At 45.6% G+C, this 288358-nt stretch overlaps 2 protein-coding genes across 2 annotated transcripts; both read left to right on the top strand.

Annotated features, from left to right (window-relative positions):
- The first annotated feature begins 53719 nt into the window (after window positions 1-53719).
- On the top strand, window positions 53720-282225 carry LOC149457859 (E-selectin-like). Its single transcript, XM_089683079.1, has 11 exons — window positions 53720-53799; window positions 91471-91836; window positions 131142-131249; window positions 166135-166320; window positions 181568-181753; window positions 191672-191857; window positions 222473-222658; window positions 229731-229853; window positions 266932-266965; window positions 275013-275050; window positions 282024-282225. The coding sequence occupies exons 2-11, from the start codon at window positions 91509-91511 to the stop codon at window positions 282038-282040; spliced, it is 1392 nt and encodes a 463-aa protein (XP_089539205.1). The 5' UTR covers window positions 53720-53799; window positions 91471-91508; the 3' UTR covers window positions 282041-282225.
- LOC149457860 (uncharacterized) lies at window positions 159936-161171 on the top strand. Its single transcript, XM_089683083.1, has one exon. It carries the CDS (start codon window positions 159936-159938, stop codon window positions 161169-161171), a length of 1236 nt encoding a protein of 411 aa, XP_089539209.1.
- Window positions 282226-288358: the final 6133 nt, after the last annotated feature.

Here is a 288358-nt window from a genome sequence, read left to right as displayed (position 1 = left end):
AAAAAGAAAAAAAAAAAAAAAAGAAAGATAGAGAAGGAGAAGAAGGGGGGAAAGAATAAGGAAGGAAAAAATAAAAGAGAAGCGAAAAGGAGAGAGTAGAGCACACCCCTAGCCCCCACACAGGCAAGCGTCCCAGGCCTCTGGGGAATGCGAAGAGGCACAAGTCCTAGGAGGCAGAGCTAGACTGAGAAGCCAAAACTGTTTGATCTTTATAGAAGAAATATGGGGTCCATGTTTTCCAATATTTTTCCCCCTGTTCTTTGAGCAGCATAGTCATGATTTCCATCTCCTGAATCTCATGAATGCGGGCTAGCCAATGTGTCTTTGTAGGGGGCAACGGGTTCTTCCACAATGCTGGAATACATGCTTTTGCTGCATTAAGGAGCTGTTTCAAGAGAGAATGCTTATTATATATTTTGTTTGACATGGGTGTGTCATGAAGAACAAAGGCTGCTGGACTTCCTCCAAGAGACACTCCCATCCGCGTGTGCACCGTTTGTTCCACTCCCAAAAAATATGGAGCAGTGAGCCGTCAGGAGCCTGGCAACGCCAGCAGAGGTTCGGGATCTGTGGAAACATGTGATGAAGTACCTCCGGCGTCCTGTACCACCTGGTAAGGAGCTTATAACCCCCCTCCTGGTACCTGCTAGCTAGGGAGGCCCTGTGGGCAAAATATATAATCCTGTCCTTCTGTTTCTGAGAAAAGATAGCGTTCAGATCTCTCTCCCATTGTCGTAAGAACAGTAAGTAAGGCGGGGCTTCAGATACTATCAAAGAAGAGTAGAAATGAGAAAGAGAATGCCTTAAGCATTCACATGACATACAAAGATTCTCAAAGAGAGACAGCACCCTTATAGTAGTTTGTTCCCTGGTGAGAATGTAAGAATGTAATTGTGCTCGTCTCCGAAAATCAACTCCTGAGAAGACATGAGGCGACTGTTTCTGGAGAAGTGAATCAACAGCCGTCATGATAACGTGCCTGAAAGTGGGGGTCCAAGAGACCAGGCAGGAAGCTTGCCATACCTATAATAGGCATCAAGGGACTCAGACCCGGGAAGAAGGTGGTAACTTTAAATACCTACCTGAATACTCTGAATGTTTCTCCTACCAGAGGATGTTTTCTGGCAGATAAAGGCAGAGAAGACCAAGGGTGCCAGGGAAAGCCAGACAGAGGCAGGTCAACCGAAGTCTGTTCCAGGTCTACTCATAACTTCGCTCCGTGTGTACACCACCCTAGCGAGATGCGCTGCTTCATGATACTTCACCGGGTCTGGAAAATCCACTCCACCTCTCACTTTGGGCAAGAAGAGGATCCCCCCCTGAAGTCATGCCGGTTTACCCCTCCAGACGAAGCTGAGAAAAGCAGAATGCAACATCAGAAAACCAGGCGGAAGTTGTATCGGAAGGGCCTGAAGTAGATAATTAAGTCTTGGCATAATATTTATTTTTAAAATATTGATGCGTCCATTCCACGTGAAAATCTCTCTATCCCAACGTGAAAGGTCAGCTCTAATCGTCCTGTCCAAAGGAGCAAAGTTAAGTTCGATTGACCTTCGCAAATCCTGAGGGATATTCATACCCAGGTATCTAATGTGAGAGGAAGTCCATTTAAAATGGAACTGGGAGGCAATTTGTTGTTGGGTGGAGTGGTCTATAGAAATCCCCATGGCTTCCGATTTGGAGTACTTTATTTTAAAATTAGAGAGAGATTCGTAGCGGCTAAGTTCCCATAGCAAGGATGGTAGAGAGGTGGTTGGTGTAGACATAAAAAAGATCAGGTCGTCTGCATAGGCTGCCAGTTTGTGTTCATTGCCCTTGCTTGTAATGCCCTTAATGCAAAGTGAAACAAAATTCTACAATTTAAAAATGTTATCAAAAAATGTTTTCTTTTGCATATACAAATCTTTTATGTATTTTACATATTGTATATAGACACATGCAAGTGGGGGCCATTTTGGAGTATGTCATCATATTGCCCTCTTAAGTATATCCATTTACTATCCAGATATATTCCATTTCCATTTTATTCTAGATTTTCTAATGCTTTTAATGTCATCACCATTACCACTATCACTACTATTATTACTATCACTATAATATTATTATTACCATTACCATAGAAATACATTTCTCATCAGTATAATGGATAGTGAGGTATCCCTGTCCCTTATTTAAATTCTAGAACAGGTTGTGTATCCATTGAAGTTGTGTCTTTTATTACGATTATTACTATTATCAGTAGTTTATATTATATATTTTATGTGTTGAATTTTTTAAATGTGTATATATTTGTGCATATGTATATATATATATATATATATATATATATATATATGTATGTATATATATATATATATATATATATATATATATGTTACATGTATTTTTTATATATCTTTTATGGTTATTATTTTTTATTGTTGATATTGGTTTCATTGCCGTTTTATTGTTTGTTGTATCTTCTCTGAGACTTATTACCATGTCACTTGTAATCAAGTATTGCACCACCCACTGTTTAGCCTTATACAAATACTGATGTTCCCATTGCCGCTCTATGTACATATACATATATATGTCACTTTTTATACCAATTTGGCAATTACATATTCCCCACTGGAGTTTTTCTGTACCATAGTGGTTATTATCATATGTTCAACCCCCCCCTTCCTTTTTCACCCCCACTTGTTAGCTGGACAGGGCTGTAGAAGGTCCTTAATCCATCAGCAGGACTGGTATCTGCTCTTTTGTGCAAGGAGAAACAGGATGAGCACTGCCAGATCCCTACAAAATGACCTCCAGCAGGCCACTGGTGTGAATGTCTCTGACCAAACAATTAGAAACAGACTTCATGAGGGTGGCTTGAGGGCCCGATGTCCTCTAGTGGGCCTTGTGCTCACTGTCCGGCACCATATAGCTTGATTGGCATTTGCCATTGAACACCATAATTGGTAGGTCCACCACTGGTGCCCTGTGCTTTTCACAGATAAAAGCAGGTTCATTCTGAGCATGTGACAGATGTGAAAGACTCTGGAGAAGCTGTGGAGAACATTAAGCAAAAGTAGTTACTTGGAAATGTGCTGAGACTGCTTTATCCTTATAAGGGAGATTAACTGTATGCTGCAGATAAGAAGCAATGGAACAGATGAGGCGATACTTTGGATACGCAGCCAAAGAAGCCAAAGTATTAAACGTGCATCTGGGGGTGGCCACGCCCTTCCTCATGACTCTTTGTCCTGCACTGGTAAAATGATATATGAACCATCTGTGCTACCTAGAATACACTGATATCCTAAGATAAGGAAGTTGCTATCACATGGCTATACACCTGGATAGAATGGCTAATGAAAAGAAAGGAAATGGTGCTGCGCTCCCACACAATTACCTATATATTATACATACTCAAAAATTAATTATTAAGGTCATTTATCCTGACCGTCTTATTGTTTACGTATCAAGGCAACATTTGTGCCATTTGCCAGTCCTTCTTTCAGTGCACAGTTTTGGGCATAATTCATGCCAAGCGTCTATCACTTGTGATTTCCTGATTCATGTCACTTTTACCCTGTTTAGGGACACGTGTGTTTTTTTACACTATTTCTTCTTCTTTTTTATATGCATTCTGTCAGGAATGGATTCACCACTGGTGGTGGGACTCACCTGCCGTGTGGGCTGCAGTACCAGGGCTGGCCAGCGGGTGCTCTCATCAACCAGAAGCTCACTCCTGCAGTCAGCCATCAGCTGAAGCTGATTGCAGGAGGTGTATTTAGGCAGGACCAGGCCTGTGATCAGGGCCTTGGTGTATGTTTCCCATGAGCCCCCTGTACCGTGTATCCTGTGTTCCTGTTCTGCTGACTATCTGCCTAGTTGCTGACCCTGCTTTGATCCTGACCTCTGCTGACCGTCTCCTGTTGAACCCCTGGCTTGCCTGACCATCCTTCTGCCTGATCCTCTGTACCGCGCTGCCCGTGAGTTACTGAACCCGGCTTGGGACCCTGACTATTCTCTGCCTGCTCCTCCGGTACCTCACTGCCCGCACGTTGCTGACCTGGCCTGCCTGACTACGCCTGACGCTAGCCAGATGATCCATCCATCCCGCACGGATCCAGTCACTACTGTCCAAACCTGCCAGCCCCTTCACATCAGGCTTTCCCCCGGTACATACCCTTGGCGGACCCCTCTACCACAATTGGGTGCACTCAGGGGCCGCGACCTGGTCTCAGTCCTGCGCCAAGTCCATCCCCACCATCAGGGGCTCTGGTGAAAAGGCAGACTGGGGCTTAGACTCCGCGCCCTGGGGAATCCTGTTCTGTGGGTCACTAGAGATCCCGCCGGGCGGTGCCTGACAGTACCTTGCGGCCCGCCTGACCATTCCACCTCTCCAGCCCTGACTACGCCTGTGTTCCTGAAGCCTGCTACTTCCCTGTTTCAGTCCACACATTTCTGGTCACACCCGGATCCCTAACACATTCACATATTTGTTTGTTTAGTTTTTATATGGGTGTAGATTTTGTATATGACTGCACGTTATTGTGAATAATAGATGTATACACATCTCACATAGTGGATTATATAAGAGCATTATTTATATATTATTAATTATGTATAATATATAGGTAATTGTGTGGGAGTGCAGCACCATTTCCTTTCTTTTCCTGCGCTGGTGTTAACCCCCTGCAAAAGCATGGATGTTTCTGTTATGTTTTTTTTATATGCTATGGCAAATTTGTATGCTCGATTGGCTAATAGGATACAGCATTTTGGTACCAAAAAAAAAATCTTTAATGTTCTAAGCTAGAACTTAAGTAATCCCTGTCTTTTTGAAGAGTACTACTATTATGTAAATCTCTGAAATATTCCTGTTTGTAGTGACAGTGTATACTACAGACCTTTATTAACAGCACAGTGACTAAATGGTTAGCACTTCTGCCTGGCAGTACTAGGGTCGAATTCCAATCATGGAACCTGCCTGGAGGTTGCATGTTCTCCCTGTGCCTGCTTGGGTTTCCTCTGGGTAGTCCAGTTTCCTCCCACACTCCAAAGACATGCACAATGTGTACATGTACATGTCACAGATACTCCTCGCTTAACAACCTACCTGTTTAGTGACTGCTCGGACTTACGATTGGGTCTCAGACTTACAACTGGCACTGTGATAGTACTGGCTGTCTGATGGTACCTGTAGGCATGGCAGCGGCATCTCAGCATCATGCATGGCTTCTTCTTGTTCCGTTCTCCACTCCGCTATTGTATTCTCGGTCAGTATACAATACTACTGTATTTACAGTACTGTTCAGTACATCTCCAACACTTCAGTACTGTACTGTACAGTAAAATATTTGCTAGGTTGTGTGCTGGCCACACATTCCAGCCACCCTAGGCCTTGATAGCTCTCCTGATATCCAGCTCAGGATCTCAGCCCAGGCAGTACATACTGTAGTGTGACAATGTACAGTATAGAACACAGCTACATCTGCTTTTTCTGAAGCAGTAGAGTGTGAGATCTGGGTACCTTATTCTGTACTTTACTTTGTACACCTCATAGTACATGATGTCATCAAAAAGGAGATGCATGACTTTACCAGAAGAAAATGCCAAGAAACCAAGGCCTATTGATCTTTAGATGAAAATGAAGATCATAAATGACTGTGAAGCTGGTAAAAAGGTTAAAGCAATAGCACATGACTTGGAGCTGTTGCATTTCAACAATCTTGAAGGATAAAGATAGAGTGAAAGAGGCAGTATAAGCATCAACAGGCTTTAATGCGATAATAACTAGGCAGCGGAAAGGCCACATTCATGACATGGAGAAATTATTGGCGATCTGGTTTGATGACCAGATACGAAAAATAATGCTAAATAGTCTTTCAATACTTAAAGCCAAGGCACTAAATATCTTTGAGACATTGAAGGCACACGAAGGTGAAGAATCAATGGAAACCTTTGCAGAAAGTAATAGATGGTTTCAACGGTTTTGACGAAGATTCAACCTGTATAATTGGCGTGTCAATGGTGAAGCGGCAAATGCAGGGGTAGAAGCAGCAGAAAAATGTGTTGAACAATTTGATAAAATCATAGAGAAAGGTGACTACTGTCTAGAACAAATTTTCAATCTGGATGAAACCAGGGTTTTTTGGAAGAAATTGTCTGAAAGGTCCTACATACACAAAGAAGCTAAAACAATGTCTGGTTTCAAGGCTTTTAAGCACATGGTTGTTGGGAGGAAATCTTACTGGGTTCAAGTTGAAGCCTTTCCTTATCTATTGCTTTGAGAACCCACGTGCATTGAAGCAGGTTAGCAAGCACACATTACTATTGAGCAAATAGCAAGGCATTGATGAACATGTAGATGTCATAAATAAAACAACTGTGGAATTTGCTAACATGCTTAAAGCGGAGTTTCACCCTTTAATTTCCCTCTATTAACACTGTTCCTGTGGTGTCCAGCATGATTAGGATAATTGTGTATATATATATTTTTTTTAATATTGTAAATACCTTTAAATCATATGCAAAGACAGCATGTCCGGTCCAGGCCACCTAGGCGATGATGTATGAAGGCGACTCGCAAAGTCTCCTGGGATGTCGGGTCCTGTATCCCAGGAGTCCTTTGGGTTCCTAGTTGCTGACTATCACATTAATGCAAAACCGGACATTGCACCGAGCAGTGTCATTACTGCACAGGTGCAAGGTCGAGTGGTGCATGCTGGGATAGCGAGCAGCACCAACTCCAGGGAATATAGACTTGCAGGCTTTAGATGCCCACACCCATCATGGCACCTGCCTGCTTCTGAGATCAAGGGAAATTTGTACTTATTTAAAACTAATTAGAAGGCTATACCAAACAACTTTATCCATTTATTAATGTTAAAGAATAAACAATACTGGGTAAGCTTTTAAAATAAATTTGTTATGGGGACTGGAGCTCCGCTTTAATTAAGGGCCCTTTCATATGAGCGGACTCCGCCAAGTGCATCTACCTGCGCAGCGGGGAATCTGTCTGCTGATCCCTGCTGAGCAGGTGAATGACAGCTCCCCGTTCACTCCACTTGTGCAGAGTGCACACAGACAAAGCACGCTTTTCTCTATGGAGTGGTCGGATTTAAATGGACAGCATGTCCATTTACACCTGACTGTTGTTCAATCTTATCTGCTAGAAGGATGGGGAACAGATGCCCTCCTGTCTGTTTTTAGCTGAACAGATCAGATACAAGAAGGTGTAAATGGGCACATGTCTGTTTACATCTGCCTCCCCATAAAGAACAATCGGTGGTCCATTCGGGTCCGTCTGAAAAACAGACATGCAGACCCGATTGGTCCCCCTGTGTGAAAGGGCCTTTAGAGGCTGAAGTGAAAAATATTGAAGACTTGGTGGAATATATCAAGGAAGAGCTAACAACTGAATATTAAATAGAGTTGGAAACACAGCAGAGGAAGAAGAGGAAAGTATGGAAGAAATACAACCAAAAAAGTTTACTGTAAGGGGATTAGCAACCCTTTCATTCCCTAAAGTCCAGAGGGAATGGCCCCAATCAGGAGTCAGGGGAGCCCTTCATGGCTTTTTGCACTGGGGCTCTGAAGGTTCTAGTTATGCCTCTGATGGTAACCATTCCATCACATATTGAAATGAGCAAATATTATTTGTTTTGTAATGTACCTACATACAGTACATATATGAACACATTATTTCACACATGGAAGAATTACTGTATATAAATTCCCAATATACACAAGTTACACAGTTACAATTCTCAAAAACCCACTCATTCATTACTAATGAAACAATTACAATCAATATCAAAATTATATCTAAAGTATTTTTTTTTTAATTTTTGGATAGGGTAGAGTAAATCTAAAATCACTGTCAGTTTTTTTCTGCTATGTTTGTTTCGTTCAGAAGATTTCCTTTCACTTCGTGTCCTGTAGGCATAACAGGAAATTACAGGATAAAGTTCTAGTGTGAATTCCCTTTTTAGAGAGTTGTAGCTGGGTTACAGGGTTTTAGAGAGTTGTTGGAAGATTTCCCTCTATTCATGTTCTGGTGACAACTTAAAATTTTGGATTTAACCCCAACTATAAAATTTCTGGCATTTTCTCAAACCAGTGGTGCTACAGGTGAGGCATACCCCTAACCATGGAAGTGAATGGCTATAAACTAGTGTAATGCTACCTCCGCAGGGACCTCTTGATTATACTTGTCCCCAGTGGTTGCCCTGAGCTTGCAAGCCACCCGACACCCCTGACACTCTGGGTTCAGACATATTTCAAAAGTGTAGAATAATAATGGAAGAGACACAATTCTTTAGTAACATCTCTATATTAGACTTGTTCAAAAGAGTAGGCTGCAGGAATAATAGGCTTAGGATATAAAACTTCAGTTACTGCAAAAAAGCAGAACACTCGTAAAATAGGAATAATCAATTTACAATGTTTACCAGGTTATGCAGTCAGTAGTAGTGAGCTTCAACCATTTAATTGCATCAGCAGCAGCAAGAGGGGGAAGAAAAGGCTTGTTGACTTATCAGATCCCTACATGCCACGGATGCCGCAACAAGGCATGCAGAGAATTATGTAAATGTATACTCCGGCAAAAATAGATATAAGTACCCTAAGTTGAATAACAATGGCCTTAGAAGAAGAAAGGTCCCTTTAAGTCAGTGGTTCTCAACCTTTCTAATGCCGCGACCCCTTACGGGTCCTCATGTTGTTCCTCATGTTGTGGTGACCCCCAACCACAAAATTATTTTCGTTGCTACTTCATAACTGTAATTTTGCAGTGGGAGGACTAGTGCCCCATCACTGATGTCAGTGGGATGAATAGTGTCCCATCGTTGGTATCAGTGGGATGAATAGTGCCCCATCGTTGGTATCAGTGGGAGGAATAGTGCCCCATCATTGGTATCAGTGGGAGGAATAGTGCCCCATCATTGGTATCAGTGGGAGGAATAGTGCCCCATCATTGGTATCAGTGGGAGGAATAGTGCCCCATCATTGGTATCAGTGGCAGGAATAGTGCCCCATCATTGGTATCAGTGGCAGGAATAGTGCCCCATCATTGGTGTCAGTGGGAGGAATAGTGCCCCATCATTGGTGTCAGTGGGAGGAATAGTGCCCCATCATTGGTGTCAGTGGGAGGAATAGTGCCCCATCATTGGTGTCAGTGGGAGGAATAGTGCCCCATCATTGGTGTCAGTGGGAGGAATAGTGCCCCATCATTGGTGTCAGTGGGAGGAATAGTGCTCCATCATTGGTGTCAGTGGGAGGAATAGTGCCCCATCATTGGTGTCAGTGGGGGGAATAGTGCCCCATCATTGGTGTCAGTGGGAGGAATAGTGCCCCATCATTGGTGTCAGTGGGAGGAATAGTGCCCCATCATTGGTGTCAGTGGGAGGAATAGTGCCCCATCATTGGTGTCAGTGGGAGGAATAGTGCCCCATCATTGGTGTCAGTGGGGGGAATAGTGTACAATCATTGGTATCAGTGGGAGGAATAGTGCCCCATTGTGGGTGTCAGTGGGAGGAATAGTGCCCCATTGTGGGTGTCAGTGGGAGGAATAGTGCCCCATTGTGGGTGTCATTGGGAGGAATAATGCCTCATCATTGGTGTCAGTGGGAGGAATAGTGCCCCATCATTGGTGTCAGTGGGAGGAATAGTGCCCCATCATTGGTGTCAGTGGGAGGAATAGTGCCCCATCATTGGTGTCAGTGGGAGGAATAGTGCCCCATCATTGGTGTCAGTGGGAGGAATAGTGCCCCATCATTGGTGTCAGTGGGAGGAATAGTGCTCCATCATTGGTGTCAGTGGGAGGAATAGTGCCCCATCATTGGTGTCAGTGGGGGGAATAGTGCCCCATCATTGGTGTCAGTGGGAGGAATAGTGCCCCATCATTGGTGTCAGTGGGAGGAATAGTGCCCCATCATTGGTGTCAGTGGGAGGAATAGTGCCCCATCATTGGTGTCAGTGGGAGGAATAGTGCCCCATCATTGGTGTCAGTGGGAGGAATAGTGCCCCATCATTGGTGTCAGTGGGAGGAATAGTGCCCCATCATTGGTGTCAGTGGGGGGAATAGTGCTCCATCATTGGTGTCAGTGGGAGGAATAGTGCCCCATCATTGGTGTCAGTGGGGGGAATAGTGCCCCATCATTGGTGTCAGTGGGAGGAATAGTGCCCCATCATTGGTGTCAGTGGGAGGAATAGTGCCCCATCATTGGTGTCAGTGGGAGGAATAGTGCCCCATCATTGGTGTCAGTGGGAGGAATAGTGCCCCATCATTGGTGTCAGTGGGAGGAATAGTGCCCCATCATTGGTGTCAGTGGGAGGAATAGTGCCCCATCATTGGTGTCAGTGGGAGGAATAGTGCCCCATCATTGGTGTCAGTGGGGGGAATAGTGTACAATCATTGGTATCAGTGGGAGGAATAGTGCCCCATTGTGGGTGTCAGTGGGAGGAATAGTGCCCCATTGTGGGTGTCAGTGGGAGGAATAGTGCCCCATTGTGGGTGTCATTGGGAGGAATAGTGCCTCATCATTGGTGTCAGTGGGAGGAATAGTGCCCCATCATTGGTGTCAGTGGGAGGAATAGTGCCCCATCATTGGTGTCAGTGGGAGGAATAGTGCCCCATCATTGGTGTCAGTGGGAGGAATAGTGCCCCATCATTGGTGTCAGTGGGAGGAATAGTGCTCCATCATTGGTGTCAGTGGGAGGAATAGTGCCCCATCATTGGTGTCAGTGGGGGGAATAGTGCCCCATCATTGGTGTCAGTGGGAGGAATAGTGCCCCATCATTGGTGTCAGTGGGAGGAATAGTGCCCCATCATTGGTGTCAGTGGGAGGAATAGTGCCCCATCATTGGTGTCAGTGGGGGAATAGTGTACAATCATTGGTATCAGTGGGAGGAATAGTGCCCCATTGTGGGTGTCAGTGGGAGGAATAGTGCCCCATTGTGGGTGTCAGTGGGAGGAATAGTGCCCCATTGTGGGTGTCAGTGGGAGGAATAGTGCCCCATTGTGGGTGTCATTGGGAGGAATAGTGCCTCATCATTGGTGTCAGTGGGAGGAATAGTGCCCCATCATTGGTGTCAGTGGGAGGAATAGTGCCCCATCATTGGTATCAGTGGGAGGAATAGTGCCCCATCATTGGTGTCAGTGGGAGGAATAGTGCCCCATCATTGGTGTCAGTGGGAGGAATCGTGCCCCATCATTGGTGTCAGTGGGAGGAATAGTGCCCCATCATTGGTATCAGTGGGAGGAATAGTGCCCCATCATTGGTGTTAGGGGGGGGAATAGTGACCCATCATTGGTGTCAGTGGGGGGGGGGGAAAATAGTGTCCCATCGTTGCTGTCGGTGGGGGGAGGAATAGTGCCCCATTCTTGGTGTCAGTGGGGGGAGGAATAGTGCCCCATCGTTGGAGTCAGTGGGGGGAGGAATAGTGCCCCATCGTTGGTATTAGTGACACAAATGATGGGGCACTATCCCTTCCACTGACACCAATGATACTTACCTTGCTGACTCCTGCTCCAGCCTGGGCTCGCTCTCTCCCTCTCCCATCTACAGCCTGCAGCAGCAAAATTTGCACTTACCTGTCAGCTGTCTTCCTTCTCTGGCCTCTCTCTTCACTCGCTCCTGCAGCTCCCTCGATCTTCTTTGATCTCCACGCGCTGCCGCTCGGCTCCTCCTCTCCAAGCTCCACCTCCTCGCCGGTGATTGGCCGCCTGTGTGCCTCTCCTGAGCTACAGTTCCGGTGGCCAATCAACGGCGAGGAGGCGGAGCTGTTGAGTGATCCCGGAGGTGTGGCCAGGTTACAGGGGCAGCATATCATCCCGCCCACAGATCGCCTGAGACAGGAGCGGTGTCTCGGTTCCTAAGACCATCGGAAATATGTGTTTTCCGATGGTCTTAGGCGACCCCTGTGAAATGGTCGTTCGACCCCCAAAGGGGTCGCGACCCCCAGGTTGAGAACCGCTGCAATAAGTAGAGATTGCTACTTGAGTCCTGCAATGTTTAAAGTTTCTCATATGGTAGTATCCACTCTCTTCTGCTAGCAATGCCCATAAGCATTAGTGAATACCGGTAATTCAATACAGTTAAACAAATAAGCCATGATACTGCTCAAAGCAAAAATCTCCTGGTAATTGAGGTGTGAAGGTGTTTGCATGCAGTGTCTCTAGCGTAATGACAGAAAGAGGTTGGGCATGCGCCCACTTACCAGTCCCATGGATAGTGTGGCCTTCTAGGAACAAGAGTTCTTGCCCAGGATCTTAGCTGTTTGCAGAGATGTACCGAGTTACCGCACCAAGAGAGAGACAATCTGCTGTAGAATACATCTGCTTTTCCAGCATCCTTCTTGTTCTCCAGCTCTCGGGTGGTTGTAGTTCAATCAGCACTAAGGAATTGTAAGGGAATTCCCGTGAGACGGCTGGTGAGTAGACGTTCCGCATGTGCACAGAAATGCATGATCACGCACACGCACTTGCACACACACTGTGAAGATTGGCGCCAGACTATTTAAGAAGTGCCTCTGCATGTGCTGAGTGCTGACTGGTCTTCAGCTCCCCCGTGTCCTGCTTGTTCCTGTGTGATTCCTTTGTTGCTTGTTCCTCGCCTGACTCTGATTGCTCTCCTGATTGATACTGTTTCCTGACTTCGGCTCTGCTGCTGACCTTGGCTTTCCTTCTGATTCTGTACCGTGCTGCCCGACTGTTGATGACCCTGGCTATTCCTATGACACTGCTCCTGTCTCTTACTCTCACTACCTGCCTTGCTCTGGTGCACGCCTGGCAATCTACAAGACCTGCTCTGCTTGTTACTACTGTGCCTGGATCAGAAGATCATCGTCTTCCAAGGTCATCATCTACAAGAGCTGCAAACAACAACTACTGGCGCTCTTGTTCCCCTGGGTCCTAGACTCCCTCTGTTCCAACTGCAGTGCGGGTCAGGGCTAGTGACACAAGTGAGGCCAACCTCGTCATTTCAGTCTCCCATCAGGTACATGGCAGGACTACAGGATGTATTAGCTATAGGACTGCAGGTCCCAAGATCCTCTGCTGTAAGAAGAACTGGGCTTTTCCTGACAATCCTCTCCAGGCTGCGGTCATCCCTGCTGCTTGTGCACCTTTTTCTTCCACACTTTTCCCTTCCACATAAATTTCTATTAATGTGCTTTGATACAGCACTTTGGGAACATCCAACTTCTTTTGCAATTACCTTTTGAGGCTTTCCCTTCTTATGGAGGGTGTCAACGATGGTTTTCTGCACAACTGTCAGGTCAGCAGTCTTTCCCATGATTGTGATTCCTACTGAACCAGACTGAGAGACCATTTAAAGGCTCAGGAACCCTTTGCAGGTGTTATGGCTTAATTAGCTGATTAGAGTGGGACACTTTGAGCCGAGAATATTGCACCTTTTCACAATATTCTAATTTTCTGAGATTGTGGATTTGGGGTTTTCATGAGCTGCAAGCCATAATCATCACAATTATGACAAATCACGGCTTGAACGATCTTGCTTTGCATGTAATGAGTCTATCTCATATATTAGTTTCACCTTTTAAGTTGCATTATCACCTGTACTTTGTTGACAGGCCAGTGTGATAGCAGTGGCCCAACCAGTAGTGTCAGAAGGCGAGTCAAGGGAACCTTCAACCCAATGAATGGTAATAGGCTCTAGCATTTTATTCAAACACTGAGTAGTGGGTATAACTTCATCAAAGTTTTCTCCCACTGTATCGTATGTCAGTCTCTTGGGTGGGTTAATGTTCTGTCATAGCCTGGAATTCATAGAGTCTGCAGTCATGGACTCACGAGTTGAATCAGAGGCACTTATGTTGAGCTGATGAGGGGAATCAGGAGCACAAAGGCCAGGTTCCGACTCCAAAGTTGCAGGCTCGCAGACTCCTTCGCAGATGCCTTGACAAGACTCAGCCTCACGTGTCTCCAGCCCATTATCGGGACCAGCAACAACTGAATGGGGCTCAAACTCGAAATCATTATCAGCTTCAGGCCTTGTCATCGGGCCTTCATAACTAGGGTCAGCCTGAATATGGACGCCCCTTCTGATGGGTGGACTAGCTGTTTTGGCTTTAACTTTGGTAGTGTCCATGGGTGTGGGGGAGATGGCCACTCCTGGCTCTGAGGCTTCTCCTCGTGTTACCCCAGCTGAGGGAGAAATGTCTCTGTTTGAATGTTAATCTTTCAAATGTCTGACCGTGACCTGATCCTCACCGGATCCAGAAGTGAACAAAGTGGATAATACACCACCACATTGATGGTAATAACAGAAATATGTGAACCAATACTTGCAACAAGTATGGTACAAAAGTGAATAAATCCTAAGCAGGATTTTAAGGTGATGGTGGATACTAGTACAAATTGGGACTAATAAGTGATATGTCCAAAAATTTTGGACTCAAATCAAGGAAAACGTATAAACATGCAAGTGAATATTTCTGCAAGACCAAATGTGCATAAACAATAGATAAAGATAAATTTAATGAACCCTATACACTGAATAGTGTTTCCATACAAAAGTATATAAAAATCAGATATATATCAAATGAACAAAAAATATATGCAATAGTGGGAAATGTCCATGTGACTTTATCTGACAATGAACATGCAACAAAAATGCATGACACAAAACAACAAGTATATGTGCAAAAAAGTCTAAAATGGTGCTAACAACACCACGCAATCCAGAAAAAGAAAGACACTCGTGCCCATGAATGGTGAATGTGGGTAACCACAGAAGGGTATCTGTAAGTAGCTGAATTAGCCGCTCACTTCATTGCTTCGACCCGCAGGGGTCAAAACACTTTTGGGATCACAAAACTGGATCCTCCATGTGTATGATTTCTCTGTCACTGAATACCTCTCCCTGTAACGATCTCACTCTCAGGGATGTGCCTGTGTCATGCGTTTTTGTTGCATCTTCAATGTCAGATAAAGTCACACGGACATTTCCACTATTGCATATATTTTTTGTTCATTTGATATATATCTGATTTTTATATACTTTTGTATGGAAACACTATTCAGTGTTTAGGGTTCATTAAATTTATCTTTATGTATTGTTTAGACTAGTATCCACCATCACCTTAAAATTCTGTTTAGGATTTATTCACTTTTGTATCATACTTGTTGCAAGTATTGGTTCACATATTTCTGTGATGGTATATTATCCACTTTGTTCACTTCTGGATCCGGTGAGTATCAGGTCACGGTCAGACATTTGAAAGATCCCATGTGGATCAAGTCACATTTAGGTTCTTTGCACGTTGTGTCACTCTATATATTATTTTCACATTTTTTATATTATGCATATATTAGTTTATAACATGTGATTTATTGCTATTGAGTAGCGCTGCATCATTTCTTTCTTATCTCATTTATTTGATAATTTGGTATATGATTGGATGTTAGCAGCTTCTCTTTGTTATTTGTATTTATTGTAGGTAGAAGCCCAGGAGGTTCACACCATTATTTTTCTGTTTGAATGTTAGTTTGACATTGCTGGCGTGATCTAGGCCTAAGGTTGCGTGGTTCAGAGTCAGGAGGCTAAAGTATTTGGATGGCATCTAAAATGGGCAACAAGTTATTTTGGTGCCACATTTTCAGTGAGCCTGTTTTTCCCTTCAGGGTGGATTTAATAAACTGGTAGCCCGACGAGTTGCTTGCAGACGATATATCGTTGGGATAGCCAGCGATCTGCCAGCTTGTGTTTGCGGTCCTCTCACATTTCTCAACAGCATATGATCCCCCGGCTGAAGGTCTTGTACTTTCACTTTGAGGTCAAAGTTCTTTTTATTTCTTTACTCTCATGTGAGAGATAAAAAGTTAATACGAGCGCTATCTGAGAAATGAGGGATAGCTGCTAGGACACCAAAAAGGCAACCAAATCAAACCTTCCAAATAACATACAAATATAAGGTGCAGCGCTAGGTGAAAGACATATAAATATTATACAGTAGAAACCATAAATTATACAATAAAAAACATAAATTAAATAATGGTAGATAAATCCGTATAAAGTGCAATGTCACATGTCATCAATGGTGACTAGTAATGGATAAAATGTCCCAAGATGTATAGAGGATCTAATGTGATCCTTGAATAGGTGCGTGGAGGACTTGATCCGAGGTGGCAGATGATAAGAGGTGAAATAAATAGATTGCGCACTCACCGGAAGTGCGTAAATAATACGCCTTTGAGATATGCCTGTCTCACCAGGTATAAATCAGGTCATCTGCATCCTCGTAACCGTCAGGATCCTGTACACCTTCTGGTCATGTCTAGGATAGGGTGCTCAGATACGTATCACCTTCAGGGGTTCCCTATGGTGCAGGCTCTGCGGATGAAGGCTCTGGCACCATGAAGGTGCTGGGCACCCTATGATTATGTGCATAGCACGAAACGCATCAGGGGGGCTACAGTTACTGGACGTTTAACCACCGCTGGTGGCCATCCTGAATCTTATATGGTCAGTGATATCTTTTCTATTGCTTGTGCCTGTTTACACCTGTTTGGCAATAAACTAGCCTACAGTATCACACTATGTGGTGTCCCTTATTGGGCTCTCTTTATTGAGAGCCTTCATCCGCAGAGCCTGCACCATAGGGAACCCCTGAAGGTGATACGTACCTGAGCACCCTATCCTAGACGTGACTAGAAGGTGTACAGGATCCTGACCGTTACGAGGATGCAGATGACCTGATTTATACCTGGTGAGACAGGCATATCTCAAAGGCGTATTATTTATGCACTTGGGACATTTTATCCATTACTAGTCACCATTGATGACATGTGACATTGCACTTTATACGGATTTATCTACCATTATTTAATTTATGGTTTTTATTGTATAATTTATGGTTTCTACTGTATAATATTTATATGTCTTTCACTTAGCGCTGCACCTTATATTTGTAGTTTACTCTCATGTGGTTGCAGTCTCTCGCCTTCTCATAGGCTTGCTTTAAATTTTTCAGTAGTCGGTCAACATATAAATCTAATATATAGATGATGTAGTGCTGTAATGACTCATGTGTATGGTTGTAAACATATCACACTACTAACATCCAAAAGATTGCAATTGTGACATATATAAGTGATGCGTGCAATATGGAATGAAATATCCAAGTGATCATAACCAAGTGATCATATCATCATTATCACACAGTGATTCCCTATACAGGGTTATGCATCATCAAATAGGTGACTTATATAAACAATGGTGATAAAAAGTCCACTATATTCGGTGTCAAGTTGTGTCTCAAAAATCCACACAATACAATGATCACACAATGTGCTCCTGTGCCAGTGCAGGTACTGAGAAGTGCTTATATGGCAGGCGTGCCCGCTCACCTTCCCCCTGCGACCCACAGTGGGCAGATAAGCCTCTTGGATCACCCTGGATCCTACACAATTACTCCGGGCCAGAGGTGACTCCACCACCTTCTATACACTCCCTTCCTCCTTCCTGTCAGGGACTGCGGGTCTCGCAGCGGCGCACAGGTCTGCACATGCACAGATTACACCGTTACCGACCTGGCTAGTCTGACTACGCTCATTCCTGACTGTCATCCATCCATCCCGCTCGGGACCTGGACTTGTCAGCCTCTTCACAGCAGGCTCACCCCCCCGGCACGTACCCTCGGCGGGACCCCTCTACCACAGTTGGGTGCACTCAGGGGTCGCGACCTGGTTTCAGTCTCGCACCAAGTCCATCCCCACTATCAGGGGCTCTGGTGAAAAGGCAGACTGGGGCTTAGACTCCGCGCCCTGGGGAATCCTGTTCTGTGGGTCACTAGAGATCCCGCCGACGGTGCCTGACAGTAGGATTGCAAGTCATATGTTAAGACTTGCACCGTTTGCCAAAGGAATAAGCCTACTAGGAGCAAGGCCTGGGGCCTATTACGCCCATTACCAATTCCTGACAGACCATGGAGTATGATCTCCATTGATTTTATTGTGGAACTTCCACCCTCTCAGGACCATACGGCGATCTTTGTGATCGTGGACAGTTTGTCCAAAATGGCCCATTTTGTACTCTTAAAAGACACACCTACAGCCTCTGAAACAGCACAGGTTTTTAATCAGGGAGGTAGTGAGACTCCATGGGATTCCTAAGGATATTGTGTCAGACAGGGGGGTTCAGTTCACATCTAGATTTTGGAAGGCTCTATGTGAAACGCTCGGGATTAAGCTGTCGTTCTCCTCGGCATACCACCCACAAACCAATGGCCAGACGGAGCGAACAAATCAGACCTTGGAGCAGTACCTCAGGTGCTATACCACCTTCCTCCAAGACGACTGGTTGACCCTCCTGCCACTAGCGGAATTTGCGTATAACAACGCGAGTCATTCGGCTACAAAGCAATCCCCATTTTTCGCGAATTATGGATTCCACCCCGTATTCTTACCGGATCTGATTCCGGAAGTCACGGTCCCGGCCACGCAGGACATGTTAAGTTTTTTATCCTCTAATAGCAAGGTGCTGCAAGAGGCGATGGCCAAAGCCTAGGAGGACAATAAAAGGGCCTTTGATAGGAGGAGAAGGGGAGAATTAAGCTTTCACCCGGGGGACCAGGTCTGGTTAGCCACAACGAATCTTAAAGTGTCCTGTCCATCAAAGAAACTGGCACCTAAATTCCTGGGTCCGTTTCGGGTAAAACGTAAAGTCAATGAGGTGGCGTACGAACTCACGCTCCCCGAATTCTTTAGAATTCATCCGGCCTTCCATGTGTCACTATTGAAGCCGGCGACACCAGACCCCTTTCCGGATCGGAGGTCTAAACCGCCAGAGGCGATAGACATCGACGGAGAAGAGGAGTTTGAGGTAGAGGCAATCCTAGGTTGTAGGAAGAGGAGAGGCCAAACTCAGTTCTTGGTCAAATGGAAGGGGTAGGGGCTGAGGAGAATTTGTGGGAGCCAGCCCAAAATGTTCACGCCCCAAGACTCGTTCGGGAATTCTTTCAGAAGCAGCCGTCTAGGAGGGGTCGGTTGGGCATCCGGAGGCTGCCCGTAGGGGGGGGCCATGTCAGGGACTGCGGGTCTCGCAGCGGCGCACAGGTCTGCACATACACAGATTGCCTAGGTGCACTAATGTGCAGGCACTAGGACCTGGGCGTCGGTGTCGGCAATTGCACCAATGACTGTGCAGGCCGCACTATTTAAACTGGCCAGACGGTGACTAGGTTGCCGCAAGGTCTAGTTCCTGTACCCGTGTTCTGAAGTGTGTTCCTGTTGCCGATCCTGCTTGTCCTGATTTGTGTTGACCTTCTCCTGCTCTGAACCCCGGCTCGTCCCTGACTACTCTCCTGCCTGTTGTATATTACTATTGGACCTCCCGTTGCTGAACCTTGGCTCGTGACCCGGCTGCTCTCTGTCTACTGTTTGGTACCTACCTGCTGCCACCGTTACCGACCTGGCTAGTCTGACTACGCTCATTCCTGACTGTCATCCATCCATCCCGCTCGGGACCTGGACTTGTCAGCCTCTTCACAGCAGGCTCACCCCCCCCGGAACGTACCCTCGGCGGGACCCCTCTACCACAGTTGGGTGCACTCAGGGGTCGCGACCTGGTTTCAGTCTCGCACCAAGTCCATCCCCACCATCAGGGGCTCTGGTGAAAAGGCAGACTGGGGCTTAGACTCCGCGCCCTGGGGAATCCTGTTCTGTGGGTCACTAGAGATCCCACCCGGCGGTGCCTGACACTTCCTCTATTCCTCTTTAGTCAGGCAATGGTATGGATGCTCATAAGTATGATGTTTGGGAATCATATAATACAAAAACAGAGAGCCTCCATAGTGTACCACTGTATCAAACACTTTTAATGATAACCCCCAAGTACAAACTCACATTTTAGCTGCAGTACAAGCGCTTGTGTCACCTCACATAGGTGTACTGAACTGTCTGGTTAAGCCACGCCCCTCGTAGCTTCATCAGTCGGTCAACATACCCCTTTTATGAAAGAAATCAGGGATGTGTGATCCGTTGAGGCTCCAAAAGCTAGGTCGACCAGCAGTTGAGCTTCTCTCCCAAACATTAATCAACCCTTCAGGTTGACGATTTCCCTGCAGATAATATAGGAAAGTTCAGGATTTTTGGATGCTCAGTAGCTCACATAGCTTATGATCAAGTTTGTGCTCAAAGTCTCTGCCTTGGTTGGAATATATTCATTGCGGCAGACCATGATGTGCAAAAAACTTTTCCAACAGTACTTTTGCCACATTGACTGCTTGCTGATAGTTGGTGGGGAAGGCTTGAGCATATCGAGTAAAGTGGTCGGCCACCACCAGAACATTGCTTTTCCCGCTGGCATTGGGTTCCAGGCACAGAAAGTCAATGCACACCAACTCCATAAGCCCTCAACTTTGTAAGTTACCCATGAGGGCAGCTTTGGTCAGTAGAGTTTTCCTTCGCATGCACTGTAAGCATAAGTGACAATAGCTCTCTACTTCTCTCATAACAGCCAATCAAAAGGTCTTATCTTGTCCTATGTGCCTGTGTCCATCATGAACAACCATTAGTATGGCTTGTCTGTGTTTCTCTGGGGGGAACAACTGCCACCTTTCTTCTGAATCTTCTGAAGGACCCCTCCGATAGATGATGCCATCCAGTACCTGCAATCTGTACCATACTTTGTTGACTGACTTGGAGTTCACGACAGAACCATTTTAGTAGCGGGCTTGGATCTTGCTTGGTCCTCACTCTGATCTGCCTTCAAGTCTCTCTTTGACAACTGTGGGAGCCCCTGGCTTCTTACTTGAGACAGGTTATAGTAGCACTTGGGCATTTCTGATGGGGTGACTCCAATGGCCTCAGCTTCAACAGCTTCTTTGTGCTGATGATCAATGCCTTGGTACAAGCCTGGACTCCATCAGATGTCATATAAATCCAACTTTCTGAACCTTTATCCAGATGACATGGTCTTCGGGATAAAATGTCATCATCTCGCTCCCTACTCCCAGCCAATATTTCAAATTGAATTGAAATCCCAACAAGGAGGCTAGCCAATTATGTCTAGCAGCATCTAGCTTGGCTGTTGTCAGAAGAAAAGTTAGGGGATTATTGTCTGTCTTGACTTCAAAGGAGGCCCCATACTGATAATCTGTCACGTACCTGGATAGCGAGCCTGATGTGAAGAGGCAGGCTTCCCGTACAACTCCGGCTCAAGGACTGCTGATGGTGAGACAGCGGTCGCAGGGGCACGGTGGGGTATGAGTGCCTGTGATCAGTACAGTAATAGCAGGAGAGCTGATGAGTTGTATGCAAGGATCAGGGTTCTGATGTAGCCATGCAGGATGGATGGATACTCGAGCGCAGCATGCTGAGGATGCAGGGTCAGACGAGCCGGGTTCAGTATCGGTCAGGCAGATCAGGCTTACAGAGGCAGGAGGAAGAGTAGTTAGGTCACAGGCCAGGTCAGCAATGGAAGATCAATCAGACAGGAGTGGAGACAGAAGAATCGTCCAAGACAAGCCAGAGGTCAGGGCAGGAAGCAATCAAGTGGAGATCAGGAACAGGCTGGTTCGGTATCAGGAGACAATCACTGGAATCAGGAAACACGAGCAGGGAAAAGACCATACGGCAATGGAACAACTACTGCGGCAAGTTTAAATAACCCTTTTGGCGCCAGCATTAGTGACAGGCGCGCGCGCATGTTCGCACAGGCCGATGTCCAGGTACCTGCACATCTGTTTAGCTCGTAAGGACTCTGGGCGTGTGCATATTTCTGCGCCGCGGAACTTCACCTGCACTATGGGCAGGTCTTCCCTGACATAATCTTTCAATTTGTTGATGATGGCCCCCTTTTGAACTAAGAACTCCAACCTATGAACCTGGTAGTTTTTCTCAGATGGAGTAAGACTTTGGCTTACATAAGCTATGAGACGTAACCTCCCATCTTGCTCTTGGTATAGAACCCCACCCAGCCCTTCCTGACTGGCATCAACATGGAGCTCACATGGTTTTGTAGGATCTGTGTAAGCCAGCACTAGGGTTTCCGTTAGGCTTTTCTTGAGCTGATGGAAGGCTCTCTCACATTGGGAAGTCCACTTCTCCTGAATGGATTGCTGAGACTTTCGAGTTCCATGTCTCACTTGACCTGCCTTGCAATTCTGACCATTACCTTTCCCTTCGTCACTCTGTAGTAACTCACTGAATGGGTGGGCAATCTTTGTGAAATTCTTTAACAATAGAAGCAGAACTCTAGGAAAGACCTCAATTCAGTGTTTGTTCTTCAACCACCTTCAACTTCTTGGGTTCAGTGGCAATCCCTTCTGCTGAAATGACACGCCCTAGGTAGGTGACAGACGTTTGATAAAATGACATTTTTCCAATGGGAACTTCAGACTTCCTTCATGGAGCCTTTGAAGAACCTTCCCAAGTCTCGCTTAGTGTTCTTCCAAAGCCTTCTTGAAAACAACGATGTCATCCAAGTACACCAAGACCTCAATTAGGTTCATATCTCCCACTCTCCCTGTGCGCTCCTTCAGCCATTTGAATGTGGCAGGAGCCCCTGATCGTCCTTGAGGCATCCGATTGAACTCAAAGAACCCTAATGGGCAGATAAATGCCATTTCTCGATTGCCCGGATGCATGGAGATCTGAAAATACCCACTTTTCAGATCTAGGACATTGAACCATTTCACCCCTGACTGTCAGGGATGCAGGTGTGACCAGAAGTGTGTGGACTGACACAGGGAAACGCAAGCTTCAGATATGGTATAAATAAGACAATTTATTAAAGACTAACAATACAAACATAAACGCAGTGCACCAAACCCCAAGCTAACACAAATACATACAACAAGGTGAAACAAACCCAAACCTAAACTGATACAGATACACAGGTACATACACATATAGAGCACAACGTAGTCAGGCAAGCTGGGTCGATAACTATCGGGCAGGTAGGTACAGGAGGAGCAGGCGGAGAGAATGGTCAGGGTCACAAGCCAGGGATCAAAACAGGAGAAGTCAGCAGAGGTCAGGATCAGGCAGGGTCGGCAACAAGTCAGGCAGAGGCAGAAACAGAAACAGGAACGCAGGTTACAAGATACAGGGGCCCATGGAAAAACACACACCAAGGCACAGACTGCAGGTCTGGCCATCCCTTAAATACACCTGCAATCAGCCCCAGGTGATGGCTAATTGCCGAAGTGAACCTCTGGTTGTTGAGAGCACCCGCTGGCCAGCCCTGGTACTGCAGCCCACAAGGCAGGTGAGTTCCACCACTATTGGCAAGTCCATTCCTGACACTGACAGACACCGAAGGGCATCTTTCATTTGAGAAGTAATGTACTGATTGGGAATGGTTCTGTTCAGAGTAGTCAATAGACATCCACAGGGTCCCATTTTTCTTCCTTATTACTATTATAGAAGAAGCGTAAGGGCTCCTGGACTTTTGAATGACTCTTGACTTCTTCAGCTCAGATAGTTGTTCTCTGAGGTCTTCTAGGTCACTCAAAGGTATTCTCCTTTCTCTCTTCCTAAATGGCCTGTCTTTCTGCAGCTGAAAGCTATGCTGAGCACTTTTAGCACATCCCACATCAAAGTCATTCTTGGAAAACATAACATAACTGATCCTTGACTCTTTTCTCCCACTCAGGAGATAGTGGGGTGTGTGAGGAAAATACTTTACTTCAGAAATTTCTCTGGACTCCCCCTTCAACAAATCAGTAGGTGTTACTGGAGTATCCAAACTCACTTGTCCAATCAACATTTAGGGCTTTAACCTGATAAGGCAGTTGATAACATTCTGGAGACTAACTGGCATCTTCCTTCTATTCAGGGCAGGATAGGGCTCTTGTGGGCACTATTTCAGGAACCAGCTCCACTACCATCTCTCTTTGCTGTGAATTAGTCTCCAAGACGACCAAGGATCTCAAGTCAATTTGACTGTGGCCTTTATACAGATTATTTTGCCAGCCTGCAGCACTCTTTTCCTGGCTCCTAGCCTCCACAATCTTCCCACTCCTTCTTTTGGGTCTCTCTGCTTCCAAACTACCCATCAAAAGGCTTGGTGTGATTGGTGGTGTATTCCCTTGAGTGTGAGGTCTTCGTGCTCAGCTAGTGGAATAAGCAAACTTCTCACTAGGTTGGAGTTGGTTCCAATTATTAGACAGTTTTTGTCTCATCCCTGGTGATCTAGAACATAAAACTGTTAATGCATCAAATGTCTGTGTCTTCCCCACGGTTGAGTGGCCAAAGGTTATTTTAACTGGAATGTAGCCATTATAGGGGAATTTTATAGTGGAATTTTTCAGAACCAATACCCCAGATCTAAAATATATATTGACCTTGTGAATTGCTATGGTTAAAATAATGCTTATTGTGAATCGCTCACACCTCACACATTCCCATATAACTGTGCTATAATGATAATAATAACCAATTAGTGCCACACTGCACAATATTATAACCTTCTATAGTGCAATTCAGTTAACCAGATAATCATCAGTCCCAATCATTCTTTAATATACTCATAGTCCACAGTGTATTTTTATCACAGTCCACGGTGTTATTATTTCTTCCCCAATCCCTTCTTACATCATTCCACCTCTTCCTGCCAATTCTATTTTAATGTGACATGAACACCCTTCACCTGATGTGCTCTCACCTGGGATGTGTGACCATACACTTAAATATGGTCACTAAGCGCTTGCATCCTCCATAGTGGACTTTTTAGAACATTCCCAAGCAGATAGATAGCTGGTGCATTAACTCTCTGAGCGTTTCTCCTTGGCTCTAGTGGCTTTCAGTTGAGTTTTGTTGAGTATTCCAATGAGCTTATAGGTGACTTCTTTATATATCTTTGCTTGGATTTCAGTCTCTTCTGTATTTTGGAGCACTAACTTTTCTAGGGGCCCTCAGTTAGCACCTTCAGCCAAGCACTGCAAGTGCTGACATGTGTACAGAAAGCTGTACACACGGGCTGAAAGTTGTCCTGCTGAACCGACCAATTTCAGATAAGGCTCACTCTGTGTGAGAACAGCAGTATGACTCTCCAGCAGTGTGACTCTCCAGTGTGTTGCCAACGCAGGCAACTTACAGTACAAAGCACACACCCAGCTTCGCCTTGTCTTTAAATAAGTAATAAATGCTTACTTTTGAACTTGTCATGGGTGTAATGACATATATAGATAATTTGCTGTACTTGTGCACAATATTTTAGCGAACACATTGGTAGTTCTTCTTTGAGCCCTTCTCCGTTAAAAATATGAATAATAGTACAGAGAAAACATTTGACTTTTTTTTCCAAACGCCTTTAAGTTACTGGAAACACACATTATTTTCTCAACACACCCTCTAATATCAATCAAAGAAACCACAGCGTAAATGGGATGTACTCACGGACATAGCCTCAAGTGGCATTAGAGGAAGTGTGAGTAATGACAGGAAAGTTGTTCATTGTTTGCACTAAGGTAATAGTAAATTTTGAAGCCCGATGTAAGATGGTAAGTTGAAATTTACTCCCTTATTAATATACTGTAGTGGAAAGTACATACATATGTTAAATGCATGTTGTCTTCCATATATTGTGAGAATTGGGTTAAGATTGTATGTTTCGTGCATGTCATTTTATAATTTTCTTTTGAGTGCTTCTTTATCATTAGTTTAGTCTTGCTTTAGAATTATAATTCACCCTTGTATATGTATGCATTTTCATTTCAAAGAGTTTATAGCTAATATCCATCATAAGTATGTGACTTCATAGTAGGGATTAATGTTTATTTTTAATTTTGGAGTAAATGACAAATCAGATCTTTCTGTATGCTTAAGTAAATCCTGTTGTATAGCATTTTCATTTAAATGCAAACACTCAGCTTTAACATCAGAAAAATACACAGTTACACCAGAGTTTGGTAGTTTGGAGTCTGGTGTCAGTCACAACAGAATTTGATAGTCCTTATTTCACAAAGGATGTATACTATTGTCAACAATAATGAATAATATAGCAATGTTTTTAAAAGTTAATTTGCTGATTTTTTTAAATGAAATATTATATAGTGACTGCAATAATAAAATATATACACCATAGGTAGCTCTAGTTGCAAGTGTTTTAAAGAAAGAGATGCCATTGATAAGGGGATGATGTTTCTATTTTTGGTTCTCTTTTTCCTTAACGTTATGTAATAAGTTATTTACAGAACAAAGTAAAATATGAATAACTCATATTTTCTAAAAACATATCCATGTATTTTGCTGTTATGTAAAGTGACAAATAGAAAAATGTACAACATTTATATTCAAACTATGGTTAGAATCTTAAGAGATAAATTCATACATCAACAATATATTTATGCATATATATTTAAAGACATGCTGGTGTGTTAATTGAATCCTGTATAAATTGGCCCTAGTATGTGTATCTACGAATGTAAGTTAGGGACCTCAGATTGTAAGCCCCTTGAGGGTTAGGGACTGATGTGAATGTACAATGTATATGTAAAGTGCTGCGTAAATTGACGGCACTATATAAGTACCTGTAATAATTAAAATAAATAATAAACAAATATTTATACAATAAATTAGATTAGACAAGGTGGTGCATCTGAAAGGCTTGGATTTTCTTATAGGAAATCTGTTCTAAGAAAACTATGTTGGTTGTCATTGCTGAACACTTTTTATTTTTAATTCTAGTTGCCTGGTTGTCGTGTTGATTCCCTGGAGTCAGTACTTTATGAGTCACTGACCCAGAACAGGTACAGATATCAGAAATTCTGGCTTTTTCTGCTTTCCGTTTGCTCTTGTAGTGGGACTCAGTAGTAATGAAGCTGAACACTTCCAGACAGCTTGTATTTTCAGTAGAAGACCAGCCATAGCAAACCCATATTTTTCCCACAGCAGGTGTCCTTTGTCTACTTCTTAAAAATTAATCCCTATCCCCCTATGACATCAGTGTAAGGCCTTATGCACATGTACATGAGAGGCTGGAAATATGCCTGGAAAAAGTCATTTTTCGTACCTGGGGAGCCATAGGTGCCCCTAACATTCTAACATACAAGTGAATGGCTGTACACGGCTGTATACAGGTAAACACCAATGTTTCTATGCATCAGCATTTACCCATGCATACTGTACCTGTATGGCATATTTTCTGAATACAAAACTTCCCTAGTAGCAGCTGTGGACTTGTATCTGTTTTGTTCAGTGGGCTTCTGGCTTAAGGGCTAGTTCACACTAGATGCAGTCCAGTGTGTTTTTTTTTTCTGCATCAAAAAAGCATGCACAGTGTTTTCCATGTATTCCAATGGCCCTAGTTCACACCAGTGTAGTCAGTTCCAGTCATTTTCCGGTGCAGAAAAAAAGTGGAACATGCAGCATTTTTTCTGCACAGAACTATACTGGAACATAACAAACTGCATCAAAACTGCACCGGAATGAAGTGTGGTGTGAAGTGTAAGCAAAAATGTGTCCAGAATGCATCCAGAGTGCGTTTTTGTGGTGTGAACAGGCCTGTAAAGTGAAAGTTATCCAGGTAGCTGTATAGCCACCCAATCACTTTTACGGTACTTGCAGCATGCCTCCCCCCTATCCCCCCTGCTGGACCCTCCCCCCTTCACTGTGGTTCTGAGGCTCTCCTACTGATTCAGTCTTGACCCAGGGGCTCAGGACTGAATCATGAATTGCAGAGGTCTTGAAAAAGAAGGGTCAGCTCTGCAAATATTGACTGCATAAACTTAATGTAATTGTCAATAAACACCTTTGACACTTATGAAATGCTTGTAATTATACTTCAGTTTACCTTAGTAACATCTGACAAAACGATCTAAAAACACTATGTTTACTTGTCGGGCAATACTGACAATTCTTTTGACATTCAGCTGTCAGCGGGGAACCCAGCTGACAGCTGAAACATTAAAGAATGTTTCACTACTAAAATATCACATGACTTATTAATATAACTCATGTGGTATTTTTGTAGCTGCATGGTATCTTACCACATACTCAGATGTGGTAAGTTACCGCTCAGTAAACTGTCCCTGTTCAAAGTTTGCGGTCGGACTTTCAGTAGGTTTGAATGTTTGACCACAAACTGAACGGGGGGTATTCAGCCCATCACTAGTCTGCATCAGTTTTCTTTTTATAGTCTTTTTTCCCTCTGTTTTCACATGGTGATCTGGCCAGTAACACACCTCAGTGGACCTTTACATCAGGAGGCTGCTTGCATTACAGAAAAATAAGCCCACCACCCCTCCTCCCTGCTGTCCTCTGTCCTCCTGCTGGATGCAGGCACAGCTCTCACCTCGCACATTTGGGTCTGCCAAGGAGCAGGAGTGAGCCCTTGAAGCCTAAATTAATAGTGGTCAGTTTGGCTTCCTGCCTCAAGATGAACATCTATTCAGTTAAAGTCAGTTTCCACGCTCACTCCAGAGAGGGTAGCTTCTGCATTTCTGGCTGGGAGTCAAAGAAAAAGCCAGCACATAATCCAAGAAGTCAGTGAAGATCTTCATGTCTGTATGCTTTCTGGTATTTTGGGGATTGTGCCATCCAAACATATCTCATGGACACTTGGTGGCTCCTCTTTGGACATAGGTACAGCTTTGGCAATGGACACATGGCCACTCAAGGCAAGCATTTCAGGACATATTTGGGAGATATTTCATCCTTCACGTCCCAGATTGGGCCGCATAAATCACCTTGCTACAGCAGGTCAGGTAGGCTCAGTTGAACTCACCCCCTTTCATGTTGGGTTTCTGGACTGGTAGCAGTCAGAGGGCCTAGGTCAGAAGATATGGATTGCACCCTGTATGATAGCGAGCCTAAACTTGTGGTTGGCGAAGCAGAATGTTCTGCGATGTCATTCCCATCTGATGACCTAGTGGCTGGTGGTGCAGTAAGACACCAGCAAAGTAGTTGGAGATCCCTAATTCAGGAGCAATATGTTCAGGACCAATAGCCTTTTTCAAGGGTTCAAGATCGTGTCCAACATCCTGGAGTTAAGGATGGAATTACAGGCTCTCCTAGCCTTCAGTCACCTAATCCAGGGTGGACCTGTCCTAGTGAAGTTAGACAGCACAACGACTGTGACCTACATCCAGAAACAAGGGGGCACTCAGTGTCTCCCTCCTGCAGGAGGTTTTTCCAATTCTAGAGTTGGCCCAAGTCAATATCCTGCAGCTATCTGCTACCTATATGCCCAGTCGGAAGAATCTTTAGGCAAACAATTTGTCCAGGACAATACTGGATGACAATGAATGGTCCAGACTGCTGCAAGTCTTTCGAGAACTAACAGGCTTAGTAATCTCTTCCAGAGGTAGATCTGTTTACATCCTCAGTCAACACCAAGTTGCTGAAGTTATATTCCAAGGTCCAGCATCCACAAGCAGTTGAGGTGGAGGTGCTGATTGCAGAGTGGATCTCCAGGACAGCCTATGCCTTTCTGCCTCTCCCTGCGATTCTCAGCTTCCTGCTGAGGCCTTGGCAGGGGAAGGGGATAGTTCTGGTGGTGATCTCAGACTGGTCAAAAGGGCTTTGGTACTCTCTGCCCCTCCTAATGAGTGTCAAGGATCCACTCTCTGTTGGTAAGATCGGATCTTCTCCAAAGTTCCTTTGTCCAACACCTGACTGGCTCAAGCTCATGGCTTGGGTCTTGAGAGGCAGAGGCTAATAAATCCTGGGTGCTCTGTAAAGGTTGTGAATACTCTTATAAAAGCAAAGAAGAACATCACTAACAGTGGCTATAGTAGAAAATGACATAAATTCACCGGATTTCTGCTGATCAAGGTTTTACACTGGGCTCTTCACAAGTCTGTTACATTCTGAAGTTTATGCAGGCGGGGCTTGATTTAGGTTTATGTGTAAGTATGCTATGGGCCCACATTTCAGCTATCGCTGCCTTCATCGGCATACATTGGGCATCCAACACTCAATTATACCGTTCTTCAAGTTGCAACTTGGTTGAAACTTACCTAAGAGTATGTTGTTTGTGAAGTGGAATCTCCCATTGGTGTTGGACTTGTTTGCACCAGATGCCTTCAATCAAAGTGGCCCCCTGTGCTATCACTCACTGAAAACTGCTTTCCTGGTGGCAATTACATCAATCAGAAGAGTGTCCATATTAGCGGCCCCGGGGTTTAAAGAACCTTTTCTTACATTCATCCCGGATAGGGTGGTACTCATGCTGATACGCAAGATCGTGCCTAAGTGGTCTTAAGTCCTAAGTCCATATCACACAAATAGCTGTCCTTCCTACGTCCCTCTTGGGGAGTACCCATGAAGTTAGCCCATCAGATGTGGGCCAAATGTTAAAATGTTACATCAAGGTGACATCTGGCATCAGGAAGTTGGAGCACTTATTTGTCATTCCAGGTGGAGCATGTAATGATTTCACAGATTCCAACAAGATTATTTCCTCTTGGTTGGTAAAGCTCAACTCCTTGGTCTACAGGTTGAAAGGGTTGGCTGTGCCAGGGGGATCACATCACTGTCCAGCTGAAGGGTCTCGACCTTGTGGGCGGCAGCAGGCTGAGTGTTCCTAGACCAGGGGTGGACTGACCATAAGGAAACTCGGGCACTGCCCGAGGGCCCGGGGTCAGTAGGGGGCCCCATGAGATGCCCCTGGTACCTTTTTCATAGGCTTTTTTGAGTTTGGGCAAGGACACAGGGGCCCCATGATCCCCTATTGCCCGGGGGTCCCATGAGTTGTCAGTCCGCCCCTGTCCCAGACACTATCTGCAAGGCAGATACGTGGGGGTCTATATATACGTTCATGGCTCATTACTGTATAGAAGCAATTATTGCCCTTATTTAAGGAAGGAAGGCAGCAAATGTTGTACATGCTGGTTGCAGTGCATTTCTCTCTGAAATTCTGAGGAAAATGGGTCGTTCCAGACATTGTTCAGAAGAACAGCGTACCTTGATTAAAAAGTTGATTGGAGAGGGGAAAACATATAAAGAAGTGCAAAAAATGATAGGCTGCTCAGCTAAAATGATCGCAAATGCTTTAAAATGGCAACCAAAACCTGAAAAACGTGGAAGAAAGTGAAAAACTACCATTCGAATGGATAGAAGAATAGCCAAAATGGCAAGAACTCAGCCAACAATCAGCTCCAGGAAGATCAAAGAAGGTCTAAAGTTACCTGTGAATACTGTTACAATTAGAAGACGCCTAGGTGAAGCCAAGCTATCTGCAAGAAGCCCCCGCAAAGTCCCACTGTTGAAAAAAAGACGTGCTGAAGAGGTTACAATTTGTCAAAGAGCACATTGACTGGCCTAAAGAGAAATGGCGCAACATTTTGTGGACTGATGAAAGTAAGATTGTTCTTTTTGGGTCTAGTGGCCGAAGACAGTTTGTCAGACGACCCCCAAACACTGAATTCAAGCCACAGTACACTGTGAAGACAGTGAAGCATGGTTGCACAAGCATCATGATATGGGGATGTTTCTCATACTACGGTGTTGGGCCTATTTATCACATACCAGGGATCATGGATCAGTTTGAATACATCAGAATACTTGAAGAGGTCATGCTGCCTTATTCTGAAGAGGAAATGCCCTTGAAATGGGTGTTCCAACAAGACATCAACCCCAAACACACCAGCAAACGTGCAACATCTTGGTTCCAGACCAACAAGATTGACGTTATGGAGTGGCCAGCCCAATCCCCGGATCTTAATCCAATAGAAAACGTGTGGGGTGACATCAAAAATGCAGTTTCTGAGGCAAAACCAAGAAATAGAGAAGAACTGTGGAATGTAGTCCAATCATCCTGGGTTGGAATACCTGTTCACAGGTGCCAGAAGTTGGTTGACTCCATGCAACACAGATGTACAGCAGTTCTCAGAAACAGTGGTTATACAACTAAATATTAATTAAGTGTTTCAAAAGAAATCAAAATCTTCAAACATTTTTCAGTTTATATAGTGAATGTTTGAGTTTGCAAAGAAGAATACAAATACTGCTATTGTTTTGAACAGTCTAATATTCACTTTTCTTTAATTTTTTTAAAAGGAACAACACAAATTTGATATATTTTTCTTCATGGTTTGATTTGGAATAGAATGTGTAGTGTTCCCAATGCATTTGTGTGTATGGAAATAAAAGCTATTAGAAGGATTTTGAGCTTTATTCACCTTTTTCAACACACTGCTATTATTTTGAACACAACTGTATATACTGTATATATATATATATATATATATATATACTGTATATATATACACTGCTCAAAAAAATTAAACAGAGTATAGCATCAAGTCAATTAAATTCCTGGGATACTGATCTGGTCAGTTAAGTAGCAGAGGGGGTTGTTATCAGTTTCAGCTGCTTTGGTGTAAATGAAATTAACAACAGGTGTACCAGATAGGCAACAATGAGATGACTCCCAAAACAAGAATAATTTTACAGGTGGAGGCCACTGACATTTTCCCCTACTCATCTTTTCTGCCTGTTTTTCACTAGTTTTGGCTAGGGTCAGTGTCACTATTGGTAGCATGAGATGATACCTGGAGCCTGCAGAGGTTGCACAGGCAGTCCAACTCCTCCAGGATGGCATATCAATATGTGACATTGCCAGAAAGTTTCCTGTGTCTCCCAGCACAATCTCAAGAGCATGGAGAAGATTCCAGGAGACAGGCAGTTACTCTAAGAGAGCTGGGCAGGGCTGTAGAAGGTGGAGAACATTATGCTGCCTGTAACATCGTTCAGCATGACCATTTTGGTGGTGGGTCAGTGATGGTCTAGGGAGGCATATCCATGGAGGGACGCACAGACCTTTACAGGCTAGACAATGGCACCCTTACTGCCACTAGCTATTGAAATGAAATTCTTGGACCCATTGTCAGACCCTATGCTGGTACAGTGGGTCCTGGGTTCCTCCTGGTGCACGACAATGCCTAGCCTCATGTGGCGAGAGAATGCAGGCAGTTTCTGGAGGATTAAGGAATTGATACTATTGAATGAAATATGGGTAAAACCTCACCTGCGCTTCTGCCTAATACCTATACAACTATACTAAGTGCAGCTGCCAACATCTAATCATATACCCATAGATCTGTACAGCAAACAAAATAAAAATGATTTAGCGATTACACAAGATGATCTAATAAATGATACATAAACCATAAATGTTGTGTATAAGTGCCACCACACAAACACATACAGTGACTATAATGGTAATGATAAATAACGTCACGTGACAACGTGACGCAACGCGTCGGCAGCGTGGTGACGCACTTCCGTTTTGAGACGCCATCTTGCTACACCCATGTAGTACACCCAGATACATGAGGTTTGCCATATCTATGCTCTGTACAAGGACAAAACAATGCGAGTTCATATATTGAAGTTTTGGGGTAATATTTTCTCATCAATAAAATAGTATTATGCTATGGGAGTTTTTTATTGTGTTTTGATGAGATAATTGGCCATATCCTACCTGGAGAGTGTTGTATTGCCACATTACCTGTTCGTGAGGGGAGACTACTGTGGAGAGAGGGGACGTCATCCCAGAGGAGTCTCTTGCATGGAGGATCCTAGTGAGTGATCCAAAAGCGTTTTAACCCTTAGTAGGTCAAAACATTGAGGTGAGCGGGTAATTCAGCCACTTATGGATACGTGTTATTATCCACTTGAACATGGCTGTTTGTTGGAAGATTACGTGTTTTGAAAAACACCACTTTTTTTTGGACTATTATTATCTGGAATTGGGGAACATGCGTGGTTCCTGAAGTTCTTATATATTCACGTTGGAACATTATTTGTCACCGTCGTGCATGCGTTTGTGTATGTGGTTTTTTTTGCACTTTGTTTTGCATTTTTTTTGGTACCTGCGTTTATGTGTACACATGCGTTTATTGTAAATTATTTTTTCATTTGGATTGTTTTATTGTAATATATCACTTGGACCAATTAGAGTCCTTTTCTTTGAGCACTTATATAGTCATTGGACTATTTTGTTTTCTGCTGAATAAAAACAAACAAGGGCGCACTCTCATCGTGCATTACCTCAGAGGAAGGGGGTTCAGCTCCCAAAACGCGTCAACTTATCCGCATCATTAGACACAGTTGTTTTGTGACTGTCCTTGTGGGTCACCTATACTGCCTATAATCACGTTGGTTTGTGAGTATACATCCTTTTTATTCAATAAATTACATGGTGTACCACGGTAATGCACGATGAGAGTGTGCCCTTGTTTGTTTTTATTCACCAGTGGTCAGATTTCCCGATCTCAGAAGGGCAGCACCTCTTCGATTGGCATTTTGGCAATTCCTTGGTTTGCATGAAGATTGGAGCGCTGGTTTCATTTGTCTATATATTGTTTTCTGCACCTGAGATAGTTTTGTGATCTCATTTAGATCAATATTTTTTAGGGGGATTAGTGTGTCACTGGAGATTTATTTCATCATCTGCATATAGTTTTTTTTTTTGGTCTCTTTGTTTCACTCCATTTTTTGATCCCTGTGTGATCAATATTTTTATGTAGGAATACAGCCCACAGGCTGCACATAAATTATTATTTTTCACTAACATTATAGTCACTGTGTGTGTTTGTGTGGTGGCACTTATACACAACATTTATGGTTTATGTATTATTTATTAGATCATCTTGTGTAAGAGCTACATCATTTTTATTTTGTATACTATTGAATGGCCCGCACGCTCGCCTAACCTAAATCCAGTAGATATCATGTTTCGATCCATCCGACTCCATAAGGTTGCACCTCAGACTGTTCAGGAGCTTAGTGATGCCCTGGTCCAGATCCGAGAGGAAATACCATGCATCGTCTCATTAGGAGCATACCCCCCGCATTGTCAGGCATACATACAAGCACACAGGGGCCATACAAACTACTGAGTACCATTTTGAGTTGCTGCTATAGAAACAATTGAGTACTGTCCGTGATACTTTTTTTATTTGCACTAACATACAATTTTGAGGACAAGCTTTCGGGGTATGTCCCCTTCTTCAAGGTCTAAGCAGTACTATTACAAATCACAAAGTTTAAGCAGAATGTTAGAAGAGATTGAGAGAGAGAGAAAAAAAAAAAAAGGGCTACAGATAAGATACATCAAACGCGAGGGGGGGAGGGGGGGGATACAACACTCACACAGAGGAGGTCAAGTTTTAGCTAATAGATAGTCATAAAGCTGTCGGATAGTGGTTGAGGAATCCCATGTCCAAATTAAGACCGTTATCTTTTGTCTCAAATAGAATTATCATTCTTAGTTCAAATGTTTTTCTTTCCTGGATGGATTTAAATTTTCCTTTCAGAACTAAAATATTGAGGTCTTCCATATTGTGGCCTGGTTGTGAGAAATGGTGTCCTACAGGTGTGCAGAGGTCATCTTCTTTATGTTCCTTGATGGTATGTCTGTGCAAATTCATCCGTGTTTGCAACCTCTGTCCTGTTTCACCAACATAAGATCCTTTGCTGCATTTTCTGCACTGGATAAGGTATACAACATTACTGGAGGTGCAGCTGTATGATCCGGAAATATTGAAGATTCCTTTTGAGTGTCTGACACTTTTTGATGGATTGATTTGGTTGCACAGCTTGCAGCGTTTCTTATTGCAGAATTTGCTTCCATTATTTGTGGCATCATAATCAGAAGGAAGTTTCCTACTGATTAGTTTATTTCTGAGGTTGGGGGGTTGTCTGAAAGCCAGTATTGGGGGTTGCTGGAATATTTCTTTCAGAGTTCCATCCTCTGTTATGATGGGTTGTAAATCTTTGATTATTTTTCTTATTCCCTCTAGTGCCGGGTTGTATGTGGTTACTAGAGGTACACGGTTGTTTGTTTTTTTCTCTTTGTACTGAAGTAGATTTTCCCTTCGGGTTCTCAAGGCTGTGTTTATGCTGGTGTTGATAGTTTTGTCCTTGTAACCCTTCTTATGGAAGGAGTCTGCTAGTGTCCCGAGATGTTTATCTCTGTCTCTAGGGTCAGAACATACTCGGTGGTATCTAATACTTCAGGCTGTAATTGACTGCAAAGGATTTGCAACCAAGTACTAAGAAGTGAAAGTTTGATTTATGATTATTATTCTGTCCCATTACTTTTGGTCCCTTAACAAGTGGGAGGCACATATGCAAACTGTTGTAATTCCTACATCGTTCACCTGATTTGGATGTAAATACCCTCAAATTAAAGCTGACAGTCTGCAGTTAAAGCACATCTTGTTCATTTCATTTCAAATCCATTGTGGTGGTGTATAGAGCCAAAAATGTTAGAATTGTGTCGATGTCCCAATATTTATGGACCTGACTGTATATACTCACAAATTTAGCACTTGCTGTGTATTTTATGGAAGTGTTGGCACTTTTTACACAAGTTTGGTTATTGTGTAGTGGATTCACCTCACGAGTGGGTTGTGTAGGTGTATTCACCCTAATTTTATTTATATAATTTTACACATAAAATGCACTAAAAATAGTAATTTGAAATAATATATTTTTTTTTTCTTTTTTCTCTCTTTCACGAGTAATTTTTGCATGGTATCACAGATCACATTATTTGATTGTTGATAAAGTTAATGCACTATATTTAGTTTATTTTATTTGAGGTTTCCTGGATTTGAAGTGAGGAATGGGATAATGCTTAACACCTGAAGATTTTATATAACTGTGGACTCGTGGTGGACTTTTGTTATCTGCATTGTGGAGATTTTGAATATACTGGGGAATTGTGGGGTAGAATTTGAGGATTGTAGAAAAGGTTTATGTTATGATATATAACATATATGGCAAGACCGCATGCTTGTTGGAGAGACATTTGTTCTGTTCAGAACCAGCGGATGAAAAGCAGACCCGGGTCGATAAGATCGTGCACGCACCTCATTTCAGTGTTGGCGCCTTGAGACTGAGTCCAGGCCTATAGTTAGTTACAGTAGTTAGGGTCTCTGTTTGTGTCAGGCCACAAGTGTTGTTACTGATTATTGGAAGGACTCCATAACTTAAAGTGACATTTCACATTGGAGAGCTGATAAAATCCTACAAACTCAAGCCAGACTGGCATTTTGCTCAGAAGGAATACTCAGGCACGTGCTACAGAACCAGTTATGGGAGGGGGAATACTGTAGATTTGTGTAAGATTGTAAGCTGTTGTGTTGCACTGCAGGCTAGCCCATACCATACACCCATACACTGATTCCTGCTCTTTTAGGGTAATAACAGGTAAGGTGTGGCAGCTTATTTGTGCCCGCCAGTAGGTAAATTACTTCACTTTCTACCTTCATCCATCAGAAGGCGCCGTGCCGTGCAGCACAAGGGTCTCAGCCTTTGGGCTGGGTCTATGTAAATTTATTGTATGTTTCCAGCATTTGCGGTTGTGCTTATTTGCCACATCTAAGTAAAATTCCTGAGAATTTTACTCAAAAGGCATCAAATTACAGATTAAAAAAAATTAGAAAGAGAGGATGGCTTCTACAAATGGATAATGATCCTAAACACACCTCGAAATCCACGGGGGATTACATCAAGAGGCGTAAACTGAAGGTTTTGCCATGGCCTTCACAATCTCCTGACCTCAACATAATTGAAAATCTATGGATAGACCTTAAAAGAGCAGTGCGTGACAGACAGCCCAGAAATCTCAAAGAACTGGAAGACTTTTGTAAGGAAGAATGAGCAAAGATACCTCAAACAAGAATTGAAAGACTCTTGGCTGGCTACAAAAAGCGTTTACAAGCTGTGATACTTGCCAAAGGGGGCAGTACAAGATATTAACTCTGCAGGGTGCCCAAACTTTTGCAGACGCCATTTTTTTGTTTTCTGTTATTTTGAAAGTGTAAATGATGGAAATAAAATCTAACTTTTGTTGACATATTATAAGAATGTCTAATCTGTAATTTGATGCCTTTTGGAGATTTTTCCATCTTTCCTTGGCTTCTTTATGCACATTAATACACATTTTTAGCTGGGGTGCCCAAACTTTCGATCCCCACTGTACACTACTGTATATTGTACATTACACCCTCATGCACCATGTACACTGTATTATAATTGTACACTGTAAGTACTGCCTTCTGAATGCGACAGTGGGGATCAAAAAGCATAATGGTCATAGCATATGTACTCTCCCCTTCACTGCCTTTGATGTGTATAGCCCTGTCCTAGTCAGGCTAAATTTAGTTTTTGGCTCTGCTGTACTCAGTGGAGCAGCAATTTATTCTCTATATCTGGCCAGATTTACCTAAGCTTGGTGGTTGATTGCGCTTGTCTGCTGGAAGGAAGTTTGCCTAAAGGATATTTGCTGAAAGGTATCACTTGTAGCGACTGGCTTGGAGAAGGATCCTTTTCTCCCTCAATGGAGAGTACTGTATATAGGCTTAGTGGCAGACAGGTGTCCTTGGACATTGTGAGTATGACCTGATCTAGGATCCCAGGTGTGTTTGTTCTTTTGGGGAGCAAATATCAGAGGTTCCCACATGGACTGGGACTTCCCAGAGTCTAAGATTACCTGGTTATCCCCTCTACCTCCAACAAAGGCTGCTGTTAAAGAATTTTTGCTCAGGAATCCATCTTCTTGTATCATTTTTGCATTTTGGACTGTCCTACACCCTCACTGCTCTTTCCTGTTTGAAGTAAATACACCCCCTGGACAGAGCCTGTGTTTGTCGGCTTGCTAGGAAATGCTGACCTGGCAGACTCAGCAGGATGAAACTTGGGTCATTCTTAGCGGCTAACAAGTGTTTGCACTTGTTGTGTGTTGTATGTACTGTATCTCTTGCTCAGAAATAAGTGTTTTGCAGCCTGGATGAATTCCTGTGTGTTGTACCTGTTCTCGAACCCACTTCACTCATGGCTGCTGCTGATCCCCCACATATACAGCCTTTGGCTATGGTTGTTACCTAATCCTGTTAAAGCCAAACACATATTAATTACACAGGTTCTGAGGGTAATTTAATGCACATAAGGCACTGAGAGATTAATTACCACCTTAATCAGCCACAGAACCTGTGTAATTAATATGTGTTCGGTTTTAAAGGATTGTGGTGGCAACTTTACCTCTTCCTCAGTACTTAATGAAGGAGGCAATGGTGGCACCGACTTTTGTTATTCCGCCTGTGTGCTGAAATAAAAAAAGATTCTCTCCCTGCTACAGCCCCTTGGCCCCTCTGATGAACTGATTGAGCCCAGGAAAATGTAAAATATCTGTGTTGGACCACCTAAGGGCTATGAGGAAGCATATATAAACTGTCTGTATACCTAATAAAATTTAAAGCTGCTGGCCCCCTCCCATTAAATTGATGGGGCACACTTAGTTCTGCACTCCTGTAACCTGTATTCAGCCAATAGTGGCCTAAAGCTGGCTCAGCCTCTCAGCACTCCTGCCCCCTCCACAGGTTGGCGCTCCAGTGAATGCTGGAGGGGCAGAGTAGAGAGCCGGTGACTGACGATCACTGGCTCTCTGGTCACTGAATACAGAGAACAGAGTGATCAGTGATCCTTAGAGGTGGTGGGGGACAGATGCAGTATCAGAACGATGCTGCACCCACCTAGGTGTGTATATAAGATCATTTTTTTTAATTCCTGAACATTTCTTTTAACATGGACCAGTTTGTTAGCTGATCCACCTAACTAATCTCTCCCTGAGCTGCCATTCAGCTTCCTCTGTCCTCTCTCTAAAGCAGCTTCAACCAATTAACAGAATGTTTAAACGATTAATTGAGTCAGCTATATCTGTCAATTAACAGTGTCTCCAATATAAAAATAAATTATTAAAAATAATTAGGCTGATCAATTAATTATTCCTAAGATTATTTGCCCTATGTAGATATTCTTTAAGCACAATAAAATTGGGTGAAAGTTTCAACTGCAAAACTAGAAAAATAAATGAAGATTTATTTTTCTATAAGTGACTTAACAAACACAGCCACTGAGATTATGTTCACAATGAAATCCTAAATGTATCTGCCACAACACAGCTATACTAGATTATATCAAGTGATTAGTTCCCTCTTGTGGATACCCTAACTAATTGTACTACATTTGGCAGACAATAGTCTGCGTTTGATTGACCGTTAAACCACTGCAGCTGAATTGAGGGACAGAGTCTGTAAATTATGCCAATACGGCTAAAATATACCAACCTCACCCTCAGGTTTTAGGGTATTGTGAGGGGAATATCCAATAACCCTGAAACAATGATTGCAACCGAAGTATCAATTATACAAACAAATTATCTAGACAATAATACACACATAGATACCTTCCAAGCAGATGGAAGGGATTGCTTGGGCTGAAAGGATAGGTATTCTGACTCCAACTGTTTTATTAGTGACTTAGCCCTTGCTGAGACCTCTATGCCTGGCCTGTATAAGCAGATAAAATCACTGTGGACAGTCTTTATCAGAAAGCTGAACTCACCAAACATCTTTTCTCATCCACAAAGATCTGTATTAAAAGCAGCAGGTTACAGCAGACAACAGGATGTGGCAGATGATTGAAAAGACAGTATTTGCAGGTCAAAACATGGGAATGTGTTCCCCAGATTAACATGTGGCCATGAGACAAGCAGCCATTTTTCATGCCATGAAGGGAATGTGAGAAGGAAGGTGAAATACATCATATGGGAGGGAACATAGAAAAAGATGATGCATTAACCAAATGACCACAAGATGGTAGTATTTTAACCAACTGTACTGAGGCCAATAAACAATGGCTTAAGGAAAATTAACTATATCAATTCTCAATTCACAGTAATATGAACATTAACCATTACTATGCATTGTATTATATTTACAAGTCTAACAGCACAATACAGCTTTAAGATGGCTGCCAACCCTCAAGATGGCGTCCATTAGGCCGAGCCTAAGGTGAAATCTGTCTTTCAAAATGGCTTCTTTAAGATGGAAGCTGGGTGGATGATGATCTGTGTGAAGACGGATGATGAGTGCGTGGTCAAGGATCTGATGAGTCCCTGATTGATTATGTGTGTCCAATGAGTGTCCTGTGTCTCCCTCAGAATGCTTATTTATCTAAAAGAAAAACAAAATCCCAGAGGGTGTAGTTGGTATTATTTACCCAGCTCTGATTGGAGGGCCAATTGCCGATGAACTATTTGTTTGCATAAGCACTACCCCAACTTGGTCACCAGGTGGCACTGAGAGACTAGAAAGTTCTATAGTCATGTTTTCTGGGAAAGAACTAATGTATTATATCCACTTTTTATTAGATAAACCGACAAAAATGTAAATATGTCATGTTATTCAGGGGATATATGGTCATGATTTTTTTGTATAACAGCATCTAAGCATGAAACCCTAGTGAAGGGATGGCATTACATACATCCACATTAAGATAATTAATTATACTTATCTAAATTATAAAACGCGTTTCTAATGACAATTACAAACAAACAAAACTATGATGATATGACTGAATCATTTTTATGATATCTTGTGTAAATATATGCGTTAACAGTGTCTTGATACTTTAACCTTTTCCAGTCTTTTTCTAAAATGTCCCAAATTTATCAAGTTTTATTTTATAAAATATTGAAATATATAGTTTTTTCCCCTGGCTTTTAAGACTCTTTCAGAAAGCTTCTAGAATGTTGACTTTTTGGTTAATAGTTTCTCACCCAAAAAGACAATGACCAGCTGAGTATGCATAAACTTAGCTAGATAGAACCATAGACATCTTCTCTTCAGCTTGATGGCTTAGTTCTCTGCGGCTTTCGACACGGTTGAGCACCCCCTCCTCCTCAAACAACTACACTCTCTGGGCCTCAGAGACTCCACTCTCTCCTGGCTCTCTTCCTATCTATCACAGCGCTCCTTCGGTGTTACCTATAATGCTGCCACCTCCTCTTCACTCCCCCTCTTTGTTGGGGTCCCTCAAGGTTCTGTCCTCGGGACCCTTCTCTTCTCCATCTACACCTCCTCCCTTGGCCAATTGATATACTCTCAGGGCTTCAACTACCTTCTCTATGCCGACAACACGCAAATCTCTCTACCCCTCACCTCACCCCTTCAGTCTCCGCTCGTATTATAAGCCTACTGAGCGACATATCGGACTGGATGTCATTCCACTTCCTCAAACTAAGTCTGTCCAAAACTGAGCTCCTAATCTTCCCCGCAGCCCGCGCCCCCCACTAACTTCTCCATCAAGACCAACAACACCACCATCAGTCCCTCCCCTCAAGCCAGAGTACAAGGTGTCATCCTAGACTCCAATCTGTCCTTCCAGCCCTAAGTCCATTCGCTGACAAACTCATGCAGACTTCACCTCCGCAATATCTCCAAAATACGTCCGTTCCTAACCCGGAAACCACTAAGCAACTCATTCACTCCCTCATTATATCACGCCTTGAATACTGTAACTCCCTCCTCATCGGCTTACCCCACCGCAGGCTATCCCCGCTCCAGTCTATCTTGAATGCTGCGGCCAGACTCATCCACCTTACTAACCGCTCCGTATCCACCACCCCCCTCTGCCAATCCCTCCACTGGCTTCCGATTGCCCAACGGATAAAATTCAAAATGCTAACATTGATTTATAAAGCTGTTCATAATACTGCCCCAAACTACATCACCGATCTGGTATGCAAATACCACCCAAAACATACTCTCCGCTCCTCACAAGACCTCCTACTCTCTAGTTCCCTGGTCTCCTCCTCCCATGCCCATCTCCAGGACTTCTCCAGGGCTTCCCCCTTTCTCTTGAACTCCCTACCCCAATCCATCAGACTGTCACCTACTTTCCTCACCTTTAGGCGCACTCTGAAAACCTATCTCTTCAGGAAAGCCTACCCCGCCCTCAGCTAATTACTGAACGCCTCCACTCTTCCTATCACTCCTTCCCCACAGCTATTTCCTCCTGTACCACTATCCCCTCCCTCCTAGAGTGTAAGCTCCAAGGAGCAGGGCCCTCGAACCCCTCATGTATTGAATCGTATTGTTACTGTACTGTCTCGTGTACTGTCTCCCTTTATAATGTACAGCGCTGAGCAAACTGTTGGCACTATATAAATCCTGTATAATAATAATATACAAATTGTAAAGAATAATAGCTTTATTGGACATCATTAAAACTGCAATTGAAGCAGAACATTTGAGCATAGACATAGCTGAATGTATAAAAACATGTAGCCATTATATATTGTGAATATACAGTTCATCAGGCTTGTTACAAAATACTCCAAAGGGTTCCCATACACAATACAGTGAGTGAAAGTACAGTTCACATGTAATGTCTTTGAAATTTTCTTCAATGCATTTCGCAGGACAAAAGCCTGCTTCCTCAGGGAGATTTAGCACACAGTTCTCAAATCATAAACAAAGCAACGATAAACAAAGTGAAGAATATATACAAAAACCAAAGACATCCATCACCATGATATTTAAATTTTACCAGACGATGGCATCTGATATTTCATGAAGCAAGCAAGGAGCCATGACCATATGAATCCTACATGTTTTTATATATTGAGCTATGTATATGCTCAAATTTTCTACTTCAATTGCGCTTTTTTACTGATGTCCAATAAAGCTATAATTTTTTACAATTTGTGTATGACATTTTTTTCATTGCCTAATAAAGCTCCAGCAGTTTCTTTTTGGTTAGAGTACCATTTGTCAGTGTCTTTTCATTAAGGGATGTGTACATGTGTCTCTTTCTCCCTTTTTCTCTGTAATAGCATCTTGTAGAATGTATTACTTGTATATATTGATAAATATTTTACTCATTTTTTAATATATTTATTCTCATTAATTCCATTTATTAACCAGAATGTATTATTTTAATAATACAGTAATTGCCATTATTATTACTATTATTATTGCTTTTTTTATCTAGTTGATGAACTAAAATGGTTTAGTATTCATGTTCTCATATTTAAAAAAAAAAGAAGATTGGCTAAGTGCACTATGTATATCTTTTAAAATCCAATCATCTTTTTTTCCTGAGTCGTAATGCTATATGATTTTCCTCGAGTTAACTGTTGTAAAGGGGAGAGTTCAAATCCACTATTGTAGCTTATCCCGGCTAATTAAAGGGACCCTGTCTGCTTGATCTTTTATAATTTTAAGGTCCAACTAGGGAGGTGGGAGAACTTTTTAGCATTTTTTTAGACAGAGCTTTCATTTGGAGATATTTAATCACTACTGTGTTATTTATTTTTTGGTATGTGAGCGAAAAAAAATAATGAAAATTTTGGGAAAAAAAATTTTTTTTTGTTGTTACAAATATTTTGCAAATAAATGATCTTTATTCATAAATTTAAGTCAAGATGTATTATGCTACATTTCATTGGTATAAATAACCCAAACAAGCCCGGTAATGATTAAGTGTCAAGGAGAGGCATCCTCTTTATATTGGAGGGGATGTGGAGAATTAGGTACCCTGGAACATGTATGGTGGTATTGCCCAAAAATAAAAGTATTTTGTGAAGGGATTATTAATTAATTCTAGAGGGATCCAGGGGAAGTTGGAACGATCATGGTGGGTGTTTTTTTTTCCTTTTTTTTCTTCTGGGGAGGAGGGGGGGGAGGAAAAGGAAGAGGGCTATATAATGGGAATAGTTAATTGTAAGTATTGACAATCTTTTGTTTATTGACATTAAAGTAAAGAGAGAATAAATAATAAAAAAAAAACAAATCAGTGTATATTATTTATTATGTTTTAAAGTTATAGAGTATGGTAACCAGGGGCGGACTGACCATTTGGGAACTGGGGCACTGCCCGAGGGCCGGGGGTCAGTAGGGGGCCCCATGAGATGCCCCTGGTACCTTTCATAGGCTTTTTTGGGTGTAGTTTGAATGTGGGTGAGGACACAGGGGCCCCATGGTCCCCTATTGCCCGGGGGCCCCATGAGTTGTCAGTCTGCCCCTGATGGTAACTATAGCATTTATATTTTAAAATTGATCAGTTCTGATGTCCTGCCTCTCATCTCATTTCTTGAGGCCCTACAATGCCATAACAGTCAAGATACCTCCCAAATGACCTTTTTTTTTGGAAAGTGGACAATCCAAGGTATTTAGTAAGAGGCATGGTGAATTTTTTTAATATACTTTTTTTCACAAAGTTGTCATTGTAACTAGTTTTTTTCTCACACACAGCATAGGCATACTTATAATTAGACCCCAAAACACATTTTACTATGCTTCCTGAGTATGGGGATACAATATGTGTGAGACTTTTTCACAGTCTTGATGCATAGATGAGTCCAAAATCCAAGGAGCACCTTTGGGCTTTCAAGGAGCATAAATTACACTTCTAATTTCATGAATACCTGTCACATTTGTGGAGGTCCTGGAGCACCAGGACAGTAGAAATTCCCACAAAAATACCCTATTTTGGAAATCAAACACTCCAAGGTATTTTATAAAAGCATGAGTCTTTTGCCATTTTTGTCACAAGTCTTTGGAAAATCCAGGAAAGAAAATGAAAATGGATTTTTTTTCACACAAAGTTGTCAATTAATAGGAAATTTCTAACACACATCATAGACACACTGAGAATTACACCTCAAAATACATTCTGTTAGTCCTGCTGAGTATGGTGAAATCACCTGCATGAGACCTTTTCACACTCTAACCACATAGAGAGGCACAAAATCCAAAGAGCTCCTTAATGTGTTCTAGAGGCATAAATGATGCATCTAATTTCCTGTCTAACAATTACATTTATGGAACACTGAAGCACTAGGACAGTGGAAATGCCCCCAAAATGACCACATTTTGGAAAGCAAACACCACAAAACTCCTTTCTAAGAGACATTGTGAGTCTTCTGAAAACTTTATTTTTTTGCCACAAGTTTTTAGAAAATGGAGGAAGAAAATATACTGTAAATTATTTTTCATTTACAAAGTACACAAAGTTGTCCATTTAATAAGATATTTCTCACACATTATGGGCATACTTAAAATTACAACCCAAAATGCATTGTCCTACTCCTTCTGAATATGGCGATACCACTTACTGTATGTGAGACTTTTTGTACTGCAATGGTCATCTCTAGATGAGTGGTCAATAAATATGTTAGTGTAACATCATCTATAGCCGTCCCTGTTCCTATAAGTCAAGTAAGCCTAGTAGTAAGAGGTTTTTAAGAAAAGGTCTGGAGAGAGAAATCAAGATAGAAATAGAACAGATATACTTAAAGCATAACTAAGGGCAAAACCTTTTTTTTTAAGCTTTGCGCAAAGTGGAGGTGTATTAGGACACCTCATTAATTAGTCAAGGCATTTAGTTCTTGTATGTCTTAAAGTATAATATTTACATTATTTCTTGTTTGCAAACATAAGATATTTGTTACTCCTTGTTTTTCACACATACAGTAGTAATTATCAAGTCACACTATATCAACATGACTATTTGCTCATGAGTTTATTTTTGAAACACATTTTTATGTATTTACATTATTTGATTCAAATACTACAGTTAGTCCCCGGTCACACCGGTGCGAATTGTCATGCGATTTGAAAGTTTCAAACCACATGACAAGTCGTACCCTATTGTCCGCAATGGAAGCTGTCAAATTGGTGCAACTCCAACTCCATCAGAGTCACACTGATTTTGAAAGTAGTTCATGCACTACTTTTTGCAAGTTCAGCTGCGACTTGCATAGACATCTGTGCATGAAGTCACACTGACATCCAACTTTGAAATCGTGCGAAATCATGTGAAGTTGTATAATTTCAAAGTCGGATTCGGTGTGACCAAAGATTTAGATTTCACATTTTCACAGACAAACATTATCATGTTCCAATTTTACCTGGCTATTCTGATATTTTTATTACATTCAGATCTCCGACTTTTTTTTTACACACATACATAGTAGTAATTTGATTTTTTAAATTTTTCCTGGCTATCCCGATCGTTTAATTTTCTATTTTTTTTTGTGAATGGGACATCAAAGCATGATCTGACAATTTGCATAATACAACAATACAGGCACAGTACCCAATGGTCTTTTAGTATACTTTTACTTTATATTGGAGCATTTGTTAAATGTGTATAGCTAGAGAAATTGGAGAATCTGCCCACCCACCGAGTTGTGAACATAATCCTGTAAGAGTCACTTATATTGTCACTGAGGAAGTGTTTTTTTCTGATTTTAAATGTGAGTGAGTTTTTAAATAAATGATTGGATTATAAGATATACAGAAAGCACTATGTCTTCTTTTTTTCTTGAGTTGATTTTCCTGGAGTTGGCTGTTGTGAAGTGTTTGGTGTGTGTGTGTTTGGTGTGTGTGTGTTTGTGGTCGAATCCTCCATTATAGCTCATCCCAGCTAATTAAAGGGACCCTGCCTGCTTGACCTTTTATCATTTTAAAGTCCAACTAAGGAGATGAGTATTTGTCCACTTGAGTTCAAGATGGGGGAATGAACATGTTCTTTTTTGCACTTATTGTTCTTCCTGGGTTTTTGATGGATGAATCCAGCAGTTATCACTATTGAAGATTTTTTTAATTGGCTTGATTTTTAGTTACTCTCATGACCATTCTTTTTTTATTTTTGTGATTATATGCATTGGTTTTATGAGTTGTATTGGGCTATTAATTTGATGTAATCAAATGTGTACTTGCATATTACTTGACACATCTGTTTTGTACATTTCATCAGTATTTAGAGAGCGGTACTGTTTTTCATGTAAACGTTTTCATATTTGCATTAAATTTGTATATTAATTTTGATATTTCTAGTAATATTGGATATTTGGTTTTAAATATGACCCTGAGGAGGGAATGTTGTTTTGATATTGAATTTCTAAGGAGATGTCCTTATATTTTTTTCTACCCTGTTGAAGGGGGCACTCTTGGACCCCTGAAACATGTTGTTTATTTTTGAATTCTTCCCCTGACTTTTATTGGAATATGGTTATATCTGGACCTCTTAACAGTGTGGCACTTCAATTTCAATTATTGTTACATTACATTACAAGCCAAAGAGACTGTGGGGATCTTGTGGAGTGTAGCAGCTGCCTGTCCAGGAACCAGAACATTTACACCAACATCAATACTTTAAGATAGTAATACCAGTGAGATAACTCTACAGGTCCAGAGTTGTTTTTCCACTTTGCTCAAGTTATAGATTGCATTTATTCACTCTGAAGAAGTGCTTATGGCTAGGTCCACATTATTGTGGGAAGGCGTGTAAATTGCACACATTACTGCAACCACAACAAAACCACACTGCTGTTTAGCAGACATGCGGGGTACCATTGATTCATAATGTCACCTCCTCGCATTGTCAAATGCAGTGTGGTTTCTCATGTGCATAAACACATGTTGCAAAAACACCATGTGGTTTTCCTTTGGCCGTGTTTTTAAAAAAGGACAATCATAATTTAGACACCTGCCCCACAGTAGATATTATATACTGAAAGGACATGTACTACAGCAGCTACAAAGAACATGCAGTGCTCTGCAAACAGCTATAAAGTGCACAAAAATTGTGGTGAAATATTTACATGCAAATAAAGTGTAGCGCTACCGTAGGGCCCTGAGTATTGGTGGGTTCCCTGTCTGTCCTGAGCCTGCTTTGAAAGCTCAACCCCTGCTGACACCACCATAAACCTTTGACCACGAGGACCCCCCTGCCTTGAAACCATAAAATAAACACACACAGTTTAGGGTGAACAAGTATTCTGGTTATATTGAGATCCGAATAATAAGAGTGCAAGCACAACCAGAAGATACTAATAGATGAGCATGAAATAAAAGTTAAATGCTCTAGAAGGTTCAACAAGGTGTTGTAGCACAGTGTCACTTTAAGCAACTCCCAAAGGTCCTGCAGGATTAGAATTTACATCAGTCCCAGCCTCTAAGATATCTCTACCCAACTGAGATGGGAGAAAGTATCAAACTGTCAGATTAACTCACTTTTGGGCTCTCAGTTATTGGTGACTGGGTTTATCTTTGGAGGTGAGTTCTTTGGTGAAAAGCAACAATGTCCCTTTTTGGTATTTCTTTTAGCAATAGTGTCCACTCCTCTGCGTGATTTATGGGGCCCTAGTTGGTGCACATTTAACTTCAGATCTTTCCTTGTGCGAAAGCAAGTTTCCCTCAAAATAGTGTAATCTCAGGAAAAAGGAAACTCCTCCTTGGAGTGATGTTGAATGTAATTGAAATCTCTTTAATACAAAGGATGCAGGCAATAATTTACTAAGACTGTAAAAAGGGGTGGAAGCAGACTTTAGCAAAGGTGGACTTATCCCCAAAGGTAGTGAGCTGGTCTGAAGAAACAAGTTCCTTGGGAGTTAAAAGAGGCTTTAAAGGAGACACTAATGTGATTCTGTCTGCAGGGTGCTTATACTGTAGCAAAGTTCTGCAACGTAGGATGTTAATAAAGCACTAATTGGTTGGCCGCAGTAAGCTGCACAGTCTGGAGCTCAGTGTGATAAGCTGTGATGTAATGTGTTCTGAACTGAAAGAAACAATGGAACTTAACACAGTCACTTGCAACTTGTGATGATCTGGGTATGGAACACTCTCACCTGATCTGTAGCCTCGGTAGTGTAGCAGGTAGTCTCTCAGTAGATGGGGGGGCTCCTGTGTTCTCTTGGTCCCTCTGTTAAGGAGCAATGGCGATGGCAACACCCCAATCCATCTGTCTGCAAGATTGTCTGTCCTGCTTGTCAGTGATACCAGCAGTATCCAGAGGAGTCTTCAATCCCTCTTCACTTCTCCATTCAGCAGCCTGACCCAGCCTAGACCTCCGGCACAGCCTTCTCCACATGCCTGTCCTTCACCATCTACTTCCTTCCTGTAAGATTCCCTGGCTTCTGAATATATATGCTCCCGCCCTTTGCCAGCTCCCTGGGAAATGTAGTAGTAGTTTACTCCTTGTCTGAGCATAAAAATCCTGCTACCAGCATACAAGTTCAACAAGGCTTTTTTTTCTTCAACAGAATAGCAGAACCACAGAACACTGCCATCTTACAGTATATATAGAAAGTGTCTCTATTATGTGTGCAAAAAAAATTTGCAAAAAATCTTGTGTGCCAAAAAAGGTAATGTGAACCATCAATTAAGTACTTTTTGAACAAATAAAGTATCTGCTCCAATTCTTTCTTATTTCAAAAACAGTCTCTTGCAAAGTCCTTAGTGTAGACCAACTAATAAAGGTGCTCCAAATAAAATTACTTCACACAAAAGTGCCTTTAGTGCTCACCGCTCTGCTCAATTTTCCCTGGAGTCAGTGTGTATTCCATCCAAAAACCTGAAACTGGAAGTTCAGAACTGGATGTAATGTCACAAGCAGCAAAACCATGCCCGATGTGTTTCAACCCGTAGGACTCCACTCCCATATATATTGAGGCTAAACTTCAGACTTCGATCAATAACTAGCCTACTCATGGCACTGAGAGGGTAACGATGCTGCCGTGGAGCTTATCAGGAAAGGAACATTACTGTAAGTATGTTCCATTTTCTTGACTGACTACATGGCAGCATACGTTTGGGAAAAACTAGCCAAAAAAAAAAAAGGGCGGGATGCAGAAAGAGTAAGATTTTAATCATATCTCTAGCCAACAGAAATCTAAAGGCCAAATATTGACAGAATAAGGACGCAAGCTTCCCACCACAGTGAACCAGAGCAGTTTAGTGGAGAACACGTTGTCTCCTTAGAAATAGTCCTGGTGCCCTGTTACAGGGAGCCAACAAATTCCTAGTTGAGTGCATTGTCGCTGCTTCCGTAGGAACCAAGCTTTTAGCCCTATAAAGTGGTTGGCTAGCAGATGGCCAAAAAAGGTTCCTTTGCAGCCTAAGGCCATGATCCAAGAAAACTTCCTGTCTGAAGAAAACAACCTTAGAGGCTCCCTTCATGACTGAGACTTTACCCAAAACTGGACTAAAAGTGATCCCAACTGGAACTGTAGGCCACCAAAGGGTTCCTCATAGCCCAAGACCCTGATCCTGGCAAACTTCCTGGCAGAGGAAAAAGCCCTTAGAGAGGTTGCCTTCATGATTGAGCCTTTACTCAATACTGAACTGAACAAGATAATACCCTCTAGATGCGGGGACTATAATGCAGTAAAATATCCAATAAACATTATGGCATATAGTAAAAGATACGTTTATTACAGGTGATTTAAAATATTGTACAAGACTAAAAGAGCACATATATAACATAAATAATGAAAGATACATAACAATATTATACAGATCAACAGAACCTATAATGTATAGAGCATATAGCAACACCCAACACTTTTCGAGACTGAATATCTCTTCTTCAGGGATGTAAGCTTTCAGGTTCAAGATGTTTCTGCACTATGAAAACAGAATATCAAATAACCATGGTTAGATATAATCAAATTGATGATAAATCATTATTAAAGTCTATACACACTGACCTAGCCCATACTTCCAAAAAAAACAGAGGGTCACTTTATGTAGGCATTAATTCAACGCATTTCATATTAAGCTTCTTCAGGGGTTCAGGAGACAGAGAATGACTGTGGCTGCTGAAGATAGACAGACAGTATAATAGTATATACACACATCAATTAATATATATAAACAATCCGTATATGAAAGATATACATTATGGTCCTCAAAGGCCTAGTTTCTATTTGATGGATGCCCAAACAAACAACTGGTAAGATTGAAGATCAGATGTTAAAACATGTGAGACAGATATAGTGTATAAAAAGTGCCCGACTGGGACACTGCAGTTAAACAGCCTGTATTCACTTTCCAAATCCGGCGTTCTTAGGTAACTCACAAGATGGCGGCTTGCAAACTTCCAGTTGTGTGGCTTGATGTAATCGTCCCACCCTACGCATTACGTCACAACAACTGACTTCATCAGGGGATAGCCATTGGACATTCTGCCCCTCATTTATAGTCATCTCCATAATTATTGTCACGGTAACCAACCACAATAGTCTGACCAGCGCCATTTGATAGATCTGATCAAGACAATAGCCATCTACAATTGTATCTGCTTATTCTTTTTTTAGGTTAATGTATTAAGGTGCATATTTGCATTATTGTTACAAAATTGTTGGAGGGCACTTATGTTCCACTTAATTTAATTCAATTCCAAATAATGTGCAAAACTGAATATTGAGTGATATTCATACTGAATCTTGTTTCTGGCCCGGACATATGATGCTTGGATGGTTATACGGATGTTTCTTTAGTTACGTTCACTTTGCCCATTATACTGTATGTAACCCAAACATCTATGTATTGAATAGTGTTGCAATTTGTTTCTAAATTCTCTAGATGGCGCTACTATCATTGTAACATTTTCAAGTTAGGTAAGGCAGCATTGAATACACTGTTGATACTTTTGATGCGCTCCTGTATGTATATTTCTGATGTGCGGTGGAATTGGTTGTTTTGTTCCTCATTTGTACTTTGTTGCTGTAGTGCCGCCATGTTTTGGCTGGCCCAGTATAGGTGATTGGCGGAAGGGATGTCTGATGTCATGTCCGCGCCGCATCATGACATCATTGACGTTGGGCATGGCAGGAGGGGCTCACATAAAAAATAGCTGATGTGGTTTATTGTTTTGTTGGCTGATGGGGAGGTGGTGTTTGTGGTGCTGGTGCAACATTGGTGAGACTTTGCAGATATCAGTAATCTAAGCTGGTGGCTGCCATTTTGTTATTTGTTCTCTCCCATAGATATTAACTTATTGTTATCTCTGTTTAATAGCATGTGTTTCCTTCTGTGAAGTTTTTCCTACTCCTGTGAGGGTTGGTCATTCTACTGAATGAGTATTTGGTTGTTGCCACCTTCCCAATAGTGATCTAAATGGTTTTGGTAAGCTCCTTCTTTCATACAATATGTATATTTAGTGCACCATGTTAACTGTAGCAGTGGAGGTATTTATCATTTCATTTTGTACTTATATTTCAGTACCCAATCTGGGACTTATATTTCTCAGTTTCTCTGATGACATACAATTAAGCTAAATGGGATGTTAACAACTAAGTATGCTACTTATACAATTATTGGTGCTAATTTCATCTCTTAACTGTGCTTTCTTTCTTATTCAGTCCTCAGGGTATTTTTCTTTTGTTCTTAGATACTTTGTCAAATTTCAGGGTATGCTGATGAAGTTTCATAGTTTTTCTACTTTATTGTCCTATCCAGCTTGTGTGTCCCTCCAACAGCCATGAGAAGCACCATTTTGTCTGGGCTACATTGAGGACTTATGGTCTAATCAAACTATACCACATTTTAATCGTTATAATCTTGCATATCATTCGCCACTTATGAGATATGTACAAACTGTTTGGCAAGTTGCCTTCAATCAACTTTTGAAATAGGTTTACATATGTGTATGATGGATATTACACATGTTCTGTAGTGATTTGAACTTGCTTTATGGTGATACAGTATATGCATACAGGATATGTAATTTGTTGGTATTTTTTGTAATGAACATTAATCTGTTGTTGTAGATGTTATATAAATGTTTCCTGAAGAAGCCTGAAATAGGCATGGTCTTGAATGAATTTGTTAGGAAAAATACTTTTTTGTGTGTGCAAATTAACAAATCTTGTTTGCAATCAATGGCCAGCATTGTGGGAGTATTTTTAAGTATAGTGTCCCATAGAAAATGTTAATTCTGAAAGGAAAGTAAACGTTTTCTGACAAATTTGTTGGGGTGTACTTATTTATGCTGAGCGATGTATATTTGTTCTTATTTGTACAGATATATTTGTTCTGTGAAATAATTGAAATGTATTGGGCGAAAGTTAGCATGTTAGTTCAGTTTTGTACTATGACACTGTCATCACTTCTAGTTTGTTTTATATGTGCATGCATGAATAATATATTAAGTATTATTTTGTTTTAATATACAGGGGCCAGCTGAAGCTGATATTAGAAGTACAGCTTCTGAGAAGTGGAAAATTTTTAAGCTATTAATCTCTGCTGTTCTAATATATGGTAAGATTGATTAACAAACTGTGATAGATAGACTTTTAGCTTTTCCATTTCATAAATGAATGAGTCAAACTTTATTGTTTACTTTTACATAGTAATGTGGAATTCCCAATTTTCAATTCCCACACTGTCATAAATACTTTAATAATTCAATTGAGAACAATGTCATAGACCTGTTAAGTTATTTTTTCTTAATCAGTAAGTGAATGAACTGATAACAACATGAGAAATGGAGCATGGGAAACACCCAGAAACCCATGGTAGGGAGCCCCTTAATGAAGACATCTCGGATGCTTTTATATCCCATCTTTAACACAAGATTGACCTATCTTGGAACAATAAATAGAGAAGGATATTTTAACCACATTGTGAATACGTTGAAAGATTTGTACTTCTTTACTAGTTTGTAAAGGAAAAAGTAGAAACTTGCCACCGCATCAGTATGGTGCTTACTTGACTCCTTTAGCACTTTTTGAGCATGGTTGGTATAGAAAAGCCCAGCAACAGCTATCTATTTTGTTTATTGAAATGAAATACTGTACAGTTCATGTCCAAGGCATTTCTCCTCTTCTGAACTGTTGGCAGCTCTGTTGACATAAAGTACAGCAGAGAACCTGCAGATGTTTTACAACAAAGCTAAATTAACCTGTGGCTGCTTTGTGGTAACATCACACAATTAATTAATTAATTAATTGCCCCAAACAACTGGCTTTTGTTGACACTATTCTTTGCCTTTTGACTCACAATGTATACCTGGAGAATGGCTTAAAGAATATGTTACCAAACATTTCATATTAATAATATGTGCCTATTGTACCATGTTCTTGTGTTAAAAGGTATCCTATTTTCTCTGCATTACTTCCTTTGTGTGAAATATCTTGTGTTCTAGCTAGCCTTCTGCTTTCCATTTCAAACTGACCACGCTAGGCATGTGAGCACATCCGTCTTAGTGTGGTCAGTTTTCTAGCTGTGCTGGGAGAAGAAACTGCCTGTCCTCCAAGGATCAGACTTGTGACATCTGACATCTTCTGCACAGCCATTCACTGGGAAGATCAGTGTATTGCTGTTTCTCCAACCACAGCTCTCCAAGCCCCTTATGCAACTGAGAACAGAGAAAATGTGCTCACTTTTTTTAAAAAAAGTATTATATATATATATACATACATACACACGCACATTTTGCTGCATTTCTATTTTAAATCTAATGGGTTGTTTTACAAGGTAAGGTTTCGCATATACTTTAATTCAGATTTCCATTACTCAAATTGTGAGCCCATTCAGCGCATCACTTTCTATTAATAAAAGTGCTTATGTCAGCCTTTAGAGTTTTCTGGTGATGCAAATCAATGTTACAGGTGTATGATCTCAAAGTTATATAAAGTGTTGTTTGAATCACTCTCAGGGGCGGACTGACCATTCTGGCACTCGGCATTGCCCGAGGACACGGGGTCAGTAGGGGACCCCATGAGATGCCCCTGGTACTTTTCATAGGCTGTTTTGGGTGTGGTTTTAGTTTAGGCGAGGACACAGGGGCCCCATGATCCTCTATTGCCCGGGGGCCCTATGAGTTGCCAGTCCACCCCTGATCACTCTGTTTTACGTCATTCTGAGCCCAGGCGTAAGATAACTTTAGGCTTGTTCTATGTGGACTCTGGCTAGATTTGAGCATGGTGTAGATCAGGGGTAGGCAACCTTTGAGAGGTGGAGATCTACCTGAACAATAGGAAAGAGGTCACAGATTACCAGGGTTCAGCGCCATTTACAAAGAAAAAAATAACTAGCAAGGCCTAACTAAATAGCAAGGAAAATGTAGAAAAATATAATAAAACAAATGTCACTGTGAAAACACAAATTTAGCCTACCTTAAAAATGGACAGTGTCAGTCAGTAGGGCAGTGGACGGTGTCAGTAGGTCAATGTTGTCAGTCAGTAGAGCAGTGGATGGTGTCAGTAGAGCAGTGGACAGCATCAGTAGGGCAGATGTTGGTGTCAATAGGGCAGTGGATGGCGTCAGTAGTTTTTATTTTTACATTTTAATTTTTTTATATTTTTCACAATTTCTTTAAGAGTCCTGTTGAAAGGGGAGCACTTGGAGGAGGGGCCAGGAAGCAGAAAAAAGGAGGAACAAGGATGGGGCAGTGGGGGAATCGTATACTAGAACTGATTCCCTTGTTTTTCCTGCAGTAGCTGTTTGCTGGTGGTAGGGCGAGGAGGAGATGCTAGCTTTCAGCTGCTCCAGGAGGACAATAAAGGGGATCATCGGAAGACAGGTATTTTAAAAATCTAAACTCCCAGCAAGTTGCTGTGGATTAGGATTTTTTTTGCTGCATATAAAGCCTTAGATTGCATGTGCCCTTTACATCCAGAAGAACCTCCGACTTCTTTCTATTTGGACATTACAGTCTATTTATCCACCTGAATATTTGCTAGTGAATAATTTTGAGCAGTTTTTCCATCTTCCCGTCATATCATGCCCAAATTCACCCTATTTATGATGAGGTGACTGTTCCCCTGGATGAATGTAGAAAGCTGGCAAATGTTACGTTTATAATTAGAGATGAGCGAATTATTCAAAAATTCGATTCGGCTGATTCGCCGAATTCGCGGAATAAATTCGATTCGAGGCGAATATATTCGCTGCGAATTTAACTTATAAAAAGGGTGTTTCTAGGCTTCAGAGAGCCTTTATATTAGTGCAGAACACTGTACCTTTAATTTAAATGCCCTTGGAGTCTGCTGGGGAAGAGAACTAATACTGTCAGTCAGTATGACATGCAGATGAGTGCCGTCGATCTTAGAATCACCGCACACTTCACTCATTTGGGCAGTCACGGGGCCAAAACCAGAGTGTGGAGCCACAGTGTGGCGGTGGAGGCAGCAGCAATGGGAGGCCATACAGCACCCTATGACAAAATGGAACCCACCAGCAGTGTGAGGAGACCTGAAAGTGGCACATGGCAGAGTGTGGCGATGGAGACAGCAGCAATGGGAGGCCGTACAGGGACCCATGACACACTCTGGACCTGGCAGCAGCATGAGGAGGCGGTACAGGGGCCCATGACAGATTACGGGCCTGGCAGCAGCAGTGGGCGGGCGGTGGATGCAGCAGTATTTGGAAGCCAAACACAGGCCTCGGTTAAAAAGCGGAAGCCGTCAGCAGCGTGAGCAGACGACAGAGGCACATGGCGCAGGGTGGCGGTGGAGGCAGCAGTATTCGGAAGCCATACACAGGCCTAGGTTAAAAGGCGGAAGCCGTCAGCAGCGTGAGCAGACGACAGAGACACATGGCGCAGGGTGGCGGTGGATGCAGCAGTATTCAGAAGCCAAAAACAGGCCTCGGTTAAAAAGCGGAAGCAATGGGAGGCCATACAGCACCCTATGACAAAATGGAACCCACCAGCAGTGTGAGGAGACCTGAAAGTGGCACATGGCAGAGTGTGGCGATGGAGACAGCAGCAATGGGAGGCCGTACAGGGACCCATGACACACTCTGGACCTGGCAGCAGCATGAGGAGGCGGTACAGGGGACCATGACAGATTACGGGCCTGGCAGCAGCATGAGGAGTCGGTACGGGGGCCCATGGCAGATTACGGGCCTGGCAGCAGCATGAGGAGGCGGTACAGGGGCCCATGGCAGAGTGGCGGAGCGTAAGCAGCTAAAATTGAAGGCCATACAGAGGCCTATGTTAAAAAGTCCCCCCAGCAGCAGCGTGGGGAGACGACTATCAAGAGTCCAATGGCAGAGTGGCGGAGCAGAAGCAGCTTCAATTGAAGGCCATACACAGGACTAGGTTTAAAAGTCCCTCACAGTTAATTCCAATAACGAACTCTACTCCTCCGTGCAATCTACTTACGAGACCCTGGGCAGGTCTGGGTCCAATTTGTGGTAGAGACTGGTTTTGTTCAGCCATGCTTGAGCGAGTAATAACAGGTCTGTGCTGCCCTTTGGTGTCTGGCTTAATGCGCACAACACTGAACGTCCCAGCGTTTGTCAACGATTTGCCGTTAAGTGATGCAAACCCGCTGAACCACGTTCATGAGGAGCCGGTACAGGGGGCCATGAATCAGTATGGACCTGGCAGCAGCGTGAGCAGACAACAGAGGCACATGGCGCAGGGTGGCGGTGTAGGCAGCATTATTCTGGAGCCATACACACGCCTAGGTTAAAAAGCGGAAGCCGTCAGCAGCGTGAGCAGACGACAGAGACACATGGCGCAGGGTGGCGGTGGATGCAGCAGTATTCGGAAGCCAAACACAGGCCTCGGTTAAAAAGCGGAAGCCGTCAGCAGCGTGAGCAGACGACAGAGGCACATGGCGCAGGGTGGCGGTGGAGGCAGCAGCAATGGAAGGCCATACAGCACCCTATCACAAAATGGAACCCACCAACAGTGTAAGGAGACCTGAAAGTGGCACATGGCAGAGTCTGGCGATGAAGTCAGCAGCAATGGGAGGCCGTACAGGGACCATGACACACTCTGGACCTGGCAGCAGCAAGAGGAGGCGGTACAGGGGCCCATGGCAGAGTGGCGAAGCGTAAGCAGCTTAAATTGAAGGCCATACAGAGGCCTATGTTAAAAATAATAACATGTTTGGGGCATGATTCATGGCGGATTTAGTCAGTTGTGTCAGGAACTGGTGGTTTGAAATCCAGACTAATCCACGCCTGATTCATTTTCACAAACGTGAGTCTCTCCACACTTTGGGTGGACAGTCGTGTCCTCCGCGGAGTTACAATACCTCCTGCCGCACTAAACACGCGCTCCGATGCCACGCTACTGGCCGGGCATGACAGCCTTTCAAGGGCAAATTCAGCTAGTTGGGGCCAAAGGTCAAGTTTCGTTGCCCAGTAGTCAAGGGGATTGTCTACCTCGGTTGGCAGGGTGCTGTCCAAGTAGGCCCGAGCCTGTTGTTTGAGGTCCTGCTCCAGGTCCACCTGATGCTGCTGCTGCTGCGGCTGCTTAGTAGTTTCCTCACTGCGCTGGTGAAGAAAGCTACTCATCATCGACTGCAGACTGAGGCAGCCGCTGCTGGTGGAGCTGCCACTGCTCCTACCACCCCACCCCTCCCCTGCTGCCATGGCAGCGGAACGCGAGCGCACAGGGCCCACAGTGTCTGAGGATGGACGTTGGCGCAGAAAGGCAGAGACCAACTGACTACATAGGTGGTTTTTATAGTACTTTATTTTGGCCTCCCTCTCAGCAGGTGTGAAAAAGGCCACCATTTTTGAACGGTAGCGAGGGTCCAACAAGGTGGACAGCCAAAAGTCATCCCTCTGTCTGATGGTTATTATTCGGCTGTCGCTACGCAAGCAACCGAGCATGCTATGGGCCATTTGTGCCAAGGAATGCGAGGGACTCCCTGCCTCCATCTCCACAGCATACTGCCACGGTGCGTCTGGGTCCTCTGTCTCCTCCTCCTCCTCTACCAGATGCTCCTGCTCCTCCACTCCTGTCCGCTGAGTGGAAAAACCACCCATTTCACTCAATAATTCCTGAGCACCAATGTCCTCCTCTACCTCCTCCTCTTCTTCCTGTCCTGCCCCCACAGGGGTCATGTGGCGTTGAGATCTGTGCGCCATGTCTACCGCACCCTGACCAGCCATTGTTAACAGCATTTGTTCCAGGACGTGCAACAGAGGAATGACGTCGTTCATCCCATAGTCCTGCCGACTCACGAATAGCGTGGCCTCCTCAAAGGGCCTGAGCAAGCGGCAGGTGTCACGCATGAGCTGCCAATGGCTGACATCTAAGTTACACAGGGGAGTACCTTTATCCGCTTGTAACATCAGGAAATCGGTGATGGCCTTTCGCTGTTCGTAAAGGCGGTCTAACATATGTAGGGTTGAATTCCACCTTGTTGCAACGTCGCAGATCAGGCGATGCTGTGGAATTCCGTTCTGCCGCTGCAGCTCAAGGAGGGTGTGCTTTGCGGTGTAGGAATGGCTGAAATGCATGCAAAGTTTACGTGACATTTTAAGGATGTCCTGCAGTGGGATGGTGGATTTTAGGAACCGCTTGACAACCAGATTGAACACGTGAGACATGCATGGCGCATGGCACAACCTTCCTTGACGCAGAGCAGACACCATGTTCTTTCCATTGTCGGTCAACATGGTTCCGATTTTCAGTTTGCGCGGAGACAGCCATCTGTCGATTTCTCTGTTCATTACACTCAGAAGTTCCTCCCCTGTGTGACTACGTTCGCCAAGGCATACCAGGTGCAGCACAGTGTGACACCGTTGCGCCCTGCACATGTGATATGCCGGTCGGGTAATGGGACTTGGCACGGGGGTGGCGGCTGAGGACACGGCGGAAGAAGAGGTGGTAGAGGCGGACATCTTTGCTGGACCAAGGACGTGCAAACGTGGAGGCAAAAGCGGCGTGACCTGTCCAAGTTGCTGGTGCGGCTGTGCCGGCACCACGTTCACCCAGTGGGCCGTAAATGACATGTACTGTCCCTGACCGTAGTTACAGCTCCACACGTCGGCGCTGCCGTGTACTTTGGCAGAGACCGACATGCTCAAAGACTGGCCCACCATCTCTTCTACATGTGAATGCAGGGCTGGCACTGCCTTTTTGGCGAAGAAATGCCGGCTTGGCACTCTCCACCGTGGCTCGGCACAAGCCATCATTTCTCGGAAAGGTGCTGAGTCCACCACTTGGAAAGGGAGGGACTGCAGCACCAGCAACTTGGACAGGAGGACGTTCAGCTTCTGCACCGTCGGGTGCGTGCTCGCAAACTGTTGTCTCTTGGAAACGGATTCCAAGAAAGACTGCTGACGGAATCCGTGAAGAGGAGTAGCAGGAGAAGGAGCATCTGAACGAGCGGAAGATGCCAACGAGCGACAACTCCCCTCAGCAGAGGTGTTGGAGCCTTGACTGGCTGATAGAGGGCGATTGACGTTGGGTGACGGAGCAAGTAACGGAGCGGGTGATGGAGCGGGGGCTGGGGCAGGCAGAAACGCCGTATCTTTATCACGGTTTTCCCAGGCCACCGAATGGCGACGCTGCATATGCTGACGCAACGCTGTAGTCCCAACATTGGCCCCCTGGCCACGCTTGACTTTCTGGCCACATAGTCGACATACGGCTACGTTTACTTCCTCGGGCGGCTTGACGAAAAATTGCCACACCGCCGAGTAGGAAACTTTGCCCCCGCTACTCCTCACTGGCTGACTGCTACTTCCTCCGTGCACACCGGCACCACTACTGGCCGTGGTGGTAGGCTGCAGTGGAGCTGGTGCTCTACTCCGTGGCCGTTTGCCTCCACTGACACTGCTGCGACCCTGCTGCCTCCTGGGCAACCCACCGACTGTTTTGCTCGCTGGCAAGCTGGCACCCTCTTCTCCTGATGATGCGGAAGCAATAGCCTGATGACGACGAGGCTGCCAAGTGCGATCAGCCTCATCATCATCAATTAGGGTCTCCGCGTCACTACTAGTCCCCTCGGCTGCGTGTGGGTCAGGAGACAGACCTGTTTCTAGACCGGCTACCGAGCCACTCTCCTCGCCAGTACTTCTTCGCCTGGCTGCTGAAGAGGCGGATGTCTCCCCCCATTCCTGACCGCCCTCTGTTAGCTCTTCCTCACTGTACAGTGGGGCTGAGCCCACAGCATGCGATACTTCGCTTGGTGAGGGAACACCAAAGGACAGGGGCAGGTAGAGGACACGTGATTTCAGTGGGCTTGCTCCCGGGCCATGCCAACTAACGGTTGTGTCTGACGTACCCACCGACCATTGGCTGTAGGTGTCAGAGGTGACCTGGGAAGAGGAAGACGACCGAGTCAACCAATCGATGACGGCAGGGTTGTCGGTGGAGACACGACCACTGGATGACACTGGGAGCACTGGCCTCTGGCTGCGACTAGTGCTGCCTCGACCCCTTCCTCTGCTGCCACGTCTGCTCGCTCCTGAAACATTGCCTCCTCTGCCACTCCTCTGCGTGTTGTCTGACATACTCTTTAATTCAATAAGCACCCCAAACATAAAACAGGATTTAACTCTTTGAACGTACAATAGTGGTTGTGAAGCAGAAAGTAACGATTCTGTGTCCCTGAGTAACGATTCTGTGTCCCTGAGTAACGATTCTGTGTCCCTGAGTAACAATTCTGTGTCCCTGAGTAACGATTCTGTGTCCCTGAGTAACGATTCTGTGTCCCTGAGTAATGATCTGTGTCCCTCAGTAACAATTCTGTGTCCCTCAGTAACAATTCTGTGTCCCTGAGTAACGATTCTGTGTCCCTGAGTAACGATTCTGTGTCCCTCAGTAACAATTCTGTTTCCCTGAGTAACGATTCTGTGTCCCTGAGTAACAATTCTGTGTCCCTGAGTAACGATTCTGTGTCCCTGAGTAACAATTCTGTGTCCCTGAGTAACGATTCTGTGTCCCTGAGTAACAATTCTGTGTCTGTCCCTGAGTAATGATTCTGTGTCCCTGAGTAACAATTCTGTGTCCCTGAGTAACAATTCTGTGTCCCTGAGTAACGATTCTGTGTCCCTGAGTAACAATTCTGTGTCCCTGAGTAACGATTCTGTGTCCCTGAGTAACAGTTCTGTGTCCCTGAGTAATGATTCTGTGTCCCTGAGTAACAATTCTGTGTCCCTGAGTAACGATTCTGTGTCCCTGAGTAACGATTCTGTGTCTGTCCCTGAGTAACGATTCTGTGTCCCTGAGTAACAATTCTGTGTCCCTGAGTAACGATTCTGTGTCCCTGAGTAACGATTCTGTGGCCCTGAGTAACAATTCTGTGTCCCTGAGTAACAATTCTGTGTCCCTCAGTAACGATTCTGTGTCCCTCAGTAACAATTCTGTGTCCCTGAGTAACAATTCTGTGTCCCTGAGTAACGATTCTGTGTCCCTGAGTAACGATTCTGTGTCCCTCAGTAACAATTCTGTGTCCCTGAGTAACAATTCTGTTTCCCTGAGTAACAATTCTGTGTCCCTGAGTAACGATTCTGTGTCCCTGAGTAACAATTCTGTGTCCCTGAGTAACGATTCTGTGTCCCTGAGTAACGATTCTGTGTCCCTGAGTAACGATTCTGTGTCTGTCCCTGAGTAACGATTCTGTGTCCCTGAGTAACAATTCTGTGTCCCTGAGTAACAATTCTGTGTCCCTGAGTAACGATTCTGTGTCCCTGAGTAACGATTCTGTGTCCCTCAGTAACAATTCTGTGTCCCTGAGTAACAATTCTGTGTCCCTGAGTAACAATTCTGTGTCCCTGAGTAACATTTCTGTGTCCCTGAGTAACGATTCTGTGTCCCTGAGTAACAATTCTGTGTCCCTGAGTAACGATTCTGTGTCCCCGAGTAACAATTCTGTGTCCCTGAGTAACAATTCTGTGTCTGTCCCTGAGTAACGATTCTGTGTCCCTGAGTAACAATTCTGTGTCCCTGAGTAACGATTCTGTGTCCCTGAGTAACGATTCTGTGTCCCTGAGTAACGATTCTGTGGCCCTAAAGTCTCTGTGGCCCTAACTCTGTCCCTAATACAGACAGGTCTGTCTCTCTTGAATGACCGGAGGCTAATGGAGAATTCTAAGATGGCCGCGATTTATAGCTCCACCATTACACAGTGCTGGCTGGCTGGCTGCTGATTGGCTAATGCGATCACATGTCATGAATGAATGCATTATGGGTCAGCGCGCCTTGTCTGCGCACCTTCCCAGAGATCCCCGCTCCGTCGCCACACATGTCGCCGCCATTTTTGGGAAAATTCGATTCGTGCATCCGAAGTTTGCTAATTTTCGGATTCGGCGCGAATCGAATTTTTCCTAATCTTCGAAACGAATTCCACTTCGTCATGTTCGATTCGCTCATCTCTATTTATAATAACGAGTACATTTCAGTAAATCAGCTTTTAACCTAATGAGTAAATTTGCCCATCTGAGCTGTTCATGCTAAAACTGTTTTTACACCATTTCAGCACTGGGATAAATAGATGCATTTTATTATTATAATTTGTTTGAAATAAAAATGTAATATAAAGAAAAACTTGCCCTTCTTGGTAAACTGGTTTTAGCACCCATTGTACATGTTGGTATTAACCTGAAGGCATATAAACATATGGACACAATTAAATAACCTTTAATGCTAAAAATGTTGCAAATACTAATTCTTCAAAGTTCCAACCATGTCAAAACATTACCCAGCCATCCAGAGTAGTATGCTTACACACCCCTAGTAAAACACTTCCTGCACACAGTTAACTCTTTGATCACCCCCATGTTAACCCCTTCCTGCCCAGTGCCATTAGTACAGTGTCGGTTCTTTTTTTTAGCACTGATCACTGTATTGGTGTCACTGGGGATGTCAGTGACACCAAGTCAGTTCCTCCCAGTATCAGAATGTCCGCCACAGTCCCACTATAAGTCGCTGATCGCCGCTATTATTAGTTTAAAAAAAAAATTCCAGTATCTATACTTCCATTTGTAAACGCTATAGCTTTCACGTAAACCAATCAATTTACGCATATTGGGATTATTTTTAGCAAAAACATGTCGCAGAATACATTTTGGACTAAATTTATGATGAAATTCGATTTTTAAAATTTCTTTTACTGGACATGTTTAACCGCTTCCGCGCCGCCATTTAGTAGAAATACTGTTACAGGGCGGCACGGATGCGCAAAATCATGTGTATCTATACGTGATTTGCACTCCCGCAGTTTTCACACCCCTCCCAGATAGCATCAGATTGCCCGTCAGTACACCAGTAATCACATTTAACTCCTTGATTGGCAGGAACACGCTCACATACACAATAAACTTCCATTGCTAGTATAGTGTCTGAACGGATCAATCAGTACTATACCAGCATTCACATTAGTATAGTGTCCCCAAAAATGCAGGATTAACGGGATCAGCACCTGCCAGCACCTGCGTTTAGCCCCTACGCTTACTCCCTCCTTCTCCCCCAGCAAGTGCAGTGTCAGTAGGTCGCTGTCACTTGATAAATTGCACACAAAACTGCAGTGTTCGCAGAATCAGGTCTGATCTCTGTTAGCACTTGCCGGTAAATTGATTTGCAGCAGTTCAAGCAGTCCCTGACAGCCAGGTGCTCTTTTTCTCATGAGTCACACTAGGTACCTATAAATTTAGTGGCCAAAATGTCAATGGAAAGATACTCTAGTGAAGAGGCCTGCAGGATTCTGAGCATGTCAGATGAGAGAGAAGGGGAAGACTCACTGACACAATCAGCCTCAGAATACGAACCTGTAGACAGCAGCAGTGCCCTAACAGACAGCTCAGATGATGAAGAAGAGGTCCCTGCAAAGGTCAGGCGTACCAGACCCCGTTTCCAGGTTGCTGAGATGTTACAATCGCATGATGACTCTCATATGCTGCAGAGTGCCAGTACTAGTGTTGCTCTACCTTTTGGTGAACTGCTGAGCACCAGCGACCTAGTACATCCTGGTCTTTCACATACCAGCACTGCAGTATTACTTGGTGATGTGGTGAGTTCCATAAGTGCAGTACAAGCTGGTGCAATGGAGAGCATAAGTAGTGTCCTGCGGCCACCAAGAATTCGGACACAGGCCCGTAGAGCCCCTAGTATTCTTCCGGAAGTGCTTGCAAATCCCGATTGGTAGCCCACAAATTCTGCAGCACCCGTACTTTCCCCATTCATTGCCCAACTTGGAATTCAGGTGGAAACAGCAAATTTAAATACTCCCCTTGATTTTTTGGAGCTGTTTTTCAAGGAAGATCTGTATGCATTGATTGTGGATCAAAGCAAATTATATACACAAAAGTTTATCGCCGCCAACCCAAATTCAAACCTTGCCAGACCATTTGCATGGAAACCCATTACAGTTTCCGAACTTAAAGCTTTTTTGGGCCTAACCCTCAACATGGGCATTACTAAAAAAAATTAATTGTGGTTGTATTGGCTCACAGACCCGATTAATCACATGCCCGTGTTCTCTGCTGCCATGGCCAGGCATAGATATGAGAGTATAATGTGTTTTATGCATTTCAATGACAACACACTCTGTCATCCTCGGGGTGACCCTGAATTTGACCAGCTCCACAAAATTCGGCCCTCGTAAATCACCTTAACCAAAAATTTGCAGATGTCTATACTCCCCAGCAAAATATCTGCGTTGATGAGTCCCTCATTCATTTTTCTGGCCGCCTTGCATTCAAACAATTTCTCCCCAGCAAGTGTGCCAGATATGGGGTCAAGATTAGAGATGAGCGAATCGAAGTAGCCGAAGTGGAATTCGAGTCGAATATCGGAAAAATTTCGATTCGCGCCGAATCCGAAAAATAGCCTACTTCGGACGCGCGAATCGAAATTTTTCCGAAAATGGCGGCGGACATGTGCGGCGACGGAGCGGGGATGTCTGGGAAGGCGCGCAGACAAGGCGCGCTGACCCATAATGCATTCCTCAATGACATGTGATCGCATCAGCCAATCAGCAGCCAGCCAGCCAGCACTGTGTAATGGTCGAGCTATAAATAGCGGCCATTTTGGAATTCTTCATTTGCCTGCAGTCATTGAACAGAGGCAGACCGCTCTGTATTAGGGACAGAGTTAGGGCCACAGAAACGATACTTGGGGACAGAGAAACGTTACTTAGGGACAGAGAACCATTACTCAGGGACACAGAATTGTTAGTGAGGGCCACAGAATCGTTACTTAGGGACAAAGAAACGCTAGTTAGGGCCACAGAATTCTTACTCAGGGACAGACAGAATTGTTACTGAGTGCCAGAGAATTGTTACTTAGGGCCACAGAAACATTATTAGGGCCACAGAATTGTTACTCAGGGACAGACAGAATTGTTACTGAGTGCCAGAGAATTGTTACTTAGGGCCACAGAAACTTTAGTTAGGGCCACAGAATTGTTACTCAGGGACAGACACAGAATTGTTACTGAGGGCCACAGAACTGTTACTTAGGGCCACAGAAACTTTAGTTAGGGCCACAGAATTGTTACTCAGGGACAGACACAGAATTGTTACTGAGGGCCACAGAACTGTTACTTAGGGCCACAGAATTGTTACTCGCACAGACACAGAATTGTTACTCAGGGACACAGAATTGTTACTGAGGGCCACAGAACCGTTACTTAGGGCCACAGAATTGTTACTCGCACAGACACAGAATTGTTACACAGGGACACAGAATTGTTACTGAGGGCCACAGAACCGTTACTTAGGGCCACAGAAATGTTACTCAGGGACACAGAATTGTTACTGAGGGCCACAGAACTGTTACTTAGGGCCACAGAATTGTTACTCGCAAAGACACAGAATTGGTACTCAGGGACACAGAACTGTTACTGAGGGCCACAGAACTGTTACTTAGGGCCACAGAATTGTTACTCGCACAGACACAGAATTGTTACTGAGGGACACAGAATTGTTACTGAGGGCCACAGAACCGTTACTTAGGGCCACAGAATTGTTACTGAGGGCCACAGAACTGTTACTTAGGGCCACAGAATTGTTACTCGCACAGACACAGAATTGTTACTCAGGGACACAGAACTGTTACTGAGGGCCACAGAACTGTTACTTAGGGCCACAGAATTGTTACTCGCACAGACACAGAATTGTTACACAGGGACACAGAATTGTTACTGAGGGCCACAGAACCGTTACTTAGGGCCACAGAATTGTTACTCAGGGACACAGAATTGTTACTGAGGGCCACAGAACTGTTACTTAGGGCCACAGAATTGTTACTTGCACAGACACAGAATTGTTACTCAGGGACACAGAACTGTTACTTAGGGCCACAGAATTGTTACTCGCACAGACACAGAATTGTTACACAGGGACACAGAATTGTTACTGAGGGCCACAGAACCGTTACTTAGGGCCACAGAATTGTTACTGAGGGCCACAGAACTGTTACTTAGGGCCACAGAATTGTTACTCGCACAGACACAGAATTGTTACACAGGGACACAGAATTGTTACTGAGGGCCACAGAACCGTTACTTAGGGCCACAGAATTGTTACTCAGGGACACAGAATTGTTACTGAGGGCCACAGAACTGTTACTTAGGGCCACAGAATTGTTACTTGCACAGACACAGAATTGTTACTCAGGGACACAGAACTGTTACTTAGGGCCACAGAATTGTTACTCGCACAGACACAGAATTGTTACACAGGGACACAGAATTGTTACTGAGGGCCACAGAACCGTTACTTAGGGCCACAGAATTGTTACTGAGGGCCACAGAACTGTTACTTAGGGCCACAGAATTGTTACTCAGGGACACAGAATCGTTTAATTAAAGAGTATGTCAGACAACATGCAGAGGAGTGGCAGAGGAGGCAATGTTTTAGGAGCGAGCAGACGTGGCAGCAGAGGAAGGGGTCGAGGCAGCACTATTCGCAGCCAGAGGATAGTGCTCCCGGTGTCATCCAGTACAGTGAGGAAGAGCTAACAGAGGGCGGTCAGGAACGGGGGGAGACATCCGCCTCTTCAGCAGCCAGGCGAAGAAGTAGTGGCGAGGAGAGTGGCTCGGTAGCAGGTGTAGAGACAGGTCTGTCTCCTGACCCACACGCAGCCGAGGGGGCTAGTAGTGAGGCGGAGACCCTAATTGATGATGATGAGGCTGATCGCACTTGGCAGCCTCGTCGTCATCAGGCTATTGCTTCCGCATCATCAGGAGAAGAGGGTGGCAGCTTGGCAGCGAGCAAAACAGTCGGTGGGTTGTCTCCATCGCCACACTCTGCCATGTGCCACTTTCAGGTCTCCTCACACACTGCTGGTGTGTAGAATTTTTTGACATAGGGTGCTGGCAGATTACGGGCCTCCTATAGCTGCTGCCAGGCCCCTAATCTGCCATGGGCCCCTATATACCGCCTCCTCATGCTGCTGCCAGGTCCAGAGTCTCTCATGGGTCCCTGTACGGCCTCCCATTGCTGCTGTCTCCATCGCCACACTCTGCCATGTGCCACTTTCAGGTCTCCTCACACACTGCTGGTGTGTAGAATTTTTTGACATAGGGTGCTGGCAGATTACGGGCCTCCTATAGCTGCTGCCAGGCCCCTAATCTGCCATGGGCCCCTATATACCGCCTCCTCATGCTGCTGCCAGGTCCAGAGTCTCTCATGGGTCCCTGTACGGCCTCCCATTGCTGCTGTCTCCATCGCCACACTCTGCCATGTGCCACATTCAGGTCTCTTCACACTGCTTGTGTTTTCAATTTTTTGACATAGGGTGCTGGCAGATTACGGGCCTCCCATAGCTGCTGCCAGGCCCCTAATCTGCCATGGGCCCCTATATACCGCCTCCTCATGCTGCTGCCAAGTCCAGAGTCTCTCATGGGTCCCTATACGGCCTCCCATTGCTGCTGTCTCCATCGCCACACTCTGCCATGTGCCACTTTCAGGTCTCCTCACACACTGCTGGTGTGTAGAATTTTTTGACATAGGGTGCTGGCAGATTACGGGCCTCCTATAGCTGCTGCCAGGCCCCTAATCTGCCATGGGCCCCTATATACCGCCTCCTCATGCTGCTGCCAGGTCCAGAGTCTCTCATGGGTCCCTGTACGGCCTCCCATTGCTGCTGTCTCCATCGCCACACTCTGCCATGTGCCACATTCAGGTCTCCTCACACACTGCTGGTGTGTAGAATTTTTTGACATAGGGTGCTGGCAGATTACGGGCCTCCTATAGCTGCTGCCAGGCCCCTAATCTGCCATGGGCCCCTATATACCGCCTCCTCATGCTGCTGCCAGGTCCAGAGTCTCTCATGGGTCCCTGTACGTCCTCCCATTGCTGCTGTCTCCATCGCCACACTCTGCCATGTGCTACTTTCAGGTCTCCTCACACACTGCTGGTGTGTTGAATTTTTTGACATAGGGTGCTGGCAGATTACGGGCCTCCCATAGCTGCTGCCAGGCCCCTAATCTGCCATGGGCCCCTATATACCGCCTCCTCATGCTGCTGCCAGGTCCACAGTCTCTCATGCCATGTGCCACTTTCAGGTCTCCTCACACTGCTGGTGTGTTGAATTTTTTGACATAGGGTGCTGGCAGATTACGGGCCTCCCATAGCTGCTGCCAGGCCCCTAATCTGCCATGGGCCCCTATACCGCCTCCTCATGCTGCTGCCAGGTCCACAGTGTCTCATGCCATGTGCCACTTTCAGGTCTCCTCACACTGCTGGTGTGTAGAATTTTTTGACATAGGGTGCTGGCAGATTACGGGCCTCCTATAGCTGCTGCCAGGCCCCTAATCTGCCATGGGCCCCTATACCGCCTCCTCATGCTGCTGCCAGGTCCAGGCGAACGTAGTCACACAGGGGAGGAACTTCTCAGTGTAATGAACAGAGAAATCGACAGATGGCTGTCTCCGCGCAAACTGAAAATCGGAACCATGTTGACCGACAACGGAAAGAACATGGTGTCTGCTCTGCGTCAAGGAAGGTTGTGCCATGCGCCATGCATGGCTCACGTGTTCAATCTGGTTGTCAAGCGGTTCCTAAAATCCACCATCCCACTGCAAGACATCCTTAAAATGTCACGTAAACTTTGCATGCATTTCAGCCATTCCTACACCGCAAAGCACACCCTCCTTGAGCTGCAGCGGCAGAACGGAATTCCACATCATCGCCTGATCTGCGACGTTGCAACAAGGTGGAATTCAACCCTACACATGTTAGACCGCCTTTACGAGCAGCGAAAGGCCATCACCGATTTCCTGATGTTACAAGCGGATAAAGGTACTCCCCTGTGTAACTTCGATGTCAGCCATTGGCAGCTCATGCGTGACACCTGCCGCTTGCTCTGGCCCTTTGAGGAGGCCACGCTATTCGTGAGTCGGCAGGACTATGGGATGAACGACGTCATTCCTCTGTTGCACGTCCTTGAACAAATGCTGTTAACAATGGCTGGTCAGGGTGCGGTAGACGTGGCGCACAGATCTCAACGCCACATGACCCCTGTGGGGGCAGGACAGGAAGAAGAGGAGGAGGTAGAGGAGGACATTTGTGCTCAGGAATTATTGAGTGAAATGGGTGGTTTTTCCACTCAGCGGACAGGAGTGGAGGAGCAGGAGCATCTGGTAGAGGAGGAGGAGGAGGAGACAGAGGACCCAGACGCACCGTGGCAGTATGCTGTGGAGATGGAGGCAGGGAGTCCCTCGCATTCCTTGGCACAAATGGCCCATAGCATGCTCGCTTGCTTGCGTAGCGACAGCCGAATAATAACCATCAGACAGAGGGATGACTTTTGGCTGTCCACCTTGTTGGACCCTCGCTACCGTTCAAAAATGGTGGCCTTTTTCACACCTGCTGAGAGGGAGGCCAAAATAACGTACTATAAAAACCACCTATGTAGTCAGTTGGTCTCTGCCTTTGTGCGCCAACGTCCATCCTCAGACACTGTGGGCCCTGTGCGCTCGCATTCCGCTGCCATGGCAGCAGGGGAGGGGTGGGGTGGTAGGAGCAGTGGCAGCTCCACCAGCAGCGGCTGCCTCAGTCTGCAGTCGATGATGAGTAGCTTTCTTCACCAGCGCAGTGAGGAAACTACTAACCAGCCGCAGCAGCAGCAGCAGCAGCATCAGGTGGACCTGGAGCAGGACCTCAAACAACAGGCTTGGGCCTACTTGGACAGCACCCTGCCAACCGAGGTAGACAATCCCCTTGACTACTGGGCAACGAAACTTGACCTTTGGCCCCAACTAGCTGAATTTGCCCTTGAAAGGCTGTCATGCCCGGCCAGTAGCGTGGCATCGGAGCGCGTGTTTAGTGCGGCAGGAGGTATTGTAACTCCGCGGAGGACACGACTGTCCACCCAAAGTGTGGAGAGACTCACGTTTGTGAAAATGAATCAGGCGTGGATTAGTCTGGATTTCAAACCACCAGTTCCTGACACAACTAACTAAATCCGCCATGAATCATGTCTCAAACATGTGCCACTTTCAGGTCTCCTCACACACTGCTGGTGTGTAGAATTTTTTGACATAGGGTGCTGGCAGATTACGGGCCTCCTATAGCTGCTGCCAGGCCCCTAATCTGCCATAGGCCCCTATATACCGCCTCCTCATGCTGCTGCCAAGTCCAGAGTCTCTCATGGGTCCCTATACGGCCTCCCATTGCTGCTGTCTCCATCGCCACACTCTGCCATGTGCCACATTCAGGTCTCTTCACACTGCTTGTGTTTTCAATTTTTTGACATAGGGTGCTGGCAGATTACGGGCCTCCCATAGCTGCTGCCAGGCCCCTAATCTGCCATAGGCCCCTATATACCGCCTCCTCATGCTGCTGCCAAGTCCAGAGTCTCTCATGGGTCCCTATACGGCCTCCCATTGCTGCTGTCTCCATCGCCACACTCTGCCATGTGCCACATTCAGGTCTCTTCACACTGCTTGTGTTTTCAATTTTTTGACATAGGGTGCTGGCAGATTACGGGCCTCCCATAGCTGCTGCCAGGCCCCTAATCTGCCATGGGCCCCTATATACCGCCTCCTCATGCTGCTGCCAAGTCCAGAGTCTCTCATGGGTCCCTGTACGGCCTCCCATTGCTGCTGTCTCCATCGCCACACTCTGCCATGTGCCACTTTCAGGTCTCCTCACACTGCTGGTGTGTAAAATTTTTTGACATAGGGTGCTGGCAGATTACGGGCCTCCTATAGCTGCTGCCAGGCCCCTAATCTGCCATGGGCCCCTATATACCGCCTCCTCATGCTGCTGCCAGGTCCAGAGTCTCTCATGGGTCCCTGTACGGCCTCCCATTGCTGCTGTCTCCATCGCCACACTCTGCCATGTGCCACATTCAGGTCTCTTCACACTGCTTGTGTTTTCAATTTTTTGACATAGGGTGCTGGCAGATTACGGGCCTCCCATAGCTGCTGCCAGGCCCCTAATCTGCCATGGGCCCCTATATACCGCCTCCTCATGCTGCTGCCAAGTCCAGAGTCTCTCATGGGTCCCTGTACGGCCTCCCATTGCTGCTGTCTCCATCGCCACACTCTGCCATGTGCCACTTTCAGGTCTCCTCACACTGATGTTGTGTAAAATTTTTTGACATAGGGTGCCGGCAGATTACGGGCCTCCTATAGCTGCTGCCAGGCCCCTAATCTGCCATGGGCCCCTATATACCGCCTCCTCATGCTGCTGCCAAGTCCAGAGTCTCTCATGGGTCCCTGTACGGCCTCCCATTGCTGCTGTCTCCATCGCCACACTCTGCCATGTGCCACTTTCAGGTCTCCTCACACTGCTGGTGTGTAAAATTTTTTGACATAGGGTGCTGGCAGATTACGGGCCTCCTATAGCTGCTGCCAGGCCCCTAATCTGCCATGGGCCCCTATATACCGCCTCCTCATGCTGCTGCCAGGTCCAGAGTCTCTCATGGGTCCCTGTACGGCCTCCCATTGCTGCTGTCTCCATCGCCACACTCTGCCATGTGCCACATTCAGGTCTCTTCACACTGCTTGTGTTTTCAATTTTTTGACATAGGGTGCTGGCAGATTACGGGCCTCCCATAGCTGCTGCCAGGCCCCTAATCTGCCATGGGCCCCTATATACCGCCTCCTCATGCTGCTGCCAAGTCCAGAGTCTCTCATGGGTCCCTGTACGGCCTCCCATTGCTGCTGTCTCCATCGCCACACTCTGCCATGTGCCACTTTCAGGTCTCCTCACACTGATGTTGTGTAAAATTTTTTGACATAGGGTGCCGGCAGATTACGGGCCTCCTATAGCTGCTGCCAGGCCCCTAATCTGCCATAGGCCCCTATATACCGCCTCCTCATGCTGCTGCCAAGTCCAGAGTCTCTAATGGGTCCCTGTACGGCCTCCCATTGCTGCTGTCTCCATCGCCACACTCTGCCATGTGCCACATTCAGGTCTCTTCACACTGCTTGTGTTTTCAATTTTTTGACATAGGGTGCTGGCAGATTACGGGCCTCCCATAGCTGCTGCCAGGCCCCTAATCTGCCATGGGCCCCTATATACCGCCTCCTCATGCTGCTGCCAAGTCCAGAGTCTCTCATGGGTCCCTGTACGGCCTCCCATTGTTGCTGTCTCCATCGCCACACTCTGCCATGTGCCACTTTTAGGTCTCCTCACACTGCTGGTGTGTAAAATTTTTTGACATAGGGTGCTGGCAGATTACGGGCCTCCTATAGCTGCTGCCAGGCCCCTAATCTGCCATAGGCCCCTATATACCGCCTCCTCATGCTGCTGCCAGGTCCAGAGTCTCTCATGGGTCCCTGTACGGCCTCCCATTGCTGCTGTCTCCATCGCCACACTCTGCCATGTGCCACATTCAGGTCTCTTCACACTGCTTGTGTTTTCAATTTTTTGACATAGGGTGCTGGCAGATTACGGGCCTCCCATAGCTGCTGCCAGGCCCCTAATCTGCCATGGGCCCCTATATACCGCCTCCTCATGCTGCTGCCAAGTCCAGAGTCTCTCATGGGTCCCTATACGGCCTCCCATTGCTGCTGTCTCCATCGCCACACTCTGCCATGTGCCACATTCAGGTCTCTTCACACTGCTTGTGTTTTCAATTTTTTGACATAGGGTGCTGGCAGATTACGGGCCTCCCATAGCTGCTGCCAGGCCCCTAATCTGCCATGGGCCCCTATATACCGCCTCCTCATGCTGCTGCCAAGTCCAGAGTCTCTCATGGGTCCCTATACGGCCTCCCATTGCTGCTGTCTCCATCGCCACACTCTGCCATGTGCCACATTCAGGTCTCTTCACACTGCTTGTGTTTTCAATTTTTTGACATAGGGTGCTGGCAGATTACGGGCCTCCCATAGCTGCTGCCAGGCCCCTAATCTGCCATAGGCCCCTATATACCGCCTCCTCATGCTGCTGCCAGGTCTAGAGTCTCTCATGGGTCCCTGTACGGCCTCCCATTGCTGCTGTCTCCATCGCCACACTCTGCCATGTGCCACATTCAGGTCTCTTCACACTGCTTGTGTTTTCAATTTTTTGACATAGGGTGCTGGCAGATTACGGGCCTCCCATAGCTGCTGCCAGGCCCCTAATCTGCCATGGGCCCCTATATACCGCCTCCTCATGCTGCTGCCAAGTCCAGAGTCTCTCATGGGTCCCTATACGGCCTCCCATTGCTGCTGTCTCCATCGCCACACTCTGCCATGTGCCACATTCAGGTCTCTTCACACTGCTTGTGTTTTCAATTTTTTGACATAGGGTGCTGGCAGATTACGGGCCTCCCATAGCTGCTGCCAGGCCCCTAATCTGCCATGGGCCCCTATATACCGCCTCCTCATGCTGCTGCCAAGTCCAGAGTCTCTCATGGGTCCCTATACGGCCTCCCATTGCTGCTGTCTCCATCGCCACACTCTGCCATGTGCCACATTCAGGTCTCTTCACACTGCTTGTGTTTTCAATTTTTTGACATAGGGTGCTGGCAGATTACGGGCCTCCCATAGCTGCTGCCAGGCCCCTAATCTGCCATGGGCCCCTATATACTGCCTCCTCATGCTGCTGCCAAGTCCAGAGTCTCTCATGGGTCCCTGTACGGCCTCCCATTGCTGCTGTCTCCATCGCCACACTCTGCCATGTGCCACTTTCAGGTCTCCTCACACTGCTGGTGTGTAAAATTTTTTGACATAGGGTGCTGGCAGATTATGGGCCTCCTATAGCTGCTGCCAGGCCCCTAATCTGCCATAGGCCCCTATATACCGCCTCCTCATGCTGCTGCCAGGTCCAGAGTCTCTCATGGGTCCCTGTACGGCCTCCCATTGCTGCTGTCTCCATCGCCACACTCTGCCATGTGCCACATTCAGGTCTCTTCACACTGCTTGTGTTTTCAATTTTTTGACATAGGGTGCTGGCAGATTATGGGCCTCCCATAGCTGCTGCCAGGCCCCTAATCTGCCATGGGCCCCTATATACCGCCTCCTCATGCTGCTGCCAAGTCCAGAGTCTCTCATGGGTCCCTGTACGGCCTCCCATTGCTGCTGTCTCCATCGCCACACTCTGCCATGTGCCACTTTCAGGTCTCCTCACACTGCTGGTGTGTAAAATTTTTTGACATAGGGTGCTGGCAGATTACGGGCCTCCTATAGCTGCTGCCAGGCCCCTAATCTGCCATAGGCCCCTATATACCGCCTCCTCATGCTGCTGCCAGGTCCAGAGTCTCTCATGGGTCCCTGTACGGCCTCCCATTGCTGCTGTCTCCATCGCCACACTCTGCCATGTGCCACATTCAGGTCTCTTCACACTGCTTGTGTTTTCAATTTTTTGACATAGGGTGCTGGCAGATTACGGGCCTCCCATAGCTGCTGCCAGGCCCCTAATCTGCCATGGGCCCCTATATACCGCCTCCTCATGCTGCTGCCAAGTCCAGAGTCTCTCATGGGTTCCTATACGGCCTCCCATTGCTGCTGTCTCCATCGCCACACTCTGCCATGTGCCACTTTCAGGTCTCCTCACACACTGCTGGTGTGTAGAATCTTTTGACATAGGGTGCTGGCAGATTACGGGCCTCCTATAGCTGCTGCCAGGCCCCTAATCTGCCATGGGCCCCTATATACCGCCTCCTCATGCTGCTGCCAGGTCCAGAGTCTCTCATGGGTCCCTGTACGGCCTCCCATTGCTGCTGTCTCCATCGCCACACTCTGCCATGTGCCACTTTCAGGTCTCCTCACACACTGCTGGTGTGTAGAATTTTTTGACATAGGGTGCTGGCAGATTACGGGCCTCCTATAGCTGCTGCCAGGCCCCTAATCTGCCATGGGCCCCTATATACCGCCTCCTCATGCTGCTGCCAGGTCCAGAGTCTCTCATGGGTCCCTGTACGGCCTCCCATTGCTGCTGTCTCCATCGCCACACTCTGCCATGTGCCACTTTCAGGTCTCCTCACACACTGCTGGTGTGTAGAATTTTTTGACATAGGGTGCTGGCAGATTACGGGCCTCCTATAGCTGCTGCCAGGCCCCTAATCTGCCATGGGCCCCTATATACCGCCTCCTCATGCTGCTGCCAGGTCCAGAGTCTCTCATGGGTCCCTGTACGGCCTCCCATTGCTGCTGTCTCCATCGCCACACTCTGCCATGTGCCACATTCAGGTCTCTTCACACTGCTTGTGTTTTCAATTTTTTGACATAGGGTGCTGGCAGATTACGGGCCTCCCATAGCTGCTGCCAGGCCCCTAATCTGCCATGGGCCCCTATATACTGCCTCCTCATGCTGCTGCCAAGTCCAGAGTCTCTCATGGGTCCCTATACGGCCTCCCATTGCTGCTGTCTCCATCGCCACACTCTGCCATGTGCCACTTTCAGGTCTCCTCACACACTGCTGGTGTGTAGAATTTTTTGACATAGGGTGCTGGCAGATTACGGGCCTCCTATAGCTGCTGCCAGGCCCCTAATCTGCCATAGGCCTCTATATACTGCCTCCTCATGCTGCTGCCAAGTCCAGAGTCTGTCATGGGCCCCTATACCGCCTCCTCATGCTGCTGCCAGGTCCACAGTCTTTCATGCCATGTGCCACTTTCAGGTCTCCTCACACACTGCTGGTGTGTAGAATTTTTTGACATAGGGTGCTGGCAGATTACGGGCCTCCTATAGCTGCTGCCAGGCCCCTAATCTGCCATGGGCCCCTATATACCGCCTCCTCATGCTGCTGCCAGGTCCAGAGTCTCTCATGGGTCCCTGTACGGCCTCCCATTGCTGCTGTCTCCATCGCCACACTCTGCCATGTGCCACATTCAGGTCTCTTCACACTGCTTGTGTTTTCAATTTTTTGACATAGGGTGCTGGCAGATTACGGGCCTCCCATAGCTGCTGCCAGGCCCCTAATCTGCCATGGGCCCCTATATACTGCCTCCTCATGCTGCTGCCAAGTCCAGAGTCTCTCATGGGTCCCTATACGGCCTCCCATTGCTGCTGTCTCCATCGCCACACTCTGCCATGTGCCACTTTCAGGTCTCCTCACACACTGCTGGTGTGTAGAATTTTTTGACATAGGGTGCTGGCAGATTACGGGCCTCCTATAGCTGCTGCCAGGCCCCTAATCTGCCATAGGCCTCTATATACTGCCTCCTCATGCTGCTGCCAAGTCCAGAGTCTGTCATGGGCCCCTATACCGCCTCCTCATGCTGCTGCCAGGTCCACAGTCTTTCATGCCATGTGCCACTTTCAGGTCTCCTCACACTGCTGGTGTGTTGAATTTTTTGACATAGGGTGCTGGCAGATTACGGGCCTCCCATAGCTGCTGCCAGGCCCCTAATCTGCCATGGGCCCCTATACCGACTCCTCATGCTGTGACGTTGCAACAAGGTGGAATTCAACCCTACATATGTTAGACCGCCTTTACGAACAGCAAAAGGCCATCACAGATTTCCTGATGTTAAAAGCGGATAAAGGTACTCCCTGTGTAACTTAGATGTCAGCCATTGGCAGCTCATGCGTGACACCTGCGCTTGCTCAGGCCCTTTGAGGAGGCCACGCTATTCGTGAGTCGGCAGGACTATGGGATGAACGACGTCATTCCTCTGTTGCACGTCCTGGAACAAATGCTGTTAACAATGGCTGGTCAGGGTGCGGTAGACGTGGCGCACAGATCTCAACGCCACATGACCCCTGTGGGGGCAGGACAGGAAGAAGAGGAGGAGGTAGAGGAGGACATTGGTGCTCAGGAATTATTGAGTGAAATGGGTGGTTTTTCCACTCAGCGGACAGGAGTGGAGGAGCAGGAGCATCTGGTAGAGGAGGAGGAAGAGGAGACAGAGGACCCAGACGCACCGTGGCAGTATGCTGTGGAGATGGAGGCAGGGAGTCCCTCGCATTCCTTGGCACAAATGGCCCATAGCATGCTCGCTTGCTTGCGTAGCGACAGCCGAATAATAACCATCAGACAGAGGGATGACTTTTGGCTGTCCACCTTGTTGGACCCTCGCTACCGTTCAAAAATGGTGGCCTTTTTCACACCTGCTGAGAGGGAGGCCAAAATAACGTACTATAAAAACCACCTATGTAGTCAGCTGGTCTCTGCCTGTCTGCGCCAACGTCCATCCTCAGACACTGTGGGCCCTGTGCGCTCGCGTTCCGCTGCCATGGCAGCAGGGGAGGGGTGGGGTGGTAGGAGCAGTGGCAGCTCCACCAGCAGCGGCTGCCTCAGTCTGCAGTCGATGATGAGTAGCTTTCTTCACCAGCGCAGTGAGGAAACTACTAACCAGCCGCAGCAGCAGCAGCAGCAGCATCAGGTGGACCTGGAGCAGGACCTCAAACAACAGGCTTAGGCCTACTTGGACAGCACACTGCCAACCGAGGTAGACAATCCCCTTGACTACTGGGCAACGAAACTTGACCTTTCGCCCCAACTAGCTGAATTTGCCCTTGAAAGGCTGTCATGCCCGGCCAGTAGCGTGGCATCGGAGCGCGTGTTTAGTGCGGCAGGAGGTATTGCAACTCCGCGGAGGACACGACTGTCCACCCAAAGTGTGGAGAGACTCACGTTTGTGAAAATGAATCAGGCGTGGATTAGTCTGGATTTCAAACCACCAGTTCCTGACACAACTGACTAAATCCGCCATGAATCATGCCCCAAACATGTGCCACTTTCAGGTCTCCTCACACTGCTGGTGTGTTCCATTTTTTGTCATAGGGTGCTGGCAGATTACGGGCCTCCTATAGCTGCTGCCAGGCCCCTAATCTGCCATGGGCCCCTATACCGCCTCCTCATGCTGCTGCCAAGTCCAGAGTCTCTCATGGGTCCCTATACGGCCTCCCATTGCTGCTGTCTCCATCACCACACTCTGCCATGTGCCACTTTCAGGTCTCCTCACACTGCTGGTGTGTTCCATTTTTTGTCATAGGGTGCTGGCAGATTACGGGCCTCCCATAGCTGCTGCCAGGCCCCTAATCTGCCATGGGCCCCTATATACCGCCTCCTCATGCTGCTGCCAAGTCCAGAGTCTCTCATGGGTCCCTATACGGCCTCCCATTGCTGCTGTCTCCATCGCCACACTCTGCCATGTGCCACTTTCAGGTCTCCTCACACTGCTGGTGGGTTCCATTTTTTGTCATAGGGTGCTGGCAGATTACGGGCCTACCATAGCTGCTGCCAGGCCCCTAATCTGCCATGGGCCCCCGTACCGACTCCTCATGCTGCTGCCAGGCCCGTAATCTGACATGGGCCCCTGTTGTCGCTTGTTGGCATATTCCGCTCGTTCAGATGCTCCTTCTCCTGCTACTCCTCTTCACGGATTCCGTCAGCAGTCTTTCTTGGAATCCGTTTCCAAGAGACAACAGTTTGCGAGCACGCACCCGACGGTGCAGAAGCTGAACGTCCTCCTGTCCAAGTTGCTGCTGCCAGGCTCGTAATCTGTCATGCGCCCCTGTACCGCCTCCTCATGCTGCTGCCAGGTCCAGAGTGTGTCATGGGCCCCCGTACTGACTCCTCATGCTGCTGCCAGGCCCGTAATCTGTCATGGGCCCCTGTACCGCCTCCCCATGCTGCTGCCAGGTCCAGAGTGTGTCATGGGTCCCTGTACGGCCTCCCATTGCTGCTGCCAGGCCCGTAATCTGCCATGGGCCCCCGTACCGACTCCTCATGCTGCTGCCAGGCCCGTAATCTGTCATGGGCCCCTGTACCGCCTCCTCATGCTGCTGCCAGGTCCAGAGTGTGTCATGGGTCCCTGTACGGCCTCCCATTGCTGCTGTCTCTATCGCCACACTCTGCCATGTGCCACTTTCAGGTCTCCTCACACTGCTGGTGGTTTCCATTTTTGTCATAGGGTGCTGTATGGCCTCCCATTGCTGCTGCCTCCACCGCCACACTGTGGCTCCACACTCTGGTTTTGGCCCCGTGACTGCCCAAATGAGTGAAGTTTGCGGTGATTCTAAGATCGACGGCACTCATCTGCATGTCATACTGACTGACAGTATTATTTCTCTTCCCCAGCAGACTCCAAGGGCATTTAAATTAAAGGTACAGTGTTCTGCACTAATATTAAGTCTCTCTGAAGCCTAGAAACACCCTTTTTTAAGTTAAATTCACAGCGAATTTATTCGACTCGAATCGAATATTGTCCACGAATTCGCCGAATCAGTCGAATCGAATTTTTCATTTCTTGGCTCATCTCTAGTCAAGATGTATAAGACCTGTGAAAGGGCAACAGGCTATACATATAAGTTTCGGACTTATGATGGAAAAGATAGTCACGTGGAGCCCCCCACATGCCCAGACTACATGGGGAGCAGTGGCAAGATAGTTTGGGACTTGGTGTCATCTATTTTCCATATGGGGTACCACTTATACATGGAAAGTTTTTATTCAAGCGTGCCACTATTTAGACATTTGTACAATCTTGGAATTGGTGCATGTGACATCGTGCAACCTAACCACCGGTGCTTCCCCCAACAGCTTGTAAATACCTGTCTTAGAAAGGAGGAAAAATCCTGCTTGAGAAATGAGGATGTCATTCAGCTGGAGCACCGACTTGTTTATTCTGACAGCAACAGGGTCTTGCTCTCAGAATATACATAAGTAGGTGTGTGCAGTGCTGTTGGATGAGATTTTTCATCCACAGTTAAAAAAAAGCATATATGCTGAAGCAGGGGGGCCTGGGGTAGCCAGTGGGTGGATGGCCCATATGCTTTGGCATATATATTTTATAACATTTCCTGTGTGCCCACCATAAGAAGTGGGTGGATGCAAGGTGGTATATTCTAATGGTGGTTATACCACACACTTTTGTGGCAGAGATTTCTTTCTTTCTCTTTTTTTCATTCAGCCCACAGGCTGCTTAAAAAAAATATACACCCAACAAGGACCAGCGACGTACTGGTACATCACTGGACTTTGAGTGGTTATACCAGGATGATGCCTGCAGCTGCATGCATCATCCTGGTATAGTTTTTTTCAGCCAGCGATCGGCTTTCATGTAAAAACAATCCTAGTGGCTAATTAGCTTCAGGATTGCTTTTACAAGCAGCGGGAGAAGATGCCCCCACTGCCTTCCACGGCCTTCTCAGGCAGTCCCGTGCCATCAGGGGAACCTGAGAATGCAGCCAGTGTTTCTGCCAGCTGACCATAGAGCTGATTGGAGACTGGAATGGTGTCAATCATCTCTATAGTCTAAGAAATCAGAAGCTATAAGCATTTCATCACTTCAATTTTGCAGGATATAAACAGCGCAATTTGTAAATTGGGAAAGCATCTGATCACACCAATGTTGGTGAGATTAGATAAGGTAAGGGCAGAAGAGATATCTAGAGTCTGATAGACCCCAGATTTCTTAAAAAAGAATATATGACAAAGCCCATTGAAGTTATAGGGGATATTTGCATTCCCTATGATAGCATTAAAAGTGATAAAAAAAATGAAAGGGACAGTGTAAAAATAATTAAAAACATCAAAATAACTTAAAAAAAAGAACTCTCGCTCGCCAGTGCACCTGTGTGTACGAGCGTTGACCCTGTGCCAGTATGTAAACAGCGGTTGCACCATGCATGTGAGGTATCGCCGCAAACATCAGATCAAGGGCAGTAATTGTAGCACTAGACCTTCTCTGTAAATCTAAAATGGTGGCTTGTAAAGGCTTTTAAAGTTTTGCCTATGGATATTAAAAATGTATGCAGTTTGTCGCCATTGCACGGGGCATGCGCAGTTTTAAAGCATGTCATGTTTGGTATCTATTTACTCGGCATATCATCAGCTTTTATATTTTTTATGCATTAAAAGTTTTTGTGCATTGAAAGTAAAAAAAGTTTATTTTTTGCAAAAAAATTTTGTTTGAAAAATCGCTGTGTGTGTACTATGTGACTTAAAAAATTGCAGCACCCACCATGAGGGTGTCTGCTTTAAAAAATATATAATGTTTTGGGGATCAAAGTAATTTCCTAGCAAAAATACAGATTTTTTTCATGTAAACAAAAAGTGTCAGCAAATGCTTGATCTTCAGGTGGTTAGAAGAGTGAGCGATGTGTGGCATAAACTTCTAATGCTGGGCATAAAATGTCCCCACCCCCCAAAACGACCACTTTTTGGAAAGTAGACACCCCAAACTATTTGCTGAGAAGCATTTTGAGTCAATAGAATAATTTATTTTTTTACCAAAAGTTTTTGGAAAGTGACAAAAAAGATTTATTTTTTTTACACAAAATTGTTACTTAAATGATTTCTTGCTCGCACATGCCATGGGTATATGTGGAATTACTCCCCAAAATACATTCTGCTACTTCTCCTGAGTATGGGGATACCACATGTGAGAGACTTTTTGGTAGTCTAACCAAGTACAGGACCCCAAAATCCAATAAGCACCTTCAGGCTTTTAAAGGGCTTTATTTCCTCATTACACTTCTTGACTACCTATCACAGTTTCGGAGGTCCTGAAATGCCAGGATAGCACCAAACCCCCCCAAATGACCCATTTTTAGAAAGTAGACACCCCAAGGAATTTGATAAGAAGCATGGTGAGTATTTTGCAGATCTCCTTTGTTGCCACAAGTTTTTGGAATATGAAGAAAGAAAACAAAATCATATTTTTTCTTTTCTTTTTTATATTTCAAAACCTTGAGAGAAAAAAAGAGATCTGCAAAATACTCACCATGGCTCTTTTTAAATTCCTTGGGGTGTCTACTTTCCAAAAAACTGACATTTGGGGGGTTTGGTGCTATCCTGGCATTTCAGGGCCTCCGATAGGTAGTGAGGAAGTGAAATGAGGAAGTTACACACTTTCAGACTTTCAAAGAGGTCATTGGATTTCAGGCTCCTGTATGTGGCTAGGCTCCCAGGAAGTCTCACACCTGTGGTATCCCCATACCAGGTAGAAGTAGCAGAATGTATTTTGGGGTGCAATTCCACATATACCCATGGCTTGTGTGAGCAATATATTATGTAATTGACAACTTTGTGTAAAAAAAAAAAATGTTTTTGTCATTTTCCAAAAACTTGTGGAAAAAAAAATCTTCCATGGACTCAATATGCCTCTCAGCAGATAGCTTAGGGTGTCTACTTTCCAAAAAAAGGTAATTTGGAGCTGTTTGTACTGTCCTGGTATGTTAGCACCTCAAGAAATGTGATAGGCAGTCAGAAAGTAAAAGCTGTATAAATTCCATTATCTATACCATAGTTTGTAGATGCTATAACTTTCACACAAAGTAATCAATATACACTTATTGGGATTTTTTTTACCAAATACATGTAGCAGAATACATTTTGGCCGAAATTTATGACTAACTTTGAGTTTACTAATTATTTTTTATAGTCGAAAGTAAAAAATATACTTTTTCTTGAAAATGTGTGGGGTTTTTTTTTATTGTGTGAAAAATAAAAAATGCACAGGTGATAAAATACCACCAAAGGAAAGCTCTATTTGTGTGAATAAAAGAATGTAAATTTCGTTTATATGCAGCATTGCATGACTGCGCAGGTAACAATTGATATAATGCAGCGCTGAATAGAATAAAAAGGCCTGGTCAGGAAGGGGGGAAAATCCTCAGGAGGGCAAGTCGTTAAAGTAGAAATTAAAAGCAAAACATTTGTGTATAAATATAAAAGAAATATCATAAACACTTTCTCATATACCCTCTATTCTCAGCTGCATGGAGAGCTGGGTGAGGGGGAACAGCAACACGCTGATCTTCCCAGTGAATGTCTGTGCAGGGAGAGGGGGCATGTCAGCACAAGTCTGATCAATGGAGGAGAGCAAGCTGAGTTCTCAGCACAGCTAGAGAAATGACCACCTATGTGCTCTCATGCCTAATGTGGTCAGTTTTTGATAGGAAAGAGGAGGGACTGGCAGAACACCAGGTATATCACATACTTTCTACTAATCTAGCAATACACTTTGGCATTGTAATGGGATTCTCTCTTGGGCATTGTAAAGGGTAAAGAATCTGCTACTCATCATCACCGAGCACCAGTGTTTTGGGGATTGTGATAATGAACAACCTTGTTTCAGTGGCATCCAAAATAATAGAGATTATTTATTAACCCCTTCATGATGGAGAGTAAAGCAAACCCTAATGCCTGAACACAGCTTGGCAACTTTGACATGCATAAGTATAACTATACATAACATCAAAACTACTTAGTGTATCCAGGTGAATTATACCTTGTTTCTTCAGGGCAAGTTCGGCTCTCATTTGTTGGTAAATGGTAATGGATATCTCCTGGCTTTATTATGAAAGGAAAACTGGCACAAAATAGTAAAAACATTTCATTTTTGAAAACGTAGCTGTATATTTTTTGCTATTGTCATAACCTACTGCCAAAAACAACAATAAATTCTCTTGCTCCTGATGACTGCAATACTACATAGGTGTATAATGTTTGTTCCCTTAGTATTATTTATAGGTACTTATAGAGCACCATCAATTTATACAGCGCTTTACATACAGTATATTTTATACATTCACATCAGTCCCTATTCCTCAAGGGGCATACAATCTAAAGTCCCTAACTCACATTCATATACTAGGGCCAATTTAGACAGGATCCAATTAGCCTACCAGCATGTCTTTGGAGTGTTGGAGGAAACTGGAGTACCTGGAGGAAACTCACACAAGCACAGGGAGAACATGCAAACTCCAGGCAGGTGGTGCTGTGGTTGGGATTCAAACTAACAACCCTAGTACTGCCAGGCAGAAGTGCTAACCATTTAGCCACTGTGCTTCCCAGTAGTGCCCAGAAACTGGGTTGATTTCCTAACTTTGACAGTAAACCAACTCCATTGACTCTGACACTAACCGATACTAATGCTAATTTAAAAACTTTTTTTTAATCCTACCTAAAGTACACTGACCCTGACCTTTAATCTCTAACTATGCCCCTGACCTTTGACTCTGACCATGACCTTTGGCCCTAACCTTGAAGCTGATGCTAACCCTGACCCTTGCCCTAGATCCAGTATTGCCATCCACCAGTAAATTAATTAACAGTTTGTAAAAATCTGTGATTTTTACACCTATCTGTGAATGTATGTTATGGACATAAAATGCCAGTAAAAACATTGTTGCCATGAGATAGATGGGTCAAACGGTCCCATGGTCCAGTTCTAATGCTCACATGCCCATTGGAAGCACTGTTGGCTGTGAACATGGGTCAGTATGGGCACCCTGACTGGTGTGCAGGTACTCAGCCCCGTACCCAACATGTTTACTTGATGCCTAATATATTCCACCCACTTTCAAAAGTCATTGTAATGAGATAATCATTACTATTCACTTAACCTGACAGTGGTCACAAAGTTATGACTGACTGGCGTATATAAATATTTTTTGATTAAATACATTCTGATAAAAGTGCATTCAGGTAAATATGGGTGTCTTGATACGTAAAGGAAAGTAAAGAGTAAGTAGCTCGAAAGAGAGAGGAGAGGAGAGGAAAGGAGAGGCGAGGAGAGGAGAGGAGAGGGGGAGAAAGTACACAAGGTAAGGTAGACATGCTTGTCATTAAGATAGAAAAATGGTCCTCAATTCCACAGTGTAGAGAGGAGTTCAGGGTCTATACTAATTCAGCTCAAGTAGTGTCAGCATATGTTATCCACAGAAGCCATGGGGTTTATTTACTAAAGCTGGAGAGTCCAAAATCAGACTCCCTTCTGCATAGAAACCAATCAGCTTCCAGGTTTCATTGCCAAAGCTTCATTGACCTCAGCTTGTTCAATGAAGCTTTGGCAATGAAACCTGGAAGCTGATTGGTTTCTCTGCAGAAGGGAGTCTGATTTTGGACTCTCCAGCTTTAGTAAATAAACCCCCATGTGTCTACAAATTGGGGATATCTATAATATAATTGTGCTGTCAACTCTTCCATCCACATCAGTACGTTCATTTCTTCAAACCATTCTGAAAATGTTGAAAGAGTCATAGAGGTATAACAAAGACGTGTGCAGAATGAGGAAAATTGGGGGGTTTTTTTGATCGATTCGTTAAGTTACTCATTTTGATTTGTTTGCATTCATAACAAAATTGTTTTAATTTTGTTTATCAATTTTTAACTGGATTCAAAGTTTTCCAAGCGATCCGAAGTAATTGAATGGAATTTGAATCAAATTCGAAACAAAAATATTATATCGCTCTGAATGCATTGTGAACAATAGCTGGCTCTATTCTATTCAAAATACAAATTTTGGAAGACTGTTTAATTCTTTCTATTCTATATTTTTCTATGCTATTCTATTCTTTTCTATTCCTTTATTTTCTATACTATTGTATTCTATTATTTTATTTTCTCTTCTATTCTGTTCTACTCTATTCTCTTTTATTCTATTCTATTCTTTTCAAAATGTTAATTTGTGAAACCAGCTATATTCTATTTTTTTTTTTTTGTTCTTTACCATTCTATCATTTTATTTTCGATTCTATTATTTTCTGTTCTATTCTATTTTATTCTATTCTTTTCTAGTCTATTTTTTTATTTTCTGTTCTATTCTGTTCTGTATTACTCAAATTTCGGAAGACAGCTGTATTCATTCTATTCTATTCAACTTTATTCTTCTTTTTCTATTTTATTCTTTTCTATTCTTTTATTTTCTATTCTATTCTCTCTTCTATTCTTTTCTGTTCTATTCAATTTCATTCTATTCTATTCTTTTCAAAATTCGAATTTCAAAAAATGGTTATAAAGACACAAATAGTCTTTGAAAGAAATAAGCAATAGTCAGCAATGTTTTTATTTCAAATTTGTTTTCAAATTCGATTTTGGTTTCGAATTCGATTTGAGTTAGATTTGAATTTCAGAGGAAATGTTGTTTTGTTATTTTAGATTTGTTTAAATTTGTTACTATTGTAATTCGGAAATTCGGACACCATCCAAATAATAAATAATTTTGTCCGAATTTCATTTCAGAATGAAACAAACTGCACATGTCTAGTATAACAGTTCTAGCAGTCATCAGAAAAAAATGTAATATATCATTTTTCAGCACTGTTAGAAATCTTGTTATCATAAAGAGGAGAGTATCTTGAGGGGTCACAGGTACAGCTGTCAAGGTCACTTTAGTATAGATAGTGAAAATCTCCAAAAAAGTAATATGGGGCAGTCCCACCAAATGTGGTACATCATACCTGAATGGGTCAGACATCACCAACACTTATCAATAGGAATAATAGGAAAAATGTGTGCAATAGGTAAGGGCACTGAGAGTTTAGGCGTTAGAATACAGTACATGATTTGGATTTATTCCTCTCTGTACAAATCACCCTCAGCTCCTTTTCCCATTTAGTGTAATCTGTAGGAAAGGACAAAGAAGTGGTGGATAAGAGAAGGCACTCGTAATTATTGTAGCCTCCCTGGCGGTATTCCCGAGTGTAGCTCGGAGTAAAGTTTCAGTACCACAAGTGGTAACCCCGAGCTACACTCGGGCTTCCCATGCGGCACTGCTCCGGGATCTGTTCTTCTCTTACCTTGTCCTGAGCTCCCACAATGTCCCCCCTGCAGTGTCCCCTGTAATGTCCTCTGGCCGATGCCGGCATCTGTATTCTGGGTTCCGTCCCCTGCAACATCAGGATGTACGGGGATGGAACGGTGGGAAATTTGAAAATGACAAAAAGTGACATTCACTAAATACACTAAAATAACATAGTAAAACATTACTGTATCAAACCATTTCGCATACATTTTGTCCCGAGTGCTTTGTCCTGTGCCCTGCCTGCATTTTTACCGTTCTTTCTGCCTGGAAACTTAGAAAAGTCCATGGCATCCAAAAAGCATCCCTTTAAGTCAAAAGCAGTTTTAGACCAGCTAGAAAACAGCAATAGTAAATCAGAACCACTTGCAGAATTGAGTGATAATGATTCGTGGGGAAATTCGTCATCAGACACTGAAAACGATTTTGCGACTTTGCTCAGTGATGTGCGAACTTGGCGCTATATTTCAAATTTCAGTGTTTTTGGTTTCATTATATTATTGAATTTATTATTATATTATTTTTTTATGATTATTAAATTATAATTTATGATTTTGTGTTTCAAGTTTTATTATACCCGGGATGTTTACTAGACTCTTGTTCGGACAGATTTCAGTGAGTTATTCCTAAAAATTACAGGCCTACAATAAAAAAATACATATTTCCATGCAAAAAAATGTACCGCTTTGAGCACAGAAATATGGACATAATCAGACCGCTAGGGAGGTTAAAGGTACATATCACTACTACAGTACGTACCTGGCCAATGCTCCTGGAAGCTGGAAATCACTGAAGCAGACACCACTACTACAATGATCTCCCCTTGCTTCTGGGTTTCATGCTGAGCAGCAGCTCTCCTGCGTACTAAACTCAGAAGGTCAGGCGTTTTTCATGAGTACCATTCAGAGAATGCTTTGCATTTTCTAAATGAAGGCAAAGTATTCTCTGATTGGACAAGGCAGAGAAGTGGGGCGATGACATCATGCTCTCCACTTAGTCCAATCAGAGAATGCTTTGCCTTCATTCAGAAAAAAGCAAAGCATTCTCTAATGGCACCTTTGCTGAGTGGCTGACCTCCAGTGTTCACAATGCCTCAGGCTGGCCGCTCAGGATGGAAACAGAAGCAAGTGGAGATCACTGAAGTAGCATTATCTACTTCATTGATTTCCAGCTTCCAGGGGCATCAACCAGATATGGTATATACATAGTTGCATTGGCCCATATGTAACTATGTATAATAAAGCCATACCTGGAATTCTTCTTTAATTGCAGTTAATTGTTCGCTGCATTATAAGGCACTATAAGGCATTATAAATTGTTTACATTTACAGTTATTCAGGGGAATTCAGAATAACACTAACAACAGATTTTTTGGCATTATACTTAAATGTGAAAAATGCTGCGCTGTGCCTTTAAATATTATAAATAGTGATCTGAACAATAAATAAATTCACCAAGATAAATAATACCAAATGAATTATGTTATATCAAACTATCTATAAAACTGATAAATATACCATGTAACCATAACATATAATAATAGAACCATAATGTGCAGAAATGCAAACAAAAGTCCTTAAAATGCAAAATGAGTGTCCATTCCGTGACATAGATTCTTTCATAAAGTGCTTTCACCAAAGTGCAATATATGTTATGGTCACATGGTATATTTATCAGTTTTATAGATAGTTTCATATAACATAATTAATTTGGTATTTCTTATCTTGGTGAATTTATGTATGGTTTAGGATCACTGTTTATAGTATTTAAAGGGACAGCACACCATTTTTAAGTTTTAAGTATTTTCCTATAATAGTGTGTGAGTACACTGTAGTAGTGGTAGCAGTGGTCCTATACAAAAAAAGATCACATTTTATTTATTTTCATCTATATATTAGGAGGATATTTGCTACACACATTTAATTATTTTATTTAACAGTGTAATACACTGATATAGCAGTGCATGGGCTTACACATTTGCATTTTGATTTTTTGGCATTAGTTCCCTTAGGAAATTCCTGCTCCTAATTCAGGCAAGCATTTGTGCTAGTCTCCATAAAATACTTACACAAGAGGCAAATTTAGATTTTACTGCCCCAACTAGAAGGACCTGTCAGAATGGACGCAACAAATTCTTAAAGAATTAGCACCATTGCTCAGATTAGGAAACGGCAGTAATTACAATTCTGAGCTGATGACAGGAAGATGTAATCACTGTAAGGACTGTGTTACCCCATTACAGGACCCTTCAAAGGGACTAAGGACTTGGACTATTCTGGAACAGACCTGTAGGTGGTGTCTCGCCCTAGGAAATGTACATGCACTGCAATAGTCCTGAATGAAGGTTGAAAAAGTTGTATGCTTCGCATTCTTTGGAGCGGTTGTGGGGAGGTGTAGCAAACAGGTTGGGATAGGAGAGGTGGTGGCTGGGAGACAGAGTGTCCTGATGGTCGAGTGGTCTAGGAGTTAGAATGACCCCTCTCGTGTGGCTGTGCTACCATTATGTGATCCTCAGCCACGGTAAGGGGCTGGTCCTAGTGGCCTGGCCTGCAACCATGTAGAAGCTAGGCCTGGCAAGAACGTTTGAGTGGCTCCTGTACTAACCTTTGGTTGAATTCTGTAAGGAATCCTGGTGAGAGAGCTAGTTTTCAGTATGGTCTCTTCTATATTGTCTCAGAGTTGGTGTTTGGACAAAGATATCACTGACAGGAAAAGTAGGTGGATGTTTTCCCTAGGTGCGGGGCTGCAGAACATTAATATACCTCTGGTCAGAAGGGTGGATTAACCGTCATGCTAACATACCCCTAGTACAAAACTCTTTGGCCATGCACCTGTCAGTCTGATGGGGAAGTGGCGGGGAAGGGAGGGTGGGAGTGAATGCACTGAGGAAGCAATGTCCAGTGTGGATACCCCGATTGATCTCAGTTCAGACATTCACAGATTCATGTACCCGTTTATGACAGGTACATTAATCAAGCACCAACACTTTCGGTGCTGTGTACCAAAAGGATTGTAGAGGGTGTCTATGACACCCTTTATGAATTCCCTTGATTGTGTTGTGTAATTTGGGTTTGTGTATATAAATGTGTCCATTTGTTTGGAATTGTGCCCCTATGCATAGATAACACTGATTTATTTTCATTCATTTAATTATAGGACTGTAAGGCCTTACTTTTCCCAGTAGGAAAGTGTGTTAAATGATATTGATGGTCTTCTGCTGTATAGCGTATACATTCAATTTTCCTTTACCTTCTGTTACAATGCCAATCATATTTTATAGTGCAATGTATGCAAACATTATAGTTACACATGAACAGTTGACCTATTTAACATATAATATTATTTTGTCTTTTTTTTTAATATGACATTTTACATAGAAGTATCTGCATGGACTTACTATAGTAACGACTCGTTAATGACGTGGGATCAAGCTAAAGAATGGTGTAAAAATGATACTAAAAAGATGGTTTTCATTCGAAACAAAAATGAAAATAAATATCTAAATGAAACCATGCCTGGAGGAAGTCCTTATTATTGGATTGGAATAAGAAAAATTATGGACACTTGGATTTGGGTAGAAAACGAGAAACCTGTACCAGATGATTTAAAAAACTGGGCAGCAGGGGAGCCAACCAACAGCAAAAGGGAATTATGTGTAGAATTGTATATAAATAGACCTGATGATAGTGGAATGTGGAACAACGATCGATGTGAAAGACTAAAAAGACCACTATGTTACCAAGGTAATCTCTGTTTTATTGTTGTTCTCCAAATCATATGGATAATGATGTTTTTTATTGTGTCATTGTCTTTTTGTCTAATGCTGCAAATATAAAAAAAATAGATAAAGTAAAAAAATAAAAAAAAATAAAAAAATAATAATAAATATATATATATATATATATATATATATATATATATATATATATATATATATATATATACCAGTGCAACTATATAGTGCAACTTTAATACAACTTTGATGAGACTTCAGTTTAGGAGCAATTCCTAAGAACTTTGATGGATGAATGTTTTTTTTTAGCCCTCACCTCTCCTCCCAGGTCATCCTTGCTGCCTTAAAACTCTCCTCCCAAGCACATTTCATTCACACCTGAGCAGAGCGGAAACGCTTGCATTTTTTGTGTGTTTTTCATACATTAACATGTATTGTGCATGGGGCAAAATAATAGAAAAAGAAAAGGAGGGCATATAAAAAATCCATTCAGTTTTCACTTTGGCCCACTCACTGATTCAGTGCTTTCATTGTAACCAACAGCATATGAACAAAAAAGAAAACCCTGCATTGAAAAAAACGATTCCGAAGTCCAAATGTGCCAAAAAGCATAACACTCCATGACTGAAAAGATTCTGGAGCTACTTTGGGGCGTTTGTCATGAGTAGGCCAGCCAATTTAACTGAATGTGCTGCCCTACATATGATGCGTGGGAAAAATGAGCAAATAACACGTGTTTTTGCTTTGCTCAGGTGTGAATGGAATGTGCTTGGGAGGAGAGTTTTTAGGTAATAAGGTTGACCTGGGAGGAGAAGCGAGGGTTAAAAAAAGTCTCATAGGAATCACTTCTAACACTAATGTGACTTCTGTAAGTCAAAATAGACGTCTATGGGGCTGAAATCGCACTGAAGTCACACCAAAGTAGTGCAGGAACCTTTTCCAAAATTGCACCATGCTGAGTTGTGTTAATTAGGACGGGCACCATTGATAACAATATGATTTCCCCTGTCATGCAATTCTGTGCCATTCAAGTTGCATCAGAAGTCGCACTAATGTGATCCGAGGCTTAATGTGTAAAAGAAAAAACAGTGTCATCCTATATAATATCTATAGGCCTCTTGCACATGGACATTATATTTACTGATGTTTATACTTGGGACCTTGTTGACAGAAAGATATTGATTACAAATTTCCATAAATAGTTTGTAGTAATGCATGTAAAGGCACATAAACATGTGAATGCGTATACAGTACACGTGACTGGCCTCACATCTGTGCATTGTGGCAGCAAGAAATAAAATGCAAATTTAACCAAAGGTTATTGTGGCATATAATAACGCATAGGCAATGCAGTGCCCTTCCTTTTGAATGGCACCCCAACACACCTTGAAAATGCAGCCTAATGCATGCACTGCAGTGTGCCAGCTCACTTAGATAGGAACCAGCTGTGCATTGTGGTGCAGCATGTTGGAAAAAAAAGTACTTATACAGCTTTTTGTGCGTTGTGGTACTCTGGCACCCCAACCAAAATGAATGTGTTGCCTTTAAGTGGTTGTAAACCTCAGACATGAAATATGAACAAAGCATATCCCTATGTACTTGTCTCAATCCATAGCACTAAGTGTCATTTCTGTCTGCTGCTTTGTTCCTCTGCTATCAGCATGATTCACTTCTGACAAGTTTTCCTGACACCAAGAGAAAAATTGCAACAGGGAAGGATCTCCAGCAGATGGACAGCCTCAGTTCTGTTCCTGTATGCTGTGTGAAGGGGGTGTGTCCCTTCCATCCAATCAGCTATCAGAGCTCTCCTCACTGAACCTTGTGGAGTGTAACTTCAGTTCTTCGCCCTCTTTTTTCAGACAGCTCAGACAAGGTTAATAAATGTGGCACTTCAAATGGCTGTAGAGGAGAGAGGGCAGCAGATAAATAGGTACAACTTATGTAGGAGGATTTGTTTCATTTCTGTATATCACCTGAGGACAATCACTTTACTGGGTATATGTAAGGATTTACAAACACTTTATAACTCAGGTTAATGTGCTTGCGGTAAAACACCACAATGTTCTGCAGAGGTGTGAATGAGGGTCTTAGACATGTTTTAGACTGCCAACTCACCACTTCACAATAGTGAATGTGCAAAGTAAAAGCTTTCTTTGAATGTGCAGAAAATCAGTAATCAATAGGGGGAATTATACAATAAGCACCTTTTCCCATTAAATAACAGATTTTGGTAAATGTTGGTTAAAGCTGCTTTTTCCAGTAAAAATGCAGGTGAATCTTCCTAGTAAATGTGTTTCATAAATACATAAAATGAACTTTTCTGACAGTTCAGTGTAATGCATTTACAGTATTACGTTAACAAATTTATTTTTGAAGGGCTAAAAAGTAAAAATATATAAATGAATAAAAGTCTTCTTTGTCCTTACCCCTGTGTTTTTGTGGTATTTTTGGTGTATTTTGAGGATATGAGTTTTTAGACATTGAAGGAGAAACAAAGTCCAAATAACAACTTTATTAAAAATTTACAGAAACAAAAAATTGATACTTTGACTAAAGTTTTTGAAATCCTCAATTGTTTCTTGTTTATTATAATTTGTTTATTGTGCTATTTGTTCCACACATAATGCTTATTCAATATTGCTGAACTTAAATATGTAAAAAACTATATGTGGGATATTTGCTGTCTTTTTCCCACTTTTTTGTCTGTGTTCTGTTTTTTTAGTTTTTTTTTCGACAATACATTACCTATTTAGGAAAATTAGTCCCGTTCACACCAATGCTATTTGTCATGCGATTTGACAGTTCATGCCAAGTCACACTCTATTTGTGCCTATGGAACCATTCAAACTGGTGGGACTCTGATTTGCACCTGTATTGCAAAAGATCCCTGCACTATTTTTGGCAATTTTATGTGTGCATTGCATTGGCATCTGTGCATGAAGTTGCACAGATGCTGGCAACCCGAACATGAAATCACACTGACCAGTGGCTTTGAAATTGTACTACTTCAGCTGAAGTAGCGTGATTTCAAAGCCCCATTCAGTGTGAATCAGGGCTTAAACATTTAAAAATGTAAGGAGACAGGTGCATGTTTTTATTTCACTTGCAAAATGTTTCTCTTGCCTTGAAATCTTCAAGTACTGTAGTAAAAATCCAGAAGAAAAGGCAATTTTATTCAGATTTGTAGTCCCCTTTGTGCTTTTTATTTGCTGTTTGGTGTATTTTGTTGTTTGAGTTTTAATTCCAAATAGCAACTTGAAGTTCTTAAAGATACAGTACACAATGGGCTTTATTTACTAAAACTGGAGAGTGCAAAAATTGGAACGTGCAAAATGTATGTATGTATAGAAATCAACCAGTTTCCATTTTTTTTTGTCAAAGCTTAATTGAACAAGCTGAAGTTAGAAGCTGATTGGCTACCATGAACAGCTGCACCAGATTTTGCACTCTCCAGTTGTAATAAATCAACCCCTTTATGTTTAGCTTTTTTGGTGTATTTTACTATTCTATAGTGGATTGTGTCTTCTTTTTGAATTCTTTATTTAGTAGACAAGGTATTCAACAATGCAATACAAAGGCATATGAAAATGAACAGGAAACAGTTCCATATGAACAGCATAACTCAGCAAAACAGCAATGGGGGAGTATACCCAGAGGTATTGTACACTTGGCAGCATGGAGCAGTATACAACTAACAACAAACGTTGAATTCTGAGCCCTGTTTTATAAGGGTTAGGGAGGAGATCAGAAGGAGAGGAAGAGAAAAAAAAGAGGGTGTGGGGGGGGGGGGGGTTTCTCCCCTCTCTCTCAGACAAGGAAGAGACTGAATATGTGTTCATATGAAAGTCATGGCTGAGAGGAAAGTAGGGTCTGATCCTTATAAAAGGAGTAGGGAGTTCAAATCTATTTTTCCTCCTGTTCCTGCAATATCATGGTAAGATTTTGCATTTCTTGAATCTCCTCGATTCTCACTTTCCAATGAGCTATGGTGGGAGGACTCGTACTTTCCCAAAATGCCAGAATACAGTTTCTCGTGGCTATGAGCAGGTGTTTAAGGAATGTTTGAATTGCTTATTGGATAGAGAGGTGACATTCAGAAGATTAGCAGCTGGGTTTTTTGTTAAGAGTCACTCCTGTTAGAGTCTGAATTGTGGTCTCAATCGCATGCCAGAAAGCATCTAATTTTGGACATTCCCAGAAAATATGAGTTCCCACAGCCTCCCCACAGTGCCAACAGGTATTAGGGGTTCAATTTAACTGGAGTTCTGTACCACCGTGTGAGGATCTTATAGCCTTCTTCCTGGTATCTACTCGTCAGAGAAGCTTTATGGGAGAAGCAAAGGATGGTATCTTTCTGGGTCTGCGTAAAGGAGGTGTTGAGGTCTCATTCCCATTGGTGTAAGAAAGGGAGGTCGGATGGTCTTTTTGATTCGATTAGGAGAGGATAAAAGTGAGATGATGAGTGTGACAGCGGTTGTATGTCTAAACAGAGTTGCTCAAAATGGGGGGGCTGGCAAAATGTGTGATGGTTGGCTGGAAGAGACCGAAGATGTGCAGTCAGTTGCGCACGGCAGAGGAAATCAAGCGAAGAGCAAAACTGTAACGTGATATCGTGGCTCATCATAAGTCTGTGATTAAATGAGAAATGGAGAAGTCTATAAAAATTCCGTGTCCGAAGACCCTCAAATTGAGGGTCTCCCATACCTGGTTGGAAGGTTGGAGTGCTAAGTACAGGGATCAGAGGACTTGGGTATGGTGAGAGAATGGAAATTTGAAAAAGAGATGCAGTAACTCTCAGAGTTGCTCCTATCATAGGGTGCTGCATAAGCTCTGCCGGACAAGAGTGAGAGGAAACCCATGGGAGTCCCACTAAAAGTGGGCTTACCGTGCTCTGTTCCAGGTCAACCCACTGTTCGCAAGGCTGCGTGACATACCATTCCATAACCCTAGTCAGATGTGAGACTTCATAGTATTTAACGGTCTGAGAAAGCAATCCCCCATTATCTTTGGGAAGTACACATATGCTTCTGCAAACTCTTGCCGGCCTGTCATCCCAAATAAAATGAAAAAATCGCGTCCTCAAGTCTTTCAGGAAACTCTGTGGGAGTTTCTCTGACAGTGTTTGAAATAAGTACAGAAGACGTGGCATCACATTCATTTTTAAGACATTAGTCCGGCTGAACCAGGTAAACATCTCCTTGTTCTAACATTGGAGATCAGATTTGAGTTGGCGAAAAATTAAGCTCAAAAATTCTGCGGAGGACACATGGAATATTCGGCCCCAGATAGTGTATAAGGGAGGATGTCCATTTGAAATTGAAGTGCGAGCTTAGTTGGAGTCACAACATAGGGGGAAGTTCTATTCCGATTGCCTTGGATTTTATTAAAATTTATTTTAAAATTAGAAAGTTGGCCATATCTATTTAATTCCATGAAGAGGGATGGCAGTGAAATAATCGGGGAAGTAATAAAAAAGATTAAGTCATCTGCCTAGGTAGTCAACTTGTGTTCCTGAGATTTGGTAGCAATTCCCCTAATGTCAGGGAGAGCTCTAATAGATCTCAAAAAAGGTTTGAGAGTGAGCAGAAAAATAAGTGGTAAAAGGTGCATCCCTGGCGAGTGTCGTTACGAATTGAAAACACATCTGAGAGAATGCCATTAGCCCTCACTTTAGCCCAAGGAGTGGAGTACAACGAGGTGAGCCAGCGCTGCATTCCAACTCCTAGGCCTATGTGCAGTAGCTTGCAGGAAAGTCCAATCAACCATATCAAATGCCTTTCCCGCATCTGAGGAAAAAAGCACCATAGGTAAGTGACAGTCTGGCAATAATTAATCACATTTAGTATGCGTTGCGTGTTGTCCCTTCCTTCTCTGCCCGGAGTAAAACCCGACTGATCAGTGTGGATCAGGGAGGAGATGTGGGGATCAGTCATGAAGCCAAGATTTTTGTAAAAATGTTCAAATCGACATTGCGAAGGGAGATTGGTCGATAGCTGGTACACTGAGCTGGATCTTTCCCTTCCTTGGGCCTCACCGTCACGTGGGCTTGGAGGGTAAAATCAGGGATACTCTGACCATCCTTCAGGGAATTATAGGCAGCTACAAATTGCCAGACTAAAGTAGCAGAAAATGTCTTATAGTAAGATAGAGTGCAGCCATCCGGACCTGGCGTCTTCCCTGGTTTTATGGATTTAAGAGCTCCCAAGAATTCATCAGTAGTCAGTGGCAAATCTAATTGCAATGGTATGTCGGGGGCAAGCGTTGGCATTTCTGAAGCATCAATGTTTTGACTAGCTGTTGTTTATTTACAATCCCTCACAGAAGAAGATTGTGTGTCCAGGTTGTATAAAGCCTTATAATTGTCCTGAAAATCTTACGCTATACTGTGGGGCAAAAAAGTATTTAGTCAGCCACCAATTGTGCAAATTCTCCCACTTAAAAAGATGAGAGAGGCCTGTAATTGGCATCATAGGTAGACCTCAACTATGAGAGACAAAATGAGAAAACAAATCCACACAATCACATTGGCTGATTTGGAAAGAATTTATTTGCAAATTATGGTGGTAAATAAGTATTTGGTCACCTACAAACAAGCAATATTTCTGAATATCACAGACCTGTAACTTCTTCTTTAAGAGGCTCCTCTGTCCTGCACTCGTTACCTGTATCAATGGCACCTGTTTGAACTTGTTATCAGTATAAAAGACACCTGTCAACAACCTCAAACAGTCACACTCCAAACTCCACTATGGTGAAGACCACAGAGCTGTCGAAGGACACCAGAAACAAAATTGTAGACCTGCACCAGGCTGGGAAGACTGAATCTGCAATAGGTAACCAGCTTGGTGTGAACAAATCAACTGTGGGAGCAATAATTAGAAAATGGAAGACATACAAGACCACTGATAATCTCCCTCGATCTGGGGCTCCACGCAAGATCTCACCCCGTGCGGTCAAAATGATCACAAGAACGGTGAGCAAAAATCCCAGGACCACATGGGGAGACCTAGTGAATGACCTGCAGAGAGCTGGGACCAACATAACAAAGGTTACCATCAGTAACACACTACGCCACCAGGGACTCAGATCCTGCAGTGCCAGACGTGTCCCCCTGCTTAAGCCAGTACATGTCCGGGCCCGTCTGAAGTTTGCTAGAGAGCATTTGGATGATCCAGAAGAGGACTGGGAGAATGTCATATGGTCAGATGAAACCAAAATAGAACTGTTTGGTAGAAACACAACTCGTCGTGTTTGGAGGAGAGAGAATGCTGAGTTGCATCCAAAGAACACCATACCTACTGTGAAGCATGGGGGTGGCAACATCATGCTTTGGGGCTGTTTCTCAGCAAAGGGACCAGGACGACTGATCCATGTACAGGACAGAATGAATGGGACCATGTATCGTGAGATTTTGAGTGCAAACCTCCTTCCATCAGCAAGGGCATTGAAGATGAAACGTGGTTGGGTCTTCCAACATGACAGTGATCCCAAACATACCGCCCGGGCAACGAAGGAGTGGCTTTGTAAGAAGCATTTCAAGGTCCTGGAGTGGCCTAGCCAGTCTCCAGATCTCAACCCCATAGAAAACCTTTGGAGGGAGTTGAAAGTCCGTGTTGCCCAGCGACAGCCCCAAAACATCACTGCTCTAGAGGAGATCTGCATGGAGGAATGGGCCAACATACCAGCAACAGTGTGTGCCAACCTTGTGAAGACTTACAGGAAACGTTTGACCTCTTTCATTGCCAACAAAGGATATATAACAAAGTATTGAGATGAACTTTTGATATTGACCAAATACTTATTTTCCACCATAATTTGCAAATAAATTCTTTCCAAATCAGCCAATGTGATTGTCTGGATTTTTTTTTCTCATTTTGTCTCTCATAGTTGAGGTCTACCTATGATGTCAATTACAGGCCTCTCTCATCTTTTTAAGTGGGAGAACTTGCACAATTGGTGGCTGACTAAATACTTTTTGCCCCACTGTATCAGTATATCAGGGGAAATTTTGACCAGTTTGTCATCTTTGAGCTTTATTTGTGAGACATGATTTTTGCCTCTGATTGCACGTAAGGCATTAGCCAGGATCTTGCTAGGCTTGCTGCCAAATTCATAGAATGCTTGTCTGAAGCTCGTTAGCTTGGATTTGGCCTTTTTCAGTCAATAGGGATTGCAATCTACTTCGTAAGTCTAAAAGCTGATCAGAAACTTGTTGGACCTGTGTTTGTTTATGAACCTGCTCCTAGCGTATTTCAGTTTCACAGAGACTCAATTTGGGTGGTAAGTAGCTTATTCCATTGGGTCCCTAGCTACCCATAAGGGTATCCCACAAATTTAAAAGTATAGTGTCCCCTATATCATTAAGAGTGAAAAAAGGATTGCAGATCCTGAGCTATTTGGTTTTTATATATAGGGTCATGTAGCAAAGATTCATTGAGCTTCCAGTGCCATGCTCAAGGAGCCTGTTCTCCTGAGATGAGGGAGAAATGTGTAGGAGCATGATCTGAGAAAAAGAGCCAATATTGTCTGAAGCTAGGAGAGTTAGAAAACCCTGCGAGATAAATAAGTAATCAAGCCTGGTATATGTTTTGTGGAGAAATGAGAAGAACATATAGTCCTTAGTCCCCAGGTTCAGAGCCCGCCAGGTATCAACCAAATGGTGGTCATGTAGGAGGGTGTTGACCTTCCTCAACTTGGAGTAAGACAGATGTGATGACCCTCTAGACGCATCCAACATCAGGTCAAGAACCAGGTTCAGATAGCCCCCCACTACTAATGTCCCCTCCTGGTATTGGTCTATCAGGGAGACGCATGAAGCTAAAGCAGAAACAAGATCCTCGTTCGGTAGATACAGAAAAGCCAATGTGACCCTATGTTCGAAAATGAGCCCTTTAACTATCAGTAGACTACCATGATCGTCCCTGATTACCTGAGTTTCCTTTCAGGGCACTTGTTTGGAATATTCCTTTTGATTTTAAGTCTGGAGAAGCGCTGTGGTAAACTGTGAGGTATCTGAAATTACCTAATCGGGAAATGTTATTCCTCCTGAAATGAGTCTCCTGCGAAAAAATTACATGATAGTGGAATCTCCATAGTTCTGCTAATAATTTAGTTTGTTTTTCTGGACTATTGAGTCCATTCACATTTTAAGAATTCAGTATAAGGCGAGGCATAATGGGGTCTAGAGTGGTTGCAGGCCCCTTACAATCCGAGAGGGAGAGAGAGGGGGAGGAAAGGAAGAAGGAAAAAAAAGGGTGGGGGGTGGGGAGGAAGGGAGAGAAAAAAGGAGGGGGGAAGAAAACTTAGCAGAGAAGAAAGAAGAATAGGAGAGAAATTAAAGTTGGAGAAAGAGAGCCAAGAAGTCTGATGGGACACTGGTGTTGAGACTCGCCAGGTATAGGTGTGTAACAACACGCTCCTTTTTATCCTCCAAGTAGGGGAGAAGCTTGTACGGTGGGGAAAATAGACAACTAGGGCAAAGTAGTGAGATGCAATTTGACCCATTTGTAGATAAGAACATTTTAATCAATCTTCTCAATATGCCGATGCTTCTCCCAAACAAGGCAAATTGAAGTGGCATGCTCGCCGGGATCGCCCTCATAAGGTAGGAGGTTTCTGGAAAAACTAAAGTCATGCTACATGGAAGACTCCCCAGCCCTCTGCATGCCAGTGGTGAATATAGAGGTAGTGATCGCACCCTGTAGGGGGCTAGCCCTCATCACAGCAATCCCGACAGGCATGCCACAACATATCATATCAATCATTAAGCACAGCCTCATTACTCTAAATGAACAAGTTATAGATAGGGATAGGAAGGATACTCTAATGGGTCCCTTCAGGAGAATAATGATAATCTATAACAGTCTTGCAGACAAGAATCCCGTGCATTCCAACATTCTGCACATGTAACGAGTCTTGACTGTAACCTCCTGTAGAAGAGATGTTGCCCATACAGGAGATCTTGTATGTATTATTGTAGAGTTCAAACTGGGGGGGTAATAGCGGTGTTATAGGGGAGGCATGGGACCTGAACTGTACCGTTGGGTTGCAACCTGCAAGCTGTGGAGATAGTTATTAAAGGGTCCTGGAAGATATAAGTAGTTATGAGAAAATCTGTTCGATTGTGGGTATCAGGACCGTCTTTAAGGAGAGACAAAAGGTCTAGTCATTGTTGTGGGGCCCAAAGAAGTTGCCCCATACTTGCCAACTATACTTGTTTACATTCCCTTGTCCCTGGAAGTCTTTGTCCTGGGCTATGTCCAATATCTCAATGTGTCCTGCTATCACTTATGCTGTCCAGCTCTGTCCTATTGCCATGTCCAGATGACTCATGTGTGCAGACCTTGTCAGTATTGACATGTAAATAATGGCTGCATTCATATGTAAATAGTGGCGACAATGTGACATTCACATGTAAATAGTAACTGCAATGTTGCATTTATATGTATATTGTGCCCCCCCCCCCCCCAAGGTTCTAGCCACCAATACCTCTTTTGACCAGTTGCCTGTGTGGTAGCCCTCAGCTCTTTTATGTCCTCCTACAGAGCTCCAGTCCATTGGCCCAGCATCTGCTGAATGTCAGCCCTGGTAGGGAGAGCTTGTATGAGCTGCGTAAGATCCTCATCGCACTGTGCCTCAGAACATACTGGGCTGTGGGTGGCTTGGGAGGGATCAGGAGGGCTCTCGCTGGGAATGACTGGGGTCATGATAAGAGAGACAGGGCACTTACCCTCCACTGCGGTTGTGGCTCAATCCAGCTGCGGTCCAGGGCTGGGAGTGGGAGGCCACGAGAGCATGCTACCGAGGATGAGTCAGAATCATATTGAAATCAGCTGGTGGCGCGGAAGAGCTCCTTACAGCCAGGAACTGGGTGATATAGGGGCGGCTGGTGGTGTGTTGAGATTGTGGGGTCCTCTCTCTCTTTGACATGTATCGTGGAAGTCCACAGGTGATGTTTGTTATGAAGGAATTAGCTCCCACCAAGCAGAGCTCAGATAGAGGATGTCATAGTTGAGCCAAACCCCTCCATGTCTTGTGTCTTTAGGTGTCTTTCAATGTGCTATTTTCCCACCTTTTTCCTAACCTATTGTCTAAAAGCCCACAAATAACAACAAACAACAAACAGCAATCAAAAACAAAAACATTCTTAGTGAAAAGCTGTATAGGACATTCTATGCTGTTTATGTCACATTACCTTGCTTAGTAGCCTTCTGAAAAAAGTACCATTAAAATCTATTCCCAATTCAAGTTAAATGCACTTTAACTGCAAATTCTGAAATTTTTATAAATACATTCACCAAATTCATGTTCAATTGAATTTTGTTAGATTTATCAATTTCTAACTATCAACCCTTAAGTGTAGTAGTTCTCAAAGTGTGGAGTGTGCCTTCTTCTTCCACGGGGTGCCATAACACTGCAGGTGTCCTGCCACAGCCACTAGGCTTGGCACTGCTGTTCAGGCCATTTGATTCTGCACCTTAAAGTGGTTTAAAGGCTCAAGGTTTTTTACCTTCATGTATTCTATGCATGAAGTAAGAAACCCCCCGTAATACTTACTTAAGCCCCATCTCGATCCAGCTATGTGCATGAGAGCCTTGGCTGTCCCAGGTCTCTCCCTCCTCATTGGCTGATACAACAGTAGGAGCTATTGGCTCCCGCACACAGTCAGTGAGCCAATGAGAAGAGAGTGGGGGTGTAAGGGATTTCCGGCAAGAAGAATCGCGATAGGGAACACGCATGCGCATAGGAATTCCCACAGAAGAATTGCCGGTTGTGCGCATGCACACAGGAATGCGCGGTCGCGCACACGCATGGCGAAGATTGGCGCCAGACGGCCCATTTAAGGAGTGCCCCTGCTCAGGTTCAGTGCTGACTGGTCTTCAGCTCCTCCCGTGTCCTGCTTGTTCCTGTATGATTCCTTTGTTGCTGACCCGGCTTGTTTCTGACGCGACTCCAAATACTCTCCTGCTCCTCGTTCCTGACTTCGGCTCTGCTCCTGACTTTGGCTTTTCCTTCTGATCCTGTACTGTGCTGCCTGACCGTTTATGACCCCGGCTATCCTTGACTCTGCTCCAGTCCTGTGTCCTGGCTACCTACCTTGCTCTGCTGCACATCTGGCAATCCACAGACCCTGCCTGGTCTATTTCTATGGTGCCCAAATCAGAGGATACTCTGTCTAACAAGGTCATCATCTGCAAGAGCTGCAAGCAACAACCACTGGCGCTTTTGTCCCCCTGGTCCCTAGTCTCCCTCTGTTCCAACCTCAGCGGGGTCAGGGCTAGTGACACAAGTGAGGCTGACCTTGTCAATTCAGTCTCCCATCAGGTACGTGACAGGGGGCAAGGCCAAGTCATGGCTGTGTGTGAATGAATGCACAGAGCAGCAGCTTAGGAGCTAGCCTTCTCGTGTGATCCCATAGCAAGCTGCTTGCTGTGGAAGCGCTTGGAAGGAGGGAGGGACCAGGAGCCCCGACGGGAGAACCAAGAAGTGGTGGATCTGGGCTTCTCTGTGCAAAACCATTGCACAGAGCAAGTAAATATAATATGTTTGTTATTTTTTTAAATCTGCTTTTACAATCATTTTAAGTCTAGTGTCAGAATGTGTGCTGTATCAACCAGAGATTGGGACTAAACAACACACTTCCAGGCAGTAGTGAAGTGTGTGCATTGCTATGTCTTAGAGAAGAGAACATGCAGGAGCAGGTGCAGGGGCGGACTGACAACTCATGGGGCCTCCAGGCAATAGGGGATCATGGGGCAACTGTGTCCTTGCCCACACTCAAAGCACACCCAAAAAAGCCTATAAAAAGGTGCCAGGGGCATTTCATTGGGCCCCCTACTGACCCAGGACCCGAGTGCTCAAATGGTCAGTCCGCCCCTGAGCAGGTGAGTATATGGGGGGAGAAAGTGTATATAATGCATTTGAAGGGTGTGTGTAAATACTGTGCTGGGTGTGTAGGGGTGTATATATTGTGGCCACATTATGACCATAACACACTTTATGCATGTTGTGATGCCATTCAAAGTTAACTGCACACCAATGTGCACCTTTTTTAGCAGAATTCTTAGTCTGTTCTTTGTAAATGGGTATTCCAGACAAACAGCTAAATACATATGAATACTGTACACTATATTGCCAAAAGTATTGGGACACCCCTCCAAATCATTGGATTCAGGTGTTCCAATCACCTCCATGGCCACAGGTGTATAAAATCAAGCACATAGGCATGCAGACTGCTTCTACAAACATTTGTGAAAGAATGGGTCACTCTCAGGAGGTCAGTGAATTCAAGCGTGGGACCGTGATAGGTTGCCACCTGTGCAATAATTTCATCTGTGAAATTTCCTTGCTGCTAAATATTCCACGGTCAACTGTTAGTGGTATTATAACAAAGTGGAAGCAACTGGGAACAACAGCAACACAGCCGCATAAAATGACAGAGCTGGGTCTGCACATGCTAAAGTGCACAGTGCGTAGAAGTTGCCAACTGTCTGCAGAGTCAATAGCTAAAGACCTCCAAACTTCATGTGGCCTTCAGATTAGCACAACGACAGTGCGTAGAGAGCTTCATGGAATGGGTTTCCATGGCTGACAGCTGCATCCAAGCCTTACATCACCAAGTGCAATGCAAAGCGACAGATGCAGTAGTGTAAAGCACGCCACCACTGGACTCTAGAGCAGTGAAGACTTGTTCTCTGGAGTGATGAAACACGCTTCTCTATCTGGCAATCTGATGGACATGTCTGGGTTTGGCAGTTGCCAGGAGAATGGTACTGGCCTGACTGCATTGTGCCAAGTGTAAAGTTTGGTGGAGGGGGATTATGGTGTGGGGTTGTTTTTTGGGGGTTGGGCTTGGCCCCTTAGTTCCAGTGAAGGGAACTCTTAAGCCGTCAGTATACCAAGACATTTTGGACATTTTCATGCTCCCAACTTTGTGGGACCAGCTTGGGGATGGTCCCTTCCTGTTCCAACATGACTGAGCACCAGTGCACAAAGCAAGATCCATAAAGACATGGATTAATATTATTGTTATACAGTATTTATATAGCACTAAAAGGTTTGCTCAGCGCTGTACATTATAGTGGGGGACAGTACATGAGACAATACAGTAACAAAACAAAACACAAGGGATTCAAGGGCCCTGCTCTTTGGAGCTTACAATCTAGGAGGGAGGGGATAGTGGTACAGGAGGAAGTGGCTGTGGGGGATGGAGTGGTGGGAGGAGTGGTGGGAGGAGTGTAGGAGATCGGCTGTTAGGTGAGGGCGGGGTAGGCTTCCCTGAAGAGATGGGTTTTCAGGGTGCGCCTAAAGGTGACGAGGGTAGGTGACAGTCTGATGGATTGGGGTAGTGAGTTCCAGAGGATGGGGAAAGTCCTGGAGAAGTCCTGCAGTCGGGCGTGGGAGGTGGAGACCAGGGAGCTAGAAAGTAGGAGGTCTTGTGAGGAGTAAAGACTACGGGTAGGGTGGTATTTGGGTATCAGGTCGGTGAGGGAGTTTGGGGCAGCATTAAGAATGGCTTTGTATGTCTGTGTTAGTAGTTTGAATTTAATGCGTTGGGCAATGGGGAGCTAGTGGAGGGAATGACAGAGGGGGGTGGCAGAAGCGGAGTGGTTGGTAAGGTGGATGAGTCTGGCCTCTGAGTTCAGGATAGACTGAAGCGGGGATAGTCTGCGATGAGGTAGGCCGGTGAGAAGGGAGTTGCAGTAGTCCAGACGTGAGATAATAAGGGAGTGAACGAGTAGTTTAGTAGTGTCTGGGGTTAAGAACGAACGTATTTTGGAGATGTTGCGGAGGTGGAGCCTGTATGAGTTTGCCAATGATTGGACATGGGGTTAGAAGGACAGGTTTGAGTCTAGAGTGACACCTAGGACTTTGGCTTGTGGGGTGGGACTGATGGTGGCGTTGTTGGTCGTGATGGAGAGGGTGGGGGGGGCACAGGCTGGGGGGAAAATCAGGAGCTCGGTTTTGGAAAGGTTCAATTTGAGGAAATGGAGCGACATCCAGTCTGATATGTCATTCAGTATGTGGGTGATACGGGCAGAGACTGAAGGGGTGAGTTGAGGGTTGGAGAGGTAAATTTGCATGTCATCGGTGTAGAGGTGATAGTTGAAGCCGTGGGAGTGTATCAGTTTGCCGAGGGAGGAGGTGTAGATGGAGAAGAGAAGGGGCCTGAGGACAGAGCCTTGGGGGACCCTAACAGAGAGGGGGAGAGAGGGGGAGGTGGTAGCATTATAGGTAACGCTGAAGGAGCGTTGGGATAGATAGGAGGAGAGCCAGGAGAGAGCGGAGTCTCTGATGCCAAGGGAGTGTAGTTTATTAAGGAGGAGGGGGTGGTCAACTGTATCGAAGGCCGCGGAGAGGTCGAGGAATAAGAGGACTGAGTAGTGGCCATTAGTTTGGCGGTTAGCAGGTCATTAGTGATTTTGAGTAGGGCGGTTTCGGTGGAGTGTAGGGGACGGAAGCCAGACTGTATGGATCGAGGAGGTTGTTGTCAGTGAGGTGGGCGCTTAGGCGATTGTAGACTAAGCACTCAAGGAGCTTGGAAGTAAATGGCAGCAGGGAGATGGGTCTAAGGTTGTTCAGGTCGGTGGGGTCCAGGGAGGGTTTTTTGAGTATGGGGGTGATGTGCACGTGCTTTAGGGGGGAGGGGAATGCGCCAGTAGAGAGGGAGAGATTGAAGATGTGGGTGAGGGAGCCTAGGATGAAGGAGGAGGGTGACCGGAGGAGTTGTGTGGGGACAGGGTCAAGGGAGCAAGTGGTGAGGTGGGCTTCTGATAAGACTTTAGTGACCTCCTCAGTGGTAGCAAGGCTGAAGGAGCGGAGTGTTGGGGAGGTTATAGTGTGCGGGACGTTAGGTGTGGTGGGGGGTAGGGCGGTTGCGAGGTCAGAGGAGGGGAGAGTTGATGGGGTTATAGTGGGAGAGAGGCTAGGTGGGGAGGTAGGTTGAGCATTGGCGATGTCCTTACGGATTGCGTCGATCTTATTTTGGAAGTGATTGGCAATCTCGTGGGCGGTGAGTGAGGTACTGGGTGGGGGTGGGGGGTAGGGAGTTGAAAGTGGAGAAGAGCCGGTGAGGACAGGTGGAGAGGGTGTTGATGAGGGTTACGAAGTAGGCTTGTTTGGATGAGCGAGTTTGGGGTGGAGGAAATGCACTTCTAGAAGAATGGTCAAACATTCCCATAGACACACTCCTAAACCTCGTGGACAGCCTTCCCAGAAGAGTTGAAGCTGTTATAGCTGCAAAGGGAGGCCCAACTCAATATTGAACCCTAACTAAGATTGGGATGCCATTAAAGTTCATGTGCGTGTAAAGGCAGGCAACCCAATAATTTTGGCAATATAGTGTATGGAGACACGAGAGATGGCCTGATCTTTCTCTGCTGCAGGTTCACTTTCACCTATAAGTCTCTTCCCCAACCCATGAATGGACAGTGAAGAGAGAAGCAGAACACTGATTAGCTCATCTCTGTGTCACTCTACTCTCATCTGTCAGCATACTCCTTGTATTGCAAGACTACCTAATTGGCTCCTTGTGCTGCTTCTGCTTCCTCATATCAGATGCCTGGTAGAAATCAAGCTGAAAACAGGGCTTCTATTTCACCTCTTGTCCAACAACCCTGGTAAAGGTGAGAGGGAGAGTGTTATGAGGGCTAATGTTGCAAGCAGCACCTGATAAGAAGGCAAGAGGATAGCTAGGACACAAGCTGGAGGTCATCAGCTGGGCAGAGAGGTGCCATACTGGAAGGCAAGGACAGTGTCAGCATACAGGCCGAGGTCAGCAACAAAAAGGCAGCAAGGTAAAGTAACATAAGGTAGAGGCAGCGTCAGAATACAAGCCAAGGGCAGTTAACAGACAGGCAGCATATATCAAAGTCAGAAGACAGCAAAGTCCAAAACACAGGCCAAGGTCAAACAGGCAGATAAGGATCCAGAGATAGGTCAAAGGCAAGGCATGTCATAACTGGAATGTCAATAGTAAGATGTCAGGTCACGGGAACAAGCTAAAGACCACTCCGTAATCTGTACCTATCACACCAACTAATATAGGCTGTCTTGTGCCAGCACAAGTGCCAAGTGTAGCAGCACTGGTCATCTCGTACTGGAACACACTGGACCTCCCTCCTTACACCCCAGCTCTGAGTTTTGCTGTACTGGACTGCAAGAGGTTGAACTAAATTAAATTCAGGTACTTACACTCTTTGCATTTAAAATCTATTAAAGCAGTAATAAACTCAAAAGCAAACTTTTATTATATTGCAGTTTATCAATTCTTATATTTGATAGCTGTATCTGGTGATCCAGCCAGAAAATCTGTTATTTTTCATTGCACAAACTCTCGGCAGATGCATCAGTTTACATGGATGAGACATTCCATATTACGCTGGCAGGGATGATTAAAATGATCAGCTTTTGTTTATTCATGTAAAACCTTTATCCCAAAAAAAGAAAAAGAAAACTGTTTGCTGTAAATGATTATAAATTGTTAGCTGGAGTTTGGCTTCAGTTTGTTAGTGGTTCTAAATCTGCTTATACATTTAACATTATCCTCCAGCCCCTCCCCTGATAATGGTGCTGTCTGCTGTGCCTCCTATGCTCAGTCATCCAAAGATGTGTCTCACATTAGTGAAAACAGAAAGAAAAAAACCAAACAAAGGAAAACTAATGCAGCCACCACATCTAATGATTGGTAAGCTACAATACATTACATTTTTGGTTTTGTGTTTAATACCACTTTAATAATTACAGAGCTGCATTACTTAGTATTAAACACAAAAACAAAAATGTCATATATTGCAGCTCGATAATCTATAAATATGGAGGCTGCATTCATAATGTTTTTATTTTTCACCTGGCTATCTTGTTAATACCACATATCCTATCTTGGAGTGTCTCCACTCTGGAAGGGGCAGCAAAGGAGACACCTTTGAACAGCAGCATTGTCAATCTGGGGAGAGGGCAGTGGTATATGCACTAGCAGATTTAGATGGACTTTACTAACAAACTAAAGCCAGAGCTCCGAACTCCAGCTAGCACTTTTTCAGCAATCACAGCAACAGGATTTTTTTCCTTTGAGGATAAATGTTTTACATAAATTATTAGAATATGACCATTGTAAGAACCCCTGTCAGTAGTAAATTGTTTGTCTCAACCCTCTACCACCTTTGCTGGACAGCTTGGTCTGTTAAAGGAAATTGAAACATAACGAACATAAGCTGGGCACACATGATCCATGTTTTTTTTTTTCGTTCAGCCACAGGGTACAAGCAAGGTGGATGGACGAATCCCTGTCACTGGGACATTGTATTCTGACAGTTCTCCATGCTGTCAGAATACACTGAATTGCTGCAGCCACTGATTTAAAAATGTTTTCCAGCATTCATGTTTGAAACAAGTCGATCAAATGATTGACTTCTGTCAAACAAGAACTGATACGTACATATGGATTGAAATTCAGCCAGTCACTGCTGAATTGGATGAATTTCATCTATGACTAGCTTTACTGGATGGATCAGATTCCATCCTCTGCATACATTTGGGTAGCACTGCCCTTGTTCCTACCCCATAGGACCTCACTCCCATAAATTTTGAGGCTGAGCCAGATGCTGCCTTCCTTTTTTGTCCTCCTCACTCATAGGAACCTTGGTGTTTGAAGTTTTCCTTACCTTTTGAAAGCGTCAGTGGCTAGATCTCAAGCGGGAATAGCTGTGCAGATACATGGAGTGTCCTGCAGCATCCAGGAGACTTCTAGCTTCAATAGGACGACTTGACTTATCACCTTGTCCCCAGCTATTAGCAGGGTGGTGTTTGGCACATGTATGAAGAGGATTGATGCCTGAAGAGTGGGCCCGGCCATCGGCAGGCATTTGCATTGATCTGAAGCCCTGCTATCAGTGTGTGACATACATTGCAGAGGTCTGATGTCTGGAGGGTGCGATGCCTGGTGAGTGGGCACTGCCATCGGGGAGCATTTGCAATGACCGAAATCCCTGCTATCAATGGGTGCCCATTAAGTGTGCCCAGCTGCATTCCTGCCTCTGGGATTCAAGTTGCATGAGTGCCTTATTTTTACTGTTGTTGGCATGGTAGTTGTGTTTTTAAGAGGTGCATTCCCAACCATCAGCAGGGCTACATTTGCCCAAATGTCCAGCTATCAGTGGGTGGTCTAGAGTGTGCGCAGCATGTGCATTGATCGCCATGTGGAAGAGGTCTAGTATACATGAGTATGTTTGGCTTCAAGTCAGCACAGGCACTTGACCAGAAGCTATGTGGGCTGCTAAGGGGAAACTCCACTTGTCCTCAGTTCAACTATGTTCTGGAATTCAACTGTTCTTAAGATTTCTAAGAAGGAAAATCTCTGCACTCCCTGTCATACCAACATCTTATGGGTGAACTATCTCATACTCGTCCAATGCCTTGATGGGGTGATGGGGGGGATATAATCTGAGACTCAAGGAAGAGCTTAGACTGTCTACGTGGGATTTACTATTTGCTCTAGACTTCCTTGCCAGCTCCAGATGAGATCTCTTGTCGGTCCAGCTTGGATAAAGACTGGGCCATGAAGACAGCCTCTCTAACAGTGTTTTCCCTCAGTCAGGCTCACTGTGGTGTGAATGTAGCTTCTTTAGCTTGTTTGTTTTCAGCCATGAGGTTTTCTGTTGGCTAAGCGCTATGATTGAAACCTTACCTTTTTTCGACATCCCGACCCTTGTTCTTCTAGCTAGTTTGTTCCCAAACATATGCTGCCATGGAGTCTGTCAGGAAACTGAAAATTTCCTATCAAATACTTACCATAATTTTCCTTTCCTGATGGACTCCATGGCAGCATGCGTACCCTCCCAGTGTCATGAGTAGGCTAGTTACGGAAGATGTCCTCTGGCTTAGCCTCATAATTTATGGAAGTGAGATACTATGGGTTAGGAGTGAGGGTGGAGCTACCCAAATGTATGCTGCCATGAAGTCTATGAGGAAAGTAAAATTATGGTAAGTATTTGATGGAAATTTTCCGTTATTGTTTTTGGGTTTAGTGCTGTTTTAAAATTTAAAACCACAAAGGGGATCATTTACTACATTTACTAGAATTTGGAGCAGTTGTGCATGGTTGTTCAGTTAAACCAGAACTAAAGCCAGAAAAAGAATTAGGTGCTGGCCAGCTCTTTATTGAAAAAGAAACCTTTTCTGCAATAAAATAAACTTACTTGCCTGTTGACAATCTTCTCCAGAATGTATAGCAACTCAGTTTATATTTCTGGAATGGTGCCAGTATGCCAGAATGAATGACTTCCGCACATGAGCAGGAGTGTTGTCATCCCACATTGGCCAATTAAAATGGCCAAAGACTGGGACCCAGAAGAAATAGGGGAGAAGATGCTGGCACCAGTGAGGGACCTCACGGGTGTCAGACTGCTGGAGTGAAGGTGGGTAATCCTTAGTTTAGTTCCACTTTAAGGCTTGAAAAAGAAAGCTATGCTGTCTACCATTTGTAAAACAGATTTGTGTAAATACCTTTTTTTTTAAATCAGCTTTTGTGCTGTCACATTATCCAGAAGCTGCAACTCCTCTGTGTCAGGGATGCTCAACATCGGGGCTCAATTTACAGCTGTGAAGCTGTGATGCCGCCTGCCGGCTTTGGTTCCCAGTCCATTGTCCGTGCTCCCTCCCATCTCCTGCAGCAGTCGCTCCCTGACACAGGAAAGTCACTGCTTCTGGATCACATGACAGCTCAGTTTACAGTTCCAGCACAGTGCCAGTGTGCTGGGATGAATGACTCCTGTGCATGTGCAGGAGAAATATCATACTGCACCAGCCAATCAAGATGACCAAAGACCAGGACCTGGAAGAAGCCAGATGAAGATACCAGCGCTAGTGTGAGGGACCGCCGAGCGGCACCACTAGCACTCCACTGGTCAGGCGTGCCCAGAGCGCGGAGTCTAAGCCCCAGGGTACTTGTTCACCAGGGCCCCTGATGGTGGGGATGGACTTGTAGTACCCCGAGACCAGGTCGCCACTACTGAGCACACCTGTCAGTGGTAGGGGTGTTCGCCAGGGGCTCCAACCAGGGAGAGCCAGATGTGAGGAGGTCGGGTGACCCCGATGGGATGGATGGATGGATGGCTGAGCAGGTGCGAAGTCAGACAGGCCGAGTTGGTAACGTAGAGGATGGTAAGGTACAAGGGAGCAGGCAGAGAATCGTCGGGTCACACGCCAGGTCAGCAACAGGAGGTCAGATCTAATGAGGGGCATCCAGGGAGAGAGGTAAGGCAAGCAAGGGTCTGGGCAGGAGAAATCAGCAGGTCAAGAACAATCCGGGTCAATAAACTTACAAGGCACAGGTACAGAATCACAGGAAGCAGGTAAGACCAGAAGGCAACGAAATGACAGCTCAGGGACCTTTAAATATCCCGCCCTGCGCTGCCATTGGTGCCCAGCGGGCGGCCGCGGCTTCTACTGCGCATGCGCGAACTCGAACGCCGCGGCCGGCCCGGACCTAGTGCCCGTGTACAGGGCGGAGCAGTGCGCCTGCGCCGGGACCATCGCGGCAGGGATCGAGGGGATCCCTGACATTGCCCCCCCCCTACGGGCAACCGATCTCTCCACCACGGGTGATCACAAAGAAACCTCCGGACAAGTCTAGGTGCATGGACATTATGGGCTGGTTCCCACGAATTGTCCTCAGGGCCGTAGCCCTTCCACTTGATGAGAAATTGGGTCTGGCCCCCCCTTCGTCGGCACTTCAGGATTGCCTCCACCTCGAATTCTTCTTCCTCTTCAACCGTTACGGCCTCCGGGGGCCTGGATTCCCATTCCGGGAAGGCATCAGGGACTACCGGCTTCAACAGGGACACATGGAAGACAGGGTGGATCTTGAGTGTCTCAGGGAGAGCAAGTTCATAGGCCACTTCATTGACCATCCGTTTGATGCAAAAAGGGCCTATAAATTTAGGTCCCAACTTTTTTGACGGGCAGAGCATCTTCAAGTTCGACGTAGCCAGCCAAACCTTCTCTCCGGGCTGCAACACCAGATCCCCTCTTCGCTTCCTATTAAAAGCCCTCTTGTAGTCTTCTTGGGCTTGACGGATGGCTTCCTGTAGTTTTTTATTGTTTGAAGTGAAGAAGGCTAGTGCATCCTGTGTCGCTGGAATTGGGCATTCCGGGACTAAATCCGGGAGGAAGACGGGATGAAACCCATAGTTGGAGAAGAACGGGGACTGCCCAGTTGCTGAATGGCAAGAGTTGTTGTACGCGAATTCCGCCAAAGGGAGAAGTGGCACCCAGTCGTCCTGAGAGAATGATGTGTAGCATCGCAGGTTTGCTCTAGGGTCTGATTGGTCCTTTCGGTCTGACCATTAGTCTGAGGGTGAAATGCCGAGGAAAGGGATAGCTTGATATCCAGGGCTTTGCACAATGCCCTCCAAAATCTCGAGGTAAACTGCACCCCTCGGTCCGAGACGATGTCTTCGGGAACCCCATGCAGTCTAACGATCTCTCGAATAAAAACTTGCGCCGTCTCGGCTGCTGATGGAGTCTTCCGTAAAGGAATGAAATGGACCATCTTGGATAAGCGGTCCACGACCACGAGAATTGCTGTGTGGTCCAGTGAAGGTGGAAGCTCGACTATAAAGTCCATAGAGATTTTCTGCCAGGGCCATTCAGGGATGGGTAATGGACGTAGCAGGCCCCACGCCTTGAAGCCTTGTTCCGCTGGCAGATGGCACAGGAGCCCACGTAACTTTTACAATCCTTGGCCATGTCCGGCCACCAGAAGGAACGCCGGAGAAGTTCCAGGGTCTTGACCGGGCCAAAATGTCCTGCCATTGGGTGGTCATGGCAATGTCCCAAGACTAAGGTTCGGGCATCCTCCGGCACCACAATCCGGTCCTCCCTCCATAGGAGTCCCTCCTTGTTCCGGAGGGGCGCCCCATCGGAGGTAGACATCGCTGTGGACGCTCTCAGGATCTCGGAGCGAAGGTTCGTCTGAAGAGCCAAGAAGTTTCCTGCAGGAAGAATAGTGTCGGGTACTGGGATCTCCTTGGAGTCCTCGTACATGCGCGACAACGCGTCTGGCTTCGTGTTTTTTGAACCGGGCCTGTATGTAATGTGGAACTGGAACCTCGAGAAAAACAATGCCCATCTTGCTTGTCGTGGGCGCAGACGTTTGGCCGTCCTCAGATATTCCAGGTTCTTGTGGTCCGTGAATATCAGGATGGGATGGGAGGCACCTTCCAGCAGGTACCTCCATTCTTCTAATGCGGTCTTGAAAGCCAGTAGTTCTCGATCCCCAATGTCGTAGTTCCTCTCCGCAGGGGTAAGTTTCCATGAGAAAAATGCTACTGGGTGAAGTAATTCCTTGGCGCCCCTTCGCTGGGAAAGGATGGAGCCAACCGCGTTTTCTGACGCATCTACTTCTAAGATGTAGGGCAGGGAGGCGTCGGGATGACCCAGAATAGGCGCCGAGGTAAATAACTTCTTTAGTGCTTCAAAAGCTTCCTGTGCCTCTGGCGTCCATCTGAATCGTGTCCCAAGCTTGGTTAACTGAGTGATGGGGGAGACCAGACCCAAGAAGTTCTTGATGAACTTCCGGTAGAAGTTTGCGAACCCAATAAAACGTTGGACACTTTTCCTGTCCGTGGGTTCAGGCCAATCAAGGATCTCAGAGACCTTCTGAGGGTTCATTGCGACCCCCGTGGTGGAGATAATCAGACCCAGAAATGTAACACTAGCCTGTTCAAAGCAACATTTCTCTGCTTTAGCGTACAACCCGTGCTGCCGCAACCGCCCCAACACCTTTGTTACATGTACCCTGTGCTCCCCCAGGGAGGATGAGAAAATCAAAATGTCGTCTAAGTAGACGATGACAAAGATGTCCAGGAAGTCCCTAAAGATGTCGTTTACAAAGTGCTGGAAGGTGGCCGGGGCATTGCACAACCCGAAAGGCATGACCAGGTATTTGAAATGGCCGAAACGGGTGCGGAAGGCCGTCTTCCACTCATCCCCCTCCCTTATGCGAACCAAGTTGTAGGCTCCCCTTAAGTCCAGCTTGGTAAATACTACTGCAGCTTTTAAGCTCTGGAATAATTCAGGTACCAGTGGTAATGGGTAACGATTTTTAATTGTGACCCTATTCAGCTCCCGATAGTCAATACATGGCCTCAAAGTCTTGTCCTTCTTTTCTACAAAGAAGATCCCTGCACCTGCTGGGGAAGTGGAGGGATGGATGAATCCCTTCCGGAGGCTGTCTTCAATATAATCCTTCAGGGCCCCTAATTCTAGCTCAGAAAGGGGAAAAATTCACCCGAAAGGAATTTCAGAACCGGGTAACAGATCAATAGGACAGTCATATGGGCGGTGGGGGGGTAGAGCATCTGCTCCCCGTTCACTGAACACATCAAGAAACTCATGATAGGCTGCAGGAATCACTTGTTTTAGGCTGGCATCCCCTTCAGAGCACAGGAGGACCTGGGAGACCTCCGGGCCCGAAGTTCGACACAGTTCCCGACAGTATGGGGAAGGGAACGAGACAACCCCAGTTTCCCAGTCAATTTGGGGGTTATGGGCCCGCAACCATGGGAGCCCCAGAATGACTGGGAAAAGGGGTGATGCAATAGCATCCAGGCGGAGGAGTTCCCGGTGCTGACCGGCAATAGAAGTTACAATGGAAGGGGTCTCCTGGTTAACCACCCCTGACTTTATCCGGGAGCCATCAGCCAAAAAGATGTGAAACCCCTTCTCCTTTGGGCGGAGGGGGATACCCTGCTGGTGAGCAAAATTGATATCCACAAAACAGCTGCATGCCCCCGAATCAACTATGGCTGTCACCTCCACGGTCCTTTCTGAAAGCTGAAAGGAGAGGGGAACAACTAAGTATTGGGACGGATTCATATTGCCAATAGATAAAAAAGATGAGGTGAACTTACTCAGTTTCTGCGGGCAGGAACGTACCATGTGACCCGCTTCACCGCAGTAGAGACACAGATTCTGGGAGCGTCTGCGCTGGCGTTCCTCTGGCGATAGTTTAGGCCGTGCCAGGCCTAGCTGCATGGGTTCGGGAGCATCTTCAGGCGGCAGGTTCTGGATGTTTGGCCTAGTATGTTGACTGGATCCTTGGAATGACCCCCAGGTATTTCCGCGACCCTGACCAGACCTCTCCAATCTGCGCTCCCGTAGCCTACGGTCAATTTTAATGGTGAGTGCAATCAAGTCCTCTAATGTCTCGGGCATCTCCACCCGGGCGAGCTCGTCTTTCAGAGCCTCAGAAAGGCCCATACGGAACTGGTGCAAAAGTGTGAAATCGTTCCAACGAGTGTCACCCATCCAGCGCCTAAAGTCAGAGGCGTATTCCTCAGCCGCCCGCCGACCTTGTCGGAGTGCGTATAATGTGGCCTCGGCCGAGGCCGCCCGTTGTGGGTCATCGTATAAGATGGCCATAGCGTTAAGAAGTTGTCAACCGTAACCAGGTGAGGATCATTATTTCCTCTTAGTCGGTGGGCCCAGTCTTGGGGTTCACCTGCAACAGGGAGATAACAAACCCCACTTTCACCGATTCTGTCACAAAGGTCCGTGGTTGCAGTTCAAAGTAGAGGAGACAGGAGTCACGGAATGACCGAAAGCGTGTGCGATCCCCGTGGAAGCGCTCGGGTAGGGGTACTCGGGGTTCCGCCATAGGGAGTGATGTGGAAGGCCCAGGAGCCGGCTCGTGGGCTGCTGCGACCGGCGGTGCAGGAGCCGGGGCCTGTGAAACAGGAGCAGATATGGTGCAGGCCTGAAACCGATTCTCGATCTGCAAACATCTGTCCTGTAATGTGTTTACTGCTTGCGTCAGGGTAGCCAGGTGCCTGCAAACCTCGTCCAAAGGGGAGGGTCCTCCTCGAGGCTCAGTCATGGCCTTCTGGTACTGTGAGGGACCGCCGAGCGGCACCACTAGCACTCCACTGGTCAGACGTGCCCAGAGCGCGGAGTCTAAGCCCCAGGGTACTTGTTCACCAGGGCCCCTGATGGTGGGGATGGACTTGTAGTACCCCGAGACCAGGTCGCCACTACTGAGCACACCTGTCAGTGGTAGGGGTGTTCGCCAGGGGCTCCAACCAGGGAGAGCCAGATGTGAGGTCGGGTGACCCCGATGGGATGGATGGATGGATGGCTGAGCAGGTGCGAAGTCAGACAGGCCGAGTTGGTAACGTAGAGGACGGTAAGGTACAAGGGAGCAGGCAGAGAATCGTCGGGTCACACGCCAGGTCAGCAACAGGAGGTCAGATCTAATGAGGGGCATCCAGGGAGAGAGGTAAGGCAAGCAAGGGTATGGGCAGGAGAAATCAGCAGGTCAAGAACAATCCGGGTCAATAAACTTACAAGGCACAGGTACAGAATCACAGGAAGCAGGTAAGACCAGAAGGCAACGAAATGACAGCTCAGGGACCTTTAAATATCCCGCCCTGCGCTGCCATTGGTGCCCAGCGGGCGGCCGCGGCTTCTACTGCACATGCGCGAACTCGAACACCGCGGGCGGCCCGGACCTAGTGCCCGTGTACAGGGCGGAGCAGTGCGCCTGCGCCGGGACCATCGCGGCAGGGATCGAGGGGATCCCTGACAGCTAGTGAGGGACCTCACAGGCATCAGACCATTGGAGTAGAGGTGAGTGATTTTGACTTTGGTTCTGCTTTGAAGTGATTGTAAGCCCTTAGATATACCCAGGAAAGTGACTAGTCTCAGGTGATACACAGAGATGAAACAAATCCTCTTACATAAGTCGTAACTGTTTATCTGCAGTCTTTACTTCTAAACATCTGTTCAAAGTGCTGAATTTATACTGCTTGTCTGAGAGTTCAGAAAACTGGAGCTGAAATTACACACTGCAGAGCTCAGCGAGGAGAGAACTGAGAGTTGATTGGAGGGGAGAGCCACACAGCTCTCATGAACAGAGCGGAGGCTGTCAATCTGATAGAGGTCCTTCCCCTGTCACCATTTTTCTCACGGTGTCAGGAAAAATTGTTAGAAATGATTCAAGCTGATAGCAGAGGAAACGGGGCATCAGACAAAAATAACACTTAGTGCTCTTATTTGAGACAAGTAGAGATGAGCGAATCGAACTCGGCGAAGTGGAATTCGTTTCGAATATTAGGAAAATTTCGATTCCAAAAATGGCGGCGACATGTGCGGCGACGGAGCGGGGATCTCTGGGAAGGCGTGCAGACAAGGCACGCTGACCCATAATGCATTCATTCATGACGTGATCGCATTAGCCAATCAGCAGCCAGCCAGCCAGCACTGTGTAATGGTGGGCCATCTTACAATTCTCCATTTGCCTCTGGTCATTCAAGAGAGACAGATCTCTCTGTATTAGGGACACAGAATCGTTACTTAGGGACACAGAACCTTTACTTAGGGACACAGAACTGTTACTTAGGGACACAGAACCGTTACTTAGGGACACACAATCGTTACTTAGGGACACAGAACCATTACTTAGGGACACAGAACCGTTACTTAGGGACACAGAACAGTTACTTAGGGACACACAATCGTTACTTAGGGACACAGAACCGTTACTTAGGGACACAGAATTGTTACTCAGGGACAGACACAGAATTGTTACTCAGGGACAGACACAGAATTGTTACTGAGGGACAGACACAGAATTGTTACTGAGGGACAGACACAGAATTGTTACTGAGGGACACAGAATTGTTACTGAGGGACACAGAATTGTTACTCAGGGACAGACACAGAATTGTTACTCAGGGACAGATACAGAATTGTTACTCAGGGAAAGACACAGAATTGTTACTGAGGGACACAGAATTGTTACTGAGGGACACAGAATTGTTACTCAGGCACACAGAATTGTTACTCAGGGACACAGAATTGTTACTCAGGGACAGACACAGAATTGTTACTGAGGGACACAGAATTGTTACTGAGGGACACAGAATTGTTACTCAGGGACAGACACAGAATTGTTACTCAGGGACAGACACAGAATTGTTACTCAGGGAAAGACACAGAATTGTTACTGAGGGACACAGAATTGTTACTGAGGGACACAGAATTGTTACTCAGGCACACAGAATTGTTACTCAGGGACACAGAATTGTTACTCAGGGACAGACACAGAATTGTTACTGAGGGACACAGAATTGTTACTGAGGGACACAGAATTGTTACTGAGGGACACAGAATTGTTACTCAGGGACAGACACAGAATTGTTACTGAGGGACACAGAATTGTTACTGAGGGACACAGAATCGTTACTCAGGGACACAGAATTGCTACTCAGGGACACGGAATTGTTACTCAGGGACACAGAATTGTTACTGAGGGACACAGAATTGTTACTGAGGGACACAGAATATTTACTCAGGGACACAGAATTGTTACTCAGGGACACAGAATTGTTACTCAGGGACAGACACAGAATTGTTACTGAGGGACACAGAATTGTTACTGAGGGACACAGAATTGTTACTCAGGGACAGACACAGAATTGTTACTGAGGGACACAGAATTGTTACCGAGGGACACAGAATTGTTACTGAGGGACACAGAATTGTTACTGAGGGACACAGAATTGTTACTGAGGGACACAGAATTGTTATTCAGGGACACAGAATTGTTACTCAGGGACAGACACAGAATTGTTACTGAGGGACACAGAATTGTTACTGAGGGACACAGAATTGTTACTCAGGGACAGACACAGAATTGTTACTGAGGGACACAGAATTGTTACTCAGGGACACAGAATTGTTACTCGGGGACACATAATTGTTACTCAGGGACAGACAGAATTGTTACTGAGGGACACAGAATTGTTACTGAGGGACACAGAATTGTTACTGAGGGACACAGAATTGTTACTCAGGGACAGACACAGAATTGTTACTGAGGGACACAGAATTGTTACTGAGGGACACAGAATCGTTACTCAGGGACACAGAATTGTTACTCAGGGACACAGAATTGTTACTCAGGGACACAGAATTGTTACTGAGGGACACAGAATTGTTACTGAGGGACACAGAATATTTACTCAGGGACACAGAATTGTTACTCAGGGACACAGAATTGTTACTCAGGGACACAGAATTGTTACTCAGGGACAGACACAGAATTGTTACTGAGGGACACAGAATTGTTACTGAGGGACACAGAATTGTTACTCAGGGACAGACACAGAATTGTTACTGAGGGACACAGAATTGTTACTCAGGGACACAGAATTGTTACTCAGGGACACAGAATTGTTACTCAGGGACAGACACAGAATTGTTACTGAGGGACACAGAATTGTTACTGAGGGACACAGAATTGTTACTCAGGGACAGACACAGAATTGTTACTGAGGGACACAGAATTGTTACTCAGGGACACAGAATTGTTACTCAGGGACACAGAATTGTTACTCAGGGACAGACACAGAATTGTTACTGAGGGACACAGAATTGTTACTCAGGGACAGACACAGAATTGTTACTGAGGGACACAGAATTGTTACTCAGGGACACAGAATTGTTACTCAGGGACACAGAATTGTTACTCAGGGACACAGAATTGTTACTCAGGGACAGACACAGAATTGTTACTGAGGGAAACAGAATTATTACTGAGGGACACAGAATTGTTACTCAGGGACAGACACAGAATTGTTACTGAGGGACAAAGAATTGTTACTGAGGGACACCGAATTGTTACTCAGGGACACAGAATTGTTACTCAGGGACACAGAATTGTTACTCAGGGACAGACACAGAATTGTTACTGAGGGACACAGAATTGTTACTGAGGGACACAGAATTGTTACTGAGGGACACCGAATTGTTACTGAGGGACACAGAATTGTTACTCAGGGACACAGAATTGTTACTCAGGGACAGACAGAGAATTGTTACTGAGGGACACAGAATTGTTACTGAGGGACACAGAATTGTTACTCAGGGACACAGAATTGTTACTCGGGGACACAGAATTGTTACTCAGGGACACAGAATTGTTACTCAGGGACAGACACAGAATTGTTACTGAGGGACACAGAATTGTTACTCAGGGACACAGAATTGTTACTCAGGGACAGACACAGAATTGTTACTGAGGGACACAGAATTGTTACTCAGGGACAGACACAGAATTGTTACTGAGGGACACTGAATTGTTACTGAGGGACACAGAATTGTTACTGAGGGACACAGAATTGTTACTCAGGGACACAGAATTGTTACTCAGGGACACAGAATTGTTACTCATGGACACAGAATTGTTACTGAGGGACACAGAATTGTTACTCAGGGAAACAGAATTGTTACTCAGGGACACAGAATTGTTACTCGGGGACACAGAATTGTTACTCAGGGACACAGAATTGTTACTCAGGGACAGACACAGAATTGTTACTGAGGGACACAGAATTGTTACTGAGGGACACAGAATTGTTACTCAGGGACACAGAATTGTTACTCAGGGACAGACACAGAATTGTTACTGAGGGACACAGAATTGTTACTCAGGGACAGACACAGAATTGTTACTGAGGGACACAGAATTGTTACTGAGGGACACAGAATTGTTACTCAGGGACACAGAATTGTTACTCAGGGACACAGAATTGTTACTCAGGGACAGACACAGAATTGTTACTGAGGGACACAGAATTGTTACTGAGGGACACAGAATTGTTACTCAGGGACACAGAATTGTTACTCAGGGACAGACACAGAATTGTTACTGAGGGACACAGAATTGTTACTCAGCGACAGACACAGAATTGTTACTGAGGGACACAGAATTGTTACTGAGGGACACAGAATTGTTACTCAGGGACACAGAATTGTTACTCAGGGACACAGAATTGTTACTGAGGGACACAGAATTGTTACTCAGGGACACAGAATTGTTACTCAGGGACACAGAATCATTGAATTAAAGAGTATGTCAGACAACATGCAGAGGAGTGGCAGAGGAGGCAATGTTTTAGGAGCGAGCAGACGTGGCAGCAGAGGAAGGGGTCGAGGCAGCACTAGTCGCAGCCAGAGGCCAGTGCTCCCGGTGTCATCCAGCGGTCGTGTCTCCACCGACAACCCTGCCGTCATCGATTGGTTGGCTCGGTCGTCTTCCTCTTCCCAGGTCACCTCTGACACCTACAGCCAACGGTCGGTGGGTACGTCAGACACAACCGTTAGTTGGCATGGCCCGGGAGCAAGCCCACTGAAATCACGTGTCCTCTACCTGCCCCTGTCCTTTGGTGTTCCCTCACCAAGCGAAGTATCGCATGCTGTGGGCTCAGCCCCACTGTACAGTGAGGAAGAGCTAACAGAGGGCGGTCAGGAACGGGGGGAGACATCCGCCTCTTCAGCAGCCAGGCGAAGAAGTACTGGCGAGGAGAGTGGCTCGGTAGCCGGTCTAGAGACAGGTCTATCTCCTGACCCACACGCAGCCGAGGGGGCTAGTAGTGACGCGGAGACCCTAATTGATGATGATGAGGCTGATCGCACTTGGCAGCCTTGTCGTCATCAGGCTATTGCTTCCGCATCATCAGGAGAAGAGGGTGGCAGCTTGGCAGCGAGCAAAACAGTCGGTGGGTTGCCCAGGAGGCAGCAGGGTCACAGCAGTGTCAGTGGAGGCAAACGGCCACGGAGTAGAGCACCAGCTCCACTGCAGCCTACCACCACGGCCAGTAGTGGTGCCGGTGTGCACGGAGGAAGTAGCAGTCAGCCAGTGAGGAGTAGCGGGGGCAAAGTTTCCTACTCGGCGGTGTGGCAAGTTTTCGTCAAGCCGCCCGAGGAAGTAAACGTAGCCGTATGTCGACTATGTGGCCAGAAAGTCAAGCGTGGCCAGGGGGCCCATGTTGGGACTACAGCGTTGCGGCAGCATATGCAGCGTCGCCATTTGGTGGCCTGGGAAAACCGTGATAAAGATACGGCGGTTCTGCCTGCCCCAGCCCCCGCTCCATCACCCGCTCCGTTACTTGCTCCGTCACCCGACATCAATCGCCCTCTATCAGCCAGTCAAGGCTCCAACACCTCTGCTGAGGGGAGTTGTCGCTCGTTGGCATCTTCCGCTCGTTCAGATGCTCCTTCTCCTGCTACTCCTCTTCACGGATTCCGTCAGCAGTCTTTCTTGGAATCCGTTTCCAAGAGACAACAGTTTGCGAGCACGCACCCGACGGTGCAGAAGCTGAACGTCCTCCTGTCCAAGTTGCTGGTGCTGCAGTCCCTCCCTTTCCAAGTGGTGGACTCAGCACCTTTCCGAGAAATGATGGCTTGTGCCGCGCCGCGGTGGAGAGTGCCAAGCCGGCATTTCTTCGCCAAAAAGGCAGTGCCAGCCCTGCATTCACATGTAGAAGAGATGGTGGGCCAGTCTTTGAGCATGTCGGTCTCTGCCAAAGTGCACGGCAGCGCCGACGTGTGGAGCTGTAACTACGGTCAGGGACAGTACATGTCATTTACGGCCCACTGGGTGAACGTGGTGCCGTCACAGCCGCACCAGCAACTTGGACAGGTCACGCCGCTTTTGCCTCCACGTTTGCACGTCCTTGGTCCAGCAAAGATGTCCGCCTCTACCACCTCTTCTTCCGCCGTGTCCTCAGCCGCCACCCCCGTGCCAAGTCCCATTACCCGACCGGCATATCACATGTGCAGGGCGCAACGGTGTCACGCTGTGCTGCACCTGGTATGCCTTGGCAAACGTAGTCACACAGGGGAGGAACTTCTGAGTGTAATGAACAGAGAAATCGACAGATGGCTGTCTCCACGCAAACTGAAAATCGGAACCATGTTGACCGACAACGGAAAGAACATGGTGTCTGCTCTGCGTCAAGGAAGGTTGTGCCATGCGCCATGCATGGCTCACGTGTTCAATCTGGTTGTCAAGCGGTTCCTAAAATCCACCATCCCACTGCAAGACATCCTTAAAATGTCACGTAAACTTTGCATGCATTTCAGCCATTCCTACACCGCAAAGCACACCCTCCTTGAGCTGCAGCGGCAGAACGGAATTCCACAGCATCGCCTGATCTGCGACGTTGCAACAAGGTGGAATTCAACCCTACACATGTTAGACCGCCTTTACGAACAGCGAAAGGCCATCACCGATTTCCTGATGTTACAAGCGGATAAAGGTACTCCCCTGTGTAACTTCGATGTCAGCCATTGGCAGCTCATGCGTGACACCTGCCGCTTGCTCAGGCCCTTTGAGGAGGCCACGCTATTCGTGAGTCGGCAGGACTATGAGATGAATGACGTCATTCCTCTGTTGCACGTCCTGGAACAAATGCTGTTAACAATGGCTGGTCAGGGTGCGGTAGACGTGGCGCACAGATCTCAACGCCACATGACCCCTGTGGGGGCAGGACAGGAAGAAGAGGAGGAGGTAGAGGAGGACATTGGTGCTCAGGAATTATTGAGTGAAATGGGTGGTTTTTCCACTCAGCGGGACAGGAGTGGAGGAGCAGGAGCATCTGGTAGAGGAGGAGGAGGAGGAGACAGAGGACCCAGACGCACCAAGGCAGTATGCTGTGGAGATGGAGGCAGGGAGTCCCTCGCATTCCTTGGCACAAAAGGCCCATAGCATGCTCGGTTGCTTGCGTAGCGACAGCCGAATAATAACCATCAGACAGAGGGATTTTGGCTGTCCACCTTGTTGGACCCTCGCTACCGTTCAAAAATGGTGGCCTTTTTCACACCTGCTGAGAGGGAGGCCAAAATAACGTACTATAAAAACCACCTATGTAGTCAGTTGGTCTCTGCCTTTCTGCGCCAACGTCCATCCTCAGACAGTGTGGGCCCTGTGCGCTCGCGTTCCGCTGCCATGGCAGCAGGGGAGGGGTGGGGTGGTAGGAGCAGTGGCAGCTCCACCAGCAGCGGCTGCCACAGTCTGCAGTCGATGATGAGTAGCTTTCTTCACCAGCGCAGTGAAGAAACTACTAACCAGCCGCAGCAGCAGCAGCATCAGGTGGACCTGGAGCAGGACCTCAAAAAACAGGCTTGGGCCGACTTGGACAGCACCCTGCCAACCGAGGTAGACAATCCCCTTGACTACTGGGCAACGAAACTTGACCTTTGGCCCCAACTAGCTGAATTTGCCCTTGAAAGGCTGTCATGCCCGGCCAGTAGCGTGGCATCGGAGCGCGTGTTTAGTGCGGCGGGAGGTATTGTAACTCCGCGGAGGACACGACTGTCCACCTAAAGTGTGGAGAGACTCACGTTTGTGAAAATGAATAAGGCGTGGATTAGTCTGGATTTCAAACCACCAGTTCCTGACACAACTGACTAAATCCGCCATGAATCATGCCCCAAACATGTGCCACTTTCAGGTCTCCTCACACTGCTGGTGTGTTCCATTTTGTCATAGGGTGCTGGCAGATTACGGGCCTCCCATTGCTGCTGCCAGGCCCGTAATCTGCCATGGGCCCCCGTACCGCCTCCTCATGCTGCTGCCAGGTCCACAGTGTCTCATGGGTCCCTGTACGGCCTCCCATTGCTGCTGTCTCCATCGCCACACTCTGCCATGTGCCACTTTCAGGTCTCCTCACACTGCTGGTGTGTTCCATTTTGTCATAGGGTGCTGGCAGATTACGGGCCTCCCATTGCTGCTGCCAGGCCTGTAATCTGCCATGGGCCCCTGTACCGCCTCCTCATGCTGCTGCCAGGTCCACAGTGTCTCATGGGTCCCTGTACGGCCTCCCATTGCTGCTGTCTCCATCGCCACACTCTGCCATGTGCCACTTTCAGGTCTCCTCACACTGCTGGTGCTGTCCATTTTGTCATAGGGTGCTGGCAGATTACGGGCCTCCCATTGCTGCTGCCTGACCTGTAATCTGCCATGGGCCCCTGTACCGCCTCCTCATGCTGCTGCCAGGCCCGTAATCTGTCATGGGTCCCTGTACGGCCTCCCATTGCTGCTGTCTCCATCGCCACACTCTGCCATGTGCCACTTTCAGGTCTCCTCACACTGCTGGTGTGTTCCATTTTGTCATAGGGTGCTGGCAGATTACGGGCCTCCCATTGCTGCTGCCAGGCCCGTAATCTGCCATGGGCCCCCGTACCGCCTCCTCATGCTGCTGCCAGGTCCAGAGAGTCTAATGGGTCCCTGTACGGCCTCCCATTGCTGCTGTCTCCATCGCCACACTCTGCCATGTGCCACTTTCAGGTCTCCTCACACTGCTGGTGCTGTCCATTTTGTCATAGGGTGCTGGCAGATTACGGGCCTCCCATTGCTGCTGCCAGGCCCGTAATCTGCCATGGGCCCCCGTACCACCTCCTCATGCTGCTGCCAGGTCCAGAGTCTCTCATGGGTCCCTGTACGGCCTCCCATTGCTGCTGTCTCCATCGCCACACTCTGCCATGTGCCACTTTCAGGTCTCCTCACACTGCTGGTGCTGTCCATTTTGTCATAGGGTGCTGGCAGATTACGGGCCTCCCATTGCTGCTGCCAGGCCCGTAATCTGCCATGGGCCCCCGTACCGCCTCCTCATGCTGCTGCCAGGTCCACAGTGTCTCATGGGTCCCTGTACGGCCTCCCATTGCTGCTGTCTCCATCGCCACACTCTGCCATGTGCCACTTTCAGGTCTCCTCACACTGCTGGTGGGTTCCATTTTGTCATAGGGTGCTGGCAGATTACGGGCCTTTCATTGCTGCTGCCAGGCCTGTAATCTGCCATGGGCCCCTGTACTGCCTCCTCATGCTGCTGCCAGGTCCAGAGTGTCTCATGGGTCCCTGTACGGCCTCCCATTGCTGCTGTCTCCATCGCCACACTCTGCCATGTGCCACTTTCAGGTCTCCTCACACTGCTGGTGCTGTCCATTTTGTCATAGGGTGCTGGCAGATTACGGGCCTCCCATTGCTGCTGCAAGGCCTGTAATCTGCCATGGGCCCCCATACCGCCTCCTCATGCTGCTGCCAGGCCCGTAATCTGTCATGGGTCCCTTTACGGCCTCCCATTGCTGCTGTCTCCATCGCCACACTCTGCCATGTGCCACTTTCAGGTCTCCTCACACTGCTGGTGTGTTCCATTTTGTCATAGGGTGCTGGCAGATTACGGGCCTCCCATTGCTGCTGCCAGGCCCGTAATCTGCCATGGGCCCCCGTACCGCCTCCTCATGCTGCTGCCAGGTCCAGAGTCTCTCATGGGTCCCTGTACGGCCTCCCATTGCTGCTGTCTCCATCGCCACACTCTGCCATGTGCCACTTTCAGGTCTCCTCACACTGCTGGTGCTGTCCATTTTGTCATAGGGTGCTGGCAGATTACGGGCCTCCCATTGCTGCTGCCAGGCCCGTAATCTGCCATGGGCCCCCGTACCGCCTCCTCATGCTGCTGCCAGGTCCACAGTGTCTCATGGGTCCCTGTACGGCCTCCCATTGCTGCTGTCTCCATCGCCACACTCTGCCATGTGCCACTTTCAGGTCTCCTCACACTGCTGGTGGGTTCCATTTTGTCATAGGGTGCTGGCAGATTACGGGCCTTTCATTGCTGCTGCCAGGCCTGTAATCTGCCATGGGCCCCTGTACCGCCTCCTCATGCTGCTGCCAGGTCCAGAGTGTCTCATGGGTCCCTGTACGGCCTCCCATTGCTGCTGTCTCCATCGCCACACTCTGCCATGTGCCACTTTCAGGTCTCCTCACACTGCTGGTGCTGTCCATTTTGTCATAGGGTGCTGGCAGATTACGGGCCTCCCATTGCTGCTGCAAGGCCTGTAATCTGCCATGGGCCCCCGTACCGCCTCCTCATGCTGCTGCCAGGCCCGTAATCTGTCATGGGTCCCTTTACGGCCTCCCATTGCTGCTGTCTCCATCGCCACACTCTGCCATGTGCCACTTTCAGGTCTCCTCACACTGCTGGTGTGTTCCATTTTGTCATAGGGTGCTGGCAGATTACGGGCCTCCCATTGCTGCTGCCAGGCCCGTAATCTGCCATGGGCCCCCGTACCGCCTCCTCATGCTGCTGCCAGGTCCAGAGTCTCTCATGGGTCCCTGTACGGCCTCCCATTGCTGCTGTCTCCATCGCCACACTCTGCCATGTGCCACTTTCAGGTCTCCTCACACTGCTGGTGGGTTCCATTTTGTCATAGGGTGCTGGCAGATTACGGGCCTCCCATTGCTGCTGCCAGGCCCGTAATCTGCCATGGGCCCCCGTACCGACTCCTCATGCTGCTGCCAGGCCCGTAATCTGTCATGGGCCCCTGTACCGCCTCCTCATGCTGCTGCCAGGTCCAGAGTGTGTCATGGGTCCCTGTACGGCCTCCCATTGCTGCTGTCTCCATCGCCACACTCTGCCATGTGCCACTTTCAGGTCTCCTCACACTGCTGGTGGGTTCCATTTTGTCATAGGGTGCTGTATGGCCTCCCATTGCTGCTGCCAGGCCCGTAATCTGCCATGGGCCCCCGTACCGACTCCTCATGCTGCTGCCAGGCCCGTAATCTGTCATGGGCCCCTGTACCGCCTCCTCATGCTGCTGCCAGGTCCAGAGTGTGTCATGGGTCCCTGTACGGCCTCCCATTGCTGCTGTCTCCATCGCCACACTCTGCCATGTGCCATTTTCAGGTCTCCTCACACTGCTGGTGGGTTCCATTTTTGTCATAGGGTGCTGTATGGCCTCCCATTGCTGCTGCCTCCACCGCCACACTGTGGCTCCACACTCTGGTTTTGGCCCCGTGACTGCCCAAATGAGTGAAGTGTGCGGTGATTCTAAGATCGACGGCACTCATCTGCATGTCATACTGACTGACAGTATTATTTCTCTTCCCCAGCAGACTCCAAGGGCATTTAAATTAAAGGTACAGTGTTCTGTACTAATATAAAGGCTCCCTGAAGCCTAGAAACACTCTTTTATAAGTTAAATTCGCAGCGAATATATTCGCCTCGAATCGAATTTATTCCTCAAATTCGCCGAATCAGCCGAATCGAATTTTTGAATACTTCGCTCATCTATAGAGACAAGTAAACAGCATAGACCTCATGTCTGAGGTTTACTGCATGCTGTATACTGCGTGTAAAAGAGATCTGTATAAGTACCTTTTTTTGTTAGCTTTGGTGCTGTCATATGATCCAGAAGCTGGAGTGCTTGACAATGGGGCTGAATTCATGCATCACCTGCTGGCTTCCAAAGCCCCTCCATTGTAGGCACTTCCTCTCATCCCTTGCACAGACGCTTGCTGACTCAGGGGAGCCACTGCATCTAGATCACATGGCAGCACCGAAACTGTGATCCAGAAGCTGTAGCTCCCCTGTGTCAGGGAGTGCTTGACAATGGGGCTGAATTCATGAAGCCATTATATGACCTGCTGGCTTCCATTGCCTCTCCATTGTAGGCACTCCCTCCCATCTCTTGCAGCAGACGCTTGCTAACTCAGGGGAGCCACTACTTTTTGATCAAATGACAGCACCAAAACTAATAAAAAGCTATTTACACAAATCTCTTTTACAAACAATATGCAGTATAGGTAGGAGGAAGGGAGGAAACATTTTTAAACAAATTTATATTAGCCTATACTTCCAGTTTATTTTCTATTCCTCTTTGTTATATTAATACCTGTATGTGTCAGGATGATTCTGTTATAGTTATAAATTGTATTTTTTATCTTTTACTCTGTCAATCTGCCCATTTAATTTATGGCTTCCCATTTTAAACATATCTTCAGATGACAGTATTTTTTTTATAAACAATGGTTCATTCAGATAAATTATTTCTTGTCATTTGTTATGTGACTTGGCTATTTGGGCTGCCACTTTAGTAAGTATTTTCAAACATAACATTTCCTTTGCACATTAGCAAACCACTCATCCTAATACATACTGTATGTCGGTCTCAAGAGTCCTATTAGCGATTACCTAAATATCCAAATCATTAACAATAAAGGATTCATGAAAATCAACTGGGTCTTTTATCCCAAGTAGACAGCTTATAAAAACACATATATTTTGTCATACAAAAATCCCAGTTTGTTTCTAAATGCCAAATACAAGATACACATGATTGCTTGGGTGTCTACAAACAACACAAATTATGCATATTTTGCATGCAATTTTATTAAAATGTTCTAGAAATGTAAAGTTTCTAGTTGCATCAGTATGGTATACAGTAAATATATGGGATAGAATACTTAAAATATAAATTTCCAAAAACAATTTATGCAAATTTGATGAAGTTCTTTAAAGTTTAGATGATGTTTGTGAGACAACATTATTTATGAGTAAAATTTTGTGTAAATTATATCTTGTAATCATTCTTTGTTCAGTTTTTCAATATTTGTTTTAAAATGCTATCACTTCTCTCATTTAAAATAAAATATGAGAAGAGTCAATAATTATGTAACAAACCCTGTCTATTCTATAGTTAGCTGCAGAAATTCCACTTGTAGTCATCATGGAGACTGCATAGAGGACATTGGAAATTACACCTGTGAGTGCTGGCCAGGCTTCCATGGAAACAACTGTGAACATGGTAATGTATATTTACATTACATTCTTTTTACTTTTTATATTGTTAAAGCTGTAATGATGTATTGGTGTTATATGTATTTATTAAAAACATTTGGAGAAAGGAATCTAAGAGCAAACCTGGATCTAGTTTTTAACACAAACAAACAATCAAGTTTAATATTTTATTCTCTGAGAAAATGAAACAATTAATCTGACCAATGTGAGTAACAACTGTACTCTTCTTTTCATTGTCTCCAGTTTATTTTTACTAAAACATTTGCGGCATTGTTTTTATTGTAATTGTTTCCGTCTAGTAGCCATAATATGGTATTTTGTGATTGAGGTATTTTAGAAAAATGCAGCATTATGGCCACAAGATTGAGTTGATGAATATATGTGATAATCATATTACAAACAATACAGCAATCATTCATTGGCCTGTGCAAATGCTTAAAACATCTGTGCTGCAATTTTTTTTTACATAGACCCATTTCTATTAGCTTAATTGGGTGCCTAAATTAAAAAATTACAATAGTTCTGCAAATATGTGTAGCTGGGTGCCTGCCGGCTATATTGATTCCTCTTCCCCTGCCACTGTGAGCTGCCAGTTGTGTATCTCCATCCAAACCCACACTCGTTCCTCCTCTGGGTAGCATGGCAAAGTAGCTGTACTGTGATAGGGGAGAGGTGCAAATGTGGGCTCTGTGTAATCCCCCCGCTCACACTCCCCTTCTCCTCCTGTCTGCAGCAGAGAGACACTGGGACATATAGTCCCTTAAGGAGCGCCACTTAATGGAGGCTATTGGCTCTAAATTACAATTCCCACAGAGTTCAATGCAGCATGGGGAGTGAAACTGAAAGGACCATGCTGTGGAGATTTCCTTAGAGACAGAAAGAGACTGACCCACTGGAAAGCCATCAAGCAATCATGGCATGGAGAACCAGAGAGTAGAGAGCTGTGACCAGAGTGCACAGGAACTGAGCCTCTGACAGGATACAGACTTTGCTGAGTTACCTACTAGAGTCACTAGAGGTGAGCGGACACCTAATCAGAGAGATCACTGCTGCTGTGTCGTTGGGTCTGGTGAGAGGGCATTGCAGCCAGTACTTGTGCTACAACTGGAGATTGAGCCATAGGAACGACCTAAACATCCACTTTATAATAGTTCTATCACTGCTTGCAGGCCTTTTTTGGGGAATTTTTTGTAAAAATGTATTTACATAATTACATTGTGAACACATGCGACCAAATAAAAATTTGGCAGTGTCTCTTTACTGGAGTTTTATCTTCCTAAAGAAAAAATTCTTCACAATCATGCCTTATTCATGTCATTAGTTTTCGGCAACACCTATATTTGTGAGCAACTATTTTCAAGGATGAAGCACACGAAGGGCAAAATTAGAACCAAAATATCTGAAGAGCACCTTAAGAATTCATTGAGAATTGCTACTACATCCATCAAACCGGATATTGATGCATTTGTTATCAAAAACAGTGTCAAATATTATGCTAGTTTTATATTGCCTTCTTTTACTTTTATAATAAAAATATTGCAAAAAATGAGTTTTATTACTCAGATATTATCTATATCAGTGATCGTTAACTGCACAACTTTTTCTGCTCATCAGCTCTTCTTATTGTTAGTGTATTTTATGTTTGCTCACAGACAATACCTCCTTCTTCCAATGTGGCCCAGGAAAGTCAAAGTTTGAACACCCCTGATCTAAACCCTAACTCAATTACATTTAAGTTTCTAACACACCATGTTTGAAACAATTCCCAGAATTTTTCATCAAATACTATTTGTACTTTTTACCTATTCCAGTGCTGTTGATCTCTTCCAGCTTATTTCAGCAATTTCCTGCACTCTCTCCAGAGTGACCTGCACATCATTAATCAGGACTAGCTTCCCTTTAGTGGTAACACTGATAGTTTCCGTTATGTTTGACAGGGTAAAAAGCAGTAACACAATTGGGAGAACATTGCCAGCACAAAACAGGAAGTATTATTTGAATAAAATGACAGATTTAAAAAGACTGAAAACAATTTATGGAATTGCATTAACATGTTAAAGCGTATGTTATGTTAGTAATTAGGTTTAGATATACTTTGAGTCTGCTTGGCTATTTTAAGGTTTCATAAAAACTCACCCTAACTCCTATTTTTAAATTTTCAATGTATCTATAGGCAAAACATTTATTTTTTTTTTTTGCGTTAGATAGAGTTGGGAAGGTTTAGATCCTCTGTAAAATTTGTATGTAAGTGTTCCCATTGGAAAGATTCACTCCTATATTTGTTCAAATATCTCTTGATTCATAAACATTTCAAAGCACATGGAAATGTAATAAGGTATATGGTATACAATACTACAGGACTCCACGCACATTACGTCACCTTTAACATAGTAAAACATAATTAATTTATAGAAAAAAAAAGGGAACAAATAAGGAAAAGTATGATTGGGTAAGAGAGGAAAGAAGAAAAGGGCAGGGAAAGGAAAACACGTATTGAAAATAGAGATAATTTCCAAGGATTACAATGTTCTGTTTTAATGAAAAACAAAGTGGTTTCATATATAAGTGAAGCTATATTTAGAAAATGTAAAAAAAATTAATTAGGCCAGTATGTTAAGGTAGAGTAGGGGTAGAGCTTGAAAACTATCTGAATCTCTATGAGGTCACCAACATGCCTATAAAGTGTGACCTATTTCAGAATAATTACTATCCTTGCCTACCATGGTCTCCATTAACATAATGTCATTATGTATCTGGGCCCACTCCAAAATACGTGGAAGGGAGGATAATTTCCATTGGTGAGATATGGCTACACAAGCAGCCAGTATTTTTAAATGGGCCCAGAGATCATTGATAGGAGAGCTACCTGGGGGAAACGTTGACATCTGAAATACATACTGTATGTAAGGCTAATTTAGTTTCAAATGTATATAAGGAAGCCTCAAAGAATTTTCTTAATCTTGAGCACATAATTGAGATATCCAAACTGTTGGGGATGTAAATTTTTGTATGTTTGATTTCCAACTCAAATAGCATATTTAAGGTGATTGCAGCTACCCTTTCCTTTTTTATCCTAGCCCCTTGTTGAATAAAAATTGCTATCAGCACCAATTTAGTGCTTCCCACTGGCTTGGTAGTGCAGTTGAGTTATCAGCTTGGTCTTAATGTTTTAATTGTTTCAGTTATGATGTGTGGCCATGTAATTCCTGGAATGCCCACGGCGTAGCACTATGGTGGCGAGTCACAGAGCCATTTGCACTTGAGCAAGTTCTGGCATATTCTAACTTGCACTCGCATGGGTCGCAGACTACGTGACTCATTATGGAGTAGCAGAAGAAATACCATGTGTGTGCTTTGCGCTGTTGGTGGAAAATGAGTAACAGGAATCTGGAGCAGCAGATTAACATCAAATTATGCATGAAAATTGGCAAAGACGCAAGTGAACTTTAGCTTTGTTACAGCAAGCTTATGGTGAACATTTCATGAAGAAATCAAGTGTTTTTGAATTGCATATGTGATTTAAGGAAGAGCGGGAAGATGTCCATAATCATACAAGAAGTGAGCAGCAAAGATGCAAATGTGGATAGAATGTGAACCTTTATACACTCAGATCAAAGATTGAGTGTGCGAATGATGACAGAAGACTTAAACATAAACAGGAAAGTGGAGCTTCAGATTCAAAAAAGAGGATTTGGGAATGAGAAAGATTTCCACAAAGATGGCACCTCAGATCTTAACAGAAGATCAGAAAGAATGGCGTCTTCAAATTTCATCCAATCTTGAAGAATGCAGAGATGTTTTATAGGTAGAGATGAGCGAAGAAATGAAAAATTCGATTCGACTGATTCGGCGAATTCGTGGACAATATTCGATTCGAGTCGAATAAATTCGCTGTGAATTTAACTTAAAAAAGGGTGTTTCTAGGCTTCAGAGAGACTTAATATTAGTGCAGAACACTGTACCTTTAATTTAAATGCCCTTGGAGTCTGCTGGGGAAGAGAAATAATACTGTCTGTCAGTATGACATGCAGATGAGTGCCGTCGATCTTAGAATCACTGCACACTTCACTCCTTTGGCCAGTCACGGGGCCAAAACCAGTGTTTGGAGCCACAGTGTGGCGGTGGAGGCAGCAGCAATGGGAGGCCATACAGCAACCTATGACAAAATGGAAACCAGCAGGAGCGTGAGGAGACCTGAAAGTGGCACATGGCAGAGTGGGAGCAATGGGAGGCGGTACAGGGACCCAGGTCACACTATGGGCCCAGCAGCAGCGTGACCAGGCGGTACGGGGGCCCATGGCCGATATGGGGCTTGGTGGCACCTATGGAAGGCCTGTAATCTGCCAGCAACCTATGACAAAATGGACAACCGCAGGAGTGTGAGGAGATTTCAAAGTGGCACATGGCAGAGTGGAAGCAATGGAAGGCCGTACAGGGACCCAGGTCACACTGTGGGACCAGCATCAGCGTGAACAGGCGGTACGGGGGCCCATGGCCGATTTGACCTCATTCATCCCATAGTCCTGCCGACTCACGAATAGCGTGGCCTCCTCAAAGGGCCTGAGCAAGCGCAGGTGTCACACATGAGCTGCCAATGGCTGACATCTAAGTTACACAGGGAGTACCTTTATCCGCTTTTAACATCAGGAAATCTGTGATGGCCTTTAGCTGTTCGTAAAGGCGGTCTAACATATGTAGGGTTGAATTCCACCTTGTTGCAACGTCACAGCATGAGGAGTCGGTACGGGGGCCCATGGCAGATTACATGTCTGGCAGCAGCTATGTGAGGCCCGTAATCTGCCTGCACCCTATGTCAAAAAATTTAACACACCAGCAGTGTGAAGAGACCTGAAAGTGGCACATGGCAGCAGAGTGTGGCGATGGAGACAGCAGCAATGGGAGGCCGTACAGGGACCCATGAGAGACTCTGGACTTGGCAGCAGCATGAGGAGGCGGTATATAGGGGCCCATGGCAGATTAGGGGCCTGGCAGCAGCTATGTGAGGCCCGTAATCTGCCTGCACCCTATGTCAAAAAATTTAACACACCAGCAGTGTGAAGAGACCTGAAAGTGGCACATGGCAGCAGAGTGTGGCGATGGAGACAGCAGCAATGGGAGGCCATACAGGGACCCATGACAGACTCTGGACTTGGCAGCAGCATGAGGAGGCGGTATATAGGGGCCCATGGCAGATTAGGGGCCTGGCAGCAGCTATGTGAGGCCCGTAATCTGCCTGCACCCTATGTCAAAAAATTTAACACACCAGCAGTGTGAAGAGACCTGAAAGTGGCACATGGCAGCAGAGTGTGGCGATGGAGACAGCAGCAATGGGAGGCCGTACAGGGACCCATGAGAGACTCTGGACTTGGCAGCAGCATGAGGAGGCGGTATATAGGGGCCCATGGCAGATTAGGGGCCTGGCAGCAGCTATGTGAGGCCCGTAATCTGCCTGCACCCTATGTCAAAAAATTTAACACACCAGCAGTGTGAAGAGACCTGAAAGTGGCACATGGCAGCAGAGTGTGGCGATGGAGACAGCAGCAATGGGAGGCCATACAGGGACCCATGACAGACTCTGGACTTGGCAGCAGCATGAGGAGGCGGTATATAGGGGCCCATGGCAGATTAGGGGCCTGGCAGCAGCTATGTGAGGCCCGTAATCTGCCTGCACCCTATGTCAAAAAATTTAACACACCAGCAGTGTGAAGAGACCTGAAAGTGGCACATGGCAGCAGAGTGTGGCGATGGAGACAGCAGCAATGGGAGGCCGTACAGGGACCCATGAGAGACTCTGGACTTGGCAGCAGCATGAGGAGGCGGTATATAGGGGCCCATGGCAGATTAGGGGCCTGGCAGCAGCTATGTGAGGCCCGTAATCTGCCTGCACCCTATGTCAAAAAATTTAACACACCAGCAGTGTGAAGAGACCTGAAAGTGGCACATGGCAGCAGAGTGTGGCGATGGAGACAGCAGCAATGGGAGGCCATACAGGGACCCATGACAGACTCTGGACTTGGCAGCAGCATGAGGAGGCGGTATATAGGGGCCCATGGCAGATTAGGGGCCTGGCAGCAGCTATGTGAGGCCCGTAATCTGCCTGCACCCTATGTCAAAAAATGTAACACACCAGCAGTGTGTGAGGAGACCTGAAAGTGGCACATGGCAGAGTGTGGCGATGGAGACAGCAGCAATGGGAGGCCGTACAGGGACCCATGAGAGACTCTGGACCTGGCAGCAGCATGAGGAAGCGGTATATAGGGGCCTATGGCAGATTAGGGGCCTGGCAGCAGCTATAGGAGGCCCATAATCTGCCAGCACCCTATGTCAAAAAATTCTACACACCAGCAGTGTGTGAGGAGACCTGAAAGTGGCACATGGCAGAGTGTGGCGATGGAGACAGCAGCAATGGGAGGCCGTACAGGGACCCATGAGAGACTCTGGACCTGGCAGCAGCATGAGGAGGCGGTATATAGGGGCCTATGGCAGATTAGGGGCCTGGCAGCAGCTATAGGAGGCCCATAATCTGCCAGCACCCTATGTCAAAAAATTCTACACACCAGCAGTGTGAGGAGACCTGAAAGTGGCACATGGCAGCAGAGTGTGGCGATGGAGACAGCAGCAATGGGAGGCCGTACAGGGACCCATGACAGACTCTAGACTTGGCAGCAGCATGAGGAGGCGGTATATAGGGGCCCATGGCAGATTAGGGGCCTGGCAGCAGCTATGTGAGGCCCGTAATCTGCCTGCACCCTATGTCAAAAAATTTAACACACCAGCAGTGTGAAGAGACCTGAAAGTGGCACATGGCAGCAGAGTGTGGCGATGGAGACAGCAGCAATGGGAGGCCATACAGGGACCCATGACAGACTCTGGACTTGGCAGCAGCATGAGGAGGCGGTATATAGGGGCCCATGGCAGATTAGGGGCCTGGCAGCAGCTATGTGAGGCCCGTAATCTGCCTGCACCCTATGTCAAAAAATTTAACACACCAGCAGTGTGAAGAGACCTGAAAGTGGCACATGGCAGCAGAGTGTGGCGATGGAGACAGCAGCAATGGGAGGCCGTACAGGGACCCATGAGAGACTCTGGACTTGGCAGCAGCATGAGGAGGCGGTATATAGGGGCCCATGGCAGATTAGGGGCCTGGCAGCAGCTATGTGAGGCCCGTAATCTGCCTGCACCCTATGTCAAAAAATTTAACACACCAGCAGTGTGAAGAGACCTGAAAGTGGCACATGGCAGCAGAGTGTGGCGATGGAGACAGCAGCAATGGGAGGCCATACAGGGACCCATGACAGACTCTGGACTTGGCAGCAGCATGAGGAGGCGGTATATAGGGGCCCATGGCAGATTAGGGGCCTGGCAGCAGCTATGTGAGGCCCGTAATCTGCCTGCACCCTATGTCAAAAAATTTAACACACCAGCAGTGTGAAGAGACCTGAAAGTGGCACATGGCAGCAGAGTGTGGCGATGGAGACAGCAGCAATGGGAGGCCGTACAGGGACCCATGAGAGACTCTGGACCTGGCAGCAGCATGAGGAGGCGGTATATAGGGGCCTATGGCAGATTAGGGGCCTGGCAGCAGCTATAGGAGGCCCATAATCTGCCAGCACCCTATGTCAAAAAATTCTACACACCAGCAGTGTGAGGAGACCTGAAAGTGGCACATGGCAGCAGAGTGTGGCGATGGAGACAGCAGCAATGGGAGGCCGTACAGGGACCCATGACAGACTCTAGACTTGGCAGCAGCATGAGGAGGCGGTATATAGGGGCCCATGGCAGATTAGGGGCCTGGCAGCAGCTATGTGAGGCCCGTAATCTGCCTGCACCCTATGTCAAAAAATTTAACACACCAGCAGTGTGAAGAGACCTGAAAGTGGCACATGGCAGCAGAGTGTGGCGATGGAGACAGCAGCAATGGGAGGCCATACAGGGACCCATGACAGACTCTGGACTTGGCAGCAGCATGAGGAGGCGGTATATAGGGGCCCATGGCAGATTAGGGGCCTGGCAGCAGCTATGTGAGGCCCGTAATCTGCCTGCACCCTATGTCAAAAAATTTAACACACCAGCAGTGTGAAGAGACCTGAAAGTGGCACATGGCAGCAGAGTGTGGCGATGGAGACAGCAGCAATGGGAGGCCGTACAGGGACCCATGAGAGACTCTGGACTTGGCAGCAGCATGAGGAGGCGGTATATAGGGGCCCATGGCAGATTAGGGGCCTGGCAGCAGCTATGTGAGGCCCGTAATCTGCCTGCACCCTATGTCAAAAAATTTAACACACCAGCAGTGTGAAGAGACCTGAAAGTGGCACATGGCAGCAGAGTGTGGCGATGGAGACAGCAGCAATGGGAGGCCATACAGGGACCCATGACAGACTCTGGACTTGGCAGCAGCATGAGGAGGCGGTATATAGGGGCCCATGGCAGATTAGGGGCCTGGCAGCAGCTATGTGAGGCCCGTAATCTGCCTGCACCCTATGTCAAAAAATGTAACACACCAGCAGTGTGTGAGGAGACCTGAAAGTGGCACATGGCAGAGTGTGGCGATGGAGACAGCAGCAATGGGAGGCCGTACAGGGACCCATGAGAGACTCTGGACCTGGCAGCAGCATGAGGAAGCGGTATATAGGGGCCTATGGCAGATTAGGGGCCTGGCAGCAGCTATAGGAGGCCCATAATCTGCCAGCACCCTATGTCAAAAAATTCTACACACCAGCAGTGTGTGAGGAGACCTGAAAGTGGCACATGGCAGAGTGTGGCGATGGAGACAGCAGCAATGGGAGGCCATACAGGGACCCATGACAGACTCTGGACTTGGCAGCAGCATGAGGAGGCGGTATATAGGGGCCCATGGCAGATTAGGGGCCTGGAAGCAGCTATGTGAGGCCCGTAATCTGCCTGCACCCTATGTCAAAAAATTTAACACACCAGCAGTGTGAAGAGACCTGAAAGTGGCACATGGCAGCAGAGTGTGGCGATGGAGACAGCAGCAATGGGAGGCCGTACAGGGACCCATGAGAGACTCTGGACTTGGCAGCAGCATGAGGAGGCGGTATATAGGGGCCCATGGCAGATTAGGGGCCTGGCAGCAGCTATGTGAGGCCCGTAATCTGCCTGCACCCTATGTCAAAAAATTTAACACACCAGCAGTGTGAAGAGACCTGAAAGTGGCACATGGCAGCAGAGTGTGGCGATGGAGACAGCAGCAATGGGAGGCCATACAGGGACCCATGACAGACTCTGGACTTGGCAGCAGCATGAGGAGGCGGTATATAGGGGCCCATGGCAGATTAGGGGCCTGGCAGCAGCTATGTGAGGCCCGTAATCTGCCTGCACCCTATGTCAAAAAATGTAACACACCAGCAGTGTGTGAGGAGACCTGAAAGTGGCACATGGCAGAGTGTGGCGATGGAGACAGCAGCAATGGGAGGCCGTACAGGGACCCATGAGAGACTCTGGACCTGGCAGCAGCATGAGGAAGCGGTATATAGGGGCCTATGGCAGATTAGGGGCCTGGCAGCAGCTATAGGAGGCCCATAATCTGCCAGCACCCTATGTCAAAAAATTCTACACACCAGCAGTGTGTGAGGAGACCTGAAAGTGGCACATGGCAGAGTGTGGCGATGGAGACAGCAGCAATGGGAGGCCATACAGGGACCCATGACAGACTCTGGACTTGGCAGCAGCATGAGGAGGCGGTATATAGGGGCCCATGGCAGATTAGGGGCCTGGCAGCAGCTATGTGAGGCCCGTAATCTGCCTGCACCCTATGTCAAAAAATTTAACACACCAGCAGTGTGAAGAGACCTGAAAGTGGCACATGGCAGCAGAGTGTGGCGATGGAGACAGCAGCAATGGGAGGCCGTACAGGGACCCATGAGAGACTCTGGACTTGGCAGCAGCATGAGGAGGCGGTATATAGGGGCCCATGGCAGATTAGGGGCCTGGCAGCAGCTATGTGAGGCCCGTAATCTGCCTGCACCCTATGTCAAAAAATTTAACACACCAGCAGTGTGAAGAGACCTGAAAGTGGCACATGGCAGCAGAGTGTGGCGATGGAGACAGCAGCAATGGGAGGCCATACAGGGACCCATGACAGACTCTGGACTTGGCAGCAGCATGAGGAGGCGGTATATAGGGGCCCATGGCAGATTAGGGGCCTGGCAGCAGCTATGTGAGGCCCGTAATCTGCCTGCACCCTATGTCAAAAAATGTAACACACCAGCAGTGTGTGAGGAGACCTGAAAGTGGCACATGGCAGAGTGTGGCGATGGAGACAGCAGCAATGGGAGGCCGTACAGGGACCCATGAGAGACTCTGGACCTGGCAGCAGCATGAGGAAGCGGTATATAGGGGCCTATGGCAGATTAGGGGCCTGGCAGCAGCTATAGGAGGCCCATAATCTGCCAGCACCCTATGTCAAAAAATTCTACACACCAGCAGTGTGTGAGGAGACCTGAAAGTGGCACATGGCAGAGTGTGGCGATGGAGACAGCAGCAATGGAAGGCCATACAGGGACCCATGACAGACTCTGGACTTGGCAGCAGCATGAGGAGGCGGTATATAGGGGCCCATGGCAGATTAGGGGCCTGGCAGCAGCTATGTGAGGCCCGTAATCTGCCTGCACCCTATGTCAAAAAATTTAACACACCAGCAGTGTGAAGAGACCTGAAAGTGGCACATGGCAGCAGAGTGTGGCGATGGAGACAGCAGCAATGGGAGGCCGTACAGGGACCCATGAGAGACTCTGGACTTGGCAGCAGCATGAGGAGGCGGTATATAGGGGCCCATGGCAGATTAGGGGCCTGGCAGCAGCTATGTGAGGCCCGTAATCTGCCTGCACCCTATGTCAAAAAATTTAACACACCAGCAGTGTGAAGAGACCTGAAAGTGGCACATGGCAGCAGAGTGTGGCGATGGAGACAGCAGCAATGGGAGGCCATACAGGGACCCATGACAGACTCTGGACTTGGCAGCAGCATGAGGAGGCGGTATATAGGGGCCCATGGCAGATTAGGGGCCTGGCAGCAGCTATGTGAGGCCCGTAATCTGCCTGCACCCTATGTCAAAAAATGTAACACACCAGCAGTGTGTGAGGAGACCTGAAAGTGGCACATGGCAGAGTGTGGCGATGGAGACAGCAGCAATGGGAGGCCGTACAGGGACCCATGAGAGACTCTGGACCTGGCAGCAGCATGAGGAAGCGGTATATAGGGGCCTATGGCAGATTAGGGGCCTGGCAGCAGCTATAGGAGGCCCATAATCTGCCAGCACCCTATGTCAAAAAATTCTACACACCAGCAGTGTGTGAGGAGACCTGAAAGTGGCACATGGCAGAGTGTGGCGATGGAGACAGCAGCAATGGGAGGCCGTACAGGGACCCATGAGAGACTCTGGACCTGGCAGCAGCATGAGGAGGCGGTATATAGGGGCCTATGGCAGATTAGGGGCCTGGCAGCAGCTATAGGAGGCCCATAATCTGCCAGCACCCTATGTCAAAAAATTCTACACACCAGCAGTGTGAGGAGACCTGAAAGTGGCACATGGCAGCAGAGTGTGGCGATGGAGACAGCAGCAATGGGAGGCCGTACAGGGACCCATGACAGACTCTAGACTTGGCAGCAGCATGAGGAGGCGGTATATAGGGGCCCATGGCAGATTAGGGGCCTGGCAGCAGCTATGTGAGGCCCGTAATCTGCCTGCACCCTATGTCAAAAAATTTAACACACCAGCAGTGTGAAGAGACCTGAAAGTGGCACATGGCAGCAGAGTGTGGCGATGGAGACAGCAGCAATGGGAGGCCATACAGGGACCCATGACAGACTCTGGACTTGGCAGCAGCATGAGGAGGCGGTATATAGGGGCCCATGGCAGATTAGGGGCCTGGCAGCAGCTATGTGAGGCCCGTAATCTGCCTGCACCCTATGTCAAAAAATTTAACACACCAGCAGTGTGAAGAGACCTGAAAGTGGCACATGGCAGCAGAGTGTGGCGATGGAGACAGCAGCAATGGGAGGCCGTACAGGGACCCATGAGAGACTCTGGACTTGGCAGCAGCATGAGGAGGCGGTATATAGGGGCCCATGGCAGATTAGGGGCCTGGCAGCAGCTATGTGAGGCCCGTAATCTGCCTGCACCCTATGTCAAAAAATTTAACACACCAGCAGTGTGAAGAGACCTGAAAGTGGCACATGGCAGCAGAGTGTGGCGATGGAGACAGCAGCAATGGGAGGCCATACAGGGACCCATGACAGACTCTGGACTTGGCAGCAGCATGAGGAGGCGGTATATAGGGGCCCATGGCAGATTAGGGGCCTGGCAGCAGCTATGTGAGGCCCGTAATCTGCCTGCACCCTATGTCAAAAAATGTAACACACCAGCAGTGTGTGAGGAGACCTGAAAGTGGCACATGGCAGAGTGTGGCGATGGAGACAGCAGCAATGGGAGGCCGTACAGGGACCCATGAGAGACTCTGGACCTGGCAGCAGCATGAGGAAGCGGTATATAGGGGCCTATGGCAGATTAGGGGCCTGGCAGCAGCTATAGGAGGCCCATAATCTGCCAGCACCCTATGTCAAAAAATTCTACACACCAGCAGTGTGTGAGGAGACCTGAAAGTGGCACATGGCAGAGTGTGGCGATGGAGACAGCAGCAATGGGAGGCCATACAGGGACCCATGACAGACTCTGGACTTGGCAGCAGCATGAGGAGGCGGTATATAGGGGCCCATGGCAGATTAGGGGCCTGGCAGCAGCTATGTGAGGCCCGTAATCTGCCTGCACCCTATGTCAAAAAATTTAACACACCAGCAGTGTGAAGAGACCTGAAAGTGGCACATGGCAGCAGAGTGTGGCGATGGAGACAGCAGCAATGGGAGGCCGTACAGGGACCCATGAGAGACTCTGGACTTGGCAGCAGCATGAGGAGGCGGTATATAGGGGCCCATGGCAGATTAGGGGCCTGGCAGCAGCTATGTGAGGCCCGTAATCTGCCTGCACCCTATGTCAAAAAATTTAACACACCAGCAGTGTGAAGAGACCTGAAAGTGGCACATGGCAGCAGAGTGTGGCGATGGAGACAGCAGCAATGGGAGGCCATACAGGGACCCATGACAGACTCTGGACTTGGCAGCAGCATGAGGAGGCGGTATATAGGGGCCCATGGCAGATTAGGGGCCTGGCAGCAGCTATGTGAGGCCCGTAATCTGCCTGCACCCTATGTCAAAAAATGTAACACACCAGCAGTGTGTGAGGAGACCTGAAAGTGGCACATGGCAGAGTGTGGCGATGGAGACAGCAGCAATGGGAGGCCGTACAGGGACCCATGAGAGACTCTGGACCTGGCAGCAGCATGAGGAAGCGGTATATAGGGGCCTATGGCAGATTAGGGGCCTGGCAGCAGCTATAGGAGGCCCATAATCTGCCAGCACCCTATGTCAAAAAATTCTACACACCAGCAGTGTGTGAGGAGACCTGAAAGTGGCACATGGCAGAGTGTGGCGATGGAGACAGCAGCAATGGGAGGCCATACAGGGACCCATGACAGACTCTGGACTTGGCAGCAGCATGAGGAGGCGGTATATAGGGGCCCATGGCAGATTAGGGGCCTGGCAGCAGCTATGTGAGGCCCGTAATCTGCCTGCACCCTATGTCAAAAAATTTAACACACCAGCAGTGTGAAGAGACCTGAAAGTGGCACATGGCAGCAGAGTGTGGCGATGGAGACAGCAGCAATGGGAGGCCGTACAGGGACCCATGAGAGACTCTGGACTTGGCAGCAGCATGAGGAGGCGGTATATAGGGGCCCATGGCAGATTAGGGGCCTGGCAGCAGCTATGTGAGGCCCGTAATCTGCCTGCACCCTATGTCAAAAAATTTAACACACCAGCAGTGTGAAGAGACCTGAAAGTGGCACATGGCAGCAGAGTGTGGCGATGGAGACAGCAGCAATGGGAGGCCATACAGGGACCCATGACAGACTCTGGACTTGGCAGCAGCATGAGGAGGCGGTATATAGGGGCCCATGGCAGATTAGGGGCCTGGCAGCAGCTATGTGAGGCCCGTAATCTGCCTGCACCCTATGTCAAAAAATGTAACACACCAGCAGTGTGTGAGGAGACCTGAAAGTGGCACATGGCAGAGTGTGGCGATGGAGACAGCAGCAATGGGAGGCCGTACAGGGACCCATGAGAGACTCTGGACCTGGCAGCAGCATGAGGAAGCGGTATATAGGGGCCTATGGCAGATTAGGGGCCTGGCAGCAGCTATAGGAGGCCCATAATCTGCCAGCACCCTATGTCAAAAAATTCTACACACCAGCAGTGTGTGAGGAGACCTGAAAGTGGCACATGGCAGAGTGTGGCGATGGAGACAGCAGCAATGGGAGGCCGTACAGGGACCCATGAGAGACTCTGGACCTGGCAGCAGCATGAGGAGGCGGTATATAGGGGCCTATGGCAGATTAGGGGCCTGGCAGCAGCTATAGGAGGCCCATAATCTGCCAGCACCCTATGTCAAAAAATTCTACACACCAGCAGTGTGAGGAGACCTGAAAGTGGCACATGGCAGCAGAGTGTGGCGATGGAGACAGCAGCAATGGGAGGCCGTACAGGGACCCATGACAGACTCTAGACTTGGCAGCAGCATGAGGAGGCGGTATATAGGGGCCCATGGCAGATTAGGGGCCTGGCAGCAGCTATGTGAGGCCCGTAATCTGCCTGCACCCTATGTCAAAAAATTTAACACACCAGCAGTGTGAAGAGACCTGAAAGTGGCACATGGCAGCAGAGTGTGGCGATGGAGACAGCAGCAATGGGAGGCCATACAGGGACCCATGACAGACTCTGGACTTGGCAGCAGCATGAGGAGGCGGTATATAGGGGCCTATGGCAGATTAGGGGCCTGGCAGCAGCTATAGGAGGCCCGTAATCTGCCAGCACCCTATGTCAAAAAATTAAACACACCAGCAGTGTGAGGAGACCTGAAAGTGGCACATGTTTGAGGCATGATTCATGGCGGATTTAGTCAGTTGTGTCAGGAACTGGTGGTTTGAAATCCAGACTAATCCACGCCTGATTCATTTTCACAAACGTGAGTCTCTCCACACTTTGGGTGGACAGTCGTGTCCTCCGCGGAGTTACAATACCTCCTGCCGCACTAAACACGCGCTCCGATGCCACGCTACTGGCCGGGCATGACAGCCTTTCAAGGGCAAATTCAGCTAGTTGGGGCCAAAGGTCAAGTTTCGTTGCCCAGTAGTCAAGGGGATTGTCTACCTCGGTTGGCAGGGTGCTGTCCAAGTAGGCCCAAGCCTGTTGTTTGAGCTCCTGCTCCAGGTCCACCTGATGCTGCTGCTGCTGCTGCGGCTGGTTAGTAGTTTCCTCACTGCGCTGGTGAAGAAAGCTACTCATCATCGACTGCAGACTGAGGCAGCCGCTGCTGGTGGAGCTGCCACTGCTCCTACCACCCCACCCCTCCCCTGCTGCCATGCCAGCGGAACGCGAGCGCACAGGGCCCACAGTGTCTGAGGATGGACGTTGGCGCACAAAGGCAGAGACCAACTGACTACATAGGTGGTTTTTATAGTACGTAATTTTGGCCTCCCTCTCAGCAGGTGTGAAAAAGGCCACCATTTTGGACCGGTAGCGAGGGTCCAACAAGGTGGACAGCCAAAAGTCATCCCTCTGTCTGATGGTTATTATTCGGCTGTCGCTACGCAAGCAACCGAGCATGCTATGGGCCATTTGTGCCAAGGAATGCGAGGGACTCCCTGCCTCCATCTCCACAGCATACTGCCACGGTGCGTCTGGGTCCTCTGTCTCCTCCTCCTCCTCCTCTACCAGATGCTCCTGCTCCTCCACTCCTGTCCGCTGAGTGGAAAAACCACCCATTTCACTCAATAATTCCTGAGCACAAATGTCCTCCTCTACCTCCTCCTCTTCTTCCTGTCCTGCCCCCACAGGGGTCATGTGGCGTTGAGATCTGTGCGCCACGTCTACCGCACCCTGACCAGCCATTGTTAACAGCATTTGTTCCAGGACGTGCAACAGAGGAATGACGTCGTTCATCCCATAGTCCTGCCGACTCACGAATAGCGTGGCCTCCTCAAAGGGCCTGAGCAAGCGGCAGGTGTCACGCATGAGCTGCCAATGGCTGACATCTAAGTTACACAGGGGAGTACCTTTATCCGCTTGTAACATCAGGAAATCGGTGATGGCCTTTCGCTGCTCGTAAAGGCGGTCTAACATGTGTAGGGTTGAATTCCACCTTGTTGCAACGTCGCAGATCAGGCGATGCTGTGGAATTCCGTTCTGCCGCTGCAGCTCAATGAGGGTGTTCTTTGCGGTGTAGGAATGGCTGAAATGCATGCACAGTTTACGTGACATTTTAAGGATGTCTTGCAGTGGGATGGTGGATTTTAGGAACCGCTTGACAACCAGATTGAACACGTGAGCCATGCATGGCGCATGGCACAACCTTCCTTGACGCAGAGCAGACACCATGTTCTTTCCGTTGTCAGTCAACATGGTTCCGATTTTTAGTTTGCGCGGAGACAGCCATCTGTCGATTTCTCTGTTCATTACACTCAGCAGTTCCTCCCCTGTGTGACTACGTTCGCCAAGGCATACCAGGTGCAGCACAGCGTGACACCGTTGCGCCCTGCACATGTGATATGCCGGTCGGGTAATGGGACTTGGCACGGGGGTGGCGGCTGAGGACACGGCGGAAAAAGAGGTGGTAGAGGCGGACATGCTTGCTGGACCAAGGACGTGCAAACGTGGAGGCAAAAGCGTCGTGACCTGTCCAAGTTGCTGGTGCGGCTGTGCCGGCACCACGTTCACCCAGTGGGCCGTAAATGACATGTACTGTCCCTGACCGTAGTTACAGCTCCACACGTCGGCGCTGCCGTGCACTTTGGCAGAGACCGACATGCTCAAAGACTGGCCCACCATCTCTTCTACATGTGAATGCAGGGCTGGCACTGCCTTTTGGGCAAAGAAATGACGGCTTGGCACTCTCCACCGCGGCGCGGCACAAGCCATCATTTCTCGGAAAGGTGCTGAGTCCACCAGTTGGAAAGGGAGGGACTGCAGCACCAGCAACTTGGACAGGAGGACGTTCAGCTTTTGCACCGTCGGGTGCGTGCTCGCAAACTGTTGTCTCTTGGATACGGATTCCAAGAAAGACTGTTGACGGAATCCGAGAAGAGGAGTAGCAGGAGAAGGAGCATCTGAACGAGCGGAAGATGCCAATGAGCGACAACTCCCCTCAGCAGAGGTGTTGGAGCCTTGACTGGCTGATAGAGGGCGATTGACGACGTCGGGTGACGGAGCAAGTAACGGAGCGGGTGATGGAGCGGGGGCTGGGGCAGGCAGAACCGCCGTATGTTTATCACGGTTTTCCCAGGCCACCGAATGGTGACGCTGCATATGCTGACGCAACGCTGTAGTCCCAACATGGGCCCCCTGGCCACGCTTGCATTTCTGGCCACATAGTCGACATACGGCTACGTTTACTTCCTCGGGCGGCTTGAGGAAAAATTGCCACACCACCGAGTAGGAAACTTTGCCCCCGCTACTCTTCACTGGCTGACTGCTACTTCCTCCGTGCGCACCGGCACCACTACTGGCCGTGGTGGTAGGCTGCAGTGGAGCTGGTGCTCTACTCCGTGGACGTTTGGCTCCACTGACACTGATGCGACCCTGCTGCTGTCTCCTGGGCAACCCACCGACTGTTTTGCTCGCTGCCAAGCTGCCACCCTCTTCTCCTGATGATGCGGAAGAAATTGCCTGATGACGACGAGGCTGCCAAGTGCGATCAACCTCCTCATCATCAAGTAGGGTCTCCGCCTCACTACTAGCCCCCTCGGCTGCGTCTGGGTCAGGAGACAGACCTGTCTCTAGACCGGCTACCGAGCCACTCTCCTCGCCAGTACTTGTTCGCTTGGCTGCTGAAAAGGCCGATGTCTCCCCCCGTTCCTGACCGCCCTCTGTTAGCTCTTCCTCACTGTACAGTGGGGCTGAGCCCACAGCATGCGATACTTCGCTTGGTGAGGGAACAGCAAAGGACAGGGGCAGGTAGAGGACACGTGATTTCAGTGGGCTTGCTCCCGGGCCATGCCAACTAACGGTTGTGTCTGACGTACCCACCGACCGTTGGCTGTAGGTGTCAGAGGTGACCTGGGAAGAGGAAGACGACCGAGCCAACCAATCAATGACGGCAGGGTTGTCGGTGGAGACACGACCGCTGGATGACACCGGGAGCACTGGCCTCTGGCTGCGAATACTGCTGCCTCGACCCCTTCCTCTGCTGCCACGTCTGCTCGCTCCTAAAACATTGCCTCCTCTGCCACTCCTCTGCATGTTGTCTGACATACTATTTAATTCAACGATTAGGTGTCCCTGAGTAACAATTCTCTGGCACTCAGTAACAATTCTGTCTGTCCCTGAGTATGAATTCTGTGGCCCTGAGTAACAATTCTGTGTCTGTGCGAGTAACAATTCTGTGTCTGTGCAAGTAACAATTTTGTGTCTGTGCGAGTAACAAATCTCTGGCACTCAGTAACAATTCTGTCTGTCCCTGAGTAACAATTCTCTGGCACTCAGTAACAATTCTGTCTGTCCCTGAGTAACAATTCTCTGGCACTCAGTAACAATTCTGTCTGTCCCTGAGTATGAATTCTGTGGCCCTGAGTAACAATTCTGTGTCTGTGCGAGTAACAATTCTGTGTCTGTGCAAGTAACAATTTTGTGTCTGTGCGAGTAACAATTCTCTGGCACTCAGTAACAATTCTGTCTGTCCCTGAGTAACAATTCTCTGGCACTCAGTAACAATTCTGTCTGTCCCTGAGTATGAATTCTGTGGCCCTGAGTAACAATTCTGTGTCTGTGCGAGTAACAATTCTGTGTCTGTGCAAGTAACAATTTTGTGTCTGTGCGAGTAACAAATCTCTGGCACTCAGTAACAATTCTGTCTGTCCCTGAGTAACAATTCTCTGGCACTCAGTAACAATTCTGTCTGTCCCTGAGTAACAATTCTCTGGCACTCAGTAACAATTCTGTCTGTCCCTGAGTATGAATTCTGTGGCCCTGAGTAACAATTCTGTGTCTGTGCGAGTAACAATTCTGTGTCTGTGCAAGTAACAATTTTGTGTCTGTGCGAGTAACAAATCTCTGGCACTCAGTAACAATTCTGTCTGTCCCTGAGTAACAATTCTCTGGCACTCAGTAACAATTGTGTCTGTCCCTGAGTAACAATTCTCTGGCACTCAGTAACAATTCTGTCTGTCCCTGAGTATGAATTCTGTGGCCCTGAGTAACAATTCTGTGTCTGTGCGAGTAACAATTCTGTGTCTGTGCAAGTAACAATTTTGTGTCTGTGCGAGTAACAATTCTCTGGCACTCAGTAACAATTCTGTCTGTCCCTGAGTAACAATTCTCTGGCACTCAGTAACAATTCTGTCTGTCCCTGAGTATGAATTCTGTGGCCCTGAGTAACAATTCTGTGTCTGTGCGAGTAACAATTCTGTGTCTGTGCAAGTAACAATTTTGTGTCTGTGCGAGTAACAATTCTCTGGCACTCAGTAACAATTCTGTCTGTCCCTGAGTAACAATTCTCTGGCACTCAGTAACAATTCTGTCTGTCCCTGAGTAACAATTCTCTGGCACTCAGTAACAATTCTGTCTATCCCTGAGTATGAATTCTGTGGCCCTGAGTAACAATTCTGTGTCTGTGCGAGTAACAATTCTGTGTCTGTGCAAGTAACAATTTTGTGTCTGTGCGAGTAACAATTCTCTGGCACTCAGTAACAATTCTGTCTGTCCCTGAGTAACAATTCTCTGGCACTCAGTAACAATTCTGTCTGTCCCTGAGTAACAATTCTCTGGCACTCAGTAACAATTCTGTCTGTCCCTGAGTATGAATTCTGTGGCCCTGAGTAACAATTCTGTGTCTGTGCGAGTAACAATTCTGTGTCTGTGCAAGTAACAATTTTGTGTCTGTGCGAGTAACAATTCTCTGGCACTCAGTAACAATTCTGTCTGTCCCTGAGTAACAATTCTCTGGCACTCAGTAACAATTCTGTCTGTCCCTGAGTAACAATTCTCTGGCACTCAGTAACAATTCTGTCTGTCCCTGAGTAACAATTCTCTGGCACTCAGTAACAATTCTGTCTGTCCCTGAGTAACAATTCTCTGGCACTCAGTAACAATTCTGTCTGTCCCTGAGTATGAATTCTGTGGCCCTGAGTAACAATTCTGTGTCTGTGCGAGTAACAATTCTGTGTCTGTGCAAGTAACAATTTTGTGTCTGTGCGAGTAACAAATCTCTGGCACTCAGTAACAATTCTGTCTGTCCCTGAGTAACAATTCTCTGGCACTCAGTAACAATTCTGTCTGTCCCTGAGTAACAATTCTCTGGCACTCAGTAACAATTCTGTCTGTCCCTGAGTATGAATTCTGTGGCCCTGAGTAACAATTCTGTGTCTGTGCGAGTAACAATTCTGTGTCTGTGCAAGTAACAATTTTGTGTCTGTGCGAGTAACAATTCTCTGGCACTCAGTAACAATTCTGTCTGTCCCTGAGTAACAATTCTCTGGCACTCAGTAACAATTCTGTCTGTCCCTGAGTAACAATTCTCTGGCACTCAGTAACAATTCTGTCTGTCCCTGAGTAACAATTCTCTGGCACTCAGTAACAATTCTGTCTGTCCCTGAGTAACAATTCTCTGGCACTCAGTAACAATTCTGTCTGTCCCTGAGTATGAATTCTGTGGCCCTGAGTAACAATTCTGTGTCTGTGCGAGTAACAATTCTGTGTCTGTGCAAGTAACAATTTTGTGTCTGTGCGAGTAACAATTCTCTGGCACTCAGTAACAATTCTGTCTGTCCCTGAGTAACAATTCTCTGGCACTCAGTAACAATTCTGTCTGTCCCTGAGTATGAATTCTGTGGCCCTGAGTAACAATTCTGTGTCTGTGCGAGTAACAATTCTGTGTCTGTGCAAGTAACAATTTTGTGTCTGTGCGAGTAACAATTCTCTGGCACTCAGTAACAATTCTGTCTGTCCCTGAGTAACAATTCTCTGGCACTCAGTAACAATTCTGTCTGTCCCTGAGTAACAATTCTCTGGCACTCAGTAACAATTCTGTCTATCCCTGAGTATGAATTCTGTGGCCCTGAGTAACAATTCTGTGTCTGTGCGAGTAACAATTCTGTGTCTGTGCAAGTAACAATTTTGTGTCTGTGCGAGTAACAATTCTCTGGCACTCAGTAACAATTCTGTCTGTCCCTGAGTAACAATTCTCTGGCACTCAGTAACAATTCTGTCTGTCCCTGAGTAACAATTCTCTGGCACTCAGTAACAATTCTGTCTGTCCCTGAGTAACAATTCTCTGGCACTCAGTAACAATTCTGTCTGTCCCTGAGTAACAATTCTCTGGCACTCAGTAACAATTCTGTCTGTCCCTGAGTAACAATTCTGTCTGTCCCTGAGAATGAATTCTGTGGCCCTAAGAATTCTCTGGCACTCAGTAACAATTCTGTCTGTCCCTGAGTAACAATTCTCTGGCACTCAGTAACAATTCTGTCTGTCCCTGAGTAAAAATTCTGTGGCCCTAATAACGTTTCTGTGGCCCTAAGTAACAATTCTCTGGCACTGAGTAACAATTCTGTCTGTCCCTGAGTATGAATTCTGTGGCCCTAACTAGCGTTTCTTTGTCCCTAAATAACGATTCTGTGGCCCTCATTAACAAGTCTGTGTCCCTGAGTAATGGTTCTCTGTCCCTAAGTAACTTCTCTCTGTCCCCAATTCTCGTTTCTGTGGCCCTAACTCTGTCCCTGTCCCTAGTACAGAGCGGTCTGCCTCTGTTCAATGACTGCAGGCAAATGAAGATTTCCAAAATGGCCGCTATATATACCTCGACCATTACACAGTGCTGGCTGGCTGGCTGCTGATTGGCTGATGCGATCACATGTCGTTGAGGAATGCATTATGGGGCAGCGCGCCTTGTCTGCGCGCCTTCCCCGACATCCCCGCTCCGTCGCCGCACATGTCAGCCGCCATTTTCGGAAAAATTTCGATTCGCGCGTCCGAATTAGGCTGTTTTTCGGATTCGGCACGAATCGAAATTTTTCCGATATTCGACTCGAATTCCACTTCGGATGCTTCGATTCGCTCATCTCTATTTATAGGGTTAATAGTGAGGATTAACCTCCCTAGCGGTATGATTATGTTAGTATTTCTGTGCTAAAAGCGGTACATTGTTTTCAATGGAAATATGTTGTTTTTTTATTGTAGGCCTGTAATTCTTAGGAATAACTCACTGCAATCTGTTTAAACAAGAGTCCAATAGACATCCTGGGTGCAATAAAGTTTAATAAATTAAATCATAAATTTTTATAGTATTTCCTGCTCATCACCAGATAGAAAGTCATAGCTTGGTCAGCTCTGTCGACACCTCCCATGGTGCTGTTGTAGTCAATGACAACCTGCGGCTTCTGGATGTTTTTCCCACCTTTTGTTTGTACCATCACTGTGGAGGCATTGTGAATGGTACTCATTAGGCACACATCCTTCTTGTCCCGCCATCTAAGTGCAATCATTTTGCCTTTCTGCCAGGCAACTAATTCTCCTGACTTCAGTTTGTTTTTTGCAAACATGGATGGCAGGTTGCGCCGGTAAGCCTGAACGGTTCCAAAGGGATCTGGTTTGTGCTGAAGAAGTACCTCGTAAAGTTCTGGAGAGGTGTAAAAATTGTCTGTCATTACACAGTAGCCTTGGTTTAGCAGAGGCTCAATCAGTGAGAGGACGGAAGATGTTGCCATTCCGTAGTTCCTGTACTTGGGATCAAAGTTTGTGCCTTTGCCGGTGTATATGACTGTGTTCCAGATGTAGCCGGTAGAGGATAGGATTTGATACCAGATCGTGCTCTCTTGGACGCGATATACTGTATCCAGCTGAGCCTTCCTTTGTAGGCCATTAGACTTTCGTCTATGCTGATGTATCTCTCTGGCACATAGCTCTGCTGGAAATTTCTTATAATTATTTGGGAGACTTCCCAAATTTTTTTTAGCTTGGGAGCCAAATGAGTCGATTCATCAAAATCCTAATTATTTGCAAACTGCAAAAATTTCACGTCTGCAGCGGTTTCCCCACCATTCCTTGCAGAATAAGTAGTCTGAGAAACAGCCAAATGTCCTCTTTGGTGACAGGCTCCCACATTCTGCTTCGTGAAAACCAGGTGTGTGGAGCAGCTATTTGTTGTACTGCGTACCTATTTGTCTCCGTCACAATAATTTCAATAACCTCATCGGTCAGAAACAATTCCAAGTACGCCAAGCGGTTGTCACCTTCAACGTGTATTTTCACACCACGTGCGCCGGTAAACGGAAATCTTGGCAGCGCTGGCGTATTGCACTCAGTAGTGCACCACGTGCGCAGATCACTCACGTCAAGCTCAGATTCGCCTGTCCACACTTTCGGTGTCTGAAGACAAATCCTCACATGAGTCGCTATCGCTCAATTCAAGTAGCTCCTCACTGTCGCTGTTTGCTAGCTCATCATAAACCGCTTTAACGCTAGTGAGGCGCTTTTTGGAAGCCATGAGCGCAAAACCGTTTTTAGTCACAGAAACTGAAAAACTGCACAATGGAAATATCTGAGGTAAAGTTACAATATATGCACTAGAGTAACACTTTATTTTGACAGTGATCTATTTTTACAATTCCAGCCTCCCGCAAGCTTCCCCCCCGACAGCACAGCACAGCAGACTCACGCTGCTCACACTGATCAGCGAGAGATACCAGGGAAGCAGGGAAGGAGACTGGGGATGGATGGAGGGGATGGCTGCTGGCAGTGCAGGACCCGGAACACGTATCGGCACCAGGTAATTAGTTTGCAGTGAGCCCGAGTCTGGCTCGGGGTTACCGCTTTTGACAGCTATATTTAACCCCGAACCAGACTCAGGAAAACCGCTCGGGAGGTTAAAGGATAAGTTCACCTTTTGACCAAAAATATTAAATGCACATTTTTTTTCACTGAAAAAAATAAAATGTGCATTTATTATTTTTGGTTGCAGGAGCCTGTAAAGCATTGCACCAGTGATCAGCAGATCAATGGTGCCATGCAGTTCTCCTGCAGAGCTTGTCAATATATGTGCTAGCCCATATGGGATGTACAGGCAAGCAGATATACTAACAGAAAGATTCAGTAAACTACCACGGTGCTCTACAGCGGCGTGGCAGTTCATTGAGAACTACAAGCCGACAGCCACTAAGGCTGTAGTGACTGTCAGAACATCTCCCTGTACTTCTGTCACAGGGAGTATGGGGCAGCAGGCAGCAGCTGCAGCATTGGGAACGTTACATGTTCTACCCTAAAAATGGGTGGAACATGTGACATGTTCGCAAAGGTGAACTTATCCTTTAAACATGGTATTTCCAATATAATTGATCCATAAACAAAACACCGGAGCATGCAGTGGAAAACAAAGAATTCATCTCACCTGAAGAAAGCACACATTTCTCATTCTCAGTTCAAAACCACGTTGGTGTGTTTTTTTTTATCACAAGCGAATGGTTCACTATGAGTTCATAGAACATGGTACAACTGTCAACTAAAATTGTTAGTTGGAAATTCTGAAAAGGTTATTGATATCAGTTCAGAGGAAAAGACAGCAACTCTGGCCTGACAAGTGGATTCTCCACTATGATAATGCTTTTGCATATGATGAGTTAAGTGTTCATGAGCTCCTGGCCCAGAAATCCATTCTGTGACTTGACCAACCTCCTTATTCCCCTCCACCTTAGTGACTTTTGGCTGTTTCTAAAATTAAAAAAAATCCTTAAAAGGACACAGATTTTATGACATTCCAGACTTTTAGCGCGCTGTCACAAAGATACTGCGCAACGTTCCGGAAAACAAATTCCAGGAAGGTTTCCAGCAGTGGTATAGTCCTCTAGAAAAGTGCAGTGCTTCACAAGGGGACTACTTTGAAGGTGACAACAGCCACTAGTGTATAGGTAAGCCAATTTTTTTTCCTTACAGTCCAATCCAGAAATTAAATTGTCACACCCTGTATCTTCTGATGGCAAATATGATCTGTTAAAAGGGATTTGTTAAGTCACAATGTCCACTCATGAGTTGGTAAGTTAGGTACTATTAAGGTTAAGAGTATAGGAGAATGATCTAGCAACAACATTATTTCAATGTCACTTGAAAGGGACCAGTGTAAAAAAACTATGGACAGCAAAAAAATAGTCCAATTGACTATATTTGGAGAATAAAAAAAAAAGAATCCTCCAAACATCAGTCAAGGTTAACTTCCCTGGAGGTATTCCCGAGTGTAGCTCGGGGTAAAGTTTCAGCACCAAAAGCCGTAACCCCGAGCTACACTCGGGAATACCTTGCAGCGATGCTCCGGGATCTCTTCTGCACTTACCTTGTCCTGCGCTCCCGTGATGTCCCTCCTGCAGTGTCCCCTGCAATGTCCTCTGGCCCATGCCAGCATCTGTCTTCTGGGTTCCGTTCCCTGCGACGTCGGAACGTACGGGGGACGGAACTGGTGGGAAATTTGTAAGTTGTAAAAATGACATTCACTAAGTTCACTAAAATCACATATTAAAACATTACTGTATCAAATCATTTCACATACATTTTGTCCCTAGTGCTTTGTCCTGTGCCCTGCCTGCATTTTTACTGTTCTTTCTGCCTGAAAACTGAGAAATATCCATGGCGTCCAAAAAGCGTCCCTTTTAGGTCAAAAGCGAATTTAGGCCGGCTAGAAAACAGCGATTGTAAATTAGAACCACTTGCAGAATTGAGTGATAATGATTCGTGGGGAAATTCGTCATCAGACACTGAAAACGATTTTGAGACTTTGCTCAGTGATGTGCGAACTTGGCGCTATATTTCAAAATTCAGTGTTTTTGGTTTGATTCTATTATTTAATTAAATGTATTATTATTATTATTATTATTATTATTATTATTAATAATGATTATTTATTAAAATATAATTTATGATTTCGTGTTTCAAATTTTAACATACCCGGGATGTTTACTAGACTCTTGTTCAGACAGATTTCAGTGAGTTATTCCTAAAAATTACAGGCCTACAATAAAAAAAAAATCATCTTTCCTTGCAAAAAATTTACCACTTTGAGCACAGACATATGGACATAATCAGACTGCTAGGGAGGTTAAATCATGTAAAGTGAATTTCACTTCTCTAAGTTTAGGATAAGAGATTGAGGAACAAGAGGTTGGAGTATCCAAATGAGGGTCTAAAGGGAGGTTAAAGTAATCTCCTACAATTAGCTTCCCCTCAGCAAATTTAGATAATGAATTTGCAAATAGGTAGTGGCAACTTTAGTTTGATTAATGTTAGGATGATAAAGATTGACTACAGTAACTTTAATATCCCACAACATAAATTTTACAAAAACATACCGTCCTAAAGGATTGACTTGATAATCTATCACACTTACTGGAAGAGTTTTGTGGGATGTAGTCCTTTAAAATTTTTGACTGGATTTGTACTGTGATACAATCTACTAGAGAAGTATCTGTTATATGAATATGGCAATTTGTTTAACGTGGGTTTCTTGAAACAAAATGTTTGCTTTGATTTTATGCATCTGATATAAGACGTGTCCTCTCTTTGATACACTACTCAGACCTTTGATACTGTAGGAACATCGCAAAATCTCCCTGAAAAAAGGTCTTCAAGGTCTCAAAAGCGGTAGTCAGGGAATCCCCAATCAAACACCTATATGCATACCAAACTAAAGAAATTGGTTATGGATTCAACCAGGACTCATGGGGTTTTTTCTATATATGTAAATACTTGTTCAAAGTGTATTGACATAGATACACAGAATGATGGTAAAAAGGTTATTCAATGAGCAACTTCTTTAATTAAAAAATTATCTTTACAAACCAAAACAGTAAAGCACTACACTTCATGGATCCTATACTAAACCTCTAAGGTTGGGGAACATAGTGGACCAAACATTGACATATGTATTATTCCATAGTAACTGTATCGGCTCCATATTGCAGGGTAGAACCAATTAAGCCCCCATTATAAGAGACAATCCATGAATTGTAGTAATGTGCCTTTCCATTTTAGGAAACCCACGGCCACGATCAATTTATTGGATGAATTTTATGTCAATACACTATGAACAAGTATTTACAGATATAAAAAAAAAAACCCTTGAGTCCTGGTTCAATCCATAACTAATTTCTTTAGTTTGGTATGCATACTGAAGGAAAATACACTATACAGGAGTACCTCGGTTTAACGTAATTTAACGTTTACAAATGAAAATCCATTGAAAATAATGCCTCGGTTTACAAATTTTGTTTGCAATACGAAGCAAGTTTCTCCAGGATGCATTGCACCTTGGAGGTTTATAGCTCCTGCCCCATGCCGTTAAAGGGCACTTTATAAAGAGTTTTGAACAGATAAGACTTTTTTAAACTTTTTTCTGACCTCCAGAATGGATTAATTGGTTTTAAATGCATTTATGAATTTTTTGCAATACAAAGCAAGTTTCCCCAGGATGAATTGCACCGGCCCCGTGCATGCTGGAGTCTGTGGGTAGCACGTGGCGTCGAGTGTGGAGGGGTTGGAACAATTTTTGCATTGAGTTTTGGAGCCTGGAAATTTTTAATCATGTCTCTGTACAGTATTTATGCCTTTAAAGTACACTTTATAAAGAGTTTTGAACAAATTAAAAACTTTTTTTTAAACTTTTTTCTAACCTCCAGAATGGATTAATTGGTTTTTAATGCATTCCTGTGGGAAACCACATTTCGGTTTACAAATTTTTTGCAATACTAAACATCCCGGAGAACGCATTAAATTCGTAAACCAAGATATGCCTGTATTGCCAATAGACACACTCCTAAACCTTGTGGACAGCCTTCCCAGAAGAGTTGAAGCTGTTAAAATTGCGAAGGGTGGGCCAACTCAATATTGAACCCTATGGACTAAGACTGGGATATATACAATTTTTTCACAATGATGCAGCGCTATATGAAAAACTATAAGGTGGGTGTAACCACCCTAAGCATAAGGATATACAATAGTGAATATGAACAGCATATATACAATACGATGTAATAAATCCTATTATGGTGTTAGATCTGGCCGGATCTATTCAGTGATAAACAGGTGATTAACAGTGCAAATAAGAGGTTCAATAGAACCTAAACAGGTGGTATTGATTCTCCCCTGTCTAGGCATTAGTTCAAGCAGAGTAAACGTGATAACAGAGACACAGTGAATCCCTATAGAGGGATAAATACTACCACATAGAGGTGATAAGTGCAATGACCCGTATCATTTAACAAACCACAATAAGATATAAATGTCCATATTAAAGTGCTACACGGCCAAATCAGCCATGCCTTTCCATGCGTGCTCCTGTGTTGGTGCAAATGGTGAAGTGAGAATCCTACACGGCAGGCATGCATGCTCACCTTCCCGCTGCGACCCACAGGGGCCAAAACGCCTTTCGGATCACCCTGAATTCTGCACACAATCGGCTTTTTACTTCCTTGATAAAACATACCCCACTTTGGGAGGACAGAATGAATTTATTAGTGAGTTGCTGGACTTTGCGTTACGACATAACTTTTTCCAATTTAATAATACCTTTTATCAACAGATCAGAGGTACCAGTATGGGAGCACCGTGGGCTCCGGCCTATGCATGTTTGCATCTAGGTTTCTGGGAGGAGCAGGTTGTCTTCAGATCAACAAGGTTCCTTGTTAATGTCCAGATTTGGTTAAGATATATAGATGATGTGTTCCTTGTATGGAGAGGAACATCAGAGGAATTAAAACTTTTTATGGAGGAGTTAAATCAAAATCCCTTTAACATTGGACTCACGTATGTTTTTGATGAAAGGTGTATTTCCTTCCTGGACCTGGAAATTAGACTTGAGAACGGAAGACTCCTCACAAAAACATATAGGAAACCTACTGCTGCCAATACTCTACTAGAGGCCAGAAGCTATCACCCACGTTCACTGATTTCAGGAATTCCAGTGGGACAATTTCTGAGATGTCGGAGAAATTGTTCGAATATTCATGACTTTAGGATGGAAGCACAGGATCTTTATAGAAGATTTAGGGAACGGGGATACTCTCACTCTCAAATCAGAAAAGCTCGGAGACGGGCATATCAAACTGACCGTAAGGATTTATTATCTCCTAAAAAGGAGGAGAAGGTCAAATTAAGTGAGCAACCTGTTAGAATGATAACTCAATTTGGAGCCCAATGGCAAGCTGTAAAACAAATATTAGAAAAACATTGGAAGATTTTAACTCAATGTCCCAAATTGAATAAAATTGTAGGTGAGCGCCCCCAAATGGTAGCAAGAAGAGCACCAAATCTTGGTGACCTCCTTATTCATTCTGACTATCAACCGTTAAAACAGACAACATGGTTAAAATCACGTACTAAAGGGATGTTTAAATGTGGAAAATGCCAAATCTGTAAATATGTGGATCGTACAGACTCTTTTTTTGACTCAAGGAATAGCACTCATTATAAAATTCAAAGCCTTATAAATTGTTCTACAGTGAGAGTATTATACATTTTGACTTGTCCCTGTAAAAAGATGTATATTGGTAAGACCAAAAGACAACTTAAGGTACGAATAGGTGAACATTTCAGAGATATTAGATCTAATGACCCTGAAAGTAATCTTGCCCAACACTATGCTAAATATCATGGAGGTAAATTGGATGGTACAAAAGTGAAAGGTTTCTATGCATTGCATTTCCCTCAAAGGAGAGGTGATTTTGATAGAGAACTGCTAAAAAAGGAGAAATATTGGATATATAAACTTGATACATTGTACCCAAAGGGGTTAAATGTGGAATGTGATCTCCAAGTATTTTTGGATAAATAGATCTGTATGGATATATGTTCTTATATTGCCATATGTTGGTCAATCTGTGGTAATTCCTCACTCCTGTCAATGGCTGGTTAATGCGTTAATTGAATTATTAAGGACAATATGTTAATTAAATATTTAAGATTAACCTTCTTTGGGGAGATATCTAATAACCTGATGGTACACATTGAAATATAGGTCTAGAAGTGTAGAAGGGACTAATCTTTGAACTATTTTCCTCTCCTTTGAGAATAAATGTACACTTATTAGTGGTTAATTTGAAGTTTAGGAACCCTGGGCAAAATAACCTATAGAGGGATTTGTTAATTAACATCGCCATCTTGTGGTGGTTTTGCGGTAATTTTTACTGTGTCCTTGTGTATTTTTGACCTAATAAATAGGTTTGGAGATCCTTTCATTAACACTGCCATCTCCTGGTGAAAGTGTGGTAATTTTCAATTGAATATAATTTTTGTTTTTTACTTTTGTGTGCATTGCTGTAATTGTCAAGTCTTTCCTCCCTTTGATATTTCCAGTCGCCTGTCTTTTTAATTTAACTATGACCAGCGGTTGTGCTAAGTATTTAGCCCCTTTTCTTCCATTGGGGATAACTGCAATGTAATTTTTTGCATATGTGGGTGGGTCTTAATCCACTATAAATAGAAGGTTGAAACGCAGGAATCCCATTGGTCCTGACGAAGCTGAGTGAGATACGCCCATCGGCAAAACGCGTTGACGTCATACGTCAGATACGTCACTTCCGGTCATGCGCACTAGGTGGAACGCACGCTGACCTACAAGGAGGTAGCCATCTTCACATGCCATGAGGCATACTTAGGCGGCACAGGCGCCATGGAGAGGTCGGAACCCGCGGTATGTCGGCTGATGTTAGCGGTGGTTCCTTGGTTCCATACAGCAGTACCTTTTGAAGGGCAGTACTTATGAAGGATATCCTTTTCTTTCCTACTACCCATTGCACAGGTGGATGGGGACATTATGGTGCTTTATATAGGAAACAAGGCATGCCACATATATTTCAACGGGCGGAGGAGCCGCTGGGCCTTATCTTGTTTTCAACAAAAAGTGGTGTGTAGTCCACATGCTGTGGTGAAGAAATCACTTGAAGCAGTGTTCTGCTACTTGCATCTGTTTCTCCATCCAGGCAACAACTGGGGCGTTATTTATATCTAAATGTCCTAAGAATCAGTCACTTATATTACAGATGAATGGGCCCCAACCACATGTTCCGGCATGGGACTGTACTGCATTTCATTTGTGATATCCTTTTGCTGCCTAACATAGGCTTATGGTTATGCCTCTCTTTTGACGCACACTGTGCTCGCTGCATTGTATACATGTGATATTGCATACCTTTGGTATAATTTTTGGGAATTCCCCTCTATGGGATAGAACCTATATGGTCATGACACATGTCTTTATATTTATTACATGTGACACTATATACCTATGGTATAATTTTTGTGTACACCTCCTTTGGGAAGTGTTAACCTATGTGCCAGTGCTACAAAGACTTTAGACTTTAGTGGTCATTGTCTTTGCAGCACATCTATCCAGACCGGTCTTGGTGTTATTTTATATGGTTTTAGGTCTGTGTGTATTGTCTCATACTGAGGTGAAGGGCGATTGCCCATATGTCAAATATTTATATGTAATAAAGCATAATTTTTGGAAATTTTTCTGAGTATCACATTCTGTTCATAATGTAGCCGCTTTTCTGTGAATTCCTTTTCACAAACCCTTCTTTTTTGTATGCCTCTTTGGGCTACTGAATGGAAGCCATATATTGGGTGATACAGTAATTTATTTTGTAACCTCCAAAAAAACTATCTTTAGTCAATGTGTACTGGATGCACCCTGGTGTACCAAGATGGCGTCTACTGGACGTGCAGGATCTGGGAAGACTGGGATGCCAATAAAGTTCATGTGCTTGTAAAGGCAGGTTTCCCAATACTTTTGGCAGTATAGTGTCGCTTCAGGACTGTTTGGGTTTTGGTAGACTGAACCATGATGGAGACTAAGTAAGGGGAAGAAAAAAAGAGGAGGGAAAATAAAAAGAGGGTACACAAAAAAGACCTTTGAGGTTACCAAAGTATCTAAAAGAAAGAGGTTAAATCCAGGGAAATATCTGGCATGCTGTGCTCAAATGGAGCATATGGTTCGGATAGTCCTAATTAGGATATGTGTTAAGTCAAGGCAGCTAGTGAGTTACAGCCTTAAATGTTAACACAAATAAGAAAGACAGATCCCTCATTTCTTTGCTTATATCTGATTGTGGCCAAAAAAGGCAACCCCCTATAAATACTCCCTTACTCCAAAAATTGTGAAATTATAAATACAATTCAGCTTAAATAATATGTATTTCGTTAACATATCTAGATAGTGATTAGGTTTCTCCACTGTCAGCCCAAATATAAACGTTACATTGCATCTGACTTTCCATCTGCCAGCTCAAGCATTATTAAGAGAGAATAGAAAGAGAGAGAAACACATGAACCCATGGCAGACAAAATGATAGCCTATGTGTAGGGGGACAGTTTCTTCTATGCCTACCTCCTACCACACTCAAACCTGGTTAACTAATATATCCACTATTCTGTTTATGATTACATTAATGTGTGGGGGAAAGATGAAGGATGTGGAAGAAAGGAAAAAATAGAAAGAAAAGAAAAAAAAGAAAAGAAAAAAGAGAAAAAAAGAAAATAGTGAAGGAATAAACTCTCTGTCTGGCAACTCCCTGTGACAGACAGTATCTGAAAAGATAAAAAAATAGGAAAAGGTTAGAGGGAAAAAAGGAGGAGTGTAACCCTACATGGTAAATCTTTACTATTAGGTGATAGGTTGAAGATTTTAAGGAAATCCAGTGATGTCCAGTCTAGCATGGCCAATGGAGGGATATCTAAAAATTAAAACACCTAAAATGCTAGGCAGCAGAGGTTACATGCTTCCTAGCAAGCAAGAATGCTGGACAGCAGAAGCTGTCTACCTTCTAGCAACCAAGGATTCTATGGCACAAGAGTCCCCTGTGTCCTAGCAACCTAGAATGCTAGGTGGAATTAGCTGCTTGCATCCTAACAACCAAGGATGTTAGACAGAAAAAGCTGTCTGCATCACAGTAAGCAATGGTGCTAGGAGTGGAGGCCACTTTCATCCTGACAACCAAAGACACTAAGTGGCAGAATCCATCTGTGCCTAAGCAACATAGGGTGCTAGGCGAGAGAAGCTGCCCACATCCCAGTAACCAAGGCCCATTGCTAGTACAGCGGTGGCCAGTAGAGTACATTTGTGCTCTATGCATATAAACGTTAGCACAAATGTTTACATGGTACACCTTTAAATATGGTCTATACAGTATATATGCCCAGTTTTTTTTAAGTGTCTTGCATGCATTCTAAAGGTTGCTCAGTGTGCACCAAATTCATGTACCTTTCTGGAACTTGTATTTGGGTTTGACACATGTTCCACCACTTTTAGAACGCATGCGAAACAATTTTGCAAAATCTGTCTCTGTATGCCAAAAGAAAGTTGGTCTTAATTAGCTCCACTTTTGTAAGATATGAAATTTTGATATTTATTTTCCATTTGGTGCAGTTGTTGTGCCACAATGTAGAAGTGGAGCAAATTAGAACTACCTGAATTAGGCGCATGTTTCTGTCAGAACCAAAACTGTCATGGACGTATTTTTAAGCACTTGCCCTCCGAAGGATTTACCCCCCCCCCCCTTCCTGACCAGGCCATTTTTTGCAATTGCGATTTTTTGCAACGCTGCACCCAAATTAACTTTATGTCCTTTTTTTCCCCACAAATGGAGCTTTCTTTCAGTGGTGTTTGATCACCTCTGCATTTTTTTTTTTTGCACAATAAACAAAAAAAACAACAATTTTGAAAAAAATCAATATTTTTGACTTTTTGCAATAAAGCATATTCAGTAAAACAAATAAAAAAAATAAAATTTCATCATAAATTTAAGCCAACAAATGGCGGGTATATATACTGGAATTAAAAAAAAAAACAATTTATACTAATAATGGTGGTGGTCAGCGACTTATAGCAGGACTGTGGGACAGCGGCGGGCATTCTGACACTGGGGGAACTGACTAACTGCCACTGACATCTCCAGTGACACTAGTACAGTGATCAGTGCTAACTGTGTGCTGTGTATGTTTCACATTATCTTCTGTGTGCTGTTTTACTATATAAGCATGCTGCTTTATATTGCTCTGCTATGCAGAGCAATGCAAAGCAGCATGATTTTGCTGACAGGGGAGAGATCTGTATTGATTACATACAGACCTCTCCCCTGTCAGCGTTCCTCGGCTATTGCCAGGTGCCAGCGGGGAATCTCCGCTGGTAATCGACAGCCGTAGCCGCCAATGGCAGGGCGGGTAGGGCGGCGCGCACGCACGCCCCCTACCTGGAAATGCAAAATCACGCATATGTACATGATTTCATGCAGCCTTGCAGCCTTGTAGCAGTAGTTCTGCTATAGGTTGGTCGGGAAGCAGTTAATTAGGTGCAACACATTAACAACAACAATTAACGTCGGAAAAGTGGTGCAGCAGCTTTATTGAATTCCCTCAGTATACTTTGCACCTATGTGTATGAGTACTTCTGTACTGATTGAGACCAAGTTCACAGCTACAGCATGACTGCACTGCTGTAGTACTGTATGTTGTCCAGCAGATGACGCAGCAGACATCTAGATATAGCAGATTTAAATACCTTAGGAAGACTGCTTAAGAGTAATTGAAGTGCTTGGCTGAGGTTTAATCATCACAAATATATCTTCTCTTATGTGGCTTGGTGAACAGCTTTCCACAGAAATTTCAATATGACTGGTCTACCCCCATACAATACAAAAACCTTGTCATGTTTGTAAATACCTGAACAGATACTGTGTATCATATACAGTCCATAATGTGGGTATTGTTCTCATACAGTTTAATTTCTCTGTTGACAGCTGCATCATGTGTGAATCTACAAATACCACCAAATGGAAAAATCAACTGTACTGAAGAGTATGGAAAATTCCAATATATGTCATTCTGTAACTTCTCTTGTGATGAAGGATATGAATTAAATGGAACAAAATCTGTGTTTTGCCAACACACAGGAGCATGGTCTGAACCCTTACCCACATGTTTAGGTAACTGCTACCCATCATAAAACCCTTCTGACAAATATTTCTTAGCACAGGCTATTCTACATGGTAACAATTCATAGTTTTTTTCCTCCAAGGTATGGGATGTGCACCACTGGTATTAACTCATTGTCAAACCTGGTGCCTGGCAGAGCTCGGAATATTCTAATAATGCTGTCCTACATATAAATCCTGACTTTATTATCAGCTACCATTGATGTCTCTAGAGGTAGCATGGTAATCTGAGCAACAGATAGGATAAGTCTTCTTCTGACTCCAAGGCCATTTTTGTTAGGCCTATTTACTTGATAAAAACTGACTATGGTATGGGAAACTATCAGGGATATAGTAAAGATATTAAAGAGACTCAGTAGGTCAGACGGGACATGTGGAAAGTGTTACTATTAATCACTGCAAAGGTGACAATGGTGGTATATGACTTAATACACATTTCCGTTTGGAAGCACTGTAGTACATTCCATACAGGTGGGTTTGAATTGTTTTAGTTCAATGAATTGGACTTGACCAAGGAAGGTGGAGAAGACTCACAGATCTAAATTCTCCTACATGGAGGTTTTCCTAAAATCTACTCTGCCAATAATTCAGCTATGCAACAATCATTTGCTCCAAAGCATAATTTATTAACTAATAGATGTTATAATATTGAAATAATGAGTTCCCAAATGATTTTCATTGCTGTTTGATCTACATGTGATCATATTCAAATATTTTGACAGAAAAATGTATTGCTAAGATAATTGGGTTTATAATTGTTTTCAATTTGCAAAATAACCACTATCATTATTCTGGACCAAACAGAGAAGCCAACAGAGATGAATAATTAAAAATAAACAACACAATCACAACTTAACACCATGGCCTTTTCACTTAGAATCATGTTTAGTAGTGATCATCATCACCACTGTGAAATGAGCATTGCTGCAGATAATGAAAAAGATCTATTTCTGTAACTCATTTATGAGAACCAAAGCAAAACATCAAAGAATTTCAACCTTGGCATGATGAGAAGTATTGTGTATTATCAGCATATTGGATTAGATCAACGGCCTACTAAATAAAACAAACATTGTTACAGATTTTGGCATGGCCACTGCAAAGTATTCTTAATTTCCAGTGCAAAGGCAAGCAGGGAGGCAAATAATAACACATTGCCTTTGCACATTCTTTCCTGAGGTTTAGGGCTCATGTACACTGCAGCTGCTAAACTGACGTTCAGGAGCTGTTGAGTGTTTTTTTCAGCAGCCCCTGAGCTCTACATAATGTTTTTCTATGTGTCCAAGTACACATAGTCGTTTACAGGCAGTCGAGTTTACAGTCGTTTTCTTGAATGCACCAAAATTGCATTCAGGAGTAGATTTTACCGGCATTTCAAACGGCAAACGCTTGTAAACACATGTAAATGCTATTAACCGTGTTTACAAGCGTTTGTGTTTAGAAATGTTTTTTGACAGGTCCATATCCAGATGCTGTCCAGAGCCTTTTTTCTTCATCAAAAATGCATGCAAAGCATTTTTCATGTATTCAAATGGACCTAGCACACCAGCGCAGTCAGTTCCAGGTTTTGCGTGAAGGAACAAATGGTAGAACGTGCTGCATTATGCTCATGATGGGATCCATAGTGAATACAACCAGAAAAGACAGGCAATCTCATTGCATGCTGCTCTCTCTGATTCTGCTCTCTAGTTAATTATTTACTATTTTTCAGTGCATTCCGGGCATTTGGGAAGGTTTCCTGAGGTTATCTTTTAAAAACGCTTCTAAACGCAATTGCACATAAAGGTGGCTAAATGCGCATAAACGTGTTATGCAAGCGTGGCTAAACTGGCGTTTTTTAACCTATGTTTTCTAGCAGTCAGTTTCCAGCGGTCAGAAGAGTTTTCCAAACGCCCCGTGTACATGAGCCCTTAACAGCAAGGAATTCTCAGCACAGAAGGAAAGTGTCACAGAGTGACTTTCAATTTAGAATCATGATAACCAATTAGCACCAGTGGTAAATTAAGCATACCTGATCTTCCAGTTTAAAACCGCTAAACACATCCCAGATGCACTAAATCAGAAGGTGTTTAAAATATTACCTTTGCAGTGGGAAAGCAGTGAACTCTTTGCAAAGGTCTGACACATTTCCAAAGAGACAAAGCTCTCCAATAATCAGAACACAAAAGCTTGAGCTCTGACATGGGGATGGCAGACCTCTGCAGAGAGACAACTGCTTTCACTCAGAAAGCAAAGGTCCTTCTCTACAGCATGCTTGAAAAAAGACAGGCTTTTCTACTCAGGCTGTATTGTAAGCCGTGTACCGGGGTGGGCTCCCCAGGATACAGTGAAGTCATGAATGAGGAAAGCAACCCCAACACCAGCTTTTGCCACAACAGAATTTTACTTAGATGTGGCAAATAAACACAACCACAAATGCTGGAAACATACAATAAATTTACATACACCCAGCCCAAAGGCTGAGACCCTTGTGCTGCACAGCACGGCGCCTTCTGATGGATGAAGGTAGAAGGTGTAGTAATTTACCTACTGGCGGGCACAACTAAGCTGCCACACCTTACCCGTTATTACCCTAAAAGAGCAGGAATCAGTGTATGGGTGTACGGTGTGGGCTAGCCTGCGGCGCAGCACAACAGCTTACAATCTTACACAAATCTACAGTATTCCCCCTCCCATAACTGGTCCTGTAGTACGTGCCTGAGTATTCCTGAGCAAAGCACCAGTCTGGCTTGAGTTTGTGGGATGTTATCAGCTCTCCAATGTGAAATGTCACTTTAAGTTATGGAGTCCTTCCAATGATCAGTAATAACACTTGTGGCCTGACACAGAGACCCTAACTAACTAACTATAGGCCTGGACTCAGTCTCTAGGTGCCACCACTGAAATGAGGTGCGTGCACAATCTTACCGACCCGGGTCTGCTTTGTATCCGCTGGTGACTCTGAACAGAACAAATGTCTCTCCAACAAGCATGCGGTATCACAGTGTATGTTGCTTTGTTCCTTTGCTCTCATCAGCATTCCTGGCAGCAATCTTCCTTTCTCTGAACAGGATCAGGGTCTTGGACACAATCAGCTTCACTTAGCTGCATCTCTGGTTACTGAGGGATGCTCTCACACCTGGATGCCATCAGATTCTCTGCTCACATGGTTCCTGCTGTCAGGAATGGACTTGCCAATAGTGGTGGGACTCACGATGCCTTGTGGGCTGCAGTACCAGGGCTGGCCAGCGGGTGCTCTCAACAACCAGAGGTTCACTTTGGCAATTAGCCATCACCTGGGGCTGATTGCAGGTGGTGTATTTAAGGGATGGCCAGACCTGCAGTCGGTGCCTTGGTGTGTGTTTTTCCATGGGCCCCTGTACCTTGTAACCTGCATTCCTGTTCCTGTTTCTGCCTGACTTGTTGCCGACCCTGCCTGATCCTGACCTCTGCTGACTTCTCCTGTTTGATCCCTGGCTTGTGACCCTGACCATTCTCTCCGCCTGCTCCTTCTGTACCTACCTGCCCGATAGTTATCGACCCGGCCTGCCTGACTACGTTGTGCTCTATATGTGTATGTACCTGTGTATCTATACCAGTTTAGGTTTAGGTTTGTTTCACCTTGTTGTATGTATTTGTGTTAGCTTGGGGTTTGGTGCACTGCGTTTATATTTGTATTGTTAGTCTTAATAAATTGTCTTATTTATACCATATCTGAAGCCTGCGTTTCCTTGTGTCAGCACACACATCTCTGGTCACACCCGCATCCCTGACACCTGCATTCACCATCCTCCAAAACATGGCTGCTCTCTCTCCCCTTCCTGTTCTCTAAACTCTGTGTGAAAAACCCCACCTCTTCAAGAAAACAGTGTCATCTTGTGGCTAAACCGCAGAATGTAACTCCAGAACATTTAATTTACTCCACACAATAATTTACTCCACACAAACAGTATTCAAACAATGAGAGCTGTTTCCCCATCTCACAGTAACATGCCTAATGTCTGGGCTGGTCATACATCATTCATTTTAATTTCATTTAACCTGAAGGTTGAACGAACAGAAATGAGCCGTTTCCCCCCAGGCACACATTTGAGGTGGTTGGAGGAATTACCCCCCTCTGCTATTGTATTAAGCTGGCTGGGATCTTTTCCCACCATCAGACTATAATGATTAGTGCTACCTACTATAGCTGGCAGTACTGATCATTTGTGAAAAACCAGACAAGCTGGTTGTACACAAGTCAATCGATAGAACAACTTATGTACAACCAGATAGCCCACTATGTATGGAAATCCAGTCGGTACCTTAATCTTCAGATAAGACCCCAACTGTACCTCAACTACATGCGATACCTATAAACATGAGATTGTTCAGAAAAGTTCATGGAACTTGCATTATGTGTAGTTCCAAGGACACTCTTTTGATATGCACATAAAGCACTAATTAAAATACTGATGCCCATGAGGACAAAGGCCTCTTTCCCACAACCCTTGCCTGGTTTTTGTTGGGGTCTGTGGACAGGTGGGCTCATTAGCATCAGGGTATCCCTTTAACCACTTTACAACCACTCTATGACAGCTACAGTGTGGTTGTTCAGTTCTGGGAGGGCGTCACATGATGTTCTCCCAGAATGCGCCTGCCACGCGCTCCCAGCAGCTCGCACCCGGTGCTGGTCTGTGTTCGCTGTGTCCAAAGGACACAGCTGATCACATGATAAGGTAAAGGATCAATCACAATGGCCTTTTACCACTCAATCAGCTGTGTCCAATGACACAGCTGATCACACAGTAAATACAGTTGCCAGTTATCGGCAGCACTTTCCTCACACTGTTACAGTGTAAGGAAAGTGCTGCTGATAGCCGGCAAGTGTCACAGAGAACAACTGCACTGATAATCAGGGCACTGATTATCAGTGCCCTGATTACCAGCGCAGCCCAAAAAGTGCTCAGCAGTGCCACCCATCAGTGCCCAGCAGTGCTACCCAGCAGTGTCCATCAGTGCCACCCATCAGTGCTCATTAGTGCCACCCAGCAGTGCCACACAGCAGTCCCCATCAGTGCCACCCATGAGTACCCATCAGTGCCACCAGTCAGTGCCCATCAGTGCTGGCTATCAGTGCTGTCTATCAGTGCCTCCTCATCAATTCCCACTAGTGCTGCCTCATATCAGTGTCCATCAGTGCTGCCTATCAGTGCCGACTATCAGTGCAGCCTCATCAAAGCACATCTGTGAAGGAGAAAATGTACCTGTTTGCAAAATTTTATAATAGAAACAAAGAAAAACTTTTTTTTTCAAATTTTTTGCTCTTTTTTTGTTTATAATGCAAAAAATAAAAAAAATCCAATGGTGATTAACTTCCTTGGCGGTATTCCTGAATGTAGCTCGGGGTAAAGTTTCAGTACCAAAAGCGGTAACCCCGAGCTACACTCGGGAGTACCATGTAGCGTAGCTCAGGGATTTCCTGCAGCACTTACCTTGTCCTGCGCTCCCGCGATGTGTCCCCTGCAGCGTCCCCAGCCGATGCCGGCATCCATCTTCCAGGTTCCGGTCCCTGCAAGCGTCAGGACGTACGGGGGCCGGAACTGGCGGGAAATTAGAAAATTTTAAAAACTGACATTCACAAAATACACTAAAATAACATAGTAAAACATTACTGTTTCAAAGCATTTCACATACATTTTGTCCCTACTGCTTTGTCCTGTGCCCTTTAGGTCAAAAGCGGTTTTAGACCAGCTAGAATACAGCGATAGTAAATCAGAACCACTTGCAGAATTGCGTGATAATGATTTGCGGGGAAATTCATCATCAGACACTGAAAACGATTTTGCGACTGAGCTCAACGATGTGCAAACTTGGCGCTATATTTCAAATTTCAGTGTTTTTGGTTTGACTATATTATTGAATTAAATGTATTATTAGATTATTATTTTTTATGATTATTTATTATATTATAATTTATGATTTTGTGTTTCAAGTTTTATTATACCCGGGATGTTTACTAGACTCTTGTTCGGACAGATTTCAGTGAGTTATTCCTAAAAATTACAGGCCTACAATAGAAAAACAACATATTTCCATGCAAAAAAATGTACCGCTTTCAGCACAGAAATATGGACATAGTCATACTGCTAGAGAGGTTAAATACCACCAAAAGAAAGCTCTATTTGTGTGAAAAAAATGATAAAAATCTCATATGGGTACAGTGTTGTATGACTGCGCAATTGTCATTCAAGGTGCAACAGCGCTGAAAGCTGAAAATTGGCCTGGGCAGGAAGGGGGTAAAAGTGCCCGGTAGGCAAGTGGTTAAAAGAGGGGGCACCATGATGCTGCTCACCCCCTTGTGAATGCGTAAGGGGTACTTGTACCCCTACACTTTCACTAAAGGGTTAAATTGTGAAAAAATAAATAAACCATAGTTTTGAAAAAATCCTTTTTTGAAAAAAACAAAAAAAAAACAGTTTTTGACAAGCCCTTAATTTAAAAAAAAATGGTTCCACAGTTATAATCCATCGTCAATCACGGCATCCAGCGTTGCTGCGATGACGACTACTCGGTGAAATAAAAACGACGCCTGCAGACCTGTCTGCACCTGTCGAGCACTCACAGCAATCTGACATTTGCGAGTCAGACATAAACAATTGGGTGGAGCTAGCGGTGACGTCATCACTAGCTTGGGCCAATTGATTACGCCTGACCGGCAACTGTCATCAACAATTGGGCAGAGCTAGTGGTGACTTTTTAAAAAAAAAATTTAGCATGTCGACGTTGTTGTGACAATGCTGGATGCCGTGATTGATGATGGGTTACAATGCTGGAACCATTTTTTTTAGATAAGGGAGTTGTTAAAAACAGTTTTTTGGGGGTTTTTTTCAATAAAGGATTTTTTCAAAAGTCTGGTCTCTTTAGTTTTTCATAATTTTAACCTTTTAGTGAATGAGTACCCCTTACTCATTCACAGGGGGGGTGCAGCATCAGGGTGTCCCCTTATTTAAAGGTACCCTGATGCTAATGAGACCCCTACCTGCAGACCCCCACAACCACTGGGCAAGGGTTGTGGGGAAGAAGCCCTCGTCCCCATCACAATGCCGAGGGCATGTGGCCTAATAAGGCGCAGGGAGGGTGGGTGGGCGCTTGCTCGTCCTACCCTCTCCTGACCTGCCAGGCCTGTGCTCGGTTCAAGGGTCTGGTAGGAATTTAGGGGGGACCCATGCTTTATCCCCCAATTTGTGGGGGTGGGGTGTGGGGAGGGGGCAATGCACTGCGAGAGCGCAGTACATTGTGGGGTGTTTGGTGGGCGAACAGTTGGTGGTGCCTTCACACCGAAACCCTTCAGGAGGTATTCTTGATGAGTGCAGGAGTGGACACTGCTCTACTAATTATATGCACCTGTCACACAGGTGCAGGAAAATTGGGCCTTGGGTGTTGGTGGTGCCTGAACACTGTAACCCCTCACAGTTACTCTTGCTAGGTGCAGGAGTGTGCCCTGCAATTAAAAATTGTTAAAACATTGGACAAAAATTTTAAAAAACATTTAATTAGATGCACAAGTCAAACAGGTGCAGAATAATTGGGCCTTGGATGTTGGTGGTGCCCTAAACCAAAAACATTGTCGGAAGCTAGCATAATCAGGAATGGGATAGGCAGCATAGGCAGTATTTAAGGGATCCCAGATCCCTAACAAATTTAATTAGTTACATCAGCATCAGAGGCTTAATAGCTGCTGTTGATCCAGGAGTGATTAATTTTGATAAATGGCAGCTGGTCAACGGGGTCTAAATACAGACGCACTCTTTTATCCATCACAAATCCTCCAGCAGCACTGAATTTCTGTTTGGAAAGCACGCTGGATGCAAGGCAAGCCAGTAGCTCGAAGGCATATTGAGCAAGTTCTGGCCAGTGATCCATCCTGATCCAGTAACCCAGGGGATGCTTAGTTGGAAAGGTCTCTAATGCAGGCCATAGATGGGTCGAAAATCGGCCGATTTTTCGGCCGAAAATAAAATCGGCCGATTTTCGGATTGTTAATGGGCGATTTGGTCAGCCGTTTTTCGGGATTTTGGCCGTTTTTTTTTTTTTGGTAAAGTTGGAAAAAAATCGGCCGATCAGCCGATTTTCGCGGCATTAATGGGCTAATCGGCCAATTTTTTCCCGATAAAAAATCTGCGCATGAGCAGTGACCTGCAAGAGGAAGACAAAAAGAAGAAAAAGAAGAAGAGGAAGAGGATGAAGAAGAGGATGAAGAGGAAGAAGAAGAGGATGAAGAAGAAGAAGAAGAGGATGAGGAAGAAGAAGATGAGGATGAGGAAGAAGAAGAGGATGAGGAAGAAGAAGAAGAAGAGGATGAGGATGAGGAAGAAGAAGAGGATGAGGATGAAGAAGAAGAAGAAGAAGAGGATGAAGAAGAAGAAGAAGAGGATGAAGAAGAAGAGGATGAGGATGATGATGATGAAGAAGAAGAGGATGAAGAAGAGGATGAGGAAGAAGAAGAAGAGGATGAGGATGATGAAGAAGAAGAAGAGGATGAGGACGAAGAAGAAGAAGAAGATGAGGATGAATAATAATAAGAAGAGGATGAGGATGAAGAAGAAGAAGAAGAGGATGAGGATGAAGAAGAAGAAGAGGATGAGGATGATGAAGAAGAAGAGGATGAGGATGAAGAAGAAGAGGATGAGGATGAAGAAGAAGAAGAAGAGGATGAGGGTGAGGAAGAAGAAGAAGAAGAGGATGAGGATGAAGAAGAGGATGAGGATGAAGAAGAAGAAGAAGAAGAGGATGAAGAAGAAGAAGAAGAAGAAGAGGATGATGATGATGAAGAAGAAGAGGATGAGGATGAAGAAGAAGAAGAGGATGAGGATGAAGAAGAGGATGAGGATGAAGAAGAAGAGGATGAGGATGATGAAGAAGAAGAGGATGAGGACGAGGATGAGGAAGAAGAAGAAGAAGAAGAGGATGAGGATGTAGAAGAAGAGGATGAGGATGAAGAAGAGGATGAGGATGAAGAAGAAGAAGAAGAGGGTGAGGATGAAGAAGAAGAAGAAGAAGAGGATGAGGATGTAGAAGAAGAAGAAGAAGAGGATGAGGATGAAGAAGAGGATGAGGATGAAGAAGAAGAAGAGGATGAGGATGAAGAAGAAGAAGAGGATGAGGATGAAGAAGAAGAAGAAGAAGAAGAGGATGAGGATGAAGAAGAAGAGGATGAAGAAGAGGATGAGGATGAAGATGATGAAGAAGAAGAGGATGAGGATGATGAAGAAGAAGAGGATGAGGATGAAGAAGAAGAAGAAGAAGAAGAAGAAGAAGAAGAAGAAGAGGATGAGGATGAAGAAGAAGAAGAAGAAGAAGAAGTAGGATGAAAATAAGAAGAATTCCAGTCCAGCAAAAAGTGTCTCTGCAGAGAGCTCCGCTATTTCTGACAGTTCTCTGACAGTTCTTTGACATTTACAGCGGTTGCAACAATGTATCTATTTGTTTCCGAATAAAAACATCTGTATCCTAAATGGAAACAAATAGATACAATGTTTCAACCGCTGTAAATGTGAAGGAAATGTCAGAGAACTGTCAGAAATAGCGGAGCTCTCTGCAGGGACACTTTTTGCCGGTTGTAGAAGGGATGAAAATCGGCCGATTTTTTTTACCATTGATGGTAACGTCGGCCGCTTGAACGACCGAATTTTCATTTTTTAAAAGAAAAATCTGCCGTTTTTCGACCCATCTATGGCCTGCATAAGTCTGCTCTTGCCAATAGATAATCCTGCACCATATGATGCAGATGCTGCCGATGGTTGCCTAAACCTAACAGCACTGGGCGCTGAGGACTAAAGAATTGTTTAAAGGCATCGGTCAGCCAGCCACCTTCTCCATCGCTCTTCCTTTGACCGAATTAAGCCTCAGAAAGACATTGTCCAGGAAATGGTAACCTCCCAGTGTCTGGAAAGGCTTTACACATGTAGCACTACCCCCTTTGAGGGGGTTCTGTTGAATTTGGGTCCTCCTGTAGCCCTGCACAGCCAGTCAATGAGCGTTCTCCACACAGTGTTCATCTACAGACAAGAAATCAGGCCATGAGCATTGGTTTTGTTTTTTTATTCAGGGAATTTTAACTTGGATAGGGAATAGGGATGTATAGGATGCCCAATGGACTGAACTTTAAGGACAACTTACTGACTTTATACAGCTTCTCCTTTAAGGCTTCGACAGCATGGTTGGAGTGCTAGCCAGCAACTCCAAAGGACAAAGTCTCTTTCTAATCCTGAGCAGGGGACCCGTATCCTGTTCCCTTATGTAAGGTGGACAGTCACTAGCAAGGGGGCCAATCTGATTTCCCACCAGAGTGCTTCTTCCCCAATCCAGCCAAGGGTTGAAGGTGTACTCAATCAGGGTGCTCTCCTGTACATCATGTGGATGGTGGCAGTTGCCAGGCTTGTAAGCTGGATGGCTCCTTCCTGTTCTACAGGTGTTTTTCTCAGTAGAGTCCCATGAGTCCTGAGCATTACCCTTCACCAGCACCAGGCCTGCAGGCAGGCCCCATCCCAGTGGACCTCCTGGCTGCCTCAGAGCACTCTGCACTCTCCTGCACTCTTCCACCCAACCATCTCCATCACCAACATCTCCTCTCCTCTTCCTTTAAGCCACACAGTCACTGCTGGAGTGCTAGCCAGCAACTTCAGTTGTAGTACCCCAGACCCCAGATAAACTCCTCTTCCACCCAGCAGTCTGTAGTTAGTATTTCCTTTCCTAAGCAGGGGATCAGGCTCCTGTTCCCTTTAGTAGGTGCACAGTCACTAGAAGGGGGCTAATCTGGTTTCCCACCAGAGTTCTCTTTCCCCTTTCCGCCCAGGGGTTGTAGGTGTACTCACTCAGGTTCTCTCCTGCACAGCTTGTGGATGGTTGCAGTTACCAGGCTTGATAGCTGAACGGCCTCTTCTGACCACACAGAGAATCCACTCCCAGGGGACCAGTGAATCCTAAGTTTTTCTCCTCTCCACAGCCAGGCTCCCAGGCAGGCCGCATCCCAGTGGGCATCTTAGCAGTCCTCCTCCACCAGCCTCCTCCTTTACTCTCCAACACCTTTCCTACACTCTCCTCCCACATCTGCTACTGAGCAGACTCTAATATCTTTTTAAGGAGCCCAGCCCCTTGCCAAGCCTCCTGTTGGGGATTGGCTGAAGTTCCTAAAGAGGTGCAGCCAGCTACTCTTCAGATACACCCACTGCCTCCAAGACCCTCCCTGAGAACCTCAGAACAGGGGGAAATTCCAGAGAGGCTGGCCTGCAGAGTCCTTTAGCCCTGATACAAATTTGACCCCTTTGGCTATTACACCTGAGCTGATAACTCCCCCTAGTGTAACTAGGAGAGTGTTACACACAAATGTTTCTTCAACGCGTCCTCAAGATGTTTCATCCTCTGCTCCCTCTGTGAAGGCAGGATGAGCTCTGAAACTTTACCCTTGTAACATGGATCAAGAAGGGTTGCCATCCAGTACTGGTCCCTCTTCTAGATACCATAAATCCTTTCACAGGCTTTGCAGAATCAGGGAGCCCATGCAGAGTGCCTGGGTTTCTGGCGACTGAAAACCATCCCTTGAAGACTGCTGTATGTTATCCTCTACTTTCATGCTGTCACAATCACCCTCCTCTTCCTCCAGTATGTTCTGCAGCCCCGCAGAAATGGTGTCTGCATAAAGGGGGCCTTGAGAGGATAGGAAGTCCTCCTCTTCCTCCCACTATTCTGTTTCACGTGCCCTGTCCATGATTCCACACAGTGTGTGTTCTAGCAAGAAGACTAGAAGGATAGTGTCACTGATGCATGCATGCTCACCATCCTTGTGGCCTCCTCAGCTGGTGACAGGACAGTGCATGCATCCTTTATCAGCAGCCCTGAGCCTGTCCTTGTACCATACTCACACAGGTACTCATTGATGGCCCTCTGCTGCATGTGCAGCCACTGCAGCATGGCCACTATTGTGTTCCACCTGGCTGACAATGTTAATTTGAGTTCCACCTGGTGGCCAGCCGAACACTGGCTATGTATGACAGGCAGAAATGGCCACATACTTTTCTGGCCTGCCTAAGAAGATCTTGTAAGCCTGGGTACCTGTGCAAGAAATGCTGCACCATCAAATTCACATGTGCCAAGCATGGAACATGTCAAGTGTCCCTGTCAGAGGACGAAGAGGAGGTTGGTGCTATTGTCGCATACAACCATTCTTGGCTCAAGGTGCCATGACATCAACCACCTCTGAGCCTGCCCCTGCAGAGCTGACATATACTGTGCCCCAGTGTGGCTCCTGCCCCCAGACCAGTGATGTCTAACTGGCAGCCCTCCAGCTGTTGCAAAACTAAAAGTCCTATCTTGCCTCTGTCTTTGGGAGTTATTCTTCTGTCAGCTTTGCAATGCCTCATGGGACTTGTAGTTTGGCAACAGCTGAAGGGCCACAAGTTTGACACCCCTGCCCTAGACAGACCAGCTGAAGCATTGTATGGCATATTTTAGCCTGACTTCTTGTGTAGCCCCTTGAACGCTTAGGTAGCACTACTGGTTCAGAGGAAAATTCAGCAGAAGAGACCATAGAGGAAGAGGAAGAGGAAGAGGAAGAGGAGGGGTGGAGCAGACAGATGTGGCAAAATCACCACAAGATTTTTGGAGGCATGGTGGATGATTCAAGCTCCAGCACTGAACCCTGTCCTGCATCCTTCCCAGCTTCCAGCAGAGTTACCCAGTGAAGGAAATGTAACGTACCTGACCATGCCTGCTGGACCACATGTCAGCAGTAATGTGGACCTTGCTGCTGACTGCCCTGTCCAACAAGACTAAAACATTGCCTTCCACATGATGGTACAGAGCTGGAATGGCCTTATGTGAAAGAAATGTCTTTTCGGAACCTGCCACTGTGGTACAGCACATTCAGAAAATTCACGGAAGGGGGCAGAGTCCACCAGATGTAAAGTCAGCAGTTGTAACACTAGCAATTTGGCCAAGCTAGCATTAAGATGCTGAGCATGTGGATGGGTGGGACAGTATTTATACTGTGAGAGGTGCAAGGTATTATAGTAGGGGGGTAGAAATCCCAGATGAGGAGCAAGGAGAAGTCTGCACTTTTTTAGGATGTGGGTCTTTGAGGTGCTGTTGCCAAGGGGCTGCATGGCAGGTCGTTATATGTCTTATCAAGCTTGTGGTGCCCAAGCGGCTGGCGTTTTGGCCACGCTTCAGATAGAGACTGAAAGCAGCAACTCTGCGGTCCGCTGCACATGTGCTGAAAAAAAGCTGACACCAATAAACTTTTGGAAGTCAGCCGAGAGTCAGCAGCACCCTGCACCTATTGGAGCTCTGTCATGTCATGCAATAGGGTGGCTGCCCTTACACCTGCCCCTGGAGGACATCCTGCCTTGTTGGAGTTGTGCCTCCTCCTCACTTTCCTCCTCTATTCTATCAGGCACCAAAGTACAGTCAGTGTCCTCATCATCCCCTCCCTCCTCGTCACTGAAGCCAACTTGGCAGTATGGGGGAACGTGACTGCCAATTTCTTGTCCCTCATTGGCACCCTCTCTCTCTAGGCTCACCTCACTCCCTTCCTCAACCTGGGAACCAATATCAGAGCATTCAAATTGCTGTGCATCCTCCAGCAGCATTCCCCTTCAGCTCTCCTCTCTGCATAAATTCCAGCACCACACATACACACATTCCCAGATTCTGAGCTACGCTGGATTTGGGCTCAGGCCTTCCCTTTGGCTGCAGACATGAAGAGATGGAAAAACTGCTACAGAGGCCCTCTCTTTCTCTTGTCCAGATGCCAAGCCCCAAAATTTCCCAGCCAATCTGTAAAAACCTCTCTACCACTCTCCCTGGGTCTTGTGACTCCCTGTGAGCTCTAGTTTCTTCCTGCTCCATACAGTACAGCAGCTTCTCCACAAGACTGCATGTCCCAGTATGCAACTCATTGCCTTGTTTTTCTCTGACTGCCCTTTGGTTTAGTAACAAACCAAGCTCAGAGGAGCATAAAACAGGTAGGTTTACTGAGACCTCTTCTGCTTCTCTGACGAATTTTCCCAATACACATAGCCTGTGATGTGTGCCAGTGAATCACCTTGCCAGACTCATTTTAATGTTTTCTGTTCCCCAGAAGATGTTTCCCCTCCCATCCACATAATCTTACCTCTCCTCACCTTCCCTTCTCCCCCTTTCTCTTTTCTTTTTTTTCCTCTTCCCTTCCTCTCTTCTTCATTTTCTCTTTTCTTCTCCCAACCTCCGCTTTCTTTCCTATCATATCCTCTTACAAAAAAAATAAAATTATATGCTTAGACCCTAATTGGACACCCCTCATCGGACTTCCTCACATGCTCCAGCAGTGCTCTAATTAAGTTAGAGGGACCCCCCCCCCTCTTACCCTAGGTTGAAGCTTTCATGCTCCATTCAGAGGGGACCTACACCATGTTATGCTTGCTACTAAATAAATGTGGTTAGCTATTCACATAAGATTTCCTTCTTCTATCCCTCCTTTGACTGAGCGTATCTGTGGCAGGATATGGTTGTTTACGTGAACTGTTTTATCGTATATGTTGCATACTGATAAAGAAAAAAAAAAGAATCAGAGTGAGTGGGTACACACAGACATCCTGCAGCAATATGGCGTCAGCACAGAGTCTTCACCCCGAACTATGTAGGAGGTTCTTTGCTACTGGTGCATGCTGGGGAGGATATAATAATTTAGGGCAGGCCTTGTGATCTCTCTCTTCCCCCAGGCTGTGACCTGATATATTGGACCCATAGCCTGTGTGAGGTCTGCCATGTGCTCTAGATATAGAGATAGGCCTGAGGTGGTCCTCCACTCTGCATGGTGAAATATGTAAATGCATTGCAGCAACTTCAGCAGGCCAATAGATATGCTGCTTAGCTCCGTCTACAGACTGGGGCTGTGCAGTATGGAGAGTTATGACCAGAATTAAATTGCTGAAAAAAGATAATTATCCAATTTGAAAAAGTGTGATTTAGGGATGGATTAATTTTTGCTAGTCTTCTCAATCTATATGGCAGAAGGGATGTAGATGGGTTTCCTGACACTTTAATACACCTCCTTTTCTCATTAACCCCTTCAGAGCTCACAACCTGTATCAGGGGAAAATGTACTTGCCGTTCAAATCCCATCCCTGGATTCCTTTATAATATACTGTTTTATGTATGTGTATGTACGGTATATAGCATATTTGATACATCATGTGGAATGTATATTGGTCTTTTACAATATAAGTTTTTTTGTTGACAGCTGTATCATGTGTGGACCTACGAATACTCGCAAATGGAAAAATCAGCTGTGCTGATGAATATGAAAAATTCCAGTATAAGTCATTTTGCAACTTTTCTTGTGATGAAGGATATGAAATAAATGGCACAAGATCTGTATTTTGCCAAAACACAGGAGAATGGACTGAACCTACACCTACATGTTTAGGTACCTGAAGTCCAGCTTAATACCTCACTGATACATTTTTCTTATTCTGTACAACACTGTCAACATTCATCGGGTTCTTCCCAAGGTATGGGATGCATACCACTGTTGGTACACCTGCAAACTGCATAATATGTTTTTCAAGAACTCTGTTCTACATATAAGTAATGGCATCCCAGTGGAAAAGTATACAATGCACATGTTTAGGTACCTGAAGCCCAGCTTAGCACCTTACTGACACATTTAGATTTGTCTTAGATTTGACTTACTGACACATTAGATTTGTAGAGCTATTGTCTTGAGGGGCACTTGATTTCTTTTTTTTTGGGTCCCCCTAAGCTCTGCACAGCCAGGCAACATGCATTTTCCACATTTTTTCTCACAGGGTCAGTAAAACAGTCATTGAGCTTGGTTTTGTTGTTTTATTAGGGGTTAACAACTTGGATGGGGACTAGGGGTATATGGGATGCCCAAAAAACTAAAACGTGAGGACAACTTCTCAGCAAACACTGTACACTGTACAAAAATGTGGACCAAAAAGTAGCAACTGTCTCTTTAAGGATCCCTGAGGGGATCCCTGGGCAAGGGATTCCAAGATCTGAAGTTAAAGCAGAGCTCCACCCAAAAGGGGAAGTTCCGCTTTAAGGACTGCTCCCCCGCACCCCATTAAGGATTGGCACCTTTGGGGAGCGGGAGGGGGGAGCAGGTACCCGAATTTGACAGGTATCCGCTCCCACTTCCGGTCCGAACGCCTAGACGATTGGAAATGGAAGGTGTCCTCCCTCCCTCCCTGTAGTCTTTTGGGACACGTGACAGGTCCCAGAAGACTACAGGACCATTCACAAAGCACAACGTTATTCGCGCATGCGCAGTGGGTACCCGGCTGTGAAGCCGCAAGCTATCACAGCCAGGTGCACACACTGAAGATGATGGCCTCCTGGAACCCAGGACGGCTGGTGAAACGAGCTGTGGGGGGACACTCCACAGGACCGATGGACAGGTATGTGGCTGTTTTTTAAAAGTCAGCAACTACAGTTTTTGTAGCTGCTGACTTTTATTTTTTGATAGGTCGAGTGGAACTCCGCTTTAACTCATCCTGGATGAGAACTAGTTGGGTATTGAACCTGACTGCCCTCTAGAAGCACTCACACTGTCCTGTCATGTAGCTTGGTGGGTTGCAGCTGCTTTCAGGCCTTACACTGGGCTGGCTCCTTTCCCGCTGACAGAATGTCCTCCCTATGAGATGGTGGTACAGTGGAGATCCTTCCATACAGCACCAGCCTGTAGGTAGGCCCCCCTCCCTGGTGTTGTAGGCAGGTGCTGAACAACAGATACATGGAAAAAGGAGACATTTCCCTTTTTACCATCAGTTTACTTTCAGTTTCTGCTTGTAGGCAGGTTGAGGCTGGGCCCACTAGGTGGCCCACCTAACATTGTAGCTTTTTTAAATCCTGCCAGGAAGGAGCGTGCGTTCACTTCCTTCCAGGAAAGATCCCAATAAACAAGGGGGAGGAGCTTTGTGGAGGGAGAGGGCCCTGCCTATGGGATGGGTTGCCACGTGGAGGATGGGAATTCACTCTGATCCTTGTTCCCCCTGGCAGGGGTTCCCCTGTTTTGTGCATTGCATCACCTGCCTCAAAGAGACTCAAACAGTAATTTGATGAGAAAGATGTGTTCTGGACTGAGCTGAGGTTTGAGACCCAGATGGCTGTAACCCTCCTGAGCCTTCCTCAGAAAAGAAGAAAGTTTTCTACATGTGGGCCCTGTGTGAAGTTATTCAGTTATCGCAGTAGTTTTTGTGAGAGAACAAAAGTCACCGGTGATGTCATCTGGCTGTCCAGCCTTGGGAGAATTTGAACTAGTGCCTGGTTACCCCGGGGAGCAAGGAGGTACAGCCATGCAACCAGAAGGGTGGGTAGAGGATCCGGTCACCAGCACCCATCCACACATCTAGAGGAGGAGAGTGAGAGCTACGCTACAGGGCAAGGTATGGGATGCCTGGAAGGTCACTCTCTTTCTTAGGGGTGCTCCAGCTAACTGCTACAGCCACACACAAGGCAGACCGTCACCCACTAACATGCTGTTATGCAGATGTTATGCTGGCTAGCCAGGCTAGTCCATAAACTTCTGTTCTGAGCACTGAGAATCATGGGAATTGTAGTTCAAGGCAGCAGCCATATAATGCAGCCTATGTACTCTTTTCCTGGAGGAGTAGGAGAAGTGGGGAAATAGCTTTTATCGAACTGCCCAGGAAGCTTCTTCCTTTTTGGGCACCGAGATAGTGAGAGAGAGAGCACCTCTGTTTGTATGCTCAACTGTCAGCAGGAGGTAAGACCAATGGAGATCAAATCCTGAGATTAGAAGTGCTCAGGTTAGCATTGTCCACTGAGCCGCTAAGAGCAGGACACCAAGTGTACCCAATTCATATCGTCCTCTATACCTCACATATTACAACCCTCTACTGCATTATGCTGAAACTTTACTGCATCTGAGTCACTTCTATCTTGCACCTATGCAGAGACTCTACTATACCTGTACTGTACCTATACTGTAGCAGGTTAACTGGGACTATCATTAAGTGCATCACCACTTCTTAGCTGGCAGAAGAACATCTTAAAGGACTGCCCTCCCCTAATAATTACTCTGCAAGTCCCCTTTGTTCCTCTGTCCCTGCCACTCCCATCCTCCTTTTTGTCTGGACAGTGCATACCCAGTCAGTCTAGGACTAGCTTCACCACCGTAAATGTGCTCTGGCAGTATAGTTCCAGCACTCGGTAGATTAAACTTTACTACTACTCATTTCTGCGCTTAAAATGGCATTGGTACTGTTTATGTTCATCTGGATGCCATATGTTATCTTATGCCTAGTCATTATTGTCAATCACTTTGTAAGCTAATTTGTGTTATAACTAGAGATGAGCGAATCGAACATGACGAAGTGGAATTCGTTCCGAAGATTTGGAAAAATTCTATTCGCGACGAATCCGAAGATTAGCAAACTTCGGATGCACGAATCGAATTTTCCCAAAAATGGCGGCGACATGTGTGGCGACGGAGAAAATGGACAGAGAAGATGGGGCGGGGATCTCTGGGAAGGCGCGCAGACAAGGCGCGCTGACCCATAATGCATTCATGACATGTGATCGCATTAGCCAATCAGCAGCCAGCCAGCACTGTGTAATGGTGGAGCTATAAATCGCGGCCATCTTAGAATTCTCCATTAGCCTCCGGTCATTCAAGAGAGACAGACCTGTGTGTATTAAGGGACAGAGTTAGGGCCACAGAGACTTTAGGGCCACAGAATCATTACTCAGGGACACAGAATCGTTACTCAGGGACACAGAATCGTTACTCAGGGACACAGAATCGTTACTTAGGGCCACAGCTATCAAAGAATCGAAAATTTAAAGTGACATACACCCTTTTTTTTTTTGGTGGCTGTCGTGCACAGTTGGTGCTGCAGTTTGCCGATTGTGCAAAATAAACTGACTTTCTGCTTCACAACCACTATTGTACGTTCAAAGAGTTAAATCCATTTACACGCGGGCTGGCGGTAATATTTTTTGGGTGACTAGTGCATTCCAGTGACACAAACGTACAGTTTCCAGCCAACGGCAAGCTGCAATTGACCGATTGTGTACAATAAACTGACTTTCTGCTTCACAACCACTATTGTACGTTCAAAGAGTTAGATCCATTTACACGCCGGGTGGCGGTAATATTTTTTGGGTGATTAGTGCATTCCAGTGACATAAACGTACAGTTTCCAGCCAACGGCAAGCTGCAATTGACCGATTGTGCTAAATAAACTGACTTTCTGCTTCACAACCACTATTGTACGTTCAAAGAGTTAGATCCATTTACACGCCGGGTGGCGGTAATATTTTTTGGGTGATTAGTGCATTCCAGTGACATAAACGTACAGTTTCCAGCCAACGGCAAGCTGCAATTGACCGATTGTGCTAAATAAACTGACTTTCTGCTTCACAACCACTATTGTACGTTCAAAGAGTTAGATCCATTTACACGCCGGGTGGCGGTAATATTTTTTGGGTGATTAGTGCATTCCAGTGACATAAACGTACAGTTTCCAGCCAACGGCAAGCTGCAATTGACCGATTGTGCTAAATAAACTGACTTTCTGCTTCACAACCACTATTGTACGTTCAAAGAGTTAGATCCATTTACACGCCGGGTGGCGGTAATATTTTTTGGGTGATTAGTGCATTCCAGTGACATAAACGTACAGTTTCCAGCCAACGGCAAGCTGCAATTGACCGATTGTGCTAAATAAACTGACTTTCTGCTTCACAACCACTATTGTACGTTCAAAGAGTTAGATCCATTTACACGCCGGGTGGCGGTAATATTTTTTGGGTGATTAGTGCATTCCAGTGACATAAACGTACAGTTTCCAGCCAACGGCAAGCTGCAATTGACCGATTGTGCTAAATAAACTGACTTTCTGCTTCACAACCACTATTGTACGTTCAAAGAGTTAGATCCATTTACACGCCGGGTGGCGGTAATATTTTTTGGGTGATTAGTGCATTCCAGTGACATAAACGTACAGTTTCCAGCCAACGGCAAGCTGCAATTGACCGATTGTGTACAATAAACTGACTTTCTGCTTCACAACCACTATTGTACGTTGAAAGAGTTAGATCCATTTACACGCCGGGTGGCGGTAATATTTTTTGGGTGATTAGTGCATTCCAGTGACATAAACGTACAGTTTCCAGCCAACGGCAAGCTGCAATTGACCGATTGTGCTAAATAAACTGACTTTCTGCTTCACAACCACTATTGTACGTTCAAAGAGTTAGATCCATTTACACGCCGGGTGGCGGTAATATTTTTTGGGTGATTAGTGCATTCCAGTGACATAAACGTACAGTTTCCAGCCAACGGCAAGCTACAATTGACCGATTGTGCTAAATAAACTGACTTTCTGCTTCACAACCACTATTGTACGTTCAAAGAGTTAAATCTATTTACACGCCGGCTGGCGGTAATATTTTTTGGGTGATTAGTGCATTCCAGTGACCTAAACGTAGTTTCCAGCCAACGGCAAGCTGCAATTGACCGATTGTGTACAATAAACTGACTTTCTGCTTCACAACCACTATTGTACGTTCAAAGAGTTAAATCCATTTACACGCCGGCTGGCGGTAATATTTTTTGGGTGATTAGTGCATTCCAGTGACCTAAACGTACAGTTTCCAGCCAACGGCAAGCTGCAATTGACCGATTGTGTACAATAAACTGACTTTCTGCTTCACAACCACTATTGTACGTTCAAAGAGTTAAATCCATTTACACGCCGGCTGGCGGTAATATTTTTTGGGTGATTAGTGCATTCCAGTGACACAAACGTACAGTTTCCAGCCAACGGCAAGCTGCAATTGACCGATTGTGTACAATAAACTGACTTTCTGCTTCACAACCACTATTGTACGTTCAAAGAGTTAAATCCATTTACACGCCGGCTGGCGGTAATATTTTTTGGGTGATTAGTGCATTCCAGTGACCTAAACGTACAGTTTCCAGCCAACGGCAAGCTGCAATTGACCGATTGTGTACAATAAACTGACTTTCTGCTTCACAACCACTATTGTACGTTCAAAGAGTTAAATCCATTTACACGCCGGCTGGCGGTAATATTTTTTGGGTGATTAGTGCATTCCAGTGACACAAACGTACAGTTTCCAGCCAACGGCAAGCTGCAATTGACCGATTGTGTACAATAAACTGACTTTCTGCTTCACAACCACTATTGTACGTTCAAAGAGTTAAATCCATTTACACGCCAGCTGGCGGTAATATTTTTTGGGTGATTAGTGCATTCCAGTGACATAAACGTACAGTTTCCAGCCAACAGCAAGCTGCAATTGACCGATTGTGTACAATAAACTGACTTTCTGCTTCACAACCACTATTGTACGTTCAAAGAGTTAAATCCATATACACGCCGGGTGGCTGTAATATTTTTTGGGTGATTAGTGCATTCCAGTGACATAAACGTACAGTTTCCAGCCAACGGCAAGCTGCAATTGACCGATTGTGCTAAATAAACTGACTTTCTGCTTCACAACCACTATTGTACGTTCAAAGAGTTAAATCCGGTTTTATTTTTGGGGTGCTTATTGAATTAAAGAGTATGTCAGACAACACGCAGAGGAGTGGCAGAGGAGGCAATGTTTCAGGAGCGAGTAGACGTGGCAGCAGAGGAAGGGGTCGAGGCAGCACTAGTCGCAGCCAGAGGCCAGTGCTCCCGGTGTCATCCAGCGGTTGTGTCTCCACCGACAACCCTGCCGTCATCGATTGGTTGACTCGGTCGTCTTCCTCTTCCCAGGTCACCTCTGACACCTACAGCCAACGGTCGGTGGGTACGTCAGACACAACCGTTAGTTGGCATGGCCCGGGAGCAAGCCCACTGAAATCACGTGTCCTCGACCTGCCCCTGTCCTTTGGTGTTCCCTCACCAAGCGAAGTATCGCATGCTGTGGGCTCAGCCCCACTGTCCATACTGATTCATGGCCCCCTGTACCGGCTCCTCATGAACGTGGTTCAGTGGGTTTGCATCACTTAGCGGCAAATCGTTGACAAATGCTGGGGCATTCAGTGTTGTGCGCATTAAGCCAGACACCAAAGGGCAGCACAGACCTGTTATTACTCACTCAAGCATGGCTGAACAAAACCAGTCTCTACCACAAATTGGACCCAGACCTGCCCAGGGTCTCGTAACTAGATTGCACGGAGGAGTAGAGTCCGTTATCGGAATTAAATAGACAAAACGCCACACCAAAAAGAGTGGCCATTTCCAACACTTATTCCAGAAAGAGGAACAACCCGTTTCATATACGGCCCGTAGACGTTTCACGTCTGCCACATTCAGTTGATTTAAGACGCAAGCTCCACTTCCTGTGGTCTCTGACCGTCGATATACCTTTAAGTGTCAGCTTTGAAGCTATATTCCCTCCGGAGCACTGACACTGGTGCCCTTCCGTCAACATGCCTTTAAGTTTCAGTTTTCAACCATATTCCCCACAGAAGCCAAACTCTTGGGTATCCCAGAAGCTGCTCAGCGGGTCAGGGCAATAAAGCTCCCGGTTCGCAGGTTGTTCCGTCTTATGGATGGAAGTATGACGGTATATGATCTTCTTCGCACCCACGGCATTACCTCATAAAATTTCTGCATTGCATCTGCAATCACAACGCTGACTTCCCGGATCGCCACTCAGCCATTGGACTCTTGATAGTCGTCTCCCCACACTGCTGCTGGGGGGACTTTTTAACCTAGGCCTGTGTATGGCCTTCAATTGAAGCTGCTTCCGCTCCGCCACTCTGCCATTGGACTCTTGATAGTCGTCTCCCCACGCTGCTGCTGGGGGGACTTTTTAACATAGGCCTCTGTATGGCCTTTAATTGAAGCTGCTTACGCTCCGCCACTCTGCCATGGGCCTCTTGGGTATCCCAGAAGCTGCTCAGCGGGTCAGGGCAATAAAGCTCCCGGTTCGTAGGTTGTTCCGTCTTATGGGTGGAAGTACGACGGTATATGATCTTCTTCGCACCCACGGCATCACCTCATAGAATCTCTGCATTGCATCTGCAATCACAACGCTGACTTCCCGGATCGCCACTCAGTCATTGGACTCTTGATAGTCATCTCCCCACACTGCTGCTGGGGGGACTTTTTAACCTAGGCCTGTGTATGGCCTTCAATTGAAGCTGCTTCCGCTCCGCCACTCTGCCATTGGACTCTTGATAGTCGTCTCCCCACGCTGCTGCTGGGGGGACTTTTTAACATAGGCCTCTGTATGGCCTTTAATTGAAGCTGCTTACGCTCCGCCACTCTGCCATGGGCCTCTTGGGTATCCCAGAAGCTGCTCAGCGGGTCAGGGCAATAAAGCTCCCGGTTCGCAGGTTGTTCCGTCTTATGGATGGAAGTACGACGGTATATGATCTTCTTCGCACCCACGGCATCACCTCATAGAATCTCTGCATTGCATCTGCAATCACAACGCTGACTTCCCGGATCGCCACTCAGCCATGGGCCCCTGTACCGCCTCCTCTTGCTGCTGCCAGGTCCAGAGTGTGTCATGGGTCCCTGTATGGCCTCCCATTGCTGCTGACTTCATCGCCAGACTCTGCCATGTGCCACTTTCAGGTCTCCTTACACTGTTGGTGGGTTCCATTTTGTGATAGGGTGCTGTATGGCCTTCCATTGCTGCTGCCTCCACCGCCACCCTGCGCCATGTGCCTCTGTCGTCTGCTCACGCTGCTGACGGCTTCCGCTTTTTAACCGAGGCCTGTGTTTGGCTTCCGAATACTGCTGCATCCACCGCCACCCTGCGCCATATGTCTCTGTCGTCTGCTCACGCTGCTGACGGCTTTCGCTTTTTAACCTAGGCCTGTGTATGGCTTCAGAATAATGCTGCCTACACCGCCACCCTGCGCCATGTGCCTCTGTCGTCTGCTCACGCTGCTGCCAGGTCCATACTGATTCATGGCCCCCTGTACCGGCTCCTCATGAACATGGTTCAGCGGGTTTGCATCACTTAACGGCAAATCGTTGACAAACGCTGGGACGTTCAGTGTTGTGCGCATTAAGCCAGACACCAAAGGGCAGCACAGACCTGTTATTACTCGCTCAAGCATGGCTGAACAAAACCAGTCTCTACCACAAATTGGACCCAGACCTGCCCAGGGTCTCGTAAGTAGATTGCACGGAGGAGTAGAGTTCGTTATTGGAATTAACTGTGAGGGACTTTTAAACCTAGGCCTGTGTATGGCCTTCAATTGAAGCTGCTTCTGCTCCGCCACTCTGCCATTGGACTCTTGATAGTCGTCTCCCCACGCTGCTGCTGGGGGGACTTTTTAACATAGGCCTCTGTATGGCCTTCAATTTTAGCTGCTTACGCTCCGCCACTCTGCCATGGGCCCCTGTACCGCCTCCTCATGCTGCTGCCAGGCCCGTAATCTGCCATGGGCCCCCGTACCGACTCCTCATGCTGCTGCCAGGCCCGTAATCTGTCATGGGCCCCTGTACCGCCTCCTCATGCTGCTGCCAGGTCCAGAGTGTCTCATGGGTCCCTGTACGGCCTCCCATTGCTGCTGTCTCCATCGCCACACTCTGCCATGTGCCACTTTCAGGTCTCCTCACACTGCTGGTGGGTTCCATTTTGTCATAGGGTGCTGTATGGCCTCCCATTGCTGCTGCCTCCACCGCCACACTGTGGCTCCACACTCTGGTTTTGGCCCCGTGACTGCCCAAATGAGTGAAGTGTGCGGTGATTCTAAGATCGACGGCACTCATCTGCATGTCATACTGACTGACAGTATTATTTCTCTTCCCCAGCAGACTCCAAGGGCATTTAAATTAAAGGTACAGTGTTCTGCACTAATATAAAGGCTCTCTGAAGCCTAGAAACACCCTTTTTATAAGTTAAATTCGCAGCGAATATATTCGGCTCGAAGCGAATTTATTCGGCGAATTCGGCGAATCAGCCGAACCAAATTTTTGAATAATTCGCTCATCTCTAGTTATAACCATTGCTAATCCATTTTATACTTTTTATACTTTCTTTATTACCAACCAAACTGAGTGACAATATATTAGGTTTACCTTTACTATATGGTTTGGTGCCTGTTTTCTTTGCTATAACACTATTATTGGGTGCTTTCAGTATTGCGTTCAGTGAGTTCCTGTGATATTGAGGTTCTTGAGAAGGTCGAGGCAAAGCTAACAGGAACCATCTTATCCAGCAGCTCCTATGGGGGTAGTGCTCCACTGTTTTACAACATACATATATATGTATATATATGTATGTGTGACATATATATATAGTACTGTAAGATACATGGTTTGAATTGCCTATTGTTATTTTTTTTTAACAATTTATTTTTTTTTGTTGACAGCTGTGTCATGTATAGACCTACAAGCTCCAGCAAATGGAAAAATCAGCTGTACTGATGAGTATCGAAAATTCCAGTATAAGTCATTTTGCAACTTTTCTTGTGATGAAGGATATGAATTAAATGGATCAAGATATGTATTTTGCCAAAACACAAGAGAATGGTCTGAACCTACACCTACATGTTTAGGTACCTGAAGCCCAGCTTAACTCTTTACTGATACATTTTTCTTATTCTGTACAACACTGTCAAGATTTGTCAGGTTCTTCCCAAGTTACTGAATGTGAATCACTGCTGGTACACTTGCAAACTGAATAATATGTTTTGTCAGAAATCTGTTCTGCACATAAACTCATGCTGCATTGAAAAAGTGGGCATGGCTACATAAAGAGGTATATAGGACATGGTTTAAGACATTTTGTTATGCATTTTTTACATTGTTTTTAGGTGTTTTGGAGCTCTGTTGGTTTTGTATTAGCCAATAGAGAAAAATGTCATCTGAGAAATAATTTGTTCCTGTATGTTTCTGCTACCTGGGGTTTTTTTTTTCTTGTTATTATCATTCAGTTGCACAAAGTCAGGAGTTAGAAGGGCATTGTCGAACCGAGATGGCTAAACTTGTGCAATCCACGGCTGCCAAACTTGGAGGAACGTTACATGAGCATGCAATAGCATGGCTGTCAGTTTTTCATTGAGCATACTATAATGCATCCTGTGTTGCACAGCCTCAATGCTGAGGACTGGAGTGTTCCATGCTTTTGCTATGATCAATTTGGTGGCTGTAAATAAATGTGATTCCAGTTGTTGTACAGGGCGGCGTAGATCCTCAATAGGCTTGAAGAGAAGGGCTTCATAGGGGTTCTGTTTGATGTTGGCATGAAGTGTGATACGAAGAAGAGCATAAACCCTGACCAAAAGTTGGCATGCCTTAGGGCAATACCACCAAATGTGTGCCGTTGTACCAGCCTGTGAGCATCCTCAGAAACAGTTCAGTTAATAAGATGGAACAAAATGGCGTGTAATACCACTGGTATAGGATTTTATGTTTTTTGAGTTTTTTGATAATGCTTGGGTCATGACCTGCCAATCTGTCTGGTCAAGATGCCCCCTAATTTGTTTTGCCAATGAAGATGATAGGGCCATAGCGGGGGGGTCTTTTGTAAGATATGATTGAGGAATAAATTAATGAAATTAGGCCAGCGGAGTGAGGTCGGGCTGTGCAGAAGCTCTCGAAAGGGGTCAGTGTGTAAGGAGTGGATTGAGTTTGAAGGCGTTGTCAAATGAGAGTACCAGAGAGCCTCAAAGTTGATAAATCTAGTGGGGGTGAGGAGAGAATGCATGTCCACAAATCCCTGAGCAGTCCACCAGGCTAACTGCCCTGGGTTGTCGAGGCCTGGAGGGAATAGCAGGCTTTGATGAAGATGCAGTAGAGGTGGGATGAGATCCAACCCACTAAGTACTTTAAGCAAAGCGTATGGAGTAATGTTGGACTAAGAGTCATGGAACGATGGGTGGGGGGAAGCCATGGTAGAGAAGACAGCAGTGTGGGGTGGGAATTCACTAGGTCTTATGTGGCCCACAAAGGGAGGCTCTGGGACTCATAGAGATGAGATAAGGGAGTGATGTCAACTGCTAAATAATAAACTTGGAAGTTTGGAACAGATAGGCCTCCATTGATTTTATGGGTGAATAGGATCTGTTTGTTGATTCTAGGTCGAGAAGATCCCCAAATTAATTGTAGGAGTTTGCGTTGATGTACGTGTGGGGGGAAGGAGCTGGTAAGACACAGAATGTGTATAGTAATTTTGGAAAGTAAGTCATACGAATTGCATTAATTCTGCCAAACCATGATAGTGGATAATGATTCCAAAAGGACAATGTTGTTTGAATAAAAGAGGAAAATTAGCTTGGTAAAGTCCATCATAGGACGGGGTGAGTCGAATTCCCAGATACGGTAAGGAGTCGAGCCATTGAAAAGGGAACTTTTCTTCAGAATAGTTAGCAAGGATGGGGAGAGAGTTACCAACATAGCTTTGGATTTGGCTGGACTAACGTGAGAGAGGTAAAAGAGTCTAGGACTAAAATCAAGATCGGTAAAGTGATTCCAGGAGACGTTAAGGTCAGTAGTATATTGTCAGCAAACAGTGATATTATTGTGGGAGGAGCCCGCCACGTCAAGGCCTGTGATATCTAGTGGGTACGTATGGCCTCCACCAATGTTTAAAGGTGCCAAGAAAAATAGTAGTGGGGAGAGTGGGCAGCCTTGCCAGTTTCCCCTGCGGAATGGAAAACGTGAAGATTCAAAACCATAGTATTTTAGTTTGGCCTGTGGAGAATCATATAAGGCTGTTATCCAATGTAAAAAAAATTGGCCGAAGCCATAGTGGCAGAGAACAGACATAAGGTAGGGCCAAGACAAAGTGTTGAATGCTTTATTAATATCACTAGATTAAAGCCTCATATCTACCAAGAGGCAGTGGGCTAAGTGATGTAATTGTAATACACGTCTGATGGCATCCCTTGCCTGACGATGTGGGATGAAGCCCACCTGGTGTCCTTTTTAGTTAGACAGGTCAGGAAGGAATTCAGGTTAGTTAAGATTTTGGTGTGGATTTTTATATCAATGTTGATAAGAGAGATAGGCCTATAGATCTTTAATACATTGTAGGACTTCTGACATCTGGATATCTCTGTCCATAAGATTTTTATGAGCCGAAGACCGTTTCGGTAAAGACAGCTGGTTCAGAAAATCTTATTTTGTCTTGGGGGTTAGCCTGGGTGGGGTCTGTATAAAACCTAGTGAAACGATGCCCGAATTCCTCCAATAACTGTAGTGGGTTATTAGTGAGACCATTGTGGCGGGTGAGTAAAGAGATTGGCTTAGGATTATGGACAAAACAGCGTAGCCTATTGGCCAGCATTGTATCTGGTTTGTTGGCCTTAATATACCATTTTTGACGGGTCCACCGCAAGGAACGTTCAGCCACATCCGTGAGACAAAAGTCTAACACAGTACAGACCTGGTCTAATAATTTACGGTTGGAAGGAGTGGCCAACTGTTTGAATTGTAAAGATAGAGATACTAGCTGGGCCTCAAGTTGGAGTTGTTTGTGTTCTCGTTCTCTTTTGAGCGACAACACAATATATGAAGATAAAGACAACAATACTGGAAAGCGAAAACTGATGTAGCCACCACATCTAAGGGCTGGCATCTACACCCACCCATCCTTAAAGGGGGCCTCTGGCTGTCTGGATCCTTTAACACCCAAGTGCTCCTGAGACACCACCAGTATCCAGAGGGAGGATTATCCTTGGCTTGGCTACATTCGATTCATAAAGGGGACCTCCTCTGTTTGATTTATTGCATATATACATTACGCATCTGGTGAGTGCATATTCTTACCCCACTGATTTGGAGCACCATCACTGAAGTATTATTGCTGCTATTGCACTGAAACCTGCACAAATTGTCACTTGCGGATTATTACAACCTCCAGTTGGAGTTCAATATATGTTCATTTATCTGGACTTTTTATTATTTTTTATCATATATATTCTTAGAGCTGCACTTATTTATTTATTGCTAACTGTATGGTGTGGCCTGTAGGACAGCTTTATAGGCTTCCCATAAGGTCACTGGAGATGAGACAGACACTGAATTGAGTTGGAAATATTCAGAGGATTTTTGCAGCAGGTCTGTCTGAATCTCCTTAAACAAAAGCATCGGATCATTCATGGCTCATGGGGAGAGTCGATGGTTTGAAGAGAAGAGAGCGACAGACCACAAAGATAGAATCATGGTCGGTCCATGGTACAGTGAGAATAGTTGTTGATTGTACCAAAGGAAAGTGTTTACACAGCATAAAGACATGGTCTATTCTGGAAAGAGAATGGTGTGGGTGAGAATAGTGTATATAGTCTCTGCCAAGGGGTTGAAGCTGAAGCCAGAGATCTACGAGATCATGATTCCTCAGTGCTGTGCATGAGAAAATTGCTTAATGTCAGTTGTCGGAGTGGAACTGTCCAAGGGATACTTATCAAGGCTGGGGTTTAACACCAGATTGGAGTGACTTGCTACCAGGAGGGTGCCGCATTGGTAGGCCGCCTAAAGGGAGCAGACGTGGGGCAGGAAGGGTCCCAAATTTTTTTTAGGAGCATAGTAGGTCATAACTGGGATTCCCGTATCCTTGATTGTACCTTGTAGTAAGAGGTACCTGCCATTTGGATCAGTGATTTGTTTTGTGCAGCTAAAGGGAGTGTTTTTATGGAAGGTAATAAGAACCCCCCATTGTTTGGTGGGGCCAGTAGCCTGGTAAACTTGAAGGTAACGCGTATCAAAATATTTAGGGCTGGAAGTGGTTGAAAAATGGATTTATTGCAGACATGCAATGTCCACATGGTGTTTCCATAAGAATTTAAATACCTTCGCTCTTTTTTGGGGGGAATTCATGCCCTGGACATTTAAAGACAGCTAGTTAAGTGCCATGGCAATGAAAGAGAAATGCTATAGCTTCGGTCGTGAACCCCAGGGACCCAAGAGGGAAAAACAAGGAGAGGAATAGAAGAAAAAGAAAAATAAAGGAAAGAAAAAAGTGCAAGAGACTGCAATGTGTACAATGTGCAGCCAATGAACATTCAGCTTATGAGACATAGTTCACGCATAATTGCATCGTTCTGTGGGTGGTTGAGCCCATTGAGGTTCTTGAGAAGGTGGTGGCAAAGATAAAAAGGACCCTTTCCTATCCAGCAGCTCCTATGGACTACGCGCTCAGAGCGGTGACGCATTTCCGGTGACGCACCTCCGGTAGACGCCATCTTTGGACACCCAGAGACCTGCAGTACATCCACAGCACATGGGAAACCGCTGCACTGTAACTGCAATACTGTGAGTGTCCGTTTTTGGCTTGTTTATTTTGCTTTTGGAATAAATCATACTACACTATGGAGGCTCTCTTTGTCCACCTCTTTATGGGCTTATGATATTCCTGATGCTGTGATCATCACCTGAGGGGAATATTGATCTGTCAGTGGATGCTGAGTGGAGCCATAGGAGCCAATTATCTGAGATCCCCAGTGCTGCGGAGCACATATTGTTCAATGTGTTGTGGCCCCTAGGGGTCGCTTCCTGGAGGTGAGGAGGCACTCTAGCCACATTGGGTTAGTGATACACACATGTGTCACAGAAGCACGCATCATGTTTGGAGTGAAATATTGAAGCACTACTATTGCCTAATTTGCACATCAACCTTTATGCACGTTTTATTGCTCTTTATTGTGGACTTTTGATCTATAGATTTATTTATTGTGTCTGCAGTTTGAGCACTTGTCACTTTACAATAGAGTGTGATATATTTACCTTCCTATCCATCCTACCCCCTTGAGGGTTCCTCTGTTGGCACATTGGATATAGGCCAGTGATTGACTGACCTGCTTACACTTTATCACCAGTCATTTAGTAATTTAAGCATGATTTAAAAGCACCAGTTAGAGTATTTTATTAACTATATATGCATGCTTTGGTTATATATTATTGACTTTGTGATTGATATGCAAAAACATAGCACTGCAGGTGTAACATATACACTTATTTAGATATACAGTATGTATAGCTCTTCACCATCATTTTACTAATATTGTGTATCCTCAGGTATAAGGAGAAGGTGATAGCACCTTGCATAGATTTTTTGGTCATATAATTACCAGTGGAGCGCAGGGGGATTATTATATATACATTACTATTATGACTGTGCTGTCTATAGCTAATGGTAAGTGTGTGGTGATGGGGCAGGGTCATTTGAGGACATTGCCATGTTCATAGCTTGGGCATAATGTTGATGTGACCAATCAGCTTGGGAGTGAGGATGTGGAAGGAATTGGGACAGGATTTCTTTAGGGCCAATTAGAAGGATACAGCAATGAAAGCGGGGAAGGTAAGTGATGGTGCTGGGGAGTAGGGAACTGGATGGTAAGATGGTGTTGGTTGAGGAGGGGAAGGTGGGATAATGTACATATGAACTGTAAGGCGGTTGTGGTTCAGAGGTAGGTTGGATCTTGGTCAGCAATAGAAGGAGGAATGAACATGGCAATGTTTCAAATGACACGTGCCAGGAGGTCAAGAGTAACTCCTTTCATCAGTCCCTCCAAACGTCTTGCAAAAGTCAACTCCTCAGACCTGTTGGCATCCAGGTGATCAGCCATATTGGCCAACATGCAATCAAAGCTGATTTTGGTTGTCCTCTGCTTTGACAAGGTACACAATGAGTTGGAGGAACAGAGTTCTCATTGGGCAAGGGGATCACTGAATATTTCGTGGTAGGCTGTGGTTGTGTGTTCTGTGTGTCAGTAACATCTTCTTGGTTTTCACCCAGATCTGTATTTTCAACTGGAGCTGGATCCCCATAGCAGCTTTACTGTAAATATAAATTTATTATTAGATCATGCCAATTTCATTAGGTTATAGTTCTTTAAAATATAGATAACTGCAGATGACAGCTTACCTCCCCATAGCCAGAATTGTCCTAAGGAACTTTTGGGTGCATATAACCCTATGAAACACAGGCTGCAGACCCACTCCTAAATTCCCTCAGTAGTCACAGGTGAGTAGGCATCCCATAGACATTTCCACTTTGATTTTAGAATACATTTTTTTTGGTACCTAACAACTGAACAACAAATGAGTAGTCTAAACTACACATTTTTGGTTGGAAAATCAACAACAAGCTGCATAGCCCGTGAGGCCTGCTCTGTCATATGGGATGTTTTAAGGGATGCTTTTCTGAAAAAACCTATGAGAGAAAAATGGCCACAGATATCTGAGATTTTCTGGCATTACTGCAAATTCCAAAATTGCGTTGGAGCTTTTGATGGGAAGTACTTTAAACATATAAAATACTTACCGTATTTTCCGGTGTATAAGACGACTGGGCGTATAAGACGACCCCCTACTTTTCCTGTTTAAAATGTAGTGTTTGGGCTATACTCGCCGTATAAGACTACCCCTCTTCCAGTGCACACCAGTGGGAAGAATCGTGCCCCATCATTGGTGTCAGTGGGAGGAATAGTGCCCCATCATTGGTGTCAGTGGGAGGAATAGTGCCCCATCATTGGTGTCAGTGGGAGGAATAGTGCCCCATCATTGGTATCAGTGGGAGGAATAGTGCCCCATCATTGGTGTCAGTGGGAGGAATAGTGCCCCATCATTGGTGTAAGTGGGAGGAATAGTGCCCCATCATTGGTATCAGTGGCAGGAATAGCGCCCCATCATTGGTGTCAGTGGGAGGAATAGTGCCCCATCATTGGTGTCAGTGGGAGGAATAGTGCCCCATCATTGGTGTCAGTGGGAGGAATAGTGCCCCATCATTGGTATCAGTGGGAGGAATAGTGCCCCATCATTGGTGTCAGTGGGAGGAATAGTGCCCCATCATTGGTGTAAGTGGGAGGAATAGTGCCCCATCATTGGTATCAGTGGCAGGAATAGCGCCCCATCATTGGTGTCAGTGGGAGGAATAGTGTCCCATCATTGGTATCAGTGGCAGGAATAGTGCCCCATCATTAGTATCATTGGGGGGAATAGCACCCCATCATTGGTGTCAGTGGAGTAGTGCCCCATCTTTGGTGTCAGTGGGAGGAATAGTATCCCATCATTGGTGTCAGTGGGGGTGGAATAGTGCCCCATCATTGGTGTCAGTGGGGGGTGGAATAGTGCTCCATCATTGGTGTCAGTGGGGGGTGGAATAGTGCCCAATCGTTGGTGTCAGTGGGGGGGGGGAGGAAAAGTGCCCCATCATTGGTGTCAGTGGGGGGGGGGATAGTGCCCAATCATTGGTGTCAGTGGGAGGGGGGGGAGGAATAGTGCCCCATCGTTGGTGTCAGTGGGGGGGGGGGGGAAAAGTGCCCCATCGTTGGTGTCAGTGGGAGGAATAATGCCCCATCATTGGTATCAGTGACACCAACGATGGGGCACTATTCCTCCCACTGACACTTGCTGACCAATGTTCCAGTACGGTGTTGCTGCAGCCAGCATATGTGGTTGCAGCAGCACCTAAGCACGGCACACTTACTTGCATCTCCACTCGATTTTTGCGGGGCCGCTCAGCTCCGCCTCCTCGCCGGTGATTGGCCACCTGCATGCCTTTCCTGAGCTACAGTTCTGGCGGCCAATCACCGATGAGGAGGCGGAGCCGAGCAGCCGCGCGAACATCCAGTGGACGAAGGGAAGGAAGGAGCAGCCGCGCTTCCTGGACCGGATCGTCGTGGGACCGGAGCCAGGTAAGAGACAGCAGCCCCTGCCCACCCCTGTACTTAGTTTCCCTTCTGTTGGAAGGGGGGGGGGCGGCGGCGGCACCGCGCCGCCCCCTAAAAAGTGTCAGCATGCCGTTACCGGCGTATAAGACGACCCCCGACGTTTAAGAAGATTTTCAAGGGGTAAAAAGTCATCTTATACGCCGGAAAATACGGTAATTTTTTTTTTTTTAATTGTAATGGCTGATGGCCATGTTTCTTTTCAGTATATTGATACTGGGTTATATGGCAGTAACTCTGACTCAAGCATTTTTGGCCACTTGTCATTTAGACATATGCTGTGTACAGATCGGCTTGGAAAACTGTCCACTACTGAGAACAACTGGCCCTGCTCTACCCAATTTATTTGTGGGGGATGAGTTATTGCCCTGGGTGAGCATCTGCTAAGGGTCTATTCAGGTCACTAGTTGTAGATTGTGCGTTTGGAATACTTTTTAACAAGCAGCATTTTTGTACACTCCCATCTTCTTAAAGTAGCCAGTCTGCCACTGTCTAATTATAACTTGGATCTAAAAACATTTATAGTCTAATTTGTCATTAGTGAAAGTAAATTCTATATTTTTTGAGGTTACAACTAGAGATGAGCGAATCGAACATGACGAAGTGGAATTCGTTCCAAAGATTTGGAAAAATTCTATTCGCGACGAATCCGAAGATTAGCAAACTTCGGATGCACAAATCGAATTTTCCCAAAAATGGCGGCGACATGTGTGGCCACGGAGAAAATGGACAGAAAAGATGGGGCGGGGATCTCTGGGAAGGCGCGCTGACCCATAATGCATTCATGACATGTGATCGCATTAGCCAATCAGCAGCCAGCCAGCACTATAAATCGCGGCCATCTTAGAATTCTCCATTAGCCTCCGGTCATTCAAGAGAGACTTTAGGGCCACAGAATCATTACTCAGGGACACAGAATCGTTACTCAGGGACACAGAATCGTTACTCAGGGACACAGAATCGTTACTCAGGGACACAGGATCGTTACTTAGGGCCACAGCTATCAAAGAATTGAAAATTTAAAGTGACATACACCCTTTTTTTTTTTGGTGGCTGTCGTGCACAGTTGGTGCTGCAGTTTGCCGATTGTGCAAAATAAACTGACTTTCTGCTTCACAACCACTATTGTACGTTCAAAGAGTTAGATCCATTTACACGCCGGGTGGCGGTAATATTTTTTGGGTGATTAGTGCATTCCAGTGACATAAACGTACAGTTTCCAGCCAACGGCAAGCTGCAATTGACCGATTGTGCTAAATAAACTGACTTTCTGCTTCACAACCACTATTGTACGTTCAAAGAGTTAGATCCATTTACACGCCGGGTGGCGGTAATATTTTTTGGGTGATTAGTGCATTCCAGTGACATAAAAAGGAAAAGTTTCCAGCCAACGGCAAACTGCAATTGACCGATTGTGCTAAATAAACTGACTTTCTGCTTCACAACCACTATTGTACATTCAAAGAGTTAGATCCATTTACACGCCGGGTGGCGGTAATATTTTTTGGGTGATTAGTGCATTCCAGTGACATAAACGTACAGTTTCCAGCCAACGGCAAGCTGCAATTGACCGATTGTGTACAATAAACTGACTTTCTGCTTCACAACCACTATTGTACGTTCAAAGAGTTAGATCCATTTACACGCCGGGTGGCGGTAATATTTTTTGGGTGATTAGTGCATTCCAGTGACATAAACGTACAGTTTCCAGCCAACGGCAAGCTGCAATTGACCGATTGTGCTAAATAAACTGACTTTCTGCTTCACAACCACTATTGTACGTTCAAAGAGTTAAATCCATTTACACGCCGGCTGGCGGTAATATTTTTTGGGTGATTAGTGCATTCCAGTGACAGAAATGTACAGTTTACAGCCAACGGCAAGCTGCAATTGACCGATTGTGTACAATAAACTGACTTTCTGCTTCACAACCACTATTGTACGTTCAAAGAGTTAAATCCATTTACACGCCGGCTGGCAGTAATATTTTTTGGGTGATTAGTGCATTCCAGTGACATAAACGTACAGTTTACAGCCAACGGCAAGCTGCAATTGACCGATTGTGTACAATAAACTGACTTTCTGCTTCACAACCACTATTGTACGTTCAAAGAGTTAAATCCATTTACACGCCGGCTGGCGGTAATATTTTTTGGGTGATTAGTGCATTCCAGTGACCTAAACGTACAGTTTCCAGCCAACGGCAAGCTGCAATTGACCGATTGTGCTAAATAAACTGATTTCTGCTTCACAACCACTATTGTACGTTCAAAGAGTTAAATCCATGTACACGCCGGGTGGCGGTAATATTTTTTGGGTGATTAGTGCATTCCAGTGACATAAACGTACAGTTTCCAGCCAACGGCAAGCTGCAATTGACCGATTGTGCTAAATAAACTGACTTTCTGCTTCACAACCACTATTGTACGTTCAAAGAGTTAGATCCATTTACACGCCGGGTGGCGGTAATATTTTTTAGGTGATTAGTGCATTCCAGTGACATAAACGTACAGTTTCCAGCCAACGGCAAGCTGCAATTGACCGATTGTGCTAAATAAACTGACTTTATGCTTCACAACCACTATTGTACGTTCAAAGAGTTAAATCCATATACACGCCGGGTGGCGGTAATATTTTTTGGGTGATTGGTGCATTGCAGTGACATAAACGTACAGTTTACAGCCAACGGCAAGCTGCAATTGACCGATTGTGCTAAATAAACTGACTTTCTGCTTCACAACCACTATTGTATGTTCAAAGAGTTAGATCCATTTACACGCCGGGTGGCGGTAATATTTTTTGGGTGATTAGTGCATTCCAGTGACCTAAACGTACAATTTCCAGCCAACGGCAAGCTGCAATTGACCGATTGTGCTTGCTAAATAAACTGACTTTCTGCTTCACAACCACTATTGTACGTTCAAAGAGTTAAATACATATACACGCCGGGTGGCGGTAATATTTTTTGGGTGATTAGTGCATTCCAGTGACATAAACGTACAGTTTCCAGCCAACGGCAAGCTGCAATTGACCGATTGTGCTAAATAAACTGACTTTTTGCTTCACAACCACTATTGTACGTTCAAAGAGTTAAATCCATATACACGCCGGGTGGCGGTAATATTTTTTGGGTGATTAGTGCATTCCAGTGACATAAACGTACAGTTTCCAGCCAACGGCAAGCTGCAATTGACCGATTGTGCTAAATAAACTGACTTTCTGCTTCACAACCACTATTGTACGTTCAAAGAGTTAGATCCATTTACACGCCGGGTGGCGGTAATATTTTTTGGGTGATTAGTGCATTCCAGTGACATAAACGTACAGTTTCCAGCCAACGGCAAGCTGCAATTGACCGATTGTGTACAATAAACTGACTTTCTGCTTCACAACCACTGTTGTACGTTCAAAGAGTTAGATCCATTTACACGCCGGGTGGCGGTAATATTTTTTGGGTGATTAGTGCATTCCAGTGACATAAAAAGGAAAAGTTTCCAGCCAACGGCAAACTGCAATTGACCGATTGTGCTAAATAAACTGACTTTCTGCTTCACAACCACTATTGTACATTCAAAGAGTTAGATCCATTTACACGCCGGGTGGCGGTAATATTTTTTGGGTGATTAGTGCATTCCAGTGACATAAACGTACAGTTTCCAGCCAACGGCAAGCTGCAATTGACCGATTGTGTACAATAAACTGACTTTCTGCTTCACAACCACTATTGTACGTTGAAAGAGTTAGATCCATTTACACGCCGGGTGGCGGTAATATTTTTTGGGTGATTAGTGCATTCCAGTGACATAAACGTACAGTTTCCAGCCAACGGCAAGCTGCAATTGACCGATTGTGCTAAATAAACTGACTTTCTGCTTCACAACCACTATTGTACGTTCAAAGAGATAAATCCATTTACACGCCGGCTGGCGGTAATATTTTTTGGGTGATTAGTGCATTCCAGTGACATAAACGTACAGTTTCCAGCCAACGGCAAGCTGCAATTGACCGATTGTGCTAAATAAACTGAATTTCTGCTTCACAACCACTATTGTACGTTCAAAGAGTTAAATCCATTTACACGCCGGCTGGCGGTAATATTTTTTGGGTGATTAGTGCATTCCAGTGACAGAAATGTACAGTTTACAGCCAACGGCAAGCTGCAATTGACCGATTGTGTACAATAAACTGACTTTCTGCTTCACAACCACTATTGTACGTTCAAAGAGTTAAATCCATTTACACGCCGGCTGGCGGTAATATTTTTTGGGTGATTAGTGCATTCCAGTGACATAAACGTACAGTTTACAGCCAACGGCAAGCTGCAATTGACCGATTGTGTACAATAAACTGACTTTCTGCTTCACAACCACTATTGTACGTTCAAAGAGTTAAATCCATTTACACGCCGGCTGGCGGTAATATTTTTTGGGTGATTAGTGCATTCCAGTGACCTAAACGTACAGTTTCCAGCCAACGGCAAGCTGCAATTGACCGATTGTGCTAAATAAACTGATTTCTGCTTCACAACCACTATTGTACGTTCAAAGAGTTAAATCCATGTACACGCCGGGTGGCGGTAATATTTTTTGGGTGATTAGTGCATTCCAGTGACATAAACGTACAGTTTCCAGCCAACGGCAAGCTGCAATTGACCGATTGTGCTAAATAAACTGACTTTTTGCTTCACAACCACTATTGTACGTTCAAAGAGTTAAATCCATATACACGCCGGGTGGCGGTAATATTTTTTGGGTGATTAGTGCATTCCAGTGACATAAACGTACAGTTTCCAGCCAACGGCAAGCTGCAATTGACCGATTGTGCTAAATAAACTGACTTTCTGCTTCACAACCACTATTGTACGTTCAAAGAGTTAGATCCATTTACACGCCGGGTGGCGGTAATATTTTTTGGGTGATTAGTGCATTCCAGTGACATAAACGTACAGTTTCCAGCCAACGGCAAGCTGCAATTGACCGATTGTGCTAAATAAACTGACTTTCTGCTTCACAACCACTATTGTACATTCAAAGAGATAAATCCATTTACACGCCGGCTGGCGGTAATATTTTTTGGGTGATTAGTGCATTCCAGTGACCTAAACGTAGTTTCCAGCCAACGGCAAGCTGCAATTGACCGATTGTGTACAATAAACTGACTTTCTGCTTCACAACCACTATTGTACGTTCAAAGAGTTAAATCCATTTACACGCCGGCTGGCGGTAATATTTTTTGGGTGATTAGTGCATTCCAGTGACCTAAACGTACAGTTTCCAGCCAACGGCAAGCTGCAATTGACCGATTGTGTACAATAAACTGACTTTCTGCTTCACAACCACTATTGTACGTTCAAAGAGTTAAATCCATTTACACGCCGGCTGGCGGTAATATTTTTTGGGTGATTAGTGCATTCCAGTGACACAAACGTACAGTTTCCAGCCAACGGCAAGCTGCAATTGACCGATTGTGTACAATAAACTGACTTTCTGCTTCACAACCACTATTGTACGTTCAAAGAGTTAAATCCATTTACACGCCGGCTGGCGGTAATATTTTTTGGGTGATTAGTGCATTCCAGTGACATAAACGTACAGTTTCCAGCCAACGGCAAGCTGCAATTGACCGATTGTGTACAATAAACTGACTTTCTGCTTCACAACCACTATTGTACGTTCAAAGAGTTAGATCCATTTACACGCCGGGTGGCGGTAATATTTTTTGGGTGATTAGTGCATTCCAGTGACATAAACGTACAGTTTCCAGCCAACGGCAAGCTGCAATTGACCGATTGTGCTAAATAAACTGACTTTCTGCTTCACAACCACTATTGTACGTTCAAAGAGTTAAATCCATTTACACGCCGGCTGGCGGTAATATTTTTTGGGTGATTAGTGCATTCCAGTGACAGAAATGTACAGTTTACAGCCAACGGCAAGCTGCAATTGACCGATTGTGTACAATAAACTGACTTTCTGCTTCACAACCACTATTGTACGTTCAAAGAGTTAAATCCATTTACACGCCGGCTGGCAGTAATATTTTTTGGGTGATTAGTGCATTCCAGTGACATAAACGTACAGTTTACAGCCAACGGCAAGCTGCAGATGACCGATTGTGTACAATAAACTGACTTTCTGCTTCACAACCACTATTGTACGTTCAAAGAGTTAAATCCATTTACACGCCGGCTGGCGGTAATATTTTTTGGGTGATTAGTGCATTCCAGTGACCTAAACGTACAGTTTCCAGCCAACGGCAAGCTGCAATTGACCGATTGTGCTAAATAAACTGATTTCTGCTTCACAACCACTATTGTACGTTCAAAGAGTTAAATCCATGTACACGCCGGGTGGCGGTAATATTTTTTGGGTGATTAGTGCATTCCAGTGACATAAACGTACAGTTTCCAGCCAACGGCAAGCTGCAATTGACCGATTGTGCTAAATAAACTGACTTTCTGCTTCACAACCACTATTGTACGTTCAAAGAGTTAGATCCATTTACACGCCGGGTGGCGGTAATATTTTTTAGGTGATTAGTGCATTCCAGTGACATAAACGTACAGTTTCCAGCCAACGGCAAGCTGCAATTGACCGATTGTGCTAAATAAACTGATTTCTGCTTCACAACCACTATTGTACGTTCAAAGAGTTAAATCCATGTACACGCCGGGTGGCGGTAATATTTTTTGGGTGATTAGTGCATTCCAGTGACATAAACGTACAGTTTCCAGCCAACGGCAAGCTGCAATTGACCGATTGTGCTAAATAAACTGACTTTCTGCTTCACAACCACTATTGTACGTTCAAAGAGTTAAATCCATTTACACGCCGGCTGGCGGTAATATTTTTTGGGTGATTAGTGCATTCCAGTGACCTAAACGTACAGTTTCCAGCCAACGGCAAGCTGCAATTGACCGATTGTGCTAAATAAACTGATTTCTGCTTCACAACCACTATTGTACGTTCAAAGAGTTAAATCCATGTACACGCCGGGTGGCGGTAATATTTTTTGGGTGATTAGTGCATTCCAGTGACATAAACGTACAGTTTCCAGCCAACGGCAAGCTGCAATTGACCGATTGTGCTAAATAAACTGACTTTCTGCTTCACAACCACTATTGTACGTTCAAAGAGTTAGATCCATTTACACGCCGGGTGGCGGTAATATTTTTTAGGTGATTAGTGCATTCCAGTGACCTAAACGTACAATTTCCAGCCAACGGCAAGCTGCAATTGACCGATTGTGCTTGCTAAATAAACTGACTTTCTGCTTCACAACCACTATTGTACGTTCAAAGAGTTAAATCCATATACACGCCGGGTGGCGGTAATATTTTTTGGGTGATTAGTGCATTCCAGTGACATAAACGTACAGTTTCCAGCCAACGGCAAGCTGCAATTGACCGATTGTGCTAAATAAACTGACTTTTTGCTTCACAACCACTATTGTACGTTCAAAGAGTTAAATCCATATACACGCCGGGTGGCGGTAATATTTTTTGGGTGATTAGTGCATTCCAGTGACATAAACGTACAGTTTCCAGCCAACGGCAAGCTGCAATTGACCGATTGTGCTAAATAAACTGACTTTCTGCTTCACAACCACTATTGTACGTTCAAAGAGTTAGATCCATTTACACGCCGGGTGGCGGTAATATTTTTTGGGTGATTAGTGCATTCCAGTGACATAAACGTACAGTTTCCAGCCAACGGCAAGCTGCAATTGACCGATTGTGTACAATAAACTGACTTTCTGCTTCACAACCACTGTTGTACGTTCAAAGAGTTAGATCCATTTACACGCCGGGTGGCGGTAATATTTTTTGGGTGATTAGTGCATTCCAGTGACATAAACGTACAGTTTCCAGCCAACGGCAAGCTGCAATTGACCGATTGTGCTAAATAAACTGACTTTCTGCTTCACAACCACTATTGTACGTTCAAAGAGTTAGATCCATTTACACGCCGGGTGGCGGTAATATTTTTTGGGTGATTAGTGCATTCCAGTGACATAAACGTACAGTTTCCAGCCAACGGCAAGCTGCAATTGACCGATTGTGTACAATAAACTGACTTTCTGCTTCACAACCACTATTGTACGTTGAAAGAGTTAGATCCATTTACACGCCGGGTGGCGGTAATATTTTTTGGGTGATTAGTGCATTCCAGTGACATAAACGTACAGTTTCCAGCCAACGGCAAGCTGCAATTGACCGATTGTGCTAAATAAACTGACTTTCTGCTTCACAACCACTATTGTACGTTCAAAGAGATAAATCCATTTACACGCCGGCTGGCGGTAATATTTTTTGGGTGATTAGTGCATTCCAGTGACATAAACGTACAGTTTCCAGCCAACGGCAAGCTGCAATTGACCGATTGTGCTAAATAAACTGAATTTCTGCTTCACAACCACTATTGTACGTTCAAAGAGTTAAATCCATTTACACGCCGGCTGGCGGTAATATTTTTTGGGTGATTAGTGCATTCCAGTGACAGAAATGTACAGTTTACAGCCAACGGCAAGCTGCAATTGACCGATTGTGTACAATAAACTGACTTTCTGCTTCACAACCACTATTGTACGTTCAAAGAGTTAAATCCATTTACACGCCGGCTGGCGGTAATATTTTTTGGGTGATTAGTGCATTCCAGTGACATAAACGTACAGTTTACAGCCAACGGCAAGCTGCAATTGACCGATTGTGTACAATAAACAGACTTTCTGCTTCACAACCACTATTGTACGTTCAAAGAGTTAAATCCATTTACACGCCGGCTGGCAGTAATATTTTTTGGGTGATTAGTGCATTCCAGTGACCTAAACGTACAGTTTCCAGCCAACGGCAAGCTGCAATTGACCGATTGTGCTAAATAAACTGACTTTCTGCTTCACAACCACTATTGTACGTTCAAAGAGTTAAATCCATGTACACGCCGGGTGGCGGTAATATTTTTTGGGTGATTAGTGCATTCCAGTGACATAAACGTACAGTTTCCAGCCAACGGCAAGCTGCAATTGACCGATTGTGCTAAATAAACTGACTTTCTGCTTCACAACCACTATTGTACGTTCAAAGAGTTAAATCCATATACACGCCGGGTGGCGGTAATATTTTTTGGGTGATTAGTGCATTCCAGTGACATAAACGTACAGTTTCCAGCCAACGGCAAGCTGCAATTGACCGATTGTGCTAAATAAACTGACTTTCTGCTTCACAACCACTATTGTACGTTCAAAGAGTTAGATCCATTTACACGCCGGGTGGCGTTAATGTTTTTTGGGTGATTCGTGCATTCCAGTGACATAAACGTACAGTTTCCAGCCAACGGCAAGCTGCAATTGACCGATTGTGCTAAATAAACTGACTTTCTGCTTCACAACCACTATTGTACGTTCAAAGAGTTAGATCCATTTACACGCCGGGTGGCGGTAATATTTTTTGGGTGATTAGTGCATTCCAGTGACATAAACGTACAGTTTACAGCCAACGGCAAGCTGCAATTGACCGATTGTGCTAAATAAACTGACTTTCTGCTTCACAACCACTATTGTACGTTCAAAGAGTTAAATCCATTTACACGCCGGCTGGCGGTAATATTTTTTGGGTGATTAGTGCATTCCAGTGACATAAACGTACAGTTTCCAGCCAACGGCAAGCTGCAATTGACCGATTGTGTACAATAAACTGACTTTCTGCTTCACAACCACTATTGTACGTTCAAAGAGTTAGATCCATTTACACGCCGGGTGGCGGTAATATTTTTTGGGTGATTAGTGCATTCCAGTGACATAAACGTACAGTTTCCAGCCAACGGCAAGCTGCAATTGACCGATTGTGCTAAATAAACTGACTTTCTGCTTCACAACCACTATTGTACGTTCAAAGAGTTAGATCCATTTACACGCCGGCTGGCGGTAATATTTTTTGGGTGATTAGTGCATTCCAGTGACATAAACGTACAGTTTCCAGCCAACGGCAAGCTGCAATTGACCGATTGTGCTAAATAAACTGACTTTCTGCTTCACAACCACTATTGTACGTTCAAAGAGTTAGATCCATTTACACGCCGGGTGGCGGTAATATTTTTTGGGTGATTAGTGCATTCCAGTGACATAAACGTACAGTTTACAGCCAACGGCAAGCTGCAATTGACCGATTGTGTACAATAAACTGACTTTCTGCTTCACAACCACTATTGTACGTTCAAAGAGTTAAATCCATTTACACGCCGGCTGGCGGTAATATTTTTTGGGTGATTAGTGCATTCCAGTGACATAAACATACAGTTTCCAGCCAACGGCAAGCTGCAATTGACCGATTGTGCTAAATAAACTGACTTTCTGCTTCACAACCACTATTGTACGTTCAAAGAGTTAGATCCATTTACACGCCGGCTGGCGGTAATATTTTTTGGGTGATTAGTGCATTCCAGTGACATAAACGTACAGTTTCCAGCCAACGGCAAGCTGCAATTGACCGATTGTGCTAAATAAACTGACTTTATGCTTCACAACCACTATTGTACGTTCAAAGAGTTAAATCCATATACACGCCGGGTGGCAGTAATATTTTTTGGGTGATTAGTGCATTCCAGTGACATAAACGTACAGTTTACAGCCAACGGCAAGCTGCAATTGACCGATTGTGCTAAATAAACTGACTTTCTGCTTCACAACCACTATTGTACGTTCAAAGAGTTAAATCTGTTTTTATTTTTGGGGTGCTTATTGAATTAAAGAGTATGTCAGACAACACGCAGAGGAGTGGCAGAGGAGGCAATGTTTCAGGAGCGAGCAGACGTGGCAGCAGAGGAAGGGGTCGAGGCAGCACTAGTCGCAGCCAGAGGCCAGTGCTCCCGGTGTCATCCAGCGGTCGTGTCTCCACCGACAACCCTGCCGTCATCGATTGGTTGACTCGGTCGTCTTCCTATTCCCAGGTCACCTCTGACACCTACAGCCAACGGTCGGTGGGTACGTCAGACACAACCGTTAGTTGGCATGGCCCGGGAGCAAGCCCACTGAAATCACGTGTCCTCGACCTGCCCCTGTCCTTTGGTGTTCCCTCACCAAGCGAAGTATCGCATGCTGTGGGCTCAGCCCCACTGTACAGTGAGGAAGAGCTAACAAAGGGCGGTCAGCAACGGGGGGAGACATCCGCCTCTTCAGCAGCCAGGCGAAGAAGTACTGGCGAGGAGAGTGGCTCGGTAGCCGGTCTAGAGACAGGTCTGTCTCCTGACCCACACGCAGCCGAGGGGGCTAGTAGTGACGCGGAGACCCTAATTGATGATGATGAGGCTGATCGCACTTGGCAGCCTCGTCGTCATCAGGCTATTGCTTCCGCATCATCAGGAGAAGAGGGTGCCAGCTTGCCAGCGAGCAAAACAGTCGGTGGGTTGCCCAGGAGGCAGCAGGGTCGCAGCAGTGTCAGTGGAGCCAAACGGCCACAGAGTAGAGCACCAGCTCCACTGCAGCCTACCACCACGGCCGGTAGTGTTGCCGGTGTGCACGGAGGAAGTAGCAGTCAGCCAGTGAGGAGTAGTGGGGGCAAAGTTTCCTACTCGGCGGTGTGGCAATTTTCGTCAAGCCGCCCGAGGAAGTAAACGTAGCCGTATGTCGACTATGTGGCCAGAAAGTCAAGCGTGGCCAGGGGGCCCATGTTGGGACTACAGCGTTGCGGCAGCATATGCAGCGTCGCCATTCGGTGGCCTGGGAAAACCGTGATAAAGATACGGCGGTTCTGCCTGCCCCAGCCCCCGCTCCATCACTCGCTCCGTTACTTGCTCCGTCACCCGACGTCAATCGCCCTCTATCAGCCAGTCAAGGCTCCAACACCTCTGCTGAGGGGAGTTGTCGCTCGTTGGCATCTTCCGCTCGTTCAGATGCTCCTTCTCCTGCTACTCCTCTTCACGGATTCCGTCAGCAGTCTTTCTTGGAATCCGTTTCCAAGAGACAACAGTTTGCGAGCACGCACCCGACGGTGCAGAAGCTGAACGTCCTCCTGTCCAAGTTGCTGGTGCTGCAGTCCCTCCCTTTCCAAGTGGTGGACTCAGCACCTTTCCGAGAAATGATGGCTTGTGCCGAGCCGCGGTGGAGAGTGCCAAGCCGGCATTTCTTCGCCAAAAAGGCAGTGCCAGCCCTGCATTCACATGTAGAAGAGATGGTGGGCCAGTCTTTGAGCATGTCAGTCTCTGCCAAAGTGCACGGCAGCGCCGACGTGTGGAGCTGTAACTACGGTCAGGGACAGTACATGTCATTTACGGCCCACTGGGTGAACGTGGTGCCGGCACAGCCGCACCAGCAACTTGGACAGGTCACGCCGCTTTTGCCTCCATGTTTGCACGTCCTTGGTCCAGCAAAGATGTCTGCCTCTACCACCTCTTCTTCCGCCGTGTCCTCAGCCGCCACCCCCGTGCCAAGTCCCATTACCCGACCGGCATATCACATGTGCAGGGCGCAACGGTGTCACGCTGTGCTGCACCTGGTATGCCTTGGCGAACGTAGTCACACAGGGGAGGAACTTCTGAGTGTAATGAACAGAGAAATCGACAGATGGCTGTCTCCGCGCAAACTGAAAATCGGAACCATGTTGACCGACAACGGAAAGAACATGGTGTCTGCTCTGCGTCAAGGAAGGTTGTGCCATGCGCCATGCATGGCTCACGTGTTCAATCTGGTTGTCAAGCGGTTCCTAAAATCCACCATCCCACTGCAAGACATCCTTAAAATGTCACGTAAACTTTGCATGCATTTCAGCCATTCCTACACCGCAAAGCACACCCTCCTTGAGCTGCAGCGGCAGAACGGAATTCCACAGCATCGCCTGATCTGCGACGTTGCAACAAGGTGGAATTCAACCCTACATATGTTAGACCGCCTTTACGAACAGCGAAAGGCCATCACCGATTTCCTGATGTTACAAGCGGATAAAGGTACTCCCCTGTGTAACTTAGATGTCAGCCATTGGCAGCTCATGCGTGACACCTGCCGCTTGCTCAGGCCCTTTGAGGAGGCCACGCTATTCGTGAGTCGGCAGGACTATGGGATGAATGACGTCATTCCTCTGTTGCACGTCCTGGAACAAATGCTGTTAACAATGGCTGGTCAGGGTGCGGTAGACGTGGCGCACAGATCTCAACGCCACATGACCCCTGTGGGGGCAGGACAGGAAGAAGAGGAGGAGGTAGAGGAGGACATTGGTGCTCAGGAATTATTGAGTGAAATGGGTGGTTTTTCCACTCAGCGGACAGGAGTGGAGGAGCAGGAGCATCTGGTAGAGGAGGAGGAGGAGACAGAGGACCCAGACGCACCGTGGCAGTATGCTGTGGAGATGGAGGCAGGGAGTCCCTCGCATTCCTTGGCACAAATCGCCCATATCATGCTAGGTTGCTTGCGTAGCGACAGCCGAATAATAACCATCAGACAGAGGGATGACTTTTGGTTGTCCACCTTGTTGGACCCTCGCTACCGTTCAAAAATGGTGGCCTTTTTCACACCTGCTGAGAGGGAGGCCAAAATAAAGTACTATAAAAACCACCTATGTAGTCAGTTGGTCTCTGCCTTTCTGCGCCAACGTCCATCCTCAGACACTGTGGGCCCTGTGCGCTCGCGGGAATTGCTTTGTATATCTGTCGCCTTAGGGGCCGCTGTCTGGCGACATAATTTTTTGTCACTATGTAGACATCTATTTATAGGCCGATGTTTGGCCACAAAAATATATTTAGTAATAACCTAGCCTTTCAGGCCGCTCCCTGAACACCTCGGGAATTGCTTTGTATATCTGTCGCCTTAGAGGCCGCTGTCTGAACAGCTCATGAATTGCTTTCTATATGTGTCGCCTTTGAGGCCGCTGGCTGGACAGCTGATGAATTGATTTGTATATATGTACTTATTGTCCGCTGTCCGGACAGCTCATGAATTACTTTTTGTTTATAGCCTTCCAAACCACTCTCAGAATAAGTCATGATATTCATGCTGTGTATAGCCTTATAGGCCAATGGTCAATCAAGTCATGATTGTTATAGTGTGTATAGCCTTATAGGCCGCTGTCTTTACAACTTTATAATTCCATGCAGTATATAGCCCTATCAGCCACTTTCTGGCATCCAGTTGCTGTAGCCCCCATCACCACACTGTGCCACAGGCCCCTGTACCGCCTTCTCATACTGCTGCCAGATCCATCCTCTGCCATGTGCGTCTTTGTCGTCTGCTCACGCTGCTGGGTTCCAGTTTTAAACCTAGGCCTGTGTATGGCTTCCGAATACTGCTGCCTCCACCGCCACCCTGCGCCATGTGCCTCTGTCGTCTGCTCACGCTGCTGACGGCTTCCGCTTTTTAACCTAGGCCTGTGTATGGCTTCCGAATACTGCTGCCTCCACCGCCACCCTGCGCCATGTGCCTCTGTCGTCTGCTCACGCTGCTGACGGCTTCCGCTTTTTAACCTAGGCCTGTGTATGGCTTCCGAATACTGCTGCCTCCACCGCCACCCTGCGCCATGTGCCTCTGTCGTCTGCTCACGCTGCTGACGGCTTCCGCTTTTTAAACTAGTCCTGTGTATGTCTTCCGAATACTGCTGCCTCCACCGCCACCCTGCGCCATGTGCCACTTTCGGGTCTCCTCACACTGCTGCCAGGTCCATACTGATTCATGGCCCCCTGTACCGGCTCCTCATGAACGTGGTTCAGCGGGTTTGCATCACTTAACGGCAAATCGTTGACAAATGCTGGGACGTTCAGTGTTGTGCGCATTAAGCCAGACACCAAAGGGCAGCACAGACCTGTTATTACTCGCTCAAGCATGGCTGAACAAAACCAGTCTCTACCACAAATTGGACCCAGACCTGCCCAGGGTCTCGTAACTAGGGTCACGGAGGAGTAGAGTCCATTATCGGAATTAAATAGACAAAACGCCACACCAAAAAGAGTGGCCATTTCCAACACTTATTCCAGAAAGAGGAACAACCCGTTTCATATACGGCCCGTAGACGTTTCACGTCTGCCACATTCAGTCGATTTAAGACGCAAGCTCCACTTCCTGTGGTTTCTGACCGTCGATATAGCTTTAAGTGTCAGCTTTGAAGCTATATTCCCTCCGGAGCACTGACACTGGTGCCCTTCTGTCAACATGCCTTTAAGTTTCAGTTTTCAACCATATTCCCCACAGAAGCCAAACTCTTGGGTATCCCAGAAGCTGCTCAGCGGGTCAGGGCAATAAAGCTCCCAGTTCGCAGGTTGTTCCGTCTTATGGATGGAAGTACGACGGTATATGATCTTCTTCACACCCACGGCATTACCTCATAAAATTTCTGCATTGCATCTGCAATCACAACGCTGACTTCCCGGATCGCCACTCAGCCATTGGACTCTTGATAGTCGTCTCCCCACACTGCTGCTGGGGGGACTTTTTAACCTAGGCCTGTGTATGGCCTTCAATTGAAGCTGCTTCCGCTCCGCCACTCTGCCATTGGACTCTTGATAGTCGTCTCCCCACGCTGCTGCTGGGGGGACTTTTTAACATAGGCCTCTGTATGGCCTTTAATTGAAGCTGCTTACGCTCCGCCACTCTGCCATGGGCCTCTTGGGTATCCCAGAAGCTGCTCAGCGGGTCAGGGCAATAAAGCTCCCGGTTCGAAGGTTGTTCCGTCTTATGGATGGAAGTACGACGGTATATGATCTTCTTCGCACCCACGGCATCACCTCATAGAATCTCTGCATTGCATCTGCAATCACAACGCTGACTTCCCGGATCGCCACTCAGCCATTGGACTCTTGATAGTCGTCTCCCCACACTGCTGCTGGGGGGACTTTTTAACCTAGGCCTGTGTATGGCCTTCAATTGAAGCTGCTTCCGCTCCGCCACTCTGCCATTGGACTCTTGATAGTCGTCTCCCCACGCTGCTGCTGGGGGGACTTTTTAACCTAGGCCTGTGTATGGCCTTCAATTGAAGCTGCTTCTGCTCTGCCACTCTGCCATTGGACTCTTGATAGTCGTCTCCCCACACTGCTGCTGGGGGGACTTTTTAACATAGGCCTCTGTATGGCCTTCAATTTAAGCTGCTTACGCTTCGCCACTCTGCCATGGGCCCCTGTACCGCCTCCTCTTGCTGCTGCCAGGTCCAGAGTGTGTCATGGGTCCCTGTACGGCCTCCCATTGCTGCTGACTTCATCGCCAGACTCTGCCATGTGCCACTTTCAGGTCTCCTTACACTGTTGGTGGGTTCCATTTTGTGATAGGGTGCTGTATGCCCTTCCATTGCTGCTGCCTCCACCGCCACCCTGCGCCATGTGCCTCTGTCGTCTGCTCACGCTGCTGACGGCTTCCGCTTTTTAACCGAGGCCTGTGTTTGGCTTCCGAATACTGCTGCATCCACCGCCACCCTGCGCCATATGTCTCTGTCGTCTGCTCACGCTGCTGACGGCTTCCGCTTTTTAACCTAGGCCTGTGTATGGCTTCAGAATAATGCTGCCTACACCGCCACCCTGCGCCATGTGCCTTTGTCGTCTGCTCACGCTGCTGCCAGGTCCATACTGATTCATGGCCCCCTGTACCGGCTCCTCATGAACGTGGTTCAGCGGGTTTGCATCACTTAACGGCAAATTGTTGACAAACGCTGGGACGTTCAGTGTTGTGCGCATTAAGCCAGACACCAAAGGGCAGCACAGACCTGTTATTACTCGCTCAAGCATGGCTGAACAAAACCAGTCTCTACCACAAATTGGACCCAGACCTGCCCAGGGTCTCGTAAGTAGATTGCACGGAGGAGTAGAGTTCGTTATTGGAATTAACTGTGAGGGACTTTTAAACCTAGGCCTGTGTATGGCCTTCAATTGAAGCTGCTTCTGCTCCGCCACTCTGCCATTGGACTCTTGATAGTCATCTCCCCACGCTGCTGCTGGGGGGACTTTTTAACATAGGCCTCTGTATGGCCTTCAATTTTAGCTGCTTACGCTCCGCCACTCTGCCACGGGCCCCTGTACCGCCTCCTCATGCTGCTGCCAGGCCCGTAATCTGCCATGGGCCCCCGTACCGACTCCTCATGCTGCTTCCAGGCCCGTAATCTTTCATGGGCCCCTGTACCGCCTCCTCATGCTGCTGCCAGGTCCAGAGTGTCTCATGGGTCCCTGTACGGCCTCCCATTGCTGCTGTCTCCATCGCCACACTCTGCCATGTGCCACTTTCAGGTCTCCTCACACTGCTGGTGGGTTCCATTTTGTCATAGGGTGATGTATGGCCTCCCATTGCTGCTGCCTCCACCGCCACACTGTGGCTCCACACTCTGGTTTTGGCCCCGTGACTGCCCAAATGAGTGAAGTGTGCGGTGATTCTAAGATCGACGGCACTCATCTGCATGTCATACTGACTGACAGTATTATTTCTCTTCCCCAGCAGACTCCAAGGGCATTTAATATAAAGGTACAGTGTTCTGCACTAATATAAAGGCTCTCTGAAGCCTAGAAACACCCTTTTTATAAGTTAAATTCGCAGCGAATATATTTGGCTCGAATCGAATTTATGCGGCGAATTCGGCGAATCAGCCGAACCGAATTTTTTAATAATTCGCTCATCTCTAGTTACAACATTCATGACAGAACTTGTGTTTACAAGTGCTTTTAAAGGCTTGTGTTTTTTTTTTCTTAAAATAACAAACAGGTTTATATTTACTTGCTGTGGGCAATGGAATTGCACAGAGTCGCCCTGAACCTCCTCTTTCTAAGTCCCCTGTCGGCGATCCTGGCTCTTCTTGATGTGCCCCCGGAGCAAGCCACTTGCTATAGGGCACACCTGTGGACTCAATCTTGAGCCATGCTACCGGCGTCCATAGACACAGACAGAGGAACTTGGCCCACCTCCCACTTGCTCGTCACAAGATTTGACTGATGGCAATGTCTCCTGCTGCGTCAGAAAAGCCTGCAAGAGCAGGGAGAGCCACTACAGGTGGGCACAGCACTGGATTAAGTGAGGATTCATGTCTCCCACGGGACCAGTCCCATGTCATGTCAATAGATTAATTTTATGTTATGAGAAATATGAATTTTTTTAAGAAATCTATTTTCTATCTTGTACAGTATTGTATTATTGAGTTGAATAATAAAAACATTAATCTCGATTTTTGTATGTTTTTTTTGTAATTATAAGGGCCCTTTCACACTGAACTCAGCGGAACGCAGTTGGCTGCATTTTGGACTGCACTCCAGCTGCAAAGACAGTCCAAAATCCAGGCTATCCTATGGGCATAGTTCACACCATTGCAGTGCAGTGTAGAAAAGTACAGCATGCTGCAGTTTTCCTCACCGCAAATGCATGGAAATGCACTGCAATGCTTCACAGTGCACAGGGAAGGCCAAGGTAAGAAAGAAGGAAGTGACATCACAGGACAAATGCAAATAGAAAACAACGTCAACTGCATGTAAAATGTGCATCAACTGCATGTTAAAAGCACATCAAATACATGCATAGATACGTGCGGTTACTGGCAGTTTCTGGTGTGAATGGACCCTAAGAACTCTCAAAATGTTGTTTCTCCATGTATGTTCATCTAGGTTTACATCATCCTATATTATACAAACCAGGGGGTCACATGCATAGAGTACTCATGTCTGTCGATAAGGCAGTACAGCAAGCCATCTTGTATTGCTGACACTGATTTACTTGGGTGCCCCTATGCTGTGCTGCTGTCTTATCCTCCTCTGCAGAGGAGGATCTGGTTCAGGAGAGGGATGGTGGGGTGCAATATTTCTTTTTAAAAAATTGTAGTTAATAATAAAAAGTTAATTTTAAAAAGTATTTGTACGTATTTTTAGTTATAAAATATAGCTTTAACATTTTCTAGGGGGGTGACAGGGGATTTCAGGTAGGCTGTTCGGGAATTTCTGAAATCAGCTATGAATGTAAAGCAAACTAATATACAGATTGCAACCAGTAAGGGAGTCCATAAAGTGTCACTGCTACAAAGATGCAACACATTAAGCTTACCTTTCTCATCCTTCACTGTGCAAGTAAAATCCTCCAGATTGGGAAAAACTTGCCTGGAAATTTGCTTCTATGCCCTTCTCTTGCTCACTGGGAACTTGTAACGGGAGTCCTGAGGATTGTACAGACATGGTTTAATCTGGACAAAGGTCTTGGGATCAAAAAGATACTATATCTCCTCCATCTTGCTTGGTATTGCTGACCAAAATGGCTTTTTGTTCATTTCCTGGCAATATTTGGTCATTTCCAGGTGGGGAGGTAACTTTATAAATGAGCAGAAACATACACCTAAACACACGATCAACATGTTATTAGTGTATTTTTATGGGAAAAAATGCTCAAAAACACACCCATCTCTCCATATCAAGTTACAAAAGTATCCCCAAAACTTTGACCTTCAGGAGTTTGGCTTCAGGTGTTTTGGAGTGGAGACATGACCCACTACCACAGAAATGCATTGATTTTTTTTCTCCCTATTGTTTTTGGAGCTTCACATCAATGCACAATATGCACCACACACATTTGCCTCAGAACCTATACTGATACCGGGATACTTAGTATCCAGCAACTGTTAAACCAACAAACACTTTGGTCAGAGGAGCTGCCAGGAACTTCTCTTAATAAATCTCCTGTTCCCAATAAAGTGGTTGTAAACCTTTACATACAGTATATCAAGGTAAAGTGATTGGCCTCAGGTGATACACAGAGATGAAACAAATCCTCCTACATAAATTGTACATGTTTATCTGCACAGTTCTCTTCTCTACATCCGTTAAAAGTTCAGAATTTATAAAGCTTGTCTGAACTGTCAGAAAACAGTGGGTGGAGAGCTGAAGTTGCTGATTGGAGGGAAGTGAAACACCTCCTTCACACAGCACACAAAAACAGAGCTGAGGCTGTCAATCTGCTGGAGATCCCTCTCCTGTCACCATTTTTCTCTTGGTGCCAGGAAAATCTGTCAGAAATGACTGAAGTAAATAGCAGAGGAACAGGGCTGGAGACAGAAAAAACACTCATTGCTCTGGATAGAGACATGTACACACTATATAGGGATATGCTTTGTTCATATTTCATGTCTGAGCTTTACAACCACGTTAACCCTCCCTTCCCAGGGCCCACAACCTGTACTCAAAAACCATCCCGGAGTACGTTATAATATACTGTTTTATATTTACATAGTTACATAGTTAGTCTGGCTGAAAAAAGACAAAAGTCCATCCAGTTCAACCATAAAAAAAAAAGTTATAATCCTATACCCACAGTTGATCCAGAGGAAGACAAAAAAAAACAGCAAAGCGTGATCCAATTTGCTCCTGCAGGGAAAAAATTCCTTCCTGATCCCCTGAGAGGCAGTCAAATATTCCCTGGATCAACGTTACCTATAAATGTTAGTATCCAGTTATATTCTGTGTATCTAAGAAAGAATCCAGGCCTTTTTTTAAAGCAATCCACGGAGCTGGCCAGAACCAACTCTTGAGGGAGTCTATTCCACATTTTCACAGCTCTCACTGTGAAGAAACCTTTCCATGTTTGGAGATTAAATTTAATTTCCTCCAGACGTAAAGAGTACCCCCTTGTCCTCTGTGATGACCTCAGGGAGAATAGCTCTTGTCAGGAAAGGTCTCACTGCTGGTGGTGCAGTGGCTCACCTGCTCTATGGGCTGCAGTACTGGGACTTACCAGCAGGTGCCTTTCAGCAGCCAGGATCTCACCTCCTGCGATCAAGCCATCACCTGAGGCTGATTGCAGGAGGTGTACTTAAACAGTAACCAGGCCTGCAATCAGTGCCTTGGTGTTTGTTTTCCCATGAACCTTTGTTGTCCTGTATCTGTATCCTGTCATCTACCTGCTTGATTCTGACTGCGATTGAACTCTGCCTGCACCGACCCAGCTCTCCTTTCGGCTACCTGTTTGCCTACTCCTCTGTACCTGATCCGCCCGATTGATCCTGACCCGGCCTGCCTGACTATTCTACCTCTCCAGCCCTGACTACGCTTTTATTTCTATATATATATTGGGTGAAGGTTTGGTTTTTCGTTTGCACTGTGTGTCTTGTATACTGGTGTAGCTGACAAATAAATTATATTATTACATCACTCCTGAAGCCTGTGTCAGTCCACACATCTCTGGCCATATCTGGATAACTGACAGCTCTACGCCGAGTTCACTATATGAACCACTGATGTATTTATACATGTTGATCACATCCCCCTTAATCTCCTCTTCTCAAGAGAGAATAAATTCAGTTCCTCTAATCTTTCCTCATAGCTGATCTCCTCCATGCCTCTTATCAGTTTGGTTGCCCTTCTCTGTACTTTCTCAAATTCCCCAATGTTCTTTTTGTGAATTGGTGCCCAAAACTGAACTGCATATTTCAGATGAGGTCTTACTAATGATTTGTACAGGGGTAATATGATATCTCTCTCTCTGGAGTCTATACCTCTTTTAATACAATAGAGTATTTTGCTCGCTTTAGAAACCGCAGCTTGGCATTGCATGCCATTATTAAGCTTGTGATCTACCAGAACCCCCAGATCCTTCTCCAACATTGATTCCCCCAGTTGTACCCCCCCCCCCCCTAGTATGTATGATGCATGCATATTCTTAACCCCCAAGTGCATAACCTTACATTTATCAACATTAAATCTCATTTGCCACATAGTTGCCCAATTAAGCAGTGCATTGAGGTCGGCTTGTAAATTGAAGACATCCTGTAAGGGCGTTATTCCACTGCACAGCTTGGTGTCATCTGCAAAGACTGAAATGGCATTTTTAATCCCAGACCCTATATCGTTTATAAATCTATTAAAAAGTAAGGGTCCCAACAATCAACCTTGGGGTACACAACTGACAACCCTAGACCATTCAGAGTATGACTTATTAACCACTACTCTTTGAATACGATCTTTTAGCAAGTTTTCTATCCATTTACATATGGATTTTTCCAAGCCTGTAGACTTTACCTTACACATTAGCTGTGTGTGGGGAACTGTGTCAAACACTTTTGCAAAATTCAAGTATACCACCTCCACCGCCACCAATCTGTCCAAGGTTTTGCTCACCCCTCATAAAAAGAAATTAGATTTGTTTGACAACTTCTGTCTTTCATGAATCCATGCTGTCTGTTGCTTAAAATGTTTTTTTCCAGCAAGAACTCATCTATGTGGTCTTTTATTAAACTCTCCAGTATCTTCCTAGCTATAGAAGTTAAACTAACAGGTTTATAATTACTTGGTAAAGATTTTGAATATTGGCACCACATTGGCCTTACGCCAATCTAGTGGTACTATGCCAGTCATTAAAGAGTCCCTAAAAATGAGAAACAATGGCTTTGAAATGACAGAGCTCAATTCTTTAAGGACCCGTGGGTATATGCCATCCGGTCCAGGTGCTTTATTCACCTTTATACTGTCTAAATATTTTTGGATCATATCCAAAATATATATGTATGTATGTGTGTGTATGTGTGGCATATAGGATATATAGTGTGGATTACCAATTTTTTAAACAATCTAATTTCTTTGTTGGCAGCTGTATCATGTATAGACCTACAAATTCCAGAAAATGGAAAAATCAACTGCACTGATTCGTATAGAAAATCCCAGTACAAGTCATTTTGCAACTTCTCTTGTGATGAAGGATATGAACTAAATGGAACAAGATCTGTATTTTGCCAGAAAACAGGAGAATGGTCTGAATCCACACCTACATGTTCAGGTACCCGAAGCCCAGCCTAACACTTTACTGATACCTTTTTCCTATTCTATTTAACACTGTCAACATTTGTCAGTTTTTGTTTACCTGAGGTATTGGATGTGCATCACTGTTGGTACACCTGCAAATTGCAGGGTTTTTTCTTTCCAGAAATCTGTTCTGCCCATAACTCGTAGCAGCTTGACAGAAAAGTGTGCTTGACCACATAGTGTAGAGCATAGAGCATGGTTTAAAAAAACATGGTAAATAAAGTCTGAGTCTACTCACAATATAGCGTGCACATGTTTGTCGCATTCTTTGAACTCTTACCAACAACTGTTTAACCAATTGCCATCCTGAGGATTTACCCCCCTAATGACCAGGCCTCTTTTTGCTATTCGCGCTGCACTATTTCAACTGATAATTGCGCGGTCATGCAATACTGTATCCAAACGAAATTTGCATCCTTTTTTTCACACAAATAGAGCTTTCTTTCGGTGGTATTTGATCACCTGTGCTCTTTTTATTTTTTGCACTATGAACAAAAAAATACCGAAAATTTTGAAGAAAAACAATATTTTTTACTTTTGGCTAAAAAATATATAGTAAACTTAGTTAGTCATAAATTTAGGCCAAACTGTGTTCTACATGTTTTTAGTAAAAAAAATCCCAATAAGTGTATATTGACTGGTTTGTGTGAAAGTTATAGCGTCTACAAACTATGGTATAGATACTGCAATTTACACCATTTTTTTGCTATACAGCTCTGCACTATTTTAACTGACAATTGCGTGGTCATGCAATAGGGTACATAAATTAAATGTACGTCCTTTTTTTCCACACAAATAGAGCTTTCTTTTTGGTGATATTTGATCACCTGTGCACTTTTTATTTTAGAAAAAAAAACATTTCTGTCACAAAATATCTAAAAAGAGGCATATTGAGTCCATGGAAGATTTATTTTTTTTAATTTTTTGGAAAATGACAAAAACATTTTTTTTTCTTTTTTACACAAAGTTGTCATTTAAATTATATATTTCTCACACAAGCCATGGGTAAATGTGGAATTACACCCAAAAATACATTCTGCTATTTTTACCGAGTTTGGAGATAGCACATGCGGGAGACATTTTGGGAGCCTAACCACGTACAGGAGTCTGAAATCCAATGAGCACTTTGAAAGCCTGAAGCTGCGTAACTTCCTCATTTCACTTCCTCACTCCCTATCACAGTTTCGGAGCCCCAGAAATGCCAGGATAGCACCAATCCCCCCCCCAAGGACCCCTTTTGGAAAGTAGACACCCCAAGGAATTTAAAAAGAGGCAAGGTGAGTATTTTGCAGATCTCTTTTTTTCTCACAAGGTTTTGAAATATAAAAAAAAAGAAAAATATGTTTTTGTTTTCTTTCTTCATTTTCCAAAAACTTGTGGCAACAAATGAAATCTGCAAAATACTCACCATGCTTCTTATCAAATTCCTGGTAGCGTCTACATTCCAAAAAGGGGTCATTTGGGGGGGGGGGGTTTAGTGCAATCTTGGCAATTCAGGACCTCCGAAACTGTGATAGGTAGTCAGGAAGTGTAATGAGGAAATAAATCCCTTTAAAAGCCTGAAGGTGCTTATTGGATTTTGTACTTGGCTAGACTGCCAAAACATCTCTCACTTGTGGTACCCCCATACTCAGGAGAAGTAGCACAATGTATTTTGGGGAGTAATTCCACATATACCCATGGCATGTGTGAGCAATAAATCATTTAAGTGACAATTTTGTGTAAAAAAAAATATATTTTTTTCTGTCCTTTTCCAACAACTTGTGGTAAAAAAAATAAATTCTTCTATTGATTCAACATGCCTCTCAGCAAATAGTTTGGGGTGTCTACTTTCCAAAAAGGGGTTGTTTTCGGGGGTCGTTTTGCTTTAAAACTGCTCATGCCCCGTGCAATGGCGACAAACTGCATACATTTTTAATATCCATAGGCAACACTTTAAAAGCCTTTAAAAGCCTAATTTTAGATTTACAGAGGAGGTCTAGTGCTAGAATTACTGCTCTTGATGTGATGTTCGCAGCGATACCTCACTTGCATGGTGCAACTGCTGTTTACATACCATACATACCGACACAGGGTCAACGCAGGTGCACACACAGGGGGCTAGGGTGCTTTTTTTTAAAGTTATTTTGATTTTGTTTATTATTTTTACACTGTCCCTTTATTTTTTTTTTATCACTTTTAATGCTATCACAGGGAATGCAAATATCCCCTATAACTTCAATGGGCATTGTCATATATTATTTTTTGAGAAATCTGGGGTCTATCAGACTCTAGATATCTCCTCTGCCGTTACAGTATCTAATCTCACCAAGATTGGTGTGATCAGATGCTTTCCCAATTTACAGATGGCGATGTTTATATCCTGCGAAACTGAAGTGATGAAATGCTGGTAGCTTTTGGTCTCTTAGACTATAGAGATGATTTGCACCATTCCGGTCTCCAATCATCTCTATGGTCAGCTGGCAGAAACACCGGCTGCATTGTCAGGTTCCCCCAATGGCACGGGACTGACTGAGAAAGCCGAGAAAGGCAACGGATGAGGGGGCTCATCGTCTCCCGCTGCTTGTAAATGCAATCCTGCAACTAATTAGCTACTAGGATTGCTTTTTACATGAAAGCCGATCACCGGCTGAAATAAACAATACCAGGATGATGCCTGCAGCTGTAGGCATCATCCTGGTATAACCATTCAAAGCCCAGTGATGTACCTGTACGTTGCTGGTCCTTGTTGGGTATATATGCTATGTTCTTTTTTTTTTTTTTTATAAAGCCTGTGGGCTGAATGAAAAAAAAAAGAAAAGAAATCTCTGCCGGAAAAGGTGTGTGGTATGCCGACCATTAGAATATACCGCCCTGCATCCACCCACTTCTAATGGTGGGCACACATTAGGTCGCACGGTGCCACATGCGCCAATTCCAAGATTGTACAAATGTCTAAATAGTGGCACGCTTGAATAAAAATTGTCCACATATAAGTGGTACCCCATATGGAAAAAGGATGCCACCAAGTCCCAAACTATCTTGCCACTACTCTCCATGTACTCTGGGCATCAAGGGGGCTCCACATGACTAACTTTTCCCTCATAAATCCAAAACGTATATGTATAGCCTGTTGCCCTCTCACAGGTCTTATACATCTTGACCCCATATCTGGCTCACTTGCTGGGGAGAAATTGTTTGAATGCAAGGCGGCCAGAAAAATTAATGAGGGACTCATCATCGCAGATTCTTTGCTGGGGAGTATAGACATCCGCAAATTTTTGGTTAAGGTGATTTACGAGGGGCTGAATTTTGTGGAGCCTGTCAAATTCAGGGTCACCCCAAGGATGACAGAGTGTATTGTCTTTGAAATGCATAAAACACATTATACTCTCATATTATGGCAGCAGAGAACCCGGGCATATGATGAATCGGGTCAGTGGACCAATACAACCGCAACTAATTTTTTTTAGTAATACCCATATTGAGCGTTAGGCCCCAAAAAAATGTAAATTCGGAAACTGGAATGGGTTTCCATACCAATGGTCTGGCAAGGTTTAAGTTTGGGTTGGCGGCGATAAATTGTTGTGCAGATAAATTGCTTTGATCCACAATCAATGCATACAGATCTTCCATGAAAAACAGCTCCAAAGAATCAAAGGGAGTAGTTAAATTTGCTGTTTCCATCTGAATTCCAGATTGGGCAGAGAATGGGGGAAGTACGGGTGCTGCTGAATTTGTGGGTTGCCAATCGGGATTTGCAAACACATCCAGAAGGAAACTAGGGGCTCTAAGGGCTTGTGTGCGAATTCTTGGTGGTCGCACAACAGTACTTGTGCTCGCCACTGCACCAGCTTGTACTGCACTTATGGGACTCGCCACGTCACCAAGTGATACTACAGAGCTGGTATGTGAAAGACCAGGATGTACTAGGCCGCTGGTGCTCTACAGTTCACCAAAAGGTAGCGTGACACTAGTACTGGCACTCTGCTGCATATGAGAGTCATCATAATTTACCAGCAATTGCTAACAGAGATCAGGCCTGATTCTGCAAACACTGCAGTTTTGTGTGCAATGTATCAAGTGACAGTGACCTACTGACACTGCACTTGCTTGTTGAGAAGGGGGGGGGTAAGCGTAGGGGCTAAACACAGGTGCTGGCAGGTGCTGGGGCTGATCCCGCTAATGCTATGTTTTTGAGCACACTATACTAATGTGAATGCTAGTATAGTGCTGATCTGATCAAAGATATTGAGCCGTTCAGACACTATACTAGCAATGGAGGTTTATTGTATATGAGCATGTTCTGGCAATCAAGGGGTTAAATATGATGACTGGTGTACTGACACGCAATCTGACGCTATCTGGGAGGGGAGTGAAAACCACAGGAGCGCGAATTACACATATATACACGTGATTTTGTGCATCGGTGCCGCCCTGTAGTAGCATTTCTGTTATAGGGCGGTCAGGAAGCAGTTAAAGAAGCGGTTTTCGGTATGGCGCTGCGTTACTTTAACTGACAATTGTACGATCATGGAACTCTGCACCCAAATTAAATTTCCGTCCTTTTTTCCCCACAAATTGAGCTTTCTTTCGGTGGTATATGATCGCCTGTGCTTTTTTATTTTTTGCGCTATAAAAAAAAAAAGTCCGACAATTTTGAGAAAAAAACTATATTTTGGACTTTTTGCCATTAAACATGCCCAGTAAAAAAATTTAAAAATCTAAATTTGTCATAAATTTAGGCCAAAATGTATTCCGCGCCATGCCTTTGCTAAAAAAAAATCTCAAAAATGTGTAAATTAATTGCTTTACATGATAGTTATAGCGTTTACAAATTGCGGTATAGATACTGGAATTTTTCTTTCTAATACTAATAATGGCGGCGATCAGTGACTTATGGCGGTGATCAGCAACTTATGGCATTCCTACACTAGGGGGAACTGACTTGGTGTCATTGGCATCCCCAGTGACACCAATACAGTGATAAGTGCTAAAAAAAAAAAAAGCACTGAGACTGTACTAATGGCACTGGGGAGGAAGGAGTTAACAGTGAGGGGCGCTCAAAGGGTTAGCTGTGTGATCGGAGTGATTTACTAGGGGGGGAGGGCTTCAGCCATCCCGAGCAGTGTGCCCGAACTGACAGGGAGGAGGGCTGTTGGTAACAATCCAGCCTTCCTCCCTGTCGGTGATCGCCGGTAATCACCGGGCACCGGTGGGTAATCACCGTCCAGGACCCAGTGATTGATAATGGGGCCATGATCGGTGGCACAGATAGGGCAGTCGTGCGCCTCACACAGAATCACATATATATACGTGATTCTGCGCACAGGGGCCACCCTGCAGCAGTAAATCTACTGTGGGCGGTCCTAAAGCGGTTAAGCAACAAACACTTTGGTTAGGAGTATGTAATATGCAACACATTATAAAGATTGCTGTAGTTAAGAATATGTAGCAGTACTCCTTATACTGCTAATTGATGCAAAAGAAAAAAATGCCCTGGCATGCATGGTCAATGTGAGAAAGACTACTGGTCTGACTGCCTAGATTCTACTGCCTTACTTCTCTTGATCTTATGCAGCACTGCAGTTCTTAGGGCCACTGAATACTAGCGTATGCATTGCATATAGAGCATCCTAAAGGTGAATGCAAAAGGTATTTACATATATTTACATATATTTGATCACCACAAAGTTGGGAGCATGAAATTGTCCAAAATGTCTTGGTACACTGATGCCTTAAGAGATTCCTTTATAGGAACTAAGGGGCCAATCCCAACCCCTGAAACACAACCCCTTACTATAATCCCCACTTCACCAAACTTTACACTTGGCACAATGCAGTCATGCAAGTACCATTCTCCTGGCAGCCACCAAACCCAGACACATCCATAGGATTGCCAGGCAGAGAAGCGTGACACTCCACTGAACACATCTCCACTGCTCTAGAGTCCAGTGGTGGCATGCTTTACACCACTGCATGCAACGCTTTTCATTGCATTTGGTGATGTAAGGCTTGGATGCAGCTGTGCAGCCATGGAAACCTATTCCATGAAGCTCTCTATGCACTGTTTTTGTGCTAATCTGAAGGCCACATGAAGTTTGGAGGTCTTTAGCTATTGACTCTGCGCACTGTGCGTTTCAGCATGCGCTGACCCCGCTCTGTCATTTTACATGGCCTACCGTGTACAGAGTTGCTGTTGTTCCCAGTTGCTTCCACTTTGTTATAATACCACTAACAGTTGGCCATTGAACATTTAGTAGCAAGGAAATTTCACGGACGGACTTATTGCACAGGTGGCAACCTAACATGGTACCACGCTTGAATTCACTGAGCTCCTGAGTGCAACCCATTCTTTCACAAATGTTTGTAGATGCAGTCTGCATGTCTAGGTGCTTGATTATATACACCTGTGGCCATGGAGGTGATTGGAACACCTGAATCCAATTATTTGGAGGGGTGTTCCAATACTTTTGGCAATATAGTGTATATTTACAATGGCTCCCAAAGTATTTATCTAGGTGCAATAAACACATACACCAGTTTTAAAATAATTACTTCGAGTTAATACAAAGTAAATATAAATCTACTGAATAGTTGGATGTATGACTGATTGATTAAATGAATGAACAATGACAACATGGGTATTGGAACAATATGAGCTAAAATATGTTTTTGGTTTTTTTTTTAAGCCTGTACCACCTACTTTGGGAGGGGGGGGCATGATGTAATAACCACTAAGTTGTTGTTTAGGAGGTGGGATCACATTTTTTTGGCCTGTGTCTTACTTTGCACTTGTGGGTATATGGGCTTGTATTGCACATCAACCAAAATCACATTTCAACCACCCCAGCAAATGGAAAGTTGGTATATATGCCTAGGTAGCGTGTTTAATATTGTTGTGGATGGAACCAAAGATTTTTCTTTTCTTTAAAAAACTAAATAAGGTAATATTTTTAAAAATACAATTTGGATCAATCTGGTTATTTCTATTATTCCTAGACATCAGTAATGTACTGTATACTCTATTAGAGTTAATATTACCATTGTATGCTTCTCTGTTCTAGTTTGGAATGTTTCCTTTGAAAAACAGAAACAAGTTACCATAGTAAGCTCAATTTCAGGAACCGTTGGGCTATTTGTGTCTGGTATACCATTTGCATATATATTAAATTACCTTCGGAAAAAAAGTAAGTAACCTTCACTGCTTTTAAACAGATAATGTGCAATGTTTGCATGTGTTTAAAAATAGATGCAATGTGGGAATGATTTAAAATGAATTTTATTTTTTTAACTGAAATTTTAAATTGACTTTTGACATTTTACACATTTAACACTTGGCAAGTGGTCAGGTCATTTTGTCACATGCTCTAATAAAATATAAATTACCTGGTATGTATGTACAGGGGTTGCAGGGGCAAGAATTACGACCCAGCTCTATGCTCCAGGGGGCTAGTGCGGCCCCCTATACACTTGGATAGGAGGAGCAGCAGGGGCAGCTACATACAGAGTGTCACAATCAGGGGTCAGGCTCAAAGACCAGTTGCTATAGCAGTGGAAAGGCTTACCTGAAACCAGCAGGATAGGTACACAGGCAGGTCACCGTGGCGGAGGAGTGGGATCACCCGAGGTGCAGAGTCTAAGTACTAACCGGTGTTCACCAGAGCTCCTGCTGGTGGAGATGGATTTGGCTGCGTGTTAGCACCAGGTCGTGGTCCTCAAGATCACCCCACCAGGAGGTGAGCAAGCGGGGGTCCAGTAGTGCATAACAGGTAAGGATCAAACGGAAGCATGGTCAGTAAACAAGCCAAGGTCGGTAAGGAGCAGTCGCAGATTAGGATCAGGCAGAAGCATAGTCGAGAACAAGCCAAGGGTCAATAATGAGTGATAGCAAAATACTGATAACAGCAGAGATGATAAGGAGCACGATACTGGCTGGAGAGCACAATAATCTGGCAAACAGGAAGTGCAGAGACATGGCTTATATCAGGAAGTTCATGGGAGGAGCAAGGAGTACAAGGTTCATGATAAACAAGGTCAAGGTAGGATCATCCAAATAATTTTCAAGGGAGCTGTCCAGTATTCCAGGTGGCTCAGCAAGAAGAAACATTGCCACTCACCGCAGAAGGCCCAGGTTTGGACCCAGGCTCTGAAAATGATCTTTCCATTTTCTTTCTGCAGCCACTGAATGCTCATTTTTCCAGTGACTTCAGGAGGACAATGGAGAGATCGGTTCATTTTATGCAACTTTCCCTACCACTCCTCCTATCCAGCTTATTTCTGCTGCCTTTATGCTCTCCTGCAGCTCCTGTGCTCTCTCTTGGCCCCTCCTCGTACCTCTCAGCTTCCCCCTCCCCTCTACCGCTGTCTGCTGCAGGGGATGCTGTCAGGATGAGAGTGGAGAAGGGGGCGGTAATTGTGTCATTTACTGGCCCCTTTCTTGTTTTAATAAATAGAGTCAGTGATCCATACCAATCACTGACTGCATTCATTCTTAACTGAGGCAGAGTAAACTGTGTTTACTATGTTTCAGTTTATGAGTGGATAGGAAGCTCTGTATAGAACTATTCCTGTCCATTCATTCTCTCCTGCTGAGGCTGCAGAAATGGGGATTGAGGGCTGCACCATAATATTGTTATAAATAAATAATCAGTAACAAATAATAACAAAAATAAAATAGCAAAAATAAAAAAACACTGACACCAGTGGCGGAACTACCAGGGTCAAAAAGGTTGCACTTGCGACTGGGCCCTGGTGTTCCGCCACAGGGTTCGGAGGGAAGGGCCCTGGCCAAGGGTCAGGGGGGCCTTCATGGTTTCTGGGCTCTGAAGGTTCTAGTTACACCACTGCAAATGACAATTACAGAATAAGAGAAATTACAGAATTTAAAAAAAAAACTATACTCTTGGTAATACATTTTTAAGAGCAAACATACACTTAAACCAGTGCTTTATTTAACCACATTATTAAAATGTGTCTGTTCTTATGTTTTCTGCTACCCAGCCCAGCAAAGCCCCTAAAATTCATAGGAAAAATGACTCATGTCACAAAAAGTGATATTGCTGTCTATGTAATTTCACAACTTCACTTGAAAAAAACCCACACTTTTTTTTCTAATATGTAGGGTGTGTATTCTTGTGTGTGTGAGTGTGTGTATGTGTGTGGAGGGGCTATTTAGTGTAGTTTCACGTTCTCTGTATTTGTGTTTTTTGTGAAAGAAGAAAAAATAATGCAAGAACAAATTCAGAATAGTTGATAAGATGTTTTTCCGTAACCTCAGAAACCACCAAACACCACTTAATTTTCACCTTCCCCAAAGACATTAACTTATTTACGTTGAATGTCTGCAGATCAATCAACTGATTAAAAGAGGCTTTTTAAAATGCAAATGCATATAAAGCAAAATAATTGTGTGTTAGTAAAGTTGCTTGTATTTTCATGTGTGTACATTGTGTTCACTTTTAATAACCTTGTAAGGTACCCCTGCACATTGTTCCAGTAGACAGCCAAGCAAGCTTAGAACGTCAATAAATAATGCATCAAGTATAGTGACGATGTACTGTAACACCCTGCTATAAATGTCTAATGCAGGATGTTGAAGCCAATACAAGATTGCAGTGTTCTGCAGAACAGTAGCAGCCACATGGTGAAGAAAAGCCATGTGGAACTTGTATGCTGAATTGCAGGACTTTACTGAAGAACAGTGCACTGGGAAACTACATCTCCCAGAGGAGCATGAGTATGGGCGGGGGCAAATAAATATCAAAGCCTGAGACTGAGCAGAAAGTGAGAGGGGATAGATAAAGAAAGAAGGAAGTGTGCTGACAGCTGGAGTGCTGAGCCAGGCCGTGGAGCCAGAGTTGGAGAGCGGGAGGAACAGCGGAAAAGAGCCTGCTGATTGTCAGTCTTGCCACACTGCCCCGCAAGCTAATCTGTTAGCAGGAGACCAGATGGGATGCCAGTACAGGACTGGAGAGTTTGTGGGGGGGCCATCTGCAGAGAAAGACTTACCACTACGATCTTCTGGAAGTCATTGATTGGGGGGGAGAGTCCCATACACTCACTGACTAAGTGAACACTGACAGTTTCATCACATCAGTTATCTACCTGCACATAGTAATGGACATTACACATAGCTGCCCCAGTTTGCAGCCTAGTTCTCCCAGCTGCCATCGTTGGGATACATCTGCACTACAGTCTCATCATCCAAGCTGATTGCAGGACACACAGTTGCAGGCCAAATTACTGCAGTGCAAACTGAAACAGCTATTTACCTTTCGCTGCTGAGCACAATCTTTACTACTGCTGTCTTTGGCCCTTGATACCCAGTTGTTCCTGCTACATAGACACTTATGGCATTTGTTACACCTCACTATTTCAGATCTGCCTTTATTTAGTGCCTTAAAGGGGACCTTGCACTGATTCACTACCATCAAAAGGAGAAATACTAAATATTTCCCTTTTCCCCTCATTATCCTTTGTGTTATCATCCTGGGAAACTATCATCTACATCCTAGTTCAACTTCAAACCAACTGGGACCCAACAAACGCGCAGAAGACTCCATAGTATTCTTAAAGGGACATTGGTCAATTCTAAACGAGAGCTCTCTACACTTCAAATCTAATTCTTGCCATCAGGTACTGAGGACCCACAGTGAGCTTACCTGTTTCTTAATAGTTGTTCTCGCTCACTGGGGATTCAACAGTCCCCTCAGATTGGAGGCAGTGGATTATTTCTGAAAGTAGGCCTGCTAACAGTTATGGGTATTTCTCCAACAATGTTGTTACTTGTACTTAAAAATTGACAAGAGTGATTATCTTTGCTGCATATACCCATGTTGTTCTGTTCTTTTTGGCCAAGTTAAATTTAATGCCAATGTAAACTTCATATTGATTCATACTAACTGTATACTAACTTGTGTGTGAGTCCATTTTACAGTTGGGGTTTATTGTGGTCACAAGAGTATGGTGGTGTCAGCAAAGGTTGGGCTTTCAAAAGGAGGTCCAGATTGGCAGGGAGCCCAAAAATTACTAAGCAACCCTAAAGGGGGTAGTGCTACAGTACATTAAAACTGACAGCTTGAAAGAGAGGAGAGTGGGTGTAGAGATGGAATAAGAGTTAAACAGTAAATTCTGTAAAAATCCTGTAACCTCACAAAATAGAAACTGAACTTTCACTAATGAAAAATTAGATTATAAATGTTTTTAGATCCAAACTAAATTTAGAAGGATCCTGAACTGTTACCTTAATTCTAACTTTCTTACTAACTTGTAAATTTTACAGTAATATGCTTTACCCCCTCACTATATATTTTTTTCCTACAATAAATAAAAAGATAAAAAGTTTGTAGGACCATATTTCATTGATTTGTCTGGTTGAAAGTGCATACATATTTAATAGCAGGTTGTAGGTCAGGTCACAGTGTACAGAACCAGACTCATAACGTTCTATCCCCCATATTATACTTTGTTGATCACTATATATTTGTTGTACTACCCCCTTAGGAGTCGCTAGCAATTTAGGTCCCCCTATAGCCCTGCACAGCAAGACAACATGCATTTCCTTACAGCCTTGTATTCCAGAGACAGTAAACAGTCCTTGTATAGTGATGTGCCAGAAAGCCCTGTGTAGGGTTTGTGATCGAACGTTCAAACCTAATGAATGTTCGACTGTTAACTTCAAACTCAATGCAAGTCTATGGGACTCGAGCTTGTAAATTCAAAAGTGCCCATTTTGAAGGTTTATATGCAAGGTATTGGCCATAACATGGGTATGGGGACTCGGGTACTGCCCTGAGGAACATGAAACAGTGCAAAAAAACGATTTCAAAAAGTACCAATTTTAAAGGGGCAGTCATTTTTCATTGCTTGACCGCTAGCCTACAGGGCACTTATACCCCCTTCCTGTCTAGGCCAATTTTCAGCTTTCAGCGCTGTCACACTTTGAATGACAATTGCGCGGTCATGCAACACTGTACCCATATGAAATTTTTATCATTTTTTTATGACAGATAGAGCTTTATTTTGGTGGTATTTAATCAACTCTGGGTTTTTTTATTTTTTCTTAAACCAACCAAAAACCACTGAAAATTTTGAAAAAAAAAAGTTTTTTCTTAGTTTTTGTTATAAAATTGTGTAAATAAGTTATTTTTCTCCTTCACTGATATGCGCTAATGAGGCTGCAGTGATGAGCACTGATAGGCTGCACTGATGGACACTGATAGGTGGCACTAATGGGCACTGATGAGGAGGCACTGGTAGGTGGCACTGATGGGCATTGACAGGCATCACTGATGGGCACTGAAATGCAGCACTGATATATGGCACTGATAGACAGCACTGATAGGCAGCACTGACTGGCACTGATAGGCGGCACTGACTGGCACTGATAGGCGGCACTGATGTGCACTGATAGGCGGCACTGACTGGCACTGATAGGCGGCACTTACTGGCACTGATAGGTGGCACTGATTGGCAGCACTGATTGGCATTGATAGGTGGCACTGAAAGACACTGATGGGTGACACTGAAAGGCAGCTCAGATGGGCACTGATATGTGGCATTGATGTGCACTGGTAGCTGTCACGATCGCTGCCACCAACATGCGACGATCCCACGATCGCGATGTCCAATATGTCACGATCGCGGCGTCAGACCCCAGACCTTCTCACCAAACTCGTGAACGAAGGAATAGCCGATCTAAAACCGCGATGTGATGTGTGTAACAATGCCATACCCAGCTGCACCCCGCACAACAATTTTCCAGCTAACGGACCACAATCGATGTACCGGCAGCCTGGGCGATTGTTACTGGGTCAGGTTAATTACGCAATTAACCCTTTGCACTACCACCACCTCCTTTTTGTACAGAGAAAGCGGAAACGCGGCGTTATCAGCTATAACACTATAATGATTGAAATAATCGACTGCATAACACGGTCATACAACACTCAACACTCGCCTCCACAGATACCTTCATTCAAGATGAACGGTCCTCGTTACCTGCTAGCATCCAGGACCCCAGTTCCTCCAGTTTCCTGTCGGCTAGGTCAGTCACATGATAGTTGCACCCAGGCGTCTTACCGTAGCCAGCTGCACCCACGACTGACGTAACCTGTTTTTTGGCCTGGGGAGCAGGCCAGGCCACAACTGCCTCAGTCTCCCCATGCCCAGACCGCTGGGGGTCTCTTCCTACCAGTGGTTTCCAAAGCTGGAACACTGACATTCCCCTCTGACAGTTACCCTTCTCGACTGTCAGACTAGGCATGGGCAGGCTGTTCCTGACTAGTGACAGGGGCCCGAGTTGCTCTTCCCAGGCAGGGCCGAACACCGCAAGGCCCCTAAAGTGGGCAACTGCACCCAGTTACACTCCACATTGCAGGCCATTCCTGACTCCTGGAGAGGCGGTTGGTGCGTTCCCAACCCCATCGAGCTCTCCCGTGGATTCAGGCGAGCCGCATGGGGTAGCGAAGGCTGGCTCATCCTGAGCCTCCTGGGTTAGAGATGGTGGCCCATACCCTCTGCTCAGGTCCATGATGGTTAGACCGCGGGCCCCTTCCGGAAGCTCCATTACCTCATGGCTCCTGGGCATGGGGTAGGCCACTACCACAGGGCTGGCGCTCAGTTTTCAAAGGTCCTCAAAAAGCCTGGTCATCTGATCCTGCTTGAGGACCGAGACTACCTCGGATGCCCCCTTCGCAGCACTGTGGGTGACCCCCAACACTGAAAATGCATCATTTGTTTCATCATGACCATCATAAATAGAGATGAGCGAAGTATTCAAAAATTCGATTCGACTGATTCGGCGAATTCGTAGAAAAAATTCGATTCGAGTCGAATATATTCGCTGTGAATTTAACTTAAAAAAGGGTGTTTCTAGGCTTCAGAGAGACTTAATATTAGTGCTGAACACTGTACCTTTAATTTAAATGCCCTTGGAGTCTGCTGGGGAAGAGAAATAATACTGTCAGGCAGTATGACATGCAGATGAGTGCCGTCGATCTTAGAATCACCGCACACTTCACTCATTTGGCCAGTCACGGGGCCAAAACCAGAGTGTGGAGCCACAGTGTGGCGGTGGAGGCAGCAGCAATGGGAGGCCATGCAGCACCCTATGACAAAAATGGAAACCACCAGCAGTGTGAGGAGACCTGAAAGTGGCACATGGCAGAGTGTGGCGATAGAGACAGCAGCAATGGGAGGCCGTACAGGGACCCATGACACACTCTGGACCTGGCAGCAGCATGAGGAGGCGGTACAGGGGCCCATGGCAGATTACGGGCCTGGCAGCAGCATGAGGAGTCGGTAGGGGGGCCCATGGCAGATTACAGGCCTGGCAGCAGCAATGGGAGGCCGTACAGGGACCCATGACACAATCTGGACCTGGCAGCAGCATGGGGAGGCGGTACAGGGGCCCATGACAGATTACGGGCCTGGCAGCAGCATTTGGAGTCGGTACGGGGGCCCATGACACACTCTGGACCTGGCAGCAGCATGAGGAGGCGGTACAGGGGCGCATGACAGATTACAAGCCTGGCAGCAGCAACTTGGACAGGAGGACGTTCAGTTTCTGCACCGTCTGGTGCGTGCTCGCAAACTGTTGTCTCTTGGAAACGGATTCCAAGAAAGACTGCTGACGGAATCCGTGAAGAGGAGTAGCAGGAGAAGGAGCATCTGAACGAGCGGAATATGCCAACAAGCGACAACAGGGGCCCATGACAGATTACGGGCCTGGCAGCAGCATGAGGAGTCGGTACGGGGGCCCATGGCAGATTAGGGGCCTGGCAGCAGCTATGGGAGGCCCGTAATCTGCCAGCACCCTATGACAAAAAATGGAACCCACCAGCAGTGTGAGGAGACCTGAAAGTGGCACATGGCAGAGTGTGGCGATGGAGACAGCAGCAATGGGAGGCCGTACAGGGACCCATGACACACTCTGGACCTGGCAGCAGCATGAGGAGGCGGTATATAGGGGCCCATGGCAGATTAGGGGCCTGGCAGCAGCTATGGGAGGCCCGTAATCTGCCAGCACCCTATGACAAAAAATGGAATACACCAGCAGTGTGAGGGCACCTGAAAGTGGCACATGGCAGAGTGTGGCGATGGAGACAGCAGCAATGGGAGGCCGTACAGGGACCCATGAGAGACTCTGGACTTGGCAGCAGCATGAGGAGGCGGTATAGGGGCCCATGGCAGATTAGGGGCCTGGCAGCAGCTATGGGAGGCCCGTAATCTGCCAGCACCCTATGACAAAAAATGGAACACACCAGCAGTGTGAGGAGACCTGAAAGTGGCACATGTTTGGGGCATGATTCATGGCGGATTTAGTCAGTTGTGTCAGGAACTGGTGGTTTGAAATCCAGACTAATCCACGCCTGATTCATTTTCACAAACGTCAGTCTCTCCACACTTTGGGTGGACAGTCGTGTCCTCCGCGGAGTTGCAATACCTCCTGCCGCACTAAACACGCGCTCCGATGCCACGCTACTGGCCGGGCATGACAGCCTTTCAAGGGCAAATTCAGCTAGTTGGGGCCAAAGGTCAAGTTTCGTTGCCCAGTAGTCAAGGGGATTGTCTACCTCGGTTGGCAGGGTGCTGTCCAAGTAGGCCTAAGCCTGTTGTTTGAGGTCCTGCTCCAGGTCCACCTGATGCTGCTGCTGCTGCTGCTGCTGCTGCGGCTGGTTAGTAGTTTCCTCACTGCGCTGGTGAAGAAAGCTACTCATCATCGACTGCAGACTGAGGCAGCCGCTGCTGGTGGAGCTGCCACTGCTCCTACCACCCCACCCCTCCCCTGCTGCCATGGCAGCGGAACGCGAGCGCACAGGGCCCACAGTGTCTGAGGATGGACGTTGGCGCAGACAGGCAGAGACCAGCTGACTACATAGGTGGTTTTTATAGTACGTTATTTTGGCCTCCCTCTCAGCAGGTGTGAAAAAGGCCACCATTTTGGAACGGTAGCGAGGGTCCAACAAGGTGGACAGCCAAAAGTCATCCCTCTGTCTGATGGTTATTATTCGGCTGTCGCTACGCAAGCAACCGAGCATGCTATGGGCCATTTGTGCCAAGGAATGCGAGGGACTCCCTGCCTCCATCTCCACAGCATACTGCCACGGTGCGTCTGGGTCCTCTGTCTCCTCCTCCTCCTCCTCCTCTACCAGATGCTCCTGCTCCTCCACTCCTGTCCGCTGAGTGGAAAAACCACCCATTTCACTCAATAATTCCTGAGCACCAATGTCCTCCTCTACCTCCTCCTCTTCTTCCTGTCCTGCCCCCACAGGGGTCATGTGGCGTTGAGATCTGTGCGCCACGTCTACCGCACCCTGACCAGCCATTGTTAACAGCATTTGTTCCAGGACGTGCAACAGAGGAATGACGTCGTTCATCCCATAGTCCTGCCGACTCACGAATAGCGTGGCCTCCTCAAAGGGCCTGAGCAAGCGCAGGTGTCACGCATGAGCTGCCAATGGCTGACATCTAAGTTACACAGGGAATACCTTTATCCGCTTTTAACATCAGGAAATCTGTGATGGCCTTTTGCTGTTCGTAAAGGCGGTCTAACATATGTAGGGTTGAATTCCACCTTGTTGCAACGTCACAGCATGAGGAGTCGGTATAGGGGCCCATGGCAGATTAGGGGCCTGGCAGCAGCTATGGGAGGCCCGTAATCTGCCAGCACCCTATGTCAAAAAATTATACACACCAGCAGTGTGTGAGGAGACCTGAAAGTGGCACATGGCAGAGTGTGGCGATGGAGACAGCAGCAATGGGAGGCCGTACAGGGACCCATGACAGACTCTGGACCTGGCAGCAGCATGAGGAGGCGGTATATAGGGGCCTATGGCAGATTAGGGGCCTGGCAGCAGCTATAGGAGGCCCATAATCTGCCAGCACCCTATGTCAAAAAAATTCTACACACCAGCAGTGTGAGGAGACCTGAAAGTGGCACATGGCATGAGAGACTCTGGACCTGGCAGCAGCATGAGGAAGCGGTATATAGGGGCCTATGGCAAATTAGGGGCCTGGCAGCAGCTATAGGAGGCCCATAATCTGCCAGCACCCTATGTCAAAAAATTCAACACACCAGCAGTGTGTGAGGAGACCTGAAAGTGGCACATGGCAGAGTGTGGCGATGGAGACAGCAGCAATGGGAGGCCGTACAGGGACCCATGACAGACTCTGGACCTGGCAGCAGCATGAGGAGGCGGTATATAGGGGCCCATGGCAGATTAGGGGCCTGGCAGCAGCTATAGGAGGCCCATAATCTGCCAGCACCCTATGTCAAAAAATTCAACACACCAGCAGTGTGAGGAGACCTGAAAGTGGCACATGGCAGAGTGTGGCGATGGAGACAGCAGCAATGGGAGGCCGTACAGGGACCCATGACAGACTCTGGACCTGGCAGCAGCATGAGGAGGCGGTATATAGGGGCCTATGGCAGATTAGGGGCCTGGCAGCAGCTATGGGAGGCCCTTAATCTGCCAGCACCCTATGTCAAAAAATTCTACACACCAGCAGTGTGAGGAGACCTGAAAGTGGCACATGGCATGAGAGACTCTGGACCTGGCAGCAGCATGAGGAAGCGGTATATAGGGGCCTATGGCAGATTAGGGGCCTGGCAGCAGCAATGGGAGGCCCATAATCTGCCAGCACCCTATGTCAAAAAATTCTACACACCAGCAGTGTGTGAGGAGACCTGAAAGTGGCACATGGCAGAGTGTGGCGATGGAGACAGCAGCAATGGGAGGCTGTACAGGGACCCATGACAGACTCTGGACCTGGCAGCAGCATGAGGAGGCGGTATATAGGGGCCCATGGCAGATTAGGGGCCTGGCAGCAGCTATGGGAGGCCCTTAATCTGCCAGCACCCTATGTCAAAAAATTCTACACACCAGCAGTGTGAGGAGACCTGAAAGTGGCACATGGCAGAGTGTGGCGATGGAGACAGCAGCAATGGGAGGCCGTACAGGGACCCATGACAGACTCTGGACCTGGCAGCAGCATGAGGAGGCGGTATATAGGGGCCTATGGCAGATTAGGGGCCTGGCAGCAGCTATGAGAGGCCCTTAATCTGCCAGCACCCTATGTCAAAAAATTCTACACACCAGCAGTGTGAGGAGACCTGAAAGTGGCACATGGCATGAGAGACTCTGGACCTGGCAGCAGCATGAGGAAGCGGTATATAGGGGCCTATGGCAGATTAGGGGCCTGGCAGCAGCAATGGGAGGCCCATAATCTGCCAGCACCCTATGTCAAAAAATTCTACACACCAGCAGTGTGTGAGGAGACCTGAAAGTGGCACATGGCAGAGTGTGGCGATGGAGACAGCAGCAATGGGAGGCTGTACAGGGACCCATGACAGACTCTGGACCTGGCAGCAGCATGAGGAGGCGGTATATAGGGGCCCATGGCAGATTAGGGGCCTGGCAGCAGCTATGGGAGGCCCTTAATCTGCCAGCACCCTATGTCAAAAAATTCTACACACCAGCAGTGTGAGGAGACCTGAAAGTGGCACATGGCATGAGAGACTCTGGACCTGGCAGCAGCATGAGGAAGCGGTATATAGGGGCCTATGGCAGATTAGGGGCCTGGCAGCAGCAATGGGAGGCCCATAATCTGCCAGCACCCTATGTCAAAAAATTCTACACACCAGCAGTGTGTGAGGAGACCTGAAAGTGGCACATGGCAGAGTGTGGCGATGGAGACAGCAGCAATGGGAGGCTGTACAGGGACCCATGACAGACTCTGGACCTGGCAGCAGCATGAGGAGGCGGTATATAGGGGCCCATGGCAGATTAGGGGCCTGGCAGCAGCTATGGGAGGCCCGTAATCTGCCAGCACCCTATGTCAAAAAATTCTACACACCAGCAGTGTGTGAGGAGACCTGAAAGTGGCACATGGCAGAGTGTGGCGATGGAGACAGCAGCAATGGGAGGCCGTACAGGGACCCATGACAGACTCTGGACCTGGCAGCAGCATGAGGAGGCGGTATATAGGGGCCTATGGCAGATTAGGGGCCTGGCAGCAGCTATAGGAGGCCCATAATCTGCCAGCACCCTATGTCAAAAAAATTCTACACACCAGCAGTGTGAGGAGACCTGAAAGTGGCACATGGCATGAGAGACTCTGGACCTGGCAGCAGCATGAGGAAGCGGTATATAGGGGCCTATGGCAGATTAGGGGCCTGGCAGCAGCAATGGGAGGCCCATAATCTGCCAGCACCCTATGTCAAAAAATTCTACACACCAGCAGTGTGTGAGGAGACCTGAAAGTGGCACATGGCAGAGTGTGGCGATGGAGACAGCAGCAATGGGAGGCTGTACAGGGACCCATGACAGACTCTGGACCTGGCAGCAGCATGAGGAGGCGGTATATAGGGGCCCATGGCAGATTAGGGGCCTGGCAGCAGCTATGGGAGGCCCTTAATCTGCCAGCACCCTATGTCAAAAAATTCTACACACCAGCAGTGTGAGGAGACCTGAAAGTGGCACATGGCATGAGAGACTCTGGACCTGGCAGCAGCATGAGGAAGCGGTATATAGGGGCCTATGGCAGATTAGGGGCCTGGCAGCAGCAATGGGAGGCCCATAATCTGCCAGCACCCTATGTCAAAAAATTCTACACACCAGCAGTGTGTGAGGAGACCTGAAAGTGGCACATGGCAGAGTGTGGCGATGGAGACAGCAGCAATGGGAGGCTGTACAGGGACCCATGACAGACTCTGGACCTGGCAGCAGCATGAGGAGGCGGTATATAGGGGCCCATGGCAGATTAGGGGCCTGGCAGCAGCTATGGGAGGCCCTTAATCTGCCAGCACCCTATGTCAAAAAATTCTACACACCAGCAGTGTGTGAGGAGACCTGAAAGTGGCACATGGCAGAGTGTGGCGATGGAGACAGCAGCAATGGGAGGCCGTACAGGGACCCATGACAGACTCTGGACCTGGCAGCAGCATGAGGAGGCGGTATATAGGGGCCTATGGCAGATTAGGGGCCTGGCAGCAGCTATAGGAGGCCCATAATCTGCCAGCACCCTATGTCAAAAAAATTCTACACACCAGCAGTGTGAGGAGACCTGAAAGTGGCACATGGCATGAGAGACTCTGGACCTGGCAGCAGCATGAGGAAGCGGTATATAGGGGCCTATGGCAGATTAGGGGCCTGGCAGCAGCAATGGGAGGCCCATAATCTGCCAGCACCCTATGTCAAAAAATTCTACACACCAGCAGTGTGTGAGGAGACCTGAAAGTGGCACATGGCAGAGTGTGGCGATGGAGACAGCAGCAATGGGAGGCTGTACAGGGACCCATGACAGACTCTGGACCTGGCAGCAGCATGAGGAGGCGGTATATAGGGGCCCATGGCAGATTAGGGGCCTGGCAGCAGCTATGGGAGGCCCTTAATCTGCCAGCACCCTATGTCAAAAAATTCTACACACCAGCAGTGTGAGGAGACCTGAAAGTGGCACATGGCAGAGTGTGGCGATGGAGACAGCAGCAATGGGAGGCCGTACAGGGACCCATGACAGACTCTGGACCTGGCAGCAGCATGAGGAGGCGGTATATAGGGGCCTATGGCAGATTAGGGGCCTGGCAGCAGCTATGGGAGGCCCTTAATCTGCCAGCACCCTATGTCAAAAAATTCTACACACCAGCAGTGTGAGGAGACCTGAAAGTGGCACATGGCATGAGAGACTCTGGACCTGGCAGCAGCATGAGGAAGCGGTATATAGGGGCCTATGGCAGATTAGGGGCCTGGCAGCAGCAATGGGAGGCCCATAATCTGCCAGCACCCTATGTCAAAAAATTCTACACACCAGCAGTGTGTGAGGAGACCTGAAAGTGGCACATGGCAGAGTGTGGCGATGGAGACAGCAGCAATGGGAGGCTGTACAGGGACCCATGACAGACTCTGGACCTGGCAGCAGCATGAGGAGGCGGTATATAGGGGCCCATGGCAGATTAGGGGCCTGGCAGCAGCTATGGGAGGCCCTTAATCTGCCAGCACCCTATGTCAAAAAATTCTACACACCAAAAGTGTGTGAGGAGACCTGAAAGTGGCACATGGCAGAGTGTGGCGATGGAGACAGCAGCAATGGGAGGCTGTACAGGGACCCATGACAGACTCTGGACCTGGCAGCAGCATGAGGAGGCGGTATATAGGGGCCCATGGCAGATTAGGGGCCTGGCAGCAGCTATGGGAGGCCCTTAATCTGCCAGCACCCTATGTCAAAAAATTCTACACACCAGCAGTGTGAGGAGACCTGAAAGTGGCACATGGCATGAGAGACTCTGGACCCGGCAGCAGCATGAGGAAGCGGTATATAGGGGCCTATGGCAGATTAGGGGCCTGGCAGCAGCAATGGGAGGCCCATAATCTGCCAGCACCCTATGTCAAAAAATTCTACACACCAGCAGTGTGTGAGGAGACCTGAAAGTGGCACATGGCAGAGTGTGGCGATGGAGACAGCAGCAATGGGAGGCTGTACAGGGACCCATGACAGACTCTGGACCTGGCAGCAGCATGAGGAGGCGGTATATAGGGGCCCATGGCAGATTAGGGGCCTGGCAGCAGCTATGGGAGGCCCTTAATCTGCCAGCACCCTATGTCAAAAAATTCTACACACCAGCAGTGTGAGGAGACCTGAAAGTGGCACATGGCAGAGTGTGGCGATGGAGACAGCAGCAATGGGAGGCCGTACAGGGACCCATGACAGACTCTGGACCTGGCAGCAGCATGAGGAGGCGGTATATAGGGGCCTATGGCAGATTAGGGGCCTGGCAGCAGCTATGGGAGGCCCTTAATCTGCCAGCACCCTATGTCAAAAAATTCTACACACCAGCAGTGTGAGGAGACCTGAAAGTGGCACATGGCATGAGAGACTCTGGACCTGGCAGCAGCATGAGGAAGCGGTATATAGGGGCCTATGGCAGATTAGGGGCCTGGCAGCAGCAATGGGAGGCCCATAATCTGCCAGCACCCTATGTCAAAAAATTCTACACACCAGCAGTGTGTGAGGAGACCTGAAAGTGGCACATGGCAGAGTGTGGCGATGGAGACAGCAGCAATGGGAGGCTGTACAGGGACCCATGACAGACTCTGGACCTGGCAGCAGCATGAGGAGGCGGTATATAGGGGCCCATGGCAGATTAGGGGCCTGGCAGCAGCTATGGGAGGCCCTTAATCTGCCAGCACCCTATGTCAAAAAATTCTACACACCAAAAGTGTGTGAGGAGACCTGAAAGTGGCACATGGCAGAGTGTGGCGATGGAGACAGCAGCAATGGGAGGCTGTACAGGGACCCATGACAGACTCTGGACCTGGCAGCAGCATGAGGAGGCGGTATATAGGGGCCCATGGCAGATTAGGGGCCTGGCAGCAGCTATGGGAGGCCCTTAATCTGCCAGCACCCTATGTCAAAAAATTCTACACACCAGCAGTGTGAGGAGACCTGAAAGTGGCACATGGCATGAGAGACTCTGGACCTGGCAGCAGCATGAGGAAGCGGTATATAGGGGCCTATGGCAGATTAGGGGCCTGGCAGCAGCAATGGGAGGCCCATAATCTGCCAGCACCCTATGTCAAAAAATTCTACACACCAGCAGTGTGTGAGGAGACCTGAAAGTGGCACATGGCAGAGTGTGGCGATGGAGACAGCAGCAATGGGAGGCTGTACAGGGACCCATGACAGACTCTGGACCTGGCAGCAGCATGAGGAGGCGGTATATAGGGGCCCATGGCAGATTAGGGGCCTGGCAGCAGCTATGGGAGGCCCTTAATCTGCCAGCACCCTATGTCAAAAAATTCTACACACCAGCAGTGTGTGAGGAGACCTGAAAGTGGCACATGGCAGAGTGTGGCGATGGAGACAGCAGCAATGGGAGGCCGTACAGGGACCCAAGAGAGACTCTGGACCTGGCAGCAGCATGAGGAGGCGGTATATAGGGGCCCATGGCAGATTAGGGGCCTGGCAGCAGCTATGGGAGGCCCTTAATCTGCCAGCACCCTATGTCAAAAAATTCTACACACCAGCAGTGTGAGGAGACCTGAAAGTGGCACATGGCAGAGTGTGGCGATGGAGACAGCAGCAATGGGAGGCTGTACAGGGACCCATGACAGACTCTGGACCTGGCAGCAGCATGAGGAGGCGGTATATAGGGGCCCATGGCAGATTAGGGGCCTGGCAGCAGCTATGGGAGGCCCTTAATCTGCCAGCACCCTATGTCAAAAAATTCTACACACCAGCAGTGTGAGGAGACCTGAAAGTGGCACATGGCAGAGTGTGGCGATGGAGACAGCAGCAATGGGAGGCCGTACAGGGACCCATGACAGACTCTGGACCTGGCAGCAGCATGAGGAGGCGGTATATAGGGGCCTATGGCAGATTAGGGGCCTGGCAGCAGCTATGGGAGGCCCTTAATCTGCCAGCACCCTATGTCAAAAAATTCTACACACCAGCAGTGTGAGGAGACCTGAAAGTGGCACATGGCATGAGAGACTCTGGACCTGGCAGCAGCATGAGGAAGCGGTATATAGGGGCCTATGGCAGATTAGGGGCCTGGCAGCAGCAATGGGAGGCCCATAATCTGCCAGCACCCTATGTCAAAAAATTCTACACACCAGCAGTGTGTGAGGAGACCTGAAAGTGGCACATGGCAGAGTGTGGCGATGGAGACAGCAGCAATGGGAGGCTGTACAGGGACCCATGACAGACTCTGGACCTGGCAGCAGCATGAGGAGGCGGTATATAGGGGCCCATGGCAGATTAGGGGCCTGGCAGCAGCTATGGGAGGCCCTTAATCTGCCAGCACCCTATGTCAAAAAATTCTACACACCAGCAGTGTGTGAGGAGACCTGAAAGTGGCACATGGCAGAGTGTGGCGATGGAGACAGCAGCAATGGGAGGCCGTACAGGGACCCATGAGAGACTCTGGACCTGGCAGCAGCATGAGGAGGCGGTATATAGGGGCCCATGGCAGATTAGGGGCCTGGCAGCAGCTATGGGAGGCCCTTAATCTGCCAGCACCCTATGTCAAAAAATTCTACACACCAGCAGTGTGAGGAGACCTGAAAGTGGCACATGGCAGAGTGTGGCGATGGAGACAGCAGCAATGGGAGGCTGTACAGGGACCCATGACAGACTCTGGACCTGGCAGCAGCATGAGGAGGCGGTATATAGGGGCCCATGGCAGATTAGGGGCCTGGCAGCAGCTATGGGAGGTCCTTAATCTGCCAGCACCCTATGTCAAAAAATTCTACACACCAGCAGTGTGAGGAGACCTGAAAGTGGCACATGGCAGAGTGTGGCGATGGAGACAGCAGCAATGGGAGGCCGTACAGGGACCCATGACAGACTCTGGACCTGGCAGCAGAATGAGGAGGCGGTATATAGGGGCCTATGGCAGATTAGGGGCCTGGCAGCAGCTATGGGAGGCCCTTAATCTGCCAGCACCCTATGTCAAAAAATTCTACACACCAGCAGTGTGAGGAGACCTGAAAGTGGCACATGGCATGAGAGACTCTGGACCTGGCAGCAGCATGAGGAAGCGGTATATAGGGGCCTATGGCAGATTAGGGGCCTGGCAGCAGCAATGGGAGGCCCATAATCTGCCAGCACCCTATGTCAAAAAATTCTACACACCAGCAGTGTGTGAGGAGACCTGAAAGTGGCACATGGCAGAGTGTGGCGATGGAGACAGCAGCAATGGGAGGCTGTACAGGGACCCATGACAGACTCTGGACCTGGCAGCAGCATGAGGAGGCGGTATATAGGGGCCCATGGCAGATTAGGGGCCTGGCAGCAGCTATGGGAGGCCCTTAATCTGCCAGCACCCTATGTCAAAAAATTCTACACACCAGCAGTGTGTGAGGAGACCTGAAAGTGGCACATGGCAGAGTGTGGCGATGGAGACAGCAGCAATGGGAGGCTGTACAGGGACCCATGACAGACTCTGGACCTGGCAGCAGCATGAGGAGGCGGTATATAGGGGCCCATGGCAGATTAGGGGCCTGGCAGCAGCTATGGGAGGCCCTTAATCTGCCAGCACCCTATGTCAAAAAATTCTACACACCAGCAGTGTGAGGAGACCTGAAAGTGGCACATGGCAGAGTGTGGCGATGGAGACAGCAGCAATGGGAGGCCGTACAGGGACCCATGACAGACTCTGGACCTGGCAGCAGCATGAGGAGGCGGTATATAGGGGCCTATGGCAGATTAGGGGCCTGGCAGCAGCTATGGGAGGCCCTTAATCTGCCAGCACCCTATGTCAAAAAATTCTACACACCAGCAGTGTGAGGAGACCTGAAAGTGGCACATGGCATGAGAGACTCTGGACCTGGCAGCAGCATGAGGAAGCGGTATATAGGGGCCTATGGCAGATTAGGGGCCTGGCAGCAGCAATGGGAGGCCCATAATCTGCCAGCACCCTATGTCAAAAAATTCTACACACCAGCAGTGTGTGAGGAGACCTGAAAGTGGCACATGGCAGAGTGTGGCGATGGAGACAGCAGCAATGGGAGGCTGTACAGGGACCCATGACAGACTCATGACCTGGCAGCAGCATGAGGAGGCGGTATATAGGGGCCCATGGCAGATTAGGGGCCTGGCAGCAGCTATGGGAGGCCCTTAATCTGCCAGCACCCTATGTCAAAAAATTCTACACACCAGCAGTGTGAGGAGACCTGAAAGTGGCACATGGCAGAGTGTGGCGATGGAGACAGCAGCAATGGGAGGCCGTACAGGGACCCATGACAGACTCTGGACCTGGCAGCAGCATGAGGAGGCGGTATATAGGGGCCTATGGCAGATTAGGGGCCTGGCAGCAGCTATGGGAGGCCCTTAATCTGCCAGCACCCTATGTCAAAAAATTCTACACACCAGCAGTGTGAGGAGACCTGAAAGTGGCACATGGCATGAGAGACTCTGGACCTGGCAGCAGCATGAGGAAGCGGTATATAGGGGCCTATGGCAGATTAGGGGCCTGGCAGCAGCAATGGGAGGCCCATAATCTGCCAGCACCCTATGTCAAAAAATTCTACACACCAGCAGTGTGTGAGGAGACCTGAAAGTGGCACATGGCAGAGTGTGGCGATGGAGACAGCAGCAATGGGAGGCCGTACAGGGACCCATGAGAGACTCTGGACTTGGCAGCAGCATGAGGAGGTGGTATAGGGGCCCATGGCAGATTAGGGGCCTGGCAGCAGCTTTGGGAGGCCCGTAATCTGCCAGCACCCTATGTCAAAAAATTCAACACACCAGCAGTGTGAGGAGACCTGAAAGTGGCACATGGCAGAGTGTGGCGATGGAGACAGCAGCAATGGGAGGCCGTACAGGGACCCATGACAGACTCTGGACTTGGCAGCAGCATGAGGAGGCGGTATATAGGGGCCTATGGCAGATTAGGGGCCTGGCAGCAGCTATAGGAGGCCCATAATCTGCCAGCACCCTATGTCAAAAAATTCAACACACCAGCAGTGTGAGGAGACCTGAAAGTGGCACATGGCATGAGACACTGTGGACCTGGCAGCAGCATGAGGAGGCGGTATATAGGGGCCCATGGCAGATTAGGGGCCTGGCAGCAGCTATGGGAGGCCCGTAATCTGCCAGCACCCTATGTCAAAAAATTCAACACACCAGCAGTGTGAGGAGACCTGAAAGTGGCACATGGCAGAGTGTGGCGATGGAGACAGCAGCAATGGGAGGCCGTACAGGGACCCATGACAGACTCTGGACTTGGCAGCAGCATGAGGAGGCGGTATATAGGGGCCTATGGCAGATTAGGGGCCTGGCAGCAGCTATAGGAGGCCCATAATCTGCCAGCACCCTATGTCAAAAAATTCAACACACCAGCAGTGTGAGGAGACCTGAAAGTGGCACATATCATGAGACACTGTGGACCTGGCAGCAGCATGAGGAGGCGGTATATAGGGGCCCATGGCAGATTAGGGGCCTGGCAGCAGCTATGGGAGGCCCATAATCTGCCAGCACCCTATGTCAAAAAATTCAACACACCAGCAGTGTGTGAGGAGACCTGAAAGTGGCACATGGCAGAGTGTGGCGATGGAGACAGCAGCAATGGGAGGCCGTACAGGGACCCATGACAGACTCTGGACCTGGCAGCAGCATGAGGAGGCGGTATATAGGGGCCTATGGCAGATTAGGGGCCTGGCAGCAGCTATAGGAGGCCCATAATCTGCCAGCACCCTATGTCAAAAAATTCAACACACCAGCAGTGTGAGGAGACCTGAAAGTGGCACATGGCATGAGACACTGTGGACCTGGCAGCAGCATGAGGAGGCGGTATATAGGGGCCCATGGCAGATTAGGGGCCTGGCAGCAGCTATGGGAGGCCCGTAATCTGCCAGCACCCTATGTCAAAAAATTGAACACACCAGCAGTGTGTGAGGAGACCTGAAAGTGGCACATGGCAGAGTGTGGCGATGGAGACAGCAGCAATGGGAGGCCGTACAGGGACCCATGACAGACTCTGGACTTGGCAGCAGCATGAGGAGGCGGTATATAGGGGCCTATGGCAGATTAGGGGCCTGGCAGCAGCTATGGGAGGCCCGTAATCTGCCAGCACCCTATGTCAAAAAATTCAACACACCAGCAGTGTGTGAGGAGACCTGAAAGTGGCACATGGCAGAGTGTGGCGATGGAGACAGCAGCAATGGGAGGTCTCCCATTGTCCCAACATGGCCCAAATAGTCCCAACATGGGCCCCCTGGCCACGCTTGACTTTCTGGCCACATAGTCGACATACGGCTACGTTTACTTCCTCGGGCGGCTTGACGAAAAATTGCCACACCGCCGAGTAGGAAACTTTGCCCCCGATACTCCTCACTGGCTGACTGCTGCTTCCTCCGTGCACACCGGCACCACTACTGGCCGTGGTGGTAGGCTGCAGTGGAGCTGGTGCTCTACTCCATGGACGTTTGGCTCCACTGACACTGCTGCGACCCTGCTGCTGTCTCCTGGGCAACCCACCGACTGTTTTGCTCGCTGCCAAGCTGCCACCCTCTTCTCCTGATGATGCGGAAGAAATTGCCTGATGACGACGAGGCTGCCAAGTGCGATCAACCTCCTCATCATCAAGTAGGGTCTCCGCCTCACTACTAGCCCCCTCGGCTGCGTCTGGGTCAGGAGACAGACCTGTCTCTAGACCGGCTACCGAGCCACTCTCCTCGCCACTACTTCTTCGCCTGGCTGCTGAAAAGGCGGATGTCTCCCCCCGTTCCTGACCGCCCTCTGTTAGCTCTTCCTCACTGTACAGTGGGGCTGAGCCCACAGCATGCGATACTTCGCTTGGTGAGGGAACACCAAAGGACAGGGGCAGGTAGAGGACACGTGATTTCAGTGGGCTTGGTCCCGGGCCATGCCAACTAACGGTTGTGTCTGACGTACCCACCGACCGTTGGCTGTAGGTGTCAGAGGTGACCTGGGAAGAGGAAGACGACCGAGCCAACCAATCGACGACGGCAGGGTTGTCGGTGGAGACACGACCGCTGGATGACACCGGGAGCACTGGCCTCTGGCTGCGAATAGTGCTGCCTCGACCCCTTCCTCTGCTGCCACGTCTGCTCGCTCCTAAAACATTGCCTCCTCTGCCACTCCTCTGCATGTTGTCTGACATACTCTTTAATTAAACGATTATGTGTCCCTGAGTAACAATTCTGTGTCCCTGAGTAACAATTCTGTGTCTGTGCGAGTAACAATTCTGTGGCCCTAAGTAACAGTTCTGTGGCCCTCAGTAACAATTCTGTGTCCCTGATTAACGTTTCTGTGGCCCCAAGTAACAGTTCTGTGGCCCTCAGTAACAATTCTGTGTCTGTGCGAGTAACAATTCTGTGTCTGTGCGAGAAACAATTCTGTGGCCCTAAGTAAAGTTTCTGTGGCCCTAAGTAACAATTCTCTGGCACTCAGTAACAATTCTGTCTGTCCCTGAGTAAAAATTCTGTGGCCCTAAGTAAAGTTTCTGGGGTCCTGAGTAACAATTATCTGGCACTCCGTAACAATTCTGTCTGTCCCTGAGTAACAATTCTCTGGCACTCAGTAACAATTCTGTCTGTCCCTGAGTAAAAATTCTGTGGCCCTAAGTAAAGTTTCTGTGGCCCTGAGTAACAATTCTCTGGCACTCCGTAACAATTCTGTCTGTCCCTGAGTAACAATTCTCTGGCACTCAGTAACAATTCTGTCTGTCCCTGAGTAAAAATTCTGTGGCCCTAATTAAAGTTTCTGTGGCCCTAAGTAACAATTCTCTGGCACTCAGTAACAATTCTGTCTGTCCCTGAGTAACAATTCTCTGGCACTCCGTAACAATTCTGTCTGTCCCTGAGTAACAATTCTCTGGCACTCAGTAACAATTCTGTCTGTCCCTGAGTAACAATTCTCTGGCACTCCGTAACAATTCTGTCTGTCCCTGAGTAAAAATTCTGTGGCCCTAATTAAAGTTTCTGTGGCCCTAAGTAACAATTCTCTGGCACTCAGTAACAATTCTGTCTGTCCCTGAGTAACAATTCTCTGGCACTCAGTAACAATTCTGTCTGTCCCTGAGTAAAAATTCTGTGGCCCTAAGTAAAGTTTCTGTGGCCCTGAGTAACAATTCTCTGGCACTCCGTAACAATTCTGTCTGTCCCTGAGTAACAATTCTCTGGCACTCAGTAACAATTCTGTCTGTCCCTGAGTAAAAATTCTGTGGCCCTAATTAAAGTTTCTGTGGCCCTAAGTAACAATTCTCTGGCACTCAGTAACAATTCTGTCTGTCCCTGAGTAACAATTCTCTGGCACTCCGTAACAATTCTGTCTGTCCCTGAGTAACAATTCTCTGGCACTCAGTAACAATTCTGTCTGTCCCTGAGTAAAAATTCTCTGGCCCTAAGTAAAGTTTCTGTGGCCCTGAGTAACAATTCTCTGGCACTCCGTAACAATTCTGTCTGTCCCTGAGTAACAATTCTCTGGCACTCCGTAACAATTCTGTCTGTCCCTGAGTAAAAATTCTGTGGCCCTAATTAAAGTTTCTGTGGCCCTAAGTAACAATTCTCTGGCACTCAGTAACAATTCTGTCTGTCCCTGAGTAACAATTCTCTGGCACTCGGTAACAATTCTGTCTGTCCCTGAGTAACAATTCTCTGGCACTCAGTAACAATTCTGTCTGTCCCTGAGTAAAAATTCTGTGGCCCTAATTAAAGTTTCTGTGGCCCTAAGTAACAATTCTCTGGCACTCAGTAACAATTCTGTCTGTCCCTGAGTAACAATTCTCTGGCACTCCGTAACAATTCTGTCTGTCCCTGAGTAACAATTCTCTGGCACTCAGTAACAATTCTGTCTGTCCCTGAGTAAAAATTCTGTGGCCCTAATTAAAGTTTCTGTGGCCCTAAGTAACAATTCTCTGGCACTCAGTAACAATTCTGTCTGTCCCTGAGTAACAATTCTCTGGCACTCAGTAACAATTCTGTCTGTCCCTGAGTAAAAATTCTGTGGCCCTAAGTAAAGTTTCTGGGGCCCTGAGTAACAATTCTCTGGCACTCAGTAACAATTCTGTCTGTCCCTGAGTAACAATTCTCTGGCACTCAGTAACAATTCTGTCTGTCCCTGAGTAAAAATTCTGTGGCCCTAAGTAAAGTTTCTGTGGCCCTGAGTAACAATTCTCTGGCACTCCGTAACAATTCTGTCTGTCCCTGAGTAACAATTCTCTGGCACTCAGTAACAATTCTGTCTGTCCCTGAGTAAAAATTCTGTGGCCCTAATTAAAGTTTCTGTGGCCCTAAGTAACAATTCTCTGGCACTCAGTAACAATTCTGTCTGTCCCTGAGTAACAATTCTCTGGCACTCCGTAACAATTCTGTCTGTCCCTGAGTAACAATTCTCTGGCACTCAGTAACAATTCTGTCTGTCCCTGAGTAAAAATTCTGTGGCCCTAATTAAAGTTTCTGTGGCCCTAAGTAACAATTCTCTGGCACTCAGTAACAATTCTGTCTGTCCCTGAGTAACAATTCTCTGGCACTCAGTAACAATTCTGTCTGTCCCTGAGTAAAAATTCTGTGGCCCTAAGTAAAGTTTCTGGGGCCCTGAGTAACAATTATCTGGCACTCAGTAACAATTCTGTCTGTCCCTGAGTAACAATTCTCTGGCACTCAGTAACAATTCTGTCTGTCCCTGAGTAACAATTCTCTGGCACTCAGTAACAATTCTGTCTGTCCCTGAGTAAAAATTCTGTGGCCCTAAGTAAAGTTTCTGTGGCCCTGAGTAACAATTCTCTGGCACTCCGTAACAATTCTGTCTGTCCCTGAGTAACAATTCTCTGGCACTCAGTAACAATTCTGTCTGTCCCTGAGTAAAAATTCTGTGGCCCTAATTAAAGTTTCTGTGGCCCTAAGTAACAATTCTCTGGCACTCAGTAACAATTCTGTCTGTCCCTGAGTAACAATTCTCTGGCACTCGGTAACAATTCTGTCTGTCCCTGAGTAACAATTCTCTGGCACTCAGTAACAATTCTGTCTGTCCCTGAGTAAAAATTCTGTGGCCCTAATTAAAGTTTCTGTGGCCCTAAGTAACAATTCTCTGGCACTCAGTAACAATTCTCTCTGTCCCTGAGTAACAATTCTCTGGCACTCAGTAACAATTCTGTCTGTCCCTGAGTAAAAATACTGTGGCCCTAATTAAAGTTTCTGTGGCCCTAAGTAACAATTCTCTGGCACTCAGTAACAATTCTGTCTGTCCCTGAGTAACAATTCTCTGGCACTCGGTAACAATTCTGTCTGTCCCTGAGTAACAATTCTCTGGCACTCAGTAACAATTCTGTCTGTCCCTGAGTAAAAATTCTGTGGCCCTAATTAAAGTTTCTGTGGCCCTAAGTAACAATTCTCTGGCACTCATTAACAATTCTGTCTGTCCCTGAGTAACAATTCTCTGGCACTCGGTAACAATTCTGTCTGTCCCTGAGTAACAATTCTCTGGCACTCAGTAACAATTCTGTCTGTCCCTGAGTAAAAATTCTGTGGCCCTAATTAAAGTTTCTGTGGCCCTAAGTAACAATTCTCTGGCACTCAGTAACAATTCTGTCTGTCCCTGAGTAACAATTCTCTGGCACTCCGTAACAATTCTGTCTGTCCCTGAGTAACAATTCTCTGGCACTCAGTAACAATTCTGTCTGTCCCTGAGTAACAATTCTCTGGCACTCGGTAACAATTCTGTCTGTCCCTGAGTAACAATTCTCTGGCACTCAGTAACAATTCTGTCTGTCCCTGAGTAAAAATTCTGTGGCCCTAATTAAAGTTTCTGTGGCCCTAAGTAACAATTCTCTGGCACTCAGTAACAATTCTGTCTGTCCCTGAGTAACAATTCTCTGGCACTCCGTAACAATTCTGTCTGTCCCTGAGTAACAATTCTCTGGCACTCAGTAACAATTCTGTCTGTCCCTGAGTAAAAATTCTCTGGCCCTAAGTAAAGTTTCTGTGGCCCTGAGTAACAATTCTCTGGCACTCCGTAACAATTCTGTCTGTCCCTGAGTAACAATTCTCTGGCACTCCGTAACAATTCTGTCTGTCCCTGAGTAAAAATTCTGTGGCCCTATTTAAAGTTTCTGTGGCCCTAAGTAACAATTCTCTGGCACTCAGTAACAATTCTGTCTGTCCCTGAGTAACAATTCTCTGGCACTCGGTAACAATTCTGTCTGTCCCTGAGTAACAATTCTCTGGCACTCAGTAACAATTCTGTCTGTCCCTGAGTAAAAATTCTGTGGCCCTAATTAAAGTTTCTGTGGCCCTAAGTAACAATTCTCTGGCACTCCGTAACAATTCTGTCTGTCCCTGAGTAACAATTCTCTGGCACTCCGTAACAATTCTGTCTGTCCCTGAGTAACAATTCTCTGGCACTCAGTAACAATTCTGTCTGTCCCTGAGTAAAAATTCTGTGGCCCTAATTAAAGTTTCTGTGGCCCTAAGTAACAATTCTTTGGCACTCAGTAACAATTCTGTCTGTCCCTGAGTAACAATTCTCTGGCACTCAGTAACAATTCTGTCTGTCCCTGAGTAAAAATTCTGTGGCCCTAAGTAAAGTTTCTGGGGCCCTGAGTAACAATTCTCTGGCACTCAGTAACAATTCTGTCTGTCCCTGAGTAACAATTCTCTGGCACTCAGTAACAATTCTGTCTGTCCCTGAGTAAAAATTCTGTGGCCCTAAGTAAAGTTTCTGTGGCCCTGAGTAACAATTCTCTGGCACTCCGTAACAATTCTGTCTGTCCCTGAGTAACAATTCTCTGGCACTCAGTAACAATTCTGTCTGTCCCTGAGTAAAAATTCTGTGGCCCTAATTAAAGTTTCTGTGGCCCTAAGTAACAATTCTCTGGCACTCAGTAACAATTCTGTCTGTCCCTGAGTAACAATTCTCTGGCACTCCGTAACAATTCTGTCTGTCCCTGAGTAACAATTCTCTGGCACTCAGTAACAATTCTGTCTGTCCCTGAGTAAAAATTCTGTGGCCCTAATTAAAGTTTCTGTGGCCCTAAGTAACAATTCTCTGGCACTCAGTAACAATTCTGTCTGTCCCTGAGTAACAATTCTCTGGCACTCAGTAACAATTCTGTCTGTCCCTGAGTAAAAATTCTGTGGCCCTAAGTAAAGTTTCTGGGGCCCTGAGTAACAATTATCTGGCACTCAGTAACAATTCTGTCTGTCCCTGAGTAACAATTCTCTGGCACTCAGTAACAATTCTGTCTGTCCCTGAGTAACAATTCTCTGGCACTCAGTAACAATTCTGTCTGTCCCTGAGTAAAAATTCTCTGGCCCTAAGTAAAGTTTCTGTGGCCCTGAGTAACAATTCTCTGGCACTCCGTAACAATTCTGTCTGTCCCTGAGTAACAATTCTCTGGCACTCAGTAACAATTCTGTCTGTCCCTGAGTAAAAATTCTGTGGCCCTAATTAAAGTTTCTGTGGCCCTAAGTAACAATTCTCTGGCACTCAGTAACAATTCTGTCTGTCCCTGAGTAACAATTCTCTGGCACTCGGTAACAATTCTGTCTGTCCCTGAGTAACAATTCTCTGGCACTCAGTAACAATTCTGTCTGTCCCTGAGTAAAAATTCTCTGGCCCTAATTAAAGTTTCTGTGGCCCTAAGTAACAATTCTCTGGCACTCAGTAACAATTCTCTCTGTCCCTGAGTAACAATTCTCTGGCACTCAGTAACAATTCTGTCTGTCCCTGAGTAAAAATTCTGTGGCCCTAATTAAAGTTTCTGTGGCCCTAAGTAACAATTCTCTGGCACTCAGTAACAATTCTGTCTGTCCCTGAGTAACAATTCTCTGGCACTCGGTAACAATTCTGTCTGTCCCTGAGTAACAATTCTCTGGCACTCAGTAACAATTCTGTCTGTCCCTGAGTAAAAATTCTGTGGCCCTAATTAAAGTTTCTGTGGCCCTAAGTAACAATTCTCTGGCACTCATTAACAATTCTGTCTGTCCCTGAGTAACAATTCTCTGGCACTCGGTAACAATTCTGTCTGTCCCTGAGTAACAATTCTCTGGCACTCAGTAACAATTCTGTCTGTCCCTGAGTAAAAATTCTGTGGCCCTAATTAAAGTTTCTGTGGCCCTAAGTAACAATTCTCTGGCACTCAGTAACAATTCTGTCTGTCCCTGAGTAACAATTCTCTGGCACTCCGTAACAATTCTGTCTGTCCCTGAGTAACAATTCTCTGGCACTCCGTAACAATTCTGTCTGTCCCTGAGTATGAATTCTGTGGCCCTAACTAGCGTTTCTTTGTCCCTAAGTAACAGTTCTGTGGCCCTCAGTAACAGTTCTGTGTCTGTGCGAGTAACAATTCTGTGTCTGTGCGAGTAACAATTCTGTGGCCCTAAGTAACAGTTCTGTGGCCTTCAGTAACAATTCTGTGTCTGTGCAAGTAACAATTCTGTGTCTGTGCGAGTAACAATTCTGTGGCCCTAAGTAAAGTTTCTGTGGCCCTAAGTAACAATTCTCTGGCACTCAGTAACAATTCTGTCTGTCCCTGAGTAACAATTCTCTCGCACTCAGTAACAATTCTGTCTGTCCCTGAGTAAAAATTCTGTGGCCCTAAGTAAAGTTTCTGTGGCCCTGAGTAACAATTCTCTGGCACTCAGTAACAATTCTGTCTGTCCCTGAGTAACAATTCTCTGGCACTCAGTAACAATTCTGTCTGTCCCTGAGTAACAATTCTGTGGCCCTAATTAAAGTTTCTGTGGCCCTAAGTAACAATTCTCTGGCACTCAGTAACAATTCTGTCTGTCCCTGAGTAACAATTCTCTGGCACTCAGTAACAATTCTGTCTGTCCCTGAGTAACAATTCTGTGGCCCTAATAACGTTTCTGTGGCCCTAAGTAACAATTCTCTGGCACTGAGTAACAATTCTGTCTGTCCCTGATTATGAATTCTGTGGCCCTAACTAGCGTTTCTTTGTCCCTAAATAACGATTCTGTGGCCCTCATTAACAAGTCTGTGTCCCTGAGTAATGGTTCTCTGTCCCTAAGTAACTTTTCTCTGTCCCCAATTATCGTTTCTGTGGCCCTAACTCTGTCCCTGTCCCTAGTACAGAGCGGTCTGCCTCTGTTCAATAACTGCAGGCAAATGAAGAATTCCAAAATGGCCGCTATTTATAGCTCGACCATTACACAGTGCTGGCTGGCTGGCTGCTGATAGGCTGATGCGATCACATGTAGTTGAGGCATGCATTATGGGTCAGCGCGCCTTGTCTGCGCGCCTTCCCAGACATCCCCGCTCCGTCGCCGCACATGTCAGCCGCCATTTTCTGAAAAATTTCGATTCGCGCGTCCGAATTAGGCTATTTTTCGGATTCGGCACGAATCGAAATTTTTCAGATATTCGACTCGAATTCCACTTCGGATACTTCGATTCGCTCATCTCTAATCATAAACATCATTAGCGTTACCAACATTATCATCAACATTACTGACATTATCATCAACATTACTGACATTATCACCCTCATCGTAATCATTATCATTATCAACAGTCACGTTTATAATATCAGTGACACATGAGTTCAATACCTCCCCAGGCAAGGGGATTTCTTCTTGTTCTCCAGCTAATGGAGAATCCTGTAGCCCCACTCCATTCCCAGCCCCCTCCTTCTGTCCATCCACAGGTTGCCCAGACAGTACCCCAATATCTGCACACAGTACCTTGGCATGTCCAGAGAGTTCCAGGGGGCCCTTCCGGGTATTCTCGGCAGGGGCATAATAGGAAACAAGAGTGCCTAGATCAGCACCCAACAAAACAGGTGTGGGAATTTCATCCGAGACCCCCACCTCCCTCATCCCCCTTCCCGCACCCCAATCAATGAATACCTTGGCACAGGGTATGCGTGAACGGGTCCCCCCAACTCCTGTGAGGGTAAGGAACTTTCCTGGGATGAGGTTCCTTTGCTCAATCACCTCTGGGCAGATCAAGGTGACTTCTGCCCCGGTGTCCCGGAAACCAGTTAAAGACCGGTTGCCCACAGTGATTGGCTGCAAGTTGGCGGGGGTTACCTGCACCTTCCTGCGAACGAACAGCACGTTATTGAATTATGAAAGTGTGCACTGCACGGTTCACGAGATCTATTTTTCTGCTTTCCTATGTGTCCGAGACAAGGCGAGTGACCTTATCAAGGTCCTACCTTTCCTCAGGGCTTGTGCTGCTCCATGTGCTGGCATCCATCTTAGGTCTGCAAAGCATTGTGGGATCCTTTATGCTTTCAGCCCTCTGCGGCTGCTCCCAGGAGGTGGCGGCTTATCACATTTAAGTCTGCTGTTTGCAGCTGTCCATTGCATTCGTGTCCTGTCTGTTGCACAGCAGCAAGCTCCTGTTCAGTTAACTCTTTGCTCTCCTGGATACCAACTCGGCTTTGGCTAAGACTCCTCCTGGCTTCTGACTCCGGCTCTGGCGACCATTCTTCCTGGCTTCTGACCCCGGCTCTAGCGACCATTCTTCCTGGCTTCTGACCCTGACCCTGGATTCCCGCTGGTTCTCGACTTGATTATCCTGGAAGACGACTTCGGCAGGAGAACTTCTGTCCTACCAAGTCATCCGCTGTTGCTATAGGACTTGCATAGACTCTTGTCTTGTTTCTGTGTAAATAAACCTACCTTTAATTGCACCTCCTTGTGTGTCTGGCTCCTCGCTCCCTGACACTAGACGAATGCCATGAATCCTGACGCTGCAGGTACGCCCTCGCTCCCTATGTTGGTTGCCAGACTTGATCAGCAGGATCTCTTGTTGGATCAGTTCGCTCAGGCATTGCAGACGCTGCTTGCATGCACAGCGCACCTTGCTCCTGGTGCAATTAAGCCGGTTGTCACTCCTGTGGTCGATCCCGCTGCTGCTCCGCTTGTTGCACCTACCTCTGCATCTGCTGCTGCACCTGCGGTGCCCAGAGGTATGACTGGTTCAGTCCCCCTTCCACAGCACTTTGGGGGTGAGCCGAGTCAGTGTCGAGGTTTCCTTAACCAAGTGGGCATATATTTTGAGTTGATACCCCACGCTTTTCCAACTGGGAGGTCAAAGGTGGGCTTCCTAATCTCGCTGCTCTCGGACAAGGCCTTGGCCTGAGCAAATCCCTTATGGGAGAACGATAACCCTGTGATTCACGAGTTTGCTGGTTTTGTTGCCTCCTTCCGTAGGGTATTCGATGTGCCTGCTCGCTCCGCCTCTGCTGCCAAGCTGCTCATGTCCATGCATCAGGGTTCACGGACCGTTGCCGAGTACGCCATAGAATTTTGTACCCTGGCGGCAGAGGTGGGTTGGAACAATGAGGCTCTGGTGGCTGCTTTCTCTCATGGTCTCTCAGATGCGTTGAAGGATGAGATTGCAGCCAAAGAACTGCCTGTGGAGCTCGAAGCACTCATTTCCTTCCTAATCCTGATTGAAACTAGGCTCAGGGAGAGGCCTTCACTTCTGTGGAGGCCTCCTAACCAATTGGCGCCTACGTTTTCTGTCCCACCCGTTCCACCCTCTCCTCCCACGCCTCCTGGCTTGTCTGGCGGTGAACCCATGCAGCTGGGGTTTGCTCGCCTTTCTGAGGGGGAGCGGCCCTCTCAGCGTCGGGAGGGTCGCTGCCTGTACTGTGGTCTCGGTGGGCATTTTCGGCAGTTCTGTCCGGTCCGTCCGGGAAACGCTCGCATCTGAGATCCTGTCGGGGGCAGATCTTGGGTGGAGTTTCCTCGTCCCCGGTTTCCCGCAAAGATAAAGCAATAATCACCGTTGTCCTCTCTTTGGTGGATGGCTCGGTGATGGCCCAGGCGTTGGTAGACTCCGGTGCTGGCGGGTTGTTTATGGACAGTTCATTTGCTGCTCAGTACTCCATTCCTCTGCAGGCTCGAGTTACTCCATTGGTTCTCGAGGTGATAGATGGCAGGCCCCTGCAACCGCCGCAGGTTACCCACGAGACCCTGCCGGTTGAAGTAGCTATTGGGGCTGTTCACAGGGAGTTGGCCTGTTTCCAGGTAATTTCTTTTCCGCACTACTCCGTGGTTTTGGGATATCCCTGGCTTCAGAAGCACAATCCGACCTTTAATTGGCGATCGGCCGAGATTCTCTCGTGGTCTCCACAGTGTGGGGCCGGTTGCATCCGTGGACCTGTTAAGGTGTTGTGTGCCTCCTTGGACTCTGTGTTTCCCACTGACTATGGGGAGTACCTGGACGTGTTTGACAAGGTGCGCGCCGGTGCTCTGCCTCCTCATCATCCATACGATTGTGCCATAGCCTTGCAACCCGGTGCCACTCCTCCTCGTGGCAGGGTGTATCCTCTTTCGGTTGCGGAGAATCAGGCCATGGAGGAGTACATTGTGGATGAGCTTTCCCGGGGCCACATTCGCAAGTCTACCTCCCCAGCAGGAGCTGGCTTTTTCTTCATGAAAAAGAAGGGCGGTAAATTGAGGCCTTGCATTGATTATAGGGGTCTCAATCGAATCACGATTAATGCTTACCTAATTCCGTTGATTACCGAATTGTTCGACCGCCTCAAGGGAGCAACGGTCTTTACTAAACTCGACCTTAGGGCTGCGTACAACCTCGTACGGATCAAGGAGGGCGACGAGTGGAAGACTGCGTTCAACACCAGAACTGGCCACTATGAATCCCTGGTTATGCCCTTCGGGTTGTGTAACGCGCCCGCAGTCTTTCAGGAGTTCATTAATGATGTCTTTCGTGACTTGTTGAAACAGTGCGTGGTGGTTTACTTGGACGACATCCTGGTTTACTCTGCGTCTATGGAGTCTCATATCCAGGATGTCAAGCGGGTGCTGCAACGGTTACGTGAGAACGAGCTTTTCTGTAAGCTCGGGAAGTGTGAATTTCACCGATCCCAGGTTGCCTTTTTGGGCTACATCATTTCCACTGTGGGATTCTCCATGGACCCTCAGAAGGTTTCGGCGGTTCTGCAGTGGCCTCGTCCCAGTGGTCTTCGGTCCATTCAGTGCTTTTTGGGATTCGCCAGCTATTATCGGTAGTTTATCAGGAACTTCTCCACGCTGGCCAAGCCTCTCTCAGTTCTGACCAAGAAGGGCAGTAATCCCCACGAGTGGTCATCCGAGGCCATCTTAGCTTTCGAAGCTCTGAAATCCGCCTTCGCTTCGGCTCCGATACTGTCTCATCCCAATCCTGGGTTGCCCTTTGTCCTCGAGGTTGATGCATCTGAGACGGGAGTAGGCGCCCTCCTGTCTCAGCTTTGCTCGCCCGATAGACTTCTACTTCCCTGTGGGTTCTGCTCCATGAATCTTTCCTCCACAGAATGCAACTACCAGATTGGAGACAGGGAGTTGTTGGCCATTATTCAGGCTCTCAAGGAATGGAGGCACCTGCTCAAGGGTTCTGCGGTTCTCATTCTCACTGACCACAAGAACCTGACGTATCTCTCGGAGGCTAAAAGGTTGATGCCCCGTCAGGCCAGATAAGCTCTGTTCTTGTCGCATTTTAACTATGTGGTCTCCTATTTGCCTGGCTTCAAGAATGTCAGGGCTGATGCCTTGTCGCGGCAATATTCTGAGCTGTCCAGGGAGGACTCTGAGCTGACCTCGGTCATACCTCCGGATCAGATCCTGGCTGCCATTCGTACCAGCCTGACTTCTCCCCTTGGGGAGCAGATTTTGGCGGCTCAAACTGATGCTCCCTCTGAGAGACCGGCTGGTAGATGTTTCGTACCTGAGGGATTGCGCACCCGCCTGCTGAGTACCTACCATAATTCCAAGACTGCCGGTCATCCGGGGAGGAACCAGTTGTCCTGGGTCGTTTCTCGTCTATTCTGGTGGCCATCTCTCCGTCCCGACATGGCCTCATATGTAGCGGCATGTTCTGTCTCTGCCCAGAATAAATCCCCTCGGCATCTTCCATTTGGCCTTCTGCAACCCATTCCCAATGGGGAGCGTCCCTGGTCACACCTGGGCATGGATTTTATTGTGGACCTCCCTGCGTCTCAAGGCCATACGGTCATTCTTATGGTCATTGATCGTTTCTCCAAGATGTGCCATTGTGTTCCGTTCAAGAAATTGCCAACTGCGCAAGAACTGGCTACGGTTTTTGCCAGGGAGATCTTTCGCTTGCATGGGTTGCCTAAGGTGATTGTCTCGGACCGTGGGAGCCAGTTTGTGTCCAGGTTTTGGCGCGCCTTCTGCTCCCAGTTGGGTATCAAGCTCTCCTTCTCTTCGGCCTACCACCCGCAGTCCAATGCGGAGCATTCCAACCAAGCCCTGGAACAATTCCTTCGCTGCTATATCTCAAACCATCAAGACAATTGGGTAGAGTTTGCGAGGAACTCGGCTGTCAACTCCTCCTCTGGGATGTCTCCCTTCATGGCCAACTATGGGTTCCAACCCGCTGTATTGCCTGAGTTGTTCTCGCCACAGGACATTCCGGCTGTGGAGAACCATCTTGCTCCCTGCGTTCTTCATGGGGGCAGATCCAGAGGTCCTTGAAGGACCCAGCACAGCGTCAGAAGCTCCGGGCTGATCGTAGACGGTTGCCCGCTCCTTCATACCAGGTCAGAGATCGGGTGTGGTTGTCCACTCGTAACCTCAATCTTCGGGTGCCCGCACCGAAACTGGCTCCCCGTTTTGTTGGTCCTTTCTGCATCCTCCGCAGGGTGAACCCAGTTGCCTATGCCCTTGCTCTTCCTCCTGGGATGCGTATCTCCAATGTCTTCCACGTATCCCTATTAAAGCCTCTGGTCTGCAATCGCTTTACTGCCTCACTGCCTCAGCCCCGTCCTATCCGGGTTGACAGTCATGAGGAGTATGAGGTGAGCCGCATCCTAGACTCTCGGTTGGTCCGCGGTCGGGTACAGTTCCTGGTCCATTGGCGTGGTTATGGTCCCGAGGAGCGTTCCTGGGTTCCTTCCGTGGATGTTCATGCTCCTGCCCTCCTCCGCGCTTTTCATGCCCGCTTTCCCCAGAAGCCTTATGTTGAGCCGCGGAGGGGGAGGGGCCCTTGAGGAGGAGGTACTATCAAGGTTCTACCTTTCCTCAGGGCTTGTGCTGCTCCATATGCTGGCATCCATCTTAGGTCTGCAAAGCATTGTGGGATCCTTTCTGCTTTCAGCCCCCTGCGGCTCCTCCCAGGAGGTGGCGGCTTATCACATTTAAGTCTGCTGTTTGCAGCTGTCCATTGCATTCGTGTCCTGTCTGTTGCACAGCAGCAAGCTCCTGTTCAGTTAACTCTTTGCTCTCCTGGATACCGACTTGGCTTTGGCTAAGACTCCTCCTGGCTTCTGAACCTGGCTCTGGTGACCGTTCTTCCTGGCTTCTGACCCCGGCTCTGGCGACCATTCTTCCTGGCTTCTGACCCCGGCTCTGGCGACCATTCTTCCTGGCTTCTGACCCCGGCTTTGGCTACGATTCCCGCTGGTTCTCGACTTGATTATCCTGGAAGACGACCTCGGCAGGAGAACTTCTGTCCTACCAAGTCATCCGCTGTTGCTGTCGGACTTGCATAGACTCTTACATTGTTTCTGTGTAAATAAACCTACCTTTAATTGCACCTCCTTGTGTGTCTGGCTCCTCGCTCCGACAGACCTACCAAAATGTTCGGCTCCTCTTAGCCCATCTGGCGATATGCTTGGTTTTTATGTAAGTCTCTCATATTCCAAGATATGAGACATAGGGGAAGAATGGATTTAACAGAGGTTATCTGATTCTGTCACCTAAGCTGAGTTAGGTTTTATTAAGTTGGAATCTCTCTCAACTCCTGAGAAAGCTTGCCTTATCTCTCACGAGGTGTTACAATTTGCAGGTTCTGTGGACAGACAGGCTCCGACTTCCTTGGGGGCTTTCATAGCTCCTATGACCCTCCTGTGACATTCCTAGCTCACACACATACTGGGCACATGTCGCTGGGCCTCTCAGGAAGGGAGGGGCAAGAATGAGGGAGAACATGGAGATTCTTCACAAAATGGCGGACTGCGTCAGTCTCTGGTGTGCACATTTGCGACAGTAGGCACTGATATGTGGCATTGAAGGGCACTGATGGACACTGGCACAAGGGACTGATGAGCACTGACACAAGGCACTGATGGACACTGACAGGTGGCACTGCTGGGGCTACACTGATCATCAGGGCACACTGATCATCAGTGCCCTGATGATCAGTGTAGATGTCCCCTCCGCGGAAAGCCGATTACCGGCTCTCCTCTCCTCTCGAGCTGTCAGCATGACAACTTGAGAGGAGAGAAATGCTGACAACCGGCATTTCCCTGCTTACATGTGATCAGCTGTGATTGGACACAGCTGATCACATGACCGAGCCGACATCTTCGGCTCTTTCCGTGATAGGTGATCCGCTGTATCCAAGGGACACAGCGCACCGCCGATCGCTGCGCTGCACACTCCCTGAGCCGCGCATGCGCGGTGAGAATGGGAGGATGTCATATGACGTCCTCCCAGAATGAGAAAACCACCTTGCGTCCGTCATATTACTATATAAAAAATTAAATATCATGCTGGGGGGGTTCTCTTAAACTACCTGCAAAGTTGCACATCTGTACAATGTAGAGAACCTGCTGCAGGACTGACATTTTTTTTTCGTTACAACATTTTTATTAAATGCGGACGGGTCGGCGGGAGTCGGGTGTTTCTTTATTTTGATGAGTCGGCAGCGTCATGACAACTCTGGACACCATGATTGACGACGGATTACAATGATGGAACCATTTTTTTGGCTTTTTTTTCATTAAAGGACTTGTGAAAAACTGTTGTTTTGTTTTTTTGTTCAATTAAAGGAATTTTTTAAAAAACTGGTCCCTATTTTTTGTGAGTTTAACCCTTTAGTGAATGGGTAGGGGTACAAGTTCCCCTTACTCATTCACAAGGGGGGCAGTATCAGAGTGCCTCCTTATTTAAGGGGTATCCTGATGCTAATAAGCTCACTTGCCCGCAGACTGGGCCAGGGTTGTGGGGAAGAGGCTCTTCTCCCCATGAGCATGGGGACACCATCCCAATGCCAAGGGCACATGGCCTGGTAAGCTACAGGGAGGGAGGGGAGCTTGATCACCCCCCCCCCTTTCCTGCCCTGCCAGGCCTGTGCTCGGATCAAGGGTCTGGTAGGAATTTAGGTGGACCCCACACATCTTTCCCCCTATTTTTTGGGGGTGAGGCTCCCCATAAAAGTCCTACCAAGCCTGAGGGACCTTGTATAGGTTTTAGGGGGAGCCCCACACACTCCGCCCTCCCATTTATGTGAGATATCGTTCCCCTTAAAAGTCCTATCAGGCCTAAAGGGCATTCAAAACTGCTTGGCTCATTAAATATTATTTTTACTAAGCAAATAGTATTAGAGGTAAAAAGGGTACTATATTCATACTCTCTACACTTTCATAAACCAGGTCCATGTGGATTCATTCTATGATTCATGATTTAAAATAGCAACTCTCAACTGGGAAAGAAACAGAGTAGTGTTTTTAAACTAATGGGATTGCCATTGTACTAGGAATGCTAAGGAATTTCATGTGTTAAAATAAAAATACTGTAATATCATTGCAGATCAACAAAAGTTTACATTTTATAGTAACTGGTTACTGAGAAAGAAACAGTTGTGTTTTTATACAAATGGAGCTAGCATTATGCTAGGAAACAAAACTATTGTAATTTTGCTGCAGAACAATAATAGCTCTTCACATTTCATAGTTGTCAATTTAAGAAGTTAGCCTTATATAGTTTTTTTTATTGTTTTTAAAGGTGTAATGAGATTATGAAATCAAATTTTCACTGCAAGGTATTCAATTACATTTCACATATCAATGTTCTGTTCTTTTTTCAGAAAAAGAAACTCCCCATATCCTGAAAACAAACAAGTAAGCTTTGTTAATGTGCTTAGACCTCAATAATCAAATTGGTAATCACAATACAGAGTATCAATTCAAAACATTGAAAACTGTTTAGGCTGCATTCACACCTGCGTTTTGACCCAACAATGTGTACCTTCCAAAAACCCAGGGAGGGTTCTGGTGGTTTGCTGTTGGAGACAACCCCATTGAAAGCAATGGGAAGCGCTTGATTCTCATAGCTTATTGCAGCTCCTTGTATGTAATCGGTATGTGACGATTTCCTGCAAGTGGTTGGCCAAAACACAGGTGTGAATGTGGCCTTCGGAAATAAAACTCATTTGAGAATTAGAATACACTATCTAATTTTATCAGTATTTTTAAACTGTGGATTGTATTGTATATTTTGCTAAAAAATTATTTCACTTGTTTTCTTAAAAAAATGCCTGCCACTTTACTGCCCTAACTTACCCCTATACCGCCCTACCCGCCACTATACCGCCATAATCCGCCACTACACTGCCCTATTCTGCCACTATACTGCCCTAACCTGCCACTTTACTGCCCTAACCTGCCACTGTACTGCCCTAACCTGCCACTGTACTGCCCTAACCTGCCACTTTACTGCCCTAACCTGCCACTGTACTGCCCTAACCTGCACCATACTACCCTAACCTGCCACTGTACTGCGCTAACCTGCCACTATACTGCCCTAACCTGCACAATACTGTTTACAAAACACAGGCACAGGAAATGATCTTCTCCTCTCTCCTGGAGCCCTTTTCTAGAGAGAGAAAAGAGAACATCTGGTGTGAGTGAAAGCAGCACACTTTACAAAAAAACACCTAGTTAGTCATTTAACCCCCGATCACCCCAAGTTAACCCTTTCACTGCCCTGTCACCAGTGTTATTAGTACAGTGTACAGATTTTTTTTACTGATCACTATATTGTCTTTTTTCAGCCAGACTAACTATGTCACAGATGACTTCAGATAGTGTTAGCGTCAGTTACCATCCCTCCTAGATAATGTCAGATTGCCCGCCACACTATCACCATCACTTTTAACCCCTTGATTGCCAGCAAACACTCTCACAGACACACTATAAATATCCATTACTAGCATAGTGCTTGAACGGATGGATATCTTTGACCAGATCAGAACTGTACCAGTGTTCACAATAGTATAGTGTCCCCAAAAATTCAGCGTTAACACGATCAGCCCTGACACCTGCCAGCACCTGTGTCCCCCCCCCCCCCTCCAACAAGTGCAGTGTCAGTAGATCACTGTCTCTCCTGATACATTGCACACAAAATTGCAGCATCAGCAAAATCAGGCCTGATCTCTGCTAGCACCAGCAGGCAAATGTTTTGTAGTTGTTCAAGCAGTCCCTGACAGCCAGGAGCTCTTTTTCCCATTAGTCACACTAGGTATCTATAAATTTGGTGGCCAAAATGTCCAAAGAAAGGTACACTAGTGAAGAGGCATACAGGATTTTGAATATGTTAGATGAGAACGAAGGGGAGATCTCACTGACAGAATCAGGCTCAGAATATGAACCTGTAGAGAGCAGCGGCATCCCGACAGGTAGCTCAGACGATGGAGAAGAGGTCCCTGCAAATGTCAGGCATACTCGACCCCATGCCCAGGTTGCTGAGATGCTAGAATGACACGATGATTCCCACATGCAGCAGAGTGCCAGTACTAGCACTGCACTACCTTTCGGTGAGCTGGCGAGCACCAGTGGCCTAGTACATCCTGACTGTTTACATACCAGCACTGCAGTATCATATGATGATGTGGAGAGTCCCTTTAGTGCAGTCCAAGCTGGTGAGGTGGCTAGCACTAGTAGCATTCCACAGCCACCAAGAATTTGAACACAGGCCCGTAGAGTCCATAGCGTCTTTATGGATCTACTTGCAAATCCTAATTGGCAGCCTACTTCCTTTCACTGTCCAACCCGAAATTCAGGTGGAAACAGCAAATTTAACTACTCCTTTTGATTTTTTTTTAGCGGTTTTTCATGGAAGATTTGTATAGTTTGTTTATGGACCAAAGCAATTTATATGCTGATCAGTACATCACCGCCAACCTAAATCCGTACCTTGCCAGACAATTAGAATGGAAACGTATCATGATTTCCAAGTTTAACATTTTTTTGGGCCTAATCCTTAACATGGGCATTACAAAAAAAATGAATTGCGGTCTTATTGGTCCACAGACCTGATTCATCATAAGCCTGCTTTCTCTGCTGCCATGGCCAGTCGTAGACATGAGACAGATATGAGAATATAATACGATTTATGCATTTTAATGACAATACACTCTGTCATCCTCGTGATGACCCTGAATATGATCAACTCCAAAAATTCTGCCCCTCGTTAATCACCTTTCCCAGAAATTCACAGATGTGTATATACTCCAACAAAACATCTGTTTTCTGGCTGCCTTGTATTCAAGCAGTATCTCCCCAGCAAATGTGCCATATCTGGGATCAAAATGTATAAGCTACAGGCTATACTTGTTCTTTTAGGATTTACGAGGGCAAAGATAGTCATGTGGAGCCCCCCGGATGCCCAGACTACATGGGGAGCAGTGGCAAGATAGTATGGGACTTGGTGTCACCCTTGTTCCGTAAGGGGTACCACTTGTACATGGACAGCTACTGAGGAAAGTGCACAACTTTTTAGACAATTATACAATACAGTTGGCTCATGTGGTACAATATGATCTATTTGTAGGGGCATCCCCTAAGAGCTTGTAAATACCCGACGTAGAAAGGGGGAGAAAGCCTGTTTGTAGAATGATAAATTGCTCACAGTGAAGTGGCAGGACAACCAAGATGTTTTCGTCTTGTCTTCCATTCACGCAGACACAAATTTGCATGGCATCTGGTGTTGTTGAGAAGTCTCTCTGTGTCCACGAATATTACCTTAATATGAGAGGGATGGACTTCAACGACTACATGATGAATACATATTTAGTTTCCCGTAAAGCCAGGCACTGGTAAAAAAAAATGTCTGTATATTTATTTCAATTGGCTCTGTACAACACTTTGTGCTTTACAAAGCAACCAGAAGAAGTGGATGCTTCCTAAAATTGCATGAAGAGATCATCACGGTCCTTTTGTATCCAGAAGGTGCCTCCCAAAATCAACCCAGATGCAGTTATCCGGCTGCATGAAAGGCATTTTCTGGCTGTCTTCCCTGATACCACAACCCAAACGTCACCCTAAAAAAGATGTCATGTCGGTAGCAGACTCAGGATTAGGTGTGACACTCACTTTTATTGTCCCTTCTGTCTTGGCCAACCTGGTCTCTGCTTCAAGGACAGCTTCCATTGCTACACACTAGTAATGAATTATTTTAGGGTACAGCACTGCACAGTCTAGGGTACACATTCACACAGTGTCTCCAAGTATATTCAGGAAACTGTCTGTCACATTTTGAGAGACCCTAAAATCACAGCCTGGAAAGTTTATGGTTACAGTTAAGTTACAAAAAAAGTCACAAAATTTAAAAAAAATGTTAAATTTAAAAAGTAAAAAAAAGTAAAAAAGTAAAAAAAAATAAATAAAAAAGCAAAAAAAAATAGTTGCTGTTTTATTGAGTTAATTTAATATTGTTACTGTGTTTTATTGTTAACCATTGTTTGCTTTGCCACCATTGATCTGTTTATTCTGACAGCAACATGGTGTTCCTCTAAAAATATATACACGTCAACGCTTCCAGCGCTACTGGAGATTTCTTATCTGCAGTTAAAAAAATAACTTTTATGTCTGAGTATGAGGGGCCCGGGGTGGTCAGCGGGTGCATTGCTCCTATGCTTCGTCATGTATTTTTTCACTTTTCTTGTTGCAGATTTCAGTAAAGAAAAAACATATTTTATTGAGTTACCGTGTTAAAAAAACCCACAACAGTGAAATCAGTCTGTATATTCAGTAAAGCATGCATATTATACTCACTGTGGAACCTAAAGACTTAGTCCTCTGGATTGTGTAAAAAGGATGTTTTATCCTGTCATCTCTGATCCTCCCCTTCTTTCACAGTCCCAAATCCATCTGCTGATAGAACAGAGCCTTGGGGACAAGCTGCACATGCTCAGTTTGATGTGTATTGCTAGGATGTTTTTTTTTTCTTTGGGAAGGTGCATGTCATCAGCACAGGGCCAATGAGCGCTGTTCAGACAGAGGGTCAGGGGTCCTGCAGCCTCATAGGATAACCAGGGGAGAATGAAAACTCCTCCTACAAGCTTTAACCAGTGCCCTTGCTAGACACTGATAGAAGTCACAAGACTGCTCTTACTGCTGATGAGAAAAGGTATTTAGATTTATATTTACTAAAATAATTTCATTTCTGTGTTCTGTGTACTGTGAGAGACCAGATATAGTGAATGCAGGTTCATGGGTTTAGTAACACTTTAATGATTTATTGTTACTGTATTTTATTGTTAACTGTTGTTGTTTGCCTTGCAGGAATGAAAATTAGTTGCAGCACTGATCTGTTTATTCTGACAACAGGGTGTTGCTCTCACAACATATATGTCAGTGTGTGCAGTGCTGCTGGAGGAGATTACTCATCCGCAGTTAAAAAGAGCATGTATATGCCCAAGCATGAGGATCCTGGAGTGGTCAGTGGGCAGATCACGCCTATGCTTCAGTATATATGTATTTCACTTTTTTTTCTGGCAGAGATTTCTTCATCCACATTTTTTATTGTGGATGAAGGAATCTGTTTGGACTGAATGAAAAAAATAATTTAACATGCATGCCCAACATTAGAAGTGAGTGGATGTAGGGTGGTAGATTCTAATGGTGCACATACCGCACACTATTTCTGGCAGAGATGTCTTCATCCACACCGATAAAGGTGGATGGAGAAATCTATTCATTTCTCTTTTTTCATTCGGCCCAAAGGCTGCATGAATAAAAGATCATTACATATATGCCCAGCAAGAACCAGTGGCGTACCGGTATGTTGCTGGACTTTGAGTGGTTATACCAGGATGATGCCTGCAGCTTCAGGCATCATCCTGGTATTGTTTTTTTTCAGTCGGAGATCAGCTTTCATGTAGAAACAATCCTAACAGCTAGTTAGCCACTGGATTACTTATGCATGCAACAGAAGGGGATGCCCTCCCCCTCCCATTTACCTTCCACGGCTTTCTCGGGGTCTCTGGTGGAGAATTTGAGAATGCAGCCAGCTGTTCTGCCTGCTGACCATAGAGCTGAGCAGGGACCAGGACAGCTATGATCATCTCTATGGTCTAAAAACCCAGAAGCAATGAGCATTTCATCATTTTTGTTTCACCAGATGTAAATGGCACCATTTTCAAATTAGTTAAGCATCTGATCCACCGATTTTGGTGTGATTAAAAAAAAAAAAATTAAAGTCCCCCCCTCCTGCTCGCCCACAAAGGTGAACACAGACAGCGGTCCCTCCTCAGTCGTAAACAGCGATTGCACCATGCATGTGAGGTATCTCTGCAAACGTCAAATCGAGGGCAGTATTTCTAGCACAAGACTAAACTAGACTGTGTAAATCTAAAGTAGTAACCTGTAAAGGCTTTTAAAGCGTCATGTATAGATAATAAAAATTATGTAGTTTGTCACCATTTCACTGGACATGTTTGGTATCTATTACATCATCTTTTACATTCTACCACACAATTGGGTCTTATATTGTGTTTTTGTGCATTAAAATTAAAAAAAGTGTATTTTTTCCAAAAAAATTTGCATTTGAAAAACTGCTGCGCAAAGAATGTCTGCGATAAGAAAAATGGCAAAACCCACCATTTTATTCTCTAGAGCCTCTGCTTTAAATACATACATTTATAATGTTTGGGGGTTCTAAGTAATTTTCTAACAAAAAATACTGAATTCTACATTTAAACAAGGAGTGTCAGAAAAGGCTTGGTCTTGAAGTGGTTAGAAGAGTAGGTAATGTGTAGCAGAAGCTTCTAATGTTGGGCATAAAATGCCAGGACAGTTCAACCCCCCCCCCTCCCCCTCCCAAATATCCCCTTTTTGAGAAGTAGACATCACAAGGTATTTGCTGAGAGGCATGTTGAATGCATGAAAGATTTTATTTTTTGACACAAGTTTTTGGAAAAATATTTTTTTTTCCACAAAGTTATCACTTGAGATATTTTCCACACATGCCATGGGTATATGTGGAATTATACCCCAAAATACATTATGCTACTTCTCCCGAGTATGGAGATACCACATGTGTGATACTTTTTGGGAGCCTAGCTACGTACAGGGGCTGAAGATCAATGACCACTTTCAGGCTTTCACTTCGTTTCACTTCCACTCTTAACTTCCTATCACAGTTTCGAGGGCATTGAAATGCCAGGATAGTACAAACCCCCCCTCCCAAATGATCCCTTTTTGGAAAGTAGACACCCAAAGGAATTTGATAAGAACCTTGGCGAGTATTTTGCAGAAAGTGAATAAAAATGTGTATTTTATTTGTTCATTTTTCAAAACCTTGGGCCAAAAAAAAAAATCTCATTAAAGTGACAACGTTGTGTAAAAAAACATTTTTTTTGTTGTCATTTTCAAAACACCTTTTGGTGTCTACTTTCCAAAATGGGATCATTTGGGGGGGAAGGGGGGGTGCTTCTACTATCCTGGCATTTCAGGGCGTCCAAAACTGTGATAGGTAGTGAGGAAGTGAAATGAGGAAATTACACCCTTTGAAAGCCTCAAGCTGGTAATTGGTTTTCGGATGCATGCACAGCTAGGCCTCCACAAAGTCTCACACATGTAGTATCCTCATACTCAAGAGGAGTAGCAGAATGTGTTTTGGGGTGTAATTCCACATACACCCATGGCATATGTGAGAAATATCTTATTGAAGTGGCAATTTAGTGAGAAAAAAATTGTCATTTTCCAAAAACATGACAAAAAAATAATACCTTCCATGGGCTCAACATGCCTCTCAGTAAATTCCTTGGGGTGTCTACTTTTCCAAAAAGGGGTCATTTGGGGGGTCTTTATACTGCCACCTCAAGAAATGTGATGGGCATTTAGAAAGTAAAAATACATGTATCAGAATACATTTTGCCTTACATTTATGACAAAAATTGAGTTTATTTGATATCTTTTAGAAGAAGTAGAAAATATTGTATTTCTTAAATTTTTTGGTCTCTTTTCATTTATATTGCAAAAACTAAAACCACCAGTGGTGATCAAATACCACCAACTAAATCTCTATTTTTGTGGGAAAAAATTATGTAAATTATGTAAACTTTTTTTGGATCAACTTTATTGCTATCACAAGGGATGAGAAATATCCCTTGTGATAGCATGGGCAGCGAGAGATATCAAGCTGATTAAACCCCAGATCTTTTTTCTGGCCTCCAAAGCATCTGGTCAAGCCAAGATCAGTTTGATCAGATGATTTACAAGACTGTAATGGATTGTAAACAGAAACCAAAACTAGAAAGGACAAAAGCCTTGTCACTTCATTTTTCACAAAGGAAGGGAAGGTAGGGATGTACCTTCCATTCCTCTGTACACAGCCAGCCACAAGGGATGTAGCAGTCCCAGGCTTCTGGATTACACAGAAGATCCCAGGAATAGTGGCAGGGGTTTACCAAGGGTCTCCTTCCATGCCCTGTAAAAGTAATCAGGCGGCTGTAAAGCAATGCGGATCACTTTTACAGGAAAGCCCATCGCTGGCTGCAAATTTTGATACCAGGATCATAGCTGCAGCTATGCAGATCCTGGTTCCTGAAGATGTATGGGTACATCCTAAGAACGGAAATCAGAGAGTTCAGGGGTAAGGATTATGTTTTAGAATGCATGAGAGGCACTTTTGCAAAATCTGTCTGCAACAGTTTTTATGAATTCCAGGGACTATTCAGTATAAGCTGTCAGAGAATGTACAAGCTGTGTGCTACAGGCATACCGTCAATGACTATACCAAGGGTGTGCTATACCCACTGCCCCACCCTGGGCACACAACCATAGCTTTCAATATTTCTGTTAGTACAATCACAGATTTGAGCATTCATGCTGTTTTTGTATTATACATGACAATATAATAATGAATTATTTATTTTATTTCTAGAGACCCTACAAATACTTTTGAAAACCCTGCATTTGAAGGTTAGTGTTTTAAATCATATTTGTATCAGGTAAATGTTTTCAACTTTATTTTATATACAGTAAAGAGCTGTCAAATGAATGTGTTTATAAATACTTTTAGTGAAAGAAATTGTCATGAACAAAATGCTGCTATTGCTGGCCTTCTCTTACGAATGCTACTTACCTGATTGCAATGCTGGTTCCCTGGCTTTAGTAATTTGAGTTAATGTCACAGGACAATAATACAGCTGTAATCCAAAAAATTATTATTAAACCTTCAAAATGGTGTAAATTAGATTCCTCCAGAAGACACCATCAGATTTAAATCATTGCGCCTATGTACCATACTTAGAAGTAACATATGAAAACTTAAAGTGGGTGCTGCTATTACAAAACCACTGTAACTTATAGCAAAGATTGTGATCAATAAATTAATTAAATATATGTGCCACAAATAATAGCGCAACCCTTGAATATATAAATGATATAAATAATATTAATTCATATAAACACCACCACCATAAAGTGCAATATTAATCAAATTAATCTGTTGAATCCTCATGAATTCCATTCAAAAAAGTCCATATCATATATGATCCTCAATTAATGAAGTCATGAAGTAAACTTTCACCAGTGTAGTAATCAGTGCTCAAAACACCCCACCAAAATGCACACTCACCAGAACCTGGTGAAAAACCAGCATATCTGTATAGATCCAGCACTCCACCACTGAACTTCAGCCAGAACCTGGTGATAAACCAGCGTATCTATATAGATCCAGCACTCCACCACTAAACTCCAGCTTATGGATCTCCAAAATACTCCATATAGTACATGCAGATAAAAAGAACACTCGCCATAGTGCAAATAACGTATTCATTTATTCAAATAATCCCCCCTTGATAAAACCGCACTCACATAGAGTCAAAATAAACAAGCGTTTTGTTACTAGGAGCACAGAGCTCTCAATCCAGCGTCTCACCAGCCTGCCTGCAACCAAGATGGCGTTGTTGCGATCACGTGGTACAGACACGTGGGTCGGCATACGTGATGACGTCACCGGCTAGCCACGCCCTAACGCGTTTCATCATATGACTTCTTCTGAGGGAATCGGTTCTGGTGAGTGTGCATTTTGATGGGGTGTTTTGAGCACTGATTACTACACTGGTGAAAGTTTACTTCATGACTTTATTAATTGAGGATCATATATGATATGGACTTTTTTGAATGGACTTCATGAGGATTTAACAGATTCATTTGATTAATATTGCACTTTATGGTGGTGGTGTTTATATGAATTAATATTATTTATATCATTTATATATTCAAGGGTTCAGCTATTATTTGTGGCACATATATCTAATTCATTTATTGATCACAATCTTTGCTATAAATAATACAGCTGTGTTGGGCTTGATGTTGGAGTTGAACAGAAGTTTAACTCGAACAGCAGCCGTTCATGTGTTCAGCAAACAAACGAACGGTAAGGGCATTCAGCGGGCGAATAGCACCTGATAGTACATTGTAATTGGCCAAAGCAATGCACCTGACCACAGGTCAGGTACAATGCTTTGGCCAATCACAGCGCATGATGATGTCACAAGGGGGCGGGGCACCATCACAGTATTTAAAAACTGTCATCCCGGCTCAGCTGTCAGACGGTGGGAGCCAGCATCGAGAGCGGAGCTTTTTTTTTTCTTTTTTTCAGGTCAGCGGTGGCAGCGGGCATCGTGATTTACGTTGGATCTACTTCGGGGGACTTTTTTTAATCTTTGTTTTTAATAAAGGACTTGTCAAAGACTGTCTTCTGTAATTTTTTTACACTACTTTTTTTTGTGAATGAGTAGCAGTACCATTTACCCCATACTCATTCACATGGAGGGAGGAGGGATCTGGGGGCCCTCTTCTTATGGTGCAGACGGGTGAGTGCTCGCTCATCCTCTCCTTTATTGACCTTCCGGGCTGAATGCTTGGATAAGGGTCTGGTATGAATTTTGGGGGTGACCCCCACCCCATTGTTTTTTTAATTTTGCAGGGACCCCACACCTTTTAAAAAAAAAAAAAATTTAACTGCTGGACAATGCCAGCAATTCTTTTTACATTCAGCTATCAGCAGGGAACCCCACTGACAGCTGAAACATTAAAGAATGTTTTCACTACTAAAATACTGCATGACTTAATAATATAATTCATGCAGTATTTTAGTAGCTGTGCGGTATCTTACTGCATACTCAGATGCAGTAAGATACCGTTTAGTGAATTGTCCTCTCTGTTCAAAGTTTGCGGCTGAATGTTCCAAACGGGGGTGTTCGGCCCATCAAATTATACAGGTAGGGAAGGAAAAAAATTGACCTGTATAATCCAGGTCAGTGACTCAAAATATATTAAAGCCACTGGATCAGAATAACAGCCAGATAAATTGCATTTTTAAAAGGATGTCAGGTGCCCCATAATTATCAAATGTATTAAGGGAGCAGAAAATGTAGGCTTCCTCAGTCACAGATTCATCTTTGACCAGGAAGAAATGTGAAGTAAGGACTTCTAACTTCTTCAGCAGCATATTGAAACACCAAGGAGGGTGGCACAATAATGTAAAATCCATTCTGCCAGGGATTTCTACAAACCCTTTTTCCTCCTCCTACCATTACTTTTTTCACACAAAAAAAAAGAATAATACTTCGCTGACAACACTTGTGATCTACATCACATCTTCTTGCATGACTTTGTTCTTACAGCACAGGGCCAAACAAGACCTGGTGGCATTTCAATCTCGCCTTTTGTGTGCGGCAGATAAGTTTTCCTGTTTTTCTCACATAAAAGTGGCAAGGACAACATTATCTCTGATGTCCTTCTCCCTGCTGACAAATTTGGTGGCCTGATCCAAAGAACCACTTTGAAGAACTTGCCTTATCCCACTTCCTTCATAATCTGCCGACCTCCTCTACAATAGCATTAGGATTCCATGCCTTTGTCCTAGCTGTAATCATGTTTTGCTAAGGTCAAATTCAGAGATCAGAGCTTACAACATGGTGTATATGGGAAAATGTATACACATGAAACGTGGTGCAGATCAGGGGAATTGAGAGGTTTGTAAAAGACCTAGGGCACCCCAAAAAGCAGCAGTAATGTAAATGAATAGAAAACAGGAACAAATGTGATTGATAAACTGTGGGTTTGCCCAAACTACCATAAAAATGGAAGGGGCTTAGAGGGGCATGGTTAAAAAAAACCTGAGCCTCCCTGTACCCATAGAACATGCTTTAATTGCTGTACCACAAGTGAGAACCTCAAAGATATGTATAAACCTCAGCACAAACATTTTTTTTTTAAATTAATTGCTTCCATTACATATGCTTTTCTACACACAGAATAGAGACAGAGAAGATAACACTTTGTCTGAGCCTTTATTAAAGAATTGAATAAAAATAGTCGAGACCAGCAAATGTAGAGACAACAAACACATTGGTTACAAGTATGTAATGTACACTATGGTTCCCACAGATTGGGAACCCACTCCCACTAGGGGTAGAGGGGCTCACCAAGGCTTGGTGTAGCAGCTGGGCGGATGGTGGTAAAAGCCGTAGAGTAGATACAGAGGACTTGGCTGGTTGCTCACTTAGCAACTGTGAGGAAGGGCCAAGGCACAGGGTCCAACATACCACCTAGTCTTCACCAGAGCTCCTTGAGGAGATGTTGCACTGTATGCGATACCCAGGTTTTGGTCCTCTGACTCACCTGAGTAGGCTGCAACTTAGAGCAGAAAAAGTCCCTTGGAGAGCTGGGGCACTGGATTTACTGGGCAGCAAGTACCACAGACGTGAGTAACAGGAGTATGTAGAGGAGAAACACAGGCTTGGGGTGCACAGGTGCTAATGAGAGACTGACTGAGACTCATGGGGAAACACACATCTCTATGACCAAGCCATTTTTGGGCAAGATGTATCAGTGTGTGCGGTACCAGGTGGGGTTGCTGTATTGTTATTCAGCAAAAAAGCTTGTACTTACATGTTGAATTCCTCAGATGTAGCAATAGTGGTGTGACCCTCCTGCGCTCCAAGTGTATAAATCAAATAAATATGTGTATAAATCCCAAAGGGAGCTGCTAGCATTAAATCATATACCAGTGATCAAGTAAATATAAAACATAAGGAATGCTGCGCTACATTCAAATCAACCAAATTGTGAATGTGGGATCCCAAAATATCAAATCAAAAAATGTGACAATGTTAACAATATTAACAATGCAAATCTATGCGCGCTTGCTGATAATAACAACAATCAAATAAATCACTCAAAGAATATAAAAACACAAAAAACCATATCTATATGCATGAACCAAAAAATACACATACATATAATTAAATCACACGTGCCTATTGTGAAGTGAAAAAATAACCATAATAATGGTGACACAAACTAATATCTCAAAGTCCAAAAAATATAAAATATTGTTGGTGAACAAAACAGTGCTTCCAAATTATACTGTTCGTGACCACAGGTGAAAACTCGTGTAGGTTTCTGGGTGTATATAGATCTACGAATCCAACCACCTTCTGGATTAGCCTCTCACCTCATCCCTTCGACCCTTGCGGGTCAAAGAGCAGTAGTGGATCCCTCTCACAGATCCTCCAGGTACCAAAGCACTCCAAGACAGCTTTCAGGATATAATATTCCCACTATGGCTCTTCTCCAGGAAAGGTTGTAATATCAATCTCTCAGAATAGATATTACAACCTTTCCTGGAGAAGAGCCATAGTGGGAATATTATATCCTGAAAGCTGTCTTGGAGTGCTTTGGTACCTGGAGGATCTGTGAGAGGGATCCACTACTGCTCTTTGACCCGCAAGGGTCGAAGGGATGAGGTGAGAGGCTAATCCAGAAGGTGGTTGGATTCGTAGATCTATATACACCCAGAAACCTACACGAGTTTTCACCTGTGGTCACTAACAGTATAATTTGGAAGCACTGTTTTGTTCACCAACAATATTTTATATTTTTTGGACTTTGAGATATTAGTTTGTGTCACCATTATTATGGTTATTTTTTCACTTCACAATAGGCACGTGTGATTTAATTATATGTATGTGTATTTTTTGGTTCATGCACATACATATAGATATGGTTTTTTGTGTTTTTATATTCTTTGAGTGATTTATTTGATTGTTGTTATTATCAGCAAGCACGCATAGATTTGCATTGTTAATATTGTTAACATTGTCACATTTTTTGATTTGATATTTTGGGATCCCACATTCACAATTTGGTTGATTTGAAAGTAGCGCAGCATTCCTTATGTTTTATAATTCCTCAGATGTGCTGCTGCATTCCCTCTGATTGACAGTATTTGGGCAGAGATTGGGTGGACCTTTTAGGAAGCTATGATAGGACCTAAATTCAGGAGGACAATGCCAGGCAAAATTGGTGTGGTGGCAATGTCTTTGCTTTGTAGCTTTTGGTATTCATGTAACTGAATGCAGGTTATCCATGCAGTCTTCCAGATTTGTGGCAAAACACAAAATACAGTGTAAAGGAATAAGCTTGTAAGATTTGGGAAGTGGGTGGTCTCTGAAGGTCTCTAGAATAGGTGCTTACGACATCTGGCTAGCATATGAAGAAGGGTTCATGATAGCTTTCTTTCCCTTACAACTGTTGGAAAACATCTTGTGCTTGTCACAAATCCTGTTGCTAGTCTCTGCGGCTTTGTCTACTGTCTTTAGCTTAAGAGCCAGGAAAGTCTCCAAAGAGCAGGTAAAGCGCTGCTCACTTGTAAATACAGAAGCACTGCTCCTCTCCCAGCGGCAACTCAGAACCCTCCCCGCTGTACACCTCAATCTCGATGTGTGTGTATGTATTTATGTGTGTATGCATATGTGTGTATATGTATATTTGTATGTATGTATGTATGTACGTGTGTGTGTATATATATATACTGTATGTGTGTGTATGTATGTGTACGTGTGTGTGTGTGTGTGTGTGTGTATATATGCATATGTGTGTACATGTGTGTGTGTGTATACAGTATATATGTGTGTGTGTGTGTGTATGTGTATATGTACGTGTGTGTGTTTTCGGTGGGTGAGCTGTGAAATGAAAGTGGTTAGGAAGATAGCTCAGTACTTGGGGGGAGAACTTGGATGTACACAGCACACCCCTCAACCCTGCACTCCGTACACAGGGCACCCCTCAACCCTGCACTCCGTACACAGTGCACCCCTCAACCCTGCACTCCGTACACAGTGCACCCCTCAACCCTGCACTCCGTACACAGTGCACCCCTCAACCCTGCACTCCGTACACAGTGCACCCCCCAACCCTGCACTCCGTACACAGTGCACCCCCCAACCCTGCACTCCGTACACAGAACAACCCTGCACTTTGGACAAAGTGAACCCCTCAATCCTGCAGTCTGTACGTAATGCCCCCTTCAACCCTGCACTCTTTATGTACATTGGCAGTCCATCCTCGGAGATGCTGGTCACATTGGGCTCTGTTCTTACCTGCACTCAGTCAACCTTCATAGTTGTGTGTTCTCTGCTATGCTCATTGCTAATAACAAGTTCTAGAATTTTCTGTCTATTGGTGGGTCTTCTCCCCTCCGCAGTCTGTGGTGTGCAGGAAGGGAGGAGATTGTGTGCAGTAACTTCTAGCAACCAATCGGTGAGCTGTAATGATGTGCAGTAACCTCTAACAACCAATCAGTGAACAGTAATGATCTGTTGTAATCTTTGCTTTATGTGCATTTTAGGAGCAGTGCATTAAAAAACCCTGCTTGCTGCATTTCTAATGCATTTTTATGAAAACACACATATATAATTCAGTGGTAATGCACCTACAACACATCTAAAATGTGCCTAAAATAAACCGCATAGATGTGAACTGGCCCTTATAGCCGATTGTCCTTGGTCGGAACTATCTAATTTCCCACATGTATACCTGACAATCCATAATTTGTGTCTTGCTATATCTCTGAAATGTTTAATGTTTTTGCTTTTAGATATAGAAATGAACTAATTGGACCTTTAATTTCTGGACTGGACTATACCTCAGAGATCAACAGGATACCACAAAGTTGTAAATAATCCTAAAACATGAAGAAAAGTAAAACAGTTTTTAGATTTAAAGGATAAGTTCACCTTTGTTCAAGTTTTTTTTCTAAATTCCAGCTCTTCTATGTACCAATATAGCATTAATCTCCTTCTTTTGCAGAAATTCAAAAGCTTTCCATTTTTTCCATCCACCTTTATGTCAGTGTCCAGATGGCTGTACAAAAAGCTTCTCCATTACTTCTGCCTTACTTCCTGCAGAGACTTTAGGTCATGACACAGGAAGGAGTTGACCAGCTGACCTCATTAGCACGCACCCTGCATCGTCTACAATTCTACCTCCCACCCACTTCCAGGTGTACAATTATTAAATGAAAAGCAATCAATCAGTGATCACTGTTCTCACTAAATACACAGACATCGTTTTTTATTTTTCTACCTTTACTTTCATCTTGCATATATCATTCATTGGCAGAGTGTGCTGAGTGAACAGATAACAGCCTATGTGGATAGAGCTGTAGTATTGAAAACAGGAGAATTGTGTTCTAAGTTATGTAAAGTTCAAATACACTATACCATCTGATTGTACAATCTCCTTTACATCTACCATCAACTATGTAGTGCAAGGGCCTGCCTGATTAGACACATAATGAATGCGTGGGTCCTTCTATTCCATAGTTCTGTAAAATCTAAAGGAAATTGTACAGAGAATGTACAATCAGATTGCATAGTGTATAGCTATCTTTATACAAGTACATAGAAGGGAGTGGATGGAGATATTCAGTTGTCAAGCCCCATTCACATCTCTGCATAACGGAATATTCCCACATGAGGTTTTTTTTTTGGGACGTTTTGGAGCATTTTCGCTTGTCACGCATAGGGTAGCTCATCCACCATACGGGCAATAATCACCCCAAAGAAGCTCCAGAACTTTTTTTTAAGAATGGTGTTTGGTGCTTTTCTTACTGTGATTTTTGGTGCAGCGCATTTCTGAAATGCAAGGCAAAGCGCTCAATTTCTGTGCCATGCATTCGGAAACACACAGATGTAAATGGAGCCTCATTTTTCTGTGCAAACAAACCAATTTCACTTTCAGGCCCTATTCACATCTTGCATAGTGGGAGAGCACATTTGTTGGCTTGTTTTACCCTTGACACGCACAGGGCAGCCTCTTGATTTCATTGGGCTGTGCTACAAGTGGCTCATGAGACATTTTGGTGTGATGTGGGTTGCGTGTTTTTTACTATACATTTTGCTGCGATTGCCACTCGTTTTTTCACATGGAAAAATGTGTTTGCTTCTGTGTTTGGTGTGCAGTTAGCAATTAATGGCACTGAAAGCACAACTAGTTAATTTTAGGTGTATAATGGTGGCCATACACAATGCAATCCAATTGTACAATCTCTGCACAATTTCCTTTAGATTTTCTAGAACTATGGAATAGGAGGACCCACCTATCTACCCAATCACTCTGTATCCAATCAGGCAGGCCCTTGCACTACATAGTTGATGGTAGATCTAAAGGAGATACAATCAGATTGTATAGTGTATGTGAACTTTACAGAACCCAGAAAACAATTCTCCTGTTTTCAATACTACAGCTCTATCTGTTCACTCAGCACACTCTGCCAATGAATGATATATGCAAGATGAAAGTTAAGGTAGAAAAATAAAAATCGATGTCTCTGTATTTAATGAGAACAGTGATCACTGATTGATTGCTTTTCATTTAATATTCGTGAACCTGGAAGTGGGTAGGAGGTAGGAGTGTAGATGATGCAGGGTGCGTGCCGATGAGGTCAGCTGGTCAACTCCTTCCTGTGTCATGACCTAAAGTCTCTACAAGAAAAAAGGCAGAAGTAATGGAGAAGCTTTTTGGACAGACATCTAGCCTGACATAAAGGTGAATGGAAAAAATGAAAAGCTTTTGAATTTCTACAAAAGAAGTAGAATAATGCTATATTGGTACATAGGAGAGCTGGAATTTAGAAAAAAAAGGTGAATTTATGCTTTAATCTAGGATTGCCATTTATTTATTGGTGAATAGAGATTTTTCAATTGCAACCTAAATCCATCATGCTCAGACATAGTACTTTGTTCAGATATATTTCATAGCTGATGAAATACACGCAAAACAAAGTAGGACTTTCAATGTTTATGGATAAAAAAATATAAATATTACAACCATCTCCATATAAACTCTTTTGTGTTTTTGTATGTAATAAAGTTGTTCACAAAGAAGCCTCATTATGTGTCATTTGAAGAAAATACAACATTGCTATATTTTCTTGTCTGGTTATTTCAGAATTGGCTCATAAATACCATGTCACAGACACAAATAAGCATGCAGCAAGTAAAGCTCCAGTCACGGATTTCACCAACACGGATCACATTATTGCTGGACTTTTTATATATGTCAAAAATCACTCAAGTCACTTTTTTATTATATTTATATTTATTTGTTCACTTTGCTATTACGTCATCATTGGACGATTCACCTCATACTTAATTGATCACCTATAGCACTATAAGGCGCCTTCACTAAGATCACTTTATTATCTTTTAGTGCTGCATATTTGTTTATATATACATCGTATACTAGCACATTATAAAAGACTTACCCGAAAGCAAAGCCCTCCAGCGGAGCACTGTCACGGTTCCCCGAGGCTTCCATCTTCACCCGGTCTTCTTTCCAGTTTTGCAAATTGCGGCCATCTGATTGGCCGAGCCGCGATGTTGTCACTCCAGCACATGCACGAAGGGAGTTTCAGTCACGACATGGCTCTCTCAATGGACAGCGCTTCTACTGTAAATATTTCCTACACAGTGTATGTTTAGGAGATATTTATAGTGCCTACAGGTAAGCCTTGTTAAAGGCTTAGTGAAACAATAACAAAAACAGCACAAAACATGAAATGAATCAAAAATAATTATACACAAATCATAATAAATTCTGTGGTTATAAAATAAATGTCCAAAACCACCAAAATAAAAAAAATATAAAATTTGTGTCCAAATACAAACAAAGAAAGTCCCCTTTAAACATTCAAATAGTGCTCCAAAATTTTTTTAGGATAAGTGTAATACAGAGAAAAGACTCCACGGATCCACACCTTCCTGTGAATACTGATGTATTCCGCACTCACCAGAGAAAAGAATAAATTGCACTTTATGGATACAATTCCCAGGGAAAATATCCTCTCCATAGCCTCCTCCATATACAAGAGCTTGCTTACATCCAACTTCAAAAGGGATTTCTCCTCATAACGATGTGTTATATAGGAAGACAAAGGAGAACCAATAGTGCAATATTGCAAAGACTTTTAATTGAATACAATAGTGCTCAATCTACTCACATTATAACTTAAAATAAGTCGCCAATTAACAAAATCCTCCAAAACAGACTTCCTAGTGTAAAACGGATTCCAGAAAGTAAACCAAACTGGCAGCACCTGATATGACGTCACACGCTCAACATAGGATCCGGAAGTACGTCAGCCTGTCCCTCCTCCAGGGTGTTATCAAAGCCTTATTAACCGCTTGCCTACAGGGTACTTATACCCCCTTCCTGCCCAGGCCAATTTACAGCTCTCAGCGCTGCCACACTTTGAATGACAATTGCGCGGTCATGCAACACTGTACCCATATGAAATTTTTATCATTTTTTTGTGACAGATAGAGCTTTATTTTGGTGGTATTTATTCACCTCTGGGTTTTCTAATTTTTTTTTAAACAAACCAAAAACCACTGAAAATTTTGAAAAAAAATTAGTTTTTAGTTTTTGTTATAAAATTTTGTAAATATGTGATTTTTCTCCTCCACTCATGTGCACTAATGAGGCTGTAGAGATGGCCACTGATAAGATGCACTGATGGACACTGATAGGTGGCACTGATGGGCACTGATGAGGAGGCACTGGTAGGTGGCACTGATGGGCATTGACAGGTATCACTGATGGGCACTGAAAGGCAGCACTGATATATGGTACTGATAGGCGGCACTGACTGGCACTGTTAGGTGGCACTGACTGGCACTGTTAGGTGGCACTGACTGGCACTGATAGGCGGCACTGACTGGCACTGATAGGCGGCACTGATTGGCAGCACTGATAGGTGGCACTGATTGGCATTGATAGGTGGCACTGACTGGCACTGATGGGTGACACTGAAAGGCAGCTCAGATGGGCACTGATATGTGGCATTAATGTGCACTGGTAGGCACTGATATGTGGCATTGATGTGGCGCTGATGGGCACTGGCAGGTGGCACTGTTCAGCACTGACAGCTGGCACTGATGGACACTGACAGGTGGCACTTCTGGGGCCACACTGATCATCAGGGCACACTGATCATCAGTGCCCTGATGATCAGTGTACATGTCCCCTCCACGGAATGCTGATTACCGGCTCTCCTCTCCTCTCGAGCTGTCAGCTCGAGAGGAGAGAAATGCCGATAACCGTCATTTCCCTGTTTACATGTGATCAGCTGTGATTGGACACAGCTGATCACATGACCAAGCCGACACCTTCGGCTCTTTCCGTGGATCAGTGATCCGCTGTGTCCGAGGGACACAGTGCACCGCCGATCGCCGCGCTGCGCGCTCCCTGAGATGCACATGCGCCGTGAGAATGGAAGGATGCCATATGACATCCTATCAGAACGAGAGAACCACCTTGCGCCCGTCATTGGACTATATGGTGGACGGGAGGTGGTTAAAGGCCTACCTGTAGGTAAAAGTTACCACAGTGGGTTTACTTCTACTTTAAGGATTAAGAATATGTCTGTACCATATGGGCTGTTCATACAAGAATATTTTATATTTGGTCAGTGATGACTTGGTATATCCCAACAAGGTGCTTTATGTCCAGATATATTCTTATGGTAGAATGGTATATAATAAAACGCATATACAAAACAAACTAAACATAGCAAGGGATACCCTTATTATTATTATTTTACAAAACTTATCCTTTGAAAAAAGATTGAAAGCAACAAAAAAAATTACATTGATATTATACATGTGCAGAACAAAAAAGTTTGCTTCGTTTCGAATCGATCATTAAGTTACTAATTTTGTATAGTTGCATTCGTAATTTATTTAGTTTTGTTTAGTTTATTCGTTTATGAACGGATTTAAATTATTCCAATGGATTCATGGTATGCAAATCAAATTGGAATCGAAATGAGCAAATTGATCTGAATTCATTGTGAAAACAATTCTATTTTATTCATTCTATTTTATTCAAAATTTTTATTTCAGAAGACGGCTGTATTCTTTCTATTTTATTCTTTTATATTCGAAATTTGAACTTGGAAAGATGGCTATATTCTATTCTATTTTTTTCTATTCTTTTATTTTCTTTTCTTCTCTCTTCTATTCCATCCTTTTCTATTATATTCCTTTCGTTTCTATTTAATTCTAATCTGTTTACTTCTATTCTATTGTTTTCAAAATTAAAATTTTGAAAGACGGCTATATTCATTCTATTCTGTTTTATTATTTTCTATTCTATTTTTTCTATTCTATTCTATTCTTTTATATTCTATTCTAATCTATTCTGTTTTTTATTCTTTTCAAAATTTGAAATTCAGAAGACAGCTATATTCTTTATATTTTATTTGAAATTCCAATTTCGGAAGATGGCTATATTCTTTCTATGTTATTCAATTTTATTATAATCTATTCTATTTCTTTTCTTTTCCTTTCTCGTCTATTCTGTTTTATTCTATTCGAATTATGGAAGATGGCTTTATTCTTTCTATTGTATTCTATTTGAAATTCGAATTTCAAAATTCAAGTTTGGAAAGATAGCTATATTCTTTTCTAGTTTATGTATTCTATTCTATATGATATACGAAGTTTGGAAGACAGCTTTATTCTATTTTTTTTCTATTCAAGTCTTTTATTTTCTATTCTATTATTTTATTTTCTATTCTGTTCTATTCCTTTACTTTCTGTTTTATTCTATTCTTTTTTTCTCTAAATTAAAATTTTGGAACATGGCTATATTAACACTAATACAGACAGTCTTTGAAGGAAATCAGCAACAGTCATCAATCTGTTTACATTTCGAATGTGTTTTCAAATGCAATTTCATTTTCAAATTTATTTTGAATTCAGTTCAAAGTCAATTTCAAGTTCAATTTGAATTCAGTAACTCGTTATTTCATACAAAATTTCATTTCGTTTTTTTTGGATTCATTTAAATTTGTTACTATTGTATTTTGCAAATTCGAGCACATCCAAAACTCTGAATAATGAACATTTCCTACGAATTTCGATTCGC

The sequence above is a fragment of the Staurois parvus genome, unplaced genomic scaffold, assembly GCF_062004578.1.
Source record: "Staurois parvus isolate SC_StPar_1 unplaced genomic scaffold, SC_StPar_1.0 ptg000300l, whole genome shotgun sequence".
Lineage (NCBI taxonomy): Eukaryota > Metazoa > Chordata > Amphibia > Anura > Ranidae > Staurois > Staurois parvus.
The sequence above is the reverse complement of the archived record's forward strand: the minus strand, read 5'-3'. Positions and strand labels throughout refer to the sequence as shown.

Bases quoted from the DNA above. Each gene is read 5' to 3' on its own strand.
- LOC149457860 (XM_089683083.1), top strand. From the start codon at position 159,936: ATGGGAGCACCGTGGGCTCCGGCCTATGCATGTTTGCATCTAGGTTTC.
- LOC149457859 (XM_089683079.1), top strand. From the start codon at position 91,509: ATGACGTGGGATCAAGCTAAAGAATGGTGTAAAAATGATACTAAAAAG. The intron at 91,837-131,141 runs GTAATCTCTGTT...TCTATTCTATAG, and splicing joins AAGACCACTATGTTACCAAG to TTAGCTGCAGAAATTCCACT. The intron at 166,321-181,567 runs GTAACTGCTACC...TTTTGTTGACAG, and splicing joins ACCCTTACCCACATGTTTAG to CTGTATCATGTGTGGACCTA.